Source organism: Plecotus auritus, assembly GCF_963455305.1.
Source record: "Plecotus auritus genome assembly, chromosome: 11".
Taxonomy (NCBI): Eukaryota; Metazoa; Chordata; class Mammalia; order Chiroptera; family Vespertilionidae; genus Plecotus; species Plecotus auritus.
The window spans coordinates 29,245,695-29,533,504 of NC_137777.1; the positions used below are offsets into that span (position 1 = coordinate 29,245,695).

At 45.9% G+C, this 287,810-nt stretch overlaps 3 protein-coding genes across 6 annotated transcripts; 2 read left to right on the top strand and 1 right to left on the bottom strand.

The window, feature by feature from the left end:
- Positions 1–48,643: 48,643 nt before the first annotated feature.
- Positions 48,644–176,411, top strand: ZHX2 (zinc fingers and homeoboxes 2). The gene is made up of 4 exons (XM_080646928.1): positions 48,644–48,958; positions 123,499–123,569; positions 168,394–171,162; positions 175,206–176,411. The coding sequence occupies exon 3, from the start codon at positions 168,636–168,638 to the stop codon at positions 171,156–171,158; it is 2,523 nt and encodes an 840-aa protein (XP_080503054.1). The 5' UTR covers positions 48,644–48,958; positions 123,499–123,569; positions 168,394–168,635; the 3' UTR covers positions 171,159–171,162; positions 175,206–176,411.
- A 20,421-nt stretch (positions 176,412–196,832) lies between these two features.
- On the bottom strand, positions 196,833–223,229 carry DERL1 (derlin 1). The gene is made up of 8 exons (XM_080646241.1): positions 222,845–223,229; positions 211,287–211,398; positions 208,064–208,128; positions 207,003–207,029; positions 206,132–206,227; positions 204,953–205,005; positions 202,012–202,122; positions 196,833–199,044 (listed from the first exon to the last, which is right to left on the bottom strand). Exons 1-8 carry the CDS (start codon positions 222,995–222,997, stop codon positions 198,906–198,908), a joined length of 756 nt encoding a protein of 251 aa, XP_080502367.1. The 5' UTR covers positions 222,998–223,229; the 3' UTR covers positions 196,833–198,905.
- A 6,918-nt stretch (positions 223,230–230,147) lies between these two features.
- On the top strand, positions 230,148–276,163 carry TBC1D31 (TBC1 domain family member 31). Of its 4 annotated transcripts, none has more exons than XM_080646447.1 (22): positions 230,148–230,431; positions 234,477–234,623; positions 239,313–239,428; positions 242,909–243,087; positions 249,863–250,014; positions 251,354–251,513; positions 253,729–253,929; positions 255,091–255,267; positions 257,406–257,485; positions 257,565–257,711; positions 258,198–258,331; positions 260,276–260,409; positions 260,725–260,904; positions 262,016–262,248; positions 262,524–262,676; positions 263,905–264,040; positions 264,640–264,732; positions 267,354–267,494; positions 268,729–268,923; positions 271,418–271,556; positions 272,902–272,994; positions 275,817–276,147. In XM_080646447.1, exons 1-22 carry the CDS (start codon positions 230,355–230,357, stop codon positions 275,948–275,950), a joined length of 3,201 nt encoding a protein of 1,066 aa, XP_080502573.1. In that variant the 5' UTR covers positions 230,148–230,354; the 3' UTR covers positions 275,951–276,147. The 4 variants fall into 4 exon arrangements, with proteins under 4 accessions (XP_080502573.1, XP_080502576.1, XP_080502574.1 ...); XM_080646450.1 differs by having other exon boundaries at positions 230,182–230,431; positions 272,899–272,994; positions 275,817–276,163; XM_080646448.1 differs by lacking the exon at positions 272,902–272,994 and having other exon boundaries at positions 230,213–230,431; positions 275,817–276,146.
- Positions 276,164–287,810: the final 11,647 nt, after the last annotated feature.

Genomic DNA, 287,810 nt, shown 5'->3' on the forward strand with positions numbered 1-287,810 from the left:
AATCAGTTGTTTGATTTTGACTTTGTTTATTTTTTAATAAATTGATTAAATCCACTTTGCTCAAGGTATTAAACAGATCAGAGTTACCAAATATATTGTGCTGACACCACCACTTCTCATGCCCATGGTGGGCATTATTAATTAATCATATTATTCTTTTCTCTCTGAGTCCCAGCTTGGTCTTGGAAACCTTCCCAATATGGAGCTTTGGGAGCCAATAGCAATCTATCATTTTGGATCTCAAGGCAAAACTACTTGCCATCCAAGGTTATCAGCACAGCCCCAATTCACAAGTTATCAAGCAAAAAGCAGTAGAGTGAAGCTTTTACAATTAAGAGTATGGACATTGGACTCGGGGTGCCTGGATTTGAAGCTCACATCTGCTATCAAATAGCCATTCCATGCCTCCCTCAGTTTTGCCACCTGTAAAATGGGGATAATAAAAGCACCACCTCTTGGAGATACAACGATGATAAAATGAATTCAGATATGTATAGATCTTGCAAGAGAGTTCCTGGCAAACATAAGCACTGGCTATTCTTTCTTATATTCTGACTAGAGGCCCGGTGCACAAATTCGTGCACAGGTGGGTCCAGCCGGCCCGCCCCAATTGGGGCCAATCAGGCCAGGCCGGCCGGGGCAGGGAAGGGATGCGGGAGGTTGGCGGGCTGAAACACCCGCCCTCCTCCCCCCTCCCCCCCCCCTTGAACTCCCGGTGGAGGAGACAATTTGCATATTAGCCTTTTATTATATAGGATTCCCTTTGTTCTCTGTACAAAATCTAGACTCTTCTAGATTGTAAGGTATTCAAAGGTAGGCACAATGCTTTTCCTTCTTTGCATCCCCAGCACTTAACACACAATAGAAGCTGAGTCAGTATTTGTTAAACTGTTGAATCAAACTCTTCCAGCCAGACGGGCAGACTTACTATTCCACCCCCAGTGCTTGCACTTTTCTGCCTCCTATCTTTCCTATTGTTTCCACCCCATCTTCCATGTCTTTAAGTCTCCACTTTGTCTTCAGCCCTCTTCCACTCTCCCCACCAATATTCACCTGATTGGTGTCTATCCTTCAGAGCCTGCCCAGCTGGACTAGTGATGAATCTGTTCATTAAATATGTCCAGTACTCTGCCTTCTGGGCTCCTAGTAGAATTTTACTTCCTGCTCTGCCCCTGTGCTTGGGCGGGGCCACCTTAGAAGTCTGGCCCATGAGTGGAGAATTTGATGGCTGGTGTGAGACCCTCCTGAGCTCAGATCTCTTTCTCTTCCTGCCACAACAACCAGCAATGTGGCGGCGCCATCTGTCTGGGTTGCAATGAAAATTAGATGGCGCAGAGCCACTAGCTGACCTGTGATGGACCAATACCATGGACGAAAAAGAAATCTTTGTGTATGTTTTAAAGCCATTGAAATTTGTTGCTGCTATTCCCGCATCAGCTGACTTGTCCTGACAGATACATGATCTTGCGTTCATCATCCTCCTGGAAGCCTGCTACTGCTACCCTGACCACAACGATTGCTTCCAAAGGACAGAAAAAAATTATCTTATTCATTTCCATCCCAAAACTTAACATAGTGCCTTGCACACAGGAAGTGCACACGGTAAGTTAAATGGCTGCTGATTAAATGAGCAGTTGTTTAGCTGTTCAACTCCAACCCTCAAATTTCCCAATCAGTTTAATAAAGCTCTTGTTCATCCTGCTTTGCAGGGCTGCTGTGAAGCTTGAATGGGATTACGTGTAAGAAAGTGCTTTGTGAGCTATAAAATGATGAACACTTTTCCAGCATTGGTATTAGATGATAAACTACAGAGAAAAGTTCTCAGAATATATTTATCCCTCTTATACCTGATGCTGTTCTGGTTTAATAATTAACTGCCTCACACACTCACACACACACACACACACACACACACACACACACACACACTTCTTGAGTTCTGCCATTGCCCTTAAACTTGGGAATCATAACCATGGTCAACAGCTACTGAATGTTCAATATGTGCCAGGCACTGTGCTTGGAGCTTTGCACATCATTATCACAATCCTCCAAGAGTCACAGGAAATGGATACACATACCTGTTTTACAGATGGCAAAACTGAGGTTCAAAAGCATGAAGTAATTTGCCCGAGGCCAAATGGCTAGAAAGTGGCAGAGTCGGGAGTTGGGTCAATAACCCCCAAGTATTCAGACTACTTGGGAAATAGAAACCCAAGTATTTGGATTCCATGGGATCAGCCATTAGCCTCAGCACTGCTCAACCTTCCAAAGAAGGTATGAACTAAACACTCTTCCAACAGGGCAGGAGGCGGCGCTGCAAGCTCAGGAGTCCTTCTTGTGCTTAGTGTGGCCGCTGAAGGGACAGCAGAAACTCTGAGCAAAGCACCCTGCCCAACACGCATTTTTCCCAGGCCACATGGGCTGAGCTGGTGCTGAGTGTTTTAAAATCCACAACCATGATGGAATACTACGCTGCGCTAAAAAAGAAGGAATTCCTACCATTTGCAACAACACGGATGGAACTGGAGAACATTATGCTAAGTGAAATAAGCCAGTCAGAGAAAGATAAGTATCACGTGATCTCACTCATTTGTGGAATATAAAGAACATTATAAACTGATGAACAAACACAGTTCCAGAGACAGAGAAACATCGATCAGACCATCAAACCTCGGAGGGAAGGTAGGGGAAGGTGGGGGTAAGGGGGAGAGATCAACCAAAGGACTTGTATGCATGCATATGGGCCTAACCAATGGACACAGACAACAGGGGGGTGAAGGCATGAGTGAGGGGGATGGGGGGGGGTAATGGGGGAAGAAGGACACATATGTAACACCTTAATCAATAAAGAAATTAAATAAATAAATAAATAAATAAATGAAATGAAATAAAATACGCAACCATGTAGATGAGTCTACTCCCAACTTAAAAAACTCAATATATAGCAAGAGCCACCGAAAAAGAGCCAAAAGAAAAGGCAAGCATTTACTTTTCACTTAGAAAAGTTTATGCCACTAAAAGCATTGAAAATAGGGTCAAGTTCATGAGTGTTGGACGAGTGCAGTCACACAGGGCCCTATGCTCAGAAGACCCGGCTCTTGGGGTTTAAGGCTCTGCAGGGGCCATCTTGAAATTCTCAAATTTCATCTTATCCCTAGAGCTGTTCTGGTTTAATAACTAACTGCGCGCGCGCGCACACACACACACACACACACACACACACACACACACACGTCAGTGAAGTCTGATGGGTCAACGGAGCAGGCTTAGAGCCTTCCCTTTCACTCAGTCCCACCTTCTGCCACCTCCCCCTTCCCAGGGGAGGACTCTCAGCTGCCTGTGACCCCAGCCCTGGTTCTCCAAGCCCCCTTTCCCGGTCCCCAAGGTCCCCACTGAGCACAGGCCAGAGAAGGTCAGGCCAGGCTGCCTGTGGGGCTGATTGCTAGAATTTAAATCCTCTCTCCTATAGTTGCCATCTGCATGATTTTAGACATATTATTTAACATCCCTAAGCCTCAATTTTCTCATCTGTAAAGTGAACATATGAACAATACCCTCTTTGTGAGGTTGTTGTAAGGATTAAATTTGAAACCCCCTGGAGAGCAGTTAGCATATTGCCTGTCACATAGCAGTAGCTCAGCAAATGACAGGTAGGACGTTCTCACCACAAGCTGTGAAACTGGTATTTTGATCCCGGGTCACAGATGAGAAACTGAGACCCAAGAATATTAGGTTCTGCTCCCAGGAGGCCGCTAAGCAAAAGAACCTGGATGCAAACCTAGAGATGCCAAATTCCAAAAACCCTGTGCCTGACCACCAGGCCACACTGCCTCTCTCACAGAATGAGGCCTCTTTTGAGGTCTTTAAACCACTCTCTGAACGTGGGTTCTGCCAGGACGTTGCAGCTCGCACAGACCCTGTGAAAATCAAGATAGCCCTACCAGGTAGTAACGGAGACCACCATTATGTGCAAGCCCCGAGAGACCCCCTCATGTCTGCTTAACTTCCCTTCCCCAGAGCCTCAGAAAGGATCATGCCCAGACAGGTACTTCATAAGCTCCTTTGATGAAAATGCACATGGCTGATAAGGCTACACTGTACCTACCTGATACTCAATGCCAATGCTGAGTAAGCAACAAGAATAACATAGGAAAAGCTCAATTGGAGCTAAAGGCATAGGAAAGAAAGTGGGAAAGGCAGACCATGTACCAACTAAATGTTTAAAACTAAGGCTTGGATGCCTTTGAAATAATCCAGAAAATTGCTGCAACCCCTGTAGACACAGGGGACCGTTCCCCCTGGATCGTTGCACCGTTTGGGAGCCTCCGATTGCTAATCTCACAGGTTGGAGCTCAGCCCTGAAGTCTGCGCAGCAAGGTCTGTGTGAGTCAGCCCCGGAGCTGGCACCCCCCGGGCCTCGCGTGGAGTCCGGGCCTGTCTCTTCCACATGGGGAGCGTGGAGACAGGAGTGGGTGTTTGCTGACAAGCAGCTTCATGGGAACGCTTGCCTCGGCATTTCTCAGTGCTGAATCAGGGAGGAGAGTTGGGCAGAGTGCCTGTGTATGTGTGTGTGTTGGGGAGAGGGAGGCAGGAAAGAGAGAGAGAGAGAAAAATAGAGCTTGAGGTGGGAGAGCAAACACCAACAAAGCGGGAAGATCAAGAGCAACAGGACCATTACCTGAAGACCTACTGCGTGCTTTCCATGCCCTCTCCTGTTTATCCTCACCACAGCCCTATGAGATAAGCAAACCTCTGGGTGCTATTATTCTCTCTTGCACATGAAGAAAATGGGGTTAAAAAAGATCAAGGGCTGCATAGCCAGCTGGTGATTAAAATGGAATTCAAACTCTAGTCTAACTGCAAAGCTGATGCTCTTCTGCACCTAAGCCATGGCCCGCCGCCACCTGTTAGACATTGTCTCATCCCGCCCTTGCTTTCCTTGCCCCCAAAGGATAGGAAGAGCCAACCAGAAAGGAGAGGAAGATGTTCAGAGTGACACTCACCTCGAAAGGCACCCCGAGAAGGGCCACCCTCCACCTGTCTATCCAGATCAGTGGTTCTCAACCTTTCCAATGCCGCGACCCTTTAATACAGTTCCTCATGTTGTGGTGACCCCCAACCATAAAATTACTTTCATTGCTACTTCATAACTGTAATTTTGCTACTGTTATGAATCGTAATGTAAATATCTGTATTTTCTGATGGTCTTAGGCGACCCTGCTAGTGGTTCTCAACCTGTGGGTCGTGACATTAGAAAGGTTGAGAACTGCTGCTATAGAGCCTAAGACCATCGGAAAACACAGATATTTACATTACGATTCATTAACAGTAGCAAAATTACAGTTATGAAGTAGCAACAAAAGTAATTTTATGGTTGGGGGTCACCACAATATGAGGAACTATATTAAAGGGTCGTGGCATTAGAAAGGTTGAGAACCACTCATCCAGATGGAGAGAGAAATCCACACCACATCTCCCCAAAGTGGGATTATGTCATTCACAATAAATAGTGCTGTCCAATAAAAATATAACACAAGTCACATATTGTAATTACAACTTGCTACTAATTTACTTTTCAAAGTAAAGACGTGAAATTAATTGAATACTATTTTCTTTTTATTATTGCCCAATCTATCCAAGTAGTATTATTTCAACATGTAATCAACACAAAAATCTATCAAGATATTTTACATTCCTTTTTCTTTTTTGTACTAAGTTTTCAAATTCCAGTGTGTACTTTACACTCGTTCGACACTTCAGCATGGCCTACCCTAGGCGCATGTGGCTAGCGGGTACTGTACTGGTTGGATAGGCCTAGGGGATACCAAGATATCCAAATAAATACAACCTTGCCTTACATGATTAAAAAGGGTTTTTTAATTATCATATAGGAAAATTGATTTTATGTACAGTTCTATGAATTTTAAGACATGTATAGATTCATGTAACCACCACTGTAATCCAACACAGAGCAGGTCCACCCCTCCAAGAACTCCCTGGTGCTCTCTCTTTACTGTCAAACGCTGCAGAAACTTTTTTTAAAAACAGCCACTGGATAAATCAGGACTGGGCTAGGTCAGGCAGGGTGGGAAGGGCTCTAGGGGCAGGAGGAAGACCTGGATATCTGAGGGCTTTTGCACCAAGGAAAATGAGGCAAAGTCACCAATGGGCAATCAAGTACCAGCTACCCCTTCCCTCTGACCAGCCCTGCTCTTGAGAAGGTCTTGTGTCTAAGGTTAGCCCAATGGGCCATTTTCCCATCCGACCTGACCTGTGTGACTTGGAACCGCACAGCCCGCCGCTGGAGTTTGAGAGCCTCTCAGCACGGTCCTGCTCCTCCTCCTTCTCCCAGGCCTCCAGGCTGATGACATTCAGCGGCGAGAATCAGCCAGCATCACAGCACCAGCCTCTCCTCATTTCTGCCACTGATTTCTATCCTCGCTGATTGCTTGGCTCTCCAAGTTCAGGGCCATCTGGTTGAAAGGATGGCCTGCTGTTGAAGCCTCCTCTGGGACTGCTCAAAGACAGGAGAAACCCTATCCATTTCTACTCCTCTGTGTTGGCTTCATGACACTGACTTTTATTTAAGCATCACATTTAGGGAAGAAAACAGAGCTTCAGTCTTTGCTTTCCTGATAATGTTTTTCAGCAAGAGATGCCCAATAAACTAGGCAATCCTCAAAAGAAAAAACTTCGCAACCAAGATCTCCCAAGCATACTGTGCTTCTAAAGTCCAATTAGCACCCTTCAGTGAATATTGGGAAAAGGTAGAGCTGGGTGGGGGCCTAGAGAGCATCTCTTAGAAAGGGAAGCTGAAGGTCCAAATGGAGGTATGACTTGCCCAACATCGTGGCCTGGGGCAATGGGGACAAGGGACTAGAACCCTGCCCTTTGACCTCTTGTCCCCAGATGGTGTTCAATGAGGCAGGGATGCAAGCTGCTGGAAGACAGAAAAGCAATACGCTGCAGCGGTCCCTTTTGGGCCCACCATGATCCATGTGGAGAAATATATTTCCCCACCATGTGAGCATACACACACATGACAGAAAGTAGAGTTGGTGCCAAGGAAAACAGTGGATTCCAAACCTGCAGGCACAGCCCCAACTGTGAACAAAGTGATCTATTTACCAACCCATCCCTCCCAACTTGACTAATCCGAGGGCCACCATATTTCACAACTCCGGGGGGCACTGTACTATTAATCTGTATTTTAGAAAGGCAGATGAGTAAGAGCTGAAATATCAGCTATTATTTTTCTTGCTCTGCATTAACAGTGGGAAGCGAGGCATTAATTGATAACTAGAGAATTCATTAAAAACAAATAGTAACTTAAGAACAACCTCGGGAGACGTGGCTCTCACGATTCAAAAGAATGAATCTAAAAAGCAAGTTAGTCACAAAGATGTCTAAAAGGGAGGCCATCCAGAAGCTGACTTAAGCACACACAAATGTTAGCCAGTTGGAAGCACTGTTTTCAGTGCTTTATGTATGTAAATGCTCACAACACTATGACAATAGGTACCATTATTATCACCCATTTTACAGATGAGGAAACCAAAATGGAGAGTAATCAAGTAACTTCCAAGTCACATGGCCCTGGAAGTGGCAAGGTGTGATTCAAAGGCAGCAATCTGGCTCCCAAGACTGTGTTTGACTATTTACAATAGTGGCCCCATTGTAAGAGCCAGTTAATCAATGTTACTTGCTCCTGAGAGCTGTGGGCAGTTGAATCCTGCTCCATCTCTCTTAAGTCCCTGCCAGTGACCTGCAAGAAGTGTGCAGTGTGGCAGTGATGAGAAAGTGACCTTGCTCCGTGGTACGGAAAGGAGCCTTAAAGGAAGGGAGGCTGCCTCGGCTCTGCTCCAGGAAATCTAGAAATGATTGATGACAGCATCAGGGAAGCACAGGTCTGGACAAGAGTCCCAGCACCCCAAACATCACCAGGGAAGCTCAAAGGGAAGCCCTGGGCCTCTGGGAGCTCTTCCCTTACCCCCAAGCTCACTCTCCTTCAAGGATATGGAGAGAAATGAAGGGAGGAAAATGCTTTAAGCTCCTCCCCTAGAAGCCAAGATAAAATATTCTGGGTAACTTGAGACTTCCTCCAGTCCTCCCCAATCCAACAGAAAGAGGATTTTTAATTCATCCCACTCTGCAACTTTGAGCAATTCACTTAAGTTCTCAGTTTCCTCATCTCTAAAATAGAGTTCATACCTACAGCACATATATGTTGTGGGTATTAAATTAAGATGACTGGTGAAAGGGCTTAGAGCAATGCTTGCTACCTGAACCAATAAATGATTTTCCTTCTGACCTTTTGAGATAAAAAAGGATAGCTAGGTTTCTACTCAATGTTCATTGTTTTTCTTTACCAACAGACTGCTGATATCATTCAGGGCTTCAATATGCCCAAAAGGATCACCTTCCAGATTCCTTTGTAGACAGAAGTGGCCATATTTCATGCCTGGCAAATGCCATGTAAGGAAAAGACTATTTGGGGTGGGGTGTGGGAGGAGATTCCAAGGCATTTTTTACTTCCCTAAATGCTAGGCTGAACAAACTCAGCTAGCATTTTTTTCTGACCTGTGCCCTTTGCCCATCCCTCTTCTTCCCTCAGAAGGTGCAACAGCCATTTTTCCCACATCAGGACAAAATAACAGCCTTATCACAAGAATACACAAGGGACCTGTAAAATATGTATATACTAGAGGCCCCGTGCACGAAATTTGTGCACTCGGGGGTGGGGGCGGTCCCTCAGCCTGGCCTGCACCCTCTCACAGTCCAGGAGCCCTCAGGAGATGTCTGACTGACAGCTTAGGCCCACTCCCTCAGAGTGGGCCTAAGCTGTCAGTCAGACATCCTTAGCACTGCCACGAAGGTGGGAGAGTCTCCCACCACCACTGCTGTGCTCGCCAGCCATGAGCCCAGCTTCTGGCTGAGTGGCACTCCCCCTGTGGGAGCGCACTGACCACCAGAGGCAGCTCCTGCATTGAGCATCTTCCCCCTGGTGGTCAGTGTACATCATAGCGACCGGTCATTCTGCCATTTGGTTGATTTGCATATTAGCCTTTTATATATAGGATATTTTATATGTCTATGGGACCACTTTAAAATGGAGTCAGATCTGCCATCTCAGAAGACCTGCCTTGGACATCTTATGCCTCAAACCTTTGGAAAGTTAAGTCAGAGCAAAATAACCTTTGGTCTGGGCCTAATGCACCATTGTGTCCCAGAGAACTGTTTATGAGGATAACAGGAAAGCAGATATTATGACTACCGGATTGAAAATTAAAAATGTTCCTTAGAATTAGCGTCACTATGTCAGCTTATCTGCACCCATAGAAATGTCTCCCTTCTGTTGATGTAATTATTTCCCTTCCCTTTCTCATAAATACCTCTGGCCTTTGTCTCCTAATTGGAACACTATTTGAGTTTCTGCTTGAATCAGTGATTCCCAAATAACTATTGCTTTTTTTAAATTTTTCAAATAAATGCTTGTTGCCTCTCACTTTGAAAGGCCCTGTTTTTAGGTTATCAAGCCTAACTAACATCCCAACTCTTGACTCTCTGCCTCTTGATTTATCATGTGAGAAAATAAGCCCCTATCTGGGCTTTTATTTGTAGCTGAACACATTCCTAACTGATATTTACTAATTCTGGCTTGATATATTGAAATAAGCAAAGTATAGAGATGCTGGGATGTTTGTCCAAGGTCATTTCATGAACTGATTGGTGGCAAATCCAGGCCCGCTGTGGTTCTGAGTCTTAAATTCCCATTCTAAATACTCTGCTAATAGATTACATTCCCATGAAAACGGTGTTTATGTCAAGAATCAAAACGATCACTTATAAAATATTTACATGGAAACCAGTTGTGTCCATGTATAAGAAACTGCCATCTGGAAATTTAACTAGGCAAATTTATTTTTGAAAGCTGTAGATTTCACTTAATCTGTGCAAGTGGCCTTTTCAGTCTTGGGGGCGAATCGTACAGGAAGCTCAGAGGAGGAGCTGACTCTATAAAGCCCAGCTTCCCCCTCAGCAAGCGCAATGAAGTACCTCCTTGTAACATCATGCTGTGAACTCAACCAAATAGAGCTGCCTGCCCTGACATCTTTTCTAGAGAAGATACTGAATGCGCAAAAGCAATGGCTTTGAACCATTAATAAATATTTTATAACCTGATCACTTAGGAAGTAGGATTGAAAAGCACGATCATGTAAATATAATCTTTGCATGGCAGAGTTGTTTGAGCTTAAAGATATCATCTGCCTTGGGTTGTTATAATTTAATAAAAATGATTGTTATGTTTTAATGAACTCAAAATAATGTAATTAAATAAATGCAATTAATAATACCATATGCAAATCCTTTGCTGAGAATTTGTGTCTGCAACAAAGATGCTGGAAATGTGTTTGGTCAGAATCTCTGGTACTTTAGGATCCTGAGTCCAGGATGTAGGTAGTGGTGCTTACAACTAATCCCACCACCAAGCAGTAGGCTCCCAGTGGGATGGCTTCGTAGTGATTCTCCCTGTGGCCTTCGCTCTGCTCATGTCCCTGTTCTCCTGGCCAGACCCCATTTGTCCATTGTAAACCATGACCCAAGTGGTACCAGATTCTCTCTCATAGGAAAGTCAGAAGTCAAACAAAAAGACATCGTGATGAGAAGTCTTTAGAACCAAGTCATGTGGCTGTCAGCAAACTAGGAAGTGAATTCACAAACTCCTGCCACTGAGGTCCCAGGGGCTTGTCTAGGTCTTGCCCTTCCTAAGACTGTCTGCGTCTGTGAGCTAGCCCAATACTCTCTGAAGTAATACTTTTCTGAAACTTGAGCTAGACCAAATCAATTTCCATTGCTAAAAACAAGAGCATCTTTGCAAATACTCTTAGCAATATCATGCACCCATTTTTAGGGTCACAGAGTCAGAAACACTAGTTCATTCGCACCTCTAAGCAGAAATAGCAGTCCTAATCTTGGACAAATATGGGGTGATGGGATCTCTACCTTATTGTCTCTAGGGCTGTAAGGAAAGTAGGTTTAATATCTGGCCTTCATACCTTCATGCTCATCTTACAGACCTTGCATTCTTTCTCTTTCTCTCTCTCCCTCTCCCTCTCCCTCTCTTTCAATCTCTCTCTCTCTCTCTCTCTCTCTCTCTCTCCTCCCCAGCCACAAGTATGGGGGGAGGGGGGCATTGCATCATAAGACACACATGAACCAGTCTCTACCATTAACCCAGCCCTCAACCAAACAATCATTTGAAGGAAAGCCACCTAGTCCATTAACATCTGACCACAGATGCATGATGGTTTGCCTGGACCAGCTGAGAACAGAAGAACCATCCAGCTGAACAAAACCCAAATTGCCAACTCACCACATACAAAATAAACTAAATAGGTAAGTGCTTGTTATCTCAAGTCACTAAATTTGGGAGTGGTTTGCTACATTGTAAAAGCTAACTGATACATACCTCTCTAAGACTCAGGTTCCTCAATGAGGTAATGGAAATAATGAAGATAGAAAGAATAAAACCTACCTCCTAAAATAAGTATGGAGACTACAGGAGATAATGCTTGTAAAGTGCCCATGTTACATTAAGTATTATTGTAACTGGTGACTAGCACAGACATGGTAATGGTGATACAGGACCCTTTGCCTCTTGACCATAAATGTGGGAATAATTATATCTAACTAGAGGTCCGGTGCACAAATTTGTGCACTAGTGGGGTCCCTTGGCCTGGCCTGTGGGATTGGGCCAAAACTGGATCTCCAACATCCCCCAAAGGATTCCAGATTGTGAGAGGGCACAGGCCAGGCTGTGCCCTCTCAGACACAGAACATCAATAAATGGTTGTTATTGATGTATTGTTGCTAAGTATTACCCCAGAGGATTGGGCCCTTTGTTCTGTTCTGTGGCTCTTGAACACAATCCACCACCACCATGCCCTACCCTACCCTGAGCCTTCAGTTTTCTCCCCTTGAAGATTAGACCTTGGCACCTAGCCTCCATCTTCACAGTGGGGCACCCCCAGCCTGTACAGTCCCTACTTAGGAAGATCACATTGAGTCCCCTGACACCTTGAACTTCAGCCCCATGTGTGCCTTAACCATTAGAGGGCAGCATCGCCTTCTGGCCACACAGGAAGCTGGGGCCCTCCTGAGAGTCTTTTTCTGATTCCTTGTCTAAGGGGTGAAATCGATCACATCAAAAGCCCCTGCTGGTCCCACTGCATGTGAGCAACACTCGGACTGGGACCACTCAGCTCAGGTTCCACATCCATTCTTCTCTGCTGACTGGGGAGTGACCCCGCCCCCAGCCAGTCTCAGAAGACACTAGTGGCGACACTTCCCCAGCTCTGGGCAACCTCTCAACCTATGTGAGTGGTTTCATAATTCACGCCTGCCCATCAGTGGACAGATTTAGCCTGCTGCCTGCTGAGTCTGGAAATACTGAATATTAAAATATCCCAGACGCTCACCCTTCTGACGCCTTCGGCTCTGCAGGATTCACATGCAGTTGGTTGCACAAACAATTCCAGGGACACACATCAATTTGTCAATTAAGTAGATTCTGAGCGCTCATATGTGTGGCTTTCATTGAAACAGGGAAACAAGTATCCAGGGCTACAGGTTAAGTGTGTGGCCTTGGAGAAGTCGTCTGGCCTCAGAACCTGTGTATTTTCTTAGGCTACCACTGTTTAATTTGTGTGTCTCTTTTTTTTTTTCTAATTACAAGTTTTTATTGCATAACTTTTATTACTCACCCATTTTGACACAGAAATTTAAGCTGAAGAAAAAATTAAGTGCATGCACCAAGTCTGAGCGAACAGGGATGTTCACCAAAGCTTTGCTTGTGACAATAAACACTCGGTAGTAACCTGGTTGTGCAGTGACGGGATAGTCATACAAGAGAAGGCTCCTCAGCTGTTAGAAAATTGTATATATGAATATCTATTGACCAAAATGGCGACTTGCCCTACATGCTATAGAAATAAAACAGCTTTCACAAGTGTGTATAATACAATACCATGTTTCATCTCCATCTACCTGTAGAAATATAGTGATATTATTCTTAACAACCTTGGTGGTCTTACTCTTATTTATTTTACTCTAGCTTCTTTGAATTTTCACATTCTGCAGAGAACAGAAATGAGAAGAAAAGTCATTTTGACAAAGTGCCAAGAGGAGTGGCAGGGTGCCCCTCTGGAGCCCCACCAGGTGAGTGCCCCACCCCAGAGTCCCTCCCAAAGCTAGTTCAGGCCCTCCCATTCTACCCCAGGAACGATTCCTGCAGGAGAGGTTTCAGGAGGAACCTGGGATGTGGCGCCCACAAGCCCTTGCCTGCCCTGCCTGCCCTGCCTGCCCTCCATGGAGAGAAAGTAGTGAGATGAGAGAAATATGAGAGGTAGCACCTGTGTCAACTTGGGAAAGGCAGGTTTGCATACGGTTCTGGTCAATCTTCCGTGTTTTTCACTTGCGCCCTCAATCACCCAACAGAAGCTATTGTAAGGATTCTAAGAGGTAACAGAAAGCCCTCAGCTGGTGCCAGGCACATAGGAGGGTGCAAGGGGTGAAATCGATCACATCAAAAGCCAGTGCTGGAAGGGCTGGGAAGGAAAACCTTTCTCTGAGCATCTTCCATGAGCTGTCTCCCTGAGCTCTCATTTCCATTTTACAGATGAGCAAACTAAGGCTCAGAGAGAATGAAGGGTTGGCCCAATGTCATTCAGCCAATAAGTGGCTGAGCCAAACTGTGTTCTGCCTGCCTCCAGGGCCTCTTCCTTCCACTCAGAAGAGACTGTGCACTCTGACTTTCTATACAAAGGAGGCTACATGGGGCAGCAAAGGGACAGACCCACAGCAAAGGGACAGACCCACAGCAAGGGGACAGACCCACAGCACAGACAGTATAGCAACACACAGACACGAGCAAGGTCCCTTAAGCCTCAGCACATCCTGCACATGGAGAAACTTGGGGGTCATACCCCCTCAGGAGGGGTCCATTGGGAAAATACATTTTTAGAGGCATGCTAAATCACGGTGCTGACGCCATTTCTTCTCCGAAAGATGCATGTCTAGATATAATCCCATTGGACCCTTTCAAGATCGCTGCAAACAGGATGGAGGAGGGATTTTATCCCCATTTTTTCAGAAGATTGGCTCGCTATGTGACCTTGGGCTAGTCACTCCCCTACACGTGAAATGAGGAGGTTGAAACATAGTCAGCCCAAGTTCTTTTCCGTGTCTGTGAGTCATTGCATATTGAGCGATACTGAAATAAACACCAGGGGGTAAGTTCCACGAGGAGGAGACAACTAACACTGTGCTTCTTGTGTGCCAGGCACTTTGATACTGTTAACCCCTCACTTCGATAGACCCTCATGTGTCAGGCACCACGCTGAGTTCCTTAGATATCGCACACTGTTTAATCCTCACCATCTGATGATATAGGTCCTAAGTTATTTCAGTTTTATAGATGAGAAAACTGAGGATTAGAGAGAGGAGATAATTTGCCAATTATTATAGAGCTAGTAAGCAGAAGGGCAAGAACTTGATGCAAGTCTCCGATGCCAAAACCCATGCTCTTATGCTCTCAACTGCCTTCCTGAATGAGTGACGCATATACATCATTGCACTTGGACTTTTCCATGTCACCCACCTGCAGTCTTCCTTCTGTGTTGACTGGAAAGTACTGGAGCTCACTAAAGGCAGAAGCTAGCGGCACAGGGGAAGACCCAAAGGCAGTGTCTGCAGAAACAAGGTTAGGAACATAAAGGGAAGTGACAGGAGGGGAACCCCAGGGACAAGGGGGTCCACAGGAGTTAAGGAACTGTATCAGTTGGCTAGGGCTGCCATAACAAAGTGCCACAGACTAGGTGGCCTGAACAACAGAATGATAATTTGTCACAGTTCTGGAGGCTGCAAGTCCAAGATCCAGGTGTCTGCTGGGTTGGTTCCTCCCGAGTGCCCTACCCGTCCCCACCGCTCTCCTTGGCTTATGGATGGCCATCTGCTCCTGAGCCTTCATGTGGTCTCTCCTCCGTACTTTCCTGTGTCCACATTTCCTCTTCTTGTAAGGACACCAGTCACACTGGACTAGGGCCCACTCTAATAACCTCACTTTACCTTAATTACTTCCTTAAAGTAACCTTATCTCCACATAAAGGAACATCTGAAATACTGGGGGTTGGGACTTCCACATATGAAATTTTCCGGGATGCCATGCAGCCCATAATAGAGACCTAGAGCAAACTGGAGTGTAGAGGCTTCACTTAAAGTCATGCAAGTTAAATAGTTGTATTAAAACAATGTCCTAGCCGAAACCGGTTTGGCTCAGTGGATAGAGCGTCGTCCTGCGGACTGAAAGGTCCCGGGTTTGATTCCGGTCAAGGGCATGTACCTTGGTTGTGGGCACATCCCCAGTGGGAGGTGTGCAGGAGGCAGCTGATCGATGTTTCTATCTCATCAATGTTTCTAACTCTCTATCCTTCTCCCTTCCTCTCTGTAAAAAATCAATAAAATATATTTTTTTAAAAAAACAAAAAACTATGTCCTAGCCCAGTGGTCGGCAAACTCATTAGTCAACAGAGCCAAATATCAACAGTACAACGATTGAAATTTCTTTGGAGAGCCAAATTTTTTAAACTTAAACTTCTTCTAACGCCACTTCTTCAAAATAGACTCGCCCAGGCCGTGGTATTTTGTGGAAGAGCCACACTCAAGGGGCCAAAGAGCCACATGTGGCTCGCGAGCCGCAGTTTGCCGACCACTGTCTTGGCCAATTAAGACCTATCTGAGGGCCCCATTTGCGCCTCCTCCCATAGAAGAATCCTACTGGATAGTGTTTCTCACACTAGACATGCTAGGAGCTCCATGGTCCCTGCAGGTCTAATTCTTTTCTCCAAGAAGTAAGTGTTCTATGAGAATTTTTTAATTTGGTGGGGTTTTTTTATGATCATCTAAAAACAATTGTTATACTAGTTTTAAACACGGAATTCTCATCGTGGATAATTCAAAAGTGAAAGACATTGTGACAGAATAGATTTTTCAAGTCACTACTTCTGAAAATTAGGCTCTTGAAAACACAGGGCCCATCGTCATATTTTTAGGAGTCCCCATGAAATGCCACCCTATAAAAAGAAACCCACAATTGTCATGTTGGAGGAGTTTTTATGTAGGACAGGCATGTTTCCACCGAGCCACCCTGGCTCTTCTGTTTATATTTTGCTGATGAGCAATAAGAATGAGCTATCCCTGCACCTATCCTCCTAATTTTATTGAAATATTTGTATTTTTGCACCAAAAAAACAAACAAAAAATGTTTTAATCATTATAATCTCACCAAATTAAAAACAATCATTCCATGTTCTCTCCCAGTTTATCTGAGGATGCTTAGGTAATGTTTATGGAGTTTCAGACACTAAATGATATAATGTTGAGTTGGACATTTTCCCCCTTATCATTGTAACAATAACACTTTCCATGTTAGTACACTTTGAGATATTCTTCTAAATGGGTATAACCGTTTTATTGTCCATTTAAGTCATTTTCAGTTTTTTCTTTTTAAGTAATATTAAAATGAACATTCTCATGGCTTATCTTCTTTCCCATGGGATTATAGAGTAAAGGCTTCTTTTTTTTTTTCTTTAATTTTTATTGATTTTTAGAAAGGAAGGGAGAGGGAGAGAGGAAAAAACACACATAGATGTTAGAGAGAAGCATCGATCAGCTGCCTTCAGCTCCCCACCAGGGATCAAGCCCAGCCCAGGCATGTGCCCTAACTGGGAACTGAACCAGTGACCTTTTGATGCCCAGAACAACACTTAACCAACTGAGCCACACTGGCCAGGGCAGTCCAGGCTTCTTTTGGTGCTCAAAACATAATCCCAAAATGTTTCCCGCCATTGTCACCACCACTAGCCACTTATGAGTGTACCAGCCTCATTCTTACTGTTTTAATTACATCAAATAAAACTTTGAATTAGTTGAATTCATTTCTTTGATCATAGGGAAGCTAAACATGTTCACACATTTCTTTACTAAGTATACGTTCTTATGTGACGTCATATTTCCTTTCTTTGCCAATTTCCCTCCCCTCAGGCAGAACTCATCACGTCTCCCTCGACTTCAGTCCCTAGTTCCCACCTGTACTCTTGAATTTAGCACAGTCCCAGTTATTGGCTCGCCTATGAGCGCTCCGAGAGGGAAAGGGCTGGGTATTCCTTCTAGAACTCCCCTGTCCATAGCCACTAGTTACATGTGGCTACGGAACACTTAATATGTGGCTAGTCCAAATCAAGATGTGCTTAAAGTATAAAATATGCACTAGGTTTCAAAGATTTAGAGGGAGAAAAGACTGTAAAATATCTTGTTAATTATGTGTATACTTATCACATGTTGACATGATGATCCTTTGGCTATATTGGAGTAAATAAAATAAATTATCTGTATTTATTTATTTATTTATTTATTTATTTATTTAATGTAGCTACTAGAAAAGTTAAGGGTGTAGGTGTGTTCTCATATGTCTATTGGACAGCGTTGCCTAGAGTTCTGGTGCTTAGACCAATGTTTACAGAGAAGTAATTCATTAAGTGTTTGATAATGGATTTACAAGCTCTTAAACTCTTCCTTAATAATTTGACTGTGGCTCTTAGTTAAAATAGTACCATCATTATCAACATCCCTTTGTCATGTTCATACTTTCCTTAATGTTTTGTAATAGTTACACTTCCCTTCAAAGTCAGTGAGACCAGTTGAAAAATGCCATTAGCCCTAACTGGTTTGGCTCAGTGGATAGAGCGTCGGCCTGTGGACTCAAGGGTCCCAGGTTCAATTCCGGTCAAGGGCATGTACCTTGGTTGCGGGCACATTCCCAGTGGGGAATGTGCAGGAGGCAGCTAATGGATGTTACTTTCTCATCGATGTTTCTGACTCTCTATCCCTCTGCCTTCCTCTCTGTAAAAAATAAATAAAAATATATTTAAAACAAAAGAAAAATGCCATTAAAGGCAGCCAGGAATAGAGGAAGACAAGGAATACGGTCAGTCCCATAAATATTTACTGAGCATCTGCTGTCACCTAGCACTTTCTAGACATTTGGTTATACCCACTGAACAAAGTAGACGTGGATCCTACTCTTGAGAAGCTAACATGTGATTGAAACAAGTTAATGACATTGTATGTGAGAACATGACAAGTGCTACAACAAAAGAGAGACCAAAGCATGGATGAGGGGAGAAGCAGGTTGCAGTATGAAGTAGGTGGCCACAGCATATCTCGATGAGAAAGTGAGATTTTCGGCAGACTTGAAGGAGGGTTGGGGTAGTATTCCAAGTGACTCCCTGGGAAAAGACAACTTTTGGACAACAGAAACAGGTAAAGGGAAGGGCCGGAGGTGGGGCTGTGTAACTGGAAGGAAGCAGGAGACCCAGGCTCTCATCTCTGGCCTCAGTTTCCCCGTGTATTCTAGGACTCCTCTCCCTAGATCCTGCCCAGCTCAAACATGCACACTTCTACCACCTACATCCCTCAGAGCTCCATCCCCAACCGCAGAGGAGGCCTTGGCGATCTCTCTGGTTGTCTGAATTCTAGAAAAGGCTTTGCCTGGAGCACTGGGGGAGGGGGCGAGTGAAGACAGATAAGGCTTATTTATAGATCAGGACAGTCTGTGGGCTGCTTTGCAAACCTGGCTCATCTGTAGGAAGAACAGCCGGTTGCTGAAAGGCTCATCCCAGGAGAGCTGCTCAGCTCATTTGTCAGCCAGCCCAGGTCCATCTCCATGGAGGGAGTTAGAGGAATGGCAGAATCCAGGCAAATCAAATCTCTGTTGCTTCTTAATTGGTTTCCCTGCCACCTCTCCAATTACTATCCCTTCTCCACTCTGCCACATGGACCTGAGCATGTCATTTCCGGACTTAAAAGTGTCCCATTCAATAGCTCCAAGCCCAAAGTGCTTAGCAGGATGAATGAAGTCCATCACAGCCCGGCCCCAGCCAACTGCTTCAGTTTCATTCCTTTTATCTATAGACCTTTCTCAACACATCGCACTTTCCCTGCAAACCCTTTGCAAGACTCAACATGCCCAGGACCTTTGCCGCTACTCCTCCGTCTGCTGACATGTCCCTCTTCCCTGTCCACCTGGAAGTTCCCTCACACTCCTCCTTAAAGAATCAGCTCAAATGTCCCCTTCTCTAATGACACAGGTCGTGAGGCCAGATTTAAAATACCAGCTCTGCCACTTCCTACCAAGGGCCTAGGGCAAGTTCCCCAACCACCCTCATCCATATGTGGGATGATAATAAATAGTACATATCTCCTGGAGTTGTGAAGCTCAAGAGACCTAATGGACATGAAGAGCTTCTCACTGTGCCTCACACACAACAAGCAGTGGCACTACTTTTTGAACATTATTATCATTATTATTTTAACAACAACTACTGATCCTCTTACCAGTGCTCACCCAGTGTTACGGTCTGAATGTTTGTGTGTCCCTAAAAATCATACATTAAATCCTAAATGCATGGTATCAGCTATCAGGGTCTTTGGGAGCTGATTACATCATGAGGGTGGGGCCCTCATGAAGGGGATTAGTGCCCTTATAAAAGAGGCCTGAGAAAGATCCCAAGTCCCTTCAACCATGTGAGAACACAGCTAGAAGGCACCATTCTTAGAAAGTGGGTCCTCACCAGACACCAGATCTGCCCACACTTTGATCTAGAATTACCAACCTCCCGAACTGGGAGTAATAAATTCCTGTGGCTTATAAGCCACCCAGTCTATGGTATCTATAATAATAAAAGCATAATATGCTAATTAGACCGGACAGCCAGACGACCTTTCGGACATCCTTCTGGGTGAAGCCAGGGCTGTGAGGGCCAAGCCCCTTGCACGAATTTCGTGCATCAGGTCTCTAGTTCTGTTATAACAGTCTGAATGGACTAAGTCACTCAGGCAGAATGGATTCTGCCTCCAGTGTGTTCCCACGTCTCTTAGTGTGGGTTCCCTGAACTTGGTATTGGTTCCCACAGAATCAGAATCTGAGATGAGGACTTGGATGCCAGGGGTTTATTTGGGAAGTGATCCTAGGAAGACAAATGAGGAAGTGGGAAAAGTGAGACAGGGAGGAGAGGAGAGCCAATAAAGGATGTGTTGATGAAAGGGGATCTTTGTGGGCAATGGGAGCTCAATGCCCACTGGGGACCCCCTAAGAAAGTGCCTCATCCATCACTTAGGCATTGATATGCTGAAGACCCAGTGCTGCCCAGTCATGGACTGTGTCAGAGAAATTGGACCACTGCTGAAGGGAACTAGCACAACCTTATGTCAGATATCTGTCAAAAAACCCTCAAGCCAAAACCGGTTTGGCTCAGTGGATAGAGCGTCAGCCTGCGGACTGAAAGGTCCCAGGTTCGATTCCGGTCAAGGGCATGTACCTTGGTTGCGAGCATGTCCCCAGTAGGGGGTGTGCAGGAGGCAGTTTATTGATGCTTCTCTCTCATTGATGTTTCTAACTCTCTATCCCTCTCCCTTCCTCTCTGTAAAAAATCAATAAAATATATTTTTTTAAAAACCCTCAAAATGTTACAAACTTGTTAACTTAGCAATTCCACTTCAAAGCATCTATCCTAGATGAATAATCATAGATGTACACAAAAATTTGGCTAAAAGAATTTTCATATTCAGAACGGTGTATAATAGTGAAAAATTGGACACAATCTAAATGTCCAATGACAGCAAAATGAATAATTATACCTGGCTTTATCCCCACCTTGGCATACCAGCCGCCACTGAGAATAATTTTGCAGGAGAATATTTAATGTCATATAAAACTGACTGGTATTGTTCAGTCATTTTTAAAAAAAGGTATATGTGCATATAAATGAATATGTGTGATATGGCTTGATACAACCTTTAATGTAATAAGCACACGCACACACATACATATATATGCACACATGCAAAGACCTGGAAAGATAATGACTAAAAATGGTGATGGTGATCATAGCAGAGTGGTTGAACTGCATGTTCGTTTTTTAAAAATCTGTATTTTCAAAATGTTCTACAGTGTTCATGTGTCACAGGGCTGCTCTGACAGCACCGGCTGCCAACACAAAGGCGAAGTGGCATTTGGTTTGCTCCTGTCCAAAAGGGCCTGTATTTTTCTTTAATAGGCAAGGTCCTGAGATCAGGCACCCCTGGGAGCCCGGCTTGCCTCTGGTCCCTCAGTAGCCCATCTGGGCATGTGCATCCCTGAAAATACATGGGGTTTTCCAATGAGACAATACAGCCCACAACCAGAAAAGGGAATGAAATGCTTTTCTCAGCGAATTTCTCCATCCCCAAATATTAATCATTGAAATGGGGCTATCTGCTGGTTTATGTTGCTTGAGGACTGATTAAAGTAGGTTAATTCTCTAAAGTTACCAATAGATTTAAATAGGAAATAATGCAGTATTTCCACTGAGCTATCTAATCTCTGATCTCTGTGACCTTTTTTATATCATTTCATGTTCTTGACTAGCCTTTGGGGTGGAATTCAGGATCTAGGTAAGGCAAGGAAGAGACTATGGAAAATGTTTACTCAAAATATATTTTGATTTTTCTCTCTCGCAATAGGATTAGAGGAATTTTCATCCCTTTTATCACTTCCAATGCTCTATCTATGCCCTCCCTTAATAGCGTCCCCCCAAGAAAGGGGGAAGAGCTCTTGCCATTGATCAGAGCCTGGGGTGATCATTGGACCATGTTTCACTTGTGGGTGGAGCTCGTCCACCCCTTCACTTCCTGCCTCCATGAACACAGCCCTCTCCCCAATCCCTATGTCACATCATTCTTCTGGCTTACCCTGTGCCCACCACTGTATGCAGGGCAAGCTGGCTATCCTTGCCCATGCCGCTGGTTGGGTAAGTAGACATAGAGATGGCTCATTCTAGATTTAAGGGAACAAGGAGAAGAAAGCCCCATATTTTTCTCCTGGCCAGAGGCCCCATTCTCCTTTCCAGCTTTTATCAAAGAAGGCCTTCATTTGTGGATTTTATGGTGCTTGCTGATCATTAAGCAAGCTTGTACTTTGTTCCCCATAGGACTACTGTTCCTTATGTATGAGTTAGCTGAGAACCCACGGAGCAGCAGGAATGAGCAGAAGGACTTACTCTTAAAGTCCTGAGAGCTTACATCTGAACATCTGACATGTGCCAGGTATTGTGCCAGGTACTGAATACACCCAATGAAATTTGAATAGCTAACAAGATTAACTTTAGTATGTCTCATGGGACATTTGGGACCCACTATACTAAAAAAAAAAAAAAAAAGCTTCGGGTTTTTGGTTTGTTTTGTTTTTGGTCTAAAATTCAAATTTAGCTGGGCATCCTGTGTTTTACCTGCCAACTCTAGTGGAAAGGCAATTTTGCAGGACTCTAAACCCTTGACATTTCCAAAATAATGATCACATCTCTGGGAATTCAAAACCCGAGACAGATGTAAGAGTTTTCCCTATGCCAAATTGAGGACACTGTGAGCAAAGCAGGCATCCTGAGAGCAAGAGGTGGCCCTGCATAATCATCATTGAGTTAAATTGCTTTGTGGCAGAGTCGACTTGTTAAATATGCATTTAAATTTTGGAGTGGTTGGCTGAGGAACTTGGATATTAACAGATGGGAAATCCTTCCCTGCAGCTGTGACCTTTACCTGTCATGCTGGTACACAGGACTACATGCAAGAATACCATATTATACCTCCAGGTGCCATTCTTCAGAGCCTCTAGACAGGAGCACTGGGTTCCCCTGGGGCTGGGCTGAGAATGTGGAGAGTCACAAAGGCTACCTAATGGGTACATGGCCCATCCATCCAGGAAGAATTCTCGGAACCCTCCAGTCTGAGAGCCCAGCTCTTGGATTATTGGTTCAGTTCCCAGTGGAGAATCCCCATCTGAAATAGGCCCCTTCATCCTGTTCCAGCAAACTGCATCCCAGAATACACCACACCATGTCACTCCTCTGTACATCTCCCTGCAGTGTCTCCCCTCCCACCCACCCCCACCCCTATGCCCTCTGACTGCCAGGGGAAGATTAATTATACTGAAGACCTCAGCTCAAGCATCACCTTCTCTAGGAAGCCTTCCCCAGTTCTTCGTTCAATGATCCCTTTCTCCTTTCTGTCCCCACTGTTTCATCAACCAGGGATTGTCACAGCATCTTCCATAGCACACCTGGGACCCTTCGTATCTTGTCTACAGGCCTCACAACCCACAGATCAAGCCACAGTACAGCTGATATCACTAGCCAGAAACGCAGCTCCTCACCACCATCCTGGCTAATGGTATGGTAGGACTTGATATTTGTGCTAGATTTTCAGAGAGCGCCCATCTAAAAAGTAATACTGACAGATTCGGACATAATAACAAAGGCTTCCCATCAGGCAAGAGGAAACTTCTTATCTGGCAGAAAACTGCAAATTGGATGAACCTAAATATTGAATACATAAATTGTTGTTGAGCTCATTAAGTATTAGAAATCCTACAACCAGCATTTTTGGATTTAGAGAAAAGAACCCTAGACTATCAATGAATTCAGCCACTTTCCAAATGCCTAATTTTGTGCATGAGACTTAATTTCTTGAGTCACAGTGTTCTTTCTCATCTAGAAAATGGGGATTGTAATACTTCACCCAGTTCTTCCAACAGGTTGTTTTCATCATAAAATAAAATAAAACCCGGGAAAGCCTATTTTCTTTAACTGTGAAGCCCTGTACTGCTAAAAGGGAGAATTTTAATATTCCTTCTAATTACTTGTGCTTTTCTTTTTCTTAATTGATATCAACACTTTTGCATTTGTATGAAACAGATCGAGGTGTCCATTCAGGAATAATTAAGGTTTATTTTAGAAAGACTGTGGGATGTTGTTAGAGGTACAATATGTCTTTTCTTTCTTTCTTTTGGGAAATATTCTGCCAATGGCTTCATCTTGCTAAAGTTCTTTCATACAAACTGGAATACAATATATCTTGCACCTGAACAGTAAAGTTCTGTTTCAATTAAAAATAATAACCAACAAGAAAGAATAGCTAAAGAGTAAAGAAGGGAGAACACATGATTAAAACTATAATTGGAAAAAAAAAGATATCAGTAACAAAACACACACACACACAACTGTAATTGGAATTGTTCATGGTTCAAAGCAGCCAGTAAATCTATATATTTACTGAGTATTTGTTTCTCCTCTTACTTCCTTATCCATCACCTCTCTTGGTATGAACCAAGTTTTTCCTTTTTGACAACCAAGCCCACCCTCCCTGTCTCCCAGCTGGTGGCCTGCAGGTACATCACATATGGGACATTCCACTGAGATGCTCATGGGATGGCCAGATGTCCTCAGCCTTTGAACACAGAATAGAATCTGGGACACCCAGCTCTTTCCCCACGCCCCTTAGGTAAGTGGCATCTGCCTCGAATTAGAGAAGAGAAGGATTTTCCCGGCTGGGAGCATGTCCAGCCAGGGCTCCACTGGGAAAAGTCTGCAAAATCCACTCTCACGGTGAAATCTGAGGATACCAGGCCAAGTCATTAGATCGGAAATTCTGAAGCCAAGAAAGGGGAGAAAAGCAGCTGACACGTGGCTGACATCTTGACCGTTAAGCTCTGCAAACAGCGCCAGGGATTTTGTCTTCTGCTCACGTGACTGTGACGGGCAAATTGAGACATCCCGGGATCAGACCAGGAGAGTGGCCGGGCCAAGCAGCTCCGAGGCCTCTCAGCCTCTCTCTGCAGACACAGTTACAAAAGAAAGAGAGGGACTCAGAGTAACTAGTGGCCTCATAAAATATGCTTAGAACTAGCAGCCACGATTTAGTCAAGCTTACTCGTAGGCCCTGGGATAAGCACTCAAAATGCATCTATCTCATGGCAGCCTCGCAACAGCCATAGATCAGGGTAGTTATCATCCCCATTTTACAGGTGAAGAAACCCAGGCTCAGAGACGCCAAATAATTTGCCTAAAGATTCATAGATAACAAATAGCACAGGCAGGATTTGAACTCAGCAAACTATCTCCTGAGCCCACTCTTTTAGTTGCTCTGATTCTGTTTCCCACACAGATCGGGACAGGTAGGAGAAGTAGACCCCAGGCCTGTCCAGCTCTAAAGCTCTTGCCTACTCAAAATAGTCCATTAGTGTGGTCTCTTGGGTGTGGCTCACACACACAAGTGCATAAAAGATACAGCCAGACAGTGAGCCTGTACCACACACACACACACACACACACACACACACACACACACACACTGCTTTGAATGTCTGCCTTTTGTGCACGTGTCTTTGCAATGTGCTGTTTGTGGACTGGGAGCTCAGGGGTATGGAAACCCCAGAATTGGGGTTCCACGCTACCTTCATGTGACCACACCGGAGGAATTGCTGGCGTTGGCAGGTGAGGCACACAGCCTAGCCGAGCAACCAGGTATCAGCCCGTGAAATTTAGGGGCTTGTGTCACCCCCAGAAGGGGCTCCAATGTTCATGGAGGGATTTAAGTCCCAACCAGACCTGGCCCTTGCCCTGGCCTCCCCCACCCCAACTCCTTTGTGTCTGGGTGATATTGGGAAACTTATGGCCAGCATACTCCAGGTCACAAATTGGTCAGCTTTTCCAGTGAGGTGCCTAGAAAGTTCTGCTACACCTGGACTTTGAACACGTGAGGCAAAGGTGTCAATAAAATACAAGCCTCAGGTCTCATTTGTAAAAAATCAAACTTCAAGAAGAACGGGGTGGTGGGATCAAAGATGGGTGATACAAAGCAGGAGGGGATGCTCTTGGAGAAAGGAGCTGGTGGGAGGGGAGAAGCCCAGCTGGGGAAAGCCGCACACAGCAGGAAGGAGGACCAGGCAGCCCAGGTCCAACACCACCCCAGGAGGGAACCAGCTCTGCACCGGAAACCTGCTGGGAGGGGGACTTGAGGGGGTCCTGTCTCCACAGCCTCACCTGAGGGCTTGTGTGAAGGCTTCTTAAGCAGACAAGAGGTTGCTCAGCCCAAACAGTCCCAGGGGTGCGGTGTCACTGGGCCAACCCCTGAGCACCTTGTCAACAGCCTGCAAGACAGAGGTCACGTGGGTGATGTTACGTTAGGGGAGGCATTCCAAGATCTCGCTACTCCTTGCTATAGAGCTCGGGGGAGGAGCTTTGACCCAGATTAGGGCCCTAGTGAGTTCACAAGGGGTGTGATCTGGGCAGTACTGAGATGATGATAATAATAATAATAATAATAATAATAATAATAATAATAATAATATAGCGTATTAATTTTAAAAAAGATGTGCCAGTTTTTATTCTAAACACTTGCACATAGTAGCTCATTAAATCCATCTACATACCTGGCTGGTGTGGCTCAGTTGTTTGGGCATTGTCCCGTGCACCGAGAGGTTATTGGTTCAGCTCCTGGTCAGAGCACATGCCCAGGTTGCAGGCTCAGTCTCCAGTAGAAAGCATGCAGGAGGCAGCCTATCAATGTTCTGCTCTCACATCGCTGTTTCTCTCTCTCCATCTCTTTTCCTCTCTCTCTAAAATTCAATTTTAAAAGATCTTTTTTAAAAATCCATCTACAAAATGGAGATAATATACTCATGGTATTTATCACATGTTGTGAATATTAAGTGACATGATATATGTGAAACTGGTTTTGTGAAATTGATGACAGGGATGATAATGGAGGTGCTAGTGATAGTGGTGTCAGAAGTGGTGAGAGTGAGGGAAGTGATGATGGGAGACTGTGGTCGGAATGGTGGTGATAGTAATATGCATTATAGTGGTGTGGGCAAAGTTGTAAATTTGGAGTAACATAGAGATCTGAATTGAAATCCTAGCTCCACCACTTACTCATTACCTTATTGTAGGCAATTAACTTCTTTGAGCCTCAGTTTCCTCATCTGTGAAATGGGAATATCTTCTTCATGCTGTTGTTGGGAAGAGAAAAACACATGTCAATTTCTTAACACAGAGCCTGGACCTTCATGCACAGTGGCTTCCATGGAGGAGGGTGGTGGTAACAACGGCAGCAGTGACAATGGCAAAGACGTGGTTCCAATAGATGTCAAATTGCTTCTCCACAGCAGAAGGTAAGTTGGCTCCTGAGCACTCTCCACACAACTCTTCCAGCAGATAAAACTTTAGGAGCCTTTGCTTCTAGAAGATGTTTTTAATTTTGTCCCAAGTTCACAGGAAGGCCTTCCCTGCTCACCACATTGCAGGCACCACCCACGTAACCATTAACCAAGCTGGCCCTAGCTAAGCTGGGAAACAGACAAAGGTTATCTCTGGAGTTATTGCATCACCTTTTTGCCCCTGGCCCTGGTACCCTGTGGCTTTAAGCTGACCTCCAGTCCGCTGGGACCCTAATTGCCTTGCCCCAACTCCATCTCCCTCCCAGGCCAGACCATTGCTTTTACCCTTCTGTGTCCAGGCAACATTTGCCATTTGGGGTTCTATGACCTTAACGTTAATAATAATAATAAAAGCTTACATGTATTGTGTGTTTAATATGGCCCAGTTTATTCATTCCTCATAACCACCCTGTGATTTGGGTGGAGTGATTAGCCCCTTAAGCCCAGGTGGAGATACTGAGACTCAGAAAGGTTAAGTACATTTTCCTAGGTCACACAGCTTATAAATTGCAGAGCTGGTGCCTGATTCAAGGTATGTTTGATCCTGGAGCCCAGGCTGATTCCACCATAGGATGCTGCCTTTCAACAGCTTAATCCACAGGAGTGAGAGTATGGAAGAGCCAGGATGGAGGAAAAGCTGATGGAGGGAAAATGCATTTGGCTGATTCTCAGACCCCCCTGGAAAGGGAGCTCTCTGCCTCCAGCTTCTCTCTAGACAGTGACCTAGCATTACCACAGTCCAAGTGTCAATAAACGATGTATCATGCTTTCTAAAACATGCTTGCTTAAAAGACAGACTTTTAAAAAATGTTTTGGCATACATACTCTTTATCCCACCGGTTCCACTTCTGGAATTTTACTTACACATATGTGAGTGGACATATTCACAAAGTTTCACATTGTGTAGCATGCAAAAATTTGGAAGTAACCCCAATGTCTATCATTGTTGAATGGTTAAATAAATTGTGCAATGTGTGTATGATGAAATACTCTACAGCCAAAGGTGGTAGGGGGGAGGCAGAAAAGGAAGCTGTATCTGCAGGATAGGAAAGGGGTTCATAGAATATGGATCTCTAAAACATAGTGCTAAAGAAAGAAAGAACAGCGTGTATGTTATGCTGCCACTTATGTCAAATATGGGGAGGGGTATAAGTACAGTCATTTTCCAGGTGACCTCTAGAAGGACATAGAAATAACTGGTGCTATTGGTTGCTTGCAGAAAGGGATCTAGGTGGCTGGGAGACAGAAGGGGACAGGGACTTCTTGTTCTACTATGTATCTTCTAAATTTGGACACTTATATCAAAACTAGAGGCCCAGTTCACGAAATTCATGCACTGGGGGCAGGGAGGGGGGGTTGTCCCTCAGCCCAGCCTGCACCCTCTTCAATCTGGGACCCCTCGAGGGATGTCCAACTGCCCATTTAGGCCCGATCCCACCGGGAAGTCAGACATTCCTCTCACAATCCAGGACTGCTGGCTCCCAACAGCTCACCTGCTTGCCTTCGTGATTGCCCCTAACCGCTTCTGCCTGCCAGCCTGATCACCCCCTAACCACTCCCCTGCCAGCCTGATTGATGCCTAACTGCTCACCTGCCAGCCTGTTTTCCCCTAACTGCCCTCCCCTGCCAGCCTGGTCACCCCTAACTGCCCTCCCCTGCAGGCCTGGGTCCCTCCCAACTGCCTTTCCCTGCAGGCCTGGTTGCCCCCAACTTCCCTCTTCTGCTGGCTTGGTCACCCATAACTGCCCTCCCCTGCTGGCCTGATTGCCCCCAACTGCCCTTCCTTGCAGGCCTGGTCCCTCCCAACTGCCCTCCCCTGCTGGCCTGATCCCCCACAACTGCCCTCCCTTGCAGGCCTGGTCTCTCCCAACTGCCCTCCCCTGCTGGCCATCTTGTGTCCACATGGGGGCAGGATCTTTGACCACATGGGGGCAGCCATCTTGTGTGTTGGAGTGATGGTCAATCTGCATATTACTCTTTTATTAGCTAGGATAGAGGCCTGGTACACGGGTGGGGGCCAGCTGGTTTGCCCTGAAGGGTGTCCCGGAGCAGGGTTGGGGGTTCCCTTGGGGCATGGGGCAGCCTGGGCAAGGGGCCTGTGGTGGTTTGCAGGCCGGCCATGCCCCCTGGCAACCCAAGCGGAGGCCCTGGTATCTGGGGTTTATTTATCTTCTACAATTGAAACTTTGTAGCCTGGAGCGGAGCCAAGCCTTCTGCTTGCTCCGTGGTGGCAGTCATTTCTCTTGGGATTTATGTATCTTCTATAATTGAAACTTTGTAGCCTTAAGCAGAGGCCTGGGCCGGCCAGGATATGCGGAAAGCTTGGCTTCCTCCATCGCCCAGGGCAACCCTAGCCTCCTGCTCTTTCCAGCTCTGTGGCTACTGCCATTTCTGTTTGGGTTTATGTATCTTCTATCATTGAAACTTTGTAGCCTTGAGTGGAGGCCTAGGCCGGCAAGGGCAGGTGGAAAGCTTGGCTTCCTCCATTGCCAGGGAAACCCAAGCCTCCCTCCTGCTCTCTGTGGCTGTAGCCATCTTGGTTGGGTTTATTTGCATATTCACTCCTGATTGGCTGGTGGGCGTGGCTGGTGGTATAGCAGAGTGATGGTTAATTTGCATATTGCTCTTTTATTAGATAGGATAAATGTAACTATATGAATACACACATAAATGACCATAAGGGAAGATTCATACTACATCAATAAAGTTACTGAACATGCCATCGAAGACCTGGAACTTGATCATTGTTTCTGGTGCCTTGGACTTAAAGCTACTTGATGTTTCTGAATTCAGGTTTCGTCAATGATAAGGGGTGTGGGAGAATAGTGATAACTACTTCCCAGGGATGTTGAGAGGGTGAATTTAATGCTTTATTCTCCAGATATTTGTCGAACCCTTACTCTGGGCCAGGCCGTGCCCTCGATACTAGGTATTCATAGGTGCATCTAGCGGCTATGCTCCCCCATCATGCATTATAGGATTCCAGTCTAGTAGGGCAGACGGAGGTGAAGTCAGTACACAGCCTTCAGTCACCTGTTGTCATAATACTATGCAGGAGAGAACCCGCTCTGTGGCAGAGATACTGGAGGGGTAATAGGAGGCCTTTCTGAGATAGTGACACTTATGCTCAGACCCACAGGCATGTGGTGGGTCTGGGAGATGAAGAAGCATTGCAGGTGACAGGCCCGAGATAAACTTGGAGAGTTCCAAAGATAACCACAATGACTGGGGGAAGAGCTGGAGGCATGGGAGAGATGAAAACATCCTGAGCCTCCAGGGACCAGGGGAGGGGAAGCCATGGGTGGATCTACCCAAGGCAGTTAATGGAGCAGATAAGGATCGGGCTCAGACAATCCCTTCAAATCTCTCTCCCACTCCTGGTTGGGTGCCCTGGGGCAGCCCTATGCCATAGTGCCTGGGGACCACCTGTGAAGTTAAGTGCATCTCAGGAAGAGCTCTTAGCCCAGGGCCTGGGTGCCTGACACCAACTCGGCAGATGACTTCAAAGCAGCAGCCATTATAAGAGCTGCAGTGCATTTCTGAAAAAATCACTCTAGAACAAGGGTGGGCAACCAATCACCCCAGAACCAAATCCAGCTTGCCTCCTATTGCTGCGCTGTCCACAAGCCAAGGATAATTTTTAACATTTTAAAGTAGGTTTTAAACACATGAATAATAATGCTTCATAGCACATGAAAATTGTATGCAATTTAAATTTCAGCACCCATAAATAAGGTTTTATTGAGGCATAGCCGTTCCCATTCATTTACGTATTGTCTATGGCTGCGTCTGTGCTACAACAGCATAAATCATTAGTTGAAATGGAGACCCATGGCCTGAAAAGTGGAAGATATTTACTATCTGGCACTTTACAGAAAAATTTTGCAAACCTCTGCTCTATGGAATGGACTTAATACCTCCAAAGATACAAGAAGGAAGACCAGTGAGGGTGAAATAGGAATTTTAGGGATAAAATAAGACAGGTTTAGGAAATTTTAGAAATTTTGGAAATTAAGGGGACCATGGAGGAAGCACAGGGCTGCAGAGCAGCAGAAGGTATATCTCCATAGAAGAGGGGAGCTGAAAAGCTGCAACAGGTACATTTCCATAAAATGGGGGAGCTGGGGACAGCAAAAGGTCTATATTTACAAAATAAAGAGAAGGAAGCCCTTCATCCAGAAGGAGAAGAAGAAAGCCCAAAGGGAATAGGAAAACGGTAAGAAAGAAGAGGGGGAAACCTCACATGTCCCATGTGACATGTGAGGTTCGACCTTTGAGCCCAGGAGTTACTATAGTAACCAGTCTAAGGGAATAGTGACCAATCAGAGGGGATATCAAGGCACCAGGATCTGCAGCCTTTATAAACCATAGGGGAAAAGAACTCAGTGGGACCCTTTTCCCCTCCCTATGTGGGAGTCCATTCTGTGGGACTCTGTCCCTCTCCCCATGTGGGAGTCTGTACTTGTTCTTCAATAAATCTCCACCTTTGCTATACTACTCTCTGTCCATGGATTCATTCTTTGACTCTGGTGTTCAAAGAATCCGGGTTCCAGTCCAAAAATTCCATTTCAAGGGGACTCTTGTAGAGTCTGAGCAAGAGATAACGGGAAAGGTTGAGAAAGAGAGAGCTGGGAGAGAGATTCTGCAGCAGCAGTTTTGAAAAGTAGGAAGAGCTTAGCAATGTTGGGCCTTTCCAATATTTTCTACATTGGCCATGGTTGGGACTACTTCTATCCATCAGAGTTAAGAGACATTTGTGGTTTTGACATCAGCTCTAACATTCTATCATTCTGGAACGCTTTATGGTAACAGCAGAGGACGATTTTAAACTCCAGGTGACTGACAAGCTAATGGCGTCTCAGTAATGCTGGCATTCTGTGATCAAGCCCAGTGCTGGGGTGTATAAATAGAAGCCAGCGGTCATCAGGAAGTATGCCTGGGCTGAGGACATCCTCCCCTAACACTGTCACGGCTGGCCCCAGGTGGGTGCCAGGTCCACACCTGTGCCCCACAACCAGGTCGAGTCAGGGGAACATGATGGAGTTGAGAGGGGAGCCAGAAAGTTGTCTGGAGAGTAACACCTGTGAGAAAGGTAAAGCAACCAGGATTACCCAATAGTGGTGGGTAACCTGTATGAGGCATGTCTAATGCCCTAGGTATTGCTATAAGCTCTTTATGTGAATTGTTTCACTCAACCCTCACAATCAAAATTGTGTGGTAGCTGTTACTATCTCCAGTTTACAGGTGAGAACAAAGAGACACAGAAAGGTAACTTGCCCAAGGCAGTATACCTCTGAGGTGGAGGCATCAGGATTCCATTCCAGGAAATCTAGGTCAAGAACTCCTGAATTTAGCCACCAGGCTTCACTATCTCTGTTCTAGCCCTCAGGAGAGGTGAAGAGTTGGGGTCATTTAGAAACAATATGAGGCCCCTTTTGTTATTTCCCTTCACAACTCCCAGGGACTGAAATATCTGTCTATAAGGCAACATTTATTATGTAACGATCAAGTCACTGTTTGATCATGCAATGCCAACTCCCCCAACACACACACACACACACACACACACACACACACACACACAATGCAGTCTCATCAAGGATGAGCTAGGGTTTCCAATGGGTTTGTTTCACAACCTGCAGGTAACTCTGAGAGCACCCAGATCCACCCTGTGGGCTCTAGATGGGGGGCTACTACCTTAGATACACAGCTCAGGCTCTGTCCAGTTCTCTCTGACATACCCATTTAAAACACAACCAAGTGGTGTGGGCATGATTATCTGCATAAGATTGGAAGTTGGACATAATGCCAACAACAGCAACTATAACCACCATGTATTAAGTGCCATGTGCCTTCTATCTAATCCTCTTAATGATCTGTGGTTGAAGTGCCTTGGTGGGTACTGTTATCTCTCTCTTTCACGAAGGAAATAGAGGGCCTAAGAGTTGAAGTTCTTGCAACAGATCGTCGGAGAGAAAACGTTTGAGTCAAAACTGCCTGACTCTGACGCCCGGCTCCTCACTGCAAGTTAGGTAGTTAATAGGAACATCCTAGGCGTAGCTCAGTTCAGTGGATATTTATTGATCACATACTATGTGCCCAGGACTAAGACTTAGAGATGCAATAAGACAGAAATGGCCCATGCCTCAAAGCACTTAGAGTTCAAGGAGGGCAACACAGAATTTATTAATTCAACAAATATTCGTTGAGAGACTCTATGCCAGAGCCAAGCACACTTCCAAATGTTGAGGATGCAGCAGTGACCAGAAAAGACAGATGCTGAACTCATAATGTTAAGACATTCCTTTTTTAATTTTAATTTTTTACAAATCATACATAATATTTCTGAAACCAACTAAAAAGATATCATAGAATGCTACATTTAAAAACAACAGAGCAAAGAAAAGGATATACTGGTAAACATTTTATAACTCTGCCCCCACTCCTTACTTGTTATTATTTGCAACTTAAACCTTGATTTTATTTCCAGATGCTTACTATTTTAAAATTTATTTTTCAATTACAGTTGACATACAATATTATATTAGTTTCAGGTGTACAGCATAGTGCTTAGAGATTTATATACCTTACAAAGGGATCACCCCAATAAGTCCAGAACCCATCTGGCACCATACAGAGTTATAATGGTGCATTTTAGACAGGCAGTGGATGAGTTAGAAGGGGAAACAGGAGTGCCACACTCATTCCCATCTGGGATGTGCCTTCCTCGTCCTCCAGGGAGCATCCAGGTGTCAGTGGGAAGTCTGGCCCTCTGAGGGGGCAGTCACCTACCCAGAGTCACATCCCAGGAGGGGATCAGAGAGGGGCTGGCTGGTTCATAGCATGTCTAACTAACTCCCAGTTGTGCAGAATCCCCTGGGCTCTCCAGTTACCACAACAAGTGTCATGAAATTATCAGGTGTACTCCAAAGGAGACGAGTGTCCATTCACTTGCATTTAAAGGGTAACTATGTTGGCAAGCAACATTCCATCACCCGGGAGGGGGAGGCCGACGGGATGCTAAAGAGAAGGCCATGATGTTAAATGTCTGCTCCAAAATGTTTGGGAATAAGAAAGATTTGGTTTTTGTGTTGTTGTTTTGTTTTTGTTTTTTTGAAATATATGTTTATTGATTTCAAAGAGGAAGGGAGAGGGAGAGAGAGCTAGAGAGAATCATCGATTGGCTGCTTCCTGCCTGTCCCCTGCTGGGGATCGAGCCTGAAACCCAGGCAGGTGCCCTGACCTGGAATGGAACTGTGACCTCCAGGTTCATAGGTCAACACTCAACCACTGAGCCACACCAGCAGGGCAAGGGAGTTTTTTTAAAATTAAGTGTCTTAGAACTGGAGGGAGAAAGGAGGGGCGTGGTTAGGAATTTTCAAATGAACCAACAACAAACAGATTTCCTGTCTACAGTCTGGGGAGGGTGAAATACTACCACCCTACAGAGCTCTTGGCCTCTTGCTTGGAAAGCTCAGAACTGGCTCACTGCCAGGAGGACACGCTTTATTAGAATCTGGGTTAAGGGTATAGGCAGCGCTTTGAATTTACAAGCCCAGGTGACCACCTCCTTCAGGCTGAGATTGAGACCTCTGAGGACACATGACTAAAACTCTGGCTCTGGCTGCACTGAGCCAGCATGACCAGCCTCTTGCCAACGGGCACATGTCCCACAGCAACATGAAGTTTCCTCTTTAAAGTGAGTCAATTTGGAGAAAAGTAAATTAAAAAGCAGGTGTCCCTACCATAGGAAACTCAAGCTGGTGCTCGAGTTGGAAATTCTAACTTGATCTATTTTCATCTTTCCTGTGTTTGCGATGGAGAAACTGAGGCCCAGAAAGTTGACATGAATTGCCCAAGGACAACCAGCAGGATGCTTCCCCTGACCCCTGCTTTAGTGTTCTTTTCACATCTACCATACTCGAAGTCTCCAACTTTCATGAAAGAACTGGGATTCAAGCTTGGAAGACAAACTGGGTCCATGAGAGCAGATGGAAACGTTTCCTTTATTTCTGTAGAAGGGAAATGAATCATAACTCTTTAAAGATTCACATCATAGGCAAGTCTTGCAGTCAGGATGTCCCCCAATGCCTAGTTCAGCCGTGGGCAAACTACGGCCCGCAGGCCGGATCCGGCCCGTTCGGCTGTTCTATCCGGCCCGCGGAGCCGAAAGAGCGGAGGGTTCTCTTGCTCTCCCCTCCGCTCCTTTACTTTGAATTTATATTAGTTCACACAAACACTCCATCCATGCTTTTGTTCCGGCCCTCCGGTCCAGTTTAAGAACCCATTGTGGCCCTCGAGTCAAAAAGTTTGCCCACCCCTGGCCTAGTTCCTTCATAAGGACAGCTGAGAATCCTTTATAGGTATTATAACGTACTAGAGGCCCAGTGCACGAAATTCATGCACTGGGGGGAGGTCCCTCAGCCCGGCCTGCGCCCTCTCGCAGTCCGCAGTCTGGGAGCCCCGCGATCGATCGCCTAACAGAGGGAGGACCCGCCCACCCGTCCGGGGCTTCTCAATCCTGCCGCAGCCCACTGGTTGTTTTATTTATCTAACATGGAGTTTAAAGCTGCCATGGGCCTCCCCTTTGTGAGACGATCATGGGGCAATGGCAGGCCCCTCCCCCCATGACCAATTGCATCACACCCGCCGTGGCTGGCCTGGTACCTGCGTGTCATAGTGTGGTTGTCCAGATGGTTGTTCTACTGTTCGGCTGTTTGGTCAATTTGCATATTACACTTTTATTATCCTATCTAATAAAGAGTAATATGCAAATTAACCATCACTCCGCTACACCCACAAGCCACGCCCACAAGCCAATCAGGAGCGAATATGCAAATAAACCCAACCAAGATGGCTACGGCCACAGAGAGCAGGAGGGAGGCTTGGGTTTCCCTGGCAATGGAGGAAGCCAAGCTTTCCGCCTGCCCTTGCCGGCCTAGGCCTCCACTCAATGCTACAAAGTTTCAATGATAGAAGATACATAAATCCAAACAGAAATGGCGGCAGCCACGGAGCAGGAAAGAGCAGGAAGCTAGGGTTGCCCCCGGTGATGGAGGAAGCCAAGCTTTCCACACACCCTGGCTGGCCCAGGCCTCCGCTTAAGGCTACAAAGTTTCAATTATAGAAGATACATAAATCCCCCAAAAAATGGCTGCTGCCACTGAGAAAGCAGAAGGCTTGGCTCCGCTCCAGGCTACAAAGTTTCAATTGTAGAAGATAAATAAACCCCAGATACCAGGGCCTCTGCTTGGGTCACCAGGGTGTATGGCCGGCCTGCAAACCACCACAGGCCCCTCGCCCAGCCCGCCCCACACCCTAAGGGAACCCCCACCCTGATCCAGGACACCCTTCAGGGCTAACCAGCTGGCCCCCACCCGTGTACCAGGCCTCTATCCTATCTAATAAAAGAGTAATATGCAGATTGACCATCACTCCAACACACAAGATGGCTGCCCCCATGTGGTCAAAGATCCTGCCCCCTTGTGGACACAAGATGGCCACCACAAGATGGCCAGCAAGGGAGGGCAGTTGGGAGGGACCAAGCCTGCAAGGGAGGGCAGTTGTGGGTGATCAGGCCAGCAGGGGAGGGCAGTTGGGAGGGACCAGGCCTGCAAGGGAGGGTAGTTGGGGGCGATCAAGCCTGCAGGGGAGGGCAGTTATGGGTGACCAAGCTGGCAGAGGAGGGAAGTTGGGGGCGACCAGGCCTGCAGGGAAAGGCAGTTGGGAGGGACCCAGGCCTGCAGGGGAGAGCAGTTGGGGGGGACCAGGCCTGCAGGGGAGGGCAGTTAGGGGCAAACAGGCTGGCAGGTGAGCAGTTAGGCATCAATCAGGCTGGCAGGGGAGTGGTTAGGGGGTGATCAGGCTGGCAGGCAGAAGCGGTTAGAGGCAATCAGGAAGGCAGGCAGGCAAGCAGTTGGGAGCCAGCAGTCCTGGATTGTGAGAGAGATGTCCGACTTCCCGTTTAGGCCCGATCCCACTGGGATGGGCCTAAACGGGAAGTCGGACATCCCTCAAGGGGTCCCAGATTGGAGAGGGTGCAGGCTGGGCTGAAGGACACCCCCCTCCCCCGTGCACGAATTTCGTGCACTGGGACTCTAGTTATAGATAATCACCATCCTCCAGGAGTAAAGCGCACATGATAATCCTATGGAAGTGGCTTTAAAATGCCATCATTTAGGACTTCTGCAAAGATGGAGTAGACAAGCTTTTCCCTATTTCTTCTACTAGCTACAAATAAAAATCTCTGCACATTTTAAGTAAAACAAACATAAAAAGACTCTGGAAGGTGGAGAGAAGAAGGCAGACCAGTGCAGGACGTCAGGGTCTGAAGAACGACATGGCAGTGATTTCCCTGGGTTTTATTTTGCTTCCTGACTTTGGAGCTGAAGAAACCAGCAACCTGCAAATGCAGCAGGTACAGACACAAAGCCCCAACTACATGCAACCAAAGATTGTTCTCTCTCACCAAAGGATGAGGAAAAGGGCAGCAGACAAGCAAGACAGAAAATGTTTAGACAATAACTACTCTACTCCAGCCAAACACCACAGGAAAAGAAACAAAAACAAAACCTATGGTCCAGCCCCACCCCTGCCAGCAAAGGCCACGTGAGGAAGGAGCCTAGATGTCCACCCTGGCAAGGCTGTAATGAGTCACCCAACATACCCACTGGGTGCCGGCAGAGAAGACCAAAGAAGGAGCCCAGACTCTCATCACCACTGGTCTCAATGGAGATCATCTGGGAGCCTGGACATCCACATTTACCCCACAAGAATGGGTGTTTCTCCCTTCCCTGGATAGTTGCACCTGGTAGAAAGAGGAGTCCCCCATCTCAGGTAACAACAGAAACCAACTGGGGAATCTGGACTTCTTCCTCCATCTGGCAGTAAGTAACAAGGCAGAGCCCCTCTCCTTCCCTGTGTCAGAGAAAGCCAGCTAAAACAGGCTCTATACTAATAAAAGCCTATGTGGTCATCACGCCCTCACGCTGTGATGCCCTCACGCCATAACAATCCATCACCAGGAGGCTGCATGCACAGTGGGCATGCACTGGTGGGCAGGGATTTGATGCTGTGTGCGCGGCCTGGCGGTGGGTCCCAGCAGCTCCATGTGGAGCCACGGAGGCGGGTCCTGGCAGCTCCGCATGGCGACATTGGGGGCAGGCCCCTGGCTTCAGCCTACCTCTTGGGGGCAATCCATCAAGGAGCCTCGGATGGGTGGGCGGGGCCTACCTCTTTGGGGAGATCGATCACGGGGCTCCCGCACTGTGAGAGGGCACAGGCCAGGCTGGGGAACCCTCCCTGAGTGCACAAATTTTGTGCACAAGACCTCTAGTATTTAAATAAGATCCAGAGTCTCATAACATAATATAAAAATGTCCATGTTTCAGTCAGAAGTCACATGTCATGCTAAGACCTAGGAGATCGCAAATAGAATGAAAAAAGACCATCAACAAATGCTGAAACCATGATGACATAATTACATTAAATTTATCTAACACGGAGTTTAAAGCTGCCATGATAAAAATGTTTCAATAAGCAAATAAGAACATGCAGCAAACAAATGAATAAGTAAAAAGCCTTGTCAAAGAATTAGAAAGCCTTAAAAAGAAGTAGAAGATATAAAGGATAACAGAATGGACATTTTAGACCTGAGAAGTACAATACCCAAAATAAAAGCCTCAGTGCATGGACTCAACAGCATAATAGAGGGGTCAGAGGAAAGAAGCAGTGGATTCAAAGATAAAATGATAGAAATCACCCAATCTGAACAATAGAAGAAATAGACTTAAAAAAAAAAAAAAACCCAGAGCCTCAGGGAACTGTGGGATCACAATAAAAGATCTGATATTTATACCATTGGGGTCTCCCAAAGGAGAGGAGGAAGAAGACAAGGATGAAAGATTACCAAATAAATAATGACTGAAAACATCTCAACTTTCACAAGAAACATGAAATATAGATTCAGGAAGCTGAGTGAACCCCAAACAGGGAGGGTAATTGTATATGCACCAAACAACAGAGCTACAAAATCTGTAAAGCAAAAACTAATAGAACTAAAAGAAAAACTAGTCAAATACACATAGTTGGAGATGTTAATAGCCTTCTCTCAACAATTGACAAAACAATTGAACAAAAAGTCAACAATAATATAGAACCCAACAACGCCATCAACCAACAGGAACTTATATGCAGTGTATCCTCCAATCGTAACTGAATCCAACTAGAAATCATCTCAAAACACATGAAAACTAAACACTAACATTAAATATTGAACTTCATCAAAATTAAAAATTTTGCTCTGGGAAAGACTGTGTAAAACGTGCAAGAAAGCAAGCTACCAAGTGGGAAACAATATTGCAAACCACATATCCAACAAAGGATGGCTATCTAGACAATATAAAGATTTCTCAAAACTCAACAGTATAAAAGCAAACAATCTAATTAGAAAATGGGCAAGAGACAGGATGAGACATTTCACCAAAGAGGAGCTACAGATGGCAAATAAGCACATCAAAAGATGTTGAACATCATTAGCCATGAGGGAAACGCAAATTAAAGCCACAATGAGGTATCATTACACACATATCAGAAACGCTGAAATAAAAAATGTTTATACACTCGATGCTGATGAGGACGCAGAAAAACTGGATCATGCCGACATTGCTGGTGGAAATGTAAAGTGACATAGACACTTGAGAAAGCAGTTTGGCAGTTTCTTACAAAACTAAAAATGCACTGATCATATGACCCAGAAAGAGCACTCCTGGCCAGTTATCCCAGATAAATAAAGTCTTAGGTTCACACCAAGACCTGTACACAAATGTTTATAGCATCTTTAGTCATAATAGCCAGAAACTGACATCTTTCAACATGGAAATAATTAAACAAACTAGCTCATCCATACTGAAGAACACTCACTACTCAGGAACAAAAGCAAACCATGATGCTTGCAATCACCTGTATAAATCTCCAGAGAATGATTCTGAGTGGAAAACACCAATCCTAAAAGGTCATGTATTACGTGATTCCACTTATATAAGATTCTTTAAATGCAAAATTACAGGAATTGGGAATAGATTAATGATTGCCAGGGATTAAAAGGGGATAGGAGAGGAAGAGAAGAGTATGGATATAAAGGGGTAACATGAGGGACCTTCCATTTGTGAATCTACAATTATCTCAAAATAAGAATCTTAATTTTATAAAGTAACTACAACATAAAAATTTCAATTTCATAGAATTTAAAACTTTTTAACTTAAAAATGTGAACCCTGTCCAGCACGGCCTGAGGAGGGGCGGTGAAGGATTAAAGAAGACAGACAAGAGAATACAGTTGGGGCTAGGTAGGTTCACTTGTGCCTGGATGAGGACACAGTGACACAGCCTGTAAGCTGAAGCTTTATTTCATAGGCAGAGCACACAAAGCAAAACAAGGGAAGTGGTCAACATGTTTACAATGTTCTTGCGAGTTTCACCTGCGGCACCTCCCACAGCCCATTAGCTACCTAGGAAGGAACTAGGGAGGACTGTAAGGTTAAGCTTAATTATGCTAGGAGGGCTCTGCCCTCCAAGCTGGGACTTGTTTGTGGCTCTCCACAAGTCAGTCCAAGGCTTGACCCTAGAGCTGCTCCCTATAAAAAAGTGCATGTAAAAACCAGTGAAATTCCAATAAGGCCTGTACTAACATTGTACCAACATCAACTTTCCCATTTTAAAAAATATACTAGGGCTATGTAAAGTATTCTCACTGCAGGGTGGAGGGCGGGGGGACCTGGGAAAGGGTACATGGGATCTTTCTATATTATTTTTGCAACTTTTGGAGAATCTTAAGTTAATTCAAAATAAGAGTTATAGTTTTTAAAAACCACATAATATTCTTATTTTTTTCACCTTCAATCAGTCTTAAAAGACCACAGACAAATTCAGGTCCTGGTACCTGTATGTTCATATGACCACTGCATAGATATACCCACTACCCTGGAAAGAAAACATTCTATAAAGAGCATATCAATTATAAATCAGAAATCTCAACTCAGGTGTGAAAGACTTACAACTTTCTTTAATTTCTATATGGCAACTTCATCTATATTTTGAGTTCCATTCAGCCCGTATGGCAGAAATGACCTCCGGCAGTTCATCTCCCACCCCTTGCTCCTTTCCCTGGAGGGCTGGCCCAAGTTTTGAGAAACAAATGTAGAGCCTGATATCAATGTGGGGAGGGTGGAGAAAAGGGCAGAAGCATTCTCTTATTTTCAGTGTTATCTATCCACACTGCCATCTTCTGGGGATCCATCATCCTATCATCCCTCAGATATTCCTGGGCCCCACCTACAAGGCGATAGGACCCCTCCATCTCAGCAACAGAGAATGTCCCTTGTGTAAAATCTCTCTCTTTAAATATCTCTGACTTCTTCTTTTCAACCGGCCAGAGAAATCTGCTTGTAAGATTATATCAGGCCTATCTAGATAATCTTTATAATCTCCAGATTTTAAGATGCACTGATTTTACATGTCCAAAACCCTCTTACAGCAGTACCTAGGGTAGTGTTTGAATAGCCAGGGGCTGGACTCTTGGGAGCCACCTTAGAATTCTATCTACCATGTGTCCATATTAGGCAAGAAATAAGGCACAGAGATGACTGGCAAAATACCCATCCACAAAGGATTTACAGTCAAGTGGATGTGGGAAATATAAGGGAGTGACAGAATTACAGGGCAATAACTGCTACTTCATGGATAGAGCAATATTCTGTAGGACTTCAGAGGAGGCAGAATTCACTCTCTTGGGAAGAGTAGATGAAGGTTTCCCAAAGGAAATGACATTTGATCTGAGTCTTCAAGCACAGAGGAGGGAAGGTATTCCAGGTACAAGACGCACCATTTACAAAGATGGGAAAGACCATAGCAAATGTAGGAAGTGACAAGTAACTCAGGGGGCTGGAATTTAGAGGACAAGGTTAGAAGAGGCTGGAAAAGTGGGTTGGAACCAGTTTGTGCAAAATGACCCATGTAATCCTAAAGAATTGGAAGCAATGAGAAATTGTAAGCAGGGAAATGACAGAGCATGAGTATATATTTACTTATTATCTTGATCTAATGTAAGCTCTGAATCCCAGGCCCTAGGGCAGTATGTGAAAAAAAGTAGACACTTTTTAAAAAATTTAAAGTAGGTACACATATATAGCAAAACATTCACAGTGCTTTCTTTTGGGGAGCAAAATTGAATGATATCTTATGTATTTATTTTTATCTCATGCATTCCTTCAACAGATATGTTTTATGTATATTAATGTTTTAAATGAATATGTATTATTTTCATATGAGAAATGATAATAGTAGCTGGCATTTACTGAGCACTCACAGTGGGTCAAGCTCTAAAGCTCAATACTTTACATGAATTATCTCAGCATTCCTGGGAGATAGGTATTACCATTATCCTCATTTAGAATTCAGAGATAAGGATACTAAAATGTTGATAAGTGAGTGCTAGAGCTGAAATTCAAACTCCAGAGCCTCTCTGCTATAGCTACCAAATGACTAACTGGATTAATGTATACGTCATGGTACATATATAAGTTCCTTATAAAGAATATGGTGGCACATTCACCCATGTTGTCTCATCAGAGGCTCACAAAATCTTATGAAGAAAGCCAGCAGGCATTATTACCCCCACTTTAAAGACAAATTCATGGGCACATAGGGCCATGTCTTGCCGTCTGTCTCACACCACACCTTTGTAACAGGAGCTTCCTGTCCCCTGCTCATAAGCCTTTCCCCCCACAGGACTAAGCTGGACAGATCTTTCTTAGCTCTTTGATGAATTGACTGAAGGCACGTCTCTGTTTCTCTCTTGAGGCTTTGTTGTTTAGAAGCAAATCTGTAGGGGAATTCGTGGGAGATTTGGTTTGTAGTGTTGGCACTGTCACCAACTGAGAGCCTCAATTTCCCCCGCTGTCAAATGAGCAACTTGGAATATCAGATGCCTACGGACCAATGCAGAGCTATTACTTCTCATGCTGGGACTCCAGATAAGGCTGGCTGCCTATGCATTTCCTCACCAGACACTCAGTCCATGTTCCACAGAAACAAAACCCTTGGCCCCAGGAAATGTGGGGCTAAGCTAAAATCATTTTAGGCCAATAGAAGACGTATACACTTTTGAATAGCATTGCCTCTCTATTATTGGATGAGCTCTACCAAGAAATACAGTTATTCAGCAATCACTTACTTGTGCATCTAAGACACACCAGGGAGGGTTAAGTATGGGGAGAGAGCAGTAAATTAAACAAAGCATATACCTGCCTGCAGGAACCTTACATAATAGCGGAAAGACACATAGATTAAGATATGTATATAGAGAGAATTTATAATAAAAAGGCTTTGCTGGGTGATAATTCTTCAGAATCCTGCAAAAATGAGGGTCAGTGACTGATAGTGGCCATATTTAGTCCCCTTTGGGTACAAAAGCAAATGGTGAAGAAGGGACACAGAAATAGCATTGGCCTTACAGCTACAAGACTTGGGTTTAAATCATAGTTCTGAATTTAGTCTGTGAACTTGAACTAATTACTATAACCTTTGTAAGTCTCAGCCACCTCCTCTGTACAATGGGAATAATAGCACCCATTCTGTTCATCTTCTGGGGATGATGCTAGGATCAAACCAGATCAGGAAATCAAGTAAATAGTAAGCGCTGAGCTTTTCCCATTTTGTAAACGTTCAGTTCTACACTCCAAACAGGTTCCAGCTACTGCCAAGTCAAGCTCCTGCTATGAACTTGAAAACATCCAGTCCCAGCTCCGATCCTGCCAATGCCATGGGATTTCACGTCAAGGCATGAGGCGTTTTATATCGAACCTCAGGGTGAGGAGATGCAGACATGGAAGGAAACAGCATGTCTCACATGCTTCCCTTTCCCTCCCACTTGCAGGGATTCAGTGAAGTGATCTGAATGTTCCAAACGGTCACACTCCATCTCGCTTTGTTACAAGTAGTATCTGGTTCATGCTACAGTTTGTAAATCAATATGTAACAGTTGTCATTTCTCTTAAGAGTCTAGTTATGGCAAAGTAAATAACTGAACCTGTGGAAGGATATATACCCAAATTATCACCAGTAGCAGGTCAGACTGCTGCTGATTGGCTTCCTTTTCTTGCTGTTTCTCTACACTTTGCTTTCTTTTTCTTCATTCATTTAAAAAATATGCATCTAGCATACATGTGCCAAAATTAGACAGGTGGAAGGGCGGCCCTGCAATTCCAATCTCCATTCCAAATCTTTGCTGCACCCACCATGACTGCTTTGAGTTTATAAGCCAGGGTGAATGTATTGTCATTAGATGAGGAACTCCTTAAAGGTGATGCTTATTTTATTCTTATTTATTTCTTCTGCTCCTGCCATTTCTCAGTTTTCAAGACTTCTCAGCCAGGCCTCGTTCTCACCAAATTATAAAAAGTAGCTGCTCTCTCCTCCCAAGGCCTCTATAAAGCACTTAACGGACTCTTGTCTTTGGTTGGTTTTGAAGCCACCTGACAAAGATTTGAAACTAGGTTCTCTTAGTTTTTGGCTGAGTGACTTTGGAGAAGCTTCGTGACCTCTGTAAAGAAGCGTTGTCATCTGTAAAATGGGTAGAAACAATATCCCATAGTAGGCTGGCACCTGGTAGGGCCTCAAAACATGATTGCTATTAATAAAAGTAGCCTTGGGCCAGGCTGGCATGGCTCAGTGATTGAGTGTCGACCGACCTATGAATCAGGAGGTCAGGGTTTGATTTCCCATCAGGGCACATGCCCAGGTTTCTGACTCAATCCCCAGTGTGGGGAGTGCAGGAGGCAGCCAATCAATGATTCTCTCTCATCATTGATGTTTTTCTCTCTCTCTCTCTCTCCTTCCTCTCTGATAGATATAGATAGATAGATAGATAGATAGATAGATAGATAGATAGATAGATAGATAGATAGAAGCCTTGGGAAGCACTAGAAGCTGTTCTAGACTGGGGGTGGAGCTCGGGTTGTCAACAAAAGGTGGAATTTACAATCATTAAGGACCCTGGCTCTGGGCTCCAATGGCCCAGGTTTAAATCCTTGTTTTTCCTTGTAATCCTTGTTTAAATCCTTCATTTGCCTTGAGCAAGTGACTATATTTCTCTAAGCCTTGGTTCCCTTGTCTGCAAACATGTATAATAATAGAACATACTTAACAGTGTTTCTCAAAATGTGATTCGGGACCTTTCAGGGAGTCCTCAAGGTCAGACTATTTTCATAAGGGTGTGGAAATGCACTTGCCATTTTCATTCTCGTTCTCTCACAAACACACAGTAGTTTTCCAGAGGCTCTGTGAACTGTAATGGTGCCGTTGCTCTAATTAATAGCTAATGAAAAGTATGTTTTAGTTTTTCTCCAATTTAATATCTACATGGTTAATTTCTATCTATATCTATATATTTCTCCCACATAAAAGCTATTTGGGGCCCTCAATAATTTTAAACAGTTTAAAGGAGACCTAAGACCAAAAAAACAAAAAAAACAAAACAAAACAAAAAAAAAACTTAAGAAGCACTGACTGATAGGGTTGTTGAAAAGATTGAGTAGCAACTAGCATATGCATAGAAAGCACTCAATAAACATTACTCTTATAATTACTGATTTCAAAGGTCTTGAATCATATCAGATAAGGGTCTGCCTACTCCACCTACACTGGAATCGGAGCATTAACGTAAAAGCCACCCTTGCTTTACTCCCCGCTGTGTGTTTATAAAGTGAAAGCTCAGTCCACGCTACACTTTGACTAATTTGATGACACTGAAGCCCACCAGAAACCCCTACAATGTCCATGAGACCCAAATGCCCCGAAAACACGGAAATTCTATACACAGGCCCAAGGATTTACCCTCCTTGGCTATACCCTGCCCCTCCCCACCCTATGAGTCTCTTATCCAGCCAGAAGCAGGTGGAATGGGTGTGTGAAGAAACCCTGGCTTACAGACACCCTCCTAAGCGACTGACCATCAAAAAGAGAGCAGCCTCAAAATGGGAATAGCTTCCTCACGGTTTCAATATTCCCATGGAAACAAACTGATACACACACACATATATATATACATATATATATATATATACACACACACACACATATATATATATATATATATATATATATATATATATATATATATTGATTTCAGAGAGGAAGGGAGAGGGAGAGAGAGAGAAACATCAATGATGAAAGAGAATCATTGATCAGCTGCCTCCTGCACGCCCCACACTGGGGGTCAAGCCCACAACCCTGGCATGTGCCCTTGACTGGAATCGAACCTGGGACCCTTCAGTCCGCAGGCTGACGCTCTATCCACTGAGCCAAACCGACTAGGGCAAGAACTATACTTATTTTAAAAGGAGCAGGAAAGTGGTGTAATGACCTAAGCAAGAGAAAGTAAGGGGAAGAGTGAGACCTGAAAGAGTCAAAAGTAAGCAAAATAAAAATATTGAAGTTGCGGGGGCAAACTTTTATTTTTCGTTTACTCTCCTGGCACACCATTGAGGGAAGGAGGGGGGAAGGCAGCATCTCTAAATTCTGGAGTTGATGGCTAGTAGATGATACCAATAGGTATCAAATGAGTCTGAGAAAGATGCAATGAGATCTGGGTCACGGTCATCAAGGAAATTCTCAACAGCACCCTTTGAACCTGGGCGGTCGCCTCGGGTGTGCAAGCATCGTGCAAGAAACCCTCTCCCGGTGCCAGGCCCTTGCTTTATGCGTCGTGGAAAAGCAAACAGACTGCATCCGCAATAACCTAACCAAAAGGTGCAAGCCAATAAGAAAGTGTTGCATTGGAGCTATTTTTATTTCTATTGTAAAAAATCTCCGGGGACCTAAAGGGTTATGTTAGAGAAATTGAAGCCCCAGGGGAGATCCTAAAACAAAACAAAACAACCTTTTCGCTACTTTCTTCTCTCCATCGTAGGAAAAGAAAAAAAGGCCCAAAGTCACCCAGTCTGTTGGCCAAGCAGTCAGCCCCCAAAGCCAGCTGTCCCCACCTCCCACCACTCCGTCCGTTGCACAAGGCCACCTGTTGCTGCCCTGAGCCCAGAGCCGAGTCGCAAACCGCCGCTAGAGTTCGTTCTAATTCCCCAGAGCAGAGGCTGGCCGAGAAGCCTCACTCCCCGCCTGCTGATCCTCGGGGCAGGTATGGAGCCGCCCAGCGCCAGCTTCCTTTCGTTTTCTCGCTGAGCTCAGAGCCCCCAAAGCAGACCCTAGACGGCTTGCCATCGCCCTCGCTAGGCTCCTGTGAGGTCGCTTCCAGCTCCCGCCCGGGAGACGCTGACGCGTTCAGATGCCCAATCCATCCTGGCAGTTAACGAACGGCACCCACAGGTCGCCCGGTGAGATTCATTTCGAAGGGTCTCCTGGACTCAGAATCCCTTAGGAACCTCGCCGAGCACTGCTGCAGGAGCGCTGCGCCCAAGGGCAAGTTCAGGTTCCCCAGGCCGCAGGATCCCGGCGCGCCTGTGCTCTAAAGCGCCCGAGGGGAGCCCAGGGGCGGCGGCGGTTAGGGATGTCCTCCCGCCGGGAAAGCCGGAGCCCTAACTCGGAAAGGGTACAGCCTCGCTTCTTCCCAGGGACTTCCCCGCGAGCGCCGCAGGGGTGTGCATGTCTCCGAGTCGGAGAATCTCCGCAAACGCCGGCCCCGCAAGAGTTGAAGTCAGCTCCCGCGGCGTCTGTTTGTTTGTTGGCTCTCACGGAAAAAAAGTTTGAGGATCTTTACCAACCTCAGACCGGGCGCAAGAGGAAATCTCTCGGAATCTCCCCAGCAAGTCACCTCATTTCAAGTCGTTACATAACTGGGGGCTTTCTCTTAGCGTCCCTACCCTAAGCCCTGTCATTACCATTCCAGGAGTAAAATGTATCTCGCTTTTAAAGTATTTGTCAAGTGTTGTGATCATTTCCCTGAGCCGGAAGACGAGAGAAGGCGCAGACAGCGCCCTGGGCACTTGGCGGCCCCACCCGCGCGCTGCCCCTCGCGCTGCGGGAGGGACGCGGGGTCCCGGAGTACCTTGGGCGTGGGGCGAGCCCAGCTGCCCAGGGGTACCCTCAGTCCGCCACTCCACGTGGTCAGGATCAACAGTTTGTTGAGCTCATCAGTGACACCTTGAACTTTTCATAAAGAATATGGGTACTGCACCGAGAGGGTTCGGCCGCAGCGCCGGGTCCTGCTTAATATTCAATGATCTCGCTCGCGCCTCCCCCTCCTCCCCTCGCAGAAATTCCACTGACTCCGTTACTGGGCTCAGACTTTTAAGTTAATTTACTGCCTCCCCCCCGCCCCCCAACCTTGGCTAGGAACTAGCGCCTTTAGGGCTAGCGTCCCCCCAACCCCAGTTTCCGCCTGAAAATGACATTTCGCCGGCGTCTCGGGAGGGGGCTGAATTTCACTTTGTAACTTTCTGCGGAACCCGAGCCCGGGTGGCAGCTCGGGTGGTGGTATCGTATGCAAATACGCATGCTGACGTTACAGATCATGTGGGTTTTGGCGTAGATTCCCCACTGATCGAGACATTTTTTTCCCCCTTTTTTTTTCCTTTTTTTTTTTTTTTTCTTTTAAAATTTTGGCCACTGTTCTCCGTACGAGGGCTTTTCCTGTCTGTCGGTCCGGCGGGCTGGCTTTGCCCCTCTTTCCCACGGAGCCCGAGCCGGGCGCCCGGTGGGGAGTGGGGAGTGGGTGGGGGCAGCCAGCAGAGTTCCATTTTGGAAAGCCCGTGCCGCGTCTCCGCGCTCCCAGCCCGGGTCCCCGCGCTCCCAGCCCCGGCGCAGGTAAGAAACTTCGCCTCGGCGCCCCGCAGCCCCCGCCCCGCGCCGCCAGCCCCGCGCCCCGCACGCCCGGCGCCGGCCACTCAGCCCAACTTTCCCACCGCCGCCGCCGCCGCCGCCGCGGCTCCCGAAAATGTGTTGTTAATGGGACTTGGCCGGGTTGGTGATCGGAAGGGGGGTGCGGAAAAGGGGGGTGCAGGCTCTTTTTCTGCGGCTGGGAGGAAATACGAAGATCCGGGGTGGGGGAGAGATTTTTTTTAAGAGTTTTGATTACAAGTTTGCATAAATGGGAGCCAGCCCGGGAGGAGGAGGAGGAGGAAAAACATGTCTACGTTTCCCTATGTCGACATAAGCCACAAAAAAATATGGCGTCCGCTTTCGACAGGGCGTTACGTAGACTCGTCTGTTTTTATTTATTTATTTATTTCGTGGCCGGCTCCCTTCCTTCTTGGCCCAACTGCGGCGCTTTGTGCAAACGGGGCAGGTCCCGCGGGGACTCCAGCGGGACGTGGCCCGGTCTCGGCGGGTTTGGGCAGGCGGGGGGCTGCGTGTGGTGCTCCCCTCCCTCCCCCGCTCTCCCCTCTTCTCCCCTCGCCTGGTGACGATTCGCCGTAATGTGGTGGCAGGAAGCATGACGCCGTGGGTTGAGGCTGCCTCTCCTCTCTCGTCGCTCCTGGTGGCTGCAGGCAGCGGGCGCGCGGCGCGGGCGGGCACCCGAGCTACCTGCCGCGGGCAGGGCCAGAGCGCGGCGCTGTCCCCACGCCCTGCTCAGGTGCCGGGCCGCCCGCGTGGGGAGGGGCTGCGGGGGACCTCGGGGTCCCCGGCCAGGCTGCCCGCCGCAGGCTGGCCCACGCCCGCAGCCCGCCTCTGCCAGCCCCAGCCCACGTTGGTCCCGGAATGGCAGCTGGCGCTCTGCGTCTGCCCCACGCGAGAGGTTAATCTTTGTTGGTGTGGCAGCCTCTTTGTGGCTTCCTCAAGACTTGGTAGCCAAGCCTTTGCAAACTTGCCCTTGCCCCGGCCGCTTTGGAGGAGGCTGCGGAGAGGAAGATGAGCGGGAAGTTGGGAATCAGGGAGCATCAGAGGATGGTCCCTTTGGCCTGGCAGCTGTGCAGTGCTTGGAGGCAGAGGAGCGGAGGAGGGTGGTTGGTTAGTCTGGGGAGAAAACTTGGGGGAAGCCAAGTTGTGATTTGCTCAGGCTGCCACCTGATTGATGGGCTGCCAAGCCAGTGGGGGTCTCTGCCTTCATCTGTTTTGCGCTGGCCCTTTGTTTGTCCCAGAGGTGGGTGGGAGGAAGGTGGGAAACGAGGACTTTCTCTGGACCCCTCCCATTTGAAAGAGTCACTGCCGGGCTTGGGCCCCAGGATCACTAAGTCTTTTCAGGCCCCAGAGTTCTTCCCCAACTTGATCTCTGATGATCACCTTCTCTCCAAGTTAGCATCAGGCCTGTTGGGCAGGATTTGGGAGGCAAGACTCCCTCCCCTTCATCCCTTAGCTCACTCAAACCTCCCACAGTTACCCTCTGAAAACACAGAGATACACACACATTCACTCACGTACACTCTCACTCCTCGACAGAGAAATTAATGCCTGTTGAAGAGAAGAGAAGGGGGCGAGGTCCTGAGAGCTCTTCAGGATTTCAAACAGTGACTTTGTATCTGTGAGGGCTCTGAGCAGTTCAATCCCAGGGCAGTGATGTCAAAAAGCATTTGGATGACAACCAAGTGGAATAAATAGCTTGTAAAATGGCATGTTTAATAGTAAAAATAAATTAATGGAGCTGTCAAGTGCTTGAATGGGTCTAACATACAGGCTTGATTTAAGTTTAAGGGGAAAGTTATATAGAGCTGTATACACTTCTTTTGAGGCCAAACGGGAACCATTCTATAAGTAAGATTGAAATGTGTGTCACTGACAATGACTGGACCTGTGAACTGTGGGAATATCATTGCTGTTTAAAAGCTCTGCTCCTGAATTATTCCCTTGTGGTCCCTACCTTCCAGCCAAGTTGGATGCCAACTAAAGATCCACCTCAAGTTAACAGCTAGCTCTTACGGGGAAAAGTCAGTGGCCAAGGTTTGAAGGTAAATCAGATACCATAAGTCCTCACTTGACCTTGTCAATAGGTTCATGGAGACTGCAACTTTAATGGAAATGACTCATAAGGAAACCCGTTTGACCCCAGGCTAATTGACATAAACAGGAGTTAAGTGACAACAGCCTATTTCTAGTCACAAAAACCTCACCACATTTGTAAATAAAGACCCAAAACACTTCTAATGTTAAACATGGACATACATGTGAGCTATACATTCATTTAAGAAAGATTAATAAAAATAAGTAAGATAATTCAACTCACATATTCCAGTTCCGGATCTCGGGTGGCTGTAGCCTGTCCTGGCAGCTCAGGGTGTGAGGCACAAACCCACCCTTCCACTCACTCTCAGACTGACACAATTTAGACACCAATTCTCCTAACATGCACATGGAATTGGGGGGAAACCCACGAAGACATGGGGAGAGCATGCAAACTCCACACAGACAGCAGTCCGGCTTGGGAATCAATTTCTTTTTCCTCATCAACGTCATAATGAGGTGACATCATTCGAGCACCTGCAGTACATTAAATAATCCCTCATTTAAAGGAAAAGATCAAAGAGACATAGATGTTTGTTGGCACTCAAGAAGGGTTTTCTCCCTGATGTGAAAGCAGAGTATCTTGACATGCCCCCATGGGGCTGAAAGTGGCTCCACGCCAGGTGTCGCATCCACAGAGGGGCCATGTGATTTGGAGGGATGCTGTGCATTTGACAAAAAGAATAATGACGATGTTTGATAACCGTTGCTAACACTGTATTTCAGTATGCCAGGCACGATGCTGTTTATTTTCCTTGCTTTATCATTCCATTCTCACTGTAACCCTATGAGATCAGTTCTATTGTTATCCCCAGTTTATAGCTGAAGAAACTGAGGCTCAGAGAGGTGAAGAAAGTTGCCCAAAGCTGCACAGCAAAAAAAAAAAACGAAGTCAGCTTTCGAAGCCTGGCCTTACATTTTACTTTGAAACTCTCCATTATGGCAGCTCCCTGGATATGGGAAGACCTAGTTAGAATGAAAAGGAAAGGGTCAGGTGCAGGCGGGAAAGGGAACAGTGACCACTGCCTTGTGGTCCGAGCTCAGAGGAATCTTCCTGAGTTTCATTCCTGTATTCGTTTACTTATCAACTATGTGTTGATTGCCTTGTCCCATCAGCAACTAGGAGGCTCACCACACCCACAAGAGCCTGTTGTCATTAAGCACTTTTACATGCCAGGAGCCATTTTAAGTATGATTAAACTATTTTGTCTTTGTGACAATTCTGTGAGCTAAGTACTCTCGTTCTCTCCTTTTTGTAGACGAGGAAGCCGAGAACGCAGAGAGGTTCTCTAACTTGGGGCCCAAGACCAAACAGCCAGTAAGTGGAGTGCCGCGCATTCCACACTCCAGTGCAGTGCACACTGACATGCACAGTAAGCGTTAGTGAATGTATAGGAATGTTGGTGAGATGGAGTCCCTCACCCTCTAGGAGTTGGAGCAGACAGGCAGGGAAAGAACCGTTAGGCCGCACCACGCAGGGTTAAGTAGGTGCTGTAACTGAGAAAAGTAACTACATGGAAGCACAATAAAGGGCATGATTATTCTCTGAGGAAAAGAGCCATGGAGCATATCCTAGTGTGGGAGCATCTGGACTGACCCGGGAATGAGGAGGAATCGGGTCTGGAGGTGTATCAGACATCACTGCACTGAGCTGCTAGCAACAGAGCCCTGAGCACCGGTGACTTCACCAGAGGGAGGCTCGTTGGTGTCAGACAGCAAGAAGGGCGGGTGGGACAGGGCCTCAGCTGTGCCGGTGGGAAGCTGGACTCCGTCTTTCCACTCTGCCACCCTGAGAGTGTAGGCCGTTGGCCCAGGGCTGTGGTCTCCTGGTAGGAAGGTGGTTGCTGCATCTCCAGGCCACACACCTGCATTCCAGGGAAGAGGAAGTAGGGTGAGCGAGGCACTAAGCGTGTTCACCTAGGGTGGCTTTCCTCTTCTCTCCGGGAAGGAACATGTCTCTGAGGGACTTCTGTCCTTAGCTTATTGACCACGACTTGGCTCTTTGCCACACAGCTTCCCAAACCTACCAGGGAGCGGCAATCAAATGTTTTCAGTTAGGCACTTTGGTGCCATGACCAAACTTGTAAGGCGGAAGGAGTGAATGAACACCTGTTGAGTTGGCAGATCAAGTGCGTGCAGCCTCAGATGAGAAGAGGAAGAAAGGTATTCGGGATGGAAGCTCCACCCTGGGGCTGTGCGTGTCCTGGGGAGATGGAGAGGGGACGCAGTGCAGGGAAGGTGTCGAAGAGATGACACCAGATCTGGGGGTACTGGGGACTCATCTACAGGTACTGGGGAGCTATGGCAGGTTGCTGAGGAGGGAATGCCGTGTGTGATAGGAAGGGGAGACTGACAGCAGTGTGCTTTGTGGGACAAATCAGCTTGGTTCTTACTGAAATAAAACGAGCTCTGGAGAGTTTCAGACCAGGGCACCAGTTTTGCCTCGGGGCAAAAAGAAGCCAGCATACAACAAGAAAGTGAGGGGTGATGGGAAGATTTTCTTATCCGTCCTGCCACTAAGAATCCAAAATTAACCCTGTGTTAGTCAGCTGTTATCAGGGGTAACTAGCTCTCCTTCGGTAATTACTCAGCGGGACTGGAAACCGTAGAAGGAGACACCAAGTACTCCCCAAACACTGCACTTGCCCTTCTCCTGACCCTCGGGCTCCTGGGTTCTACCTGCAGCTCCACCACTCCTCAGCACCATGACTTTGGTCAGGACCCTTCCCTTTGCTCAACGCAGGGGATAAGAGCAGAGGGCCTCGGAGGCACTGCCGTTACGTTTCCCACGCAGGATTCCTCCAGCAAGGACCACGTCCCTGATTCTCTGCTCAACTTACCAGCTTTATGACTTGGGGCTATTCCTTACTTCTCTAAACTTCAGTTTCCTTGTCCCTCAAAAATGGAGGTCATTCTAGTAACTAGCTGTATTGTGGGTTGTTGTGAAGCTCAAGAAGAAATCTATAAAAGCGCTCAGCATAGAGTGTACTCAATAAATGTTACCGGTTGTCACCATCATCACCTCCACCACCATCAAGGTCACTGTCCTCACCTCTAGGACGTGACTTTATTGTAGCAGCCTTGAGGTGCCAAGTAATTAACATGCGTGGATTTTATCGCTGATTCTGAGAGCCAGACTGTCCCCATCTCATTGCTATTCTCCTCCGTCCTCCCCATGCACACAGGCACTCTTCCGACTGTCGTAGGGAGACCCTGGTGCAGTGTTCAGGTACTGCAGTGTGCTGTGTCATGGTCAAATCCAAGCAGTTCTGAAAGGATGCTTGGCTATGACATGTGCCTGTGGTAGACAATAAAGTGGACATTGTTCTTCGTACTGACAAGGTAGTTTCATTTTTAACTGAAAGAGAAAATTCCCTCCCGTTCCCTTCCTCCACCCTTTTCTAAGGCCCCCTCCCTACATCAAACAGGCTGTGATTTTAAGAACATCCACCCACAATCTGTTTCCTGTTCTTATGCATGTAGTCATGCATTTACCAGTAACAGGGGTTGATTGGCAGGAGTGTGAGTGTGTGTGTGTGTGTGTGTGTGTGTGTGTGCATCAGACTCCCAAGGAAGAAAACAGTCCTGACAATAGCACATCAGTTCCCACCTAAACTTTAAAATGGAACAGAGGAGACCAGGGCTGGACCCACTTTTCTTGCCAACCCCTGTCTTTACCCCGAGGTGGACAGCCCACCTGTCCAAAGCCACAATTCACACACTGTCTTCCTCTTTCTGTTCCACCGCCAGTCCCCTTGTACCAGAAACACTTACTGGAGATTAAATCTTCTTACACGATGTTTCTCTGCGATAGTATTTAATGCCTGGACTCTGCAGCGAATGAAATGCTTGTGCTATTGATCTGTGGGGGATCAATATGAAGGAGTGTGACCCAGGCATTCACTTTGGTGTACGAGGTCTGTGGTATATGTTAGGGGAGCAGAGGCCTGGTTTGGGATGGAAAAGTGGGACATGCATGCTGGGCTCACCTTCCTGGGTTTAGCGCCATATGGGGTTTACTTTGCAGGGGGAACGAGCAAAAGCCTGGGAACCACTTGCTGTCAAGTTCAGGGTGGGGAGTAGGTCCACGTATCCCAGAGGCCTTTGGGAGAGAATCCTCCTCATGGGGGCTCAGGCCAGACAGTGGGCAAGAGAGGAACCTGCTGAGCAGAGAGGGAGCGGAGCGGGTGTGGGGGGGCAGGGAGAGTGGAGTTCCTGGGCTGCAGGTTCTCCTTGAGCCTGGCTGGATGCCTGCAGGAGAACCTGTGCACGCCACGGAGGAAGAACCAGAAGTGTGAATCCAGGAGGAGCAGCTTGCATGTATGCATGGGCTGTGCAAACATGACGGTTTACATCAGTGTTGTGGAAAGAGTCCAGAAAAGGACTACTCAGGGGAATGACATTTGTGCCCCCCTCCCGCCCCGTGGCCATCCTGACCCCGCCCCCAGCCTTGTCCACTCTGGCTGGTGAGATGGAATTAATACAAAGCTCCCTACCCACCCAGACACACCACAGACACACACAGTATTTGGCATCTTAAGAACAGCAACCGCTCCCAAAACTGAGTGCCTATTACAGTAGCCCCCCCTTATCCACAGGGAATATGTTCCAAGACCCCCAATGGATGCCTGAAATGACGGATAGCACAGAACCCTATACATATTGGGGTTTTTTTTCTATACATACATACCTATGATAAAGTTTAATTTATAAATAAGGCACAGTAAAAGATTACCAACAATAACTAATAATAAAACAGAACAACTATAACATATACTGTCACAAAAGGTATGTGAATTTGGCTTTATTAAGTAAAATAAGGGTGACTTGAACACAAGCGCCTCAATACCCCAGCAGTCACTCCGATAACCCAGTAAGGGGCGGGGAGCATGTGCAGTGTGGATACATTAGCCAAAGAATGATTTTCGTCCTGGGCAGGATGCAGCGGGGCAACACGAGATTTCATCATCTACTCAGAACAGCACACAATTTAAAACCTGTGAATTGTTTATTCCTGGAATTTTCATTTTAATATTTTCAGACCGCAGTCGACCCTGAGTAACTGAAATGGCGAAAAGCGAAGCCTTAGATAAGGGGGGACTTCTGCATGTACTGGGCACTCTGCCAAACGCTTTGCCTTCACCATGGCATTCAGTCTGATTATGAGGAGTACAAGGGCAGAGCCCCGTTTTAAAGACAGGAAGTCGGAGTTCAGAGAGGTTAGGTATGTGCTTAAGGTCACAGAGCGAAGGTAGCTGAGTCAGCATTCAAACCCAGATCACTCTGATGCCAAAGCTCTTAGTCGTCCCCAGGTCTTTCTGAAGTCTTCTGGAGGCCAGCCTCACCCTGCCTGCAAGGAAGTGTGGGGAGAAGGGCCAGTTTTAGAACATGCTTCTGGGCAGTCTGATTGCTGTTCTGCTGAAGGGATGTGGGCATGCGTGCACACGTGCGTGCATGTCTGTATATGAGTTGAGTCAAAACAGGAGAGAATTCCAAATCACACACACACTTCTAAAGCCTTTATCGTGTCTCTAGCAGAATGTTCCTCAGGGGCCCTGCACCCCCTCCAGCCTCTCCTCCTCAGTCCTGCAGAGAAGGAATCCCAGTGGGCAGAAAGCTGCAAAGTTGGACAGGGAGGAGAATCTGGGATGCTACTTTCAGGATGCTCAGCAGCCTCAGCAGCCAATGGGGGAAGGGGATACAGGGAACAGGCACTGGGAGGGTGGAGAATGGCTGTGTTGCTGTTTTTATACAATAACAGAGGATCATTGTAATTGGGAGCCCATGAATCATAACACGTCTGCCTATGGCTTTCTCCAGCTGTAGAGCCATTTAGTTAAATAGCACACAGAAAACCCCTTTCAGCTGACATTACTTTCCCGCTGTTCTTAAAATATAAGACTGAGCTGAATTGCTATAACGACAAAGCCATCTCCTGCTCCCCCAGCCCCTGGGTATACCCAGAGCTCTCATACAATCTCCCTGGCCTGTGGAGAAGGAGGTTTAAAAATTCCTGGCATTTGCACTGCACCCTTGTCTTTTTGAAAACAGCTCCTTTAAGATATTTGCACACAGCCTGGGCAGAGCTGGATATCATAGCCAAGTTGTTTATGGTGGGTGGTGGCCCAGAGAGGGCAGGGAGAGGCCAGGATGTCAGTGCTGTCAGGGATGGGGAGTGTCTTTGCTTTTTTTGTGGGAGAGTGGCATAGAGGGATATGGACTGACAGCCAGAAGCTGGCGAAAGAGACTGCCCCTTGGCCAAGAAATTTGGAGGAAAGGCTGATGGTGACTCCAGGCAGGAAGGAGAGAAGCACAAGCCCTTTCATAACCCCCCCTAACAGAGAGCGCTGGGGTTTCGTTGTCTGATACAACAGCCTGTTCCTTTCTTTGGGGGGACGTCATGTCACGGAATTGATTCCCAGAGCTACCCAGTCCAGGACAGCTGGAAGATTCCCATTATTCCCAAGAGCAGTGGAGATGGTTTGGGATCAGCCATGGGGTTATGGTAGACATTCCAAAGACTGAGGCCTGAGTTTGGACACAGCCTGACTTCATCACTTTTAGAAATGGGATGGTGGGTCTCCTGGTACCAAGCCTAGTGTCTTCTGAGCTCCCTGGAGAGGGATGTTGGGGGATAGAATAATAGCAGCATGGCCCTAATTGGTTTGGCTCAGTGGATAGAGTATCGGCCTGCAAACTGAAGGGTCCCAGGTTCTATTCCATTCAAGAGCATGTACCTTGGTTGCAGGCACATCCCCAGTAGGAGGTGTGCAGGAGGCATCCGATCAATGATTCTCTCTCATTGATGTTTCTAACTCTCTATCCCTGTCCCTTCCTCTCTGTAAAAAAAAAAAAAAAATCAATAAAATATATTTTAAAAACATAGCAGCATGGTGCATTAAGAGGATCAAGGACTTTCCAGCTGGAAAAAACTTCAGGGGTCACCCAGCCCAGCTTGGGGAAACTGCAGCCTAAAGATGTAAGGACTTTGCCCAAGGTTCCACAATCATATGGCAGAGGATTGCTTTTCTCTTCCGTACAATCTAGCTTAAGGCCTCTGTTTCCTTGGGCCTTCCCTGACCAGCCAGCTCCATCACAGTACCTTCCCTTCCCCTCCTCTTTTCCTCTGTCCAATCACTGAGCACCTGCCAGAGGAAGAAAACAACGTCCCTACCCCTCAGGAAGGTCAGAGTCACTCGGCACTTAGCAACAACTGCAATAATAATAGTGAACTCTTAGCGACATCATAGGCACAATGCTGAGTGCTTTTTCGTGGGGTTAGCTCATGACACTCCCCAAAGATGTGAGGACTCTGCTATCCCCATTTAATAGACAAAGAAGCACAGAGTAGAGAAGTCCTTTGTCCAAGGTTTCTGGAAACCAGACAATCTTCCACTACACTAGCCTCTCCTGCCCTCCTTGCACCTGCAGCTCCGTGCGAAGGCTGTGGCTCCTCCCTCACTAGTTAGAACTAGAGGCCGAGCCACCAGCCTGCACTGAGGATAACAGCAAGAACGGGTGTGCGTGCATTCAGGGCTCAACAAAGGGCTTTCGCATGCACAGGTTTTGTTTTTTCCAGTTTATTGAATGCCAACTGTACGTAGGCTCACCCACCCTCACACCAGAGCCCAGGCCATTTGTACAGCAACCCTGCTGAGCAGATCGTGTGAAGGGCGGAGCTAGAACTTTAACATGCTTCTGTGGAATCTGACACTGAAGTGGTTTTATCCACATCACGCAGGCTGCAGCCAGAAGTAGCTAACGGGGAGTCCTACGTGGACAGAGACAGGTCACTTAGGGACACGAAATCACCAGTGACTGTCCAGGTTAGTTTTCCCAAAAATAAAGGAACATTGAGGCATTTTAGGCAACTTTCACGTGAGCAGCAGATATTTATTTGAGCATAATGAAGAGTACCAAGTATGATGTATAGCGCACTAATTGTGTACCAGCCAAGTCTAGCATCTTACTAGCAATAGCCCCATTAAAAAAAAATAGCTTGTGGTGTCATTTACACACCTTAAAATTCACCCATTTAAAGTGTACAATTCATCGATTTTTAGTATTTTTACAGAGTTATGCAACTATCACCACAATCTAATTTTGGAACATTTCCATCACCTCCAAAAGAAATGATGTGCCCATTATTAGTAGTCACTTTCCATCCCCCTGTTTAACCCTCTGTCCCCCAGCCCTAGGCAACCACTAGTGTACTTTCTGTCTCTATAGATTTGCCTTTACTGGACATTTCTTATGGAAGGAACCATATAATACGTGGTCTTCCGTGTTTGAGTTCTTTCACTTAGCGTAATGTTTTTGAGGTCCATCCATGTTGTAGCATGAATCCATATTTCACTATTTTTATGGCCAAATAATATTGCATTGTATGGATGTACCACATTTGCTAGGGCTGCTCTAACAAAATACCAGAGACTGGGTGGCTTAAACAACACACATTTATTTCCTCACAGTTCTGGAGGTTGAGAGTCCAAGATCAAGGTGTCTGGATTTGATTTGCTCTGTGGCCTCTTTCCTTGGCTTACAGGTGGCTACCGTCTCTCTTTGTCCTCACCTGGCCTTTTCTCTGTGCACATCCATCTCTGGTGTCTTTGTCCAAATTTCTTCCTCTTATAAAGACACCACAGTCAGATTGGATTAGCCCCCCCTACCCCCCCCCCCCCCCCGGCCAACGGCTTCATTTTAACTAATCAGGTTTTGAAAGACCTTATCTCCAAATAGTTACATTCTGAGGCACCCGGGTTAGGGCTTCAACATGAAAATTGGGCGGGGGGGGGGCACAATTTAGCCCATAACACCACATTTTGTTTATCCATTCACGAGTTGACAATTGGGTTGTTTCTACATTTTGGACGTTTTAATAAGGCTGCAGTGAACACCTGAACAACCTTCATGAGGATGTGTGTTTTCATTTCTCTTGGGAAGATACCTAGGAGTGGGACTGCTGGGGCAGGCAGTAACTCTGTGGGTCACACTCTGAGGAACTGCCAAACTGTTCTCCAAAGCTGTGACACCGTTCCACTTTCCCACCTGCAGTGTGAGCATCGGATTTCTCCATATCCTCTCCAGCCCTCCGTATTGTCATAAGCCCCATTTTACAGGGGAGGAAACTGAGGCACGGAGTGGGGAAGGTCAGTCACAGGACTAAGGAGCGGAGGAACAGCATCCACACACACACACCAGTCTGACCAGTCCACCACCCCGAACTGACCAGGGTGAAGCAAACAATGGCTCCCAGTGTGTGAAATGTAAGGTGGCTCTCACTCTCAAGTTGTCATAGTACAGAGTTGGCACCCAGGAGGGAATGTTGCCTTAAATTTTGTGTGTGCTTGCCTCATCCTTGTCCTGGCCTTGTCATCATTCTGCGCCTTGTCTCTAAGGCAGTGGTCGGCAAACTCATTAGTCAACAGAGCAACAAACCACGGCTCGTGAGCTGCATGTGGCTCGCGAGCCGCAGTTTGCCGACCACTGCTCTAAGGCATTGTGCTCAGTGTTTGAGGGAGAAGGAAAGGGACACAAGATGACAAGCCACTCATGGCCCCTGCCCTGGAGGGGAGGCCCACACAGCTAGCCTCCCTGGACTTGCAAAAGCAGACCACTTGCTCCTTGCTGGCTGTGCAAATTGTAGGGGGAAATGCCAGTCAAAGACTTAGCATAGCTCATGGCACCTAGGCAATGCCCTAGAAATGCCACTGGTACTCTTGTGTTGTCATTAACATATCTCTGCTGAGAAGCTTTCTCTGAGTCACTGTAGTTTGAGGGACATCCTTATGCCCTAGATCTTTGACTAGGAGGCTCATCCCTACCCCACAGAAAGGTCATCATCCAGAGACCAGGAAGAGGGCTGGGACAAAGGAAACTGGCCACCCAGGCTGTCCTCAGACCTCCTGAGCCTGTCCTGGGAGTGGTGGGTCATTCACAGAGCCCAGCACCGGCTTCACTTCAGCTCTGTTAGTTCCAAACTCAGAGTGCAGTCCCCGTGCTCCCAGATGGGAGGACATCCCTGATGGTTAATACAGAGTGCAGTCCCCGGGCTCCCAGATGGGAGACCATCCCTGATGGTTAATACAGAGTGCAGTCCCCGTGCTCCCAGATGTGAGGACATCCCTGATGGTTAATACAGAGTGAAATCCCCGTGCTCCCAGATGTGAGGACATCCCTGATGGTTAATACAGAGTGCAGTCCTCGTGCTCCCAGATGGGAGGACATCCCTGATGGTTAATACAGAGTGCAGTCCCCGTGCTCCCAGATGGGAGGACATCCCTGATGGTTAATACAGAGTGAAATCCCCGTGCTCCCAGATGTGAGGACATCCCTGATGGTTAATACAGAGTGCAGTCCCCGTGCTCCCAGATGGGAGGACATCCCTGATGGTTAATACAGAGTGCAGTCCCCGTGCTCCCAGATGGGAGGACATCCCTGATGGTTAATACAGAGTGCAGTCCCCGTGCTCCCAGATGGGAGGACATCCCTGATGGTTAATACAGAGTGAAATCCCCGTGCTCCCAGATGTGAGGACATCCCTGATGGTTAATACAGAGTGCAGTCCCCGGGCTCCCAGATGGGAGGACATCCCTGATGGTTAATACAGAGTGCAGTCCCCGTGCTCCCAGATGGGAGAACATCCCTGATGGTTAATACAGAGTGAAATCCCCGTGCTCCCAGATGTGAGGACATCCCTGATGGTTAATACAGAGTGCAGTCCCCGGGCTCCCAGATGGGAGGACATCCCTGATGGTTAATACAGAGTGAAATCCCCGGGCTCCCAGATGGGAGGACATCCCTGATGGTTAATACAGAGTGCAGTCCCCGTGCTCCCAGATGGGAGGACATCCCTGATGGTTAATACAGAGTGCAGTCCCCGAGCTCCCAGATGGGAGGACATCCCTGATGGTTAATACAGAGTGCAGTCCCCGTGCTCCCAGATGGGAGGACATCCCTGATGGTTAATACAGATTGCAGTCCCCGTGCTCCCAGATGGGAGGACATCCCTGATGGTTAATACAGAGTGCAGTCCCCGTGCTCCCAGATGGGAGGACATCCCTGATGGTTAATACAGAGTGCAGTCCCCGTGCTCCCAGATGGGAGACCATCCCTGATGGTTAATACAGAGTGCAGTCCCCGGGCTCCCAGATGGGAGGACATCCCTGATGGTTAATACAGAGTGAAATCCCTGTGCTCCCAGATGTGAGGACATCCCTGATGGTTAATACAGAGTGAAATCCCCGTGCTCCTAGATGTGAGGACATCCCTGATGGTTAATACAGAGTGCAGTCCCCGTGCTCCCAGATGGGAGGACATCCCTGATGGCTAATACAGAGTGCAGTCCCCGTGCTCCCAGATGGGAGGACATCCCTGATGGTTAATACAGAGTGCAGTCCCCGTGCTCCCAGATGTGAGGACATCCCTGATGGTTAATACAGAGTGCAGTCCCCGTGCTCCCAGATGGGAGGACATCCCTGATGGTTAATACAGAGTGCAGTCCCCGTGCTCCCAGATGGGAGACCATCCCTGATGGTTAATACAGAGTGAAATCCCCGTGCTCCCAGATGTGAGGACATCCCTGATGGTTAATACAGAGTGCAGTCCCCGTGCTCCCAGATGGGAGGACATCCCTGATGGTTAATACAGAGTGAAATCCCTGTGCTCCCAGATGTGAGGACATCCCTGATGGTTAATACAGAGTGAAATCCCCGTGCTCCTAGATGGGAGGACATCCCTGATGGTTAATACAGAGTGAAATCCCCGTGCTCCTAGATGTGAGGACATCCCTGATGGTTAATACAGAGTGCAGTCCCTGTGCTCCCAGTTGTGACATCCCTGATGGTTAATACAGAGTGAAATCCCCATGCTCCCAGATGGGAGACCATCCCTGATGGTTAATACAGAGTGAAATACCCGTGCTCCCAGATGTGAGGACATCCCTGATGGTTAATACAGAGTGCAGTCCCCGGGCTCCCAGATGGGAGGACATCCCTGATGGTTAATACAGAGTGCAGTCCCCGTGCTCCCAGATGGGAGGACATCCCTGATGGTTAATACAGAGTGCAGTCCCCAGGCTCCCAGATGGGAGGACATCCCTGATGGTTAATACAGAGTGCAGTCCCCGTGCTCCCAGATGTGACATCCCTGATGGTTAATACAGAGTGCAGTCCCCGTGCTCCCAGATGGGAGGACATCCCTGATGGTTAATACAGAGTGCAGTCCCCGTGCTCCCAGATGGGAGGACATCCCTGATGGTTAATACAGAGTGCAGTCCCCGTGCTCCCAGATGTGACATCCCTGATGGTTAATACAGAGTGCAGTCCCCATGCTCCCAGATGTGACATCCCTGATGGTTAATACAGAGTGAAATCCCTGTGCTCCCAGATGTGACATCCCTGATGTTTAATACATTAGGGGCCCAGGTGAGCCATGGAAGGGCGGCTTTGGGTCCTTTCTGCTGAATTGACCAGTCCCCTGCTTTTCCCCAGCTGGAAGAAGGGACCCTGTTGGAGGCCTTGGTTGTAATCAGATCAGCCTGCTGGCCTTTCAGGGTTGGGGAGGGGTGCACTGATTGAAGATTTGGGGAATCAACATTTCTGGATATAGAAGAAATGTGTCAGCTACTAAAAAAATGATAGAAATAGTAGAGCTTTCTTGTTCAGTTCAGCCAAAGGTCATATAGATTCTGCATGAGGTTTAAATGGACTCACCTCTCTTAATTAGTGAAGCTCAGGGGTCCTGTTTCAGGGGAAGGCAGCCCCACAGGACCAAAGGTGTTAAAACCTCCTGGCTGGTGCCCTCCCCGACCCTGTGCATATGCCATGCTGGCACACACCTGCTGGCACACCCAAATGTGCTGTAGGGTCCCCGTGTGTCTTGGAAGCCTGCTGTGTACTGTCCACCAATGGTCTCACATGTGTGCCGCTGCCATGACGGATCTCAGGCTTGTTGGAAACTGGGGCTTTGTGCTTTGATCCCCCCACCCCGCTCCCCACCCTCTGCCATCGGAACACGTAGCTCTGGCTGAGTTGGTTGCTCAATAAATACTTGTTTAATTGATAAGTAGAATTGAACAAAAGAGAGAATCTGTGCTTGTTGAAATAGGAAGGGGAAGTCATGCTGGGCCTACCATCTGGGAGCACGGGGACTGCACTCTGTATTAACCAAAACTGAACAGACATGCTTCCAGAATTGATTTTTTGCATGGGATTTTTTTTTTTTCAATATGAGGAGAAGAGGCAGTCTTATTGGTAGGAATACATGTCAAGGCATCTGTCACCATTCTCTCCCTGCCTCAACTCCGCTGAGGTGTGGGTCTAAAACACCAGCATCAGCACAGGGCTGGCCCACTGAGCTGGTTCCAAATGAATGTTCCTCAAGCGATTGGATGGTTATATGAATGAATAAATCCACCAGACCCTGGTTCCGAGCCTGTGCTCCATCCAGGTCAGCGCAAGTGAGGGGGGAAATAAGCACTGCTGCTTGCTGCTGCCCCAGGTGGCAGGCGCTTGGGGCCACCTGGGAGTACCGTCACTGGGTCATTGCGTAACAGGAAGCAGCCAAGGAGACTTCCGGTCTCCTTGGGTCGGTGTCTCTTAGCCAAACTGCCAATCTGCCTGCCTCACTGGCCCAGCCCTGCTGCATCGTCTGGACAGCTGGCCTCTGTGTGCAACCTGGGTCCGCTGCCTCCCTCTGACTGGGCCTTACCCTTTGTCTCCACCTTCCTGTTGGCACCTAGAGCAATATCATAGGCGTTGTACCAGAGTCTTACTACGGCCTCCAATAGAAAGCTTTCTTTTGATTGAGCCTGAACTAGAGACCCAACTCTAAAGGGGGTAGGAAGGAAGGAAGGAAACAATGCTTTATGCCAACCATTGCACCAATGTATTCCAGAGTTCAATATTTTGCATGTGAAAGGCCAAAGGACTAGAATTAGTAACAGGAACACCTTTTTTCTTTCCCTTAGAAGGTGCTTCTTGGCACTAATACAGTTTCTCATGTGGTTTTGTCCTCTTGTAGTTTTGTTACCATCTCCCAATCCCACTCCCTCACCGCTACCCCGCCCCCCCCTACACACACACACACACACACACACACACACACACATACACTCTGAGGTTGGAAGGAAAAAAAATACATGTCAGGAAAGAGATGGCCAAATGTACTTAATCTTTCTGGGTCATCTTGTGTGATCGGAAAAATAGTCTTCTTGAGATTTCAGTGCAGTGTGTGTGTGTGTGTGTGTGTGTGTGTGTGTGTGTGTGTGTGTGTGTGTGTTTTAGCTGTTTTAAGTAATAGAGAATAACTGGCCATTCTGTGATAAACACAGAAGAATCCTGTGGAACAGGCATTGAACAAGCTATATGAATGGTCAGGTTAGGCTAAGCTACGATGCAGTGACAAATAAACCCCAATATCCTAGAGGTTTAACAAAGCAAGGTTTTTTCTTACTTTCACGAAGTGCCCTGAAGGACCTCAGCTCTTCAAGGTAGCTTTCTTCCAAGCTGTGACTTAGGGATCCAGGCAGCCTAAATGTGGTAGCCACATCATTCGAAACAATTTCAGGCAGCTGGAACAGAGGAAAGAAAATTGAAAGGTCACATACGCACTCTGTAAAGGTATCACTTTTGCTCACACAACCTTGTCTTACTTCAAGGAGCCTGGAAAACGTGGGGAAGCACATGCCCGTTTGGCAGGTAGTACATGTCTCTATCCAGTGAAGCCCTGGACTGGCTGTGCTGCTTCAGCGAGTCATTGTTCCTCTCAGGCTCACTGAGTGTCAGTTAAAAGTATCAGTGACAAAGTCCAGACCTGATCAGAGCTTCCTGACACTTAGTCCAGTGCCATTTTGGACTCTAAGGACAGCACTCAGTTGTCCTGTCCCGTGGTATGTAGAGGAGAGGTCCTGATGATCTGAAACACCACCAAATATTAAAAATGAATTTCTTTTTTTTACTGCAGCATACTGCTTTTCTTAGATGTTGTAGAATACCATTGCAATTTGGTTTTACATTGAGCATGCTGTCTGGCATAGAGAAAATTAACATTTAATGAGCCCCTAATTACTGCCAAACACTAATGGTGCTGAGCGCAACCAGTGACTCTAATCGCATTTGCCACGTGTGTGCAAAGTGCCAGGCAGATTCTCAACACTCTGTGGGTTCATTTCTATACTCTACCCAATGCCCCTGGGAGGTTCTTTCTGTGACTTTCCTCTTGAGAGAGGCCTGACTATTTGCATTTAATAGATGAGGAAACTGAGACTCAGAACGATGAAAAAACACAGCAAGGAAGGGGCAGGCCTGGCTTCACAGGCGGGTTCTCAACCCAACACGCATTTGGGTAGTTGGGAGTATGTTCGGGGATGTGAAAAAGGCCAGGGGTAAAAAACCAGTGCTATTCCAGTGAGCAGTTGAACGCCTTTTGTGTATTCGTCTGTATCTATATGTTTTGAGGTGTCAGAAGTGTGATGGATGTTGGACTCTGCTTATGCATACAGGAAATATTCCAGCACCTGCTATGCTGCAGGCACCATGCTAAATAACGAGAGATACTACAGTGGTGAATGAGATTATTTCTTTCAATCTAGACTTGTTCATTTTTCTGTGGAACTTTCTAGACTTAAAAAAAAAATCACCTTGAAAGGTAACTTAAGAACATTGCCCATTGCTGCCCAGAAATGATCACATATTTGAATTTTGGCTCCAAAAACATTGCATGTGGCATCTGGGCTCTGCTCAGAAAATAAGAACCCCCTCCTACAAATTGATTCCATGATTAACCAGCCTAGCATGTGTTGGTTACCAGCTTTACACTAGTTCCTGTCTTGGACAATCAGCCAACCAGTATTCAAGCCAACATTGAGATCACCTAGTGCCAGTCCTCTGAGATTTTATAGGAGAGGAAAATGGGGCTTTCTCTAGGACCTAGAGTCTAGGTTGTGCAATACCCAGCGCCCCTCTGCTACTTAAAACATTTCCAGAGCAAATCTCGCTCACTCCAGAGCAACAGATGTTATCAATGATACAAAAACTGCTCCTCCCTCCTCTCCACTTATATTCAGGATTTAAGGATACTTTTATTTTTACCCTTCCTTGCCCTTTATAGCTTTGAGAATATGCCTTTTCACCACCCTAGAGTGACCAGAGCAGGAGGGGCAAGAAGCCTTGTCTCCCACCCGGCCCCCACATGAGAGGAGATGCTTAAGGCAGCAGCCATTCTTCCCCCCATCTCAGAGCAGGTGAGGGACATGCTCCATGTCACTAGTGATGGAACCTGGGCTAGAACCCCGTGCTTTTGCCTGTGCGTCACTATTTTCTTATTTCTCTTTAGTTTCTCAGGATTAGAATTTCATACCAAGTTCTCTGGCGAAGCTAATCATTTCCGACTTTTGGGGGGTAGAGTTGGGGAAGATACAAATCCGGAGAAGTATGTCTATTAAATATTATTTTGGTGAACTTTACATTTTTTGCTCATGGTTTAAATTGTGGAGCTTGGTCTTCCAAAAAGTAATCGTGTGGCCTGATTATCTCCGTGGAGTAGAGAACTTGGTGATCCTGGGGATCCGACTGCGAGAATCTTGTCTGGGCAACCTGAAGTGCAGGCAACTTCCTTCTTCTGAGATTCTGGAAGAGTCCTTTCCACCAGCCTCCCACCAGCCCTACACCTTTGCTTCGCATGCATCACAGACATCTGAATTTACTTTGGAGAAAAAGGAAGTCTTTCGGCTCCCCTAGCTCATCTGGCACAGCCAGTGTCTGCCTGTCTTGCAGTTCAGATGACCTTGAAGACGGATGACACCAGTCACCGTGATAGCCCTTTCATCCCAGCCCCATCCCCTTCTGCCTTCTTTCCCTGTCCTGTCTTGGGCTCACATGGTAGTCCTAGCCAGGATCCTGGTGGCCCCCAGCTTTTCTTCTCTGCTGGGAACCCTCAAAGGAAGCTGGTGCTGAGCCTGCAACCCTTGGTTTCCGCAGAAATGGAGGTCGGAAGAGGTAGGTTTTGTGTTCTGGACCATGCGGTGGTGCCCCCAGGCCGCCGTGTCACCTTTGTGTAGAGTAGATACTCAATATCTGCAGAATTTCTGAGGCAGGCAGCACCAATGGACCCATGATGATGCTTAGCCAGGACACAGGCTGTGGAGATTTGGCACATTGGTCATTTGTTCTGGCAACTGATGAAACATCCTTGCACCATATGCTATCAGGAACCCTAACTGCAGGTTAGCAGCAACTGCTTGGGTTAATCATTAGAATAGCTAGTGGTCACTTAAGAGCCAAGTCTTTTCCCAAGGGAAGGGGAGAGCGGGGGAGGGAGGAGAGGGGTGGAGGGAGGATGAGAATCATATTAAACTGCTAGAGCTAAAGAACAAAGAACATGTTTTCTTTCTTCTTTCAAAACTATGTGGGAGGCTTGCCTGCAAGACTTATGAAAACAAAACAAAAACCTACCACTGCAAGTTCTATAGTGTGTAGACAGGTGTGTGTGCACGCACAGACACACACACACACACACACAGACACACACACACAGCTAAAACACAGCACTGCTTTAAAAGTTTAATACTTTTGAGTCCTTTGTGTGACTGTGTTTAGGTATTTATGTACAACTTTAACCAGAAAATATATACCGAGGCTGATGGTTTGTTTTATAAGTCCTGGATTGTAGGCATTCAACTCTGTGAGTCAAAGCTTTCAATGAATGAAAAGACTATAGGTTTGTGGAGTGTTGACTTAAAGTAACAACCATGAAAAATTCCTAGTCCTAGGTCGGCAGAAAGGGACTATTTATTGCTAATTACCTACTTCATCATGGATATCTATAATGAAATTCTCAGGGCATATTGGCAAATTGTCATTTTTAATAAGATAATTACTTAAGTAAACGTATTCTTGCTAATTTCCCATAATGCCCATTTTTGTGAAATGGATTTTCATAAGTTGAGATTTGACAACAATCCCCATGAACAGAATTTGGACACGGGGCTTCTATTTGGGGACTCTGGAAAGACAAGGGCACTGTTTTAATTTCAGAAGAGAACTCTAGGCTTAGGAAACAGAGATGTTTAGGAGAGTCCTGTCACCCACCAAACGCACATGCTGGAGGAAGATGGCCACCAGTTTCTGAATCATCTCTGTCCTTCTGTTTGGATGAGTCAACATGGAACTTTTCACTATTCTGGAACAAGTATGTCCTGAAAGAACTTTCACACACAGAAGGGGGTGTCAGGAGGGTCACCCAGCTCAGCACCCACCGCTTGCTGACTTTGAGCAGGTCATTCGTCCCCTCTCTGGCCTCAGTTTCCCCGATTGCGAAGTCTTACAGCCTCTGAGCCCCTTCCCCGCTCAGGTTGGGCTGGCTCTGTCCGCTCCGGGTTGGTGGGACTCTGGCAGGTAGGGCTCCCAGCCCGCGGCCTGCTGCTGCCCTGGCCCCCTTAGCAGCCTGTTGACGCTGAGTTTTCTGGAAGCCGTGTGCAAAAAAACTCTCGACTTTCCACCGATGGCCAGCTGTTGTGACGCTTCCTTGGAAAGCCCATGTGGTGTTGAGCAAGCAGCCTGCTCTGCGCAGCTCCTGCTAGTCCAAGCTCCCAAGGCAGTGGGTCTACAACTGATTTACTGGGAAGCACTGGGATAGGGAAGGAGAAGGGGCGGCCTGGTGGGTGGGGAGGGCTGGCAGGTTCTCAGGCCCAAGCCCTGGCAGGCAAAGTTAATGGGCCATCTCGGTGAGGAGGACAGAGCTGGCTGGACTGCCCTCCCACCCGCCTCCCATGGAATGCCATGTTTATTTATGGATCCCTGTTTCTCTGGGGAAAGGACTTCAGCCAGGGCTGGGAAGCTGGCAGGATATCTCCAAAGAAATCTCCCTGCTCTCCCTCCCCCCTACCCCCCCCCTGCCCTTAGAGCTTTTGGGGACCAGGCGTGACAGTGGGAGATGCTTTGGGAGAAGAGGGAGCCTGCAGGTGGTGTGGGGACATCTGAGTGGTCAGCCTGGATTAACACCCTCTCCTTCCCCCTTTCCGGTTCTGACCCTGGAAAGGGGGTGGGGACTCTGGGGGTGGGGACTTAAAACTGAAAGTAGCCAAGCACAAGCAGCGGGTTTCCCCCTCCCTGCCCCACCCCACCCCACCCCAGCAAACCACCCCAGAATGACACCAGGGGCAGAGGTGCCAGTGCTCTTAGGTTAGTAGGTGGTGTGAGCCACACTTGGCACTTTAATCTTTCTGTTCAAGGCTGTGACAGTGGCTTAGGGGCCACCTCCCATTCAGCGCCTAGTCTCTTCTTGCAGAGACTTGTACTGGAACTCACATCTCAGCTCCCGTGTCAACGCCCCCCCCCCGCCCCCCCACGGCAGGCCTTCCCTATGTGGCCCCTGCCCTCATCCCTCTAGACCAGGATCTCTCTGTCTCAGCGCTGTGGGCATTCGGGGTCGGATGGTTTGTTGTGGGGGTCTGCCCCATGTGTTGTAGGATGTGTAGCAGCCTCCCTGGCTCCCCCTCCAGTGGTGACAACCAAAAATGTCTCCAGATGTCACCACAGGTCTCCTGGGGGGCAGACTGTCCCATCCCTCCCTTGAGAACCACCAGCTAAATGACATTCTGTTTTATTTTCCTCACAGCCCCCTTCACTCTGAAATTGTCCCCCCCCACCCCCGCCTCTTGATCCCACCAATGCTCAGCCCTAGCAGCATCTTATATTCATTCACCCAAGAAGCTTTTTAAAAAACTCCAACGCCCCCTCTCACCTCACATAATTAAATTAGAATCTCTTCCAAAGCTTCGCAGGCTCATCAGCCTGGGTTGAGGATCACAGTTCTCTTCCCTGGAGGGTAAGGCGCCATCTGAGGGAGGACCATGGTGGCCTTGGCCACAGTGTTGTTGTCAGTACATAGATTAGTGCCAGGTGCATAGTAGGACTCAGTACTGAGATTCAGTGAAGGAACAAATGCTTCAGAGAACCCATCATCACTGGTCGATGATCTTTTTAGGGATTCTTTCTTTCACGTTGTCATTCTACAAACATTCATGAAGTGCTTACTTCCTGCCAGGTGTGGTGTTAACTGCTGGAGATGCAAAGTTAAGTAAAACTTGAGCCCCAGTCTCCTGGGAGGCAAATACGCAAATACACGGGGTTGCCCATCTACTGAGATCATTGTTAGAGTGAAAGGTATGTGGAGAGCAGTTAGAACCTACTAGTATGTTCTAGAAGCAGTTCCTAAAAAGACACGAGAAAGAAACCTGGAGTCTCTCAGGGAGGTGTTTTACATACACTCTCACACTTGAACATCATCACATCAGCTGAGCAAGCTGAGGAGCCAGGGGGCCACCTGCCTACCTGAGGCCAGGTCTGCCTCTGCCTCTCTGGAGAGCCCACATTCTTTCCAACCGATGCTGCTGCTGCATCCAGAGCTGAGACTGGACTGGAATCCCTGTGGGCAGGGCGGCTGCTTCGTGCCCTCAGGCTTCTGCCATCCATCGACTGTAGACTCCGTGTGTTTCCTGCCCTGGAAGGTCATTACGCAGGAAGTCCCCTCATTCTGTGCTCTTTCCATCTATGAAACCAAAAATTCGACTGTCTCACTTTGAGTTGCCTAGAGGCAGACCCCAAGACCAAGATTCAAGTGCAGAAAAGTGAAGGAAGGTCTAGTGGGGGAGCCAGGAAATGAGACGGGATGTGAAGGGGATGGGACATGGAGCATTTTCAAGCTAGTTAGCATGGTGGGCAATCGGAGCTTAATCCTACCAGGCACCTCGGGGCCAGTGGAGACCATGTACCCCTCAGGGTCCTCTCACCTGCGGGTTGAGACAGGTATGGTACTCCTCACCAGCTGTCACTCACTGCTTGGCTGCTCCCGGAGGCTGTACCTCCCCTGCACGTCAGAAACCAGAGAGAGCCCCAAAACAAGGAAACATGGGTGTGGGCAGTTAGAAGTGAGGTGACATGCACTGAAGTGGGAAGGGCAGAGTGACGTGGGCGGGACACGGCAGCCTCTGTTCGGACTCAGGAACATCTTTCAATTATAGATTTTTTTTTGAGTTGTGGGTGTCATTTATTGAGCACCTGTTGTATACAGAGCCCCATATTAGGTTTGAAGTTTGAAATAGACATTCTGCCCTGAGAGAGCTGGCTGTCATGACTGGTGACCAGAGCACTCCTATATAAGCATCACACCAAAACACTGACCCCACAATGTCAGCTCTCGGGCTCAGCATCCCTGGCTCTTCCTCATTAGGACCCAGCCCTTCTGTCATCATTCCCTCCCCCTCGAACTCTCTGCTTTAGGATTTTTGAACTGCTTACGGCTCCTGAAAAAGCTCCGTCTCTCTTTCTCTTCTCCCTCTGACCGCCCCCCATTCCAGGCCCTCTTCCTTGTTCCCAGAATAACTCCCCATCTTTTATGAGTCAGGTTAATATCGCCTCCTCCAGGAAGCCCTCTCTGATTGACACTCCAGCCCCAGGTGCCCTTGGCTCTGGTCAGATTCACTGTTCTTCCCCCTGTCAGAGTAGTCATCACACACAATCGTCATCACCTTTTCTCTGTAAGCCTTCGGGAAGTCAAGGGTGCGCTTGTCATTTTCACTGGGCATTAAAGCTAGGCCGGGAATGAAAGTTAGGCCTGAATCTGAAACTCAGCTTACTAATTGTGGGATTCAGGTTGGCTTTAAGCCACAGTTGGGCACAATAAAACCTCCCTTACAGGAGTATTGTAAGAGCTAGAGAAAATGCATGAAGACCACCTGGAACATGGTATTTACAGGTATCCTTTACGTCAGTCCCAGCAAGAAATGAAGTAGTGAGGGGAAGTTAATGAGTGGACTATTCACAGGGGGTCGGCCGGGTCAAGCAGAGCCAGCAAGGAATGGGGAAGCCCCAGCGTAGCAGCAGCTGAAGGTCCAGCCTCCCCTAAGCATCAGGTAGCAACAGCTGGGTGGCCACTGGAACCCAGGAGAGGCGTGGCTGCGGCAGAGTGGCTGTCCCACGTGATGATAAGGAGTAAGAACTAACATCTACTGTGTGCCTACTGTGTGCCAGCCAGCGTTCTGAGCATATTAGCTCATTTGTGGGGTATTACTATTCGCTCCATTTGGCAGATGGGAAAGCTGAGGCACAGAAAGATGCATTTTCTCCTTTAACCCTCTGATCTCCTGTTGTTCCTACCACTGGTAGGACTCACTGGAAGCTAGGGGGTGAGGATGCCCGCTGAAACAGTCCACAAGGTCACAGAGCAGAGTGGAGAAGGGTAGAGAGAGGATCTGCAGGGCAAAGGGAGGCGGGCCAGCACCACAGACAGTTGGTAAGTGGGCGCTGTGGTTGCTGCTGCTACTATTATTATTTTGGTTGTTGTTGGGTCATCAAAGCCCAAAGCAAAGCCTGGCTCCTAGGTGGGATCAGATATTTTCCAAGTGAATGAACGAACCACTGACCTACTAGCTACAAATTACAGCAACATCACTTAAGCCCTCAATAGGCTATTTATTGAATAATGTAATTGAAAATATTCCGTTAAGCGTCTGGTCATATAGGAAGTGGTTCACTGCTAAGAGTTTTAATACTATTACATATTTGTTGACTCAGCGAATTCTCTTTGACATTTACTCAGGATTTCCAGATTATATGGGAAGGAAAGCAAAACACCATCATCAATGCTATAGGTGGACATAGGAATAGAGGAGTTTCCATTCAGATTGAAATGTTAGGCACTTGGAAGTTGGCTTTGGATTTAGGTTGAGAGTTTAACACTCTTGCCTGAGACGACCCAGCCTGGAAACCACAGGTGATGCCCTGCCCAGTGGGTTCCCCACAGGCAGGAGAGAGTTCTGATGCTGGTAACACACAGGGTGTAGGCTGACCAAGGCATAGGAGGCCGGGCTGGCCACATAAGGCTCGGTAATAATAGCTGCCATTTACTGCGTGCTTTCACGTGCCAGCCCTTGTCCTGAGACACCACAGGGGTATACTCATTCAGTTCCCTAGCACTGTCGTCCAGGGTGAGTTCTAGTATCAGCCCTATTTTGCAGATGAGAAAACTGAGGCACAGGGAGATTAAATAATTTGCCCAAGGTCACCCAAGTGGAAGTGGAAGACCCTTAATTCATGTCCAGAGTCTGACTGTGGATGCCTTCTCTTAACTGGGGTGCTTATTAGAGAATGGAAGAGCCGAGGCCTCTGCTTCAGCGCTTCTCTTTTATAAACGAGGCTCAGAGAGGTACTTAGCCTTGTTAGCAAGAGAGTTCAAACGGGTCTTAGTGACTGCTTCTGACTCTGAACCATCCTGGCGCCTTGGGCAGATTACTTAGCTTTGTTTTATTTACTTACTCATCTGTCAAATGGCTAATAATTATACCTTTAAATACTTTTAAGAGATTAGTGATCACTTCTACCCTGGTTCCTTTTGGATATAAGGGCCACATACGGTGTAGGTTGACAACTCCAGCAAACTGCGGCACTAGACAACAGTAACAGTACTAATAAAAAACACTAGTCCATATAGAGCTCTGGCTTTGGTCAGGAGCGTTCAAAGCCCATCTGTAACCCACATAATTTATTGTTCGTAATCTATAATTCTCAGCACACTCCTTCCAGGTTTACAGCTGGCAGTTGGGTACTGAGAGGCGAGTAGCTTGCCTGGTTACCAAAGCTAGTGGGTGCCCTTACCAAAAGTTGAACCTGGAGCTTGGTTGAAGCTCCTAACCAGTCAGTAGCTATGTTATTAACAAATACTGTCAATGTTACGTTTTGCACCGCACACACAGTGACGATAGCCACAAAGCAAAGGAAAAGCATTTCTTTATAAAACCTGCGTCTTGCCCTAACCGATTTGGCTTAGTGGATAGAGCGTCGGCCTGCGGACTGAAGGGTCCCGGGTTCGATTCCGGTCAAGGGCATGTACCTGGGTTGCGGGCACATCCCCAGTAGGGGGCGTGCAGGAGGCAGCTGATCGATGTCTCTCTCTCATCGATGTTTCTAACTCTCTATCCCTCTCTCTTCCTCTCTGTAAAAAATCAATAAAATATATTAAAAATAAAATAAAATAAAATAAAACCTGCGTCTGGATGGGACTGGTCTCTTTTGCAACATCTTAACAAAGATGGTGATAAATGCCCTTAGCACTGCCTCCCAGGATGAGAGACAGGAAGCTGTGCGGTTCCTGGAGAGAAATACAAGGGCCTCAGAGACTCCCCCTCTCAGGAGGTCACGTGTTGTATCATAAAGGGCATCTGAAGTGGCTAGAGGAAGAAAAAAACTAAAGAGACTAGAAAGGAGGGTTGAAAACAAACCTCCCTGGGGAAAAGAAAGCTCACTTATGTGTAATCGCGTGATGTTCTGTAGTCATGTCCTCCGGGAGTGATTTTAGACCACAGGTGACCTCAGAAGCCATCATGCGCCTTTGTGCCTAATGTGACCCTTTTGCTAGACTCCAGACATGTCATCTGTGGAGCATCAAGTTTAAGAGCAAGACCTGGAGTTTGAATCCTGGCTCACTGTGTGACCTCAGGCCATGCTAGGCTACTCATTTTAACATCTGTGAAGAAATAATTCTATCTACATCATCCAGCCTTTGTTGAGGTTAAGAGAATCCTATATGTGGAGAAATCAATACCCCAAAGAACCAGAAACAGAGTGAGAAAGGTTGCCTTTAGGGAACGTGTGGGTGAGGAGCTAGGTTTTACTATCAGCTGGTGGTTTTCATTCTAAACCTCTATTGTATTTCATTTCTTGACATGAGCATGTATTTCTTTGAAGCATTTTAAGAGATCTTGTAAATCCAGCACTGTGCACAATGTTTGACAAATAGTAAGAGCTTAATAAATGCAGGCTGTTAATTTCTGTGCACCCGATGACTTGCTGTCACTACTTCCTGGATGCTCAGGAAGGGAGTTAGGGGTCACATTTCAGCTGAGCTGCCTCGTGCTCCAGGTTTACAGTGGGAAAGGGAGACAGGTAGGCTTGAGACAGATCTCTGTTTGACAAATGAATCATTTTTATTTCTTTATCCTTTGCCATTCTCACCTCCCTGGCACTGACTTGCTGAAGAAGGTAGACAATCCCTGTTGCAGGTCTAACCTTGTACTTGGACTCAGCTGATGTTGGTCTTGGCTGACTTAAATCCCTTGGTTCCCTGAGCTCTGTTGTCAGGGCTTAGCGAGGTAAGCATGGTGGTCATTAGAACCCAACATGGCCTCACCAAAATCAGGTTGAACCAGATTAACTTCATTTTTGAAAATGGCTTTTGAGTTGGTAGATGACAGAAAGGCCACAAATCAGGCATCTCTAGCTTTCATCAAGGTATTTGAGAGCACCAATTATGAGCTCCTTGGGGACATGATGGGGAAATGTTGGTTGATACCATTGCATAAGTTTGCAAGTTGAATGGCCACACCACAGGGGACTGACAGATCTGAGTAAAATCATCTGGACTGAGATCCTGGGAACGAGCCCCACATTTTATTGGTGGCTTTAACTGAAGACCTAAATGCTAGCCCTAGAAGCCATCCAGTGTGCAGAGCTTGGAGCTCACATTGCTACTTACGAGCTACAATGACACATGAAGACCCTTTGCTTCTAAAAACCACAGTTTCCTCATTGTAAAATGGGGGAAACACCTGCCTCGTTGGCTTATGTGGAGGATGAAATGGGATGATGAAAGGAGAATGCTGGGCCCTGTGCCTGAGACCTTGCAAACAGGCGGTCAGTGGTCGTTATCATTTCATTGTGGTCGGAGATAACATGAAGCTGGGAGTGATAGTAAACTTGTTAAATGATAGAGACAGCCTCTTGGAAGATCTCGGCAGACAAGAAGAATGAGCCAAATCTAGCGACTTGCAGAACAGCATCAAGCCCCACTGGAGCAAGAGATGGGGCCCTGAGGCATCATAGATCCTGGGTGGGGAAAGCTGTAAGGACTGCAGGTGCAGGACGGACCATTGGTGGGAGGAGAGATGTATAGATGTCATTTAATGGCATCAGTGCGGAGTGGTGTCTAGAGTGAGCAAGCCGGTAACAGCCCCTCTCCCCTGGGTCACAAATCTCCTTGCAGAACTGTGCTCAGTTTAGAGTTGTGTATAAAGTGGGACGTCCACAGACTAATATGTCAAAGGAGAAGGATTAAGATTGCAGACACTCTGGAACCAGGGAACATAAGGCTGTACTTGTTAAAATTAGGGATGTTTGGTGTGGTCGTTTTAGGAGTTAGTCAACGGCATAGTGCTATTACCAGAACAGGTTCGAGACCAATAGAGAGACAGACACAAGGTGAAGATCAAAATAACCACTTTGTTCCTGACAGAACCAGACTAGAGGGTGTGACTTACATCCACTGACTGGAGGTCTTTCTAACATTCCCTGCCCTGCACTCCACACTGCAAAGAACCCAACGAGGGAACAGCCTGTCTACAAGGCAGAAACACTTACTTAGGGCCATTGCTGCTCCCTGATCAGGGGATACAAAACAGGCAAAGAGACTGCATCTGTGATATTTGCAGATTAAGTTCACCAGGTCAAGAAATGGGCCATGATGGTCACCTACCAACCAGGTGCTTTACTCCACTTACAGGGGTATGGTAACAGGTCCAGGTTGTCCAGGTAAGGATCTTTCCTCATGGAAAGAAGTCTGGTAAAGAATAAGAATCCCCCTTTACGTTTAGCTTACAAAAAATTCAGTAAGCTAAGTGTTTTCCATGCATTCATTCAATGAATTGTCAAATATTTATTGATCACCTACTGTGTGTCAGGTGGTCTTCCAGGCTCTTGGGGGAACAAAACAGAAAGAGATTTGTGCCTTCATGGAACTTCCATTCTTGGCCTGGGGAGAGACAAACAATCCTATATAATAAGAGAGAGAGATGCAAATTAGGCTGGGACTTCACGACCAGCTCAGAGCATGCCCCCAGCCCCAGTGGACTCACACCACATACCAGGGCTGGGGGTGGGCTCTGAGCAGCCGTGGCCACAGCCCTGGTGCCACCTCAGCTCTGAGGCCACTTCTGCTGGGGGTTCTCGGGCTGGCACACTGCACCACCTGCCCTGGGAGCAAGGCCCCCAGCGGACTCTCAGACCCGCCCAAGGGGGGCGTTTTCTGAGCCGCTGTGGCCAGACTGGGGAGCGGGCCTAAACGGTCAGTAGGACATCCCTTGAGGGGTCCCAGACTGTGAGAGGGGGCAGGCTGGGCTGAGGGACACCCACCCAGTACACGAATTTCGTGCACCGGGCCTCTAGTAAGCAATAATCATAAGTAAGGATATAGTGTACTTTGTTATAAAATGATATTTGCTATGGGAAAAAATAATAATCCAAGTCGTGAAGGAAATGGGACTATCCGGGGAAAGAGCATTCCGGGCAGCGGGACAAAGCCGGGTAAAGGCCGGAAGGCAGCAGTGTGCCTGAGAAGTGCAAGAAAAATAAGGTATGGCAGAATGGTGAGGGGAACAGTGGCCCAGGAGATGCAGCTGGCCCAGAGCCTTACGGCCATGGTCAGGACCTCATCTGTGTCAGTGTGTGATGTGTTATTTGGTTCACACCTTGTAACACCTCTGTGATAGTTCTTATGTCCCTTTTACAGACGAATAAACTGAAGTTTACAGCCCAAAGCTTTATTTTACAGCCAAGAAAATTAATACCCTGAGACACAGAGTGACTTACCCAAGGCCACACTGGGGGGAAAGGTTATGAGCTAGCACTTGGGTCCTCTGAATCTCAGTCCAGAACTCTTTCCCCCACATCTCTGCCCCCCAATGAGCTTCCTTTGAAGAAAGTTCCTCTGGAGCTCCGAAGGCTATGCTTGCTGCCAGATCTTCTATGTGGACTACGGAACGTCGTTCTTAGTAAGAGGTTTAATGTGGAAAATCTGAAGATGGTTAACATGTTAAACAAGCATGTTAATAAGAACCGGGTGAGGGAAGGAAGGCCTTGGGTTGTAATATGAACATTGCAGCAGTGATAGTAAATTCCGGCCCAGGCAGATTGCTTCCCGTGCACCTGACCGTTCTGTGTGGTGTCGACATGTTCATTTATTGCTCACCACCATCCTCAGGGATAGGTACTGTCATTACCTCAATTTCTAGGTGAGGAAGCGTAAGCACAGGAAGGTGAGATAACTTGCCCAAGGTCACACCGTAAGTAAAGAGCTGAGCTGGACTCAAAGCCCAGGCAGCTGGTTTCAGAATCTGTGCTCATCACCACTCTGCTCACACAGATCGGCTGGACCCGAGGAAGGTTAGGCCAGCCACAGGGTTTGGGCCACCAAAAGCATGTGTCCATTTCCTGTGGGCAGTGGGGAGTGGATGGGAGGCGCCTTTCATTTTCCCACATTCTTACCTGGACGATGCTCCTTTCTCACAGCTTCCCATCAGACACGGGGACTCTCAGAGTTTGATTGGCAAGATGACTCACCTCGCTATGAAAGAAGTCCCTAGTAGATTCCATCTCTTATCCCCTGTCTGACTTAAAGTGTGACTGTTTCTACTTAGTGTTATTTGAGGAGAGAAAGAAGCCATCCCCATGGATTGAAAACAGGACTCAGTATATGCTGATCTGCTAGTAATAATGATGATGATTAGCATTTAGGCAGTATTTACACTTTCCAACAAGCTGTCACACACAGTCATTATATCATCAGTTTCACAAGGGTTCTAGGTTGTCAACACTTTACAGATGAGAAAGCTGAGATGAATTCGGGAATTCATCGTAAGATGATTTGCTTAGTCACACTACTGATAAGCTGGGTGGAGAGTAGACTTGTACCCAAGTCCAGATCCAAAGGTCTCTGTTGGCTGGACAGCCACTCTCAGAATATAGCCCCTACGACTATATTCTTGAATCATAGGAGTACTTCCGTCTGTCTTTGTTCCTGAAAACAATCATAAAGAGCCGTGGCAAATTTCTGGGGGTATCTCGTTAGACTAAAAAAATATTTAAGTTTCTAGAATTGGATCTCCACTAAAATGATTATTTTTATTCCCTAGGACAGTGGTCGGCAAACTCATTAGTCAACAGAGCGGCAGACCACTGCCCTAGGATCTGCCTGGCTGTGTCTGTTTTGCTAAGTTGGGTTGTTGAAGGATTGACACCCATTGGCCACATTAAGGAGTATGTGTTGATACTACTGTTGTGAAAAAGCACATATTGGCCCCCACCCTCTTTCTGCCTGTGACTAATTTTCTCTCTCTCTCTCTCTCTCTTCCATTTCATGCAACTTTTGCTTACAGCCTACTTGGTATAATTGACACATTGGCTCAGGATGCCAAAACTGCCAACCTGGAGCCTCAGATCAGCTAAATCAGTTATGACAGATGCGATTATTTACAAGAAAATAGAAGTCACTATAATTAGACCTTCTAAAGAGTACATTTGGGTGCAGAGTGAGAAAGCACAGCAGAATCCGGCATGCTGTATTTGCATTGCAGCCCTGAGCAGGCTCCTCTCTGCTCTGTTAAAGGAGGTGCCGGGGTGTCTGACACCCTCCTCAGACACTGCCACTTATCAGTTCTCATGACACAGCTATTGAGAGATGGGAAGAAGAGGTGGGAGAGTGAGCATTAGATTTGGCACCAGAAGTGATTTCGGTTCTGAGCTCAGCCACTTGTTCTTAGCATTAGTTTTCTTTTTTTCCAGTCATAAAATTGGGATAAATGAGAAACCTTATCTCATCATAGGTTTGTGAAATTAAATGTGATAAAGTAAGACAGGTGTCTAGCATCATGCCTGACATAAGGCAGCAGGCCTAAAGCATGACTGAATGGTGGATGTCCCTGCCCTTCTTGAGCATAACATTTAATCTCCTTGAGCCTCACTTTTTTTCACTGGAAAATATAGATGATATCTAATATATATGATACAGTGGATGTACCAGATGGAGGAAACAGGTATATGAAAGGGGCTTCATAATCATTTGTTGCTGTTTTGTGCCTCCATCTTATTATTTTTTTAAATGTCCAATAGTTACCATTTATTGCCTGAGTTGTGGGCCAGGCACTGTAGTAAATAAGATCGGCTTCTCTATTAAGCAGAATGCCTAGGGCCCCACAACTCAGGCCCCAGAAAATGTTTCATTTCTCTTAAAATCAGAAGAAGAAAAAAAGAATATAATAATAGTGAATATAAAATGAAATATAAAAATAATAATTATAAACATCATAATGAATTCCACCTAGATTGTATTGATCTTTGTACCAATTATAATTGTAAAATCTAATTTTTAATTTCTTTATGTTTGGGGTGGTGGTGGTTTTTTTTAATGCTAAAAGGACCCACAGAGGCAAAAGGGCCTAGGGCTAATGAAAGTCATAATACAGCCTTGCTTGTAGGACTTGTACAAAGGTTAACTCAGTCATTCATTCTCAGGAAGGATTTTTTTTTTTTAATTTTCACTTTACAGACAAGGAAACTGAAGCTCCAGCAAGTTGAGAAACTTTTCCAAAGCCACTCCGCTGGTAGTTGTTGCAGCTGTTAGTCAGGTTGGCTAACAGCTGTAAGAACCCCCACATTTTAATAGCTTAACATCTTAGGAGTTTATTTCCTGTTCACACAATGCAGTGTGTGTGTTTGGCGGGCAGTCTCCCGTACCCAGACTCCTTCTTTTTGCAGCTCTGTATCCCTCCGGTCCTGGGAGCTCTCTCCATTCGGTTGGTAGATGGAGAAAGAGAGAAAACCACAAGTGGAAGTTTTTAGGAGCCAGATCTGGAATTGGCCCCCCATCACGTCTTCTCTCATTCCATTGGCCAGAACATAGTCACATGACCACTCTGAATGGCAAGGAAGGCTGGGAAATGTAGGCCAACTACATGCCTGGAAGGAAAAAGGGAACATGGATACTGGGGAGCTCTCTCAATTCCTGACACAGTGACAGTGTTGGATTCTAGCCCATGTCTTTTGTACACAAAGTCCATGCTCTTTCCACTCTACTTAGCTGATTCTTGTCATTCTTAATTTCCACAAAGACCCTTTATGGGCCCTTTTCTTCTTCCAGACTTGCCTGCTCACTCTCCATAGCACCAGACCTTGGCCTAGGCACGAGGAGATGCATTGGGAATACTCCCACTCTGGAATCACTCTCCGGCTGGCTTGAGAAGGCTGCAACCACATAGGTGTTAGGCTCTCTACTTCCCAGGCCTAGGTGACTGGGTGCTTCTGAGCAGGTGCTGAAGCCAGGGACTGCCTCCTCAGTGTGAGATGGGGTTTCAGAGACCAGGAGGAAAGAGATTTGGACTGGAGTCTTGGCGGAACCAGGAGCCTGGGGCATGGCATCGGCAGTAAGGGTCAATACCAGATGGCCTTGCAGCACTAACATGACACAGTGCTGGTATTATTGGTCATTTGCCAAAGTGAATCATATGGCCTGACCCTGTGGGTGTTGCCTTTGGGACAAAGTTGCTGGAGCCAGCTGGAGGCTAGATGCCCTACAGACACTTTTTATAACCAGCCCCTATAGGATCAGGCCAAAGGTGTCTGTTATGAGACCCCTGAGTTGAATCAAAATATCTCCCTACTCCAGGAAGCCCTCAGGAGTCCCTGCCTCTTGAGAACTCAGGGCACTTGTTGCCATTTCACCTAAAGGTCCTGCATCACCTGGTAACACCTCTCATAGTCACCATGTCTTTATCTGCTGTTAGCCTCAGAGGTGAGGAGGCTGAGACCACGGCTAGAACCAACTAGTCAGGGACACTCCTGAGCACTTTGTAGGTGTCACAGACTAAACAGCATTTAGTCAATTCTAACATCTCATCCAGAGTTACACCCAGGACTATTTTTTTTTTGTTTGTTTTTTGGTTTTGTTTTGTAAGGAAGAGAATTGGTACCCAGGCATCATCCTTCTTTCTTTTTCTTCAGTGACTTGGGAAAGCACGCTAAAAAAAACCAACAGGCTTTCCCCGTAGTTATCTGCAATGGTCCTGCCCCTACTCTCTGCAAGGTAAATGCAGTCACAGTGGAAACCCGTGCCTGTGTCAGAAATAACACTGCTCCAGCAGACCTGGTCAAATCCCCTGGCTGCCATTTGCCAGCTGATTGACACTGGACACGATCCCTCCTTTCTCTGTGCCTGTTTCCTTATCTGTCAAATCGGGATCTGACTGTGCTGGCTGGCGGGGTGGCTGTGAGGTTTAAATGAGACAGCACTTGGCACACAGCTCCCTCTCATCCCTGTGAGTCTCTCACGCAGGCGCAAAACATCACTTCAAAATGTGTCTTGGCATCCAGGATGCTCCCTGGGAGGAATTTGTTTTTGTTTTAATGCGGAGGACGTTTGCATGAAAACAGGATCTTCGTTGCTTAGGAATTGATCAACTCCTGCTGCTGCTTTTCCTTGCTGAAGTGCCAGTCCTGTATTTGTCATAGAGGGGCGAGTAAGGGAGGGATGGCTGGGACCTCCGCAGATGCAGGATCCTGGCTGCTCCGGGAGGATTACAGAGGCCGCGGCTTCAAAAAAGAATCAGAAATCGGTCCTAGGCTGAAGAGAGCTTGCAGGTAGCAGGTGCCCTTGGCTGAAGGACCACCATCTGGGTGGAGGCTTTCTGGGGGTCCAGTTTGTTGTAGATGCTTAGGGGAGAAGAAGGGATGGGGCAAGGCGGTTAAGACAAGGATGAAAAGTAACAATGGAAACTGCAAGAGGGAAAGATAGGTACCAGCACTCACAGCAGGGGGGTTGGGAGTGAGGAGCCGCACAGGCGTGGGTCCTATCACCTACCCACAAGGTTAAGCATGAACATGGGGTTTAACTTCTCTGCACCCCAGTTTCCTCACCTACAAAATAACACCCACCTCTCAGGGCTTTTACGAGGATTAAGTGAGATGCGATATGTTAAATGGTTGGCATTGAGTAAGCACTCAATAAAGCCTGACTGTTATCATTAATGTTAATAACAATTCATTGCAATACCAGATGCGTTCCAGCCTAAGAAAGAGATATCCGAATGGCCACAGAAGGGCATTTAGAGGAAGCACTTGAGCTTGATTTGACACAGCTGTGTCCGGGGCAGACCGTTCTTGGAGAGGTTTTGGAGAAACTGTCCAAGAAATCAAAGTAAAATTGCCCACATGAACTTGGAGGAGGTTTCCAGGTCTCCTGCTCCACAGGGCCCCCATCCTCTCGCCTTTGCAACCTCACCGTGGCCCCACAGGTGTCAGCAGGGAAAGGACAGAGACTAGAACAGCCTGGAGTGACAACTCGATTGGCCAGGCCCTTCCTCTTGCCTCTACGCTTGGCTTCCAGAGGGTGCTCGTGTCCAAATGCCCGTGAGAGGCTGGGCACCTTTCTCTTTCTGTGTCCTTAATATATGCTAACCAAAGCTGAGCGCCTGCGGAAAACACCTGCTCAGCCAAGCCCTGCTCCCTCGCCTTGGCTTGCCTGCCCTCCCAGGGCTCGAGCTCTCATCTGCCTATCCAAGGGCGTCCATAAATCCAGTTTTCAGAGCCCTCCGGGGCTGGCAAGGCCACCATGGACCTCAGTCACATCAGGATGGAAACAATTGAAAACCGCTTGGCAAAAGAAGAGGTGACCTAATGTTTTAGAGCAGGGATATGTTTTTTCCCCCCTCACCATTCTTTTTCAAGCCCTGGGGGCTGGGGGCGGGGAAGGGGAAGCTGGCTCTTCTCGGAGCTCTCTCAGGCCTGTGAGGACCCCAGGGTTCCTCGGTCTTTCTCCCCAGTCTCAGATCACCCCGCAGGGGAGGAGGCCAGGCTGCCAGGCTGGCTTTGGCCTCCTCACAGGCCCTGGAGGAGCAGATCGGGCCTTGCCATCCTGACTGCCAGGCTCCCTCAGTTGCTCAGAGGCCAGGCTATTGCCATGGGCCTGTGGGGAGGCCCATAAATGAAGCCCAGAGAATGTGCCCCTGGCAGGTGGCCTGGAAAAAATGGCCGTGTTCTGAGGGTGAACAACGCCGAATTATAAATAGCACCTCCTCCCTCCCCTTCCAACTTGCTGTGTCTGTCACTGGAGGGTTGACAGTCTCAATTCAAGAGGACAGACAGGACAAGGGAGTGGAGAGTGGGGTCAAGGGGCAGATGCCGGATGGTGCAGTCTTGGGCTTGATAAAGAGAATCATCACCAGACAGTGGAATCATGGGGCTGAGAGGGGGACACATTTGGGGTTGCAGAGTGACTACTGATTTCGTGCATTTTTATAAGCCAACGAAGTATCCAGGGAAAGCTAAAGGAAGCTCTAACTCCAGGAGATGGCTTTAGTGGAGCTTTAGAGCCATTAAAGAGTAATAATGAAAATCAACTGCCTCAGAATTTCTCTCTGGTTCCCAGAGGTCAGCTGCTCTAACTTCCAAATCAAAACCTGGGGCCAGGTGCCCACAAAGGCTCGTCCCTGGTGCTTCTCCCAGCGCATCTCCTGTGGGCATTTGTCCCCCTGACCAGAGGAGGCAGGGCACGCCTCTGCACACCTTTGCACCTTTTGCTCACCACGCGGTGGGGAACGAAGGCAGAGGATGTTAGGGGTGGGGGCGGGGGAAGAAGTGTGCAGCTCTGGTTGTAGAAAGCTACCCGCCGTTCACATCTGGGTAACGGTGGTGAGTGGGAAATGTTCCAGTAAATTCTGGAGGAGGGGAGCTGGTTCTGCAGGGACCTGGATCCTTGTCCTTGGCTTCCCTGGGTGTTCTTGGGGACCATCAGCCAGGTCTTCTGTTTTGCTGCCCAGCCCTCCATGGTAGGAGCTCCCTGGTGGGAACTGGGGGAGCTCTGCTGGGTGTGATGATGGGCACAGGTGCTGATGATTGGCACAGGTGCCCAGGGGCATGTGGGGAGCCGGGACACCCTCTGTGGGAGTCGGTGCCTCCTTTGTGAGCACACAGGGCTGGCAGTGGTCACTGGTGTCCTTTAACACTTTTGCATCCGTAGCAGTGATTTGGAAATGGGTTAATTGATTGGTTTCTCTTCTCCTACCTTTATAATTCTCATTTCTTGTGTCTTTTTGGAGTGACATTTGAAATCAAGCATGAAAAATAAAAATGAAGGAGGAGCAGACAAACCTTTGTACCTTTTGGACACTCCTCAATAGAAGATCTCCGGACGCCACAGAGTGCAGGCAGCCAGTGGACATGAGGAGTAAGGGGTGAACGTTGGAACTTGACTCAGTGTCAGAGTTGGAATGATCTGAGGGAGTGGCTTTAAATCTGTGCTTCAAGAGCCCAAGAGGGGGAGGTGCCTCGGAGACCAAAACAAAAAGGGCCTTCCAAACCCTGTAATTTCAAACAAAGTCGCACTCTTCCCTGTTTTAGGCATTAGGTTACCTTTTTTTAAAAAAATGGATTTCATGCCTTAAAAAGTTTGGGAATCGATATTGCAGCATGCTCTGTCACTTGAAAGAGAAGTACATGAAAGAGAGGGAATTGGATTTTCCCAAGGTCACTCCTCAAGGTCAAGGCCTCTGCTTGGGTAGCTTCTGGGATCATGGACCCTGTTTCAAGAAGGGAAATCCCAGAGGGTGAAGACTGGGAGAACCTGAGAGAACCAACTCCCTTCCTTTGGAAACTGAGGCCCAGGGAGCTGATGGGATTTGTTCAAAGGCCAGTCAGTGGCAGACCTGGCACTTGAGGCGGTCTCAGGAGCCCAAGTCGAGGAGTGATGAGCTCTAGGAACCCAAAATGGTGGGGTTGGATCTACTCAACACAGCTTCCCAGAGAAAGTGCCACTGAACGGAGATGAAAAGCACAGCAGGTGACGAGAAGGTGACTATGGGCAGGGAGAGCATCCACAGGGGACCCGCACACGTCCTTGGGCCCGCGTTTATCTCACCACTCTGGGAAGCAGAGGCTCAAAAAAATGACAGCTCTGGTGAGAAGACTGCCCCCACCTGTCTCTGTGTTGACTCCTCACCTAGGGGATGTGGAAGGTGGCATCACCGCCTGTCAGTTGGGCCTATTCTGCCGGCTCTCAGAGCGGTCCCCGGGCAGACCTGGAGTCCAGCTGATCGTGCACAGAGCCTGCTCCCGGGAGAGGCGTTTCTGCCAGAGCCCGGGCAGGATGCCGCGCTGGAAGGCTCGCCGCAGCAGGACTTGAATACATAATAGGCTTGTCTGATGTGAGCTGTGAGAAAGTCCAGACGGCCTTCTCTAGACAGGAAAGGACATTGCAGGGACAGCGGGGTTCATTCTCAGAGAAACTCCCTGTGGCTCCTTGGAGAGAAGGTTAGTCTCTCCCCCCGGGTGTATACTTTCCATGAGTACAGGTTGTGCCTTGGCCTGGGCCCCAGATCTGGTGTCTGGGGCTGGAGTGTAGAATGTATTCCTTTATCAAGACTGAAGATGGCCTTGGGTGAAGATCCCCAGAATCGTGGGCATTGATGGTTGTCACTCAGATACACTTTAAAAACAAAAACGTGGTCTTTACAACAAGTGTCCTAGGAGAGGATTCTTGTTTTTATGCCCCACTCTCTGGGGTATGTGAAAAGCCAGCAGAGGCCAGCTCATCTAATCACGGGTTCAGCGTATTCTCCAGCTATGAATATAGCAGAACCGCAGCCTGTGACAAAGGGGTGCCATGGTCACCGTGGTTTGGGAAAAGCTGCACATTGATTCATCCTGTGTGTCAGGTTGCTGCTCAGACATCAACACCTCTCAGAGGTCTTCCCTTACCTGTTCTGTTCTTCAGAGTACTTTTACACCCTGATTTTTATGCTTATCTGTTTACTTTTGTACTGTCTGTCTGACCTACACTAACAATGTGTCACGTGCTAGCGACCTTGTCTGTTTTGTTCAGTTCTGTCTCCCTCATGCCAAAACATTGCCTGGTTTCAATAAAATAATGTGTCAAATGAACACATGAACCAATTAATATTAAGGCCTCAGGACTCATGCATATATAATTCTGTTTAATTTTGTTTAGCTCGATATTTTTTCACACGTTTACCTCCTTTTCCTCAAATGCCCAGCTCATCTCATCATGTCGGCCCAGGCCAAATTTGACCCTGGAAGACCAGACTGACCTCCTACTGAGAGTAGCTGGCCTCCCTGTCGCGCTTCATCTCCTTACCAGGTTTTATTTTCTTCATAGTACTAACCACCAGCGGAAATTGGCTTGTTCATTAGTTCCCTGTGTATTGGTTCTGTCAACAAAAATCACTTCCACCAATCCAATGTCAACAAGAGTCCCCAATCTGGGGTGCAGTAAAAAGGAGAAGCTTTATTTAGGCAAACACTTTCAAACCAGAGAAGCACAGCTTCCCCCGACTTCCCTGGAGACAAAGGGGAGGTCCACTTATATAGAGAAAGTGCCCGCCCTAGTCCCTGATTGGCCCATTTTATGCAAATGAGAATCCAAATTTGCACATTTGATTGGTCCAAAATACTCAGAGGTTTGGGATTCTTTCTCACTAGCTGTGTGCATCCTGAGTGGGCATTATGGAACTGCTCTGATTGGTTAATAAAGATGCAAATGGGAATATAGCTGCATATATATTGGTGGAAATATGATTCCAGGAACTTCTTTATACCTGGCTCAGAAGGCAGGAACACTGTGGGAGGGTTGGCAGCCCAGTCTGCAGGTTTCCCCTGATAGGCAATATGCTTGAGAAGCCTCTATAAACAATGGCTGCTGGACTCTGGTTATGAATTTGGGCCCTGTTAAACATGAGGAGTCCTTTTGGGCAAATATATTCCTTCTGAGGGTCCACAGCTTGCTCCTGGATCTGAGTTCCATGAGGGCAGGATTGATATTATCTGCCCCATTCACCACTGTCTTCTCCAGTACCTAGAAAAGCTTCTAGTAAGTGCTGTTGATAATGATTTGCTGCATGAATAGGCCTCTTTTCTGACTAACCCGAATCAACAACCCATAGAACTCACATTCCACCAAACACACGCTGGGACATGCTGTTTTCTGTCAACCCTCACAATGAGTTGCTGGCCATTATAGTACAGGGGCTGCACCCCTCTTGCATAAAAGTTCCAAGTGTCAGAACTGGAAGGGACGTTAGAGACCGCCTAGTCCCAGGCTGTTGTTTTTTTGGAGGGAGAACTAGAGGTTCGATTGGTACCAATTCAGGACTGGTCCCCCAGGGCTCCTGTCTCTTACTTGTGTTTTCCTCCTGTATTAGTTTCAAAATCCCATACATTTAGTGGTTTATAACAACATGAATTTGTTCTCTGATAGTTGTGGAGGTCAGAAATCTGAGATGGGTCTTCCTGGGCTAAATCAAGGTGTCTGTAGGCTGTTCCTTTTGGAAGCAGTAGGGGGAATCCCTTCCCCGGCCTTTCCAGCTTCTAGAAGCTACCTGTATTCCTCAGTTCATGGCTCCCTCCTCCATCTTCAAAGCCAGCGATGTTCAATTGAGTCTTTCTCAAGAGGCATCACCCTGACTGACCCTCCCATCTCCCGTTTTCACTTCTAAGGCCTTTTGCAATGACATTGGGCCCATCCAAATGAGCCAGGATAATCTCCCCATCTCAACATCCTTAACTTAATCACATTTGTGAGGTCCCCTTTGCCATGTAAGGTAACATCTTCATAGGTACTGGGGATTAGGGTGTGGTCCTTTTTGGACGGGTGTTATTTTGTCTGCCACACCTCCCCGTCACACCATCTGCATCTTTGTGCTAGTCAGGCAAGTGCACGTACATTCTCCCCCAGGTGCACCGGCACTTTCTGCACCTCTCAGTATAGTACCTGTCGCATTACAGCTCATTCAGTATCTGTGCCTGGCCAGGCCATGACTTCCTCACCTGCAAGGATGGTCATCTCGGGCTCAAACATTAGCACATTCCTGACACTCAGTAAGCACACAGGGAAGTGCTAGATGCCTCGCTGAGATAGAAGTTCTCCACCTCCATTGTATCACACCCCCGCCCCACTCCCAGTCAGCCACGATGACAGTTTTGCTTCTGTCCTTGAGCTCTGCCGTGTGATTGGGCCTCACAGAGGTCAAGAGAGACCCTGGCCACTTTATATTTTTCGTCTCCTGGCATAATAAAATACGAAAAATATTAATGCTGATTACAAAAATTGTGGATCTATAAAATATTCAAATGACCATGTTTGCTTTTTTGACATCCAAATGCTACGCAGTAGGTTCATGTTGTACACTAGCTTATCACAAGATTTATAATTAAAATACATTAATTGAGGGTATTCTATGGGTATTATAGTCCCATGTAGTCACATACAATGGTGTCAAAATTGCATGGACTGTGTCAAAAATTGTATGCCCTTTCATCAGTGAGACGCCTGGCCCAAGAAGCTTTTCTATTGACACCCCCAGGTTTCTGGCCCTTGCAAGAGGCCCTGCTTGGAATAAAGATCAAAGAAAAAACATCCAGGATGCAGTTTAATGCTCAGGATCAGACCTTGAGAAGGTCACATTCCTCATCCAAACTGTCCTGTACTCAGGTGTCAGCAGGGGTCGGAGTCCATGGCCTCTGAGTTCCCTTTCACCAGCATCCTGTTACCTGGAAGGATCTATGGTGGATGCTGCCACCTGGTTTCTGGTTCTAATGTAGCCATGATGACAGCTTTGCTTCTGGACTGAGCCAGTAAGTGATTGCATCACTGACCTTCCTTGCGTGGACATCCTCGCAGGTTTCTTCTGCTCTCCCAGCCTTTCCTAGCCTCACAGGTTCCCAGGGCACTGGATGTGGGCATTTCAGAAGGGATGTGGTCCAGCTCCCCACCTGAGGTCTGGAGAGGGCAGCTGCTTTCCCTGTGCAAACAAGTCAAGACGGGCACCCCAGGTCTCCCTGCTGTGCACCTCTAATATTTCCACTGTGCTGTCTCGGCCTGGAAGAGGTAGGATGGTTTCTTACTCTAAATTGAGTGCATATTGAAAAAGCATGGAACGTCCTGATTTTGAAGCAGCTTGATGGCTTTTGGAAAGAAAACACCAGCAAAAAAAAAAAAAAAATCATAGTTGAAAACAATACGTATGTGTGTAGGTTATGTGCTTTTCTGTGCCTGTGTCCTGTTTTACAATAAAAATACACTTTAAAAGTCACCAAAAACCAAAACTGAATAAATGGGAGTTTCAGGTGCTCAAGTCAGCCAAGAACCCTTTATTCCCTTCCTGAACTCTTCCGGGCCTGCTCTTATTCCTCCCCCTTTGCAAAGCTTCCTCCAGTCCTTCGCCCACCACACCCCTACCCCCTCCCCCTACCCCCCCCCACACACACACATACACACCCTCCAGCCTCTATAACCTGGGCTGGTCCATCCATTCATTCATTTGCAAATTCATCCATCAGGTAGTTATGACAGTCCTCCTGTATTTAATGTATCATGTACCCTTGATGACATACAGTGTGATACAGTACAAATGGCACAGACCCAGGTGTCCAGCAGAGACCTGGGTTCAAGTCTCTACTGGCTTACTATCTCTTAACCTCTCTTGGGCTCAGATTTCACATTTACAAAGTAAGGGGCCTATCCTAAGTTAGGCTTGCAAACCCAAATGCCTGCAGAGGTCAGGCAGTAAAGAGAATGAGGGAGGCTAGCCAGGGGTAAATAATAGGGAGGATCGGTGACTTTGGCAAATTAGATAGCGTTATGCCCAGTCTAAAAGGGATACTTGCCATTGAGCTCAGGCAGATTGTTCCCATGTAGGAATGTGGATTCAGTGATGCCAGAGGGACCCTTTTCATTTTTTTTTCAAGAAAGGTAGGATATCTTTATTTTTATGAGCTATTTCCAAAATGTTTAAAGCATTTTATAGGTCAAGGGAAATGTGTCTGGGGGCCAAATCCAGCCTCGGCCACCTGTTTGCAAGCCCTGGTGGATTGCATTTTGCCTTTCCCACTCTGATAGGTGGGCTCGTGTGCCTCACTTCCTTTGTGTCTGGATATGTGTTTCTCCCCCTACAGTCAACACCTATGTTGTCTCTGGAAGTCAGTAGGTGCTCAATTAATGATGGCCACAAAGGGCTAGATCTATGTGTTGTGCTCCTGTGTATTCCATCCCAGCGCTGGGCATACAAAGACCTATCTAACAGTATGTGCTCACTAAATACATGAGAACTGCAACTTTTAATGGTGGTGTGGAATCAGTTATGTGATGTAGGTTGCAAGAAGCCTGTGGGTTTTGGCAAAATGGGTCTAATATTTGGTAAAGACGCTAAATTCCCTAAAATGTCTAAGAGAGACCCGTGGTCTGTAATTTCTCTTTCTTTCTTATGCCTTTAGGAGAAATGGGGTCCTGCTGGACTGTGCCATTTATCACGGGCCACACTGCACCCTTCGGGACTGAATTAATTTACTCCTTCAAGCCATAAATTGCTCTGTCACCCTTTCTTTATGTCCACCTTTATTTCCCTAACTCCCGGGGAGGAGATAACAGACCCATCAAGGACACATCTTACGAGGGGCAGGACTTGGGCTCTGAGCGGAAAAGAAGCCATGAGAGCGATCACACCTCCTGCAGCTGAAGAGAGTACAAAGGAGCACTTGAGCCAGTGGCATCAGCTCGCTTTTCTTCACGAGAGGGAAAATGGGCCATTATTCTCGCCGTGCTCCATTCCCACCAGCCCTCCACTTAACCTCCAAGCAAGAGAGGCCCCATTTCTAGCAGGTTTCTCTGCTGGACACTCCAACAACATATTAGCATATTTTGCATGAAAAAGGACTCGGAAAATGAATTAAATGATTGGCATGGTATTTCAAAAGGGTTTTCCAAACGACCAGTAATTGTGTGGTTTTGAAACTCACCATTCCTGCCTGAAATGCCCTGGGCCTGGCAGGCAGCTTAATCAGGAAACATTGTACCAGGAGGGGCATAATTTAAGGCGCATGATACCAGTGATTGCCCGAACAGTACCTGGAGACTTGCTACGGAGAACCTTGTCCTAGTTTTTGAGCAGAGCTGGCAGTTCAATTTCCTTCCTTACAGAGCTGAGATTTATGCCAATTCAAAACCTCTTTTTCGGAGAGGGCCTGGGGCAGCCCTCTAACAGTCTGCTGAGGCGCTGGGCAGTGTAGACAGGATCCAAATCTTGACAACCAGTTGACGGAGGTGGAGCCTGGGGGATGGGAGCTAGGTTGGTCACTGTGGCCCTGCTCTGGCCAAGGGGCGGTGTAGGGGGCGAGTGTGGTGGAGGCTTCCAGAGCATGCTTAGGGAAATGATGCTCTGGACCAACCTCCACATTTTTCAGGTGAGGAAGATGGAACCCAGGATGACTATTATTTGCCCAGCATCACAAGTCATTTTTACTCTTCCCCGAGAAGAGTTCAGATTTCTATTGTTTCCGGCCCATAGGAAAGAAAAATTAAGCAGATGATAAGGGTATGGGGATGGATGAGGCTTCTCGGGGGAGATTTGGAAATCTGAGCTGGAGGGATTTAGAAAATTCCGAGTTGTGGGAGAACTTTGGTCTATGTAGAATAATAGAGGATTGATTTTAATTATTATAATTAATGATGATAATGATAACGGTAATGAGGGCTAACATTGTTATGCTTTCTCTGTACCAAGCACTGCCAAGGGCCGTACCTGCCTCACTTCATTTAATCCTCACAGCAACTCTGTGAAGCAAGTTAGTAACATAACCCTGTCTTACAGATGAGAAACCTGAGGTTCCAAAGTGTAAGTGACTGGCCCAAGGTGACTCAGAGCTAACTTCAGAATCAGATAGTTTTTCTCTACTTTTCAAAAATTATTTAATGTGCTTATTCCCTTTATAAGGGTCTGCACATATAGGGTGCCCCCCAAAAATGTATGCACACACTTTGAATAATTACAAAAGCAGTATTTATTAAAATACATTTCGCAGGGGTGGGGCGGGAAGGCAGTGTCAATCAGGGAAAAAGGAGACATATGTAATACTTTAAACAATAAAAAAATAATAAAAATAAAATACATTTCATTTTCAAAATTGAGCTATGAGCTGTTACAGTGTGTATACATTTTGGGGGGCACCCTGTATATACATTCATATAAATTAGATAGAAAATAATGAGAAGAATGATATGAAACTCTCCCACCTCATTCCAGGAGCTGGGCGGGGAAGTTTCTCTACTTGAATACAATTGGGGATTTTTAGTCTGTTTGGGTTGCTATAGCAAACATACTATAGGCTGGATGGCTTAGAAACAACCGAACTTGATTCGTCACAGTTCTGGAGGCTGGAAGTCCAAGATCAGAAGGCTGGCAGATTCAGTGTCTGGTGAAAGCCTGCTTCCTGGCTCAGTGATGGCCATCTTCTAGTTGTGTCCTCACATGCGGAAGGGGTGAGGAAGCTCTCTGGGGTCTCTTTTATAAGGGACTGATCCCATTCATAAAGGCTCCACCTTCATGACCTAAACACCTCCCAAAGGTTCCCACCTCCCAATACCATCACATTGGGCATTAGCATTTAACATATAAATTTGGGGGGAGGGGGGGACACAAACATTCAGTCTGTCACAGGGACCAAACATTAAAGATGGGTTTCACCTGCAAGTGCAAAAAGAACTTAGGCGTGGAGACCAAATATACAAGCAAAGTCATGTGACAATAGTTGCAAAGCAAGAGCTCCAGGAGTTGAAGGGGGTCTGAATTTAAGAGTGCCAAAAGGAGACAAAATAAATGGTCCCAGATGGATTCCATCTTGACAGGTTTTCTGCATATAAAAGGGAAGTTTAAAGAGGCATTTTGAAGTAGCAATGGCCCCAGGCTGGTGGAAGGAATGGCATGGACAGATTGCGAAGGGAATTCTGCTGGTGCTGAGGAAGAGGGTTTGTCTCCCTGGAAAGGGAGAATCTGAATACCCCACTGTGAGGGACTTTATCATGTTAAACTATGACTAACTGGTACCAGACCCCTCTTAGATCTTAGTTATTACATAAGCTAGTCCCACTGCAATCCCAACATCCTTCAGATGCCCACCCTCCTTTCCAAACCAAGAATCAGTTCAGTGAGGTCCCTTGCTCGTCACCCCACGTACATGTGGTGGTCAGAGCTGGCCAGGGTGTAATTCAGCTAACTCGATCTGGCACATTTCTAGTGGGTTCACAGGTCGGGGAATGGCAGATGAGAATTTGAGATTTAAAGAATGCATTTCATTGACTATGCTCTCTGCTTCCTTCTCTCTCTCTTCTCCCGGAATACCCATTATTCTTATGTTGTCTTTTCTAATGGAGTCAGAAAGTTCTCATGGAGTTCTTTCATTTTTAAAAAAAACTCTTAGTTCTCTCTCCTTTCCGCCTGAATCATTTCTAGATTTTTATCTTCAAGTTTGTTCTTTCTCTCTTCCATCTGGTCTACTGAATTTCCAATGCTTTCTAATGCATTCTCTATCTCATTGAGTTCTTCAGCTCCAGAATTTCTTTTTGTTTTTTAGTTTCAATCTCTTTGTGAAAATGTTGCTTCTGTTCAGTCTGTTTATTCCCGAGCTCCTTGAAGTACTTATCTGAGTTTTTCTTGTACCTTGTTGAGTTTCTTCATGACTGCATATATGTAATTAATCAGTGTTAACCTCACTTTTTTAAAAAAATTAATGAAAAAAAAAAGCATTTCAGAAATGCTGTCGTCACATTTGAGCTTCATTTCAGTCCCTGGGGGTGGCCATCAAGTAAACAGCTTAATCTCCATCCCTGCTGGAGGTAGAGAAGGCAGCTTTCACACTGGCCAACAGATAGCTGTCTCCAATCTCTGTCATGCTTAATGGCTTTTAGTAGAGGTAAGGCTGAGAAGAAAGGACTGACTTCCTCTTATTGGGTAAAATTGAAATGCTGGGGAAGACAATTCCATTTCAGACAGACCCTTTTTTTCTCAGATTACAGATCCAGAGCCCAGCCAACTCCCTTTCAGCTCACTCAGGTAAAAGGGAAGGCAGAGGCCCCCTGACTGGGGGATGGGCAGTGGGAGGACCCATGAGCTGGGTTTGGGGGATTTGTCAACAGAGAGATTTGCATTGCTACTTAAGGGCCATGCCCTGGTGTGCTTCAGCTCAGTGGCTACATGTCTCCAAGTGCCAGTTTGCAGGGGCCAAAGGAAGTCTCAGCATAAATAAATAGCTGTGGGGATGGAGGGGAAAGCCCAGGTTGATGGAGTACCAGAGCCTTTAACATGGCACTGTAGCAGGCTGTGGGCTGAGTACCCTGGGAACTATTCCTTGTGCACTAGCCTGTCCCTCACATGACCTTTGTCTAAGTAAGAGAAACTTACTCTGAGATTTTGAAATTTATTGTTATTTCTCTGAAAAGAAATAACCAGGCAGGTCCACCTCAGCGTTATTTATATGGCTGTTCACCAAGAGCTGAAGGGTAAAATAATCCCACAATTAAATAAGTTAACAGTTAAATACACAGTAGAAACCCTTAAGTCATACAGCAAGACTATTTAGTCATGTCATTTTTTAGAAGTGTTAAATGTTCAATGAAAATGCAGGATACATACTGTATATACTGTTTTTATTTAAACACACACACACACACACACACACACACACACACGCACGGAAATATCTACCTATATATATATAAAAGCCTAGGCGACCATTACGACAGAACGACCTGTCACTATGACGCACACTGACCACCAGGGGGAAGACGCTCAATGCAGGAGCTGCCCCCAGCCCATAGGCCCCGGTCATCGATGGGGCCTGCCAGCCAACCTCCTGGTCCCTCCCCCCGGCCAGCAGGCCCCGATCGCCTGATTGGGGTCAGGCCCCCAGGCTGGGACAGGGAACTGGGGGTGGGTGGCAGCAGACGTGGGTGGCAAAGAAAGGAAGAGGGGGGGAGGCAGGGAATCCGATTGGCCCTGATCACTGGCAAGGCCTAGGGACCCCACCTGTGCATGAATTTCATGCACTGGGCCTCTAGTAGTAATATAGTAGTCCCCCCTTATCCATGGGGATATGTTCCAAGACCCCCAGTGGATGCTTGAAACCCCAGATAGTACCAAACCTGATACATACTATGTTTTTTCCTATATGTACATACCTATGATAACGTATGTAGTAAAATGTATGCGAAGGTGGCATTATTAAGGAAAATAAGGTGACGAACACAAGCACTGTGATGCTGTGACATTCGATCTGATAACTGGGACAGCTACTCAGTGGCTGACTGGACGGGAGTGTGTGCAGTGTGGCGATGCTGGACAAAGGGGTGATTCACATCCCTGGCCCCACAAGATTTCATCACATTACTCAGAATGGCGCGTAATTTAAAACTTATTGTTTGTTTCTGGAATTTTCCATGAAATAACTTTGGGCCGCAGGTAACTGAAACCACAGAAAGCAAAACCACAGATCAGGGGGGACTTCAATACAGCAAAATGTGAACACAGTTGATCCTTAGACACAGAATCACAGATGAGTACTTTTCTTCCTTATTTCTAAAGGTCCTACAATTGATATACAGTATATATATTTTTCTGATTATAGACGTTACATGTCGAAGCAGGGAACTGTCATCTGCCCTTGTTTCGTTTTTGTTTTGTCTTGTTTTCCTTCTTTTTTGTCTCCTCGCTGGAGAACATCGGCTTTGCCGCCGGTGGAACTGTCTGTGTTCTGCCCAGCCAAGCAGTCTATTGCTAACGGGACACAGAAAGCTGCAGGAGCACTGGCAAAACCTGAACAGCTCCCCTCCACCTCACCCGCCGCTCACTCCTCCGGGAGTTCCTCTAAACCCTTCTCGAACTTGTTTATATTTTTAGCTGGGACAGCCTCTCGGGCCCAGCGAGCTCCATGTGTTTTCCACTCTCGGTGTGAAGTCGCTGAGGCCTGCCCAGCGGGTATCCTCAGTTGACCTCCTTCAGACTGCGAGGGGTCCTCCCTGTTTCTGCCTTTCTGGCATTGAGCAAACCAAATAACAGCGATTATACACGCACTGTAGGCAAAGCACACTTCCAGGCATCAGCGATGTTGTAGGATTGTTGAGCGTGGTGCTGGAAGAGACCTCAGAAACCGGTTAGGCCAGTGTTTTCCTAAAAGTCCACATAATGGGAGTCAGTATTTCCAGAAACCAGTGGAAATTGTGCAGTACCCAGGGTACAGTGGCACTGGCTGCCCAAAAATATCACGGTGTTTTGTTTTCTTTCCTCCGGGCTGGGATGGGGTTACAAAGGTTAGCTTGTTTTGATGAGAAACCCCGGCAGTTATATGAATTCTCTGCTATTTTGTTAATGGAGAAACTAATTCATGTGTGAGAGACCATGTTTTAAAATGTGGCATGTGGAGAAGGTGGACATTGATGGGACCCTGCTCATGTGGGCAGGAAAACCCTGGCACACCTGACAGATGGTTTCCAGAGCAGCTACCTGACCCCAGCCAAGGAGGCTCTGTACCCGAACCAGATTGTCCAACTCCAAGGCCCTGGCTGTCCCAAGGGCGCCTAAGCTGCCTCTGTTTAAACCAGGCTCCCGAGAGCTGTTTCCTGTACTGAGATGACTTTAGTAGACTTTGAATGTGTTATCTTTCTTTCCAGACTGAGTCCTCGGTCTATAAAATGAGTATTGCCACTGCCTTTCTAGATCCTCCCATCCTGCCTCACTGTGGAAGCACAGACTTCCAGGTTTAGCAGAGTGCAGCAGGAAAGAAGACGGCCTGGGTTCAAATCCTGGCTCCCCCACGCACTGGTCCATCCCAGGTTTAACTTCTCTGAGCATCAGTTTTCCCAACTGTGAAATGGGAATAATGATAGCATCTGCCTGAAAGGGCCCTTGTGAGGGCTAACAAATGCAGTGATGAAAATGCTTGTCTTGTGTCTGGCGCCCAGTGCAGGCTTAATAAAAACCAGTCGTCGCCACCGACATCGTTGTTATTGTTGGTTTTCTATGGCAGGGCTGGGCCAGGACATCACGCCAGCTCTGAACCCATTCTGCTGTGCTGGACCAGTGGCCGTTACCCCCCTGGCTTTGTCCTTGAGGTAAAAACAGTCCAATAGCTCCTCATTCACCCAGTTCTCATTTCAAAGCAAGGCCCAGAGGACCCACGTGACTAGTTCAAGGTCACACAGCTCATGGGGCCAGAGTGGCAGTAAAAGCCTATAGTTCTTCGGTCTGCACACCTCCTCTAATCCTCCAGAGCAGGAAAATAGGAAGAACCAAGAAGAAAGAAAGAACCAGATCTCGGAAATCCTTGTTGGGATCACTGAGCATTGACTGCGAGCCTGCCGCTCAGTCAGTCTACTTTTAGTAGCTTTAGGTGTCACTGCAGGTGCTGCTGCGGGTTAAGCTTTGATGCTCCCTGTCTCACTCTCCTCCCTTCCTGCCCATCTCACTGCACTCTGGCAGGAACCCAAGAACCTGGGGTGGTGGGGTGAATGATGGAGACGGGGGGCTGGAGAAGGTCAAGAAGTCGACGGCTGGCCCCCGCCTGGTTGGCAGCTCTTGTCCCCCTTTGCTCGCTCCAGTGGGGCATGGCAGGGATTCTCTGAGCCTCAGGCACCTGCCCACCTGAAAGCACCTTCCAAGTCACTCAGGCCCCTCTGCCCGGGAGCCTCCCTGCCTGAATCAACCGCTTCCTGCGAATGCCTTTGAGATGTCAGCCACCCTGGGGCCACGAAACTGCAGGAGCCTCACTTCCTGCCTTCAAGGAGCTCACAGGTGGGGAAGTCAGGCACGGACTGCGAATCAAATCACAGGAGGATTCTAGACCAAACAGGGCATCGGGGACAGCATAGGGGGATTCTAGACCAAACAGGGCATCGGGGACAGCATAGGGGGGTTCTAGATCAAACAGGGCATCGGGGACAGCATAGGGGGATTCTAGACCAAACAGGGCATCGGGGACAGCATAGGGGAATTCTAGATCAAACAGGGCATTGGGGACAGCATAGGGGGATTCTAGACCAAACAGGGCATCGGGGACAGCATAGGGGGGTTCTAGATCAAACAGGGCATCGGGGACAACATAGGGGGATTCTAGATCAAACAGGCCATCGGGGACAGCATAGGGGGATTCTAGATCAAACAGGGCATCGGGGACAGCATAGGGGGATTCTAGATCAAACAGGGCATCGGGGACAGCATAGGGGGGTTCTAGACCAAACAGGGCATCGGGGGCAGACTCCAGGCATATGGCAGCTCCAGTAGGGCACATGGGTGTGACCTTGCTCTCCATGTGGAGCTCAGCTCTACACTGTTCTCAGTTGCTGTGAGTGTGCTTCTGCCCCTGCTAGACTGGAAGCGTTTCTGGGCAGAAATTATGACTCCTGCTGCTCCTTTAGTCCCTGAACACGTGGAACAGGTTGATGGCTTGGAAAGCACCTTCAGATGTATAATTTTATTTGACCTGCTAAGCAGCTTTGATCCCCATTTTACAAATGAGGAAACTGAGGCCTTGAAAGGGTGACATCGTAACTCAAAGACCCCAGTGGCTGAGCCTAAATTTGCCCTCAGTTCTGAGGTCTGACTCCCAACTCTACCTTTGATCTTATCCTTATGGTCTCCACTAGGAACATGAACACAGATTCAGGGCTTGGCTGTAGGGCCTGTTCCTGAGACACTGAGAAGGAACAAAGATGTGAACATGAGTTCAGCAGAAAGGGCAGGGGCTTTGGACGCAGGGCCCTGGTTCAGGTTCAGTTCCGCCAGGCATGAGTTGCGTGGACTTAGAATAGTCACCTCCCTTTGGGACTCAGATTCTCTGGTTGGAAAATGAGAAGGTTGTAGGAGATTCTATCCTTAAGTCTGTAGAATGGACCCTAGAACCATGGCCCTTGGTGCTTTCTTCTCTCTCAGCCCCACCAGCCCTACCAGACCTGCACTGCCCAACCCCCTCCTCAGCCATCTCCATCCCTGCCTCACTTCCAGCCCTTGTGATTTCCTCTCCCAACAAACCCAACCTCTTCCTCAGTGAATCACCTGGGAAGCTTGTTAAAATGCTGACTCCCAGAACCTACTGACTCTGAACCCCTGGAGATGGGGCCCAGGAACCTGCATTTCTTCCCTGAATAGTCCCAGGAAATCCTGGCCACCAGCCAGACTTGGTGGTTATTGCCTAAGCTCAGTGGTCAAGCTTTGGCGGCCATTGGAATCACTTTGGGGGCTTGTGAAATGGCTGGGCCTCACCCCCAGAACTGCTGACTCAGTAGCTCAGGGGTGGAGCCCCAAAATTTGCCTTTGCAACAAATGTCCCGGTGATGCAGAGACTACCCTTTGAGAACCACTGCCCTAGCTCATTCTTTCAGAGCCCAGCTAGCAAACCAGCAAGGAAGCCTTCCCAGGCCCGTCAGCACATGAACGTTTTCACGGAGACCTTAGACATTATTGACGGCATTATCCTGACAGCTACTGTGCACTGGGACACACCTGCCTGGACTGTGCTCGATGTCTGCAGTCAGTGGTTCCCATTATTATATAGGGTTCACAGATTCCAAAATCGAGGATCGATGAGATTAAGTGATCGTCTCAGATGGCACTTCACCACCAGTGCAATCAGAACTTTCTAGAGCAAAGTCCTGGCTATTTCCTTTACCCCACCAGCCTCTCTGCTATGTCAGCCATGAGTGACTCTGTTATGGGAATTTGAAGCCAGGTTCAGGAAGGGGTCACCACGCAGGCACGCAGGTTGGGGATAGTATTTTTGGTTGCAGGAGGCTTTCATTAGTTCCCCACAAATTGTACCCTGTGGGTAGCGGCCTTTGGCCCACACCCATGGGACAGCACTGTGCTGCTCATATCATACAGCCCACTTGAAATGGGGATTGGAAATGGGGATTGTTGCATCTACAGCACTCTGAGCTGCTTAGGTAGAAACGATGGTCCGCTGCCACACTGAAGCCCCCAGCCTGGTGGGGTTCTGCCTGGGTTCTGGCCTGGCTGACCTTCTGCTGGCCTGGAAGGCCCTGGAAAAAAGCTGCTGGTGCTGGATCCCAGGGAACGTTCACCAGACAGAAGCGGAGGAGGTTGGGCCATGACTTACATATCCCAGCTTCCGGGTGTTCATGGAGGAGCTTTTCCCCTCCGACTCACGGAGATTCATCTCTTAATAACAGGAAGCTCATTGATGTGTGAAAAAATATGAAACAGAGGAAATACGGGTGGCCATAGGGCTTTTTCCACACTTAGTTCTTAATTCTCATCACTCACCAACACACACACACACACACACACACACACACACACACACACACGCTTGTGGTGGTGATTTATCCCCGCCCCCCTCTCCCCAGTTAATTTGACATCTGGCAGGGACCTCAGAAAGTCATCCAAGCCACCCTGCCCCTCCTGCAGCATCTCTTGCTTCCTCTACCTGTTCTCCTCCTTCTGCAAAGAAGAGGGAGGAGGCGGGCAGGCAAGAAGGAATTGCCCCTAGACATTGATCCCTTGGGGTGGCCAGAGGCCTCCACGCAGTGGCTTCAGAGAGTTATCCTTTCTGTTGTAAGAGGACAGACATGCATGGGTCCTGGACAAGCTCTGTCCACGGCCCCGAAGGCAGCTTCGTAGAGTCAGCTGACATTGGACTTGGCATTGGAAGTCCACAGCTCTAGTCCAGGAGCTGCCACTGAAACGTGCACCTTCTCCACGCTTCACATGGCCAGTCTGACCTGCCCACATCCTCAGTGAGGTTGTCAAAGCAACGGAGATGATGGCTATAAGAGCGTTCCTCCACCTGAAAGCTGGAATCTCGATGTTACACTGGACTAATGAAAAACTGAGGCCCAGAGAGAGGGGGTAACTTGCATGAGGTTGCACAGTGAGTTCTGGGCGGAAGAGCAGAACTGGAAGTAGATTGGATATTGTCCTAGTTGTCATTGCTTCCTTTGGTGTGATTGTTTTGCCAGTGGAGAGTGAAGTGACTGGGGAAATAAAGGGGAAAATTCTCTGGGGATCTCTCTCTCTCTGGCCAGAGCACCTTCACCAGCTTCTGCAATGGAACACTGTCACTAAATGCTGTGTGTCTCTGTGTGTCTCTCTCTGTGTCTGTTTCTATTTCTGTTCGTCTATCGGTCTCTCTCTTACATGCACACGGGTATTTCTTGGTTTAAGTAGCAAAAAGGCAATGACTGCTCTTTACGAGAGAAAATTGCACTCTTTTTCACTGATGGGGAAACCTACTGGGCATTATGCAGTTTTGCAAGTTGGAATATAGACATGAAGGAATGAAGCTTAAAGTTAAGGAGAATCTACTGCCCAAACTCCTTTGTCTGTGTAGGGCTTGGTGGCCTTGTCCTTGCCTATCCCCCATTGTCCCTATTCCTCTCCCACAAATACATAAATTCCTGGTCCCTCTGTTCTCAGACACACATAGGATAGAACCAAAGAACAAGGACTAATAAAAACAGACCGAAGGGTTGGAACTCTATTTCTCACTAGCTGTGTGACCTTAGGCAAGTTACTTAACTTCTCTGAGCTCCAGCTTCCTTGTCTGGATGATACAAATACCTCTTAATGTTGTGGTGAATATTAACAAAGGGAAAGCATAAAAATGCTTTGTACAGGGACCGGCACAAAGTAGGAGCTTAATACGTGTTATCTGCTGCTCTTGAAAAATTGGAGAGAGATAAAGATCACATCCTTCTTTGTATCGTCTTCATAAGGGAATTAACTGGTTTATAATTTAAATAAGACCTCATTAGGCCTCTAGCAATCTGAATGCATAGTTAAAACTGATTTTCTGCCCTGGGAAGAACAAACATTGTGTAAGTTTTAAGCACAGCATAGCTGGGCTGTTATCTCTGGAATACTAAGATGCTGTCATGGTAGTTTTCAATACTACCCTGTGCGGGTAATTATCCTTCGATCTGAGAAGCATATAAAATGGCAAACAATTAAAGGTACCACTTCATGAAACTGGAAACCATGAAAACAAGAGTAAAAACACAAAAGCCCAGTTATAGATGGGACACCGGTCCGATGCTGCTGCACTTTCTGCGTTTCAAAGCACTTCTGTGTATCCCCACCCCCGGTGGCCTCACAACAGGGAGGTGTTATTCTGCCCATTCCACAGGTGAGGACAGAGAGTCTCTCAGAGAGTGGCCAACGCTGAGCAGGAAAGGCAGGCAGGAGCCCCAGCGCTTAGGCCTGGAGGACTTGGTAAAGGGATGTGGATTGTTCTGAGTTCAGTGGGAAGCCTTTGAAGGCTCAAGCAGGAGCATGTTGTGATCTTGTCTACTTTTTAGACGGATCTCTTGGTGGAGGGGAAAGAGCCAAGTTGGAACCAGGAAGGCCACTTGGGAGGCAGCTGTGGAAGTTCAGGCAGCAGGGGACCGTAGTGCTCATGAAGATCAGGAGAAGGGGATGGGTGCTAAGATGTAGCCAGAAGGTGGCCTGCAGGGGACTGGACGTGGATATGGATGGGGAGGGGGAACCAAGCGTGGCTCCCAACCTCCCAGTGGGTTGATGGGAGGCTGATGGTGGGAAAGTCTGCAGAGGAACAGGTTTCAGAGACGGGGGCAGGGAATCGGGAGATTTGTTTGCATTTATTTTTGGAAGGAGGATATGTTTCCCCAAACACTCGGCCTTGTGATGGCAAAGAGCAGGTCGTATTCACTTGCTCCCAGGCTTTGAATAAATGCTTTCAGTGAGCTGGGGGAGCTCCGACCTGTGCCTGGGCAGCCTGTCTGCAAAGAATGCTGCCCCTGGCAAGGCGCTGTGTTCCTTCTGCTGCCAGGGAACCAGGGAACCATTAGTGACCCCTTCTCAGAACGCTGGGCCTGGGACAAGAAACAAACAAAAAACCCCGATGTCCTACCTTCTAAGGTTTCAGGCTTTGGGTAACTTTTTCTTTTGCCAATCTCCACGGGATCTTTCCTCTGCTAATGTTTGAAAGTGATTCTTTTTTTTTTTTTTTTTAATGTTGTACTCAGGCCTTAAATAACCTTTACCTTGTGGTGGCTTCTGAGTAGATGAAGCCAGGTGAAATTATAATAGCATCAACAACAATAATAAGCTTTTGTAGAGTGCCATGTAATGAAAAGACCTCTTTTACATATGTTATTTGATTTTAGCCTCAAGAAAATCTCTGAGGTAGACATAGAAGCGTAAAACAAACTGCAGAATCTCAGAGGGAAGGGGGGGCAGGGGAGGGTAAGTGGGTGGGATGTGATCAATCAAAGAACTTGTATGCATAGATGCATAACCCTTGGACACGGACAATAGGGTGGAAAAAGCCTGGGGCGGGGGCGGGGCCGGCTAGAGGATGTCAATAGGGGGAAAAGGGCGACGTATGTAATACTTCCAACAATAAAGGAAAAAAACAAAAAAAATACTGTATTAGCCAATGAATCACCGTTATTGTTTAAAAAAAAAAAAAAGGAGAAAGAAAAATCTCTGAGGTAAGATAAATGCTGTGTTTAGCTCTACACACAGTCCCCAACTTACGGAGTTTCCACTTAGGACTTTTCCAGTTGACGATGGTGAGAAAGCAATTTGCATTCAGTAGGAACCATACTTCAGGTTTTGAATCTGGATCTCTTCCCAGATTAGTGATATGCATACAATACCCTCTGGTGATGCTGGGCGGTGGCAGTGAGACATTTGATCATGATAGGAAACAACCCGTAGTCTACAGTGTATCCACTGTTGCATGAGTTTGCCCGAGGATAGGCTGGTGTACGAGTTCTGAGCACATTTAAGGTAAGCGAGGCTGAACTATGATGATGTTCGGTAGGTTCGGTGTATTAAATACATTTTCAACTTGTGATATTTTCAATGTAAGGACGGGTTTGTCAGGTCTAACTCCCACGGGAAGTCGAGGCGCATCTGTACTTGAGAGGCCAAAGAATGTAGTCGCCAAGAGCATGTGAGGTTACGGTGATAGCATTCAAAGGAGGTAAGCTGCTCAAAACAGGGTTAGCTCGTGCATGTGAGCTGCTCTTCTGATGATGAGTTTCTAGATAGAGAAACTGAGGCGCATTGAGGCTGTAATATACACACGCAGTAAGGAATCAACTCCAAGTTGTGTACACTTGTGATGTTCCTGGATGCCACTCAAAAGGAATCTGTTCCAAGGTGGTGCCGGGTTGGATGGGGAGGCTCCTGCCAGGGCTGGGTCCCTGGGAAGTTCTCCTGACCCTGTGTGAGCTTCCCAGCCAGCAGTCTCACACTCTCCCCTGTAAGTCTACCTTCCACTCCCGGTGGGGTTGTGTGCCCCATGGAGTATGGCTCTGAGCCTTTTGTCTCCTCTCTGCCTCCCGTCCCAGTGCCCCCCTCTACCCAGCATGTCACAGTGCTCTCCATTCTTTGAAATAGGGTTCAGGCCCCACCTCCACCTTCCTGGTGCCTTTTTCCTATGCGTTTCTGCGACGGAGCCACCCAGGCCCCACAGGCAGGCACATGATGTCACCTGCCCCAGGTGACTCCTCACGTATGGGTCTTGGTTCCCCCATCGGGTAGGTAGAGACAGACCTTGTCTTGTACCTTGTGGCTCTCCATCCCCCGTGTGCTTGGCCCAGTGCCAAGCCCGGAGCAGGTGCCGAGACATATAGCTGGCTTCTAAAAATGATAAAAATCGTAATCCCCAGAGCCCACTTTTGCAAATGGGTGTGTGTGCATCGAAGTCCTTTTGGGAAGCTTACCACTTATTCCAAAGATGGCCCCATACTCAGAACCTCTTAGTTCCCAAGAATACCCCTCTCCCCCGCCACACACACACACATTCTTATCCCTGGTGTCAGCAAATCTGTGCACCAGTCACATCCATGGAACCAGGAACGTGACTTCCCTTTGAATACAGGCGTGGGGGACAGGTGCTCAGAATAAGCGGCATTGATCCACAGTGTGTCCAGTGGTACTGTTTGCCTCCTAACCTGACTGAAGACACCTCCGAAGGGAAGGAAGGCTTCAAACGTGTCGGCGAGGCCACCTCACTGAGGTCAATGTCAAAGGTCAGCCGTGGGGACCTTAAAACGATGGATTGCTTTTGGCTGGGTCAGTTCTGTGAGTGGGTTTAAAATCTGTCCTCAAAATAGACATTTAGAGGCATGAACGAGCGAGTGAGTGTGGGAGTAACACCTCATGACCTCCTAGCCCAAGTGTGTTTCTGAGAGGCAGAGTGTGTGTCGTTGTGCTTGTGTATGTGTGTACCTGTATGGGGTTGGGGGCTGCTGAACCAGGCCAGGGCCCCAGCGCCAGGGCCCCCAGAGAGACAGCCCGTTTTTGAAGCAGCCATAACCCTCATTCCTCTCCCTCTCTTGCCTTCCCTCACCGGCCCCCAAATTTATTTCAGCCCAGCAGCTCCCTCCACTGACCCGAATTTAATTATTTTATTCTTTATAAACAGAACACCTCCCCCTTCCCCAATTCCCACCCCCAAACCCCAAATTCTCTTCACTGAGTGTCCCAAGAACTTGTGTGGGAAGAGGCATGAGCTGTATTCACAGGCCCTGTGTGCCCAGGGTCCCACAGTGGCTCTCTGTTAAAATGGTGATCTGACAAGGCCAGGGGATTGGGGGAGTGGGCAGGATGTTTTCCCCAGATTCCCAGTTTTCTTTTTCCCCAGTAAAATATTTTCCTGGGCATCCGAGGGAGAGGAAATGGACAATCTCTGTTTCTTCAGAGACCAATTTTAGCCCCTGGCAGAGGTTCAGGGGCGGCCAGCGTCCCGCCCCCAGCTCTGCTCCCTCAGTCTGCGTGGCCGGGGTGGGCCGGAGCCAAGAGATTCTCAGTGTCACGCAAAGGGGAGGTGCTTTTGAAATCTAGACCATGCGCAGTTCCTGAGTGATTGTTATGAATCCTGAGGTGCCACTGAAAGCTGTTTACTGAGGCCACCATCCGAGTGGGGTGCATGTGGACACCAGATCGGGTAGACTTCCCAGCAAAGCCGTGGATCTAAGGGGTGACTGCCAAGAAGGATTGGAGTGTCTGGACAAGGGCCTTTCTGAGTTTTCCAAAGTGGAGAGGTGGGGATGGAGAGTGGGAAAGGCATCTGGCCTCGCTGCTAGGGAGCCTGGTGCTGCCATTCACCAGCTTGTTCCTCATGTGGCCTTGTGGCTCTGATCTCCATGTCTTCACTGGTTAACAACACCTGCCTGCTCGGTGAGCCGCTCTGGAGCCAGAAGTTTACCAGCTCTGCTGCTCGCTTGCTATGTGACTTTGGGCAAGTTACTTCACCTCTCTGTTCCTGGTTTTCCTTGTATTAGTTTCATATGGCTGCTATAACAAATGACCACAAACCTGGCGGCTTGAAACAGTAGAAATTTAATCGCTCACCATTCTGGAGGCCGGAAGTCCGAAATCAATTGTCCGCGGGGCCCTCCTCCCTCTGGAGGCTCTAAGGGGAAAACCCTTCCTGCTTCTTCAGCTTCCAGAGGCTGTTGGCCTCCCTTGCAGCTACATCACTCCACTCTCTGCCTCTGTCTTCCTCTGTCTGTGTGTTTCTCCCCAGGGTGTCTCCCCTGAGAACACTTGTCATTTGGATTTAGGGCCCATCTGGATAACCCAGGGTGATCTCATCTTGAGATCCTTAAGTACATCTGCAAAGACTCTTTCCCAATCAGGTCACCTTCACAGGTTCTGGGGAGTCAGATATGGACGTATTATTGGGGGGGGGGCACAATCTAACCAGGTGACTCCTATACTATGCTGTTCTATCTAATAAGGATGATAATGGTGCCTACCTCATCGTGGAGATTCCATGAGCTCATATGTCTAAAGTCCTTCGAATAGAGCCCAGCACAGAGTATACACTCAATGTTTGCCCTTCTTGTAATCCTCACTAGCCATCATTTCATACTCACCATCACCTTCATCATCATCGTAGCTAACTTTTGTGGAGAAGTTTCCCAAGCTCACCACATCTAAAATTAACTCTTGACTCTGACTTCACCAGCTCAGTCAAGAGGCACTTCTCTTTACGCCATCCTTGATAACATGCTGGTTTCTTCTTTTTCTCACACACTCCATACCGTTTGTAAGTCTTGTCTGTCCTGTCTTCAAAATATATCCTCAATCTGACCACCACCTTCCAGGACCCCCATGTTGCACCCCTCCAGGGGGCGCCCTACCCACTTGGGTGGATGTGAGAGGCACCTCTGGAGTTACATGCACAGCACAGGCTAAAGTGGCCACTTTGATGGGGCTGCTGCATCTCCAACTCTGCCACTACTCCAGTTTGCATCCTGTCCTCTTGTCACATGGGCTGTCCTCTGGGCTCGCCTCTCACCCACCGCTCCTCCCCTGCACTTCATGATTCACACGCCGTAGGACTCTGCTCTCCTCACAGCTACTTTTTCTAAACATAAGCCAGGTTCTGTCACTTTCCTGTCCCAAACCCTCTGCAGGCTTCCCCATCTCACTCAGAGCAAAAGCCAGAGCCCCCATGGCACCCATACGGCCCACATGATCACCATCCCGGCTGCCACCTGGCCTTTCCACTCAGCCTTGAACCCCACCCACACCCGTGGCATTCACACTTGCTATTTCCTCAGCCTGGAATACTTCCGCCAGCTGCCTTTGTGGTTTTCTCCCTCGTTTCTTCCAGGTTCTGCCTCAAATACGTTCCATCCAAGAGGCCTTGACCACCATTAGGCCATAGCTAAACCAGCACCCCTAAGATCTCCATCCTCCATTTCTTCTTCAGAGCACAGATGGCTACTGGTCATGGTGTGTGTGTTTGCGTGTGGGATTGTCTGCTTTCCCCATCTCATTCATCTCCGTGGAGGGAGGGACACTGTTTGGGTGGCCGCTGCTGTGTCCTCGGTATCTGGCGTGTCTTAGGCACCAGGTAAACATTTCCCGGATGAGGGAATTATTTCGGGCAGGCTCTGGCTTTGTAGGTATGACCTCAGCTCTCCTAACAACCCACAACATCAGTGTTGTCATAGCCTCATTTGTGGGGGGTGCAGAGACAGTCAGAAATCTCCCTTGGCTCCCAGCCAGCGAGTGGTGGCAGCGGGATCTGAACTAACCAGTCCTACTCCAGAAACCACATTGTGAGTCGCCAGCTATGATGAGGCAGAAATGTAGGTGCGACCTTTGGACATGGAAATGTGATGCACGAAAGTACCAGAGCGACTGTCACTGTGCCCATGACAGCTAAGCAGGTGGCTCTGAATTGATGGCTCTGAGTTGATTTGGGTATCCTTCCTGTTTAATTTTTAAAATGTGGGGAACTATCTGTGCTGCGTCCCTAGATGATGCATAGCGAGGTGGTAAGAAAGGTGTCTAAGAAGCTGTGTTGCTCTATTCGTTACTCTCAGAGCAGGGTGGCCGGGAATGCTCCAGAAATGGGTCGCGCAGGCTGCGTGAATGTGGTCTTTACTCCAAAAACAGCTCAGTCCATGTTTCTGCCTTTAGTAAACATAGCATATTGATTAGAATCAAATATTTCAGTGTGGGGCCGTGCAAAGAGTACAAGGCAGAGTCAAAAGATGCATATTCCCAAGTCTACCACTGAACTACTCTATGGCCTTAAATAATAACTCCTATTGTTATCAGGTGCGAGGCATTTTACAGGTGCTTTATACTTATTAATGCATTTAATCCCCCAAACCACTCTTCGGAGCCAGTACTCATCAACCCCAGTTAATCCTAGCCACAGAGACACAGAGATGTCAAGTAACTTAGCCAAAGTCACACAGCTAATACCTGGGGTTTGAACTCAGGCTGGCTGTCTCCTAAGGACCACTCTCTTTCGTGACTCTCAGCTTCATCTGTAAATGGGGGAGATTGCGTTCAATCCTATTTTCCAGCTTGAAAACTCTACGCTTTTGAGGATGAGAATCTAGGGGCAGTTTTGAGTCATTGGTGTGAATGCAAAAAGTGGGTGGCTCTGGCTGGGTGGCTCAGTTGGTTGTAGTGTCATCCAGTAAAACCAAAAGGTTGTGGGTTCCATCCCAGTTGGGATGTGTATGAGAAGCAATCAATGTTTCTCTCACCTCCCTCCCTCCCTCCCTCCCTCCCTCCCTCCCTCCCTCCCTCCCTCATCAATGAACATATTCTTGGGTGAGGATTAAAAAGATGTGTCGGCAACTGGGGTGCAGCAGGGCTGAGCCAAGGATAACAGAGGAAAGGCCCAAGATGGGGACTTTCTTCCTGTCAAGTTCATGCTTGCATCTTGCTGTCTTGTTCTTGCTAATTTTCTTGCCTCAATGGTTTGCAGGCACAAGAGCCTGCAGGTGCATATTGACACCCCCACCCCCAGACATCTTTCCCTTCTGTGTGGGAAAAGGAAAACGAAACCCTTACGGTGGCCTGGTATTTTGCAACTTCAAAAGCACCTTCATATCTCTTTTTACACTTAATTCACACAGGAACCTCGTGTGGACAGGCAGGGAGAGCCCCATTTTACAGAGGAGAAAACAGAGGTTGGGAAGGCTGATCTTAAGGTCACACCCCCTCCTGCCTCCTACAAGTGTTTCCTGGGTCCTTCCATAGGGTTTCTCTTACTTGACTGGAGTAATCTTAGTGACGCAGCGTTTGACGGCCCCCAGCCACCTCCCACACCACTGAATGATAATACATACACATCATAATGATAGCAATCCTAGATCAAGTGCCTCCAATGAGCCAGGAACTGTGCTAGGGGCTTTTCACATTTTATTTCCTTCTAATCCCCATAGTACCCCTTGGAGATATATAGTATTAACTAAGATGCCTGTTTTACAGAGGAGAAGCCGGGTGCCACACAGCCCCAAGCAAGGGTGCATACAGTCACACAGCTAGAAAGTGATAATCACCATGTTAACCCAGATCATCTGGTGTCCCCTCCATGGTTTAAGCCTCTGAGATTCCCGGTCATGACTCTCAGACAACAATGTCCATACTCTTGGTGTGGTGTGCGAGCCCCCTGCCCGTCCACCCACATCCTAGCTCTACATCTGTCTAACCACACACAACCACCCACAGCTCCCTGCTCAGGCCACTCTCTTCCTCTGGTCCCTTTGCTCCCCTCCTTGGAATGCACACTCCCTCCCCCGCACCCTTCATGGGCCAGGCCAAAGCCACCTCCTCCATGCAGTCTCCTCTGATCTGACATGGCCCCCACCCTTCTCCCTGCCCCACTGTCACTCTGCCCCAGGGCACCCTGTACAGCTCACAGGGAGTCACTGGCACCTGACACAGCCTGCGGAACTGAGGACAGCAGGGAGCCGTGCTATGTGTGGAAGAGTTGGAGAGTGTGTGCCCTGCCTGAGGGTGTTTTGATTCCTTATTTTTAAAAACATTGTGCTAGCCTAGCAGAACAACTTTGTGGCTGGTGTTTGAACCACGAGCCACCAGATTCAGACTCGTTGGAGCGCCTCAGATTCTTGTTCATGTTTACATTTAGTGCTTAAATGAGAGAGGGAAGGAGATGAGGGAGGGAGAGAATTTATCTTTCTCTACTTGGCAATTAAGTTTCCATAAACCATGGTGTATTCGTGTGCTTGGGCTGCCATAACAAAATACCATAGACTGGGCAGCTTAAACAACAGAAATTTATTTTCTCATGCTTCCAGAGGCTGGAAGTCCAAGATGGAGGTTCTAGCCAATTCTGTTTCTGGTGAGGACTCTTATCACTTGCAGACAGCCACCTTCTTACCATGTCCTCCCAAGGCCTTTCTTCAGTACGCATGCCTCAGGGGGGAAGGGGAGGAAAGAGAGTGCACTCTGTTGTCTCTTTGTATAAGGACACTAATTCTAGGGGATCAGGGCCCCACCATTATGACCTCATTTCATCTTAATTATTCCCTTACAGGTCTCTTCTCCAAATGCAACTACACTGAGGATTAGAGCTTCAACATGTGAATTTTGGAGGGATAGACATTCAGTCCATAACACATGGCATTTCAGATCATTTGATCCACAGGTATTTCCTGTGCCCTTAAAATGGGGATTCCAAAAACGTTGAGGGCAAGCAGCAGCGTCCAGCAGTCAAATGCATGAGTTTTTTATCAAACAAATTCATGTTTGACTCCTACCGCTGCCACTCACTCACCACATGGCCTTAGACAACCTATTCAACTTCTCTGAGCCTCAGATTCCTCGCTGTGAAATGGGGACAATGACACCCACACACAGGGTTTGGGTGAGGATTACGTGAGATGAACGCACATCCACAGTACCTGGCACACTCATTCCTGCACTTGAGGGACATTTAGCGACCACGTAGTTGGTGCTGGGCACTGCTGGGTGCTGGGAAGCTGGTGGTGAGCCGGATGGAGCCGATCCCTTATTCTCTTTCTTCCTGGAGGAGCCAGATAACAAACAAGTAAATATGTCATCCAACAGCAAGTCCATAATTCGAGAACAGGACATGGCTGTCTTTCCTTTAGGCTATAAAACAGGTGGTGAAATAGAGGGCAGACAAGGAGGAAAAGGCCTCACTGGGGAGGTGACTCTGACCAGAAGTTGAGACCGTCTTCTCAGTGGGTGACAGGAAGTGCCAAGGCCTGCGGTGGGCACACTTAGTGCCCGCACAAGCTGAGAATAGTGATTGGGATTGTTAATGCACATGATGCCACCCTCGGGGTCCCACCACCCTGTGGGGACATAGGACCTCTGTGCAACTCTCCAGGGTGTGGTGCCCAGCTTCCTGGGCTTTCGGGGGAGAGCAGGAGGGCTGTGGAGCTGGCCCAGGGAGGAGGAGGATGTGTAGGGAGGAAGACAAGCATTCCAAAGTGGGGGAGAATTTGGTTGGAAAGCCTGGTCTCTGGGGCCCTTCGAAGACGGCCCAGTTTTGAAGGTGATGTCAGGCCAGGGGCCTAGGCACCATTTGGGTGGCTTCAGCGGGAGCTGGCCAGGCAGCCACAGCCTCCATTGTCACGGCGGGTGGGCAGGTTGTCAGTTGGAGAGAATGTGCTCCCCACTCAAGATGTAAGACCCTGGGCGGAAATCCAGCCGTGAGTCACACCAGATGTACCTCTTATCAGGGAAAGCCAGGGCCGCAGTCACGGCCATGGTTTCCTGGAAACTTCCTGAGTGGGGGGCGAGGGGCTGTCCACGCCCGCGTGCCAGCCACACTGAGTGGGGAGCGTGCTGGGTGGGCTGGGCCCAGGTTGGAGACTCTGGAGCTGCACCTCTCAGGGTCTGTGGCTGAGCCTTCCGGGACCCTGGGGGAGTCGGAGCCTGATGGCCGTGGACATGTTTGGGGTGCTCCCTCCCACAGCATGTCTGGAACTTCCTGGATGGCTGACGGGAGTCAGCATGCCCCTTGAGGTGCAGGTATGGGAAAAGCAGCCAGCCTGGGAGAGGGGACCCATGAGTCCTCATCCTACAAACTGGATTTCAAATCCATGGACATTCACTAACACAGCCTCTCTGACCCATGGTTGTCTCATCTACAAAGTGAAGGGATGAATTGGGAGCTCTCCAAGTTCCGCCCTGCTGGAACATCAGAGCACTTCCTTCATTTTCCTCCCCATAGATCGGAGAAACTGAGGCCCCAGAGCGGAGGCTGGCTCAGAGCCAGCCCACGTGGTGGTGGGTCCAGAGCCCCTGAGCTGGCCAGATCTGCACCCCTCCCCTCTTGCTCTGTTGTCCTGCCTCTCTCCCCAATATTTTAGTCCCCTGATGTCTCTTTTCCTCTTTCCCCTCTGCCTGTGCTCCTCACCTGCCAGACATGGAGGTTCAGCCACCTCAAGGATGATGTTCCCACCTGGAGTGGGTGGGTCCCGAATCAGAACCAAAATGGGAACTCGCAGGGCCACCGGCCACTGGCCACCTGTGTGTACTCGCTGGTGTTAAGCAGGCAGGACCTCCTCTGACAAACTCTTGTCTGAATCCTACACATCCTCTAATCCAGCTTAAATGGCACCTCCACCAGGAAGCCCTTCCAGATCACTCCATAGTCATCGCCTTACCAAGCCCTCTCCATCCCTGCCACCTCAGAATCCTGCTGTTGGCACTTACACTTACTTTTATTGTAAACTAGAGGCCCGGTGCACAAAATTCATGCATGGGCGGGTCCCTCAGCCTGGCCTGCACCCTCTCCAATCCGGGACCCCTTGGGGGATGTCCAACTGCCTCTTGCAATCTGGGACCACTGGCTCCTAACCACTCACCTGCCTGCCTGATTGCCCCTAACTGCTCCCCTACCAGCCTGACTGCCCCTAACTGCTCCCCTGCTGGCCTGATCACCCCTAACTGCCTCTGCCTCACCCTGCACCCAGGACCCAGGATTCTCTCCTCCGGCTGGTTGCAGGCACCTGGGACCTGGGCTTCCCTCCCTCTGGCCGGCCGCAGGCACCCAGGACCCAGCCAGCTTTGTCCAGGCCGGCCACAGCTGCAGGGAACCGTGGGCAGGCGGTTTCACACAGCCGCAGCTGCAGGTGTCTGGGACCGCGGGGCAGGCAGCTTGTCCCTCTCCCAGGCCGCAGCCTGGCTGGTCCCCATTCTTTTCTTGTGAGCTCATTTGTGCCTGGCTGGTCCCCATTCCTCTCTCCCCAGTGTTGAGTGTCTGAGCAGTTCCAAGCATGAGGGTGTGAGGGTGCGACGACCATTTGCATATTAGCTCTTTATTTTATAGGATAGTTGTGCATACATCATATCTCCTCTATCCAATTTCAAACTCATGGGCCAAGCTAACCACTCGGCCCCATTTCTCCCCTGCCTACCACCATCTCCCCTTCGACATCTGGTGCAGTGTTTGTATTCTAAGTGTTAGAGAGATATTTGTGGAATGAGTGGAGTTTTCTTCTGTGCAGAAGGATTCTTTCCTTTCAGAACAAATGGCCAGGTGTATAAGAGCATCTGTTCTAGAGCTACACTGGGCTGAATCTTAGCTCCATCGTCTGCACACTGTGGAACCTTGGCCAGGTTACTTAACATTGTGTGACTCCGTTTCCCCCCTTGTAAAATGAGGATAAATCATAATCACCTAACATGGCGGCTATGAAGATTAAATGAGTCTAATGCACGTAACATGCTTGAGATAGTGACCAGGATTGACTTGAGTCAGTAAATGAAATTGTTCATTTTTGGCGATCCTACATGCAAATTAAAAAAAAAAATTTATTCACCGCCTTGCACAATTCAACTTTGGCTTTAGGTAGCTGCCAGATCCTTTCCAATCCTTGCGTTCATTGAAACTGCCTCAAGTTCACTGCCAACTGCAGAACCCCTACCACCCCTCCACATACACTCTGTACTCCTGCTCCGAGCAGGGGGCAGGGAAGGGAGAGATGGCATCGTATCCCTGGTGAGCTGCTCACCAGCCTGGGACCAGCCGCCACATCGTGTTCTTACTCAATTCATGTGACTCGACAAATTTGGAATGTGTTAGGGAGAGAGAGTTTTTCCAGCTATGAGTCAGTACATTTCTGCTCTCAAACACACACACACACACACACACACATACACACACAATTTTTTATAGAAAAAAAAAAGAGTTTAGCGAGAATCATTTATGAGTGCAAAGTGGAAATCTCTGGAAATTTTATTTTGATCCTGAAGGCAAGTAATACTTAACACATTTAAGAAAGGGCTCAGAACAGGATGCAATAGAGGAAAAACACAGCTAGCTGCCTTTTCCTTCTGCATTCACAGCCACTGTGTTCCACTGGGAGGGTCCAATGTACAGGGGTTTATTATTGAGCACCTCCTGGATACCCAGATTTGTGCTAAACATGGGCAGGGAAATAAGAGATGTGTGGAAGAATGGAAGCAGAAACAGCATTTATTAAGCACCTATCATGTGCCAGATAATCATGGGGGGCTGGGGGAGGACATGTCCCAGGTTGAAAAGGCAATGTGGAGGGAAATGGGACAATTCTATTCAGACACTCAGGTTCAAACCCCAAGACCCAACTTTTATAATGTTATTTAAGCCCCATCATATCCTGTTTTGTGGATGACAGACAGAACTAAAGCTCAGAGAAGATAAGTATTCTGTCTTATGGACACAAAGCTCTTGAGTAGTAGCAACCATGTTCTAAACTGGGTCAGGCAGTCTCCCTGTGGTAAATAAATTGTGGTTAAATAAATGTCCTTGGAAGCTCCTTAGGAGCTGAGTTTCCCACCAAGGAGGGAGGCAGACACACCCATTAGGAGGACATGTCTGCACACCCTGACCTGGTACAACTTTCTCGCAGACCAGTCTCTTCAGCCTCCTTCTGCAACTGGCCTTTGAGTCCTGCCCGTTAGGGATTATGAAGAACTTGATTCTCGTCCAGGTTGATCCTCTCTTTGCTGTTGTTTATTTTAAAGAAAGAAACCACTGCCCGCCCAGAGGGCTTATGTTTCCAGCTCGCTTACGTCTCTTTTGCAAGGGCTCATTTTCATAGATTCCCGATCTCCAGGGAGCTGTGTCTTTCCCTCCGAAACATGAGCTATAATCAAAGGTGCATTCATCCCCGCACATCTGCCAGCAGCCACGCTGGAGCCAGGGCTCCCAGGGACTGATGGGGGCTCAGGCCAGGTGCCCGGGGAGAATGTTTCCCTATACAAATCAGATTGCCCTGTGGTTGCCCTTTGTAAGATGGCAGGGGCCCAGGTGTGGCTTCTCAGATTGCTGGGAGACTCAATGAAGGGGGCCTAGGGTAATGGATGGATTCGGCCATCCATTCAACAAACACTTTTGATGGCTACCATGTGCTGGCAACTACAGACCCCGAGAATCCAACTCTTTGGTGACTTCCCATCACTCACAGGTAAAGACCTAACTTCTCGAAAGGCCTGCGAGTCCCTAGGTCTGGCCTTTGCTCTTTCTCTGGCCACCTTCCACTGTCGGTGTCCACCTTGGCCCCTCCCACCACAGTCCCCCACACCCTTTCTCGGGCTTTCTCAGCTCTTCCCCTCTTTGCTTGTTTCACTGCTGCTTCTTTCAGGTCCCCCCACACTCCATCTGCTGTACCCCTGTGGGCCTGTCCTGGCAATCTTGCCACCATTGCATGAGCTTCAGCGCAATAATATCATTGAAGTCTTTTGTCTCCAACCCAAGTGCAAGGGCAGGGCTCACCTTATCTCCCCAGCGCATGACCCATAGTCAGTGCCCCTTAAAGAGTTGTTGGAAGGATGAAGAGACAGCAGTGAGCAAAACAGACACAGCCCTGCCCGGTGCTGGACACATCTTCCAGAGTGTTGATTGTACTTGACAATTCTGAGGGGGCAATGTTTGGAAATAAATTCAGATCAATTCTAGAGTAGAATTCGGTGTTCTCATTCAAGACGTCAGGCTGCACCCACACACCCCGGGGAGGTTATAAACTCAGCCTCCTCGTACACTTTGGGAGTCTTAGTGGAAGAGTAGGTGGGATTGGTGGGAGAGATGGCCCCATTTTCCAGCCACTCCAGTCCTAAAGCCAGTGTTTCAGAAGCCGTGTCCGGGAAGAATGGAAAGGCTATACTTGATCAGGCCAGAGTTCTAACCTTAGTGCTGGACTTTCTACTCCTCTGACACTGGCCAGTTTATTTGATCACTCCAAGTATCAGGCTTGCCATCTGTAAAATGGGTATGTGAATACCTGCTCCTCAGAGTTGATGTGAGAAAGATAAGACAGGGGGACCCCGTTCAATGCCGGGCACAGAGCGAGCACTCAGGAAGTGGTGGCCATTGTGTTAGTCATTCATTAGTGATATTTTTTTAATGTTAGTGATTTTTTTTCTGGCTGCTGTTGGTGACTAAGGTAAAACATTTTCTGGAGCAAAGACGGGCAGCGTAAGGCTACACTTCCAGATTACAGAATGATGGCTCCCCAGAGTGGCTTTTAGCTTTTCACCTTCTTTTACTTGACCTTCCTCTCCTTTGTCCAGTCTGGACCCAGAGGCCGTCGCTCCCTCCCCATACTCCACAATTGCTCTCACGTCAGTGTGAGGCCATCACCCAGGACACAGTGACATGCTTACCAAACCCTGAGTTTCTTAGTCATCTGAGAAACGTTTGCTGAATGAACATGGAATGGAATAAACTGTCTAGAAATTTGATGAGCTTAACGTGGGCTCAAAGGGAATAAGGGGGCCTGTAGGGAGAATCCTACTGGTATTTTGCTCCATATGCCCAGCACTTTCTGGGGACCAGGGGTCCTGAGCCAGGAAGACGGGAAATGTGTGCACATTTAGAGCTGGAAGGGCACTGAAGTGTCCTGTGATTCATTGGTAACACTCATCATGAGGGCTGCTGTTTTCCACGTGTGGAACTGTACTGGGCACCACGACACTGGTCCCTCACGCAGCCCAAGGAGGCAGGTTCTGTTCAGAACCCCACTTGGCTGATGAGGAAACCCAGGTCCCAAGGAGAGAAGTGATCAGTGTGAGGGCACAGAAGGTGCCAGAGGACCAGGACCAGGACCACACTCACCTCAGACATCCCGTCTTCAAGACCAGTACCCTTTCCCCCACACTGGTTAGGATCAAGGGTCTAATGGATGGTGCTGGGTTTGAGGGTAAATAGAGAATCAATTCAATGGGACTCCCCAGCTCTGAGACTAATTCACACTGGCCAAGTCACTCTACGTCTCTGTGCTCAAGAAGAAGCACATAGTCAATTGAGGGTACTTAAGTATTATCAATAACTAGTGGCCCGGTGTACAAAATTCATGCAAGAGGGGGAGAGTCCCTCAGCCCAGCCTGCACACTCTCCAATCTGGGAACTCTGGGGGATGTCCAATGGCCGGTTTAGGCCAGATCTCACAGATTAGGCCCTAACTGCTTCTGCCTGCCAGCCTGATCACCCCCTAACTGCTCCCCTGCCAGCTTGATTGATGCCTAACTGCTCCCCTGCTGGCCCGGTCGCCCCGAACTACCCTCCCCTGCTGGCCCAGTCACCCCCAACTGCCCTCTCCTGCTGGCCCAGTCACCCCCAACTGCACTCCACTGTAGGCCTGGTCGCCCCCAACTGCCCTCCCCTCCTGGCCTGGTTGCCCCCAACTGCCCTCCCCTGGTGGCCTGATTGCCCCCAGCTGCCTTCTCCTGCCGGCCATCTTGTGGTGGCCATCTTGTGGCAGCCATCATTGTGACGATGTGAGGGTAGCCATCTTGTGGCGGCCATCTTTTGATGACATGAGGGCATCACACGAGGGTGCGAGGACCACCTAGGCTTTTATTAGTATAGATAATAGTAAGTAGCATACCTGCTTACATGTTTCTAAGCACTTTATATGTTATCTCCCTCAGTCCTATAGGGTAAATCAGGGTTAATTAGGGGAAGAGGGAGGACAGAGCATTGAAGAGAGAGGGAGTAGGACAACATAGCTGCACAGTGGGTTCAAGAAACTTAGCACATGGTGAGCCCAGAACAAAGCAGGGCAAGGTGAGGTGGAGAGAGATGAGCAGGGGCCTGACCTCACAGGGCTCAGAGGCCCCCGGGTAAGGAGTGTGGTCTTCATCCTGAGACAGATGAGCCATCTGTTAGCTGCTTCTACCTGTACCCCTCTGTATACATTGTCCTGTCTCACACTCAGTCTATTATTTGTCTTTCTCCTTTTTCATGCCATGAACTCCTAAGGGTAGGGACTGGGTCTTATTTATTTATGTCTATCTGGTGCTTAGCACAGAATCAGGTACATATGGGTACTCAAATGATTGTTAATCAAATATGTAATATAGTATTTAATATTTAACACTATTAACATGTTTAATATTTAATAACTGTATATATTATACATTATTATATAGTTACTAGAGGCCCGGTGCATGAAAATTCATGCACTGGAAGGGGGGGTCCCTCAGCCCGGCCTGCCCCCTCTCACAGTCCAGGAGCCCCCAAGGGCGGGAGGCGACCTGGAAATCAGGGGAAGGCAACGCCCCATCACACCTCTGCATTTCCACTATAAAATGATATATGCATTCCTGTAGAAACTTGCATTCAGAAAAATGGAAAAATCATAGCACTTTGGGGGGCAATTGGGGTGCAGCAGAGCCTCACAATTCATGCAACTGTCTAATGAAGCACAGTCCTAGTGATGGTATTGGCACAGTTCAAAGGGCATGCTAAAATTTGAATTAAAAAACAACAACAGCAACACAGTAATTTAAGACCTGAGTAACCATAGGGCTATGTTTTCAAAAGGGGTTGTTGGTGGAGGGACTCGAGCAGAGTTGAGGCTACGTGCCATAGAGGCAGAAGGGGACAGGCATCCCTTCTGGGAGTTCAGGAGGCAGAGCGGTTGCAGGCTTTGCCAAAATGTACAGGGAGGCCTGAGCCAGCCCAGGGGCTTTGCTCAAAGATCAGGGAGAACTGAGAACTTCCGAGACAGAGCAGGTGGCCCTGCGGGCCGAAAGGAGGAGCATGGAGCAAGTGGGTGTCTGCAGCAAGGACTCCTCTGTCGCTTGCTGTATTTTGCTTCCAGCTGTTGTCACTTGGTGATGCCTATGAACCAGTGCAACCTCCACATTTTATTGACATGTTTCCCCGTATACCTTACGTGCACGCCTCTGTCTTGTAGAAGCAAGTGAAGTAGGACGAACCATATGTGGTATAACCCATGACTCAGGTAAACCAAGAATGCCTGCTGGCCAGTTTACATCCAGAAAGGCACCAGTCACACTCCCCATGTGGGCTGCGGACCGCTTTCCTCTTGGTCCATGAGTCCGTTCAGTAAACTCAATCGGTTAGGATGTAGAGCAAGACCATATCGTTGGGTGACACTGAGTGACGGCACCATGGACCTGTGATGAGATCTCTTTCCCCATCAGGAGCAGCTGAGCTCACACCTCTGGACTTGGAGACGGAGGACCTCAACTCCAGCCTGCCCCAAAGCTGTGTGACCGCAGGAAAACCACTTAACCTCTCTGTGCCTCAGTTTTCTCAACGGCAAATACTACTAGCGACATTCCCCAAGTCCTTTTAAGGAGCCGATTAGCTAGTGGATGAAAAGCTCTTCCTAGACTATAAAGGGTTTGCAGAGTATTGTCAAGTCAGTGTCTAGCATTCAGGTTTGCTTGTCTCCTGGAGTGCTTTCTCTCCCTCTATGGTCAGTTCTAAGGGCAGTGGGCAGGAGAGCTAAACTCCCTGGACCCGAGGTAAATTAATCACTGGGATTAAATGCAGAAGTTTGAGTTTCCCTGCAGGAAGGAGGCCCAGAACTTCTGTCTGGCCTCTGACAAAAGTGAGGAAGAGGGGAACCCTGCCTCCAGTATCCAGTGCCCCCTCTCTGAGTTCCCTCCCAGGGGTCCTCAAACTTTTTAAACAGGGGGCCAGTTCACTGTCCCTCAGACCGTTGGAGGGCCGGACTATAGTTTAAAAAAAAAGTATGAACAAATTCCTATGCACACTGCGGGCCCGGGACGAGTCGGCTGCTAAGCAGGACAGGCAGCGGCACCCTGCGGGCCGGATAAATGTCCTCGGCGGGCCGCATGTGGCCCGCGGGTCGTAGTTTGAGGACCCCTGCACCCTCCCTCTCCAGGGCCTGAGACCACCTACCCATCCCTGGCTGAGTGTCCTTCCCATGGCCACTCCCCCCATGCCAGGCCTGCCTGCCCCTTCACCCTCTCATTTTACTTCCCCTCAACAGTGCGGACAGAGGGACACCAGCTTGGGAGTCACGTGCACTTGGGTTTGAATGGGCTCTCCGTCTTACCAGCGCTAAAACCACAGTGGCCACGTTCTGGCTTCTTTCAGCCCATTTCCTCACCTGGGGAACAGCCTCGACTTCCTGACTCACTGCCTGACTTCCCTCCTTCTGTGATTAAGGGAACTAATGAACCCTCTCAGACGTTAATGCGCCCAGGAATCACCTGAGCAGCTTGTGAAAAAGCAGGTTCCGATTCCGCAGGGCTGGGTGGAGCCTGAGAACCTGCCTCTCCAACAAGCTCCTGGGTGATGTGAATTGACGCGCACAGCAAGGGTACTAATATAGATCAGATGTAGAGCGCCTGGCACGCGGTGAGCTGCTCAGTCAATAGAAGTTATTGCCATTAAGGTGATTCCCACCCCCCTCCCCGCCCCCAACTCAAAGTGTTCTCCTTTGAGAACAGGGATAGATGACTGGAGAAACCTCCGCTCACCTCTGCATTCTTAGGGCAACAAGAAAAAACAAGTTTTGCTCTAGGTACGGGCTGGGTGTGGGGAGTGAGAAGACTGGCTCCCCGCAGCTCACCTGCCCCGCTCACCTGCACCCCTGCTCCTGAGCACACGTGCGCTGCAGGCGGGCCTCTGCCTCTGCAGGACCTCTGGGGCTCGGGCCTCCACTTGCTACGCGGGGAGCGCATCCTCCGAGCCAGAGAGCGGCACGCGCCTTGCTCCTCCGGCTCCAGCTCTCCTGGGGAATTTTCAGAGCACACAGGGTTCGCTTGGCAGGGGCTTCCCAGGATATAAATACACATTTGGGCCTTTTGTTTGAAGACCTGCAGCATCTTTTGGACTTGAGGCCTGCGCACAGGGCTTACCCCCTCACCCTCATCAGAATAAAGCCCCAAAGGGCCCTGGGCTGTGAGGAGGAGACACCCAAGCCCTAAGGAGACGCCAAGTGAGGTTCAAGAGACACCTCCCACGCAGCCCGCCAGACCGTGCTGGGCCTTTGGCTCTTCCCAGAGGCCGGCTTCTCAGAAGCTGCTGACTCACCGGGTGAGGGTCTTTTTTTCCTTTCAGCATCGCCACAAAGCCCAGAGATTTTAAGGTTGGTTTACTGAGCAGCTCCATCCTCGCCATTTCCTTTTCCTTTATTGTCCCCGTCTCCATCCCAGCCCCCCAATGACACTGTCCTGCCAGAAAAGAGATTGGACACCCAGTGGCTCTGCCCTGCCTTTAATATTGAGTTTCTCTTCTTTGTAGGTCTTGACGCACTGACTGGTCACAGAGTCCAAGTGTAAAAAGAATCCCAGGATGTAAGCGATACGGGACAGGTGAGTGACTGCGTGTCCGGCGGAGGTCGGGGCGTTGGTTGCATGTCAGGAAGGGAAGGACGAATGGGAGGAGCAGGGGCAGCGCCGAACGTGTTTCCCTCCAGATACACCTGCAAACAGCACCATGCAGGGAATCCAGGTGCGAGTCCCATGCAACCACTGGGTCCCGCCAGGCCCTCTGCAGCGGCGAGCGGAGCCTGCAGGTGGCCGGGCTGTCCTCTCTGTGCTGGGACCTCAGCAGCTCAGACACACCCTCCAGAGGGCACATGCGTGGAACTGTTTCCAGGGAACATCTAACCAGGGCTCGGAAGACATTCTTAGAGCAGAGAGAGAGCTACCTGGCTCACACCAGTTTGTAAACCACAGCTCTGAGGAGGCAGGACTACAGAGGGGCGAGCAACCACCTTTGCATGTTTAAGGGCGTCACTGTCAGGAGGAAGGTGGATAGCTGTTGGCTTAACCTGAGGAAAATTCCCTAGCAGAGGAGGCATGCAGAGGAGAAGGAGATGCCCAGTGTATGTAGTGAGTTCCCTTTCGCTGGCAGAGTTCAAGCGCAGGTTGGAGAAGCACCGATGGGAAGTGTTGAAGTGAGGAGCGGTTTTGAGTAGGGATGTGTTTTTGCAGACTCTGTCCCATGATGACCTGGAAACCCGGAGCGGGTAGGATGAGGGAGAGGGCTTAGGGAGTGTGGAGGAGGCGAGCTTGTGAGCTCACGTGCACCCTCTCTCAGCACCGCCTGTTCTGTGTGGCAGAGTTCTGCTGTTCAAGTGTTCAGATGCTGCTGGATGAGGTGACCCGAGGGTCTCTCCTAAAATGTGCTGCTCATTGGCCAGGTGTCCCTGAGCCAAAGCCAGACAGCTGCACACATCACAGGTGTGACCCCAAGCAGCTTTGTCTGTGATGGGGTGGGCATCTCTCCAAGCATGATGGGGGTTTTGACCAGGGCCTCTGGGAAGGACCCCCGAAGAGATTTACCAGCTTGTCGAGATGGTGGGCCCAGGATCCAGCCCGTGCAGACCAGAAGAAACGGCATTGGAAACGCTGTGGGAGGGCACTGGGTGTGGCTGCCCCAGGGGAGTTGGGGCTCTTTGGTAGGACCAGTACCACAAACTCGAGTCACCAAGGCTGGGGCCACTACGCCTGAGAACCGCGCCCCTGACCCAGCTGGGGAAATTGCGCAGGAGGGACACCCATGCCAATGGGAGGGTCTGAATGACGAGCACCCACCAGACTTGCTTTGTGCTTTGTGACTGGGCCTTGTTCCCCTGAGCCTGGGCTGGCGGCAGCGGTAAATATTTAGCAAGGACCCTGAAGGCAGTGCGCCGTGGGAGGCCAGAGATGGCGTTTTTCTTTAAGAAACTGACAGCCTGGATGCAGATGGAGTTTGACATTCGTTGCACATGGGCGGGACTTTCAGCAGAGTCCTGAGCAGGAGGATGGCGGGGGATGGCAGGAGGCAGGAGGGGGAGGGAAGGGCTGAAGAGAGCATTTGAGTCCTGACTTGATGCTTCCTTGGCAAATCTTCAAGTAGCTGGGCTTTGAAGATAGGGGCCATGTTCTTAATTCACAGGACCTGACACTTATTAGGTGCTCAGTAAGTGACTGGCGAATGACTGGAAGGGAAAGTGATGAGGAGGCAGCACATGGAGGCGACATGTGTGTTAAGAAGAGAGTCCCCGAAACTAGACAGCCCAGGTTCAGATCTTGTCTCTTCCACTAGCTGTGGGGCCTTAGGCAAGTGGCGACCTCTCTGTTCTAGTCTCCTGTCTGTAAAATGATAGTGCCTACCACATCAGGTGGCTGTGAGGGTTTGAGGAATTAATTCATGTCAGGCTGCTTGGCCCTGGGCCAGTTATATGTGGCAGAAAGTGCCCAATAAATATTTAGCCCTTATTCTTGTCCTTTGAAAAATCAATGTGGGCAGGCGTCACCCTTACTAAGGGCCTGTGCCACATCACTCAGGCCTATTAGGAAAGAATGAAGATGGATGGACAGCTGATGGAGGAGAGGGGCGGGCCATGGAGTGACAGCATTCTCTCCCAGGGACAGCTTAGAGCCAGAGGACAGAACCCTGGGAAACCCATAAGAGGTGGGACCAGAAGAAATAGCTCAATCAGGAAATCTAGGTACAACCATCCCAGGTATCACTAGTATGGCATTCGCTCAACCCTGATGGACTAGACATGAAGACCCCACTGTAGGCATTTGGTTCTGGCACAGATCTGCAGGGGCCTCTTTCCAGCCACACTTGATTCCATAGCACATGAGGGGCTCTTTGCTGCTTTCTCCTGGAGCCATAGCAGACTCAACATATCTGAGATGAACAGGAGAAATAAAGAGAGAAGTGACAGAGGACATCCCACTCCTCCTACAGTCCATCTGAACCTTTGTCCCAAGTGCCTTGCCCTAAACCCCATCCCGTGCTATCTCAGAGCCCAGGGTTTATTGACCAAGGAAAGGTAACACCTGATCCAGTGGGCAACAAGACGTGAGTGGGTATTTGACTGTATTGGTCAGACTTTGGGTTACAAGACAGATGTCTACTTCACATTTTCGGAAGTGTAAAACAAAAAGGCAGTTTGTGTAACTGAAAAGTCTGAGTTGGTCTGGCTTGGAGCCCGGCTGGATCTAAACAGTGGCAGCAGGCGTCATTTCTGTCCATCTCTCCACTCAGCTTTCTTCTGTGTGGGCTTCACTCAGGCATGATTCCTTCTCTCGGCGTCCCCCACCCCTTCCGCTAAAGAGGGCTTTGCTTCCATAGTCACCCTAGCAAATGCCCAGGAATTGAGAGATTCTGGCCACAGGTCCACCCCTCAGCCAAGGGCTATGGTTTAGCAGCATCAGAGTGGACATGCAGAGAAGGCCCCTCGCCTTCCAGCATGGGGATGCCTTTGCTGCAGGTGGCCCACCCAAGGCTGGTGAAGCCGCTGGTATCATAAACAGTATACAGATGACCCTTGAATGACGTTGGGGTTAGGGCCCAAGTCAGAGCTCATGCAGGAGGCAGCCAATCAATGTGTCTCTCTCACATTGATGTTTCTCTCTCTCTCTCTTCCTTCCTCCCTCCCTCCCACCCTTCCACTTTCTGAAAAGCAATGGAAAAAATATCCTTGGGTGAGGATTAAAAAACACACACACTTAGTTGCTTAAACCATACAGATTTATTATCTGACAGTTCTGGAGGTCAGAAGTCTGAGATGGGTCTCACTGAGCTAAAATCAAGGTGTCAACAGATGCTTTCCTTTCTGGGGACTCCCAGGGGAATTCATTTCCTCAATTTCCAGCTTCTAGAGGCCTCTTGTGTTTTCTTCTATGATTTTTTATTGCTTCAGGTCTTGCATTCAAGTCTTGCTGAGTTAATTTTTGTGTACGGTGGAAAATAGTTCCGTTCTTTTGCACATGGCTGTCCAGTCTTCCCAACGCCATTCGTTGAAGAGACTCTCCTTTCTCCATTGTGTATTGTTGGCTCCTTCATTGTAAAATGTTGTCAATATAGTATGTGTGGTTTATTTCTGAGCTCTCTATTCTGTTCCATTGGCCTGTGTGTTTGTTTTTCTGTCTGTACCATGCTGTTTTGATTACTATAGCTTTGCAGTATAGTTTGAAGTTGGGGAGTGGGATACATCTGGCTTTGTCCTTTTTCCTCAGGATTGCTTTAGGAAAACAAATTCCTGGACCCAAGCTTTTCTTTTGTATGTGTCACGTCAACCCACTTTTAGTGGGACAAAAACCCATACATGCATCTCCTTTTACTTTGATTTCCTTTTTTTTCTTTATTGCCTCATGAGGCAGATGGCAAGGACCCACCAACTATGCCCATCTCTAAGCAGCCTGTGAACTAAGAATGGTTTTATATTTTTAAAGGGTTGTTTTTTTTAAAAAAAAAAAAAAAAGGATAAAGAACAATACTAGTATGTGACAGAGATTGCATATGACCTGCCAAACCTAAAATATTTACTATCTGGTCCTTTATAGAAAAAGTTAGCTGACCTCAGAAAGAACCCCAGCAGCTGAGTCACCAGACCGGGGTTTGGATCCTGCAGTGGCTGGTCAGGGCCTGATTAGACCTTTAGACCTGAGAGCTCGGTGGGGCCTCCCTCATAACTTTCTTAACAGTTATGGTGGCAGCAGCCATGAAGGAAGGGGTAGTGGTGGTGAGCAGATTTCATTGAGCATTTACTCTGGACAAGCACTGAGGTGAGAGCTTCATCTCCTTAATCCCCTCAGCAGCCCTCTGAAGTACGCCCGGGTCTCAACCCTGGGACGCGTAGGGAAACAGAAGTTGCTCAGGGCAGGTCACTGGCTCGCGATTACACAGTGAGAGGAGGTGGAGTGGGGATGTGAGCCCAGGCCATCCGACTCTACACTCTGCTACTTTTCCTCTCTATTGTGGTCATCACCTCTCCTTTCAGGCAAAGAAATCTTCGGCCATGCCTTCCCCCAGCTACTTTCCTAACCTCTTTCCCCCAATTCTCTGGCAAAAATATTTTTCCACCGTAAAAGGGAAAATAAAAAATGGAGGAACTGTCAGAAAGAGCTCTGAGATGTGGACATCTAAAATTTTTAGTTCCAGTATTGATCCATCCATCCACCCACCCACCCACCCTACACAACACCAGGAACGCATGAGAACCCTTGTCCTTGACAGTGACAACTGGGGCAAACTCCATCCCTGGGTCCTCCAAATTGAAGGCCACGGGGAAGCTCATTAAATAGCACCCGACACTTGATTAATATGCTGCAATTTGGGCAGCACCAGGCTATTTCAGCACCACCATCACCACCCCCCAGTTACCATGACGACATTCTTTTCCAAACAGTTCCTTAATATTTAGTGCAAATTATGCTCCCGACAGGCAAGCAGAAGAGCAAGCACACTGCAGAGGGTCTGCAAGGACCCTTTTGCATGAAGCCATCAGTGCCCCCATCCCTGAATGCCATCGCCACCAGGAAACGCACGTGTTCTGGGGGCTGGGAGCCAACTGGATGCCCGGCCTCCATCATGCGCAGCAGTTGAGGGTTGTCACTCCTTTAATGCAGAATATCACAACAGCTCCGCGAGGACGGGGTAGCGTGATAGCATTATTAAACGCTCCTTTGTACACCGATCTACTAATTTCTCCGCTGCTCGCCTGAGGCTGCTGAAAGCCTGTTTGCTCCTGGTGTCTTGAATCAACCTGGATTGTGAGACGGCATGAGGAGACCCCAGAGTACGCGTGTGCCAGTGTGAGAACAAGCTCATTTCCTCTTCTAGGCGCCATCTGGTCCCACACGATTGAATCAGTAACAAGCAGGTACAGATACCAAGGGACCCAATCCTCTGCCTTCGGGGGGATCAATGTTGAGAGAGAAAAGACTGGAGGAGAGATGGTTGAATAACTATAATAAAGTGGGAAGAGTGGTATCATGATGATCTATTAGCTGTGTGCCCTTGGGTAAGTTACTTAACCTCTCTGTGCCTCAGTTCTCTCATCAATAAATGGGAGATAATAACAGTATCTATATGACAGCCTAACTGTTGTCATGAAGTTTAAAAAAATGAAATAAACATTAAAAAAGCACTAACCCAGTTATTCACATACTCAAAAGAGTGGACACATGGTAAGTGTTAAGTAATTGCTATCGGAGATTCTAGGTTCCCATGGTACCGTGCACACAATGATAATAATAGCTGACATGTATCATGGGCTTACTATGCTAAGTGTTGGAGACATACCATCTCATTGAATCTGCACGGGAAACCCAGTAATACTTTCATTTTGATTGTCCTTACCTCTCAGATGAGGAGACTGAGGCTCAGAGGGATTGGGGAACTTGCCCAAAGTCGTGAGGCTAGTAAGGGGGCACAGGAATCCAGTTTGTCCAACAAAATGCAAACTGCAAGGAGCACACCGATGGTGCCGTGGGAGGGCGCACAGGCGGGCTCTGGGCAGGGCTGTCCATGGGAAGTGGCCATAGATGTCTTGCAGGTTCACAGGTCCTCATGGATAGAGGACAGGATTTGAAACGGGAGGAGCAAACCCAAGTAGGACTCTGAGGAATTTGGGGGAACTGCACTTGGAAGAGAACCACAGTCTGGTTGACTCTTCCAAAGGCAGGTTCTTGGCATTGAGTGGGAGCTTATCTTAAACAAATAGGACCTGTTAATTTAAAATTTCCCTTGGGGTTTTATTTAAGGTGAATGGGTTGGAAGAGGATGAGTGAGGCATAAGGGGGAGAGGAAAGCCTTTTGAGTTTTTCATTTCCTCGAACCAGGATTGATTGGAATAACATGAGAACGTCTGTATCAAGTGTGTATGTATATGGAAAATGAAAATATTTTGTGCCAGTACCTCCAAAAGCAAAGAAAGAGGCAAAGAAAGGAAGATTTGAATTGTGTAGCAATTTTAATTATAATCAAAGCCATATAGTGTAGTACATTTCTTAAGGAAGGTTTGAATTGTGTAGCAATTTTAATTATAATCAAAGCCATCGTGTAGTACATTTTAGCTATTTATTGCCACAACAGTGCTTCGTAACAAACCACCACCAACCTCACTGGTGAACAGGAAGTCTTTAGGTAGCTCACAATCTGCAAGGTTCAGCCTGTCTGGGTTGGGTTCACTCCCTGGGGGAGGTGAAAGAGGTCATGTCTGACACTGGCTAAAACTGTCGCTTTGCATTCAATCCTGGGTCCTCTGTAAAATGGGAATACTAGTGTTTACCTCTTAGAGTTGTTAACTAGTGTTTACCTCTTAGCGTTATTATGGGGAATAAATTGTTAATATATATCATCCTATCTAATAAAGAGGGAATATGCTAATTGACCATCACACCCTCACAAAGATGACTGTGCCCACAGCCAATAAGGAGGGAATATGCTAATTGACTGCCACACCCTCAAAGATGGCAGCACCCACAGCCACAAGATGGCGGTGCCCAGTCCCCTCAGCCCCACCGGGGTGCCAGGTGCACAGCACGGCCGGGCCCGCCCCCAGGCGGGTCCGGCCACTCCGCATGCCTGCCTCCGGAGTCCCCCCCGTCAGCCCCCCAGCTGCCAAGGGCCAGCCCGAGGTACAGGCAAGCCTCAGATGGTGGCTGCCCAGCCGCCCAGGGCCACCCAAGGCTCAGGTAACCAGGGCCAGCTGAGGCTTGCGCTGCCAGCAGTGGCAGCAGTAGAGGTGTGATGGGGTGTCGCCTTCCCCTGATGGCCATGTCAACTCCTGCCCCTGAGGGCTCCCGGACTGTGAGAGGGGCAGGCCGGGCTGAGGGACACCCCCGCCCCCGTCCAGTGCGTGAATTTTCATGCAGCAGGCCTCTAGTGTACATATAACATCTTTTGTTCAACATTTTGTTATAATGTTGATGAGATGCTGCAGGAACTTAACTCCTGTGTATATCAATCAGCCTTCAGTAAAGCTGGTTCCATTATACGTCATTTCACTTAAAGTCACAGGCCCTATTGACAACGTTAAGTGAGGACACACTGTGCCTAGAACAAACCTAGGAAGTACCTATCGCCATTACTGAGTGCATTTTGATTCGTCACAAATGGAAATGAAGTAATTTGATAAATGTAGTTTGTGGGGAAAATATTTACAGGGCCTTGGGGTGGAACCACCAAAGCATTTCCTGTGAAGAAAACATGTAGAGTCCACTGGGACAGGTGATGTACCCAAGGTCACCCTGCTGGTGCGAGGCCCATGGAGACAGAAGCCAGCTTCCCTGACCGCAAGATCTCAACCCTTTCTGCTTTTCCAGGCAGCCTGGCTCTCCTGAGGAGGGGCTCTGTCCCATCCCCAAGACACCCATTCTACCACCCCACGATTCTCACGATTAGAGAAATGCCCACCTTCATATATCTAATGGAAATGCCCCCCTCCACCCCCCAATCTCCCCAAAACTTCCAGCCGGCACACTTGATGGAGCTGTGAGCGCAGGTTGGCATTACCATGCAAAAAGGATGCAGTTGGTATCTGAGAACACTTAATTAAGCCCTAGGTTTAATTAACTTAAAATGAATCTCCCTCCCTGCACCCATGCCCCCTCGAAAAAGAGGGCTGGTGAAGCCTAGTCCTTCACTGGAAGCTCTGATTTTAGCAGTTTGTAATAGACCCAAATTGCTAGCTTGTTGTCTTAATCTGCCCCTGAGATAGCAGCCATCCCTGTGTGATTAATCTTTCCTCCCCGTGGCCACGTTTCAGACACAGACAGCATGGCACTGCAGTTTATCATGTTGTGGTTATTGTTCCCTGAAAGGAGGGAATGGAAACAATAACCTTTCCTTGCATAATTCTTCACACACACACACACACACACACACACACACACACACACTCACACACTCACACACTCACACACACACTCACACACACACCACACACACACTCACACACACACACACACACACACACACCACACACACACTCACACACACCACACACACACACACCACACACACTCACACACCACACACACACTCACACTCACACACCACACACACACTCACACACACCACACACACACACACCACACACACTCACTCACACACACACACACACACACTCACACATACCACACACACACTCACACACCACACACACACTCACACACACCACACACACACACACCACACACACCACACACACATGCACACACACTCACGCACAGGCACACACGCACAGATTCACACCTCTTTTTATTTTTCATTCCAAAGCCAGCAATGAGCTTTGCACTTTTGCATCCACTGTGACTGTGGTCCTTTGCCTCCACCCTCAAGGATTTTCATTAATTTTTTAAAAACATTCTATCGTCATCTCTCTAAAAAATAATGGCCTGCCCCCAACTGCAAAATCAAATGAAATACACAACACTGGACCTTGGGTCCCCTCGAATTTCTCCCTTCTCTCCCAAGTCCACAGAGACAGCTGTGATGCCCTGCCTCTTCCTGAGGCTGACTTCGGCCACCCTGGACCAGACCCCGTCACCTTTCACCTGGACCTGAGCCGTCTCCCCACTAACGGCGTTGCCGCTTGTAACTCATCCTTTACTCAGCCTGTTATCTTTTTAAAGACAAACTGAATCACATCACTCCCGGGGGATGGGATCATCCAATAGCTTCTCCCTACAACTGAGCTGATACCCAAATTCCTTTCCCTGGCTGCCCAAACCCTACAAGACCCCGCCCTTCTCCACCTCTCCAACCACATTTCCTACCACCCACACCCCCTAGGGAAGGGGTGCTCCCGCCCCCTTGGCTCTCTTCCTGTCTGTCGCTCAGATGCAACCAGCCGGGTCCACTTTACGGTTTTGCATTTGCTGTTCCCTGTGGGTGTTGTGTTCCATCTTAGCCTGTGTTTCCTGGAAAACAGGCTGGTTGCTTTGGCCGTTGTGGCTCAGTTGGTTGAGCTGGACAGGGCACAGGCCTGGGTTGCAGACTTGATCCCCAGTTTGGGGAACGCAGGAGGCAGCCAATCGATGTTTCACTCTCACATCGATATTTCTCTCTCTCCCTCTCCCCCCCCCCCCAAAAAAAAAAAACTCAATGGGGGATAAAAAGGAAATGGAAGCTGGTTTATGAGGGGACAGGGTGGGGACAGGGGCACATGTGCTGTCCCAGGCAGCAGCAAGAATGAGGGGAAAGGCGTGAGAAAGAGAAAACAATGCTACAAACGCATTGTTCTGCTAGCTGCTTACTTCATGAGACACTCCAGCCAGCGGCTCTGAATCATGGGCGATATGCAACATAGTCAGCTATCCCATAATGCAACAGGTGTTCCCCAAATCCACCACACTGTGCAAAACTGCACACTACACAGCACAGGGCTTTGGGGGAAATGAGGTTAGGGACACAACACTCAAAAACTTTGACATGTCACATTACAAAAAATAACCTAATAAAAGCGGTAGCGTAGTTTGATCCACATTACACATGCCTTGCAAAAAGACCTGTTTACTTGAGGAACTGGGTGTCACGGGTTGCAGCGGTGGGTGGATTACTGTGAAAGGGGGTAAAGTTGGATAAAAGTTATTAACACCAGGTGTGGTCAGGTATGGCTCATAACATACAAGGTAAACTGAGGTAGCTGGCCCACGTTTCAGGTGGGAGCAGGTGTGCGTTTGGGGTATTTCCGTGCAGTTCAGTTCAGCTGGATAACGTTGTCTGTGTTCGCCTACTGTTTCTCATGGATGAAATCAGGCATAAGCAAATGCAAAATTCGTGGCATACCCAACTCCTTCTCTAGTCTATCAATCATGTTGGAACAAATCTACATTTTCAAAACCAGCATTATAGCGGGTCTGGCCAGAGTGTGTCTCAGCAAAGCCCATCTGGGGTAGAAAGAGTGAGGGATTTTATGGCCAGCTCCCTCCCTCGCCTGTCTCTCTCGGGTCTGAGTCCCCACCAGCACCAACTCCGCTCCGTGTTCAGAGTGCTGATCTGCCCCCGCCGGGCAGCCACTGGAGAATCCAGAGACCTTGGGGCCTGGTCAGGGGACAGAGCTGCAGAAGCCCCCAAATCAAGGGTGTGATGTTAGCCATGCTGATGCCTGGCCCTCATGGGAGGGGAGGAGGGACTGAGAAAACGGGTGGAAACCAGGGCTCAGATGGGCCCAGTAAATTCGGCAGATGTGCGGGCACCTACCCTGGGCCCCGCACCTGCTCCCTCCTGACCCTTACATGTCCCACCTCTGGTTCTCCATGTGTCCACTTAAGACCCCTCTTCAGGGGTGGAGGTAAGGACCACAGTCAGAGTGGTAACAACACTGCAAAGTGCAAGACAGAAACAGAAGCCATTGGAGCTGAGGGCAACGCGATTGGGCTTAGGGTTTTTTTTTAACATTGACCTGAAATAGTGTAGAAACTGGGGGGCTGGACACCAAATCCCGAAGCAGGCAAGAGTGGTGGCAGCCTGGAGCAGGGTTAGAAAAGTGGCGGGGAGTGGCCACATTGGGGGGATATCATGGAGGCAGAGCCAACAGGAAGTGCTGATGGATAAACTGGGGTCAGCAGAAAGGTGTGTTGTCGCCTGTCGCTGGGGAGACCTTCCTGGCTCCTGGAAAAGCCACAGGATTGCAGGCAGGAGACAGGCCTGCCCCCCTTGGCGGTCTGATACTTGGCAAGGCATTGAAAGCTTAAAGTCATTGAGATGCTGAATCTGTCGCCTCTAGAGGAACCATCCGCAGGCCAGTCTGCACAGTGGCCGCGTTCTGCCGTGATCAACACCAACACGCCCAGTGAGAGTGAAATTCAGGGAGACCCTGGGCGGGGGGGGGCAGCTCCTTACTGCCTGGTAACGAAAGAACCCTCCTAGGAGGTGGCATTCTGTGTCGGAGGTTTAGGGTGGCCTTGGACGTTCTCATCGTAACAGCACCGACAATAACAAAATCTTTAAAACACTGGTTCTCAGCAGCGGGGGGCCTTTTGGACCTCCCACCCCCCGGAAACATTTGGCCACGTCTGGAAACATTATTGGTTTATCACAGGTGGAGGCTGGGTTGCTACTGGCGTGTCGTGGGTGAAGGGTTTTAGCAGGCAGCTAAACGTCCAACAGTGCACACGACACCCACCTCAGCAAAAAGGCAGCTGGCCCCAAATGCCCATGGTGCCAAGGTTGAGAAGCCCTGGTTTAAAACATCATAAACATCCAACACTGGGGAAATGGTCGGCCCTTTTCGGGTCTGGTGCAAAATCCCACACTTGGGAGCACTGGCCGTGTGGCCTGGTGGCCTCTGCTGGCGTCAACACCTGACACAGGAGTTTCGCGCTCTGTGTATTTGGGAGGCATTGATAAAGAGTTGAGCTCACACATGTTAGATCAGCATTTCAGAAAGGCTGCCAATTCAGTGGGGAAGTTTTTTTATAACTAAAATGCACAAAAATGCCATTAAAAGTTAAGCAGTGTGTGCCAAAAATTGGAACTAGCCAAGATGCCCTTCCATAGGTGAATGAATAAAAAAAGTGCTACATCCACGCAATGGAGTGTTATTCACTCAAAAAAGAAATGAGCTATCAAGCCAGGAAAGACCTGGAGGAGCCTTAAGTCCTGTTACATATTGGTAAGAGAAAGAAGCCACTCTGAAGCGGCTGCATACCATATGGCTCCGACTCTGTCATATTCTGCTGAAGGCAAACTATAGAGACAGCAAAAAAGATCAGTGGTTCCCAGGGTTTGGGAATAGAGAGAGAGAGAGAATGAATGGATAGGTGAAGCACAGGGGGTGTTATGGCAGGGAACCCATTCTGTGTGACACTGTAATGACGGATACATGTCATTATACATTTGTCAAAACCCATTAAGTGTACAACACAAAGAATGAACCCTAATGTAAACTATGGACTTTGGTTAATGATCGATTTGGTTGTACCGGTACTAGTTCAGCATTTGTAACAAATGGACCACACCAATGCAAGATGAGATCAATAGGGGGAGGGGGAGGGGGAGAAGGGGAGAGGAGTTCCTGGGAACTCTGCTTTTGTGCTCTAAAAATTAGTCTTAATTTTTTTAAAGTTAAATAATATGACATAACATAATTAACAAAATTATTATAATTATCCTAATAACTACACTTACTGAGCGCTTCCAAAGAGGCAAACTCATAATAAAAAGTTGTCACTGTCATTGTTGGCGAGGACATAGCAGAACTGGAGAGAAAGAATAGCTCTCGTTTTAAAAGCATTTACTCAGGTCCAAGCAGATACAATGTTGAGCCTTATGTATTCAGTCACAACCACTACCCTAGGAGGAAGGTCCTAATCACCATCTTCATTTTATGAGCAAGGACATGGGGGGGGACCCAGAGAGGTTCAGTCACGTGCCCAGGGTCACAGAGCATCAGAGGCGGATGTGAACCAGATCTAACTGACTGCTGGGCTCCCGTTCCTGACACTGTGCTCTGCCATCGTGCACGTATGTGTAAGCATGGATATGTGTGACATAGAAGAGAGAGATGGGGGTGATTGGTGAGAGTGGATAGAAGGAAAGAAAAGGGGGAAAAAGCATCAAAAAATGAAAATGCACAAACACAAGTGAAGGAGAAAGAGAGAAGAAGGAAGGAAATGGGGAAAAAGTGTCAGAAGGAAGAAGGCAAGGAGCCGGGTCCCCTAGAGCTGCCTGGAGCCGGTGGCTTGGGTAAATCCTCATCCCAGCGTCCCCTGTCCTCCCCCACCCCGCCCTGTGCTGTGTCTGGGTCTCTTCCTGTGGGTTGCCACCCTCCTCCTACTTGCCCACCAGGGCTCAGCACAGGACAGTGTGTGGCGGTAGCCCAGGCTGACCAGTGTTGCCCTGGGGCTCGGGCCAGCCTGCGAGCTGCATTGAAGCCAGCCTCCCACCCTGGGTGGTCCTGGACACCTCCTCTGATCCAAGTTGCACAGAAGGTTCCACACCAGCAGCCAGAGCCTGTGCTCCCGCCTCCAGGGTGTTCCCTTTTCAACGAGAATAGGAGGACCAGGCAGCAGCCTTCCCATCCTTACATGTGGATGAGCAACTCGTAATTCCAAAATACTGCCTCTGGTCCTGCAGACGGGTCCAGAAACAGACACAGCACGTGACTCCTTCAGAAGGTGCTAAAATAAATTGGCTGGTGCCATCCAGTTTCCCGAGGGCATCGGATCAGGTCACTTTGAACCAAACCATGAAACAAAGATCCAGCTGCCCACCTGGCATTTTCACATCCTTTCTATGGTGATGCCATGCATGGAAGGGAAGGGCAGTTTCTCTCTCTTTAGCCACTTTCCTAATTCTGCATGGTGCCTTTTAATCCATCTTAGCATCTTGAGCCCCATCCTTCCCCCACTAACAGAGAAACCCACAGGAGCACCTAGGGCTGGCTTTAGAGCCAGACAGGTGGCTATGGGACCTTGGCCAAGTGGCTTCATGTCTCTGAGCCTTGGCATCTTGGTCTATAAAATGGTGTAACAGCCCAGCTGGTTTTGGCTTAGTGGATAGAGCGTCGGCCTGTGGACTGAAGGGTCCTGGGTTTGATTCTGGTCAAGGGCACATGCCTGAGTTGTGGGCATGATCCCCCATAGGGGGCATGCAGGAGGCAGCCGATCAATGGTTCTCTCTCATCATTGATATTTCTCTCTTCTCTCTCCCTCTCCCTTCCTCTCTGAAATCAATAAAAACATATTTAAAAAGATAAAATGGTATAATAGCAGCTACTAGAACGTAAGTTCCTTGTCAGTAGGGCACTGGCCTATTCATGGCTGGATCCCTAGTGTGTTGCATAATATTGGCAGATAGTAGGTGCTCAATAAATGTTTTTTTAGAATGAATAAGTGGACAAAAATCACTTCATAATGTTTCTGTAGGGATTCAATGAGATACTATGTGCATAGTGGGTAAAACATAGAATTGATGCTCAAAAAATGCTAATGATACATATCATTGTGTCACAGGCATTTATAGTCATTATCTTGGAATATCCTCCCAAGAATCCCGTGCAATGGGTCTGGCTATGCCCCTTCATGCAAGAGGAAACCAGAGACGAGGGCAGGGAGTAAAAGTATTTTTAGAGGGGAGCTCATCCCTTTTAATAAAAACTGTACCTTTAAAAAAAAAAAAAAGTCATGACAAATAGCTGTAGGAAGGTTCCAGAGTCTGTCCAGGGAGAAGAGACTTGGGCTTTGGATCTAGACTGGCGGGCATTTCTGCCTCCCTCCTTAGCCCTCTGCCTCCTAGTGGTATCCCAGGACAGGGCAGGATGGACCCCCCTCGCCCCTGCACTTGCCCTTGTCCCCTCCTGTCTGCAGAGAGCTTGGCCAAGACTGAGTGCCCAGCTGTGCCCTTACCAACAATAGCAGTATTCCTTAATGACCTGCGGGTTGATGAATCCCTGATTGCAGGAGAGAAAAACATTAAGAGTGAGCTTGATTGAAGCTCTTAATAAAGCTTATTCTTTGGGAAGAGCCTGGCGTGGCGGGTGGGAGTACTGGGGATCTTCCTCAAGATCCGACGGGAGATGTTAAAGGATGGTTCTCATGAAGAAGAATACTCTTGTTCGCTGTGCTTTTACCTTGTCACACAATAGCACAACAGTCTGGTTCCTAGACTGGGGGTGCCTAAAAGGTTGGGGACAGCACCCACCTCTTTCCCCTGCAGCAATACTGGAGCATCCCAAATGTAGCCGGTGTGGCAATACCTGGTCCATACCCACGACACGAGGACTCTAGCTAGGTACTAGTTAGGACAAGGAAACAGCAGAAAGCCGGAAAGAATGCTGCAGGGTCAGAGCACAGAGCTGTTTGTGAATTCCAGCTGTAAAAGGGCTTACAGCCTTTGATTGCTAAAACTTGAGCTGTGCAACGCCAATTGTGCTGGGCCAGTCCCAGAGGCCACACCCTCTTCCTGGGCTGTGCAGCAGCTCTGGGGGGGGGGGGGGGGGGTTCCTTCCATTTCTCCTCCTTAATTTAATTGCAAATGCCCTTAAGTGCTCACACCTCCCCCGCGATATGATTACTATTGGCTCTTCAATTTGCCACCACCTGTGCGCCCCCTTTCAGGAAAGAGAGCTCAAGAGGTACACATGTCAACATTAATTGCAACTTAATACAGTTCCTTGGCGATGATCCTGGGGAGAGGGGTGAGGGAAATCAATTCTGGTGATTGAAAAACAATATGAGAATTAAGAGGCCATACTGAGATCTTCTGGAGGGACAGAAAAACGCCTCTCTGAATGTTCTGTCTCTGGCTCAGTCGAGACTGTTACTCATTCAACACAGCGCCGTCAAACAGACACCATTTTATAGACCAAGGCACCGAGGCTCAGAGACAGGAAGCTACTTGGCCAAGGTCACACAGCCACCTGTCTGAAGCAGGTCCCTGCTCCGTTTTCCTCGCTGCCTCCCTGGGTCTGAGCACAGTGCTAGGTACGAAGAGAGCTTTGTCGATGTCTGAGGCTTCCCCCCACCCGTACCCAGTTTTGTTCAGACTCATGTCATCAAGGACAGAACAGTCTGAGAATTAGGAGATAATGGGTATGACCTCAGAGATGATGTTGAAGCCTTCTGAGCCTCAGTTGCCATGGCTACAAATAGAGATAAATATAACATCTCAGGTTAGGTAAACTTCCAAACAACCAGAATACGGGAGCATACCACGATGTCCTGAGCTACTGTGGGCTATTTCTTGGCACCCTGGTAGGCACCCTGGGTGTCTTAGGAACCTGTTGAATATAAGCCTGGGCTCCTCCTGGAGTCACTTCAAGGTCATGAGAAGCAATACAGACTAATGGTTATGACCATGGTCAAAATTCCAGCTCCCACCTGCTAGTGAGTGACCTTCAGCAAGTTACTAACCACACTGTGCCTCAGTTTTGTCACCTATTAAATGAGAATAATAGTGCCTACTACCTCAAAGGGTTGTTGCAAGAATTAAGTGATCTTTTTCTGGGTATAATAATAACCACCATTCTCCAGTGCTTTCCGGCACCACAGTTCTGCTCTGTTTTTAACAAAACCTTGAGATTCTAAGACATCACTGATGATTACATTTCTTGGTCTGAAATCCAAGTCTAATGGTTTCCGGAAAACACTGCATCCCACTATTTGGTTTTGAATTTATATCCCTCGGACAGGGAATTTTTTGTTCTGTCTGTTTGTTTTGTGTTTTGGATGTGGTGTTTAGAAATTTAATGGAGCAATTTCATTTCCATTTAGTGAAGTCAGTTGTTAAAGGGACAGGGAAACAAGATGAGGTTTTTGTCACAGGATGTTGCCTCATACCTGGAGTGATTTTCGTGTGTTTTTTTCTGACAAAGAACGGAGTTTGTTTGTTTTTTAAGCTGGTCAGTGGTGTAGCTGCTTCTCTCAAACCCACGTCAACTCTGTTCAACCAAACAGCTGGAAACGAGGCCAAGAGAGTTGGGAGCCTGGATGCAGGGACAGTGGGTCCCTGTGCTCTGTGTCCAGGTTCTTGCCAGATGTGGTGGCTGGATCACCACAAGGCCACAATGGGCTTATGGGAGGCCTCCAGTAGTTTTACTCGACCTGGAACCCCAAGTTCATGAGGAGAAATCATGGCCAACAGCCTTCTTCAGGAAAATGACACATTTCAGGACCTCAGAGGGAAATCTGTGCATGGTAATGACCCCCGACTTGTCCGCACTGTGAAAGGAAGGCACCATTACTCAGCATCTCCATCTACGTGACCAACCTTTCCTGGGGCTTCGTGTACATCATCGCTCGTTTTCACCAAAAGCCCATCTCACAGATGAGGACAGGGGAACGCAGAGAGGGGAGTGACTTGCCCAAGGTGTCAGCTGTGAAATTACCCACCAAGGGCCTTTTTCATTCCAAAGCTCGTATCCCTCTGATAAATCCCCGGGGTGGGGTGGGGGGGGACATTCAGGGTGAGAAAACAGCAGAAGAGGCTTCAGGGATGGGTGGAAGTGGTGTTAGCCGCAGGGGAAAATGGTGCTGTTCCTCGTAATAACGTATTTATTAGCTATTCATTTTCCGAAAAGGGTCTGAAAACCAACAGGTACACATTCAACTCTGTTTTTGAAAAAACTGGGAAGGAATGCAGTTTGCAGGCATGAATTCCAAGGTCAGAGGCAGCACTCAGCCTGGCCGACCTGCTTCTGAGGTTTCTTGCCTCCCTACCCTCAGACATCACGAGGTTCCCGTTGCAGGATTGTTTTGTTTTGTTTCTAGTCCAAATTGGAACCAAGCGATCCCAATCTGTCCCGCCCACAGAAAACCACAGCAGTTCATGCTTCTCTGGCCTCTGTGCGCCAAGCACTGTTTTAAGCCTTTACCTGGATTAATCCCAGGAGGCAGACACCATTGTAGTCATTTCACAGATAAGGAAACTGAGGCAGCGAGGCTAAGCCACCTGCCGAGGTCCCTCAGCAGGACAGTGGCCGTGGGGGAATGCGTGCCCAGGCAGGCCCCTGGTCTGCTCCTCCCCTCTGCCCCTTTGGGCTCCTGGCTCAGCTCCGCAGAGCCCGCTCCCCCACCCTCTTCTTCCAGCTGCAGGGGGCGGTTTGCACAGACTTGTCCAATACTCGCTCTCTGGATCCTCTCCATTTTACAACAGTCCTGGATGTCCAGGGCCTCAGTCACCTGCCACAGAACATCCATTCATTCCGCAAACCTGTACTGAATCCCTGCCGGGCCCAACGCACCAAACTGGGCTCCGTGAATCCAGAGCCTCATCCATATTTCCAGGGAATTCCAAGCTGCCCGTGGGCGGAGTTATGTCTTCTTCCCTCCCCAGAGCCACAGCCCCTCTAACTCCTACACAGACCCTCTCCCCACCCTCTCCCATAGCACTGAGCATTCCCTCTCCCGAGGGAGGGTTTAACTGCTCCCCTTCCCCGCTTCTGCTCCGTGAGAGCAGGAATTTGGTCCTCCACACAGGGAACTTGCTTGGCTCATAGTAGATGCTCCATAAATGCTTATTAACCCTGTATTGAGTTTTCAGTTAGCGCTCAACAGGGATGGTTTACACTCGCACATAGAGAGAAGCTTCTTAAATAGCAAGCCCCGCGCGGTAGATAGAGGGTATCATTTATACTCGCTGTGCTCAGTAACTTCATACCTGTGTCACCTTGGGGAAGTCACTTCCTCTCTGTGAGTTTCAGTTTCACTGTTCAGGGACACCCCTTTGAGTCCCCCACCTTTACTCCAAAGAGAAATGCTGTCATGGGTTTTTGGGGGGACTTTTGCTGTGTTTGTTTTACCTGAGTCTGAAAATGTTGTCTCAACCCAGTGGTCGGCAAAACGCAGCTCGCGGTTTGCCGCTCTGTTGACTAATGAGTTTGCCGACCACTGTCCTATACTACCCTTTACCTCTTTGCACACAATATGCCACAATTGCCTAATCCTCACAGCTTCCAACTACACGGTAACATTTAGTCTAGTCCAGTGGTCGGCAAACTCATTAGTCAACAGAGCCAAATATCAACAGTACAACGACTGAAATTACTTTTGAGAGCCACATTTTTTAAACTTAAACTTCTTCTAACGCCACTTCTTCAAAATAGACTCACCCAGGCCGTGGTATTTTGTGGAAGAGCCACACTCAAGGGGCCTAAGAGCCGCCTGTGGCTCGCGAGCCGCAGTTTGCCAACCACGGATCTAGACTTAACCCAATTCCACAGTCACACCTCCCTCCCCACTTCCCAGCCTCATGACTTCCATGGGAAATCAATGTATTTCAAGTAGGAAACAGCTAATACAGAGGTTTCACCTGAGGTGGCAATTATGCAGGCAGCTTCGTGCAGATGGGAGGGAAAGACAAAAATACAGGGGTGTTAGCTCATCCTGGCACACCCGCAGTTCGTGCTGCTGCTTTATTCCCTGGTTTGTAGCCAGGTGGGCTGTGTGCAGAGCCCTGTTAAAACCAACATTATGTCAAGGTTAGGCTTTTTGAAAAAGGATACAAACGGAAAAATAAACTGCCGATGTTTGTTCTGATTTTGAGCAGAGCCATGAAATTTCGTAGCCGTCAGTGTATCTGCTTCTCCCTCCATCCGTGCCCCACGAGAAAGCGGGGGCTCTGGGAGTAGGAGGATGATCACCGAAACCGGTTCATGGCTGCAGTGACTTCTGCTCCTCACACACGGGCGTTCCCATTTCCGTGGCTCAGTGGCATTCAGCACGTGTCGGTCCTGCCTTTGGTCCTCATGCTGGGTGTCTGAGGGTTGGTTCCAAAGGCTCCTAAGTGGGAGTGGGCAGCTGTCAAGGAGGCCACGTGTCATGGTCAGGGTGCGAGCCTCTGCCCACCCTGTTCCTCCGCCTCCAGGAAGCAGCGGGGATTGTCATCCATTCCCGCAAAGGAAGCTCGGAGATTCCCAATGACGAGCCATGCACGTCCGCCTCACAGAGAGCACAGGGAGTGATGTGAGCCTTCTCCTGGGGCCGGCCTCACGCTGCCAGAGCTCCCCTTCCTGCACCCACAGCACGCCGACTTAGTGGTGTGGGCAAACACAGGCGTAGGCAAGTAGGTTTTCAGTGTGAGTACACAAAACAGAGTGTATCCTGACATTATTTACTCATTAGTTATTGTATTAATTATTATTATTAGCCTACTTTTGCCCACCCCTGTATTGTATTAGGAAAAAACATAACTAGCTGATCAATCCTGTGATGGGTATTATTATCTGGAATGGTGCTAGAATTTACAAAACGACTTTTTTAATGAAGAATAATACAAGGGGTGTAACTCACCACAGTGTGGTACAAATGACTGACATTGGAGGAACCAGGCTAGAATGTGGGCGTTTTTAGTTAACTTTTTAAAAATGACCAGGCATACAGTCTGTCCACCCATGCTCCTCCGCCACCCCCACCCTCACCCCCAGTTTACCTCACCTGCTTCTGGAAGAATGGAAGAAAAATGTCACTGTACCACTCAGTCACTTTGGGGTGCCCTCGATGTAGTTCCCTTATACTCTCCCTAAGAGCGTCTAATTCAGTGGGTTTGAGGCGAGGCCGTGGAATGTACGTTTTTAATAAGCTACCCGGGTGGGTTGGTGGTAGGAGATCCTACGAAATCTGTGCAGAGGATAAGTATGTGGGATGATACCCCGCGTGCCCACTGTTGTGACAACAAAAAATGTCCTCAGACATTGCCAGATGTCCCCTAGAGGGAAAGACCATCTACCACTGAGAACCTCTGGGCTAAATTAGTAACTCGACTCCACCTTGATAAACTTTTTAAGCCCCAACTAGACTCAGAAGATGTGGTCAGAGGGGATTCGCTAACCTTCTGCTACTAGGACTGATTTACCTGAAAACTCAGGTCCCCGGATGTGAAAAATAAGCTTCAGGGGAAATTATTTAAAATCTATATAATTTTATTAACCAATGGCACCCGAATAAATATAAGTTAAACAAAAACCAAAAAAAACATAAGACATCATTTATAGCTCTCTGGCCCGTCAGTTTGAATGCTGTGCATGAACGGGATGAGGAGCTTGGCATAAACCTACTTGAGATCATCTACAGGGGACTTTATGGGACAGAAAGTAGCTGGACAGCTCAGGTGGCTTGTGGGCTGCGCCTCCAGGCGAATTCAGCTGATCCAACATGTGTGACAGGCTTGCTTTCTACCAGGTGCTACAGTGGCTGGTGAGGACACAAAAACGAGTAAGAGAGGATTCTGTCCCTCATGGGACTTAGGTCTGTTAGGAGAATTCAGACAAGCACCTCAAAAGAACTGTCAACCCAGAACCTATATCCAGCCAAAAAAAAAAAAAAAAAAAAAAAGATATAGGTAGAGACAGAGATAGAGATAGAGATAGAGATAGAGATAGAGATAGAGATAGAGATAGAGACAGAGCTCCTTCTGGAATGAAAGGGAAGTGAAAACATTCTCAGATAAAGAAAAACTAAGAGAACTTGCCAGCAGACCTACCCTAAAAGAATGGCTAACGGACATTCTGTAGACAGAAAATGATAAAGAAGGAACTTGGGAACATCAGGAAGGGAGAAAGAATACAACACTGTTTTCTACTTGGCTGCTCATCTGGAAAACTCCTGCACTCTCCTCAAAACCCAGCTCAGGAATCCCCTCCTCAGAGAAGTAAAGCAAAATGGGGAAAATCAGAGCCACGCCAAAGACCGGCGAGATCTAGAAATAATAATGACTGCTTTCCTTCTTACATTCAGAGCACTGCCCTTGGCACAGTGCCTTTCCTAAGTCAGTCCCCACCCCAGTTCTGAAGGTAGGTCCTATCATTGTCCTGGCCTTGCTAATGAGGACACAGGAGTTCAGAGCTAAGTGACTTGCCCAACATCACACGGCCAGTGTGTTACAGAATTGGAATTTAAACTCCAAACGTCCTGATAAAAGCTTGCATTTCGGCCAGCTGCAGTGTTCTGCCTTCCAGGGCTATGCTTTCACACTGCCAGTCGCAATGCACGAGGGAGTTGTGAAATCGGGCTAGTAGACTGAGCCAGCTACATGATTTGTGGGTCCCTGGGTGAAATGAAAATGCAGGCCCCCTCGTTGAAAAAGCAGGAAAAAGCTTTCTCCGCTCTCCTGCAGTCTCTCAGCCTGTCATGGTGCATTTTATTTGCCATTTAATGTCACACTCCCTCAGGCACAGAGTGCAGACCTCACGGGTTACTGGACATGCACATGACCAGGAGCCCCCCTGAGCCAGCCCAGGCCTGCAAGCTGGGGAGGGGGGGACAGTAGCCCTCACTGGTTGGGGGCAGGGAATAGGTGACCCAGAACCCAGGAAGTGGGTCCATGTGTCCCATCCAACTTTACTTACAATATGTGAGTGAATTCAAAAATAAAAATCATCTAGAATTTCAAGACGGTGACTACGGAGCATTAAATCCCAAGCTCAGGACCGCCCTCTGAGCACGGCCCTGTCCACTCGATTGGTCCCTGTTAGTAGGTCAGGACAGACGGGTGTTTTTGAAATGAAACAGAAAACAATAGGGGGCGTTAGAATACACCCTACATAGTGAGGGTGCGTATTGTCTTGTCTACGTTGTTTTTATACATAGTTCTGCATACACCCAGGATTGCCACATAAAATGTGTTTCTTACTGTGAGTCTCAGTCAAAAACATCTGAAACCAGTGGGTCGGCCCCGTCCAGTCAACTGGGGGGTTGCTTGGTAGGGTCTCTGCCAGCTTTAAACTGCCCTCCTCCCCCAGTGGTGCCAAAGGGGGGAAGGGTTTTGCCAAGGTAAAGTGGGGAGGGGCATAGAGGTGTGGGTGGACAGAGTTACAGGGGACCAGTGGGCCAGCTTAGTACCTCCTCAGCCCCTTCTTGTCTCTCACAGTCACACACACACACACACACACACACACACACACACACACACACACACACCTCCAGCCCTCACCCCACAGCCCCTCCTTCCACTTCTCTTCTCCCCCTGCTGTTCCCACACAAGGGGCTTCTCCATGAAGAGAACAGGGAGATTCTGAGGAACTGTCCCAGGCCCCTGGCTGAGGGTCTGGGGGCCCCAGTGTGAACAGGAGAAAGAAATAGGCTAGGTCGGGAGTTCTAAGTAGGTGGTGGCCTGGAAGTTCCTTTCCACGTTTTTTGCAAAACGAGTTCCTAAGGACGGTGGCATGACTTCCAGTGGTCATAACCTTGACCCCCACGCAGCTGTTCTGAAAACACTGTGCCTTTTCCGTGTGGCCTGCCAGCACGCAGCGTGGCCTCAGAGCTGGCGTCGGCCCTGATCCGCAGTGGCAGACACCGTCTGGGAGAGCCTGTCGGAAGCATCTCCAGGCAGAGACAGAAAATTCAGTGTGCCGCCTGCGCCAGCCCCCTGCTGCTCTGGGCTCGGGCGCTGGGGAGCACGTGAGCCTGACCTTCCGGGGCTGCTTCTAACGGCCGGCCCCTGGCATTGTGAAGGCTGCCGTGTGTGACAGCGAGGCCATTGGGCTCTAGGAATGGACCTGTGATGGGAGGTCGGTGGGTGGCTAATCTCGCCTTTGCAGAGCCTGGTCCATGGCACTGAGCACAGATCCAGAGACCATCCTTTCGGCGGCCCTGTTGTGTGCCCCAGTCTGCCAAGGCCCCTGGTGCCTGTCTCTAGTTATCAGCACCCTTTGCAGGAGGCATCCTAGTCTTCATTTTGCAGGTGCAGAAACTGAGGCTTAAAGAGCCTACAGGCTTGTCCGAGGCCACATATTCATGCACTAGCATGAATATGAAAGTCCCTACTATGTGCCAGGTCCTTAGAAGACAAAGGTGGGCAAAACAAGGGGGTCCTAACCCTTGTGAACCTTACAGTAGAGGGAACCAGGAAGAGGTGGGAACCCAGGTTTTAAAAATATATCTGCTTCACTGAATTATATTCAGATGCCACACAATCCACCCATTGAAGTGTACCATTCCATGGTTTTCAGTATATTTACAGAGTTGCACAACCCTCACTACAATTTTAGAGCATTTTCCATCACCTCAAAAGAAACCTGGTCCCCATTTGTAGTCATTTCCCAAGTCCCTTCTCCCCTGGCTCTAGGCAACCCTCATCTACTTTCTGTCCCTATAGACTTGCCTCCTCTGGGCTTTCTCATGAATGGATTCATACAGTATGTGGTCTTTTGTGACAGTTTATTTCACTTAGCATAATGTTGTCAAGGCTCATACATGCGGTAGCTTGTCAGCATTCCTTCTTGCCAAGTACGATCCCACTGTATGGAGGAGCCGTATTTTGTTTATCTATACATCGTTTGGCAGGCATTTCCACTTCCTGGCTGTTATAAAAAGTGCTGCTATGAACATTCATGTACATGTGTCTGTGTGGCAGGAACCCAGATTTGAATCCACGTCTGCCCGTCTCCAAGCCTAACCACTGTACCCCTCAGCAGCTTCGGGGCCCCCAAAGATCCTGCCTTCATGAGCCAGCCTGCCTCGGAGCATGGCGTGTCTTGAGGGAAGGAATTTACCCTGTACCATGGCCTTGGCGGAGCCTGGCAGACTTGTTGGCAGCTCTGAGGCTCGCTCTGGCCTCCTGGGAATCGGCAGTTGAGGAAGTTCTCCAGCCATCGTGTTGCCCCTCATCCTGCCCCTCCTGACAGAGAGCAGAGGCTGGGGCGTTGTGTCCTGAGCCACCCTAAACTCGGGGACCCAGGGACTAAGTGAGAACTTTGGGCAGCATCAGCAGTGCAGTGAATGTGGCATCCGTCTGGCTTGGACGTGTTCACTGACCACAGGGCATGCGCTTCAAATCACTCACGGCTCTTTCCTGAGCTAGTCACCTCCTACCCTCTTTTTCTCTTGTGATAAAAGAAGGATTTTGTGACACTGTCAATTACTGATAGAACAAATGATGTGTGCATAGAGGCCAGCAAGCTCTACCAAGTCTATGGGTGAACCCATCCTATAACTATGGCCTTCATGCACTCAGCTGGCTCCTGGTGCAAGCCTTTCCTGATCTCCACCCACAGACCCCACACCTGCTATTCTCTGGTTGTCTATAAATCTTTTATGCTCCCATTATTCACAGAACTTAATCCATTGTCTCATCTCTGCCTGTGCTCTTGTCTGCCTCCTCCTGGGGACCAGGGATAAAAGAGTGTTCGTTGTCATATTCCAAGCACCTAGCACAGTCCTGGCCACCAGCCAACAGACCAGGGAGCTGCTGCTCTCCCCCCGCTGCCTGGTCCTGGCAGCCAGCTCTCTGGCAGTGCGTACTAAGAAGGCACAGAAGAGAGCTAAAGGCTCTTGAGTCCCACAAGCCGGGGTCACCGTAACCATAAATGGTGAGAGAGAGAGTGGGGCAGAGTGGGCCGCAGCCAGAGCAGATGGCATTTTCCTACACCTGACAGGCCCAAGGGCCCCACCAGTTCTTTCTCAGCCGCACCTGCAGGCCCAGGTTCAGCCCTGGCCTAGTTTCAAGCTCATTATAAGCTCCTGCCAGAGCAAAATGCTCACCCTGTCCCTGCCTCCCGAGACCTGCCCTTTCAGGCCCATCACTTGGCCTTTTACCGCTTCCAGATTCGCCACTTATCAAAAACAAAAACCCAACTAATTCAAACTTGCGGCCGATTCCGTAAAGCAGTGGGCTTGTGGACTTACTAATAAATCGCACAGGCTAATTCACATGCTGCGTTCAGCTCCTGGAAAAGCCGTTTCCCTCTCTTGCTGGCTATCCAAGCCTCGTCGTCTCTCTCTTGGATTCTTCGGTCAGAGGCTGTGATGCAGTTGTTCCCGGAGAAGCTGCTGTGGGGTGGCACGTCTCTCTGAGACGATTCCTGCTGCGATCAATTTTATGTGTTGCCCGAAGGGGAGCGACTTGCTTTTCTCTTTGCCTTCCCCAAACCTAGTGCTAGGCTGGGGCTGTGGCGTCTGGTTTCCTGCAGCCCTGGCAGAGCATCTGGGCCCTGTCCCCTCCTGCTGACCACCTGCGAGGCTCCCCTTCACCGTTCTCAGAAGACCCGTTAGCATCTCAGAGCCCTCGGGGCCGGGGCTGCGCGTGGAGAGCTCACCCCTCAATCCCCATGCCTTACAGAGGAGGCAATGACAGCTGTTAAGAATGGGGCCAGACACAACATTCAGGTCTCCTGACCCCCCCCCGCCCCCCCCCCCCCCCCCCCCCCCCCCGCTTCCAGGGCTCTCTCCACGTGGAGCAGAGTTACAGCAGGGAACCGAGAGCCCGCCATCCTATGAACGTGGCTAAGCAACACCTGGATGCCTCCGAACTTAACCTGCAGCTTTTTCTTCCCACTCAGCCCTGCTCCCTGCGGTCTCCCCCACCACCTTGGTGGTTCACAACCTGAAAGGGCAGCCTGTTCTCTTCATGCTTGGAGATTTCCCCGAGTGCCCCTGCGAGATCGTTTGTGGAAAATAGAAAATCGATGGCAAGAAATGTGCTCGCGGTCCTGGACTGATCATGTGGGGAATTCACTTGGAACATCGGCCGCCCCTTTCTGCTCTCTGCTTTCTACATTTCCGCTCCCAGAGATGAGTGAAACATTTCTGCAAGAAAACATTTCTTCTCCCACATCTGAGCGACTCACAGGACCCGGCCAGGCTATGGCTTCTAGCAGGGTGGAAGAATTTCTCAGGAGACCAAATAAAAGCAGAAAAGGCTCCATGTGTGTCATCTGAAGCGGACTGGTCCTGGTCTCCGCCCGGTGGCGTCTCTTTGCGATGGCAGTGAGAGAAGTTCTGCTGTGGTGGGGGGGACGTTTCACCATCACACCGTGGTCCGAAGATCAGAGAAAGTGGGGAATGACTCCTGGCGGGCAAGGAAGGGGGGTGATGGATTTTTAAGTCTCCAGCTCTCCTAAATGCGGGTTTCAGACTTAGGGCTTCTTCGGAGATTCGCCTCCCCTCCTGCTCACAACCAGCAGACTTTGTTCCCCAAGGCACTGGTGGGGAAGGGCAGACAAGTCCCCTCCTTGGTGGATTTCAAGCCTTGAAGTGCAAATGGCAGGTGTTGGCTCCTCTGCGCCTTTCAGAGCATCGCCTGGCTCTTTTATGAGATGACAGGCTCTTTCATCTCAGCTCTGGCCCCATTTTTCTCCTTCTCAGCAGGGCTCCAAAGACAGGCAATAAGGCAAGAACTAGGAGGGGAGGCTCATTGGCGGCTGCATCCCTGCTGGGCAGGGCGACCCAGCCTGTGCATCTTCCAGCCACGTCCCTTTGAGCCTCGGAGGCTGGGCAGGGAGCACCGAGGCCCAGGCTAAGAGGGGTCCTTCCCCCACCCCACAATCCCCGATGCCTGCAGAAAGTTGCATTGCATCCTGGGAATGCTCTAATCATCCCTTTGCTTTGTGCTTTCCACCTCAATCCAGTCGAGAGGGGCTTCGGTGCCTTTCTTCTTTATCTTTTCTTTTAAACGTACAAGTACTTTTTTGAGGCCCAGGGCTGAGAACCTAACACACCTCTTAGGCGCACACCCTTCATCCTCCGCTGTATTTGCTTATAATCTTGCTTTTCAGGTTTGCTTTCCTTTAAAAGGCCAAAAGGGCTTTCCTTCACATATCGCTCTTAATGAACAGGGGGAGCCTCTGCCCTCTCTCTCATCCCAATTCCTTCCATCCTTCTCCCCATCTTCTCATGTAACTGTCTCTCATGGAGTTCCCCCATGTGCTAGGTACTGACTGTGACAGGGAACCAAGCAGAGTCCTCGCTCCTAAGACTCCGTTCCTCCTGATCTGCCTTCTCCATTCCCTGCCCTCTACTTTCATCTCCCACCACTTGTCTCCTGACCTCCGTGCACCCCAAATCCACGCCGTTCCCTGACCCAGCATTCCCTTCCATGCCTCTGTGCATCTGCTTGTGCTTCTCCTCCGTCCAGGATGGCCCTTCTCTTCCAGCCCCTCGTCCACAGCCTCTGGCTCTCCTCTTGTCCCTGTGAAGCCTTCCAGCCCCCCTGTCCCCATGCCGAGCAGCCAACTCCCTCCTTCTGCCCCTGGAGCACTCACCCCACACGGCATGACAGCTATGACCTGTGTTTCTCAGGGCTCCCAGCCTTGGGCTCTCCTTGGGGGCACTATGCATAGGACTCTGCCCCCACCCACTGTGGTGGGGGTTCCAGCCCCTGATCATCTCCAGCCCCCTAACTATTTCTGGGAGTCCTCAGGGGGTGTTCTTCACCCTAAGGAGCCACCGAGAAACCACCTGCCCCTACCAGCGTTGGGCTTCCTGTCCTTGCTTCTCTGAAGCCACACAGCATCTACACTGTGCAGTGCCAGGGCACCCAGACCCCACAGTGTCCCCTCCCCCACCGTAGTCAGGCCCACAGTGGACCGTGCTGCAATGAGAGACTCTTCCCCTACACACACACACACACACACACACACACACACACACACACACACACGTGTTACATCCCCCATGGGGCCCTAGCACATGCAGAGAGTTTTATTGAGACAACTCTGTCCATTGTCACTTGTCCCCTCTTCTTAGAATTAGACATGGATCACTGGGATCTGGGGCAAAAGATGATCTGATGCAGCCAGGCCGCTGTCAGAACCAAATTTCCTTCTGATGACGCCGGCAGTGTGCTGCCCTACAGGTACATTACTTCCCAAGCCACCCCTTAGGCCTTAGAATTCAAAAAATTATTGGCAGGCTTGTCCTACCAGAATTCCAAATGTGCCCTGACATGTGGCTCGCGAGCCGCAGTTTGCCGACCACTGACCTAGGCGGATGAGGCACACACAACATCATCCCACTGTCCTCGCTCAGAGCAGGCATCATTCTTGACTATGGTACAGTTTCTGCCCAGCAGAGCCGCTAGCATTCCTCTCAACATGCTAGTCTTAAGGCACCATGGACTGCACCGCTACTCTGAGGTTTTCCTCATTGGAAATGATCCCACTTCCTTTTTTCTGACCTCTCGTAGCCCTCAGGACTCTGTCCTCTTGTCTGGACTGATCCCGGTTGTTAATAACAGAACTGCTGGCTAACATCAGCTGAGCGCTCACCTTGCCTCAAGCACTGCACCATGCCCCTTATTAAACACATTGCATCCTCACAATTGTATGAAGTAAGTACCACTAGCACCCCCATTTTACAGATGAGGAACCAGAGACACAGGAATTCTACAGTTCCTGGGTCAGAACTGTGTCCTCCCTGCCTTGGTCGTGTCAGCCGTTCAACCAACATTTTTCTTAGGCGGCCATTAGGCTGCCGTAGGCCCTGAGGACAAAAGCAGAACCGAGCACGCTGCGTGGGTGTAGCCCTTAGGAAACCATGGATTTTGAGCCCAGTTTTCATGGAGAGAGAAGAGGATGGGAGCTGAATTCAAGAATGGGGGAGCTGAATTGGAGGCTGAGGGAGTAAGCTCATTCAGGGCGTTGAAAATGAATGGGAGGGGAAAGACGAAAGCTGGAGTCTGACTAATGTCTTTTATTCCCTGGCAACCCTCACTGCTCTTGCAGAAGGGAGCTCCTCCCTTTCTAGCACCCCCGAGCTCAGCGGGTAGCATCGGAATTTGGGAAAGAGCCAAAGCCATCTGGGGTGTGGGTGGGTCCTAGCGGGGAGGACCCACGCCTTCACATCCCCCTCGGCCTCAGTGTTTCGACAGAGGCTGCTCTCCCAGCCTTGAGCAGGATGTCGGGGCCACCAAGGCAACTCTCCCATGTAGTCCGGGCTGTGGGGTCATCACTACCAGGTGCAGTTCTATTACTTTCAAGGAACCCATGTAGCCTGACCAGTGTGGCTCAGTGGTTGAGCATCAACCTATGAACCAGGAGATCATGGTTCGATTCCCAGTCAGGGCACATGCCCGGGTTATGGGCTTGATCCCCAGTGTGGGGGTGTGCAAGAGGTAGCCAATCTCTTGCACACCCCCACACTCTCATTATTGATGTTTCTATCTCTCTCTCCCTCTCCCTTCCTCTCTGAAAAAAAACAAAATTTAAAATAAAATAAAAATAAACCCAATGTATTTGAATAACCACCGCCAAAATCAAGATATAGAACAGTTCTATCATCTGAAAATTTCTCTTGTGCTCTGTAGTTAACCTTCACCCCCAACCCTGGAAGTCACTGGTTCTTGTCTAGTTTTGCCTTTTCCAGATATCAGATAAATGGAATCATATGGTGTGCTGTAATCTCATTTTTTACTTAACATTATATGAGGATGTTCCCATGTCATATATTCTTTTTAATGGCTGCCAGGCACTCTCCATCCCACGTGCTCTCCGGTTCACCACGGCCTCTCAGAGAATAGAAATAAGAGGCAAAAGGTCACGTTGGAATGAATAAGGGCAGAAGGATTTGCTTAACATTTGGCACCCTGGCTAGGAGGCGCTGGCTTTTCGGCCTTCGGGCCAAGTGGCCGAGCTCCACGTAGGCACCCCTGGCATTGCCAAACTACATGCGTGACACCACCACTCATATCCTGCTCAGAGCCCTTAGAGCTCTTGCTTAGACGTGGCACCTTCTGGAGTCTAGGGTTCAGATCCAGAGTTTCCTCCCAGAAATGGAGATAAGAATGTCCACCCAGGGCCACCGTGAGGAAGAAAGGAGATAGTGTGTGGAAGTGGGGGCCACGGGGCCCAGCCTTTGACTGGTTTTCCCTTCCTTCCTCCCCACTCCAGCCCTTCCCCAATGTCTGCATCCGCCTTCCTTTAAAAAGGAGAGATGAGTTCACATGAAGGAAAAGTACTGAAGACAAGTTGTCACCTACTTAAAGCTATTTCCCTAGTGTCATCAGAAGGATCGAAAGAGAATTGAAGGAAGCGAGCAGTTCAGGAAGAACGATACAACTGTCAGGATCCTGACCCTCTGGGAGTGAATGCAAGCCTGCCCCCACCCAGGTACAGCAGGCAACCCCTCCGCAGGGCTGGGAGCAGGTGCTGGGGACACTTGTACTCTTGGTCCCGACATGGCTCAAGGCCTTTCAGCCTTCACGTTGGCTGTTGAAGTTTTAGCATTTCGTCTCCACCCCATCCCCACGTTTCTTCTCCCTCCTCCTGGGTCCTGCTCAGACTTCTCCCTGCAAAGTAGAGTTGGTATCCTAGCATGTTGCTATGGAAAGAATGGCAACATCACTTGCAAGTTCATGAAAAAAAAAAAAGAAAGAAAGAAAGAAAGGAAGGAAAGGGGGGGAAAGGGAAAAAATAGGACAAGCAGGATTTTTTCTGTAAGTGTTACGAAACTGGAAGAAAAACTGTTCCACCACTAAATATATCCACTTACAAAATCAGCAGATGTTAGCACTTGCACAGCGCCGGTCTCTCAGGCCTGCAGAAAACTCTTTGCAGAGCGTGTGCATAGCCATTGCTCCCGCGGAACTCTGAGGCGGCTGTGTGAAATTTCCAGGTTGGTGTCTGGAACCTTCCATGTTGACCAAAGGGATGACATGCAGCCGTTCAAGGGAGACCTTGGAATTCCTTGACTATAGTTTATTTATGTCTTTTAAAGACCTTTCTCCTGTTCCCTCCCCCCGCCCCGCCCCAATTTCCTGGGTCAGGTCACCCCATCTTTGGGCATCTTGAGTTCTTTCAGAAGCCAAGCCTTGGAGCCCAGGTTTGAACCCCAGCTCTGCCTTGGACTAATGCTGGTCCTCAAGCATGTTGTCAGCATCTCGCAGCGGCAGTTTCCATATTTGTAAAACACCTGCTTTCAAGGTTTTGTGCAGTTTAGCAGTAACACGGGAAGCACCTGGCACAGTGGCCAGCGCTGGGCTATTAATAGCAATGTTGTGTGATAGAAAGAGATTCTCTTGCCTTCTGGTCATGTGTTTCTACCTGCCCCCGGGACAGTCGGGGGCTGCGGAGGGGGCAGTTCAGCTTGTGTCTGCTATCCTGCTGACAGAACCAGCCGGGTGGCCCCATCAGATGTGACTTGGAATGGAAATGCAAGCCTGATGTGTAAACAGTTGGCATCTGCACTCAACCTCAGGCCTTCCTCAGCACCCTTCATTCATTCCTTTGTTTTGTTAATCCCCACGAGGGGATATTTTTTTCCATGCTTTTTAGAGAGAGTGGAAGGCAGGAATGGTGAGAGAGAGAGAGAGAGAGAAACCTCAATGTGAAAGAGACACATATATTGGCTGCTTCCTACATGCACCTGGACTGGGACTGGAGGTCAAACCTGCAACCAGGTATGTGCACTTGACCAGGAATTGAACTCAGATCCTTCAGTGCTTGGGCCAATGCTCTAACTACTGAGCCACACCTGCCAGGGCCCCTTCATTCATTCTTAAAATTCCTTATCAGTCTTGAAGTCCAGATGTAGAGCATATTCTCACAGTCTTGGTTAATATCTTGGCTCTGCCTCTGTTCTGGTTAACCATTACTGCCTAAAACAACACCAAAACCTAGGAGTTTCCAACAGAAATGGATCATAACTCACAATTCTACGAGTGAAAAGCTGAGACAGGGTATAGCAATTGGGGCTTGTCTCTACGCCATGATCCTCCAAAATGTAAGCTCTGGAGGACAGCATTCCCAATGCCCAAACAGTGTTGGCCCTCAGTACATCTTTAATTGAATGAGTGAATGAACGTACCAGTCAACCAACCAATGAACAGCCAGTGGCCCAGACAGAGAGAGCACGAGATCCAACATGCCACATATCCTTGAGGGTTGATCCTAGGTGGCTGGGTAGCTGAAGGTTTCTGAGTTGCTACTGCTGTGGTTATTCCTGCTGCTAACAGCACAGGAGTATTAACAGACCTCTGGGCCTGCTTTGAACTTGAGTCAGCAATATCCTGCTATTAAGAAAAACCCAGGGCAGACTATATAACTTACTTTGCTGTCAGCTGTTACAAGAGCTCCTAGAGAGAGTACTCATTTGTTATCCCCCGTCGAAATCAAATATTGCCAAATGAGGTTCTTAGTGGGCCTGTCTTCTGCAAAGTGCATTAGACACCAAGGAAATGTGCAGGCTAGAGCAGTGGTCACCAACCTTTCGGACCTCACGGACCACCAGTAGTCTGCGGATCACCAGTTGGTGACCACTGGGCTAGAGGATAAAGTAACAGGGTGTGATCGATGTTCATAGATGGAGTGAATGTCAGCTGTGCACCTGTGCTCAGAGCTATCGAAGACACAGTGATGAAGAGGACAGGGTCCTTGCCAAGAATGAGCTCTGACACACTAGGGGAGAGACACCTAGATGGGTAACTCTTAAGAGAGCCCCGTGGAAGGTTCACATGGTGTTTTTTGAGACTGAGGGAGGGACCAGACAACCTGGCAGAGGAATCAAACAGATTCTTGTGAGAGAAGGGATCTGAGCTAGATTTGGAAGACAGGCTAAGTTCGATGGGAAGATTTTGGAGAGAGAGAACAGTGTGAACGAGGCCTGGAGGTGGGTGTGCGAAGGTTCAGAGACAGTGAGTGTGCCTTAGGGTGGATCAGAAGCCCAGACAGTATTGGCAAGGTTTTGAAGATGACACTGAGGAATTTAGACAAGTTTTGGGGAGCCAGGGCAGGGTTTAGCCAGGGAGTGGTGTGCCATGATCTGGTTTTCAGACACATCACAAGGCAGCCGTTTGGACAATGCCCTGGAAAAGCCCAGTGGCCGTGTATAGGAAGTAGATTGGGAGCCCGTTGTGACAGTGCAGGGGACACAGGAGAAAGGCCTGACCTGGGATGGGTGTGGAAGTGGGATGGAGCAGGAAACACAAGTAGAATGCCCAGTTCTTTCTGACACCTGCTCAAGTGGGATGGCAGCCCAGATTCATGATCCCACCTAGCAGGGGAACAGAGTGAGGTAACCCCCATCTTAGAGTGTCCTCCATAGAGTGTCACCCATGGTCCTGGTCTCCTGGAAGGTGGCTGGCCTGAGACCAGTGCTTCTCCAACGGGACTGCCCACTGGAATTGGACTTTTAAATATATAGGTGCTTGAACCCACCCCCATGGAGTCTGATGTAATGGGTATGGGGTGCAGCCCAAGCACTGGGGTGTTTTTAAGAGCTCCCAGCTGATGCCTTGTAGAGCCAAGGGTGACAGTCCCTGCCCCTGCCCTGGAGAAATGCCCTCCTCTACAGAGTCATGCTGTCCAGCTGCTGTCAGTTGTCATTAGCTAATAATTTATGTTATTTCTTAATGAAAGGCTATGTCCAGCCCTAGATAGTGAGCTCCAGGAAAATGGGAATTGTATTCGTTTCCTGTGGCTAGAAAGGTCATTCCACCATGCTGTCAGGCCAGCTGCTTCAAGGTCACGGGAACATGGGCGACCACAGAACACCATGGCCCATTGCCACACTTCATTGAAGTTATCCACTTCCTGCTGACATGTGTGTACTGTGCAGGACCATCTGTAAACCATTCAACTGGTCACAGGGAACTCCCATGAGGCCTTGGGTGTTGGTGGGGCCACACTCCCTGTGGATGCTCAGGGGACTATCCGTTTCCTTGCCTTTTCCAGCTTCCAGCAGCCACCTGTATCCCCTGGTTTGTGGCACCTTCTTCAATCTTCAGAGCGCATCATTCCAATCTCTGCTTCCATCATCACATCGCCTCCTCCTCCTCTGTAGCCAAATCTCCCTCTGCCTGCCTCTTTTTTTTAAGAACTTTACATTTTATTTTTCAATTACAGTTTATATTCAACATTATTTTGTACTGGTTTCAGGTGTACAGCATAGAGGTTAGATAATCATATACTTTACAAAGTGTTCCCCCTGATATTTTCAGGATCCACCTGGCACCAAATGATTTCACTTATATGTGGAATCTACAGTACAAAATAAACAAACAAAATGGAAACTGACTCACAGACCCACTGAACAGACTGGACTGGTGATTGCAGAGGAAAGGGGGTTGGGGCACTGGATGAAAGAGGTGAAGGGATTAAGAAGTACAAATCAGTAGCTATGAAATAGTCCCAGGGATGCAAAATACAGCATAGGGAATATGGTCAATTATCTGCTTCTTTTAAGGGTATCTGTGATTATATTAATATAATCCAGGACAATCCTTCCATCTTAAGATCCTTAATCACATCATCAAAGTCCTTTTTGCCACATTCACAGGTTCCAGAGATTAGGAACTGGATATTTTAGGGCAAGCATGTCAAACTCGTGGCCCACAATGAAAATTTTTGTGGCCTAGCCAATATAATGGTATATAAGAAACGTTTTAATAAAAATTTTGTAACTTAATTTTTACAATATCCTGTTATACATAACTAGAGGTCCAGTGCATGAAAATTCATGCACTGGAGCAGAGGGTCCCTCAGCTCAGCCTGCCCCCTCTCACAGTCCAGGAGCCTTTAGGGGCAGGAGGCAACCCGGTGATCAGGGGAAGGCGATGCCCCATCACACCTCTGCTGCTGCCACTGCCGGCAGCACAAGCCTCAGCCGGCCCTAGTTACCTGAGCCTTGGGCAACCCTGGGTGGCTGGGCAGCCGCCATCCGAGGCTTGCCTGTGCCTTGGGCCGGCCCTGGGCGGCTGGGGGCTGAGGGGACTGAGGGACTCCGGAGGCAGGTGTGCGGGGCAGGCCCAGCCTTGCAGTGCACCTGCCGCCCTGGCGGGGCTGAGGGGACTGGATGCTGCCATCTTGTGGTTGTGGGCGCCACCATCTTTAAGGGCATGGCAGTTAATTCGCATATTCCCTCCTTATTGGCTGTGGGAGCTGCCATCTTTAAGAGCGGGGCAGTCAATTAGCATATTCCCTCCTTATTGGCTGTGGGTGCCGCCATCTTTGAGGCCGGGGCAGTCAATTAGCATATTCCCGCCTTATTGGCTGTGGGCACCGCCATATTTGCGATGGCATGAGGGTCAGTAAGCATATTCCCTCTTTATTAGATAAGATTATTAATAACGAACTACAACATTTGCTAATGACTGATTGTTATAATTGTGTTGTATTCATTTCCCTTACCCACCTTACGCGCAGACACATTTCTTTCCACTAATACTAGCAGGGAATATTTTAGCAGCCGATTGCCACATTCGTCTTGGACTGACTTGTTTAGTGTGCACAACAGGAAATATTTCGCTTTCAGACAACAAGAAAAATAGGTTTATTTATGTTACGCTTATTACTTTGTGCAGTTATTCAGTGTCTGGTAAGTTCATCTTCAAGAAAAAATATTAATTTTTATTAAAATGTTCTATTATTTTATGTTAATGATTACTCATTTATTTCAGTCCTTTGTTTTCAGCATGTCTCTATCGAAATAAGCCTATGTTTCTATGAAAATTGAAGCTTTTGTTTTTTTGCGGCCCACATAAACTTAAACCTTGTTTATTTGGCCCGTGTTAGCCTCTGAGTTTGCTTGTTTTAGGGGTTCATTATTAGCCCTGTGTCCTGTGCAGAGAGATGAGAAATATAGCCCCTGGGTGCGGTTTAAACCTGTGGTTTTGTCTGGGATTGAACTGGCTTGCATGAATGGCTCTGTGGAGGACATTGTGCCAGAGAGTACAAGTAAACCTTCAGCCTTTATCCCAGGCTTTGAGGTGAAGGGGAGGCTCTTCGAGATAGAGATGAAAGGGGTTCAAGAGACGACTGTGGTTTTGGGGATGCAAAGGGTGGGCTGGAGGGAGGGCTGGGGGACAGAAGGGAGAGCGGGATCTGACACACAGAAGCAGTGACTGCTGAAAAGCCCTGTCTCGCCCTGCTCTGTGCCTGGGGAATAGAGAAATCTCACTCCCCTCTAGGCTCTGGGAAGATGGAGTGCATGCGCATCACCCAAGGAATGAAATGAAAAGGTTACACGGGGAATTGTCGATATGATAAATCCCTACCGTCTCGCAGCCTCTCTAAATGTTTTGATAGCAGAATTTGATGGCTTGTAAATCAGAGCAGGCCCATCTTAAACATTTGAAAGTGCCTTATTTATTTATGTGTGTTACATGAAAAACCAGAATTCATTCCTTTTTCTTTCTGTCTCAGCAAGACTTTTTTTCTGCTTTCAGAAACACATCACTCTTCCCCCAGCCCTGGTTTTCCGTGTTTGAGGATGCGTGGGGGTGTGCCTGTGTGTGGTGGCGACTGCTAGGATTCTTTCTACCTAGAAAAAAAGAATGTTTTGCCTTGGAGAAAATGATAATTAACTGCAAAATATTAACTGCAAAAATTGTGAAGCCATTTTGTTTCCAAATATGTCTTAATCTTGTTGGTTTTTTTTAGAGTATTGCTCAGAGAGAGGAAGTAAAGATGTTAGTTATCATGTGATAGAGTTGTGATTTGAAGCCCAGGCAAACATAAACAATGACAATTTCCTGATTGTCCTGGCTTGGATTTGAGTCATGAGCTACCTCAAGCTCCTCCAGGGAATCAATTTAACTTTAATCTTTCTACAACTCTAATTTCTGCTTTGGAATACATCACAGTGGAGCTGCTTTTGCGTCACCATCAACATTGCTACCATTTGTTGAGCATTTGTAGGTACCTGGCATGGTATTTTGTTGGGGTCATTACAAGCATTATGCCCATTTGTGGCATTCTAACAATCCGATGAGGTAGGCATTCACTCTGGATTTGTAGGTAAAGAAACCACTTCTAGGAGAGCTGCAGTATCTTGCCAACATCGTACAACTGGTAGGTGTTGGATGGAGCCTCAATTCAAACCCAGGTGGGTTCTAATTCCAAAGCTAGTGGACTGTCCCCTCTGCTTAACTGGCTTCTCAAGTACCAATTCAGCTCAAAACACATTGATCTTACCATGACATTGGGGACAGACAACCCCCCAGCAGAACCCATCACCCCAACACAACCCACCTCTAAGAGAAATGTCACCCACATGCCCCAGATAGATAGGCCACTGAAGTCCTATAATTGATGGTGAAGGAGGAGATCCTTGGTCCTCTCACCACACTTGTCTCTTTCCCTTCCCAGATCTCATGATTGCCTTACCCTGGTGGACAAGCTCAGGTCACCACTAAGAGCCTTCCAACTCCGGTGCCCCATGGACCTTATTGGTTCTGTTTTTTCTCCTTTGGCTTCTCTCATTAGAGGGAGACAGTACATTTGGGCGCAAGGTCTTTGTTCATAAGCTATCAAGACAGTGCTTTATTTTGACTACTTCAAACAATGTATGCATTAGTTTTGTTTTTTAATTCACTTTGTAAAAACTATTCCTTGAGATTAAAATGTCTTCTAACATTTGACCTAAATACAGATGACTTCCCCACTTCCTTTTTTTTTTTTTTTTTTTTTTTGGAGCTGTTTGGAGCTCTCAACTTATCTCATGTTCATCTGAATTGTCCTAGATAGGAAAAGGAAGACATTTTCCCACTATAAAACCATGGAAGACTTTTGATTTCAGTTGTACTTTTCAATGAAGCTCTGCAAGACCTTTTAAAAAGTGTCTTTGGGGAGGATAGAATTGTTAAAGGATAATGAATAATTTTGAAATTACTTTGCAGTAAGCAGAGAGTGCCAGAAGTAGTCAGAGCGTCTCCTCTGTTCTCATAGACACTCATTATCCTGTCCAGGCCGCTCTCTTGATTGGTGGATCCTCTTTTCAAAGAGGCTTTCCTTGAGTATCTCATAGAAAGTAGCTCTTCAGTCGCCATCACATTTTTAAAAACTCTTCAGAGCACTTACCACACTATCTATAAGTTCTTTGTTTTTATTTATTTTCTGTCTTCCCCTCCTAGATCATAGGCACCTTGAGAGCAGGAATGTTATGTCTTATTTCCTGATTATCTAACTCAGTGCCTGGCATATAGCAGGCACTCAACAGTGAGTGAGTGGGTGAGTGAGTGAATGAATGTACAAACGTGTGTCTGAGCTGTGTTCTCTTTTCCAAGATCCATGTTTCTATTTCTAAAAAGTAGGTCTTCTGCCCTAACCGGTTTGGCTCAGTGGATAGAGCGTCAGCTTGCGGACTGAAAGGTCCCAGGTTCAATTCCGGTCAAGGACATGTACCTTGGTTGTGGGCACATCCCCAGTGGGAGGTGTGCAGGAGGCGGCTGATCGATGTTTCTCTCTCATCGATGTTTCTAACTCTCTATCCCTCTCCCTTCCTCTCTGTAAAAAAGCAAAAAAATATATATATATATATTTTTAAAGTAGGTCTTCTACTGTATTTCCCTTTTTAAATACCCAGAATGTTTGAGGATGGGCATGGGTAACAAGGAGCACCCGTCACAGCCAGCTCCAGTCCTCCTAGGGAGGTTTTAAAGACGAGGATGATGTGGTCGGATTCGTGTTTGGAAACATGATGTTCAATCATGGCATCAGTTGTTTCTAAAAATAAGGCATTGAAATTTTCGAATGACTCACTTTTCTTGATTAGCAAGGACTCAAGGTTATTCCTATAAAAGTATCACTCTCACAAATGCCCTGAGATTCTTTCTTAAAGGAGAAGAAATAGTGTGGAATAATAGCCAACACAAGAATGAGAGAATGTTGCAAATGGGTTGGTCACCTAGCTTGTCTACCGTGGTGGGAAAAGGCTGAGAATTGCTGTTTTAGGAAGAAATGGTGGCAGTGAGGAGGTTGGCCTGAAACTCTGCCTGTCAGGACATTTGCAGTTACAGGTGACAGAAAAAAAGAGCCTATCAAACTGACTTAAGCAAACTGACCTAATGGAAAAGTCAGAGAGCGTGTTGGATTCAGCATAGCAGCATTCAGTGGGATGTTGTCAGGACTCATTCTTTGCATCTTTCAACTCAGCTTTCAGCTCAGTTCTCAGACGAGTTCCCCATCATGTGGAAGGATGGCTGCTTGGGCTCCTGCACTTACATCCAATCCCTTCAGGAAATCCACCGGAAAAGGAATACATTTTTCTCCCAAGGGTTCCAATGAGAGCTCTGTAATGGAGCCACACTGGCTCTGATGCTCCATGAGCCCATCCCTTAATCACTCACTATTGTTGGGGGACATGATGTTCTGAATGGTCAGGACCAAGTCACATGCCCACTGCTGGTTGATGCACATGGGCCAAGAGTGGGTTGGGGTCTTTCTCTAGAAAGAACTGGGCCATCGTTGCCAAGGAGGAAGGAAAGGATGCTGTACAGGCGATGCCTGTTGGAAACAGGTGAAGCCCAGAGGCCAGGCCAAGATGTAGCTGCTGAGGGAAACCCTGAGGAGGACTCAGCCTAGTGCAGAGGAATGAAGAATTAGGAGACATCAAGGAAGCAGAATCAGGAGGACCTGGTGCGTAATGCACTGTGGGGTGGGGAGAGGGTGAGGAGTGGGAGAAATCCAGGTTTCCAGCCTGAATGACTGAGTAGATGGTGGTGCTTTTACTTGGAATAAAGAAACATTATGGAAAGATCAGGTTTGGGAGGCCGGTGATGAGCTGGGTTCTTGTGTTACATTTGAGAAACTCCCAGTGAGGATCATAGATGCAGAGAACATAGTTGGAAGAAGCTCTGAGACCGGCCAGCCCAGCATCTGCCAGATTGCCCCTTCAGATACACCTTCCAGGTGGGGCTAGCTGAGGACAGTCTGTGGTATATGGATCACCCATTTTTTAATTTATTTTATTTCCTTGATTTTCATGAATCACGTTGGCCTTGTTTTTTTTTGTTTGTTTGTTTTGTTTTGTTTTAATAATCAAATGTCAGTGCCAGTGGCTGCTCCAGTCTTTGTCCACTCACGAGTCCGTGTAGTTCATCCTCACAGTCAGAATGGAAGGTCTGCACAGAGGAGATGGGGCTGGAAAGGCTGGCCTGGTCAACATCGATCTGCAGGATGAGCTTAGAGCTTTGGGCTGGATGAGATCACCAAGGAGGACGGAGAGGAGAGGGATAAGGAATCGCCAAGGGCATGGAGAGGCATCTATGGGGGCAGAAAATGGGAGAGGTTGCAAAGAAGGGGCTGTCAGGAGGAGAACATGGAACACAGTCTAGGGAAGCCAGGGGCAGGGGACTTCATGAAGACTGTTTGCCCCTCAGAGGCAGTGACGTGGCATCCATTTGGCAGTTACCTCAAAAGGCATCCACAGAGCAGGAGGACAGAATGCAGGGAGGCGAGGGATAAGCAGTGCAGTGCAGAAGAGATGAATAGGAGGAATCTCAAACTTCCTGTGAGAGGTTTGATGGTTACATCATTTTAACAACAGGTACCCGGTGTTGTGAGCGCAGAGCTCATTGTGAACAGGGCCCAGAGCCAAACGTTGTGCTCGAATAGCTCCCTGATGCTCTCAGCAACCCTTTGGCAGGGTACCATTTCCATCCTCATACTGCGATGGAAAAGCTGAGGTCGCAGAAGATTGAAGCAACTTGCTCAGGCTCACACACTGACGAGTGGTGGGACCAGGCCTAGAGGCGAGCCTCTTTCATTCGGGAGCCCAAGTTCTTCATCGCTGCCATAGGAGGCGAGAGTTGGTATAATAATGTGCAGATGATGGTGGAATTGAGCAGCTTTGGAAAATTCGCTGTTGCTTTTCATGTTTGTTTTGCTTTGTTTACTCTTTTAGGCAACCTGGAGTGTTTGTAACCCACAAACACCCAGGATATTGGGTGAAAGGAGATGAGAGTTGGTGAGTGCTGGGCTGGAGGCCAGGTAGCGGGGTTATTAGCCTTATGGTAGGGAGTCCAGCTACCTCCACTGAGGTGGGGAGAAAAGAACTGGGTGTGGAGATGGGGAAGAAGGTGACTGTTGTCTTGTGAGCTTGATCAGGTGACCTTGATCTTCTCAGAAAGATTCAAGGCAGAATCTTTTACTAAGACAGAGAGGCAACGTTGGGAGAACTAAAAATATTGGCGCAGTTGCCATAGAAATTTCTATGGGCATGTACAAAAGATGAATAAACAGACTTTGGAGCAGCATGGCTGAGGTGAGATGAGCTGGTGTCAATGTGCAGCAGCTTATCCACGGTTGGCAGCTGAGGGGGACAGTGCAGGGAAAGGTAGGGATGATCAGAAGGTAGATTGAAGAGGAGGAAGGTGCAGAACGGTCCATCTGAACCTCGCTTTGCCAAGTCTGTCATCATTAATACTAGCTCACTAATTCAGGTCACCCTTTTAGGGAACCAGAATGTGCCAGTGTTAAAGGTGCTCAGAGTCCAATCCTGCAGGCACAGATTCACTCCATTTTCCAGCTGCAGGAACTGAGGCTGGCCATGGGGAATGGGAGGGCTGCATTTGGTGTCCTTCAGGTGCATGTGGGTTTGAAGCCTGTGAGGCAGGCATCCTGGCTGTGGCCGGAGAAGGATGAAGTCCTCTGTTAGTAAGTGGCAGAGTGAGCGTTCAAACCAGGGGAGGCCTGGCTCCAGCCTGTGCCCCTTCTACCGAGCACTTGGGCCTCATGGTGAGTGCTGAGGAGCAGCAAAGCGGCTTGAGGCCACATCCTTGCCTGCTGAAGGGCTGGAAGAGTCTGAGCTTTAGAATTCATTGTCCCTGAGTAAATGATTAAAATTCTGGGCTCCAGGTTCACACGAGCCCAGAAGGGTCTGCCTCTCAGGCATAGCTGGCTTTCTCTGACCCTGAGCACTAGCTGAGTGGGATCTCAGGTTACCACTCCTAAGACACCAGCCTCCTCTCAGAGTCCTGTGCCACCTAAATGCATGGTGACACTGATGTAGTGGGCCACATGGAACAGCCACAAACAGCATTTCATCCACTGAATTTTTTTTAATTTTTTTTTTTTTTTTTTGCTGGAGGAGACCATGCAAGCTTTCTTCTACCTAATAAAAGAGTGTCTCAAGAGTAGCAACTTGAAAAATATATTATAATTCAATTAAAATCTTACTCCTTTGAATATTCCCAGAGGGGGAAAGCCACTCGGAATTTGTGAGAAATCTAATTTATAGACTCAGTATTGGGAAATTGCATCGTTGCAGGGACCAAGCAGTGGGGATAGAGGCAGGAGAATCTGGGCTTCATCTTCCTCAGCAGCCCATTTCATCTCTTTGAGCCTCAGTTTCCTTACCTGTGAAATGGAGCTCATAGCCATCTGTTGGTCTTGTGAGAATAGTAAAGACTGTGCATGTCAATAGCATCTTGGTACTGCATTTTCCTGCCTACACTTAACCAGCTCAGCAAGCCCCTTCTTTAAAAAAAAAAAAAATAGTCTGTCTGAGCAACGGAACAATAAAAGCTAAGCACAGACACAGGGAACAGGAAATAGCTTTTTTTTTAAAAAAAAAATTGATTTTAGAGGGAGAGAGAAAAAAATATATCAATCCACTGCCTCCTGCACACCCCCTGCTGGGGATGGATGTGCCCTGACAGGAATCAAACCAGTGACCTTTTGGTGCACCAGCCGATGCCCAACCAACCGAGCAATACCGGCTGGGACAGGCAGGAAATAGCTTCTTAAAGCTCTCCCCCCATTCCACTGCTATGGTCTCTATTGTTTCTAAAGGTGTCTCGTGTTATTCAGCACCCAACATTCGCTGTTCTATTCTCTTCCACCATCATTAGTTTGTATAGTTCTCCCCCATTTCTGCATCATCTTCTGAGTTGTCACAACCTGTTCCAGCAGCCGGAGTGTGATGAGCAAGGGGGAGAGGGAAGCATGAGCTAAAATGTGCCAGGGTTTGCCGGCTGTCGTAAGGGTGTGGAGTTCACTCTGATGGGAAACCGAGAGAGCGCTTCATGTTAGAAGGTGACATGAACTGCTTCCTATCTTAAAACATCCCTCTGCTGCTCTGAAAAGACAGGAAGCAGGAGACCCATGAGAGGCTGGTATGGGCTCCAGGAGGGAGATGATGGTGGCTTAGACAAGTCAGGAAGAGGTGGAAATGGTCTGACACTAGATTTCTTTGGAAGACAGAGTCAACAGGATTGGTGATGGATGAATTGTGTGGGGTAAAGCAAAGAGGTCTTTCGCCCAACGGAGCAATGGTGGAGCTATTGATGGAGGTGAAGAACTCTATAGAGGGTGACGTGTGTTTGAGGGGAAGATAAGAGTCTGGTGTTCAATGAGGACACGGAGACTGAAGATGTCAGTTGAGGGTTGTCATAAAAAAAAAAAAAAAAAAAAAAAAAACGAGAAAAAAAACCCAACATGGTTTCCCTCACCTCTGCTATGTCCATGTCCTGTCCTCACTGGTACCCTAAGGGACCCTTTCCACTGTAGACGAAGTTGCCCAGCATGAAAATACGAGGGCTCCAGCCTTAGGGTGGCCAGGTTCTGGGTTCACAAGGTAGAAATGCCCCTCTTCTGTGTCCTGCTCAGGTTTGTCACCTGAGCCCCTAAGAAGGTGGGTGTGGGCCCTGAGTCCCACAGGGTAGCCCATGAATATAAGTATTCATTTCCTGCCTTGAGCACTCTTGTCAGTGGGACCTATACCCAAGCCAATGGGAGGGGCAGGAGGTGATATGCCATCTCCTCCATTACCCTCTCCCCGGATGTCAGCTGTCCTGTTCCAAACGCTTCTCCTTTAGCCACATAATGAAAGGCCCTATCTACATCAGCCCATGAATTTGGATGCTCAACATGGCCCAGCCCATCAGTCCTGGAAGGTGTATCTCTACAATGTAGTAGCACGCAGCCATTTTTAAATCATTATTTTGCTCCATATTTATAGAAGTGGGGAACCTTTCAAGTTAAATGAAGGAACTCTAATATTGGGGTGATGTTTTTCTCCTTTATGCTTCAGTGCATTTTTCTGGATTATCAATAGTGATTTTATTTTTATGAATAGAAACAAAAGTTCATAACTGTTTTTGTTTTTTTTTCATAACTGTTTTTTAATGCCCAAAAAAATGCCACTTGCTGGACCCAGGAAAGCGTCTTACTTCTAACATACCAACAATTAAAGTGGCTTGAGAGCCCGGTCACATGTCATCTCAGCTTTCCCTCCACCCCCCACCCACCACTCCCGATCTTAGTACCTTTGCTGCTTTTCTGGATCTGTTTGTCTCTAAACGTGACAGAGTGAGCTGCATCCTCATTTGCTTGTTTTGGGCCAGTTCCCACTTCCCTTGCAAGAGAAGGAAGAAAAGAATGTGATCTTTCATTGTGGCGGGTGCCCACTCTCACGCTGACCTGGGTGTTGGCTCTGGGTGCCAGCTGGGATGGTCCTGGGTGCAGCTCAGAAAGCAATGCTAGTTTCTTTTGCCTTGTACAGAAACACTGACCCTATCTTTGTTCTTGTCCCACAGATACGATGCTGCCTCTTGTGTTTAACTGTTGGAGCAGTTACAATTTTCTGTGCTGAGATCATTCTGGAAACTCAAACACTAGACTTCAGCATTGACGAGAAGCCAAAGTCATCAGAGGGGGGATAAAGCCAAGAGCCTTTCTTTGAACAAACAAATAAGTTGGTTCCAAAAGTTTTACTGCCTCCTCCCTACGTGCCCCCGTCCCCTGCCCCAAAATAAGCCATCACACGCAGGCAGGCAGCATGGCGAGCAAACGAAAATCTACAACCCCGTGCATGGTTCGGACATCACAAGTTCTAGAACAAGATGTGCCCGAGGAAGGAGACAGGGCCAAAGAAAAAGGGATCATCACGACACAGCCTGAAATGGCCAAGGGCAGTTGGGCAGCGGAACCCGACAACTCTTCCAAAGAAAATGAAGTGATAGAGGTGAAATCGACAGGGGAGAACCCATCCAAAAAGCTCCAAGGCGGTTATGAGTGCAAATACTGCCCCTACTCCACGCAAAACCTGAACGAGTTCACGGAGCACGTGGACATGCAGCACCCCAACGTGATTCTCAACCCCCTCTACGTGTGTGCTGAATGCAATTTCACAACCAAAAAGTACGACTCCTTGTCTGACCACAACTCCAAGTTCCATCCTGGGGAGACCAACTTCAAGCTGAAGTTGATCAAGCGCAATAATCAAACTGTCCTAGAGCAGTCCATCGAAGCCACCAACCACGTTGTGTCCATCACCACCAGCGGCCCCGGGAGTGGTGACAATGACCTTGGGATCTCGGTGAGTAAAACCCCCATCATGAAGCCAGGGAAACCGAAAGCTGATGCCAAGAAGGTGCCCAAGAAGCCCGAGGAGGCCACCCCTGAGAACCACATGGAAGGGACCGCCCGCCTGGTGACAGACGCAGCCGAGATCCTCTCGAGACTCGGAAGTGTGGAGCTGCTCCAGGAGTTAGGGCACGTCACGCCTTCTGTCCAGCTCCCACCAAATATCAACCTTGTCCCCAAGGTCCCCGTCCCGCTGAATACTACCAAATACAACTCTGCCCTGGACACAAATGCCACCATGATCAACTCCTTCAACAAGTTCCCTTACCCGACCCAGGCTGAGTTGTCCTGGCTCACAGCTGCGTCCAAACACCCAGAGGAGCACATCAGAATCTGGTTTGCCACCCAGCGCTTAAAGCACGGCATCAGCTGGTCCCCAGAGGAAGTGGAGGAGGCCCGGAAGAAGATGTTTAATGGCACCATCCAGACAGTCCCCCCGACAGTCACTGTGCTGCCCACCCAGCTGGCCCCCACAAAGATGTCTCAGCCCATCCTCCAGACAGCTTTGCCATGCCAGATCCTCGGCCAGACTAGCCTGGTGCTGACTCAGGTGACCAGCGGGTCAACCACTGTCTCTTGCTCCCCCATCACACTTGCGGTGGCCGGAGTGACCAGCCACAGCCAGAAGAGACCTTTAGTGACTCCGCAGGCTGCCCCTGAGCCCAAGCGTCCACATGTCGCTCAGGTTGCTCAGGTGCCAGAGCCCCCACCCAAGGTGGTGAACCTTTCACTGACCGCGGCCAGCGACCGCAAGAAGACAAAGGAGCAGATAACCCACCTCAAGGCGAGCTTTCTCCAGAACCAGTTCCCTGACGATGCTGAGATCTACCGACTCATCGAGGTGACTGGCCTTGCCAGGAGCGAGATCAAGAAGTGGTTCAGTGACCACCGGTACCGGTGTCAAAGGGGCATCGTCCACATCACCAGCGAATCCCTTGGCAAAGACCAGCTGGCTGTCTTGGCCACCCAACACGGTCGCACGTACCATGCCTACCCAGATTTTGCCCCACAGAAGTTCAAAGAGAAGACCCAGGGTCAGGTTAAAATCCTGGAAGACAGCTTTTTGAAAAGCTCTTTTCCGACCCAAGCGGAACTGGATCGGCTGAGGGTGGAGACCAAGCTGAGCAGGAGGGAAATCGACTCCTGGTTCTCAGAGCGGAGGAAGCTTCGGGACAGCATGGAGCAAGCGGTCTTGGATTCCATGGGGTCTGGCAAAAAAGGCCAGGATGGGGTGGCTCCCAATGGTGCTCTGTCTCGACTTGACCAGCTCACCGGTGCCCAGCTGGTCAGTTCTCTGCCCAGCCCTTCACCAGCAATTACAAAAAGTCAAGAACAAGTCCATCTCCTAAGGAGCACGTTTGCAAGAACCCAGTGGCCTACACCCCAAGAGTATGACCAGTTAGCAGCAAAGACCGGCCTGGTTCGAACTGAAATCGTGCGCTGGTTCAAGGAGAACAGGTGCTTGCTGAAAACAGGGACCTTAAAGTGGATGGAGCAGTACCAGCAGCAGCACATAGCGGAGGACCACGGCTACGACTCCCTCTCGAGGAAAGCCGTCAAGGCCGCCGTCACCGAGATCCCAAAGAATGGGAGCGAGGTGGGCCCGCAATACCACAAGGACCCCAAAAAGCTCTGCGAAGAGGACTTGGAGAAGTTGGTACCCAGGGTGAAAGTGGGCAGCGAGCCAGCAAAAGATGGTTTGCCAGCAAAGCCCTCAGAGGCCACCTTGGACAGGTCAGAGGGCAACAGCCGAGATGGCCAAAGGAGTGACGAAAACGGGGAGTCAGGCGTTGTGGATTGGGTGGAGGTGACAGTGGGAGAGGAGGATGCCATCTCTGACCGGTCAGACAGCTGGAGCCAGACTGCCCCGGAAGGCACTGCAGAGCTGGCCGACTCGGACTCTGACAGCATCCCCGCCGAGGCTGCCCAGGCCTAGACAGGTAATGCCACCTGTTTCCCCGGGCAAGGAGGGGAGGGTGCTGGGTTTCCTTCTTTTGGTTGCCAGAGTTAATGGAGTTCGTAGGGTACAAAGATGTTGAGAAAGATGATGGGTTCTTTTTTTTTTTTTTTTTTGAAAGGAAGGAAAGTAGGGGCTAGTAGATTTCATGTTCTTATTTAAAAGGCTGTGCCAATGGGTGACAGCACTGTGGCCCATGGCCTGTCTGGACACCACCCTTTGGGCCTGTCCGTTCTAAAGTCTAGTTGCAGTTGTAATCGCTTGTTTTGTGATCGCTGCTATAAGAACAAAAACAAACAAGAAAAGGATGTGTCCTTCCCTTTTTTCTTTTCTTTTCTTTTTGGATTTTTAAAGGGTAAGTATCTAAGTTTACAGGCTATAGATTTGGGGTCGTTTCTATTAACCTGAAAGTTTTGGGCATTTGCCTTGTCATGGTGAATGGAAGGTGGCCTGTGTATCTCATTAAGTAACCCTGCTCCTAGCTCTGCTGATTGGGTCCCCAAAACCCCTTCAATCTGGAAGAGACTGGTATAAATTAGGCCCGTGGAGCCACAGAGGCCTGGGAAGGGAGGTTACCATGGTTACTAATGGCCATGTCATCCACGTAATGGGACATGCCACCCAAGCCCTTGGTGTTTGTGCTTCACAAGAGGTCTGTGCAAATCAAGGCCTAAAGCACAGCAGCTTGCTTGATGGTGGGCGTGGGGGTTAGTAGAACGAAGGATACAGGAGGGAAAGATCCACCTTGGCCAGGGCACAAAAGCCCTCCCCTCCCCCATGTCATCGTTAAAAATAATAAAATAAAGGTAAGGACTTCCAGAATGATTGAAAAAGTCCCAAAGGGAGCCCTGGAAATTACCATGCCTCTTTATTAATGAATTTGGACAACTTTGGCTGGCCATGTCACTCATTCATTCATTTATTTATCCAGTAATAAAATGAGGCACCTGGCAAAAAAATAAAGTCTTCTGGAACATAGTTCCATCGGCTATGAAAAGAACAATTTAATGAGCAGCCAATCACAGAATGCGTCAAGTCTTCCTCTGAGGAAGGAGGAAGTAGTAATGGGTCGTGGATCAGGAAGCAGCTCAGAGGGAGGGGGCATGACAGGAAGAGGGCTAAAGGCTGCTGACGTCACCAATAGCACCAACTACCCACCTCCGGCTGGCTGCCTCGGGTTTTGTCCTCCCTCTGGTCACTTTCTTGCAAAATCCTACCAGTCCAGCCCCTCTCTCTCTTGTTAAAGTGGAAGAGCGATGGTTTTTGTCCAATCAGAATCTGCCTGAAACCTCCTAGTTTTCCTTGTCTTCTGTCCTTGACCTTTTCTGATACATGATACTAGTCTACATGATTGCTTTAGACCAGTGGTCGGCAAACTGCGGCTCGCAAGCCACATGCGGCTCGCGAGCCGCGGTTTGCCGCTCTGTTGACTAATGAGTTTGCCAAACACTGCTTTAGACAATAGGGTCCAGTTCAATTCGACAAACGCATCCTGAACACCTACTGTGTGCCAGCCCACACTTGTAACCTCATCTGGAGTCTGCCTAGTGAGTTTCAAATATGAACCATTTGCTCAAATTCTGTTGAACCACCTGGGTAATTAATATTCAGTGAAGGGAAAAGGGCAGGAAGGGCCAGTGACCCCTCTGATTCCTTCTGTCTTGAGCCTCCCTGAGAGCAGCGAGGAGGGACTTACCTGACCTATAAGTCTCAGCAATTTCCCCAACCCCTGAGCTCCCCGAACTGCTGCGGGGAAAGAGCTTCTGCCAGATGTGCCAAAGTGGACCAAGGCCTGGTGTGGGGATGATGTGAGTGGTATGGACTTTTCCCTATCCATTGGGAAACTGCTTACTCCCTCCCCATGCCACTGTATTTTCCTTATCTCAGTTCTAATTAGAATCAGGCCATGCCCCCTCTTATCGAAGGCAACTTGCCTCAGAAATATGACTGAGAGAGAATAAATCACTATCACAGTGCTTGTTTTTCTTTCTCATGGAATACAGTGTTATTCTCTCCTGAGTCTGAAGGGCTTGGGGAAATTCCTACAGGGAAATGAAAGAGAAACAGAAACAGAAAGGTATCGTGTGGGGAAAGAATTCTAATTGTTTCATGTTTCCCCAACGGGTAAAATAATAGAGAAGCAGATTTTGCTAAAGAATTAGTGACAGTACTTTTTAACATCCCCAGTTGTCCCCCGAGATAGAAAGGGGTGGCTGTGGGAGGCAGTGGGTTCCCCGTCCTGGGCGGAGTTCAGGGAGAGGCTGGACATCCACGTGGTAGAAATGCTTGAATAGTGGCCGTGAGGAAATGGGCATGATGACCTTGCAGTTTCCTCCCAAAGCTGAGACCTGCTGCTCTGGGCCCAGGTGATCCTGGGTCATTGGCCTCTGCTGTTGGGGAATGCCTGTGACCAAGGGGTAAGATTCTGGGTAGAAACCCAGGAGGTTGAAAAAACAGTATTAGCAAGAGGCCACGTGGTCAAAATCGCTGTGATACTCTTAAAAAATAAACCTGAAATGTGAACTTACCCTGCGTGGGCCAGACACAGTGCAGGGTGGGAGGGACAGGGGTCAGCAGTGAACACTGTGGGCGCCGTCCATGCCGTCAGGGGCCTCAGAAGATGTACAGTTAGCCAGGCAATGTGAGGACAGCTGTGCTGGGGAAGCCTTGGCACAGGGACACTCAACAAAGAGAACCGATGGCGTCTGGGACAAGGCCTTTTGGGGAAGTGGCCTGCAAGCTGGGATTTGCTGGGGGAAGGCGATGGGGCCCAGATGGAGAAACCAGCCCTGCCTCTGCTTCCTCTTCCTCTGCTCCAGCGTCTTCCCAGACTCACTGTGAGGGAGCTGCCCGCCCCACAGCCCGAGTCCCGCCCACGGCTACACACCCTGCACAACAAAGCCAAAGGAGACTGGAAGTGCAGCGGTTCCCACAGACATCTGGGATCTCCGCAAAAGCCGAAAAAAGTGGCTCTGTCCCCCTTTCTCTGAGTCATCCCTTTGGTCTTGCAAGATGTTGTTTTGAATTTTTTTAAGGGCCTTGTTCAGCATTTTTTCTTTATGAATGCATATGCTTGGAGAATTCTGCATGCTCATGTCCGTAAGAAATTACACAGGGAAGGAGAAAAACCTCATTGCCAGATAGAGAACCACCTTAGTTTTGAGGTTTATCTAAAAAGTGGCAGTTTCTGCCAATCACTTGAAGAGACAGGGTTCAGTTTTGTTTATGAGACAGGAGGAAAATGTGTGTACTCTCACACATACACGTACACACATACACACACACACACACACACACACACACACACACACACACAGGAGTTTGCTTACACCTAAGGCCCTAATTTTACACATGGCCTTCCTCAAGGAAAAAATGAAGCAATATTTCTGGAGCACCTGCCTGTTTTGCACGGCTCATCTGTATCCCTCTCAGAAGCCCTTGGGGTATGAATTATGAAATGAGTCAAGTTTGAGGAGCTCAACTGACCTCAGCACGCAGCTAGGAGGTAGGAAGATCCTGGATCAGCTTTCTGGTTGAGGGAAGGAAGAGCAGTAGCTGTCCACTCAAAGAGATGGATGCCCTTTATCACCCATGTCTTACAGACACAAAAACATAGCCCTTGGCGGAAGAAGTCATGTGTGCACTGCCTCAAGGCCAGCAGGTGGGACAAGGTCAGAACCAGAACCTCCATTTGTCTGATTCCAGAGCCTGTGAGGGGACACTGACTGGCTGCCTGTACAGGAATAATCAAGGGGCTCGTAATGATGAAGGAATCACACAGGTCACCCCTGTGATCCCCCAGGAAGCCACCCTGGTTCTGAGGCTGCCTCCCAACCTGGTCAGATTGTGCTCAGGAAACACGTTAAAACCGGCCCCAGACTTGAAGGGTGTTCATCTCTCCTCCTGTCCCTGTTACCTTCCCGCCCGCCCCCCGCCCCCCATGGCTTTGGAAGGGGTCATCCCCAGCCCCTGCCACCATCCACCATCTCCCTGACATCTTGTCTCTGGTTTTGTGTCATCTTCTAGGGAAGTCGGTCCGAATGGCTCTGTCTGTGAAGAAAGAAGAGAACTTCCCTCCCAGGCCTGCGTGGGCCACCTGGTCAGACTCCAGCCGGACCTAGTTAGCTGGCCTGTCCCTGCAGGCGCAGACCGAGCGGCGTCACAGGCGCCTCCCGGAGGACCAGCGGGAATTGTTCATCGTGCCAAAGTCCTACTACTGCGTTTTCAATGGGTCCTTGTAAATAGTTGGCTCCTCTGCCCTGTCCCCCACCTCTGGCTCCACTGGAACCAATTTATACAACATGGGAATTTTGCTACCTTTTTAATCGCGGGCAATTTCCATCTCCAGCACTACCATCGGAAGGTTTTTCCCAGGAGGCGGGGGCTGGTCACATGCGCTTTTTTTTTCTTCCTTTTCTTTTTATTTTTTTTATTTTATTAATTTGGGGAAAGGGGTAATATTAGCATTAGTGCCATTATATCTACTGGATTTTAGGTAGGGAGAGTTCATTTTTAAAGGTAGATTGAAATTTGGGAGATTTCTCGGGGAGGCGTCAAACTCAACTTGGAGAGAGTTTACAGAGGGCAGATCTTCCAAATCAAATCTGTTTCCACTTCTCCGCCAGCCGCCTCTGGGATCCCTGTGTAGCCACGCACAAGGCATTCCCAGCGGCCTCCTACAGGTCTGGTTTCTCAATGGCCTGGCCTCTTAGTCAGACCTGGGGAGCAAGTGGCTGTCCTTTTAAAGCACCTTTTTAGATACCCGCAGAAAGGGCTCCCCCTTCCTAGCATTGTCATTACTTTTATAAAATGGCAACAAACAGAGATCTTCCTATCTAGATGGTACAAAGATGAACCGTGTTGGTTTTCGTTTCTGTTCCTAACTGCCTTTTCTCAGTGTGGTAATTGACAAGATTTCAGCTTGAAGCCTCACCATGAATTGATTTTTTTGTTTGTGTTTGTTTTGGGCCAATTTTAGACTCCTGAGTGCACTTTTTCTTCCCAGTTAGTTCTAACTTTTAAAGAAGAAAAACCAAGAGACAATATCTGGTGTAAATGTTGCAATATGAATTGTGTGTGTAAACCCACCCCCCCCCCCCCCCCATTTGAGTACATTGCACAAATAAAATGCTAGGGAGTTTGGAAGAAAGAACACAATTTTTCTAACTTGTTGCTCCTTTGTTGTAACTCAATAAAGCAAAGACTAAACGTTTTTATAACCTTTTCCTCTGCTCCTGGTCCTTTCCTTTCTGTCTGGCTCCCAGGCCGTGGCAAACACCCCCACTGGGCATGGAAAGGGGTGTTTGTGAAAGGGGGGCACACTGGAGGAAGCTGGATGCAGGTCTGAGAGATGACATTCCAGACACCTGTGCCTCTGGCTTTGGGGACTTTGCCATATGCAATCGATCCTCTTCTTACCACCATCCTCTTCTTGGCCTCCAAACTCCTCCTATTCACCCCCCCCCCCAAAAAAAAAATCTAATCTGTACTCTTAAAAAAAAAAAAAAAAAAAAAAAAAGGCCGTAGCTGGTTTGGCTCAGTGGATAGAGCAACAGCCTGCAGACTGAAGGGTCCAAGGTTTGATTCCGGTCAAGGGCACATGCCTGGGTTGCGGGCTCGGTCCCCAGTAGGGGACGTGCAGGAGGCAGCCAATCAGTGATTCCCTCTCATCATTGATGTTTCTATCTCTCCCTCTCCTTTGCTCTCTGCAATCAATAAAAATATGCTTTTAAAAAAAAGTAAAACATGGCTGTAGAGACCTCATTTCCTGGTCCCCTACACTGCCTCTCCTGTCTGTGCTCTCAGTACTGGAACTTCCACAGACCCCATCCACGATGGTGCCCTGCCCTTCCAGCCCAAAGTCGCCTCCAGCTTCTTCCTTAGCAGGTAGCTGCTTCCCCACCTGCTTTTTACACCCTTGTAGTCTGCTTGCTACTCTCAAGCTATTTAAATGAATTATTCAAGTAAGCCAGTGTGCGAAGTTATCAAATGCCTGAAGAAAGCAAAGGGAAAACCTTGCCAGAATGTTTGTCTTTTGATTTTAATATCTGTACCAAAGAGAAGCCTTGATCATTGGCTGCAGTGAAAATACACAGAACAGTTGTGCTCTTGAAACCACCCAAGTTATCTTTTCTCTGTGGGGAATGACTAAAGGGTGGCAGAAACCAGGAGAGGTTCGTAAAGGGGAGTAGCTGAACGGGATTCTTAATGAAGTGGAAGACAGCAGTGAGACGGAGTGAACGTGCTGGTTTGTCTGCCCTGTTCCTCTTGGCACTAGCATCTCTTCCTTTAGGGGGAACACGTGTCTCCCGCTCCACTCATCTGCTTCTGGGGGCTGCCTGTGACTGTCCTACCCCCTCCCACAGGGCGAGCCCTGGCACGCCAGCCCCCTGTTCACAGATCTGGGTGCAGTGTGATGCAGGAGCAGTCTGAGCCTGGAGGAAAGAGCTCCCTATTCCATTTAGATGATGAGGGTGGTAATATTAGCCCAGAGCCACCTGCCAAGCCCCTGCTGGACAGAGTCTGTAGGTAAAAAGAATGAGGACAACAATTTCAAGAAAAGAGGCAAAGGGGCCCGGCCAGTGTGGCTGAGGGGCTGAGTGTCAATTCATGAATCAGGAGGTCACAGTTCGATTCAGGGCACAGGCCCTGGGTTGCGGGCTTGATCCCCAGGAGGGGACATGCAGGAGGCAGCTGATCAAGGATTCTCTCTCATCATTGATGTTTCTATCTCTCTCCCTCTCCTTTCCTCTCTCTGTGATCAATAAAAACATATAAAAATTTTTTAAATAAAAAAAGGGGGCAATAAAAGAGAAAGAGATGATTGATGATGATGGTGGTGGTGGTGGTGGTAACAATGGCGGTAACACTTCATTTGAGTCCCTGACCATGTCCATCTCCCTATCTTTTCAGTTTCATAAACACCTACTATTTCTGTTTTTACTTTAGCTGTAAACCTTTTGAGTTGGGTTTTTCTAGAAACTCAGTTCTGATTGGTTGATGAGATTATTAGATAAAAACCAATGGAAAGACAATAAATGGAAATAGCCATGTGTGGCTAGTGGCTACCAGCTGGAGGCTCATCTTAAGTCCTTTCTACTCAGTGTGTGTTCCCTGAATCAGCAGCACCAGCAGCACCAGCAGCACCAGGGAGCTGGTTATAAATGCAGAATCTCCGCCCCCATCCCGACCTGTTGAATCAAAGCCTGCAATTTGACACCATCCCCCAGTGATTCACAAGTTCATTCAAGTTTCAGCAACCCAGTTCTGAAGGCATTGAACAGCCTACCCCCGCCCCGCTCCTCCAGCACACTGGGGAGGGCTGGGGGTGGGAGAAAGAGGGAGGGAGGTGGGGACCTAATAATACACCACTGAGCCTGTTTTCAGAGTATAGACTCCAATGCCCCGGGAGCAGGAAGGTAGAGGCAGGAATGGGATTGAGAACACATGGTGCACCAGTTGTGGCTGCACTTGTCTTTCCAAGCCACCTGGTGCACAGTCACTTCCAATCTACAGTTCTAGAAATGACAGCTCTCTCTGGCCTGCCACTGTACAGTGTGGAGAGAACCAGGACGGAGGTCAGTTCCCTCCTGCTGATTCCTGAAAGCTCCCGTCTGAAGGGCCTCCCAGCTGGATGTACTTAGGAGCCACCGCAGAGGCTCTGTCCTTGCTCTGGGAGAGGTGGGGCTGTTGATCAATAAAAGTGACTAAAAAAGACATCTGATCACATCCTAGGACATGTTGCAAGTCAGCTATCCTGCTAAGTGTAGGGGGCACATTGCCCTTGACTATGAGGAAGAGGGAGACAAAAGTGTCCATCAGTAATTCCAACACCTTCCCCCAGAACAAGCTCTTCAGTCTGGATCCGTGCAGGAAAGAGACAGGACTCTGAAACTGGGTAATTTGGAGGCAGTGGATTAAAAGAGCTCTCTACAAAGGAGTGGACAGAGTTTGGGGAAATCAACAAGGCGAGGGGTAAAGAATGGGGCAGTTACTGGAACCTGTAAGAATTGTCCAGAATGGGCCACATGAAGAGATGTGGCCTCCTATCAACCATGGTGACCAGTAGGGAGGAGGTCAGGGAATAAATATCCTCACACTGTTCCCTTCCCTTCCTCTGCCCTCCAGCCACCACCTCCCAATGGCCAAACCCAACCAGAAATCTGGGCAAGGGGACCTGGTGATCCAACCCATCAGAACTGCCTCCCAGCACACTGAGCAGGGGGGTAAGGACAGAGGGGAAAAGGGATGGTCCAGCACACAGATCAATCTATGGCCTGGACCAAAATGGCAAATACACACGGAGCACGCCGTCTCCACATCCACGGCAGACACTAATGACCAATCCGAGGGCCTCTGCCCACTGGGCTTGGACCAGTCTTCCCAATACTGAACACTGAGCTCCACCTTGAGTCTAGTAACCTCGGAATAGGAGGCGTAATGTGTGGTGGGTGCCTTTGGTTGCCTGGCTAATATCCATCCCCTCATTCTTCTCTGCTAATAGAGCCAATAACCCATCCAAGCCCCAGATGAGAAAGTCCATTTCCCTGGCAGCGAGGGGTGGCTAATGAGGCCTTACGCAGAAGACTAGTACATAGCTGGTCCCATTCTCCTTCCTACCTTTTTACCTTGTATGCATTGGTGAGCTTCAGACTAAGACCCCGAGGGCTTCATTGAGGCCCTTGACCAGTGCCTCATCTGAAGTTTTCAAACTTCTTAAAATGTGAGGAAAGTATTAACCCATCCCTCATTGAATTTGTCTGATTGCAATCAAATGCTCTCTGAATTAACACAAAACCCATGTGCCATCCTCGGGCTAGATAGATCCTTTCACTCACACACATGTTCATTTATCCCTGTGCTAATTGCTGGATATAGAATTAAGTTAGGCATAGTCTGTTCCCTCCTCAAGGAAACTTGACCTATATTTTGAAGGGTGAGTAGGAGTTTGCCAAGTGGGTAAATCAGAGGAAGGCACAAGAAGCAGAAATGAAAGAGTTAAATACGATGTCGGGGTGTTAAGCAGTAGGAATCCAGCAAGCAGTCGATAATGTGTAACAAAAAAGAAACTACTGGTTTGGCGCAAACAATTTTGAAAAACAATCAGCCACCCTAATTTAAACCCAGTCATGAAAAAAAAACCCCACACCAACAGGGGATGATTACCTACTTGGAAAGAACCTGCAAAACAGCCAAAGAATTATGCTATTTGCCTGTATTATGGGAAATCAAAAAGTGGTTTGGGATTTCCCCAAACAAGTAAAATATTACATAAAACAGATGTACAAAGTGAAAGAAAACACATTCAAAGTCTTTCACTCGGACTTGCTTCCCATCGCTGAATTTGGGTCACAAATAAGGAGGATATACACATATCCCAACTGGCTCTCAGGGAGCCCTGCTGCTCTGAACTTTTGAAACACCATCAACAGGATGTATCTAGTCCTAACCACATGTGAGTTTAGCTGTTTAATATTCTATGTTTGATGCTGGTCTAGGTCAGAAAATGTACTGGACATCAATTGTTTTCATCCACCCAGCATCCGTGTCCCCTCTTATTTAGCGACACTCACACCCCTTCCCACTGGGAAGTCTCCTGCAGACCTGCTCTCCCTGTTCTGGCTCTAGGATGTCAGGGTGTCCCTGGGTAGCCATCTGACTCAGGCCTAGCCAATGGTAACACTCATCTCTGACCTCAGTGAGTGGTCCAAGGGGTATGCACATGGCCCCATCTGAGCCAATCAGAGTCTTTCATGAGGTTTATAGAAATTGAAGCAGAGAGAGGGAGGGAGAGTTAGAAAGAGTGCATGCGCGCGCGCGCGCGCGCACACACACACACACACACACACACACAGACACACACACACACACACACACACACACACACACGACTGATGACATCATTTGAGTGTTTAGATCCAGTCAACCCTGAAGTTAGGTCCACCCCATTTTTTCTGGTTATGGAAGCCAGTAAATCCCCCTTTTGCTTAAGTTAGAGTTGTGTCACTGTCATTTGGAAATGAAAGAGCTGCGATAAACCCATCCTATTACCCCACTGCCCAGCATGCCTGCATAATAGATAACAGTTAAAAATGTAAAGACAGATTGAATTATATTTTAAAATTTATTGGCTATGATTCTATTTATATGAAATGTCCAGAGTAACAAATCTATAGAGGCAGAGTCTGGGGGGTGGAAGTAGGAGAAGAGGAGTAGAGAGAGGACGGAGGGTGAGGGCTAAGATGTGAGACTTCTTTCTGGGGCAATGAAAATGTTCTAAGATAGGCTGCCATGATGGTCACACAACTATGTATACACTAAAAACCATTGAATTGTACACTTCAAATGGTGAATTGTATGGTATGTAAATTATATCTTAATAAAACTATAAATATGTATTTAGTGTGACCATAGAAATTAGAAACCAAATAGAAAAGGTTAAATTTTGAGTTACAGGGAAATTTGATTTAAGGAACACACACATAGCCCAAATTTAATGTGTTATCTTTTCCCCCCAGAACCTGCCCCTACACTTCCTGTCTTGGTGAATGGCAGCAGCAGCATCCAATTGCCCAAGCCAGAAATCTGAGGCGGCGGGGTGGGGGGGTGGGGGGGCGGGATTCCACATTCATTTATCCCTGGGTTTTAACCAAACACCAAGCCCTCTAACTTCTAGCTCCCAAATACTTCTCCAAATGACCCTGCTCCCAACCTCTAGCCCAGCCTTGGGCAAACTATGGCCCACGGGCCGGATCCGGCTGTTCTATCCAGTTCTCTTGCTTTCCCCTCCGCTCCTTTACTTTGAATTTATATTAGTTCACACAAACACTCCATCCATGCTTTTGTTCCGGCCCTCCGGTCCAGTTTAAGAACCCATTGTGGCCCTGCCTACCCCTGCGAGTCTAGCCACTATCATCATTTCTTTGCATACATAGCCTTCTAACTGGCCTCCTGCCCCGGTCTCACTCTCACCTGCCCCATCGGTTCCCCAGGCTGCAGCTAGAGTGATCTTCTCTATAGCATAAGTCTGACCACACCACTCATCTCCTGTCAGTGGTCCCCACTGCCCCCAGAATAAAACCCAGGCTGCTGAGCTCTTCGCACAAGCTCCTCCTGCCCCAGACCCTCGCTGTGTCTCCCAGTCTCAGTCCACTGGATCCCCCACCCACCTCTCTCCAGGTGCCTTTGCACCTGCTGTTGTTGCCAGAACTTCCTTTTTCTTTCTCCTGTACTGCAAACTCCTCTGACTCTTACAAGCCCCAGATAAACATCATGCCCCCCCACCCCCGCCCCAAGAATCTTCTCTTACCCCTTCCAGCAAGTCAGGTGCTTCTTCCTCTGAGCCCCTAAACCACCGTCTGCATGTTTTTATCCTGACCACACAGCATTACAATTGTCTCTGGGTTTGTCTGCCATGTAAGCCTGTGGCCTCCTTGCAGACAGGGTCCAGGTCGTCTTTACCTGCGATCCCAGGCTAGGGACAATGCAAGCATGCATTCCACCATGTGTCATATGAATAAACCGGCATCAGCAATATCAGACATGTAATTAGACTAGGGATGGTAGCAAGATATTTGGAAAAAATCATTTGTGGAAAAATACCCACAATGGGATAAAAATCAATTACATTTTACTAACTTCTTCCCTTCACCCAATCTGTCTAAGAGAGTCTCAAACTGATGGCCTAATTCTCCTCTCTCCCATCTCCCCGAGAGACTGATTTCTAGACATGCTTGGTGCAGAGTCTGAGTCAGCACTGAAGGACAGCTGCAGAGGGGTTGAAGGAGACGCACAAAAATGTAAGGAAAAAGGTCAAGTCCATCTATGTAATAACGAATAGAGAGGGAAAAGAGCTTATAAGACATGCTCCCGTGGTGTATACAGGGAAGCCCACATAACATACTTTAAGAAAGATGAGAAAAAATTAAATTCCCTTTCATCATGTCTTGGCTTGTTTAGACTATGCTTCTGTGACTGGGGCTGGATCATGAGGGTCTCAGCTCCGACAGGATGGCATGAGCAAGTTGTCTCAGAAAATGTGAAATGAAAATGAAAAGCCAATAAAAGAATATCCTGCCCTAACCGGTTTGGCTCAGTGGATAGAGCGTCGGCCTGCAGACTGAAGGGTCCCAGGTTCGATTCCGGTCAAGGGCATGTACCTTGGTTGCAGGCACATCCCCAGTAGGGAGTGTGCAGGAGGCAGCTGATCAATGTTTCTCTCTCATCGATGTTTCTAAATCTCTATTCCTCTCTGTAAAAAATCAGTAAAATATGTTAAAAAAAAAAAAAAAAGAATATCCTGCCGTTATTGGGATGAGTGTCATCACTCATTTCCATGGACCATACGCATCTTCACATTTGCTCATACTGTCCTCTATCTGGAAGGAATTCTCCTGAGCCCTGGGACAGACAGAAGCACAGTGGAGCAGCAGACGACAAAGGACTTTTCACAGTCACATGGACTGTCCATGGCAAAGCCATGTCTCAGGGCCCTGAACACTGGCCCCTGCTTTACCGCTAACGTGTTGTATGGCCCTGGATGCATCACTTCCTCTCTTGGAGCCTCAGTTTCCTCATTTGAAAAATGAGGACCATCCACTGCCTTCACATTCTGAGATTCTTTGATTCTGGGAGCCTGGGCCTACACCCCTCTTAAAAGTCTCCAAACCCCTACCCTCACCTGAAGGCTTTGCGGGGAGACTCCAGGAAAGCAGTGAGCTAAAGAAAGCTTTGGGGCCTCGCGCTGAAGCTTTGGAATGAACACTGTCAGCCAGCTCCCTGGAGGAGCTCTGAAGAAGCAAATGTGCCCATAAGCTGGGTTTAATTAAAGACAGAAACGGCAGCACGGAACACTAAAAAGTAGGCTGTTCAGAAATATTTCTCCAAACCCAGAACGTATCGCTCTGTGTCTCTCCTCAGCCAAGCTATGTTCACAATGGCAGTTGTTAGAGAAACAGAGAACCTTTGTCTGGGGTCATCCAACCAGCTGCTCTGGAAAACAGCTGCTCTTGCTCTAGCCTGGACAGCCTCCTGAGCACCCTGAGGAGGTGGGTGAGCCTTCCCGGCATGGGCCTGGGAACCAGGCTGCGGACTGGGTTGGCCCTAGCAGGATGAGTTTCTCTACAAGGGATTTTTCAACCCCTGTGTGTTCCAGAAGAAAATTTACAGGGGGCTTCTGACTCCCTTGTGAGGCAGGTCAGCATGTGGGGAGAGGATGTGCAGGGCTCCCAGAAGGCAAGACTTCCACGCACATGAAAATGCTGATGCTCTGTGTCGGGAAACAGCATGATTTTCCACATCAGAGGAGTCCAGTTTAGATTGCAGAAAGACTTCAGCATTGGAGTTAGGAATCTGCCCAAAGCCACAAACTAGGAAGTGTCCGAGACAGGATTTGAATCCAGGTTTCTCTGAGACCCAAACCCATGCTTTTAAAAATCACAACGCTCCCCATCGAGTGGCTCAGGGCCCATCTCAAGACTGAAAACCATGCATGGGCACTCGAACATTCAAGATGGGCTGATATGTGGGCTATAGCCCCTGAGGGTCCTTCCATCCACTCACAGCCCAGGGAGCGGACAGTCCTCCTTGCAAGGACTCTGGCTTTCATGTTTGTGGTCGTAGAAGGCTGATTGGGGACAGATAGAGCCTTTCAAGGAGCTAAGATGAGAAATAAAAATAGACTTTAAACATCAAATGATTTTATTGATCGTCTCCTATTGACTCGTAAGAATGAAGGACCGGGAGACTAAGGGAATTGGAAATCCCATCATGACCTGTAAAACTTAAGAGTATTTTTTCCCCCAACTGCCTCCCTAAGCCAATTTTTCTGTCCTTTTCTTCTTCTCATCATTTGATGGAGGTTACAAAGTGTTGTGTGATACCCAGCATCTATCTCGGGCACAGATCTCATACAGTTTTATAATTATCTATTCACATGACTGTTCCTCCTTCATTAGGCTGTGAGAAGCCCAAGGCTAGGGGCTTTTCTTTTTCATCTTTGTATCCCCAATGCCTAACACATCATAAGGCTCTTCATCAATATTGTGGGAGGAAATAAGGAAGAAAGGAGGAAAGGAAGGAAGGAATTGAGTAAAAGGAGATAAAGAGAACAAGAATCTAGGACATAAATTTAAGGCTTTTTTTATATAACAACCAAGTGTGATACATGGTCTTAATTGGATCCTAACTTGAACAGACGAACTCTAAGAGACATTTAGAGGCAAAGATATTTAGGGGAAGTTTGAACATAAATTGATATTAGATAATATTAGAAAATTACTATTAATCATTAGGCAAGTTAATGGTATTGGACTTATGTAAAAAAAAGTAAAGATGCTATTTAAGTGGCAAAATGTCATGAGATATATGATATTTCCTTTAAACTATTTTAAGTATTTCAGAAAACAAAGAATGGCAGATTAACAATTGTTAAACCTAAGTAAAAAGTACATGAATGCTTATTATACTATTCTCTCCGCCTTTCTGTACATTTGAAATTTTTCATAATACAAAATCCCAATAAAGCAGTTTTCTAACATAACCATAGTGCAATTACCAAATTCAGGAAATTATCATCACTACAATACTACCCATATCATATACAGCCCATAGGCCAGCCCTGGGCAAACTACGGCCCGCATTCGGCTGTTCTATCCGGCCCGCGGAGCCAAAAGAGCGGAGGGTTCTCTTGCGCTCCCCTCTGCTCCTTTACTTTGAGTTTATATTAGTTCACACAAACACTCCATCCATGCTTTTGTTCCGGCCCTCCGGTCCAGTTTAAGAACCCATTGTGGCCCTCGAGTCAAAAAGTTTGCCCACCCCTGCCATAGGCCAATTGTGTCAGTTGTCTCCTACTGCCCTTTATACCCAGAATCCCATCCTGAATCACATTTTGCAGTTACTTGCCTTGCTCCTGTGCTCTCTTTCCATCTGGAACAGTTGCTTAACCTACCTTTGTCGTTCACAACACTTTAAAAAATATCTAAGCTCGCTGTTCTGTTGCATTTGTCTGATTGTGTCCTCATGATTTGCTACTAGAATACTATGGCATCCTGGGGGATAACTACATACGATGCTGTGGCCTTCTCAGTGCGACACATCCCAAGGCACTAGCTGTCAGTCTGTCCTATTATTGGTAGTGTTGATGCTGATCATTGGTGAAGGCGGTGTCTGCCAGCTTTCTCCACCATAAAGGCACCTTCTTCCCCTCTGTAAACAATCAGTGATCTGGCAGACACTTAGAGACTGTGGAAATACCCTGCCCTGTTCCCCAACAGCAACTCACCCAGTGGTTTTGTCATCCACTGATGATTCTTGCTTGAGTCAGTGAATACTGTGCTGGCTGCAAGATGGTGACTTTCTAGCTCTCTCATTCCTTCTATGTTTATTAGTTGACATCCTACTGAAAAGAAGAGCCCCTCCCTTCTCCCCCTAGCACTTACATGTTTACTTTCTAGAATCAGTGTGGACTCAAAAACATGTTTTTAAAATATAAGCATGTCCATGGGGGATTACCAAGGCATGGTCTACATTTTAGCATTCCTAAGTCTTGGTGCCACTTTCTTCTGCCTCATGTGCAGCATCAATAGGACCCTAGCCAAAGCATGAATGTGAAAGAAGCTACATCAATTTGACCCTTTCCTCCAGCAGCCTACCTTGGTTCATTCACTCATACATGTCTTTGACAAACACATACAGAGCATGTCCTAGGGGCTGAGCGCTAGAGCCCCCAGATTGAATGCGACTGTGGTGAGGAAGACAGGAGGCTAGATGAGTGACTTCAACCCAACCCAATGGGAGCTGTCACTGGTGCGCCAAGTGCTTCAGGGAAGAGCACAGCAAGAAAGGACCAGAAATTGCCTTTGGAACCTTCTTGAAGGAGGAATAGGAGTTCCCCAGTAGGGTGGGGATATGGGCCTTGCAGGTACTTTTGGAATCAGCGGAAAGTGGATAGACCTAAAGGTTGGAGACTGTAAGATTGCCAGGTTGGATATGGAGATATAGCAAAACAAATCAGGATTATTTTTCATAAAAATGGAATGCCACCACGTGCACTGTTTTATAACCAGCTTCTTTCATTTCATGACTTGTTCTGGACGTTGTTTCCATGTCAACACATGCAGATCCGTTTTAGTGGATTCGTCAATGAGTCATTTCCAGGGTGGGGCCGTGATTTCTTTCACCTTCCTGATGGCCATGAGGCTCTTTCCAATCTTTTTGCCACTACAGTCTTTGTTCATCCTTCTTCTCCCACGTCTCTGAGTATTTCCTTAGGATAAATAGGGGAGAGCCTTTTGGCTTCCAAGATCAAAGCCAAACCCGAAAGAGTTAAGGCCCGAGTTGGAGACAGAGGTGTTAGACTGCTTATTGTGTTTCCTTATCCACCTCTCGTCCCTGCAACGGGAGGAAAGCTCCTTAGGAGGCTCCCTATCGTCATCCCCTTGCCCGAGCTGAGTGTGGACCAAGCGTGAAAGCCGGGTTTAAACTGCCAACTCACACCAATTAACACAGATGAGTTAAGGCTCCAGGAGGCACATTGACATTTTCTAGACATAAAAGTTAAAGCCTAGATAGATTACTATCCTATCCCAAGAGGCCAGACAGGAAAGACATGAAGAATGGAAGGGTCTAGAAGCCACTCTGCCTAGAGACAGGGAAGGAGATGGAAACCTGGCTCAGGATTAGCTCCACTGGGGAGGAAGAACCCAGACTTTGAAGCCAGGATTTCTAAATTCTGTAGTTTCAGGCAAATCATTGAACTTGGCTGAGCCTTTGCTTCCTGAGGTGTGGCATGGGAAGGTAATGGCTGCATCCTGGAGGTTGGTGTGGGTTGCCTTAGGTAATAAAGGTGAGGCACTGGGGTAGCCTAAGAGGAAACATTATTCACCCTGGGTGGTTCACCTGACAGGACTTCATGGCAGGGACTTCGTAGACACTATAGGTGAAGGGAACAAGCAAGACACCCAAAGACTAGCAAGTGAGGAGCCATTGCCACCTCTAGGGCTAAAGGAACCCAGTGATTTCTAGCACCATGAAGAAGGGACCACTGAGCTGGAGTTGTAGTTGTGCTACTGATTGTGACACACACCAATGAGAAAGAAAATAAAGAAGAAATGTCAGGTTCTCTCTCCTCCTGCCCTCCAGTCTCCTGCCATTGCCTGCCCCGGACAAACAAAACCAGAAGCCAGTGATATGACAAGGGACTTTGGATGGGGAAAACCCACTCAGATGCTCATTTCTAATTCATATGTCACAGAATCAGGGACGCTGACTGCCTTCCGCAGCCCACACAGAAGAAAGCAGTGGTCCTGCAAGGTCATGGTAGAGTAGGGTCGCCAGAGGAGTCCCAGTCTGAGGAAGGCAGAGGCTCAGATGGACTCATGTGGGTCCAGCCAGGAATCCAGTAAACGAGACAAAATGCAAGGCGTTGAAGCTCATCTAACCCAGACCCCCTGGTTTTAGAGATGAGAAAAGAGCAGCCCAGGATGAGTAACTAATTTGCCCAAGGTCATCTATCACTTAGTTCTGGTCCTGGGTGTGAAACGAAGACATTATGACTCCAGAACCAGCTTCTTTTTAAAGAAAAAAGCTATAAACATTATTGCAGCCATGCATCAAAGTTGTCTTTGGCAGAACCATCAATGTACTTATTCCTAAAGTACCTGAGACATAAAAGGTTAATTGTCCCTTGTAAACTTTGCCCAACATAAGCCATGAGAAATCAGAGTAGCCTCCTCTTTTATGAGGCTCCAGCAAGAATATAAACAGCCTGCAGATCTCAAGGAATTATAAAGGACAAATCTTCCTCCAAATTCCAATTCAAATTAACAGTCTAGATTAAAACTGAAGCCTGGTGAGGGAGCAATGAAGTTGAGTATCCTTTAATGTTGATATCATTCTGATCCACTCATTTTATTTCTCTCTCCTTGCAATTACAGCTGTTTCCTGACATTTATAGAGCACCTACTATGTAGTCAGCACTGTACTATGTGCTGAGGATACTAGTATAAATTAGACAAGATTCTTCTCCTTGGAGCATTTGTCTATTTCTTTATTTCCTCCACCCCAACACATGTGTACACACACAGTAAGGACTTAGTCTTTCTGTTGATGACAAAAGCATTCCTCAGTCCCAGAGTATAATCACTGGCATGAATTCACATCACACCAAGTATTTCTACAACTAGTACCTGCAGAAATGAGCCTGTGTTTCTTCATCCATCCAAGGTGGGAAGATAATTGTTCCTTCCTCTGATTTCCCATGGCTCTTTACATAGATCTCTGTTCGAGTACTTATCACCCTGTCGCCATCATCTGACAGAGCTCCTCAAGGACAAGAGTCATATCACAGGCATCTTTGGCAAATGGATGGATTATGAATATATGGATGGAGCCCTAGGCGGTTTGGCTCAGTGGATGGAGCGTCGGTCTGTGGACTGAAGGGTCCCAGGTTCGATTCCGGTCAAGGGCATGTACCTTGGTTGTGGGCACATCCCCAGTAGGGGGTGTGCAGGAGGCAGCTGATCGATGTTTCTCTCTCGTCGATGTTTCTAACTCTCCCTCTCCCTTCCTCTATGTAAAAAATCAATAAAATATATTTAAAAATATATATATATATATGGATGGATGGGAGAATGAGTATATGGATTGGTAGATGAGTGGATTAATAGACCCTTAGGTGAGTCAATGAATTGATGGATATTTGGGTAAACTGATGGCTGAATGTGGACAGAAGCACGAATGGATGGATGAATGGGTAAATGGATGGGTAGATGATAGATGGGTATTTGGATGGATAGGTAGATTGATGGGTAGATGAATGGTTTCAAAGATATTTACCTTCCTTGTGGCTTTAGGATACCTACCCTGTTTACCTCCTAGGATAATGCCATACAAAGTTATAATAATAACTTCATAGTGTAGTGGGGGAAAAGTGGGGGTTAAAAGGACTGGGTTCTACTCCCAATTTTGCCATGTAGTAGCTATATTCAGTAACTACATCTACAATGCCAAGACCATGCATTCACTGTTCACTTATTGAGAGCTCACCTTCTGTCCAGCACTGCAACTGGTAGGGAAACAAAACTGAATGAGCTGGCCCTTGCCCTGAATGGACCCCAGTGGTCTGTGCCCTCAGTAGATCCTGGGCTGCTCCAGGACCTGGTCCAGGTCAGCCTGACCACCCGGGACCTAGCACAGTCCAGCACATAGGACTGTGTTCGATTCACTTTTGTTCAACTGAAGGAATTCAGTCTAATGGGGGAGGCAGACAGGTCAATAACAACTACAATTGGGCATATACAGACAGAACTGTGAAAATAGAGGAGGGACATCAATTCAAAACAGAAGCCTGGTTGGCTTCCTGGAGGAGGTGTCCCCTAAATTGATTCTGAGACAAATAAGATAAACCATAAGAAGAAGTAGGTTAGACGTGGTGGGGTTTGGCAGAAGTGAGCAATACAAGCTTAGCTTTTTCTCTCTTCTAATGCGCTTCCACCTGCCTCTCCTTACCCAGCCGATGGGCTTTTTACTCCCCAAAGGGAAAACAATGTCAGTGTCCCGTGGAAACATCAGTGTGAGCCTGCTCTGGTCTCCTTACAAAAATCGCCTGTCTGAAGGGCAGTGGAAAACCACAGTGCATTGCTGCCTGGCTTGACAAACCGAGAAGAAAGAGGTATCGGATTCTGACCAGGAGCCGGGACCAGAGGCGAAAAGAGGTGGAGAAGGTCCTGGCAGGAGCAGCTTCTATTCCTGGGACTTTTCTCCTGCCCACTGTGGAGAAGGGCGAGGGCCAGAGTCCACAGGGTCCCAGAGGCAGCCTCTCCCCTCAGCTCAGGTTCACATTGGACAAAGGCACAGAGAGCATTCGCCCCAGAGCTTACAATTTCAAAACAGGTGATGCAGCCGTTCTTGGCACTCGGAGCTTGTAAATCAGCCTGGAGCTGGGCCCAGGGCCAGCTGTGTCTCTCCTGGCTCAGAGAATGTGCCCAGTAAGTCCAAGTCCCTGGGAGGACATGATCTGTCTCACTCACCCTGCAGCCCCATCGCTTCCCACTCCTTACCCTTTGCCTACTTTTCTCTTGCTTCTGCACCTTTGCACACTCTCTTCCCCTCTACCGGAGACCCTCTCTCTAGTCCTGCTCCTTTATCTGATTAACCCTCATGCCTCTTCCAGGTCTCAGCTTACAAATCCCTGCTTCTAGAAGTTTCCTGCCATTTCATCCCCAGGTCTAGGGGAGTTCCCATAGCATCCTCTACTCAGCCCTTCACTGCACCTCTCGTGCTGAACTGCAATCGCCAACTGCGTGCTCATCTCCACCAGGGCTCCTTCAGAGCAAAGACCACGTCTTTTTCCATCTTTGAACCCCCAGCAGCCAGCACAGCGCCACACCTGGATGTGCCCAGTGCACAGTCAGGAGCATGAGAGAGCCAAGGCCGCTCCTCAGCTGAAGGGTCCCTCTTTGTGGGGCGAGAGTTCTCCATGAAAACCTCCCCCTCCTATATGCAAAGGGCGTTTCCAGTCACTGTTCTATTGAACTTGCCCTCCACCCTCGGGGTTAGGAATTAACCTGTCCACGTCACAGAGGGCAAACCGGGAGCCCAGAAAGGCCAGGCGAGTTCCTGAGATGCTCACTGGGAGGTGGCAGAGAGAGGACTGGCCCGGGTCTGCCCAACTCTGGTTCAGCCTTGTTCGCCAGCTCCTTTGCTTTTTCATGCATGTCCAGGGCCTCCTGCATCACCCAGTGGAGCCTATCAGCTGGAGTTCCCTCCAGTGACATGTTAGCTACTGCACAAAGCATCCTTGGGGGGCTGAGCCTCCTCCTTAGTGTGACCTGAAAGCCTCAATTCTCCCCCCAGCACACATGTTGAAACCCTGCCCCCAGCTTTCAGGGTGCCCAGGGGTGGGGGTCCTTGTCTAGCAGGGGAGACGGGAGTTGGGTGATTACAGAGAACACATGACAAGTGTTGGGAGGGCTGAAGGTGCAAATGGAGGGAAGTGGTGTTACCTAGGGCCCAGGAGCCCTGGCGCCGGGACGCTGCTGCCAGGGGAAAAATCACATCTGCCTTCTTCCACCTTCTGATCTCACCCAGGTGCCTTTCACTTGCCAAAATGAACTGGAACCCAGCTGCAAAGGACCTGGGCAAATAGTTCTCAGGCATGGTAGTACAGCCTTCCATGGTGGGAGCCAGGTTATTTCTTCCTAGTTCTGGAATTCCAGGCATATTATGCCTGTGTCACTCTTAAGTCCCAGATGGATCCCAGCCCCCCACCTGCCCTCATCAGTCCTAGAGGTTCCAGTTCCTTCCCAGGGACAGGTACCCCATTAGAATTCACCCCAAAGGCTGGACAGAGTTTCTCTCCCGCCAATAAACTCAAACTCATAACTCCACCAATTATCTTTGTTCCTCAGGCCCTGAAGCCAGGCCTGCACCCCCAACACACACACCACCACGACTCTGCACAGCACACTCCCCTCCTGCCCCGCCCCCACCCCCACTGCTATCAAGAAATCCATTGTCAAATGCACACACTCAGAATGCTAAGACTGTTTTTCTTTTTCAAGGGCCCATTCCTAATCACAAGAGGCCACTTAGTCTGAGTGGGGCCTAGTAATGTTGATTAATGATAATACATTTCTCAAGAGAGTTGATGCTCAGCTTCGTCTCAGGCCTCAGTACCCCCCCAACTCTCCCTCTTGTGCACATTAATCAGGGCGGCCATGGGTGAAGTCAGAGCTGTGACTGTGCCGAGCCGGCACAGCCAGGTTTGGTGAGCCTGAGAGGGGGTGGTGAAGGATTTAGAAAAGAGAGACAAGAGAAGAAAGCTGGGCGCTAGATAGGACGCTACCCTCTCTGAGAGACGGTGCTACGGCCTAAAAGCCGAGTCTTTATTTTATAGCCAGATTCCACGAGGCAAAGTAAGGGCGTGGTTACAATGTTCTCGCGGGTTTCGAATCTACTCAATTACATGCACCTGATCAAGCTTTGTTTCCTTGCTGCACCTCCCGCAGCCCATATCACTCAGCCACGTGGGACCACAGGTTCCGACCAAAAGGTCAAGCTTACAACTATAGCCTTGGCTATAACTGTGCTGGGACTTACACGTGGCTTTGCCAGGAGAGGATCGTGCCCTCTCATTAGTCCCAGGCTTGAACCTGTCCAAACGCTGTAGCCGCTCTCCACATGTGACCAATGACCTTTAGGCAAGAGCCTCCAGCTCCCCAGCACAGGGCTCACTCTTAGGGTCCAGTTGCCTCTGCTCCCCCCACTTCAGCAAGCCCTGCACCCCAGTGAGCAGCAGAAAGAGCACGTTGCATTTAAGAAACCAAGAGAAAACAGTTGGGAGGTTATTACAGTACATCAGGGGGTGGATTAATTCCTGGGGCTCCTTAGTAAATCAGCACAAACTTGTTGGCATAAAACAATAGACATTTATTCTCTCAGTTCTGGAGGCCAAACATCCAAAATCAAGGTGTCAGCCAGACCACACCTCCCCAAAGGCTCCAGGGGAGAATCCGTCCCCTGCCTCTTCCAGCTTCTGTTGGCATCAGGCATTCTTCAGCTTCCTTGTGTGTGGCCACATCACTCCAATCTCTGATTCCATCTTTACATCACCTCCTGCTCTGTGTGTCAAATATCCCATGTGTGCCTCTTACAGGGCACTTGTCATTGGATTCAGAGCCCACACAGATAATCCAGAATGATCTCCTCCTCATCCTTAATTACATCTGCAAAGACCTTTCCCCCCCACAATAAGGTCACATTCATAGGTTCTGGGAACTAGTACATGGAATTATCTTTTAGGGGCCACCATTCAACTCACTATAGGGAGTCGATCATAACTTGGGGGATTATGTAATAATCATTTGAAATGTTTAAAATAATTTGAAATAATAAACACAATGAAATAAGCTTACTGTGTGTGTGTGTCTTTTTAGAACTGCCCTGCTTCCTTGATCCAATCTTCCTTCATTTTTGGTGAATACCTTTGAGAAGCCTTTCCAAGGTGGGTAGGTCTGATTAATTACAAGGCCTTTATTTTGCTGAGTGTAATGTTTTAGAGCCAGAGTTAAATTGACCAAGACATTAGAGGGCCCTGGAAAAGCCATATGGGGAAAGGGTGGAGAGAAAGGCAGGGAGCCAGGTGACAGCTGAAGAGAATCTAGGTTATGAAATGGATTCATTCCTTCAATGAATATTTATCTCAAGAAGCCTAAGCAAGCCCAGCTGGGTGCTAGGTAGTGGGGATGTGATGGGTGGACACACATGACCCCTGCTCTCAAGTACAGGAGTCTCTTTCCCTGTGATGTTCAATGTCAACCTCTCCACTTCCCCCACCCCCCCACACATACACCCCCAATCTTCAGCAAAATCTACACTGCTTTCTCCTGCTCTGCAGATGAGCTTGAGGGAGGATATGGGAGGAAATGCTATCTTGTTCCCAGGTTAGAATGAGGCAAAGCCAGAGGCTCCTCCAGGAAGCCATGCATGTGGTTAACGTGTGCTAGTGGGCCAGCAAGGGTGGTACAGGCATTCAGCATCTACTGCCCGCTTCTTAGGAAACAAGAGCACTTTGATTTGCTTTTGGAAAAAAATTACCTCTTCCCCATTACAGGCAGTGTTAATGGGACTGTCATTAATGGTTTCCCCTGAATTCCTAGCCAAGGGGAAGCACACAGTCCAAGCTAGGCCAGTAAGACTGGGAGTTGAATCCTAATAGGAAAGATGGAAGCACAAACTCAAGGTGGAGCTGACAGCCCAGCAGATGGACTAAGATCCATTCCTGCCACCTGAACTTGTGGGGCCCTTTCCATGTCAGCTTTTTCAGTAGACCCTTGGAATCTATGAAGTGTTCTATTTCCTTCCAATAAAGTCCCTTTGGCTGAAGTTAACCAGAGTCCTTTTGGGGTACCAGCAATCAAAAAACACTAACTGATGGAAGGGATCAGGAAAGTTCAAACCCTTCCCTCCAGGTGACAAGGGCCTGCCGTGGGGACAGCCGCCTCTTACATCCTCAGAGCCAGGTTTACTGCTCTTCTCTCGAACAGTTACCATCAACATCCACATGTCCCTTAAGCTAACCGTGACTGCCCTTAATTAATAGGGACACTCACCGTGTCAGCACCAGCCCTCAGGAAAAGGCCAACACACTGGCAGAGAGAAGAGAAGGATCAAATTCATCTGGGTCAGCGTAAGGCATCAAGGGACAAATCGAGCTTAGTAGACAGTTCCTAAGGGATCCTTAAGCCTTGTACCTAAATTCAATTCTGCACACCCTGTGGGTCACTCTGACTTGGCAGAGGTTTCTCCTTTCTCAGTGCATATGCATTTGGGCAGGCCATAGGGGACTTGCTCGGGGGAGAAAAAGTTAAATGCACACCTTCAGTTACTCTTCCCAATTGTTCTTGCTGCCTTTAGTTTACACTGAGTCTCCTTTGCCCAAATCACCCTAAGTATTCACACCCATGCTCAGATAAGTACACATTGTAAGACAGAAGTTGCTTAACTGCTTTTTAAAAAGTATCTCAATTTTGAATCCATTCTTGCTAATATCTCCAACCTCCTCTAATATCTTCTTTCAGGAGACTATGATTCCCCTGTATAAGCAACAAAAAACCCTTTGGAGCTCCTGGGAGACCAGGCTATTAGCTCTCTCCCTAAGCAGGCCAAGTAGTTCCTCATCAACCCATTACCCAGTCCAACTTCCAGGTGAGTGCCACAAACAGAGAAGCACCTGTACGAGGCAGGCACTGTGCTAAGAGCTGGGCCTACAACCATGGTAAGGTGTGCTAACAGACCACAGGAGACATTCAACATATGACTATGGGTGTGATGACATCTTACAGCAGACACGGTGCCAGTGGACCATCTGGGAGACATTCTACCTCGCCTTCAGATGTATAAAGGCCTCTCCTTGATGTAATGATGTTTAAGCTCAGAAGGACCTGAAGGATGGGGACAGAGGGAGCAACATCAATTGAGAATTGTTTCTCTTTCACTAGGGCCTTCTCCAAAGCTGTCCCCAATTCAGGAAGAAATCATGTTCTAAAAGCCCACTTTCAAATTCAGAGGTTTAGCATTCATTATGTATTTCTCTACAGAAACACACACATAGTGGCTAGTTTTCCCAGCTGGTCCACCAGCACCCAATTATTTATAATGTGCTGCACCAACAATACCTATAAATAGCATTATTTAACCAGTTTTGCTTCTAAGGGAAACTTATATCGAGACCTGATGTCCAATGGAAACCCCTGCACATAACCCCTCCTCTTCCTCATTAAGTCCCAGCAATTCTCTCCCGGAGGCCTCTTCAATCCAGCCCTGGCCCCAATCCCACTGCTTGGTTCAGTCCAACCTTATACCTGCACTTAACCTTATACCTGACACAGCAACCACTGAAAATTCAGTCATCTGGTCTGCAGTTCCTCCTCTCTGCAGCTGTCTCCCCCAACGTTCCAAAACATCCCGCTTCATGAAACTAAAAGCCAGGGATGAATCCTCCAACATGTGAACAGAAGTATTGCTATGTCACTACAATAGCAACAAATACTGGACACTCCTAAATGCCCAAGAGATGGCTGGTTACAGAAATTATGTAGTATCTCAAAGAGGGAGCAGAGGAGACATACAGAAACTTATGACAGACAACCATCAAGTTGTACATTTTAATTTACAATTTTTTTTTACCAATAAAAACGATTAGTTACAAAAAGGGAATTTTCTACACAAAATAAGGATTTTTTTCATTCATAAAGAGAATCCACTGTCACGTCTTGCCTTGCCAAATCAATCTCAAAGAGATGCTTAGCTAAAATTATTCCCAGGAGATAGGTAATCCAGATAAGATTAATAAAATTATTAGCTCCTTACACACATTTAAGAAGATGAATTTGAGGAACATTTTGCCTTGACCTGAAGAATTCTGTAACAACCTTTAGAAACACCTCCGCTCTCGGCAGTCGCACTGTTAAGAGGGCATATGAGACTCCAGCTCACTGACCATGAGTCCCTCCTGACAGTGATTCCCACTCCTGCACAGAGTGCACATGCAACATAACAGGAAAATGGCTTCTACACTTCACCAGTGCATTTTATTGTGGCCACAGGTCAACAGCGGAACATCTAACAGTTAAGGTTCAGATTCCGCCCCCTCTTTTACTTTACCATATAAATTAAGTCTGGAGAAATACACACAAACTTGATTAAAAAGGAGGAGCTGTTTTCAAACCCCACTTCCTCGGATAACACATCACAGTGTAAGAGTGGGGCGAAGACTAGCCATCCTGTTAGCACAGTTTCCCAAAAATAAACCTGATCGAAATGTCCGAAGCCTTTTTAAAAAGTTGTCTGAAGTATGGCAGCCACTCTATGCTGCTCCTAGCAGTCTGATTCCGGAATAAAAACATCAAATAGGAAACTGTGTGGAACACGTTCAAAACCCTTTATTCAGTGATAGGTCTAGCTCTGATGGAAAATCCCACCTATGAGAAGGAATTGTGGGTATTTACGTTGCTCTGATGTACATTTGTGAATCAATATGATAAAGACCCTCAGTCACAATGATTCTAAAGCCATTACAACCCAAAATGATGTGACTCATATTTGCTTGCATGAGCTCTTAAAATATGATCTTCATACGGAGGAGCTACACCCTCCTCACAATTAACTGATGTGTGTGGCCATAAAAGGGGGAAGAGAGGCAAAAAAAAACGACATCTTAAAAAGGACACAAGATTTTCCCACCACTCTACTTAGTAAATATATAGCCAGAATGAGAATGAAATGGAATCAGCACCCAGAGGCCTCTCAAAGACAGCATCTCCCGGTGAAGTGTGACTTGGAATTTTCTAACACAATACAACCCAGCTACTCTGGATTCACACACAGCCAGGATGCCTCACCCATCAGATGCAAAGGGATTATCCCAACACAGTTTAAAACTAGCCCCTGTGTAAGACACAACTCTACTATAGCTGTGGTCACTTAGGAAAAAAGTGCCTAGCAACACCTTCATGCCTTATTAATACCAATCTGCGGCCCTCGCTGACCCAGCAGTGCTTTTTTATCAAAACATCTGAAGAGCTGGCAAGTGGCTGCAACTGATACCAGGTCACAGGATTGCAAAGCTGAGAAAAAGCTCTTGGTCCCCTGTTCATCTTCTCCGCTACTGTTACAGCTCTGCCACCAAAGGGGAAGAAAGGTTTGAACACAGTTTTCGTGACCAAGCCTTGGCAAAAGTCAATAAATAAGAGAGCTTGTCAAAGGCAGAACCATTTTATGGGCAACCTCCTCTAGCTGCAAATATGGGGGGTGGAAAAAGGAAAAGGGAGGCATGTGCAAGAAAGAGGTAAGAATCCCTTTGACAAGCATTTGGTGGCCCAATCGCAGATGCCCAGGTTGGTGACAGCAGACCAGGACCTAGCAAAACCCATCATTCGGTCGGAAAAGGAAGAGGAGACACCAAAAAACATAGTCATTTCTGAAATTTGCACAGCCGATGTTTGTTCTTCATAGCAGAAAGGACTTGAATGAGAATCACGAAACTTGAGGAACACTTATATTTTCTTCAGGATTTAAAAAATGGTGTCTTGTATGGAAAGACTACATTCAGTGTGGGTCAGGTCCACCAGTGTTTGCTGGGACGCAGTTGCTGAGCACACCCAGCACTGGGAGGAAAACTTCATCTGAGCAGAGTGGCTGGTGGGCAGGCTGGAGGCCACTCCTTCACTGGTCCCCAAGTCGGAATCCCTGTCCCCAATTGTGTCTGCCGCCTCCACCATTCTGATCAGCTGCTCGCCTCACGCTAGCAGGGGGCATGCCAAATCCGGACACCCCTCCTCTCCTGCTGGGCAGCCAGCGGTATCTGGAGCAAGGCGGGGAACAAAGGGAGAGAAGACAACAAAGTCACTTCCGCAGGGCTGTCAGGCCATCTAGCACCGGCTCCCCTTCCCGGTGTCCCCCGGTCTGTCACACGGAATTGTATTAGGCTGTGGCCAATGGAAGGCTGAGTACAATGTCTTACTAACTTGCCTTTTCAGCACTTAGCTCAATGCCCTGACCAGAGAAAGCACTCACTTTCAGGCTTCGTAAATTTTCGGCTAAATTTACACTCTAAATTTTTTTTTCTCTGATTAGCAAAATAATTCATGCAGAACAGTGCAAAAACAAAGCTATTACTCCCACAAGCCCGGCCACCCAAAAAAAAAAAATACCTATTATGTAGTGTTTTTGCATTTTGATAATATGCATCTGGATCAAAGGGTACAAAATAAAGTCACTTTCCAAGGACAAATGTGCAGCCTGTGTTCAGCCCCACATGGCGTCTCCACCATGCACGCAACTGAGTCCCGCAGCGTCCGTGGGGGCACTGGAGAAGGCAGCGTTACGTCCTGGAGGTATGCATATATTTTTAAAGTTTATTCGTTATATGCCCTCCAACTGCATTCATATCATACGTGGTGGGAAAGTTGAAGCCCAAACAGGTTAGCTGGTTTGCCACCTTATAGTTTCATAAATTAAGAGTCACAGAACAGCTAAGAAACTTAAATAAAAGTCCAGGTTCTCAGTTTTTCCAAAGATTTCCCTTCCTTGACTATTAGGAAACTAAGACTATGTTTACACTTATTCCACTCACTAGATCCTCAGTTTCAAGTTCTGCTTGAAGACGGTGTATGATACCTGTTTAAACCATGAGGGGTGACTTGCCCGCAGAGCATAACCTTATCATAAAGTGTTTCCCTTATACCAGGTACCACATGTTAGTAAATTCATCTCCCCTTCACAGCCCTAGGAGGTAGGCACTACTATGACCCCATTTCATAAAAGGGAAAAAAACTGAGGCAAGACTGAGTAAAGCTCTTCTAAATTGACAGTCAGGATTCAAACGCAGGCAGCCTGGCTCTGGGACCGGTACCCTGTACCACCCAATATGCCCCGGGCTGCAACGGGACACACAGGATGGTTCCAATGACAGCAGTTAGGGACTGCAGCCGTCACCATGTGCCTTCATGCTCCCTCCCAAAAAGACAATGGCCCCCTTTTAAACAGAAAAATAACTGCACACAGCAGAGAAGAGGGTCTGCCTACTTTTCTAAATGGAATGCAGAATGGTGATGCATCTTAGAATTCTGTAACTCACATCTTCCCCTTTCAACGAATACAGCTCTAGTTTTAAATCAAAATGCATTTCCAAGCACTGTTTCTCGATATCCGTGACGTTCTGGCATGATAATGCTCCTCCATAGTGCATAATAAAATAGAACACTTAAAACAGGCAGTGCTCGGGCCGTTTTGCTTTGGTTCTTATTGTAAGACAATATGGAAGCCATCTCCATTGCTTAAACAGACAGTGAAATTAAATTCAAGTAATTAGTATAAAAAGACACCCAATTATACATAATCAACAAAAAGTTATGGTAATTTCAAAGCAGTTCCTGTTTTTGCAAGGAGCTACATTTTGTCATCTGATCTTTATGCAAAACATAACAGAAGGGCTTCCACCAGCAGAGAGCTCAAATGCAAGGCAGGCTCCACGTGCTGCTGTTTCTGCCACAGAATCTCCTATACTTTGTTGCCCACAATTGAGAAATGTCTCCAAGCCTTGATGTTAGAATATGACCGTTTAAAGTATAGTAACTGTTGGCTGTTCCCCAAAGCACCACGTTTTTATTTTAATGGATGCATCTGCCATCTGACTTGACAGACCTAGATCAAAAATCCAAGCCTGCTGTTATTGTGTGTCCTTTGATAATTAGAAAGCAGATTGGTCATTTGTTTTTTTACCCTGGAGGCAACTCAAGACTCAGAAGAGAAACAAATTTCTTTTTATGCTCTTAAAGGAGAAAACAAACAAAAAACACAATAGTGTACTTCTCTGTATATTATATTTATAATAAAATTCCTTTAAAAACCTATCCCTAATCTATAAAAGAATTGTAAGAATGACAAACTACAAAACATTAAAACATGCAAGATGCGAAAAGGGCTGGTGTGTGCATTTTTTAAGCTTTTAAGTGCAAGCCATTACTGCATATCCCCAGCTGGAGATTGGGCGTGACTACCAGGCAGTCTTTTGCTTCACGGACACAATGGTCATACTACTTACACTGTAGCTTGAGTGTGTCAGCATCTCTCCCACCCTAGATCCCAATGTCAGAAACAGGCCCAGAACTTGTATTTAATGAGGCTCCACTACTGTGCTGCCAACAGTCCTGTGAGGTGGGGCTCCCCTCAACCGACTGACTGGCAAACTGAAGCTCAGAGGTTTGACTAAGTTTCCCAATATCAAAACTGGTCAATGAGGGGAATGGGATTCCAACCCAAGTCTGTCTCAAAGCCAAAGCTGTGTCCTAGGCCTCCTCACTTGAGTAAACCCTAAAACAGAGGACTATACAAATTCAACTCTCTCATTTTAATTCTGAAAAGTTCCATAAATAATATAATCTGTAATATTTAATAGAAAACTGTGACCTTACTAACCAGTGAGCTAACTTATCCCCGTCACCCATCCTAACCCAAACTCTTGGGAGAAACTAACAGCCTGACATCCTGGCCCCGCAGCTGCGCACACTGGCGCTGCCCATAGCTCCCTGTGATGCTGTGGGCTCCCTGTGATGCTGGCTCTAGTCTCAGTGGCCCCTGGCTAAGGCTCTGTGAAGAAGACTGAGCTGTGGCTTTCATTCCTGGATCCCTGACTCTGTGACCAGGGCAACTCATTTGTTGGCTCACATTTTTCCATCAGACAGAGAGGTAAATTCTATTTCTATCAGGATACGTAAGAACACGGACAGTAAAATGATTGTTAAACAAGAGAGAGGAAAAAAACACTTACAAAAACTGGGGTGTGGACAGAAAATTTCTTCCTCCTAAGTCCATTGGGTATCTGAACATGAGGAAGAAATAAAGATGTCCAACCAGATTTCCAATGAGCTCATTGATAACCCTGCAAACAGAGAGACAAATTAGTTTAAAGACAATCAAGCAGTGAAGTGAAAAGCAGTAAGTTTTAACTAACAGCACAGGGAGGAGATCCTCATGGCAGCCCATTGTGATCCCTGGGGACCTGTGACAGCTTGACAGTGAGCTGTAGTCTGAGTGGCAAATGCATCCTGAGGGAGAAGGGAAACCAGGCCTGCTGGACCAATGGGGTCTGTGCTCCTCAAGGCCAGCTGCCCCTTTAACATCTCTTTCAAGTCCTAGCCCAGCCGTGGGCAAACTACGGCCCGCGGGCCAGATCTGGCTGTTCTATCCGGTTCTCTTGGTCTCCCCTCCACTCCTTTACTTTGAATTTATATTAGTTCACACAAACACTCCATCCATGCTTTTGTTCCGGCCCTCCGGTCCAGTTTAAGAACCCATTGTGGCCCTCGAGTCAAAAAGTTTGCCCACCCCTGTCTAGCCCATTCTCTAAATATTGTTTCTGCTACTTCCTGCCTTAAGAGTAGGGGAAGCTGCAAACTACTGAAATCTTCCAAGTATGAATACTTTATTGCAAAACGTGGTGAACAATCAAGACCAGCAAGAAAGAAGAATGGGAGCAAGGAAAGGAGAGATGCCTGGTCCCCATTCCTGGTGCCAGTGAGCACTCGCCCTCACTTCCTGTATCCTGGTGTAAGCCATCATGGAGATCACTTTGGAAATGTGACCTTCACCTTGTAATCCTATCTAATAAAAGAGTAATATGCAAATTAACCATCACTCTGCTACACCCACAAGCCACACCCATTAGCCAATCAGGAGCAAGTATGCAAATTAACCCCAACCAAGATGGCTGTGGCCATGGAGAGAGCAGGAGGGAGGCTTGGGTTTCCACGGCGATGGAGGAAGCCAAGCTTTCCGCACACCCTGGCCGGCCCAGGCCCCCGCTTAAGGCTACAAAGTTTCAATTATAGAAGATACATAAATCCCAACAGAAATGGCTACTGCCATGGAGGGAGCAGAAGGCTTGGCTCTGCTCCAGGCTACAAAGTTTCAATTATAGAAGATAAATAAATACCAGATACCAGAGCCTCTGCTTGGGTCGCCGGGGGGCGTGGCCAGCCTGCAAAGCACCACAGGCCCCTCGCCCAGGCTGCCCCACGCCCCAAGGGAACCCCCACCCTGATCCGGGACACCCTTCAGAGCAAACCAGCTGGCCCCTACCCGTGCACCAGGCCTCTATCCTATCTAATAAAAGAGTAATATGCAGATTGACCATCACTCCAACACACAAGATGGCTGCCCCCATGTGGTCAATGATCCTGCCCCTGTGTGGACACAAGATGGCCACCACAATATGGCCAGCAGGGGAAGGCAGTTGGGAGGGACCAGGCCTGCAAGGGAGGGCAGTTGTGGGCGATCAGACCAGCAGGGGAGGGCAGTTGGGAGGGACCAGGCCTGCAAGGGAGGGCAGTTGTGGGCAATCAAGCCTGCAGGGGAGGGCAGTTAGGGGTGACCAGTCTGGCAGAAGAGGGAAGTTGGGGGCAAACAGGCTGGCAGGGGAGCAGTTAGACATCAATCAGGCTGGCAGAGGAGTGGTTAGGGAGTGATCAGGCTGGCAGGCAGAAGCGGTTAGGGGCAATCAGGAAGGCAGGCAGGCAGGCGAGCAGTTGGGAGCCAGCAGTCCTGGATTGTGAGAGGGATGTCCAACTGCCCGTTTAGGCCCGATCCTCCCTCGAGGGGTCCCAGATTGGAGAGGGTGCAGGCTGGGATGAGGGACACCTCCCCCGACCCTGTGTACCAATTTCGTGCACCGGGCCTCTAGTCCTAAAATAAGCATTGACTTTCTTCAGTTCTCCCATGGCTTACACAGAGGCCACTGCAAGGTTTTATAGATCCACTCGTACTATTGCATATCTTTCTGTCTTCACTGCAACACGATTCTGGCAGGGACAAACCAGCATGTGCAACTGCTCCCAGCTCTGTCCTTCTGGGGAGCAGGGTGGCTTTACCAAGCTCATAAGTAGCTACTCTCTAAACAGTCTGCTTGCTTGACTCATTCACTTCTCCCTATCAGTATGCAGCATAAGTTAGGACCACACAGAGCAAATATGTCAAACATGCTAGGGACTAGTACTATTAGAATCAATTGAAACATTAAAGATATGTTGTAGAGTAAGAAATGGGAGTTCTCAGAATAGCTGCATGTTGATATCCTTTTCCTAGAATTCTAACTGGATGCAGTCAAGGTTTTCCTAAGTCGTCCTAATTCCAGACTAGAAATTTGATCCTGTTTGGTCAAAACTTCTCTACTATTCACCCAGTTACTTCCCATCTGAGAATATGCATTTCTGTTGCTGGTGAGCCATTTCCAAGGCATTAAGACTAAAGAATACAGTTATTGTAGGCATAGCTCTTAAGAGTGGCCAGTTCAGACACAAATTAGATCTGTTTGCTCAATCTGGACAGTGAATCCAAAAATGAATATTTATTCAAAAGTACATATATGGAAGCCTACTGTCATAAAGAACTAACAACAAAAAAACTATCACTCAATGCTAAAATGCACTTAAAGCCCTATAATTTAATCAATTACATCAAAATAAAATTATTCTGTAAGACAAGGTTCCAATGCATCAATGTTGAGATTCTTTAAAGTTTCAAAAAAATTAGAGTGGGAAGATAAAAAAGAATGGAAGTCGTCCAAGAATTAGTTTCCAATTAAATAAATCTAACAGGGAACACTATTTGGCTTTCTGCCTGAATCAGTGCTTTCCAAATATCTTTTCTTTTGAAATCAAATAAATGCTTGTTGCCTCTCAAAAAAATAAATAAATAAATCTACTATCACTTACGAGCCTCCGATGATATAGTTGAATCCAAGGATAACCCAAGGTAAATAACAGGCCTAGAAAAGAATAGATACACATGTGAATAACCACACTTAATTCGGATACAGAGTGGGCAGGAATGGGTAAGAATGTTCTGACAAGGGCTTTAATAAATCCTTTGAAAAGTCATACCCAAAATTTCTCATATCAGTCTAGCATCATTCCTGTTATACTTAAAACTTCTGATCTAAAATTATACTTATTCCTAGATCAGTTACTGGAGAGATAGACTCCTTGCTGATAGTTTCAAATGCAATACAATCAGATTAATATTGTCATCCAGAAAGTAGATGAGTGTCCTATGCTATTAAAAGCATGGTCTGTAATAGAATCTCATCATGACTCCAACCAGCATATTGTTACCAGTAAATTTAAAATACCCCATCTTTTGTGGTTCTCCTTTTGCATATTTCACAAAATTAGTTGAATTTTTACCTCTCTATACATTGATATCTTGAATACGCTCCCAAATAAGACAGCTCTCCAGATAAATTGAATACTTGAGCCCCTTACAAGAATCAAGACATCATACCAAGAGTTAAGGGACTTTATAAACCAGTAAAGAAAGGGTTATACCTAAATAACGTGAAGGCAGAACATGGTAATTACTGTAAGAGAAACACAAAACATTGCAGAAGCCCAAAGGCACAACTAATTCCAGGCAGGTGACTCAGGAAGTAAGTATGTTCAGTTAAGAACAAATAGGATTTGCAGGAGTAAGATAATTTTAAAAATGTTACAGGTGGAAAACTGTGAGAGAAAGCACAAAAGTAAGTGTTTGAGGTCAAAAACAAATTTTGTCCAAAGTATAAAATATATAACAGGGAGTGATAAGAACAGACTTTAAAAGACAGGGTTTCACATGAGTATCTTTCCTTCCCTCTCTCTGCCACACACAAACAGGAGAGCTCTCAGGGACACAAGGCTGAGGGGCCTGACGTAGAGGGAGTGATAAGTGACAATCAGCAAAGGACTCTGGGTTGGCTGAGGAAACAGGGGGACTGAGAAGGCAAGAAGGGGCTTGCCTATGGTACACTGCTCTGCACTGACCTCTTCTGGAAGAATCAGAAAGTACATCTCTGGGCTGAAGAGGGATTTCTGTAGACAAATGAAAAGGAAATTTTCCCAACTAGGCTACAATACCTTAAATCGTGTTCCGAACCAAAATGACACAATCATGTCTCTGTTCAGCTGGGCCCAGACATAGAGCACCGACATGATCAGAGGAATCATCAGCAACTGCAAAATAATCAACATGTAAGGACCAGGCTCCAGGGGCCCTAAAAAGAGGCTTAGTGTGAATCTACCTTTTCACCTCCCCTCTCCAAACAAACCCTTAGAGGGCCATTCAAAAAGCAAAAAGAACTTCAACTCATCAAAACTGTAAGTAGATCCTTCTAATTATTATTAATGTAGCATAATAAATGTATGCTACAAAGTCCTATAATAAAATATAGTTATATTATTTTAGACAGATTCAGAAATATCAGGGCCAAAAGTAGGCATAAAGCTTTACTAACTGTATATTCTAAATTTTTAAAAAATGTATATCCTTTATGTGCATAAAAAAAAAATACTGGCCCTAACCCGTTTAGCTCAGTGGATAGAGCGTCGGCCTGCAGACTGGAAGGTCCCAGGTTCAATTCTGGTCAAGGGCATGTACCTTGGTTGCGGGCACATCCCCAGTAGGGGGTGTGCAGGAGGCAGCTGGTCGGTTTCTAACTCTCTATCCTTCTCCCTTCTTCTCTGTAAAATCAATAAAATATATTTAAAAAAAAATACTGGATAGCCATCATTCTCAATGTTCAAACATGATAAAAAAGCCAGAAATGAGTAAGAAAAGTAATGGCTTAGCTAACTCATGTAGGATCTTCAAAATGAAAACAGCTATAATTCTATCATTTCAAAATATCACATAATTAACCACATAGTTAATGCAATTTCAGCTTCTGTCAAAGGCCTTTAATTGTATATCTGAAACATACAAAAGGGCAAATGGAGAGTCGAAACTTACCTGCATGTCCATTGCTAAGCCAGTAATCTTGGTTTATAATGTTAAAGATCAGACAAAGAAAGCATTCTGCACCCAGTAAAAGTTCATTTCCTTCCAGTGTTCTGAAATGTTTTATATACTTCAGGTGGCTTAAAACATCCAGAGCACAAAGGTGTCTAATAATGTTCATTCCAAATATTCTGTCAGTCTATATGATGACAAGGAAATGGTGGAAATTACCTGCTTCAGCATATGACTCAGTTTGGTCACCTGTGCCCTCTTTCCCTCACCTAGCCTCCGCACTTTAGCATTGCTCCTTTAAATAGAGGATGGAGATGCCTGTGCCCTCTGAAACAAATAATGATTCTACATGTTCAGGGCTCCACAGTGTGGCTAAAGTCCAAAATATTTTTTCTTCCCTTCAAGGAGGGAAAAGGGCATCCAAAGTGCCACATTTTCTGGCTCTTGGCCATGTGTCAATGGAAGCTAAGCCCCAAAGCAAGGACTTGAGCCACTAAGTCCCTTCTGCGTCTCTCACCATCTGTGAAGGTCTGCAGCTGGAGGGCTGCTGACAACTGTGGTTGAAACACAGCGGAGACACATGCCATGTCGTTTCCCAGAGCCAGGTACTTATGGAGGGACTGCATCACTACTTAGGACCCTAAGACAAGGACAGCAAAGAGGTCAGAAAAGAATGCTGGTTGTAAATTAATTTTCTGATCAGGATCACAGATTTCAAAAGCTGTCTCAGGGCCCAGAGCCTCTTTGTGCGCAGGCAACAAGCTGTCACACTTGAGAACACAGAGAACTGGGATCAAGAAGAGGGAACAGTAATAAAATGCAACCAAATGTGGGCAAATCCCACAGAGACGATGGCAAGAGAATGCATCACTCAGGGGCTCTATGATTTACTACAGCATTAAAAATGAACTTCAATGATTCTTATTAACTGCAGTAAACAAAGATGCAAATACTGTCATTTGAAGTGTCGCACAGAACACTGTTTTCCCAAATGTAAAAAAAAAACACACACACAGAAAAACTGGTTTCTTTCTGGCCCAAAATAATAGACTGAAGGATACAACGATGCAAATCCAGTTAAAGAGGAGCATGAATAAATAGTCCGCTGACCTGCCATCAAAGGCTCCTAGAAACAAAAATAAGCCAAATGTCATGGTTCAGAAATTCAGAACAAAACAAATCACTTCTATGTAGAGAAATGCTTTAAAAATCATAGAAGAAGCCAAAATGAGAATATTTTAAAATCAGTCCTCTCCAATAAAATTTTTAAAACTAACTAAATCCATGTCTCAATAAAGCCCTGAACTACAGTAACCTAGGAAGGCTAACCTGAGTTTTCCACTAAGTACCATGCTCTGATGGCCTCAGACTAAAAGAGACCCAAAGAGAGGACTCGATTCCAGAGATGCCGAGACGCCATCACGGCCTGCCAGGCTTTCCTTCATGGCTCATCATGACCCCAGGATGCATTTGTGATACCTGGTTAATCCCTTCTCCCTGCATTAGACCATAAGCTCTGTCGGGGGAGGAACCATATCTGTCTTGCCTACCACTGTGTCTACCGCAGCAGGACTATGCTGGGAGGTACTTACTTACTATGATTAAGTAAGCACCTCCACTTGGTCCAGCACTGGGCTTACTGAGCTTACACTCCAGCAAGGGAGCATTGTGGGGGGCAGGGAATAGGGAGCAGCCAAACCTTTCCATAGCCTCTGACTCTTAACCTTCATACTACGTCTGTGAGGTCGAATGGAAAGACCTAGATCCCTTTTGACAGATGAGGAAATAAAGCTAAATGAGCAGTTACATGGCTTGTTAGAAGCAGAGTGGAGTCATAATTACCAGTTTAGGGCTCCTGTCACTGCACCATATACCAGGCTCTGTCTTATTCCTGGGCAGAAAAAAAAGCAACATGGCCTGCCTCTCCCTTCTAAGGGGAGTCCTCATGCATTAGGCTAGAAGACTAGAAGAGAGACAGAAAAAAGAAACAACTGACTGTAAGGTCACTCTAGCTCAAGCCCTTAACTTACCTCCCTCTAATTTAAAACAATCCTGACAAGTGTCAGAAAGATAGAAAAAAAAATCTAAAATGAATAAATAAATTTCCAACAGATGTCTTCTTTTTCCCCTTACCTCTCTGCTGGTATGTCAAAGGCACACTTTAGCCACAGTGGTAAGGATGCTTAATGGTAGGGATCACTCGGATGAATCAGAGCTGAAATTCTAACAAGTGTTTCTGAATTTTAATGATAGTTTAGCTTCTTTTTTATGTGGTTTTGGCTTTGTGGTTTCTAAGGGTTCTTTAGATTGAAAACTTAAAATACTGTACTCACATAAACTACAGTACTTTATTCTTTGGCAAGCTTGCAACTGGGAATTTACAAATTAACTGGCCTCCAATTGCAATATTCGGTATAAATCAAAAATACAAATAAGCCAGCATGGCTATAGACTTAATTCAGCCAGAAAAATATGCTTATGGCAAACATTTTGTCCCAAGTTTCCTTGAGGCTGTATGGTGAGGGAAGGAAAGGAATCAACAAACCTGGGTTGCAGTCCTGGCTGTGCTATCTCACCTACTTGTGAGCTCTGGGGCATGTCACCACCTCTCCAGACCAGTGTTTTCTTGTCTGCAAAATCTTATTTAAATGGAAAGACCTTAAAAGTTCCTCTCACATGAATGTTCATAGCAACATTATTCATAACAGCCCAAAACCAAAGAGGCAAATGTCCATCAACTGATTAATGGAAAAACAAAAAATGTTTTTCCATACAATAGAATCTTATTTGGCAATAAAAAGGAATAAGCTTGGAAACACGATGGTAAGTGAAAGATGATAATCACAATTCCACAGGCCATGTATGGTATGACTCCGTTTTTAAGAAATTTCCAAAATTATAGCCTCTCAAATGGTTAAAACGGTGAGCTTTATGTTACGTGAATTTTTTTCAAAAAGAAAAAAGGTTCATTATTAACCTTTCTACTTTTATAAATGTTTGAAAATTTTCCATAATAAAATTTTTAAAAGCTGGTTTTTCTGCCCAGGAATAAGACAGAGACTGGTATATGGTGCAGTTACGTCATCTACACTTAACCTAGTTTACTACTGGTATAAAAGAAACATTACCAAAACAACTTAATCCTCAATTGAATTTATATCAGAGGGGTAGAATGCTAATCAGGGCCCACTGGGACAAGGAGAATGAAAATCATCTATTCTGGTAGATTTCAGAAACAAACCCTTAGAATCCTGTTGTGCGTTTCACCTCAGCCAAGTTCACTTTACTTCCTTGAAGCTCCCGTTCTCCTCTATAACACTAAGAAAATGGGCTAGGTCTCTCCCAGTAGTAACAGTCTATGGCCTGACACAGTATTAACGTAATGATGTTTTTCTTTTTAAAAAGCACATAGTAGCAAATACCAATTTAAGGAAAGATTATATTTGACACATAAATGCCCATTCTTGTAGTTCCTGCAGTTAGGAGACTGATTCACCATGCTCAAGCTGACAGATTTAAGGATGGTTCAGAATTCTCCATCCTGAGCTAATAGCCAGCAGGTTTATGAAATCTGAAGTCAGCCAGCCTTTTCAAAATCATTATGCTCACATTTTGACACAGCAGTATCAATTTACTGCTTCCCAGGATAAGCAACTCAGAACAGCATACAAGCTATTGTAGGAAATAAATAACAATCTGCAAGAAACCTTGTAAGAAAAGGTTTTTTTAAGAGAGCTTATCCGTAACATCATATAAGGAGTCATATCTGATAAATTACCATGTCACTAAATCCTGGCTGTATATTTTAAAGTTGAGTGTTTCAATTACAGAGACTAAGTCTAGGCTTTTAATTACATAAGGTATTGTTTTTCAACTTCAATCTAGGAGACATGTACACTTCAGCCCAACTGTGCACTAAAGGACAAGGTTTGCTATGTGACAGAAATGAGTAAGATGTCAAGTTCAGTGAAGGGCAAATAGCACAGCCACTAAGGACATGGGCAAGATTTGTAAACCCCTGGATTTGTTTTTTTTGTTTGTTTGTTTTTTTAATCTCTGAAATGGGGACACTGCTACTTACACCTCATGAGGATATTGGGAGGACAAGAAATCGAATATTCTCGGTGCCTAGTCCAGTCCTGGCACAGCTACCACTTCCTGAGCACTTATTCTCATTATGCCATCTCTTTATATAGGCTAACTGCCCTCGAAATTCTTCCAAGTAAACATAAGGTTTAGTAAGCTAAAAAGAAACAATACCTACAACAATTATGGATAACGTACCTGTTTCGAGTCGTGTAGAATACTGATATAAGAAATATAAATTGACCAAATAAAGAAATCCAGTTCCTGGACCCACAGGGAAGAAAAAGGTAGCTGTGATGGGTCTCCAAATCTGTCCAGATCAAAATAAACACAGCTGTTAGTTTCTCTAAGCCTGGTTATTTTTTTTTTTCTTTAACTACACAAAATTAATCCTTGCAAGACATTCTCAATGATGAGAGCTACCAAAGGGGCACCACTGCCCTAGCCGGTTTGGCTCAGTGGATAGAACGTTAGCCTGTGGACCAAAGGGTCCCAGGTTCGATTCTGAGCATGTACCTTGATTGTAGGCTCCTCCCTGGTCATAGCGCGTGCAGGAGGCAGCCAGTCGATGTATTTCTCTCACATTGATGTTTCTCTCTGTCTTTCCCTCTCTTTTCCACTCTCTCTAAAAGAAAAAAAAATCAATGGAAAAATATCCTCAGGTGAGGATTAACAACAAAAACAAACAAAAAGGGGCACCACCAAAATTATTCAAGAAGATGACCTAAGGAAAGTTCATATCAGTTACAATCACATCAGTATACAAATCAATGGAATAAAAAGACATAATTAAATAAGCAATGAACAGTTCTAAGCAAGCTGAACACAAATCAATACTGTAGAAGAATAGGGTTAGTCTTTACAGGGATCAAACATACAGTTAAGCCTGCCAAAAATGAATTACAAAGACAATTTCTAACAGTAGTGTAACGTCTCTATTTAGGAAAATACTACTACTGCTCGGATGACAAACCTTGTCAAAAAATGTCATACTCAAAAGGTAAAAGTAAAATAAGAAAATTTTTACCCAAATCATTGTGCTATTTAGGCAATATAGACACTTGACTTTATAATATTAATCCCCCCCCACCAGAAAAAATTACAGGAGGTAAGCTTCTCTCCTGATCCTCGGTGTCCCAGTTGCCTTTCCAGCAACAACGGATCAGTTTCTTGTATTTCTTTCACGAAATAATGATGTGTTACTATTATTTATCCCTTTTCATCCTATCTTATATTGCACTGTTCTATACCTTGTTTCATTCCCTTGAAAAATATATTTATTGCCTTCACAGTATTCCTTTTATGTAGCTATCTAAACTTCATTTAAACTGTTACAATGTCACAATGAATATTCTCAAATACATATACATAAGATAAATTATAAATTTCTGTGAGTCATTCTGCTATATCAGCGTCTGCATTTAATTTTGGTAGATTTTGCCAAATGTCTACAAAAATGTTTAACCAATTAATACTTCCTCTTAAAATGTACATTAATGCCTGTCTTCTCTCTATACCCTCACCGGTTAGTGCATTTTATATTCACCAATTATGGTTTTAAAACTTCAGCATCTCCTTTCTTCATTTTTCTGCTAAATTTGCATTTCTTTACATATTATAAAAATTTCCCTTTCTCGCCACTGCAAATATTTTCTGAACTGTCATTAGCCTTATACATTTATGATATTTTTGCCATCCTTTGACACATAAAGTTTAACTTCATGTAGGCAAATGTATCGTGCTTACAAGATTCTTCACTCCAAGAAGATAAAAGTGCTCAGTTTTGTTTTAGCACATTCCTAGTTTACCTAAGGAGTGAGGAAGAGATTTAACTTATTTTCTAGATGGTCACTCAGTTTTCCCAATCCTATTTATAGAGTAACCCATCTTTTCTCCATTGATTTGAAAAAGTACTTTTATCATATATTTATTCCTTTTTTATATTCAGGTCTACTTGTAGACTATTCTGTTTGGAACTGAATTCCTATACCAACACCAAGCTACTTTAATTTTTAGTTTTACAAAATGTTTTCATACTTGGTAAAGGTTTATGATTAAATGATCCCCCTCCTGTTTTTCTCCCACACTTGTCACAATTTTCTTGGCTAGTCTCAATATTTTATTTTTCTAAATGAACTAGAACCAACATCTTTATTATATCAATGTGATATAATGTGATACAGATATAATACCAGACAGGAAGCAGTCTTTCACAGCATCTATAGTTTTCCATAGAGCTGCTGCTTTCTATCTCTATCTCATCAAAGCTGAATTTTTTTATTGTTTGTGATATTTGAAAACTGAGCTTCTTGGGATTTCCAAGTATAGAACTCTATCTGTAAATAAAATGGTGTATCTTATTCCATTCTTGTCTAACTCACTGGCAAGTACCTCCAGACCATGTTAAATAACAGTGGTGGAAGTAGATGGCTTTCCAGACTTTTGGAAATGCCAGCATAATGCTGGCTTTGGCTTGAGAGCTAGCTATGTGTCTTACTGCACAAGCACGAAAGGCATGGCTGATGCTCAAGAAGTTCTTGACAGTGAGGAAGGCTGCCCAGAGAAGCAAGAGTGGACCCAAGGGAGGGTAAGTGTGGTCTTGGAAAAACGAGTACAAAGTCCCAAAGAATGGCAAAAGCATAATCAATGAGAGGATATTGCTAACAACTGGGGTGTGGCTGCAACAGAGGACATCAGTGATGGGGCCTGACCAGACACAGAACTGGCAAGTTATATTCTCCAAGTAGTAGGACCCACAGAGCTTCATTCCCGTGAAGGAAAATGCACTTTAAATCCCCAAAAGTGACTTTGCAAGAACTGTATATTAAAGCAGTAAAACAAAATTGGTTAACATTCATTTCGGTTTATTCACAATTCTGTCATAAAAACAGTATAGTCTAATGGAAACAAAAAAACCCACTAGAAATGATTTGAGAAGACCTAAAGTCTTAGCTTACAAGTTCTCATTTCTGAGCCCAAATCACCACCATAAAAGGGAGTGATATACTAATACTTGCTGTTCTTGGGCTAATGATTTCTAAAAAAAAAATAGTGTGCTATTCTGTTCATTTACATGCATTGACTCATGAGGTGGATTTTATAGATGAGAAAAGATTAAGCAATAGCTAGTAAGTGGTAGAGTCAGAATTTTGTTGCAGCCTGACCCCAGAGCTTATGATACTAAACCCCTACTTTTACAATGCCTTTCACAAGTGACATCACCATTCTGAGGTATATTACAATTAGTAAACATTTTCAGTACTAATATCTATCTAATAAAAGAGTAATATGCAAATTGACCATCACTCCAACACACAAGATGGCCGCCCCCATGTGGTCAAAGATGGATGCCCCCATGTGGACACAAGATGGCCAGCAGGGGAGGGCAGTTGGGAGGGACCAGGCCTGCAAGAGAGGGCAGTTGGGGGCAATCAAGCCTGCAGGGGAGGGCAGTTAGGGGTGACTAGGCCGGCAGAGGAGGGAAGTTGGGGGCAACTGGGCCTGCAGGGAAGGGCAGTTGGGGGTGGGGGGACCCAGGCCTGCAGGGGAGAGCAGTTGGGGGGAGCCAGGCCTGCAGGGGAGGGCAGTTAGGGGCAAACAGGCTGGCAGGGGAGCAGTTAGGCATCAATCAGGCTGGCAGGGGAGTGGTTAGGGGGTGATCAGTTTGGCAGGCAGAAGTGGTTAGGGGCAATCAGGAAGGCAGGCAGGCAAGCGGTTGGGAGCCAGCAGTCCTGTATTGTGAGAGTGACATCCCTCGAGGGGTCCCAGATTGGAGAGGGTGCAGGCTGGGCTTAGGGACACACACCCCCGTGCACAAATTTCGTGCACTGGGCCTCTAGTACTTACATAAAGTTGATTGTTCCTGCCTATGAAAAACACTGGGAGTAAAGACCAGAAGCAAGCAAGCCCTGGCCTTGATTCTGAGGTAGCCATGGGGCCTTGCAAAAGTCTGGACCGTGGAGTTGGTGTCTTCATCTACCCAATGCCATCTGTCCTGTGACTCCCACCTTCCTTGTCTCACAGACTTTGTACAAGGCTGGAATTAGGAAAATGGATTAAGAAGAAGCTTTGTAAAAAAACTGTTTATGTGTGAGTGTATGAGTATTACAATCTTTTAGGAGATGCACACTGATCGGGTTTTTACAAATGCACATTTTAAACTACCCCCATATTTCTGTAAGTTATTAGGGGCCTGATTTTAGAAAAGAAACCTTGGTTATTTTACTGAATACATTTTCACTAACACTGACAACACAATACTATTTTTAGCCACTGTGTGCACCTGGTTTTTGGAAATCAGTGTCTGTCAAAATACCTCACTTCTGTTCCCTGTTCATTAAGCTTACCCTTGAGTTATACTTGTTTTCATTGATCTAGGAGTCTTACTATTTTTGTATTACTTTAAAATTTTAATTTGAAAACACCAAGAGATAGTTTGTCTCTTCAGAAGGACACAACGTAATACAGAATTTCTGAAATCCCCATGGAAAATACCCAACTAAACCCCCTCCTTTCCTTTAATTGATATGTAAACCATTACAATAAGGAAAAGGCCTTATTTTCTGGGTTGGGGGTGACGGAGGCATGTCTTCAACCCCGAAAGTCTCCGTGGATCACTTTACAGGCAGCCAGGTGCAGCGCAAAGAGCCCATGACTTGAAGGCAGAGGTCTGTGTGGCTCATGTGCCTGAAGCTTTGGAGGGGACCATCTCATTTTAAACCCACCGTCATCCCAAGGCCAGAACCATAATCACCCAGCTTTTCCATGAGGAAAGCCAACCCCTCACTAGAGTTTAGGTAATCAGCCCAGTTGCTCACTTAACAAGTGCAAGAAGCCCATGTGTTCACCGGCATATTAGACCTTCAAAAAAACCATAAGACATATACTCTGGTTTCTCTTCAGATCACAAAACCATAAGACATTGTTCTTTAGTCCAACAACCTCTGTTGAGAGAATGTTTATTTCAGCCATACTTGACCTAAAATCTCCCAAACGATCTGCCACTGAAATAATCACAATTGCCATCCAGAATCTAGAGTGGAGTTTTTAAAAACTATTAAAAACACTGTTTTTTTTTCTGAAACAATAAGGATTGGTTGATTTGGAATTAAAGTTTGATTGAGTCACCAAGCAATTAAGAAAGAAGAGCACCCATGTGCCAAATGCTGATATTAGCAAACTGTGGCTTTTTTTTTTTTTTGACACACTAGGTATGGAAGAAAAACAAATGAAAGAGCTATTAGAAGCCACCAATTCTACTCAGCATACCTATGTTCACCAAGTTATGTACCAGAATGTTCCTAGCAGCACTATGCATTCTAGCCGAAGCTGGAAACCACCCAAAAAGTCCAATACCGGTAGAATGGGTAAACAAACAGTGGTCCATTCCCAGGATGGAACAATCTGGGGATGAGCAATCTATAGTCACATGCAACAATATGGGAGACACTCAAATGTACTAACAAAAAGATGATAGTTACTGTGCTATATACACATGTCGAATCACAATGTTTCACACCTGAAACTTATACAATGTTATAAACTAATGTCACCTCAATAATGAATGAATGAATGAATGAATGAATGAATGCAGAGACAGATTTCAAATCCTGAGGTTGGAAATAGAGCAAGGAAGTTTGCTACCTTTCCTTCTATTGGACATTGTACTGGAAGTTATAGCCAGTGTACTGCAAGAAAAATAAAATAAAGGTATAAGCTTGGAAAAGAAGAAAGGCTAGACACAAAAGAATACATACTGTAGAATTTCACTTAAAGTATGTAAAAAAACAGGCAAAAACAACCTCTAGTATTAAAAGTCAAGATACTAGCTACCCCTGGAGGAGGTAGTGGCCAGAGGGAGCAGTAGGAACATTTTGGGGGTGCTGGCAATGCTGTTTCTTGATCTAGGTGCTGGCTACATACATGTATTTGGTTTTTGAGAATTCAACAAGCTGTAAATATATAACACATATACTGTACTTTCCTATTTGTATACTATAACTCAATAAAAAAATAAAAAACAAAGCTATGGTCTAAGAGGCAACCTTATCTATAACCAAAGAACTGTCTAATGTAGACGGGACTGCTAAGGAAAGATTGGAAAGCTATACTACAGAACAAAACACCTGCCACTCACGTTCTAATCCAAACCCTGGGGCTACTTCTCTGCTCAGCCTACAGACCAAGTTACTGTCCTTCTGGTTGTGTGTGCTTGTCTTCCTTCCCAGGTACAGTCATAAATCAAGCAGCTGCTAGGCTTGCTGTCAGGGGTTGGCAAATATAGGCACCAGATCAAATCACAGGTTTGACTGGTGCTATTTCTTATTATCCTTGGCAACAAATTAAGAAACAAATTGAGAGTTCCTAATAAATAAAAATGGCACTATTTCTAAATAGTTTACTTACCGGACTATTTACTGGGATCTTTGCAAACAGTTTTCTATATGTTTTACATAATAGAGGTATAAAGTAGATAACATATTTTCTCAACTTGAACATATCATTTTTGTGTTTCTGAAATCAGGATATATCTAACTATCAATATATTCATTAAATGTAATATCTACTTTCCTCTCCCTCCAAAAGTTGTATTAAATGGATGAAGCATCTTATAATCAATGGAGTTAGAACAGAGTAAATTTTAGGACAGAGTTAATCAGGTACTAAATTATCCCCATTTTTAGGTAATGTTCTGTTTTTGGCCTGGGTGCTGGTTATATACATGTACTCAGTAATTAAGAAATTTAGGCTCAGGAAGGGTACATAACTTGCCTAAGAGCATACAAGCAGTCAGGCCCAAAGACCATGACTCAGCTACTTGAAATCCCATAGTCTTTCTACACCAACAGAAAAAGACAAATAATTTGCTATGACTGATTGGGAAGAAATCACTCTCAACACTCTTAACATTTACCTGTGTTTTGGTAGAGATTATGCAAATGAATTAAACAAGAGCTCAGATCAACTCACCTAAACAGAAACAGAAACTGTAGGTGTCTATAAACTGGGATAATTCATATTTCAGGGTGACTGTGGGAGCTCAATGAGATACTATATGGAGAAGCACAATACAGATGGAAGTGGGTAATGTTATTTTGTCCAAAGAAATAAACTGTCACTGTGGAGGAAGCCCCGGGAAACGTAATCTCAGAAACCACTGGAGCAACAAGAAATAGCCACCTTTCTACTAGCTAATCAGGGACCAATATGAAGGCATTTGATCACAGTGAACAATCTGATTGTTAGGTGTTAAGTGTGAGGGACTAGGAACTGTGGGCAACAGTAAAATGAGTCTTAACACACACCTATCCAAACTAAATCAATCATCCCCATCTTTATTTGAAGCTGTTAAAAATCCAGCTTCTAAAGAAAAGATGAGCCTCTAGCAGAAAGCACACCACATGCTGTTTGTCCTCACACCTCAGCTCTCATTTGCAAACAAGTTCCTCCAGGAGGATCTGAAAGCTAAACTTGTCCAGAATGGGTAAGAGCCCTGGCAGTTTTGGCTCAGTGGATTGAGTATCAGCCTGTGGACTGAAGGGTCCCGGTTCAATTCTGGTCAAGGGCACGTCACAGCAGGAGCAGAAAGGTATAAAGATTGGTCCTTTCACACCTGGCTGTCAGTGCACTCTTCTGCTTCCTGCCAGCAGCTTCTCCCCAGGCTCAAGACAACAAACACCCAAGAAGCAAGGCAAGGAATATGGGGAAATCACGAAAGGTGTGACATGAATGACTTTCTAATCAGTTCGCCTTTTTTAACATTATGCACCTGTGGTCTATTAGAAAGGCTTTATTTTACTAATCTGACTAGACAAGTAAGATTTTGCAAGGAGGGTCAAGAGCCAGTTTTGACCAGGTCTTTCCCACAAAATGATTGACAGCCACTGCACACACATCACCCAACATGCCACCAGGCACGAAGTGTACAACATCGTTCAATCAGTCGACAAATATGTACCAAAGCAAATAAGTAGAAAGTAGTATGCAGTTCTGGCTGCAGACCCAAATCATATTCTGATAGACAACTGCCTACTTCTCCACTTGGATGCCTAAAAAGTATTTCTAGACTTAACATGGCCAAAACATAAACCTTTTTTTTAACCACTGAGAAAATTAAGTTTTTATTTAGGATAATAACAATAAATCCACTACTTGTTAATATAAATAGCAATTTTTATGAAAACTATTTTTCAAAAAAGTAAAATTAGTAAGTGACGTTTTACACTGCAACTCTCATTAATGTCTGGCTTCATAGATGATAACCAGATTCTCACATCTTTTCCATTCAACCTGTTGTAATATATTGTTTTGGTTGAGAAATAAGAAGAAAATCTGACCTCACACAGATCTGTAGTTGAAAAGGGAGAATTTTAATAGTTTTTTCACCAAATTCAAAAAATAACTCTTCACACAGAACTTCCCCCATCCCCAAACTAAGCTCCCTAAATATTTCCAATCCTATCCTCCTATATAATAAAGAGGTAATATGCAAACTGACCATCACTTCAACACACAAGATGGCTGCCCCCATTTGGACACAAGATGGCCACCACAAGATGGCCAGCAGAGGAGGGCAGTTGTGGGCGATCAGGCCTGCAAGGGAGGGCAGTTGTGGGCGATCAGACCTGCAGGCAAGGGCAGTTGGAGGGGAACACGCCTGCAGGGGAGGGCAGTTGGGGGCAAACAGGCCTGCAGGGGAGGGCAGTTGGGGGGGACCAGGCCGGCAGGGGTGGGCAGTTGGGAGCGACCAGGCCTGTAGGGGAGGGCAGTTGGGGGGGACCAGGCCTGAAAGGGAGGGCAGTGGGAGGGGCCAGGCCTGCAGGGGAGGGCAGTTGGGGGGGACCAGGCCTGCAGGGGAGGGTAGTTGAGGGGGACCAGGCCTGCAGGGGAGGGCAGTTGGGGGTGACCAGGCCTGCAGGGGAGGGCAGTTAGGGGTTACCAGGCCTGCAGGAAAGGCAGTTGGGGGCAATCGGGCCGGCAGGGGAGCAGTTAGGTGTCGATCAGGCTGGCAGGGGAGTGGTTAGGGGGTGATCAGGCTGGCAGGCAGAAGCAGTTAAGGGCAATCAGGCAGGCAGGCAGGTGAGTAGTTGCGAGCCAGCAGCATGTGAGAGGGATGTCCAACTGCCTGTTTAGGCCTGATCCCAACGGAAATCCCTCGAGGGGTCCCAGATTGGAGAGGGTGCAGGCTGGGCTGAGGGACACACTCCCCCGTGCACAAATTTCATGCACCGGGCCTCTAGTCTCAGTATAAGGCTCCACGACCCACTGTGAAAACAGTGACATCTTGGAGTTCTGCTTCCTTCACCCATTGACCCTTCATATCCATTCAGCTGCAATACTGTCCACTCCAACTCCCAAATTCATCCATTTTTCTCTATCGTCACAGCTATCCTGGTCCAAAACACCACCTCTCTTCTTAACTTGATTCTTTCCGCTCCCCCACCCACATAGCAAGTCCATCTCACAGAGCAGTCAAGGCGATCTTGTCACTCCTTTGTTCCAAGGCTCCAAAGCCCTGTGGGTGTCTTCAAAACAAAGTTCAAACCACAAAGCCCCATATAATCTAGCCCCAGCCTATCTTTCCATTCTCGTGTTATTGCACTAACCCCTGCTATCTCTGTCCTCATCCTTACAGCTGACTCTTTACTAACTATCCAGTCTTCTTTCTGTTTCTGCCTCTAAGCTTACTATTATTCCATCTTCCTGGAAGATTGTTCCCAGAGCCAGAGCTTCCCAAAGCTGGCTCCTCACCATTCCGATTTCAGTTCAGCTATCTTTTTTGAGGCTTTTCTGGAGCACTCTATCAAATGATCCACCCCTTAAGTCACTCTTTAGCACATGCCTCTCTCTTATTTTCTTCATGGGAACTGCAACTTTTTCTGTCTTATTCACAATTGTACCTCCAGTGCTCAATAATGTCCATGCAAGCACCTGCTTGCTATGTGACAGGCACTATTCTAAGTAAAAAAAAAAAAAAAAAAAGGTAGTACTAAACAAGACAAAGATCTCCTGGAGCCTTATTTTCTGATGTTAAGTGAACTAACAAAATACCAAGGGGTGATATGTACAAAAAATATTAAGGGTAAGGAACACAAAGTAAAGAAGGGCAATCAGATAAGGCCTTTCCAAAAAAGATGGCATTTGGGCAAACACTTGAAGGTGGTAAGGAGGGAAGCCATGGTTATCTCTCTCAAGCAGAAACAAAGTGTGCAAACAGCCTGGGAGAGAGATGAGTTAGCTACTTAAGAAACAGCTAGGATTCCTTTGAGGACCCTAATGTGCAAAATGGAGAGTAGGAGGAGATGAGGTCACAGAGGTGGTAGAGGCAGTGCAGGACACTGAAAGGACTTGATTTCACTCATCGAGTTGAGAAAACACTGGAAGGTTCTGGGCAGAGGACTGACAGGACTTCCTTTATGTTTTAGAAGAATCACTCCAACTGTCTAGAGAAAGAAAAGAAAGGAACTGGCTGGAATGGTAATGGTTGCAATGAAGAATGAAAAAGTACCATATTCTGGTTATATGTCTAAAGTAAACAGAATTTGCTGACAGACTGCAGAGTGTGAGAAAAAGAGAAGTCAAAGATGACTCTGTGATTGTTAGCTGGAGCTCCTATAATAATGGCATTTTTATTTATTTATAGGGCAAAGGGGAAAAGGGTTTCAGTTTGGACATATTAAGTTTGAGATACTTATCAGTCTCTCAAATAGTAATTTAAATAGATGGCTGGATGTACAAGTCTGGACATCTGGAGACAGATCTGGACTTAAAATAACTATGTTTGTATTATACAAAGTATTTAAAGCCATGAAGCTAGATGAGATCACCTACAGCTGGGGAAGAGGTCCTATACCTGCTCCCTGGGGCTCATCACAAAATCTAAAGGTTACAAAGATGAGGAACCAGCAAAGGAGACTAAGAAACAGCCAGTGAGGAGGGGGTTCAACAAAAGTATTATCCACAGGCCAAGTAACGTGTTGAAATTAATGTCAGATCTTAATATCTGACCTGCTACTGATTAAAGATTTAAATCACAGAATCCAGTGAGTAAAGACAATCTCCAGAAAATAGTCTCTTGCCAGTAATGTTATTCTGGACTGCTTCCTTTGTACTTAAAAAAATAACAAAGCCTTCTATTTCTGGAGCAATTAACTCTTTACTCATTCCTTTGCATATTCAAACACTACATGCCAGATACTAGGTCAGGGCATGAAAAAGTAGATAAACAAACTCACTCATTGCACCTCTGACCTCAAATCACTCCTACAAAAAAGCAAAAACAAAAACAAAAGACCCACTTCATTAACATAAAAAGAACTCAGATGGACGTTGGGTAAGTTGACAGCCACAGGCCACCCACGTGGCAAAGCAAGGTCAGAGGGCACCTGCTCTCAGGTAAAACCCACGCTGTTAATCACCAGCGTCCAGCAGATTAACAACTATCACAAACCTCCCTTCCCACTGCCTCCTTCTCTTACTGCAGAGTGCGGGGAGCACAATCTTAATAGAAGGACGAAAGGAGCCCCTCAGCCAGACCAAATCCAAGCCTACATGCCTCTGGTATCCAGGCCCTTGCTCCAGATCCCATTGCCGCCACTTAGCCCCCCACCACCCCAGAACCCCGCCCTAAACCGCTGGAGTGGTCGCACTACAAATCCCAGGAGGCATCGCGCACTCTTAACCTGTGGGTCTACGCTCTGCCGCCGTCGACCCGCCTGGGACCTGTAGTCTCCACTTTCCTGGTCGCCGGTCAGTACCTGGAAGCGGTAGAGAAAGGCTTCGGGCCAGAGGACGAAGTAGGCCGGGCTGATGAGACCGAGTTTGCCAACCAAGGGCACCGCGACGGTAGCGGCGAACCAATAGCGCGTGATGGCCGGGATACTCCTGAACCAGTCCCCGATGTCCGACATCTTCGCCTCTTAGGTAGCCAGGATGCGCACAGCCGCCCGACTCCCCGTCCCGGCCCCTTCTCGACGCGGCCGGCTTCGAGAGTGGAAGGTGTCGAGGCGGAAGCCGCCCAGGTCGCGGTGCAGAAGGCGGAGACCGACGGACGTGGCGCCACCGAATTCGGACGGGCGATGGAGCGTTCGGAGGCGAAACTTCCCCTTCCGGCGGCCGCGGACGACGTCGAACGGAAGTCCCGCCGCTTAAAGAGCAAGTACAGTTTTTACCACCAGGCCAAAGCTTGACAGTTTGGGGGCGAGGAGATAAGGGGCGGGGAGATAAGGGGCGGGGCCAGGCGGGATGTTGACACGACTCGTGGAAAACAGTAGTTGCCATGAGCAACGGCTAATACTCCAGCCAATGGCGATACGGATCTTCCTTTACCTAGTTCTTGGTAATTCATAGGTCCGCTTGGAGGGTGTTTAAAGGGGAAGGAGGAAAACAAAGCGTTTGTTCATTCGTTCAGCAAACGTTTGTTGAGGGCTTACAAAGTGCGGGGTAGGAATCGAGACACCGGAGATGCTGTGGCTATTAGAGCTGACGTGGTTCCTTCGCTCCTGGTGCTTACAGTCTAATGGGGTTAGAAAGATAAACAATTGAATAAGATAATTTCAGAGAGTAATAAGAAAGTATGGAAAATAAAAGTGGATGATAGGGTACAGTGATGAGATGGCAGCGGAGGGATGTGGGAGAGAGATGAGAATGGTCAGGGAGTACTTCTCGGAGGAAGTGATGTTTGAGCTGAGCCAGCCCCCCAGCCAAAGATCTGGAGAGTTTTCCATACAGAGAAAACAGCCACTCTAACTTAGAATGTTGACGGGACTTAAAACAGAAATGATCTTGACTGTTAATCTAGTTCAGCGATTTTTCAACCTGTGTGCCACAAGAATTTTTATAAACATGCATATTCCCTATTGTTTTTCTTTTTTTTAAAAAAAAAAAAGGACTTAAAAAAAATTGGAGGAAAACCAGCATTCAGGGGCACAGCATTACTTAGCGCTGAGCTTGACACTGCACTGCTGAGTGATGCTGACAGACAGGGGGCTGATGACTCAAATACCATTCTTTCACAATAATCATATAGGAGCACCATCCTATTGGGATACCTGCTACATATGTGGCATCTTTCTTCAAGAAATCCAAAGCACATTGCAAAAATGTAATTAATCCTTATGCTAACTAGTAGGCAGTTTTGTTAGCACCATCTTGCAGATGAAGAAACTGTGGCAAAAATAATAATTTATCTCTGCCAAGAACCAGTCAGTTATAAGCCTTGGAATTTATTTATTTATTTTAGCAACAATTTTTTAAAAATATGTTCTTATTGATTTTTCAGAGGGAGAGGAAGGGGGGGAGAGAGAGAGAGAGAGAGAAACATCAGTTGGCTGCATCCTGCATGCCATCTACTAGAAATCGAGCCTGCAACCTGGGCATGTGTCCTGACTAGGGATCTGTGCATAGGATGACACTCAACCAACTGAGCCACAACTGCCAGGTCAAACCTGGGAAATTTTTTAAATTTTGGCACACTGGGCTGGGGGACAAGAAGGTTACTAAACAGCATGTAAAGCATTTTCCATTTGTTATTCTGATGTGGGTACGTGTGTGTGCATGCATGCATAAGTGTGTATGTGTGTGTGTGTGTGTGTACTAAATAAAGACAGCCTTCTACATGCTGTGAAGGAATCAGTCTGGATTTCAGTCCTGCCTCTGTCCTTTGCTAATTATGTGACCATGGGCAAGTCACTAACCTCTTAGCTGATTCATCCCAGTGGGAAAAGAGCATTACCTGCTGTCTACATCACCTTGTTGGTTGTTTGTTTGAGTTGAGAGCCTGCTGTTTACCAAGCTCTGTGCTTGTGCTTTTCATGCATTATCTCATTTAATGTTCACATTAATAACCACATTGGTAGGTGCTATTTTTAGGGAAACTGAGAAACAGAGATTAACTAATTTACCCAAGGTCACATAACTCTTAAGCGGTGATTCAATCCAAGTCAGTCTGACTTTGAGACCATCTGCTTTACTTCTGTGATAAATATGAAGGCCCTTTAAAAACTCCAAAGCATCCCATAGGTACTAGTTTTATCTGCTAACCCACACATAGGAGGTACTCAATGTTTCATATACGAGTAAACTAGGCTGGCTGGACCAGAAATTAGTAGGATGTATTTGGAAGAAATAATCCCCTTAATATCAAACTTCTCTGAACTAACAAATCTGAAAACTGAAATCATCAGAATAACAATAATCTAACATATAATTATTGATATTCATAATTTATATTCATCAACTCATGGTTTACATTTATAATCACAACAGTACTGAATGATATTCAAGATATGTCTTGAAGAAGGCCTGCAAGTATCTGAAATGCCTTCCTACTACATTAAAGAAAAAACTGTTCTAGCTAATGTCGTGTTAGAATATTGTACTTAAATGCAGGATTCTTATCAGCTGGCCTTGGACCCAAGGGATCACCCATGGTGTAGACATCCCACTAGAATTAAGGCACAGGCATAGGCATTCTAAAGGATTAAAAACAAAAACAAGCAAGACCAAAGAACAAACTGTAAGAACAAAGTGAAAAGCAGCTAACACACATGCACAGGTGGCCAGTCAATGGTGGTTCCATCACCTAACCCACCTCCCACATGTTCACACTACTTCCTTACATAGAATTAATTCTCTGAAGGGATAAGTAGATGGGACCAGTTTCTGGGGCACTATTTCACTAACAAAGTCAACACACTTCTAAGATCTGTAGATGAAATAGACAATCCATTGTGTATACGCTATCTTATCTTTCTCTTTCCTCTGTAGAAAATTGCAGCATTTTTCAAAGCCATCTATATAACGAAAACAACAAAAATACTAAGTATGGGAGAGCAGAGGAGTGAATAAAGCAGAGGACAGAGGATTTTTAGAGCAGTGAAAATATTCTCTATATGATACTATATTGATGGATACATGTCATTATGCTTTTGCCCAAACCCATGGAATGTATAATACCAAGAATGAATCCTAATGTAAACTGTGGTCTCTGAGTGATATTGCTGTGTCAATGGAGGTTTATCAGTTGTTAATAGAGGTACCACTTGGGTGGGGGATGTTGATAATGGTGGAGGTTGTGCATGTTGGGAAATAGGAGGTAGATAGGAAATCTATATACCTTCCTCTTAATTTTCCTGTGAACCTAAAGTTGCTCTTAAAACATAGTCTTTTTAAAAAATGAAATGCTTGGGAAAGACAGCTTCTATTGCCGCATAAAGCCACATAGAAATCAGGAGGGACCGAAGAGCCTACAGGTTCATGATGAAGTTCTGCAGAGAGCGTCAGTTAGGTGCTGTTTCCTGCTGGTCTTCCTCACTCAGCTCTGTGCCTCTTCACATACTGCCCAGAGCGGGCCCTGGAGGAAGGATGCCACGCTGCCCTAGAATATTTTAGTGGACAATAAACGCTTAGCTCAACCAGCTTGCCTGCCTCCCTTACAGCGATTAGAGGCATTTATTCCTGGTTTACCGGCATCCTGTCATTCTTGATGGATAGCCTGTCCTCTCAGCCCACATATGTTATTCGGAGCCTGTGATCAAGCTAATTATTCAGTCCTGTGCGACATATTCCCAGCATCCTCTGACTCCACAGCCCTCTGCCCAGAAAGGCCTTTGGAAAAAGCCACTACCTAGAGAGCATAATTTTGAAGATTTAAGCCTCCCAATAGAAGCTTTTCAAACTGGTTCATCCTAGCACCTACAGTAGCATACTTAGATATTTACTTCTCTGGCATCAAGTTTGCAAATAAATTTTAAAAACCCAACTGCCCACAATAGGGGAATTATAAAATTATGGCATATCCATAAGAGGGGATATTATGCAATTGTGGCTAAGGCAGAGGTGGCTCTAGGCTGTGCTTGCTTCTTAGGACAGTTTTGGACATGGTAGAGGCCACTGATTCCACACCTGCATCCTTTCTGGGCCACGTGGAAGGGCTGTAAAGATTGGAAACTTGCAGCCACTTCCCATTTGGCCACGAAATAAGGAGCTTCGCCCTCTGGTCTCCTCCTTCCTTTAGTCTGGCAGAGGCCTTTTAGAAACCCTAGTCTATGGCAGCACTTTCTGATTGCAGGTGGGAATGATCTTACTGCCGATCGAGTTGAGCATCACACCCCCCCTCACCCCCCGCTCCTTTGATACTGTACCATTTCCCCTGTAGGTGACACATCCTTCTGATTACACATAAAACATTCCCCGTCGTTGGCTTCATGCATGTTTTATGAGAACAGCTGGGTGTGAGTATTTACATAAGCCACTGGGATCACATCTCTTTGATTTTCCTATTCTGTCCTGACTCGTATTAAAAGGGTGGGGGGAGGTGGGCTATGTCATAGTTCCTCTGCAGTGCCTTTTGCCTCCTAAGCTCTTCCTACAAGACCAAATAGCCAAGTCTTCTAGGAAATGGAAAACGTTGCCCGGGTTTCATCAGTCAGCAGCCTGACACCCATTTCGGTTTTACTGATGAAACAGGACTTTTTCCTGTGTAATGTCAGCTTTCCTACATATGTCAACACAGCCGGGTCCTTAGCAGTTGCCTGTTTGGACTCCTTCCATGGTGGCGGACGTGGTCGTCCCTTAATCTCTTTTTGTCTCAAATGGAACAACTCCCACCGTCTTTCTGCCTCAAACGTCAAGCTCTTCTAAGTGATCTTTCTACTGTAGTCAGAAGGATGTGTCTAGAAACCTCGAGTTTCCCTAGAACCTTTCAGGAATAGATACAAACTCCTTAGAATAACAGACCTGATCTTTTATATTCTAATTTTTACATATGAGTTCTCTGATTCTCCTGCTATTCGATCACATAGTGATTTGCTTTGTCACTCTAGAAATGGAAATTAGAATCACCATGAAGTACCAGGAAACTCCTAGAATGGGTATAATTACAAAGACTCATTATGGATGTGGAGCACATGGAATTCTCCTCCACTGTTGGTGGGTTGTAAAATGGTGCCGTTACTTTGAAAACATTTGAAAGTTTCTTACAAAGTTAAATTCACACCAACCATATGGCCCAGCACAGTGGTCGGCAAACTCACTAGTCAATGGAGCCAAATGTCAACAGTACAACGATTGAAATTTCTTTTGAGAGCCAACTTTTTAAAACTTAAACTTCTTCTAATGCCACTTCTTCAAAATAGACTCGCCCAGGCCATAGTATTTTGTGGAAGAGCCACACTCAAGGGGCCAAAGAGCCGCATGTGGCTCGCGAGCCGCGGTTTGCCAACCACTGGCCCAGCAGCTCCACTTCTAAGAATTTACCCAAGAGAAATGAAAATATATGTTCATATAAAGACTTGTACAGGAACATTCCTAACAGCTTTCTTTGTAATAGCAAAAATCTGGAAACAATCCCAATGTTCATGGCAGGTGAATGGATAAGTTAATTGTGCTATTTCAATGCCACAGCAGACTAGTCAGCAATGAAAACATATGAACTATTAATACCTCCCATAAAATAGCTGACTCTCAAAGTAATTACACCAAGTGAAAGAAGCCAGACCAAATTAAACAGTGCATAGTTCAGGACCCATTCATATAAATTTCTAGAAAATATTAACTATTCTAAGACGACAGGAAGCAGATCAGTGGTTGCCTATGAATAAGGTGGGGTGGGGGTAAAAAAATATTGCAAAGATACAGGGGAAAACTTTTTGGGGTGATATGTTCTTTTTTTTAAATATTTTTTATTGATTTCAGAGAAGAAAGGAGAGGGAGAGAGAGATAGAAACATCAATGATGAGAGAGAATCATTGATTGGCTGCCTCTTGCATGCCCCCACTGGGAGATCAAGCCTGCAACCCAGGCATATGCCCTTGAACGGATTTGAACCTGGGACCCTTCAGTCCGAAGGCTGATGCTCTATCCACTGAGCCAAACCGGCTAGAGGAAGCTATATGTTCTTTTTTTATTATAACGATTTCACAGGGGTATATTTATGTCAAAACTTATAAAAGTATATAATTTATATATAATATAATATAATATAATATAATATAATATAATATAATATAATATAATATAATATAATAATATATTTATATGGTATTTGCTAATATAATGAAGTTAGTGATCTTAAAATGAGGCGGTCATTCTGGATTATCCAGGTGGGGCATAAATCCAATTATAGAAAAGCAGAGGGAGATTTGAGACAGACAGAAGAGGAAAAGAGAAGGTGATGTGAAGATGAAGGCAGAGAATGAAGTGCTGTGGTCACAAGACCGAAAGTCACCAACCACCAGAAGCTGGAAAAGGCAGGAATGGAATTACCCCTAGAGCCTCTGGCTGGAGAGGCCTTGCCAACACCTTGATTTCAGACTCTGGCCTCCAGAACCATGAGAGAATAAATTTGTTTTCTTAGCCACCAAATTTGTGATAATTTATTCCTTCAACCTCAGGGAACCAATACATGACCTCATAGAGTATTACAAATGGGAATAATAGTACTGCCAACATTGTAAGTTTGCTATGAAGATTAAATGAACTCAATGAGGTAATATACATAAAGCACTTGGCAGGGTGTTTGTTACCCAGTAAGCACTATTGAAGTGCTTAGTGAAGTTTTACAAAAAAGAACTGAGGTCAATGGTTGATGATGACATTACTTTTCTGGATCATGATTGGTGGGGTGGACACCATAATATTGGAGCCTCCTGTTAGATTACAGAATTGAAAACATAATCATGACGCGGTGAAAAGGTTGAGAAAAGTGGACTCTGCAAGGATTCTTTCGAGCTTAAATGTTCAATAAAAAGAAGCCTTCAATTCTCTATATTTGAGTCCTTGGTTCTCTATTAGTTGTCTCTACAACCCCTTAATCCCTAAGTGCAATATAGAACAGAATGTAGGAACCACAGGAGAAAATCACTTTTATTGCCTCCGTTGGAAGCCTAAAATTCCGCGAGGACCCCAGAATGCAGAATTCCCATTACTATTCCTCGCACCTATGTCCCACCTGCAGAAAACTACGATTCCCAGAAGGCTTTGGTTCCCGGGGGGGGACGGACCTCAAAAGGGGCGGAGTCTAAAAGGTCGTTGGCCTATTCCATTGTCCGAAGCGGGAAGGATTGCCGGGCATAGTTTGGAAGGAAACCGCCTTCCGATTGGCTGTACATAGCAAGGCCGGCGTCCTGCGCGTGGTTGGCACTGGCAGAGGGAGATCTGGCTGTCGCGGGCTGGCGCTCAAACTTCCCGGGCCTAGAGCGCGGGGCCTGCCGGGAAAGCACCGGACGGTTGTCACCGGCCGGGTGGCCGCCGCGGGTGGGCTCCGACATGCAGAGCACAGACCTGGGCAACAAGGAGAGCGGCAAGCTATGGCACCGCAAGCCAACCCCGGCCGCTCGGGACGGGTAAAGGCCGAGGCGGGAGGGCACTGGCTGTGCAGGGGGTGGAGGCCGGCGAGGGGCGGGTCCTCGCTTTTGGAGAGGCGTTGGAGGGGCTGTTAGAGAGGATCGCTGGAAGGGGTGCAGGGGCGGCCGGGGTGGGAGGGAAGGTTCTGGTTCTGGCTCTGATCTGCCCCGGATGCCTGGCTTGGGTGACTTAAGGAGGTGCAGACCCTTCCCAGTCCCGGGGGCCAGGGTGTGACCAGGTTAGCCTGGAGCAGGAGACAGGTGGTCCTCGGAAACTCGTGGGAGCATTTGCGCTCCTGGTGATGCCAGGACTAGGCCTGCCTAAATCACCATAGCATCCTACGGTATTCCTGGTAGGTTCTCAGTAAGACTTGATTAGCTACTGCAGCTGGAAAAGAACTCAAGATGAGGGCGAAGGAGAACAGTGCATTTTCACCCCTTCCAAATGCCGCAGTTTGTCCATCCTTCAGTCCTCGTCCGCATTCAGGCAAGCATTCATTCATCGGCTATTTAGTGAGCACCTACTATGTGCCCAGCTTCCAAGTGCAGAGACAGTAATAGAACAAACAAACGTCCGGTTCTCTGGAGTTTACATTTTAGCTTGTTTAGTGGAAGTGATGCAGGATTCACATTCTACAAGGTAGGTCAGCCTTCTAGTAAGGCCAGTGCTTCTGCTCCTTTTTTCTTAATAGACCTTTTCTTCATTTTTTTAAAAAAATGTTTTTATTCACTTCAGAGAGGAAGGAAGAGGGAGAGAGAGAAACATCCATGATGAGAGAATCATTGATTGGCCGCCCCCTGCACGCTCCCCATGTGCCCTTGACCAGAATCGAACCTGGACCCTTTAGCCTGTAGGTCAACGCTCTATCCACTGAGCCAAACCGGCTAGGGCAGTGGTCAGCATACTCATATGTCAACAGAGCCAAATATCAACAGTACAACGATTGAAATTTCTTTTGAGAGCCAGATTTTTAAACTTAAACTTCTAACGCCACTTCTTCAAAATAGACAGGCCGTAGTATTTTGTGGAAGAGCCACACTCAAGGGGCCAAAGAGCCGCATGTGGCTCTCGAGCCGCAGTTTGCCGACCACTGGGCTAGGGCTTCTTCTTTTTTTGACAGTTTAGGTTCACAGCAAAATTGAGAGGAAGGTACAGATTTCCCATATACCGCCTGCCCCCACTCATGCATAGCCTTCCCAATATCCATATCCCCCACCAAAGTGGTACATTTGGTGTAGTGGATAAACCTACATTGACACATCATTATCACCCAGAGTCCACAGTTTACAATAAGATTCACTCTAGGTGTTGTACATTCCATGGGTTTGGACAAATGTATGATGACATGTATCCACCATCATAATACCATACAGAATATTCTCACTGCCCTGAAAACCCTCTGTGCTCTGCCTCTTTATCCCTCCCTCCCAGCCCTGCTTTTCATTCTCTTCCTAAATATCTGTCCTGTTGAAGGCTCAGCCTCTCCTGTGTGATTTTATGGTATCCTTTGCCCCAAAGTGATGCCATCTTGGTTCCAGTTGCAACACTGGTTGATCTCGCTTCTAATTCCCTAGGATTTCCTGGACTTTGTTTCATCACCTGAGTTTGTGTTTCAGGGTGTTTCTTGTTCTTGTAATTTTTCTGTTGATCCTTGGGTTGCTCCTCTACAAAGCAACAGACTTTTAAGCGCCAGCTCTGCATGCCCTGAGCAGCACAGTGCTAGTCGTCATACCAGCAGCTGGTTTGGTTTCTGGTTGCCATCAGTCCTCTAACAGTGCTGCCGCCCCTTCGCCTCCACGGAATAAAATGTTTTGTCCAGCGTTGGGATTCTTCAGTAGGAATTTTTCTTTGTAAATACCACCCCTCCTTCTGACGTTTTGTAAATATTCTAAATGTTATTGCCAATCCACAATAATTCTCTGTTTTTGCTGTTATAAAACATCTAGCTAAATGTGCAAGATTCCAAAAATGAAAGAAACAAGTTTGTGTGCAAATGTCCTTATTTACTTCTTCCACTAAAACAGCTTTCTTTTTGTTTGTTAAAAATCCTTCATTATGGTGTTGAGAGAGCAGGGAGCACTGACTGTGGGGTCAGATGGACTTTAGTTGAATTAAATATCCATTTACTAGCTCTGTGACCTTGGACAAATTAATCCCTACGGTTGTAAATGAAGATAATCGTACCTACCAGACAGGGTTGTCGTAGGGTGTTATGAAGACTTTAAAATAGTGTCTCATCCTTGTGTTGAGTACATAATTTAATGTTTTCATTTTGTTTAAGGACTTAGGAACTCTATCAGGCAACCTGTGAGCAATTGAGACAGTTTTTCTAAAATAAATATTAGTAGGGGTGATTTATATGGAAAATTAGAAGGGGAGAATGCTGCTATTCATTGTGACTATAGTTAGATGGTAAGGTTGTAATCATTTTTATGTATGTATTCGTGTTCTCCTGTATTTTCCCTATTTTGAACAATGATCATGTAATTTTATAATCCAAACACAAAAATGTTATAGAAAAAAGACTGGAGGCAAAAGTCATTTGCTCTGTCTGAGTTTAATTGCCTGGGAACATTTTAATGTTATTATTTGTCATTTCAATTCGTTTATTTCTCCCCTCTCCCGCTGAGGGTATCAGAGAAAAAACAGAGTTGGGCAATAGCTAAAATGGTAAAAGCAGATTTTATTCAGGACTATTGCAATAGTGGGAAAGAGACCTCAGTGGAGAACTGGTCTTAATTCTGAATACAGCCGGGGCACGTTGGAATTTATAGCCAAGGAACGGGGTGGGGGTCAGTGGATGGAAAATTATTAAGAGAAAGCATCTGGGGAAGGGAGTTCTGGCTAAACCGACCTAACAGGATTCTGACTGAAGACAGGCCAGGGTGGTAAGACGTCACTTGGGAGAAGGAAGATTAGGAACAAGATCACATATCAAGGATGATCGGGTGTTGAGGATAGGCCCTATCCGATAGGGGATTCTGAATAAACTAAGCAGAGTTCTTGCTAAAATTAGATTTCATAAGGAAGTGCGCAGATGGGGCCTGTTAGAAGGTCAGGAGCCTAACTAAAGTTTGGGGAAGCACAGACTCTTTGTCATGGACTAGATATAAGTGAGCATTAAAAGAATTTTGCTGTTTTGCCCAATGAGTCTGAAAAGCCCTTTTTAGATAAACTGAAGAAAATGTTTAATGCACTTAATTCAATTTAGTATTTTTTAATGAAATGATACTGAGGAAAATAGATGTCTCTAATATTAAAATTCAAAAATTTCCCCAAAGTCATATTTTCATGATATGAAAACTATTATTGCAATCAAGAATGGGGCTATTCTGGTTGATGACCTGAATATACACACATATTTTAAGGAGTTATTTTGTGCTGTAAGTTTTAAATAGCTTACTTTTCAGTAAATATTCTCTCTCTCTCTCTCAAAAAAAAGAGTAACTTTAGACAAATATAGCTGAAAATAAAACTCCAGGGCACTTTCACTTTGGAACACTATGTCACAAAAACAAAATCTCATTAGGATATCTTAATCTTGGAATATTGGATTGAAATTTCTTTACATACGGTAGCTTGTGATTTATAGAAAACTCGTTGTTTTTATCATGTCTGCTGCTTACTGTAACAATTTAAATCCAAAATACATTTTCTTATATCCTGTTATTGTCTATCGATCACAATTTATAAATCTGTTCCTACATGCATCTATTTTTAAATGTGTTCCATGAGGGCAGTACCCGTGTCTATCAATTACTCTTAGTTCCTGGCTTATTCAGTGTCTGACACATGGTGACTTGTCAGGTGTTTGATGACTAAATGAACAATAGCTACTGTGATGAGTAACTTTCTGAACCGTTTTCAGAAATCATTGTAGGATTGCTTCTAGGAGAGGAGAAACAGCAGCAATAGTAGGAGAGGGAAGAATGGGTAGGCAAACAACTTCAAAATTAGTGAATTATGCTATAAAAGCCATATTTTTCATAATAACTAATGCCTGACATAGAATTTAATGTGTGTGTGTTTGGTATTTTTTTGCAGAATTATAGTGAACATCATTCATACCACTTCTGATTACCTTCCCAAAGTTCTGCGATTTTTGAATGTGGCTTTTGATAGCTCAGGTGATTGCTTAATTGCTGGGGACCATCAAGGAAATATCTATGGTTTTGACTTGCCTGGCAACAGGTGAGTGATACTTTTGATATTTGCCTTAATGTTATTAATTCACTGACTTTTGGTACCTGCTATTACTTATTCATCCAGGAAGGTTTATTAAGTTCTTGCTGTGTTTCAGGTGCCTTGAAAAACACTGGTCTTAATGCTGATGGAAGAAAGAGGGGAAGGATAGAAAGATAATACGGTTATACATTTGAGAGAATTAAATGAAGTTCTAGTTTTAACAGTATCTCTAGTAGTTTGTTTTTCCTTAAACTTAAATATTTATTATTGCAAATTTGTCAGTAAATGTCTGGTGCTTCATTCGGCAATTTAGAAAGAACACAATTTCTTTGTACATTGTATCAGAATGCTAGATTTAGGGATCTTAAAGAATTGATTCTCTCTCTTCTTCCTCTTCTCTCCCTTTGCTGAACAACTTAGTGACTTAGTACAAAAGCAATTAAGTGAGACTCATCAAGGGAGGCATTCAAGCAGTGGGGACATTTGAGAGGGAGACCTGAGACTGCCCAGCCAAAGTCAGAAGGTATCTGCATGGGGGACAGGACAATCGTGAGAAAGATAGGGGCGTTGATCAAATGAGTATATTGAGGATAATGGGGGCCAGGTTTCTAATTCTTGGAAAAGAAGGAAACTAGAATGAGTCTGTGGTACTGGGTTGCAATTTGACATATCTATGCGAACTCTGGTTTTGAATATCCTATCTAATAAAAGGGTAATATGCAAATTGACCATCACTCCAACACGTAAGATGGCCGCCACAAGATGGCCAGCAGGAGAGGGCAGTTGTGGGTGATCAGGCCAGCAGGGGAGGGCAATGGGGAGGGATCAGGCCTGCAGGGGAGGGCAGTTGGGGGGGTACCAGGCCCGCAGGGGAGGGCACTTAGGGGTGACCGGGATGGCAGAGGAGGGCAGTTGGGGGTGACCCAGGCCTGCAGGGGAGTGCAGTTGGGGGGGGACCAGGCCTGCAGGGGAGTGCAGTTGGGGGGGGGACCAGGCCTGCAGGGGAGGTAGTTAGGGGTGACTAGGCCTGCAGAGGAGGGCAGTTAGGGGCAGTTGAGCCAGCAGGGGAGCAGTTAGGTGTCGATCAGGTTGGCAGGGGAGTGGTTAGGGGGTGATCAGTCTGGCAGGCAGAAGCGGTTAAGGGCAATCAGGCAGGCAGGCAGGCGAGCGGTTGGGAGCCAGCAGTCCTGGATTGTGAGAGGGGTGTCCAACTGCCCTCTCACAATCCCAATTGGTGGGATCGGGCCTAAATGGGCAGTCGGACATCCCTTGAGGGGTCCCAGTTTGGAGAGGGTGCAGGCTGGGCTGAGGGACACCTTCCCTCACCCACCCCCCACACAAATTTCGTGAACTGGGACTCTAGTATAGATATAGAAATAAATAGAGGTGTGTGTATGAGCAAATGAGTGAATGATATTTACATATACTTCCTAGCTTTGTCCATTCATAGGACCTAGGAGCAACAACAGCCTTCCCTGCTTAACAAAGAACATGTTCAGTTCTTCTTTTCTAAATACCACATCTGCTGAAAGGATTCAAGGATTCTTGCAGAAATGACCACTTTCAGGATGAAGGCAGGCAAAGTACAAGATGATCCTGGTACTTTTTGTAGCTAGAAAGAAGGAATTTTTCAAAAATAATGGGAATGTTTCACAAGGACATAATTGTCAGCTTGAAGGAGTTCCCTCAGGCCATATTGTAAACAATTTGAGTATTAAAATAAATAATGATGTATTAAAATTAATGGATCATAACTAATTGAATAAAATAGAAATCCAGGCATTTGTGCAGCACTCAACAGTTTAATGAGAGCAGATATTTGCATAGTCAGAAAGTACTTCCCGCAAAATATTTATTAATTTCAGAGGAAAGGGGGTAATTTTATAGTGAAGAAGCCTGCTAAACACCACCTGATCAAATGGTTACAGTTAAATTAATAGTGGGACAAATCAAAACTTGTGTGCTACCTGATAAGATACAGTAACGAGCATACAGTGTCACCTCTGTGATATTCCGTTCCAAGGACATGTAACCGGAATCTAATCTGTTGAATCACCAGCAAAGGTAATTTAAGGGCATTGTATTACAAGACTGGCCTGTAATCTTCACAAGGGTCAAGGCCATGAAAGTTGTGGAAAGACTGAAGACCTATTCCAGATAGAGGGAAACCAGACCCATGACAAGTAAGGGCATGAATCTGAACTGACCCTTTTGTTGTAAAGGACATTATTGGACAACTGGAAAATTGAATGGAATCTGAGGATTAGATGGTGGTAATATATAAATGTAATTTTCTGATTTTGATGGTTGTATTGTGATCACACAGGAGATTTTCCTTGTTTGTAGTGAACATGATCTCAGTAACTTATTTTCAAAAAGTTCAAGAAAAGAAGAGGTCATCTGTTATTTATTTATCTAGATAGAAGTCTGTTATTCATGTTTCTCCTCATTACCAAAAATGTAATGGTTACAGTTCTCCCACCCTTTACTCTTGCCTAACCTACCCTGCCAATTCCCGGTCTTAAATCAATACAACTGTCTCTCCCTTGCTCCCACTGCTAAATGAAATAGAAATAATTGTTGATTGGCTACATTACAGAATAATGAATGCTTTAGTTGCTTCTCTTGTTATTTGCTTCTCCCATTCTCCTCTGAGTATTTGTTTTTGTTGTTGTTAATCCTCATCGGAGGATATTTTTCCCTCGATTTTTATAGAATGGATGGTAGGGGGAGACACAGAGAGAAACATCCATGTGTCTGACACATTGATTGGTTGCTTCCTCCATGGCACGTCACAGGGTATTGAGGCATGTGCCCTTGACCAGTATCGAACCTGGGATCCTTCAGTCCACAGGCCGACACTCTATCCACTGAGCCCAACAGCCTAGAGCCGTGGTCGGCAAACTGCGGCTCACGAGCCACATGTAGCTCTTTGGCCCCTTGAGTGTGGCTCTTCCACAAAATACCATGGCCTGGGCGAGTCTATTTTGAAGAAGTGGCGTTAGAAGAAGTTTAAAAAATTTGGCTCTCAAAAGAAATTTCAATCGTTGTCCTGTTGTTATTTGGCTCTGTTGACTAATGAGTTTGCCGACCACTGGCCAAAGTAACTGCTGAGGCTTTCAAACCTTTATCAATTTCCTCGTGTTGGCCCCTACTCTTATTTTGACTGTTGCCATCAAGCTTCCCTTCCTCCTCCCCAACAGCATCCTCAAATATATCTGAAACTTCAACCATCTGCACCTCTTTGCCACTTTATTCATAAAAGTAGGTGATCCTAATTTCTTCCAGGGCTAGTCTCTGTCTTCTATAGCCACCCCTGGTCATGAGGTCCTCTCTTTTATTTTGTCCACATCCTTGTTCTCTCTGTAAATATTTACAGCAGAGCAGGGGAGTAAGTGGCAGAGCTGACATCTGGCCCGATTCTAAAATCCACTCTGCTGGGCTTCCTCACAACCTTCCTAATTGCCGAATCCAGTGGTTTCTACAATTTTTCTTGTATTAAGTGCTCTTTTCTTCCCTCCTCCCTGAATTTTTTTTCTGATGCTTCCAGGTACAACTTTTTCCTGATTTTTCTACCTCTTTATTTTTTACCGTGTTTCGCTAACTCTTCTTCACTTTATTGTCGTGCTACTTTGGGATCTGTCCTTGGCCTGCTTCCTTCCATACTCCAGGTTTCTCTTTGATAATCTTACCACCACCAAGCCTCTGGCTTCACTCAGCTGCCATGGAAATACTGCTTCTGGGTAGCTTCCAGACCGGCTGCCATGCAGCCACTCGCCGCATGGAGCTCTTGAGCCCCTGAAAGGTGGCTAGTCCAAATTAAAATGTGTTGTTAGTGTAAAATATGCACTGGGTTTTTAAGACTTTGGGTGAAAAAAAAAAGAATGTAGAATATCTCATTAATTTTTAATAAATTGTTGAAATATCATTTCAACATATTGAATTAAGTAAAATATATTAAGATTCATTTGACTGTTTCTTTTTACTTTTTTAAAGTGGCACCTAGAAAAATTTAAATTATACATGTGGCCTGCATTATATTTCATTTGGATAAAGCAGCTCTAAATGTTTAGCAAGGGCCTTAATTTCCATATGTTTAAAATCCAACTTATTTTTTCCTGTCCCCAAACTTGTACATCTTTTGCCCAAGCTTGAAAAATGTATTTTTTTGTAGATTAAATTCTAGCTTTGTGCCAAGTACTCTGCTAAGCACTTAACATATTATTTCATTTAGTCATTGTGTAGTTAATCATTACGATAACCTTACGGAATATCTGTTCTCATCTTCATGTACACGTGAAGAATTCCTGCTTTCTCCCTCGTCACCCATGTTAGGGGGTCACTGAGCCTCTCTCCACTTGACTTCTGACACCTCTTTCATTTGTTCTTTCACTTTATACTCATAACTCTGGTTGAGATTCTCTGTAGCAGCTTTCTTAGTAAGCACTTCTTCCTTGTCCCTCGATCCATGTGCCATTGCTGCCAGAATCATCTTTCTAAAAGACATGCCTGATCATAATTCTGCTGGCTTCGCACTGTGTAAGTAAAATCCAGACTCCTTTACATGGCATTTAGCTCTCTTCATAATCTATTTTTGGCCTGGGTTTCATTTTCTTCATCTCTAAGGATTCCTCCAACATAAAATTGATGGTTATTGGAAGAATTTCTGATACTAATGCAGTCATCTCTTAATAGGTTTAATCTTGTTCAGCGAACAGCACAAGCTTGCACAGCTCTGGCCTTTAATCTTCATAGGAAGTCTGAATTCCTTGTGGCGTTAGCTGATTATTCTATTAAATGTTTCGATACAGGTAAGAAGTCCTCCTATTTGTCTTTTGAAGCAGGGTAAAATATAGACTGGAATCCTGCAAGGGGTATGTGGGAGCAGTCCCCAAAAGCCATCCCTCACTAGCCACAGGTTCAGGGGCTCAGGGCCATCCTCTCGTCAGATCAGCTGGCTGTATACTCAGGGTTTCCCACAAGTACCCTCTGGTTTGATGATTCACTAGGATGATTCACAGAACTCAGGAAAGCACTATGCTTATGATTATAGTTTTAATGTAGCAAAAGGATAGAAATTAGACCCAGCCAAAGAAAGAAACATAGGGTGGAATCTGAGAAGGTTCCATTGTCCTCCAGGATGCATTATGCTCTCAGCTTCGATGTGTGGCCATCCCCACTGAGTTTTGCCAAACCAAGAAATTCACCCAAGCTTTGACGTCCAGAGTTTAATTGAGGCTTCATTGTGTAGGCATGATTGATTGGATTATTGCCCTCCTGGATGAACTCGGTTTTCATCCTTTCATCCTCTCTATGGAGGTCGGGCTGATATGTGGCCCAAAGCCCCAACCTTCTAATCACTCCCATGGTTGGTCTTTCTGGTATGGCCGACCTCCACTTTGAGGTTCTCTCCTTAGCATAAACCGTCAGCTGTTGTCTGAATAACAAAGACACTCCTATCCCTGGGGAAGTCCCAGGGATTTAGAGGGTGCCTCCCCAGAGCCTGGATAAAGACTATACCTCCCTTTGAAGGCCAAATTCCAAATGCACATGGCAGAATAATACTTTTTAAATATAACCTATGTATTTTATACAACATTTTTTATAGAGTGTAGAGTTCTATAAACTGAATCTCTTATTCTTACTAAGAAAAAAGGTATCTCAACTGTATTTTTTCTTGTTATTAAAGTAATTGATGTGTTATGTTTAAAACAATATAAACTATAATAATAATAATAATAGTAATAATAGTGATAGCTGACAGTGTTTACTCTTTGTTCTATGACTTGATACATGTTAATTAATTTTAATCACCATAATAACCTATGAAGTTGGGTACTTCTTATCCCCATTTTGCAAATGAAATGAGGCACAAAAGTAACTTGACCCAAGCCCCACAGTTTCTAAGTGGAAGAGCCAGGATTCCCAATCTGGCATTCTAGCTGAATTATTCCCTGCAGTTCATCACCACTACACATGCTAGAGAAAAAGCAGTGGTCTTCAGTGATGCCCGGAGACACAGGGATTTTGTAATGTGACCTATCTTTCCAGTCTGTTTTCATGCATATACCTGTTCTACATTCTAACATGATCATCTATCTATATTGTTTGTGCAACATTTTCTTACCTCAAAAATTCATACGTATATTTGACATCATTACTAAATATTCTATCTACTCTGTTGATATTTGCACAACCAGAATTATTTAACCTATTATCTATTGATGGACTTTAAACTGTTCCCAATTTTTGGTATTACCAACATTGCTGTCACAGAAATTCTGAAAAACTAAGTCTTTATGCTTCTCTGTGATTGCTTTCCTTATATTCCACTCTGTTCTTCTGTCTTAGTCCCGTCTTTTCATAGTTTCTTCTGTCTTATTGATACCCTCCCCTCCCCGCACCATGAGGCCCCTTTGTTAGATATTGTCTTCACCTCTCCAACTATCTCCCTCTTTACTACCAAGTCCTGCATCTTTGAAGCATCCATCAATGGATTCTGATTCTTGCTCCCCCAACTCCATGCTACTGAGATTTCTATCTCCAAGGTCATGAGTAACTTCTGATTGTTTAAATCTTCTTTAAACTCTCATTCTACTCTCAGTAGCATTTAACACTTTGGTGACTTTAAGAGTCTTAGTTTTCATACTTTTCTCTTGGTTTTTCCCCTTTCTGACAGCTTCTATAGTAGCCTCTCTCTTGGCTTCTTATACTAGTAGCAGCTCCTAGACTTTGGATTTTTGACCCAATTAAAAAGAAAAAGTAGAAGAACCCACATAGGTTGTCAACTTTTAGTTTTGCTAATTGACATTGGAAAAATAACTTCATAAAACTAAGGGTTTTTTTTAACATAAAGAAACTTAGAAGGATGTAATACTAGATTAAAAAGTAGTACTTTAAATTTAGCTTTCTGAAAAACTCATTATTCTTATTTTTCTCATTTTACTGAAGATTCGTGAAAAATTGGCCATTAATGCCAGGCTTTTTGACTGGAGCTCAGAAACCACTACTCTCTCCCTAAAGGTTTATCTGTTCTGCTGTCTTTAGTTTTGACATACTTTGTGCCTTAATGTTTCCCAGATATACGTATTTTTAAAATAAATCTTTATTTTTGAAAGTATTACAAATGTCCCCTTTTTTATCCCCATTGTTTCTCCCCCCCCGCCCCCCACCTTCAGAGTTACATCTTGCTTTCTATTTTCCTCATATCCATCTTTCTGGAGGGAAAAAAAAACTGATTAAAAGATGCTTACCATAGAAAACTTGGAGACACAAAATGTAAAGAGAAAATAAAGATCACTTATTTTTTTTAAAATATATATATTTTATTGATATTTTACAGAGAGGAAGGGAGAGGGACAGAGAGCTAGAAACATCAATGAGAGAGAAACATTGATCAGCTGCCTCCTGCACACCTTCCACTGGGGATGTGCCCGCAACCAAGGAACATGCCCTTGACCAGAATCAAACCCGGGACCCTTCAGTCTGCAGGCCGACGCTCTATCCACTGAGCCAAACCGGTTTCGGCTAAAGATCACTTATGATTTTACTACCCACTGATAACTATCATGAACAGTTTTTGGCTGTTTTCTCTGCTTGTATGTCACACACACATGCACATGTGTACACACATGTACCTCAGAATCAATTTTTCAAATCAAATTCATTATCCCTTCTCCCCACACTGCTAAATCTGTTCCTCCTTATCTATTTCTCACGTTAGTTAGTAGTATGACCATCTGTATACGTAACTAAACTAGGACCACTGGAATCTTAACTCCTCTTTCATCTCCAGATATCCATTTGATCACATAGTCCTTTGATTTTTATCCTTCATAGCTCTTCAATTTGTCCTTTCTGTATCACCACATTCTTAGTATAGACTCTCCTTATCTCCTTCCTGGGTTGTTACAGCAGCACATAAATTAGTCGTTTTGTCTAATCTCTTCCCCTTTCCAATAGATCCACCAGGTACCTCAAAATGCTCTTCTAAAACACAGATGGGGTATAGCACTCTCTATCATGAGAATATTCCTCACAAGAGAAAGCCTGAGCTCCCTATCACACTGAAGGCTTTTCTTAAATCCTTTTTGGCCTCATCCTCATGCCTCCATGATACATATACATGTTACTAACATGTCCTATAGTGTGTTTTATTAACGAGACACAGGCTTCCATTTTTGTAGATTAATGGAGGTGCCTCATAATGCCTAGTCATCAGTTGAATTAGTTCTTGGATGATATATAGTGTTTTACCCATTTTAGTGTAACCATTTTACTTTTTACCACAGTCACCAAGGAGTTGGTTAGCTGGATGAGAGGACATGAATCATCGGTGTTTTCGATCTCTGTGCATGCATCAGGGAGGTACGCCATCACTACTTCTTCTGATACGGCACAGCTCTGGGACTTGGATACCTTTCAGAGAAAAAGAAAGCTGAATATTCTCCAGTCTGTGGGTATACAAAAGGTCAGTTGAGGGGGAACATCTTGGTCAATTGTGTTTCTCAGGCTAGTTTCTTGGCCAACAGGATTTATAGATGATTTAAGGGTAATGATGCATTTGTCCCACATACCAGTGTTTTCGTAACTCAACAACAAGCAAAGCAAAGTGGCCTATAGAATTGAAGATGTTGCCTATGGCTACAGCTTATTCCTTACTAAACTTTTTTTCTTATTTAAAAAAATTATTATTATAGTATATAACTTCAACTTTAGCAAGTTGATAGTTTTTATTTAGCTGATTGGTTTTGTTTTTAGGTTTTAACCCCCCAACATTCTGTTATGAAACATTTCAAACAAACAGCAAATTTGTAAGAATTTCATAGTGAGCACATGTACACCCCCATCTAGATTCTATCATTGACATGTTCCTATACTAGACTTCCCTTTATTTAGTTTTTTTTTTTTTAATATATTTTTGTTGATTTCAGAGAGGAAGGGAGAGGGAGAGACGGAGAGACTGAGACATCAATGATGAGAGAGAATTATGGATCAGCTGCCTCCTGCACACCCCATACTGGGGATCAACCCCACAATCCGGGCATGTGCCCTGATCAGGAATCAAACTGTGACCTCCTGGTTCATAGGTCAATGCTCAACCACTGAACCACACCAGCAGGGCTAGACCTCCCGTTATGTTACTAAACTATGTTATGGTTCTAACCATTTTTCTGTCCCTCTATTATTAATTCATCTTTCTTTTCATTTTAAAGTATATATGCCCATAAATACTTAAGTTCAGTATGTTTTGATGTAATATATATATATATATGTATATATGTAATGTATATTCATATAATGAAATACACAAATCTTAAGTATTCATTTGTTAAGTGTTGACGCATGCACACACCTTTGTAATCTGTGCAGACCTATCATTACCATTTTCCCAGAAAGGTCCATGCTATCTCTTCCCAGATAAGCACTGCCCTGAAGCTTCTCCAGCATGGATTAGTTCTGTCCGTTATAAAATTCCACATAGTCATTAATGATACGTGTAAAGCTTTTTTCATTCTGCATAATGTTTTTGAGATTTATCTAAGTTATTGTATGTATCAGTAGTTTGTTCCTCTTTATTGTTGATCAATATTCTATTGTATACATATATCACCTTTTAAAAAAAATCCATTTCTTTTGCTTTTAAGTTTTAATTTTTAATTTTTTTTATTTGATTAGCTTAATACTATTTTCAGGTTTGTCTCGGTCTCCCGTGTAATTATTTTGCTTCAAGTTTTGTTATTCATGCAGTATTGCTTTTAAGTTCTCTGGTATTAACATGAGCAGGTAGCAGTGTATGTCAACCAGAAATTTATTTTACAGTCTCCATGGAGATTCCAAAATTCTTTAATTTGCCTTTGATAATTAAAGAAAGATAAAAGTTGTAGCCAGCTTACTCTTTGGGGATTTAGGCCAAATGTCTTAGTAGGTTGTTTCTTTAATTGCTTTAGTACTTAAATTGAATTTTAAATTCTAAAGAAGAGAGCTTTGGGAGTTGAACCCACAATGGAAACAGTTATAAAACAATGACACAAAAACCATCTGCTCTTTTTACCATGAAATTAAAATTAAAATACACTGGGTATTTGCCAAATTTAACCTTGCTCAGACATTTAGACATTTTAGTTTTAAAAATAGGACTCAAAGTTAGTGATATGAGAATAAAATTAAGTGTAGGAAAGTATGTATAGTATGCAGTATTCATGTAAATATATTGTTCCAAAATAAAGCGGCGTAGTCTATCGGTTGCCAGCCAACTTTTTCTTTTCTCAGAAGACCAGCTAGTAAATATTTTTGGTTCTCTAGGCCAAGAGCAAAATTGAGGATATTATGTGTGTACTTATATAAGCATCTATAATGAAGTAATTTAAAAATGTCAAGACCATTCTTAGCTGCTGGGCTATACAAAAACCTGAGGTGGGCCAGATGTTGACATTCCTGGTTTATTATGCTGAAAATAGGAAATAATTGTAAAGCAAGACTTTTATTCTTATCAAACTATATTTTTATTCTAGTTTCTGATTCTATATTTTAAGTAGAACTTTTGTGATTTTTTTTTTTCCTATGGCACATGATGACAGATGATGCTGTGGGTCTCATTTTATGAGGGCTCTTTTAATCTGAAACAGTCCTCCACCATTTTTACTTTATATAACATCAATTTTTTTCTGAGTGAGAGACCAGGCTAATTGTCTTAGAAAATGCCCCATATTCTGGCTTCGTCTTACTGTTTTATCATTGATCATTTAACTCAATCTCTCACCTCTGTTTCTTATAAACTAGAAGCATAAAGGCATGAGTAGATTCATGTCAAACATTTTAGACAAGCTATTTCTCATATGTGTATAAGATGAAAATAGTAATAATACCTTATGGTTGGCTTCAGAATTGCATGTGATCACCTGTGCAAGGCACTCAATACAGTGCTTGTTGTATAGTAAGTGCTTAGTGAAAGTTAGCTGCAGCTGCTGTTTCTATTATTGCTGTCATTATTATCTATTATTATTGTTACCTGTTATTTAGCTCCATTATGGGATTATGCAATTAAATATCTTAAAAAGCTGTAATGTGACTATATAAAAACATCTATGATGATAGAGAATCATTGATCAGCTGCCTCCTGCACATCCCACACTGGGGATCGAGCCCACAACCTAGGCATGTGCCCTTACCAGGAATCGAACTGTGACCTCCTGGTTCCTAGGTTGACGCTCATTTACTGAGCTACATCGGCCAGGCTATTTTTTAAAAACACATTAAATAGATGCACAATTCCTTTAGTAATTCAAAAAGCCCAAAATTGTTCAATAACTCACTTGGTGGCAAAATCTGATCTGACTTGAATTCGTCTGGCAGCAGAGCCTGGACTGAATTGACATGAGGCTGAAAGATTAATGTTTTTGAGTGTGGGGTATTGCTCCAGTTCACTTAGGGGTTCCACATAAATTTATAGAATATGCATCATATTGCTTTTCTCACGTCAGAAGTAATTCTGAATTCTGGAACACACCTGGCCCCATGGGTTTCAGATAGAGAACTATGGACCTTTGATTTCAAATGTTAAAGAACCTACCACTCCAACAGCTTTCCACTGATTTTTGTACCTAGCAGTGGCAGTAATTAATACTAATAGTAATAGATACCAGTTATTGAGTTCTTACTATGTACTTAGCACTTTGTTCTTTTTAAGCTTAAATAATCCTAAAAAGTAGATGCCATTATCCTCATTGTACAAATAGAGAAACTGAAGTTCAGAAGCATTAAGTAACTTGTCAGGTGTCACACAGCTTATAGAGGAGTTGCAGTTTGAATCAAAGCCTGTTTTACTTCAAAGTCATTCCTGCTTTCACATAAACCGGTTAGTTACACCTCTTCATATTAGTAAATTTTTATTCTTTTCCTGATGCTTGGAGGTAGGTTATTTAGCTCTTTGTTTGGGTTTTGGAGTAAACCCTGGGATTTCTGTGGTTCAGTATGTATCAGAAAAGATTTCATGATGGATATTAGAAAATATTTAATAAAGAGCATATTACTGAACTTAATTTAATCTCTGTATATATAATAGGAGTTCACTAAAATTGCTCACTTAACTTGCTCTTATGACTAGCCTGTACTCTTTAAATTTGGATAAAAGCTCACGTACCTCTCAAAAACAGATTTGAAAAGCATAGGATTTTCATCTTTTCCAAGGAAAAACCACAGCCTCATCCTTGTACATTTGTTAGTGCTTTTACAGTTTTTTTCTAAGCTTTTTATGCTTGTCAAGAGATGACACTATCTAAATAGTGGCATGATTCATTAGGAACAATTTTATAATCATTAAACTCTGGCAATTAAAATCACAGATCTAGTAATGAATAATCATGTAGGCAATAATTTATCACAGCTATTCCCCTAAAATAGCAGCTGATGCTCATTAACTTTTAAGCTTTTGCTTCTCTCAGTAGGAATAAATTTATTACTTTTCTAGAAAAACGTTGCTAGTTATAATAAAAATCTTGTCACCTTTTTTAACATATTGTATGAATTTATTTATACACTGAGTGGCCAGATTATTATGATCTCTGAACGCATAATAATCTGGCCACTCTGTGTGTGTGTGTGTGTGTGTGTGTGTGTGTGTGTGTGTGTGTGTGTGTGTATTAGAGGCCCGGTGCATGAATTAGTGCATGGATGAGGTCCAGCCAGCCTGGCCAGGGGGAGGGAACATGGGCGGTTGGCCGGCCTGCCTGCTGGTCGAACTCCTGGTCGAGGGGACAATTTGCATATTAGCCTTTTATTATATAGGATATATACTGAGTGGCCAGATTATTATGCATTCAGAGATCATAATAATCTGGCCACTCAGTGTATATTGTCACTTTTTTTGACATTGGTTTTGAAACCATCTTTTAATGCATCCATTATAGAGTACACTATATTTGTTACAGATTCTTTCTATATGGCCCTTATATTATAAATGCCTTCCTGGATCTTTTAGCAAGAGATCTCCCAGAGGTTGTCTTTGACAAAGTGAGCCAAAGACAAAAGTGAGTTTGGCTAGATCAGGCAGGGGCAGAAGTTGAGTGGGCATTTTTATTACGTCCTGTTAACATGGATCCCGAGTAGGCTTTTTTATTTAACCAGTATTTTCTATAGTGCATTATTATGTATTATCATGTGTTTCTTAGCACTGTTTATTATTGAAAAAAGATACTATTATATGTATATGAGAAAAACAGAGTTTATGACAATAGCCTGCAACTTTTGTTGAGAAAATTAAGGCTTACAATTCCTTGAAATCCTATCTAATAAAAGTGTAATATGCAAATTAACCATCACTCTGTCACAAAGATGGCAGCACCCATAGCCACAAGATGGCTGCACCCAGTCCACTCAGCCCCTCTGGAATCCCCTAGTCCTGGGCGGAGGGGGGGGGGGGCGGGGGGGGGCGGCCACTAAGAATGGGCAGCATGAGTGGCCTGGCAGAATGCTTGCTTCATCGCCACGGTGATGAGGCAAGTGTCCCGCCCTGGCTGCAGAGGACCTCTGGGCAGTGGGCGCGGAGTGGCCAGGCCCCACAGAGAGCAGAGAACCACAGGGAGTGGGCCTAAGCCGTCAGGGCTCCCGGATTGGAGAGGGCTCCCAGATTGGAGAGGGTGCAGGTTGGGCCGAGGGACCCACCCCCTCTGTATGAATTTCATGCACCGGGCCTCTAGTTCTTGTATAATATTACTTCTTAACTGTATATATATATAATAAGCTGGGTGACATTAACAGAAATTGGAGTCAAGGTTGCAGAAGTATTTCAGAAAGAGCCTTATTAACCCACTATTTTTGTAACACTGGGAAAAGCCATTGTAGTTTTGGTGTTTGCTTTTCCCCTAGACAGTCATTCTGGCTTGCTGTCTGTCATGACTGTGACAATAGCTGTATCCAGATTCTAAATACTCAAGAGACACTCCAATCCACTGTTAAAAGACACTGAATACTTCACCTCCAAAGAATGCAGCATTCCAAGAGAAACAGGCTTCCTTCTGAAACTAGTAACATTGCAAAGGTTTGTGACAAACCAAGGATTGGAATGAGAGGCCACGACTTCCTAAAGGTGCTCTGCCTCCTCATTGAGTCCCACTCCTCTTTTTCCAACACGAAAACAATCATATATTTAAAAATAATAATAAAGCTTTAAAGACACATCTGTAGAAACAATGACAAAATGTGTTCAAATATAAAGTGTTATAATAAGCTATATAGTTAAGGAGGCTCTTCTAGATTGGAATCAAAGAATAAATAGCTGGAGATGTAACCAAGGTTCAAACCATGTGAAATATTTCAACCCATTTGAGGGGATTTATTTTGAGAGGATGGGCAGGAATATTTTATCCTTAATGCATTGGTTTCTTCCATTTTCTTTCCTTATTTTCCTTCCTTCCCTCTCTTCATGTGTTTTACACAGATGACACACAAAATTATATTTGAGGCCATTGAAACTCGAGAAATTAGTAAAATGATATTTTCAAGTTTGCTATCAATTTTAGTCTTACTTGTCCATTAAGTAAATTAAATCTCTAAAAAAATATTATCATGTATTTGTTTTCAGCTTTTTACATTTTTTATAAATAATGCTCAACAAATATTTCTCTTAAAGCACTTCGCTGATTTCCCTCCCAAAGGATTAACTCTTAGAAACAGATTGACTAGTTCAGAAGAGATATGTATTTTTAAGGCTATTGAGATATGCTGTACAGCATTTTTAACCAGTTTTGACTACCAGCAGCAATGTGTGACAATGCCCTTTTCCAATGCTTTCACCATTTATTATGTTTAACACTTATCAGTAGGTAGTATTTAATGTAGTGTTTATATAAGTATATAGTTTGTAAATATAATACATATGTGAGTATATGTGTAGTTGTATATACATATGTGTGTGTATTATTAAATAAATTTGATTCACATAAAATGGTATCTTGTTATTTTCATTTGAATCTCTTCTAAGGTTAAATATCTTTTAATTGTTACTTAGTATTTTATGAATTGCCTTGTTATTATAGTCACCTATTTTTTATTTAAAGGATTTTACCTTTTTAATTTATAATGGTATGTGAAATATCAGTATTATTCCCTTTTATATATTGTGAATGTATGTTTCTCTAGTTCAAGAAAAAATAATTTAAAAAAATGTTTGGCTAATGGTGTAATTTTAAATTTAAGGAGAGCTATATGATCCTTATATGACAATGACTTTTTTTCTCCATCTTTAGGTTTTCTTCCTACCATTAAGTAATACCATCCTCAGCTGCTTTAAAGATAATTCCATCTTCGCCTGGGAATGTGATACGCTTTTTTGTAAATATCAATTGCCAGCTCCACCCGAAAGCTCTAGTATACTATACAAAGTGTTTGCTGTGACCAGGTAATGTGCATTTTAAGACACTGAGAATTTTTAAGAAATTTAACTTTCAGTAAAATTTTATAAATTTTCATTCAGTATCTTACTGTCGTGTGAGAAAAAAGTTTCCTTCAAACTTAGATATAGTCTGTAGAACTTGTTTTACTTTATTGTGGAAAATTTCCAATATGCACAAAAATATAAAAAGTACAGGAGTCCTAATTACAATACTTTCATTAGCTATAATCATCACCAGCTAATAGGCACTTTTTAAAAAATCTCTAACTCCACCTACTGCTTCTCTACTGCATTGTCTTAAAGCAAAGCCCAAGCATATCATTTCTGCCATAAATATTTCAGTGTGTATTTTTAAAGGATAAGGGCACTTGTTGAATAACTATAGTCAGGCGCAGCTCTCCTCCTTCCCCAGCTCTGCAACGCCACTCATTGCACGGTTCTTTATAGAATTGCTCAGCTGAGATCAGGCTCATTTGTTTGTCTGTTTGCCTTCCTCTAAACCAGGGTTAGGGAATGTCCAGCCCATGGGCCATATAAGGCCCTCAAAATCATTTGGTCCGGCCCTGCCAAGGCATTAGGGGTGAATTAATTAAATGTTTGACCAAATATAGCAGGCTAATTTTTAAGTTGATAATTTTGTGTGGCCCGTGAAAGATGTTATAAATATTCAAATGGCCCTTGGCAGAAAAAGGTTCCCCACCCCTCCTCTAGACTGAAAATCCCTTCAGAGCAGGGTTGTACATGTCTGTTCGCTACTGTGTCCCTGGCGTCTGGCATGAGACCTGGCTGATAGTGGACACTTGACAAGCCTGGTGAATGAATGAGAAGCAACCTTGCAAATCAGTAAAGCTAATTCTCTTCGTACTTTATAAACATAAAGTAGCTTTGTTTGAGCAGAAAACGTTTGGGGGTTTTGGTTTTTCATATAGCAATGCTGTACCAATTCTGTATAGTATATGTGAAATGTAGAAAGTGGTAACTGACTTTGAGAGTATGACATAAAATCTAAATGTTACTCCAAAACCCCCAATTAAGTCATCAAACAAATATTTGTTAAGCTGATTTCTTAGCACAATAGGTAAAAAAAATATGTGTACTGTAAACATGAGCTTTCCCTATTGTTGTCACTGGGTGCATGGGACCATTTAAATTAATAAAAATAAAATTAAGAATTAATTTCCTTAGAAGCACTAGCCACATGTAAGTTTTCAATCACGTGTGGGTCGTAGTAACCATATTGGACAGCAAAGATGCAGAACCTTTCCATCATCATATTGGATCAAATTGGACAGTGCCACTGTGAACAATTCAGCTAGTCTTACTTTCTCACCTTTTTATTACCTAGAGATGGCCGAGTCCTGGCCGCTGGAGGCAAATCAAACCATCTTCATTTGTGGTGCTTAGAAGCGAAACAGCTATTTAGAATTATCCAGATGCCTACTAAAGTTCGAGCCATTCGCCATCTAGAATTTCTTCCTGATAGTTTCGATGCTGGTTCTAACCAGGTTGGTAACATAACGCAGGACATTCTCCGTGTTGAGAAGGATCATACCAATTTCTGAACTGTAATAGCCCTCTCATTTAACTTGTACCCTTATGGTTACAAGGATTTGAAATTGCTAATATATTGAGAAGAGTCTAAAATTGAAAAAGAATTTTTTAATCTTGGGTTTTGTATGTTACTGGCAATGTACTCTTTTTCTAAAGGGTACCTTTTCATTTATTTTTCCTAAGATCAGTGTATTTTAATTTCATGCCATACTTCATAGTCTACAGGATGCTTTCACATGTTATTTTTTATTTGAACTTTAAATTCTTTGAGCATGGGCAAGGAAGGTATTCTCACCATTCTACAGATTATGACACTAAAGCATAGAAACTTAAATGACCTATGAACCCTCCTGTTGGTTGTAATGATTAAAGGTGAGACTAGAGCTACCATTTTCTCACTTTGTTGAACAGTGTTTTATCTACCATAATTGCTTACCTCAATCCTATGAAACATGTTTCTTTGCATCTTGCCTTAGTATACAAAGTGCTTTTCCCACCCCACCCCCAACACACATCTTTTTTTCTTTTTAATAGTTGAGTATAGTCTGACCTTAACTTTTAAAAAATATTTATTAAAAATTTTTTAAATTACAGTTTATATTCTATATTATTTTGTATTAGTTTCAGTTATATAGCATAATGGTTAGACAATCATATACTTTACAAAGCATTCCCCTGATATTTCTAGTACCCAACGGGCGTCATAGATGGCTATTATAATATTATTGACTATATACTTCCTATGCTGTACTTCACATTCCTGTCACTATTTTTAACTTCCATTAACTTTTTTGTTTTAAATTTATTATCTTGGGTCTTACACTTTAACAAATTTTTGTATATGCCCATGATGTGTGTGTGTATGTATATGTATCATGTGCATATGTTTATTATATCTTAGATTTTTAAAATTTTTATTTGTTATTGTTGACAGTATTATAGATGTCCTCTGTTTTCTCCCTACTTCCCCCCTCCACCCAGCTCCATCCTTAAGTTTTTTAACAGGTAACACAGTCACGCGGTTGTAATCATAAAAATATATATAGGCAGACAGTGAAATCTTACTCCTCCCTCTCTCCCATTTGCCCCGGTATTCACACTTCATACCCACTGTTGTTAGTCTTGTGTTTTTCCCATTTTTTCTAGAGCTGTGCACCTTGCTTTTCTTCACTTAATTTACCTTGAAGATAATTCTATGTCACTGCAGAACTTCATATTTTATAGTGTTCCACAATTTTTTAACCAGTCTTATTAGTGGGCACTTCACCTTATTTTTTAGTTCTTTTTTTTTTTACAAATAATACTTCACTGAATACCTTTTTGCACGCAACATCCACACAGCCTGTCTGTAGGACAAAATCCCAGAATTGAAATAGTGGCATCAGGTGTATGTGCTCTGTAAATGTGATAGGTGCCCACTGGAGAGGTTGCATCAGCTGTGAATGAGGGGGTTTCCTACAACCTGACCAACAGAGGACATGCTTTTTAGAGTGTCCCCTTCAAACTACCTCCACACTGTGGTCTTCCATAGTTGCTTACTCATTTCTAGTATGTTTTCAATTTTGCAAAATAGAAGTTATAATTTTACTTACCCTTAAAAGACTAGCTTTCCTCTTACCTCTCCACTATTCTTTCAACTCAGAAACTTTCTACGTTCCCCAAATGTTAGTTATAGCAGCTGAAAGCACGTAGACCTGGGGAGCCTCACTGAGAGTCCCAGGCGTGTGGGAGCAGCAGGATGGATGTTAGCTTTGATCAAACTGTGGGGACAGTGAAGGAATACACAGGTTCCACCCGCCTCACTTCCCACAGCCAGTGTGGAGACCAAAGTGAAGAACTATCTCATCTTCTGTGTTCCCTTTGTAGGGATTAGTGGCGATCTCATGCCTGCCTGTGGGAAGGGAGGATTTGGAGGTGACCTTTCTATATAGTTCCCCAGGGTGGGCTCTGGCTTGTTCTGAGGAAAGCCAGGCTTCTCTGGACCTGAATAGGCAAATCTCCACAAGCCAGAATTAGGGATTTGAAAAATATATAATGGTCCTCTGCGAATATCTGTCCTCTTCTCAAAAAAAAAAAAAAAATACATATATAAGTACGCACACATACATACATATGTGTATAGTTTGGCTTTCAGACATTTGACTTGACTTGGTTTCTCTCTACTGTTAGGCTCTTGGAGTGCTAAGTCAAGATGGTATTATGAGATTCATCAATATACAGACTTGTAAACTTCTCTTTGAAATTGGGAGCCTGGACGAAGGAATCAGCTCATCAGTAATTAGCCCACATGGACGGTACATTGCATGTGTTATGGAAAATGGAAGTCTGAACATATATTCAGTTCAAGCTTTAACACAAGAAATAAATAAGGTACGTTATCAAGTAATATCAATATTTTTAATATGATTTTGAGAGAGAGAGGAAGAGAGAGGGATAGAGAGATAGAAACAGCAATGAGAGAAAAACTTCATCGATTGGCTGCCTCCTGCACACCCCCTACTGGGGATTGAGCCTGCAACGCAGGCATGTGCCCGGACCGTGAATGAAACCAGTTACCTCTTGGTTCCTGGGGTGATGCTCAACCACTGAGCTACACCGGCCGAGCAATAACATCAATTTTTAAAAATAACTTACATGTATCATCAAAAATAAAATCTTTATGCTACAACCTTCTAACTTCCTTGGACCTTACCCATTTTTCTAGATATATTGTACTCCCAAAGCCGTATCTCCAGACTTGATCTCTCACTTATCCTCCATTCTTAAATATCTGCCTTTCTCAAGGGCATCAGTCTGGTGTCCCTGCCCCATGCAAGGTGCCCCACATAACCTGCTCCCCAAAAGAGGCCTTTGGTTCCAGTCTCTGTTTCTGCCTCACTCTTCCTTCTACAAACCTTGGAGCACTGTGACTGTTCCTATGCCTTTATTTCCTAAATCTGGTCAATACTAAGTCATTAATTTCTTAAGTTTGAAATACGTGTATGTGTGCTGCCTATCCTCTATCCATGTTAGCCACCCTTGCATTGGTCTTCATTAACTGCTCTTGAATAACAGTAATTTAAGCAGATATACCAAAACTCAGAGCCCTCACTGCCTGCCGCTGCCCATCAGTTTCCCTCAGAGAAAATTCACTTGCGCCCAAAGAACATTAGGGGGCTTTTCTCAGCATTGTAGAGGCCAATGTCTAACTGCCTTCCTACTGCAAATGATCACCATGCTACTAACCTTATCACAGAATGCAAAACGTGGATTGTAGTCTGTGATTTAAGGCCAGCTTTCATGGAATAATTAAATTCTACGTGTTGTTGTTAATCATATGTCTTCATGTGTATCCTTCAAAGAAATTTGGCAGAAATTTGCTTTGATTTGTTAATCAACAAGGAAACATTCTTGGATATCTTACACTTTTTGTCTGAAAAATAATTATCTATATTAAGGCTCATTATTAAATTGATCAAAACAAATTTTGTAAATCGTATGTTAACAGGTCAATTTTCCAAGGAGAGCTACTAGATTTTTTTCCCTCTTTAGCCACCTCCTCCTTTAGTGAAAGTGATCGAAGATTTGCCTAGACGTAAACTGACTTCTGGTGATCTTAAGATGAAAGTAACATCAGGGAGAGTACAGCGGCCAGCACAATCAAAGGAACACAAAATACAGACCAGAATATTAAAGCAAGACCTGACTGGCCATTTTGAAAATAAAGAGGTAAGAACATATGATTAAACTTCTGTTTGTCGTGACTGCTGTAGACAAGGCCCATGCTTTCTAGGCCATCATCACTCTTCCCTCTCTTAGGAAGTAAAATAAAATAATATGAAGAGAAGAAAGTTGTATAACTAAAATTATAATATGCTTAAAAAATTTTAATATAAAATTAACACATGCTTCTGCTTTTGTAAAAGTCAAACCGTATAGAATTGCACCATCAAATATCCTACCTAGCCCAGTGGTCGGCAAACTCATTAGTCAACAGAGCCAAATATCAACAGTACAACGATTGAAATTTCTTTTGAGAGCCAAATTTTTTAAACTTAAACTTCTTCTAATGCCACTTCTTCAAAATAGACTCGCCCAGGCCATGGTATTTTGTGGAAGAGCCACACTCAAGGGGCCAAAGAGCCACATGTGGCTCGCGAGCCACAGTTTGCCGACCACGGTCCTAGCCACTTGTGGCTGACGAGTACTTGAGACATGGCTAGTGCGCTGAGATATACTGTACATGTGAAACACACATCAGGTATTGAAAACTTAGTGTGAACAAAAGAATGTAGCATATCTTAATAATTAATAACTTAATGCTGATTATATGTTGAAATTATAACATTTTTATTATATTCAGTTAAATAATATATATTATTAAACTTAATTTTACCTGCTTCTTTTTACTTTTCTACTGTGGTTCCTAGAAAGTTTTAGATGACATTTGTGACTTGCGTTATCTTTTAGACAGTGATGGTACAGAAGGTTATAAAGGGAAAACTAAAAGCGCACTTTCTTCCTCCCTGTTCCCTAGCTCCCTCTTCGTCTCACTCACCAGAAGCTACTGTTATTGATAGTTGTTGACGTCCTTTCTGAAGTTTTCTGTGCATATATAAACATATGTATATCTGCATATATTATTTTTAAGTTTCTTTACAGCACTGCTCTATAACTTGCTTTTATCACTTAACAGATTGAATGTTTATATTAGTACATATAGTGCTACAATGTTTAAAAAATATTTGCATAGTACTGCATTATGGATGTACTTTAATTTATCTAACTAGTACTCTGCTGGCTGGCACTTAGGTTGTATTGTCAGTTTTCTGTTAACACAATCTGTGATGCAGTGAATATCCTTGTACAATTATCTTTGAACATTTGCACAAATGTATCTGTAGAAGTAGATATTTTAAAGTTGGAGTGGGTGCATAAAAATTTTGATAGTAATAGCCAAATCCTATATAATAAAGAGGTAATATGCAAATTGACCATCACTCCAACACACAAGATGGCCGCCACAAGATGGCCAGCAGGGGAGGATAGTTGTGGGCGATCAGGCCAGCAGGGGAGGGCAGTTAGGGGTGACCAGGCCAGCAGGGGAGGGCAGTTGGGGGTGACCAGGCCTGCTGGGGAGGGCAGTTAGGGGTGACCAGGCCAGCAGAGGAGGGCAGTTGGGGGTGACCAGGCCTGCAGGGGAGGGCAGTTGGGGGGAACAAGGCCTGCAGAGGGGGGCAGTTGGGGGGGGACCAGGCCTGCAGGGGAGGGCAGTTAGGGGCAACCAGGCCAGCAAGGGAGGGAAGTTAGGGGTGAACAGGCCAGCAGAGGGCAGTTGGGGGTGACCAGGCCTGCAGGGGAGGACAGTTGGCGGAGACCCAGGCCTGTAGGGGAGGGCAGTTGGGGGTGACCAGGCCAGCAAGGGGGGGGAAGTTGGGGGCAACCGGGCCAGAAGGGGAGCAGTTAGGCATTGATCAGGTTGGCAGGGAAGTGGTAAGGGGCAATCAGGCAGGCAGGCAGGCGAGCGGTTGGGAGCCAGCAGTCCTGGATTGTGAGAGGGATCCCAGATTGGAGAGGGTGCAGGCTGGGCTGAGGGACACATACCCCCTCCCCCCATGCACAAATTTCGTGCACCGGGCCTCTAGTTATTCTATAAAACGATGTATCAATTTGTCTTTTTGCTTTGTTTGAGATGATCTGTTACCGTGGTGTGTGTGTGTGTGTGTGTGTTAGAGAGAGAGAGAGAGAGAGAGAGTCCAATGACATAAAAATATTTCTTACCATGTCTTGTGTTGTAAAGCCACTGTGGGCTAGTTTACCTTTTCAGTTTTATGCTTATGTTATTTACCGATATTTTTTCTTTATAGAATGAATTGTCAGATGGATTAAATAAAAAACGTTTACAAATCTTATTAAAAGGCTATGGTGAATATCCAACAAAATACAGGTAAAATTGAAATGCTTTCATGTTAAATCGGTTTTACCCCCCAGATTTTTCTTGGTAAAAAATTACATTTTCATTTCAGAATGTTCATCTGGCGCTCTCTGCTACAGTTGCCTGAAAATCATACTGCATTTAGTAGCTTGATAGATAAAGGTGTTCACATGGCATTTCTCAACCTTCAGAGGAAATATCCCATCAAAAGTAGGAAACTACTCAGAATATTACAGAGGTATGTTCAGTATATTGCAGCAATGTGAATCTCCTCCAAAATGTTTATCATATACAAATGGGAAAATGGTAATTTTATAGTAGAGAAACTCAGCAGACACTACCTTAACCAAGCACGCAAGTTTAAAATTGCCAGTGATAAAGCCCATCACTATATTACACATTGCTTTTGTGGTATTCTTGCCAAAAATGTATAACCTCTGTCTAATCATGAGATTGTCCCCCAAGTTGAGGGACAATCTATGAAATAACTGTCTGGTATTCCTCAAAATGTCAAGGTCATAAAAGATGAGAGACTGAGGAACTCGCACATTGAAAGAAGTTTTGATGATGGTAACAGTGGATGTGAGCTAGACAATAGGGAGAGAGAATTTTCAGCAAATATACCTTCTGTATCAAATTTGTTATTATGTGACTGTATTGTCTATTCAAATAAATTTTAATAATAATCTGTTTTCTGGTCTTTATTTCCTTATTTTATTCACAGAACCCTATCTGCATTGGCACACTGGTCTGCCATCTTTAGTGATACCCCGTATCTTCCACTCCTGGCATTTCCATTTGTGAAATTATTCCAGAACAACCAACTCATCTGTTTTGAAGTTGTTGCTACGCTCATAAGTAAGTAAATAAGCATTAATGAAACCAAGATTGAATTCTTGTACATTTTCCTGATGTCTTTGCACCTTTGCAACATTTAACAAATCTAGTGTGAAACAAGCAGATATAGAGCATAAAATAGTACAGCCATTTACACATAAACCTCTCATTTACAAGAATACTTGGATAGTTGTATTTTAGAATATACCGTTATAGCTAATTGTTGGTAAGAAGGAAGCAAATGGGTTTCCTACTAAAAGTCACTTACTATTCATAGACGTAGTAAGTATGCAAAGCATTTAGCACACAGTGCCGGTTGTGGCAAGTACTGGCTGCTACCTCCTTCTCATCATCCATAGCTGACATTTGAGAACTATGTGTGCCAGGTACCATCTCAGTGTTTTGTCTCTATTAACTCATTTAATCCTTACAACAATCTATGAGGTAGGTGGTGTTACTGTCCCCTTTCTGTAGATAAGGAAATTGAGGCACAGAGAGCTTAAGTTCCCAAGGTTAGGTTGATGGCAGAACAAGGATTGGACCAGGCAGGCAGAGCCTGTAGCCTGTATTCCCAGTCGTTGTGTTGACTGCTTTTGTCGTCCTCTACACTGACAAGTGAGTCATTGTTTTCATGTTGGTTGATCAGATCAGTTGAACAATTGGTTAACTGGACTCAAATTATAGTTTGTTTTAACAAACATAACTAATCTTAAATGTATTTTTAAATTACTTAGTGTTTTTCTTATACACAGAAGGGAGAAGTTAATTATAACAATAAAATTCTGAAAAGATCCAGGTGTACATATTGTGATTATTTCTCTTTACATTGTTTTTTGTTCATTTTATGACATTGTATTTGCTTTGGTAAGTTTTCACTCATCATTGAAGAAAATATAGGAAAATATACAAAAGAAAAGAAAATCTACCAATATTCCTTTTCCCCCAAGATAATCTCTGATAATATATAAGTGAATTTCTTATAAGAGCATTTCCCCCAAATCACTATATATTCTTGAAGAACATAGTTTATTGCCTGCATAACGTATTTCATCTTTAGGCACACTGTAATTTATCTATCCCTCAACTGCTATGCTTCTGGGGGTTTTCCTAATTTTTTCACACTTTTAGGCTGTTTTTTAAAATTATACTGCTTTTATTTAATGTGTTGTATACATTTTCCTTATTTTTATAAATTTTATAACCATTTTATTTACTGTAGTATTTCATAGTTTGCATGTACTAATTTAATCTATTGTTGGACATTTAGCTTGTTTCTAATTTTTACTTATTATAAGTTAACAATGTTATAATTATATTCACATGCAAATATCTATAATAATTTCTATTGGGTAGATTTCAATAATTGATATTATTATGTCATAAAATATGAATTTTGTAATTGATTACCCAAAAGGGTTGTACTAGTTTGCCCTGCCAGTAACACTAAGAGTTTTATTTTAAAAGGAAAAGAAACAAATCAAGGAGGTGTGGGAGGTAGAAGAGGATAAAGGGGGGACTAATGATGATGGAAGGAGACTTGACTTGGGGTGTGAACACACAATACAATATACAGATGATGTATTATAGAATTCTACATCTGAAACCTATGTAATTTTATTAACCAATGTCACCCCAATAAATTCAATAAATAAAAAATGAAATAAAATCTATTAGAAACAAATCAATAAGAAAGTGCCTTGCAGCTGGGACCAGGAATGCTTTGGGAAGTTTTAATTTTTTGTTTGTTTCTCACTGACTGCTCTGAAGAAATTGGCAAATTTCTGTTAACCTAAAATATTATGGTAACATGATGGAATTTTTAAATCTATTGTTATAGAATTTAAAGAGTTATGTTTTTTTCTTTATTATTAACGGGCATGCAGAGGACATGATACATTTAAAAATTGCTAAGTTCTTTGATAATATAGAAAGGTAAAGATAAGTTTCCTGTTTTTTTCTTCGTAGCTAATTGGTGTCAACACTGGTTTGAGTATTTTCCTAACCCTCCTATCAATATTCTTAGTATGATAGAAAACGTCCTGGCATTTCACGACAAGGAGCTGCTGCAGCACTTCATGGATCGTGATGTAACTTCCCAGGTACGAAGTGTCAGGTTCTTATAATAGCAGAACTTATTTTGGAAACTAGCATTAGTTCTATCACAAATAAAACAGTATTTTCTTGAGAGAGTATAATAAAAAACATAGTATTGTATTTTTAACAGTATTTCATTCTCTTTCCTCATTTAAACTGCTTTCCTGAAAGTCTATAAAGAAGTGTCCAAATTAAGGTAGTTCTTTACTTATGTTTTAAATGTAATAATTTTAATAACTAAACCAAACATAAGGCATTATTAGCAATGACATTATGACTTTTCCCTAGGAAACTAATACATTTTTTCTTATTCATTTTAGCTATATGCATGGCCTCTTCTTGAAACTGTGTTCTCAGAAGTACTGACAAGAGAGGAGTGGCTAAAATTATTTGATAATGTCTTTTCCAACCATCCTTCATTCCTGCTGATGACTGTTGTAGCCTACAACATATGTTCTAGAGCTCCTTTGCTCAACTGTGATCGTAAAGATGATTTTGAGGTAAATATCCTTGTTCTTAGGTAGCAGTTCTCAAATTTCATTTCTTTCCATTGAAAAACCCGTTTAGTTATTGAGTACCTATTGTATGTCAGGTCCTGGTATGAAGGGGTAGGAATATAGTGGAGAGCAAGCTATACCACAGCCATGTTCTTTCATAGTTTGTAGACAATTCAGCAGGCAATTGCAGCAGACTGTTAGTCTTAACATCTTAGCTTCAGAAAAGAATCATGGTAATATGGGAGTTTTGTGCTTTTTTGCCTGTATAAAGGATATTTAACAATTGGGTTTATTCTGTATGTGATTTTATCACAGTGACCCATCTGGTCTGTGCTAATCTGAATGCTTATTACATGTGCTGAATGGTAACTGAGAATTTTGAGGCTTGGCAAGAGAGTGACTGACAGAAAGCAGTGAGATGCTTTTGAAAAGGAGAGGTTCTTTCGGTAGGCTGAATTAAATGGGGCTTTGTTGTTTTTTGTTTCTTATTTTGTGATCCCTGTCAAATTAAACTTTATTTTTACTTTATGCTCATAAGATATATATGTATATGTGGGGGGGTAGGGGAGCAGGGTGTACAGGGTGACTTTGTGAAACATGGAGTTTACTCTTGTATTGTTATTAATTATTGTATTTTCCACATGAACAACTATAAACCTACTTTTGCTCCACCCTGTATGAATTCGGATCTGCCAGCAGAACAAGATAAAGTGAAAATTTTTCAGATTTTTAAAAAAGTCAAGCTAATTTATTTTCAAAAGCTAATTTCCTCCCAATTTATTTATTTTGCATTTTGAAGGAATAAAATCGAAGTAGAAGCATTTGTTCCATTATTGAAGTATTCTTCTATTATTTAAGAAGCCTTCATTTTGAGTTAAAATTTTAAAGTGTTATTTTGAAAGTGTATAATGTGGTGGTGAAATTTTTTTACATTTTGAAAATGTAAAATTGGATCTTCATTTTAGAACTTGGATTAAGGAAAGCTTCAGTGAATTTGAAAAAAGAAATCCTCTTCATGATAAAGTCACAGTTACATTTTTAAACTCCCATTTTAATTCTACCTGTAAATGCTTTGTTAGGTAAATCTCGATTTAAACACAAATTTTTCTTACAGTACTTTTTTCATCATCGGAATAACCTGGACATAAGTGTTGTAATTAGAGAAGTTTATTGTCTCATGGATACCACACCTGCTGACATTCATCCAGAGCATATGCTCAGTGGTTTTGTGGCACTGACAAAAGGACAGTATCCAGTCTTTAACCAGTATCCCAAGTTCATTGTGGACTATCAGACACAGGAACGGGAAAGAATAAGGAATGATGAATTGGAGTACTTAAGAGAGAGGTAATCATGGAAAAGTTGTTCTTCGATAGAAACAAAATCTATTATAAATGTAAACAAGAAAAGTTTTTATGAAAAATACATGTACATGATTATGTATTTGTGTAAAATTAGCATTTGAAGGCTGGAAATATCTCTAAAGATATTTAATTCTTACATATAGAAGTAAAACAATTATATACTAGTATTATCAGTTATACATTTTGTGTTTTGGTTGTTCTTGGACTTAAGTTTTCTTGTTCGCATTTTCATATAATAATAAATATTACCTACTTAAGGCAGACGGTTAAGAATATGCAAGCTGAAGTGGACCAACAAAGAGCTGAAGATGAAGCTTGGTGCCAAAAACAAGAACTGCTTCATAAAGCTGAAGAAGCAAGGAGAGAAATGCTCCTTCAAGAGGAGGAGAAGATGATACAACAAAGACAGAGGTATGTTTTATCAGCTTGAAAAAATCTGGACATACAAGTTAGTTGAATAATTTTTTTTTCATTTTTCATTATAGGAACAGCACTGTATGTGGCATTACCCACTGTGGTATTTCCAGTAAGCAAATATTTAAGTTAATAAAAAGAAATCTGTATATATACCACTTTTCAAATGTAATAGAGTCAAGTGTAATTCTAAAGCCATCCTGAGTATGATATAACTGCACTGATTATTCAGAATAATACAAGATCTATGTGCCTGGGAGGACATTGTTAGAAACATTATCCTACAATGGGTAGAAATGCTCTGTATTACTGTGCTGGATAAATTTCCTTTGGTGGAGCATAATTTTAAAAATTATGTTTTAAATATATCTGCGTGACCTGCAAATTGAAACATACAATGATTATCTCATCATGCATTTCATACTTTGAAGATAGGGGAAGAAGTATTAAATGCTTAAAGGTAAAATGTTGAAATTAAGATGATCCTTTTTCTTGGGTATGACTTTATGAAACAGATTTTTTTTTTAATATATTTTGTTGATTTTTTTACAGAGAGGAAGGGAGAGGGATAGAGAGTTAGAAACATTGATGAGAGAGAAACATCCATCAGCTGCCTCCTGCACACCCTCTACTGGGGATGTGTCCGCAACCAAGGTACATGCCCTTGACCAGAATTGAACTGGGACCCTCGAGTTTGCAGGCCAGTGTTCTATCCACTGAACCAAACCGGTTAGGGCTGAAACAGATTTCTAATGTGGTTAAAAGGAGCTACTGAGCTAAGCTATTAGCCTTCTCCTAAAGTTCTAAGAGAATAAGTATAATCTTTGGTAACATTGGAGCATTTTTGGGCATTCTTCCTTGAGATAGAGGATATCACTTGCATTGAGAGGATCTGAGTAGTAAAGCTTAAGAAGAACATGTACATATGAGAAGGAGACTTGTCATGTGAACACTTGTCATGTCCATGAGTGCAGACTTGTAACTGGGCATCTTTCACTGATATACTGTAAACAAAGCTGGATGCAGTGGCACCAGTGAAATTAGGGAAGTGGACCTAAGTAGGTGGCAGGCCCTTCATTGTTGTGAAATGTAATATTTTTCCATCTAAATCTATATTGGGAAATGTTTTTACTTGTTCCTCTTGATATAACCTGTATGACTTTCCATGTGAACAACTGTAACCCTATGTTGCAACCCCCCCCCGCCCCCGCATATTGTATTTAAGACTAGCTGCTGTGAAAAGGGAGCTGAAAATACAGGAAATGCACTTACAAGATGCCGCAAGAAGGCGCTTGCTGAAGCTTCAGCAAGATCAGCGGGAAATGGAACTAAGAAGACTGGATGATGAAATTGAGAGAAAGGTTTATTATTTATTACTCTTAGTACTCTTGCATCCTCTTCATTTAGTCTCATTTAAATGTAATGAACACCTTTAAGTTAAATATTACCTCTGGAGTTCACAATGAATGCTAAATAACCCCTCTAACTTAATTGACTTTTTTCCTCAACTATTCTCATTCTCTTTCATATATTTCATCATGGTTAAATATTTTAGAAATGCCAGGAAAATTAGTCAGGTTGACCAGTGTCTTTGGTGATTAAACATTCTATATTTTTATCCATTGCAAATTTAAATTGCTCAAGTTTTACTAACTTGTAATATTGGCTAATGTAATATGGTAAGAACTGTCATCTGTTCTCCCAGTCTGGTAAATAAGCATATGATAATTGTGCTTTCTTTTTTAGAAAATTAGGCTTAACTTTAACTCCGACATTATTCATAGATTCCACAGTGAATGTTAATATAATATCAATTACTCCGGTTTCAAAAACCCAATACCTATTATTTTAAACACTTGTAGTGGGTTGTTCAGATTAAAAGATTACCAAGTCTATTAAACAAAAATTATTTTGTAAATTCTTTTTGGTATTCACAGTTTGTGGTTTTCTTTGAACGTAGGTAAATATGAGAGATCAAGAAATTGCTACCACAGCCAAAGACCTAGAAATGAGACATCTGGAACTTGAATCACAAAAAAGACTTTATGAGAAGGTATAAATCAGCTATTTCCAATATAAGAAAAACAGGATTCATGCAAACTCTTTTTTAGACTGTATTTTTCATGGTTTTTTAATGTTCATTTTATTTTTTTGTTGTTTTTTTTTTAAGAAAAACAGTGTCATCTAGGATTGTAAGGTAGCAAAAATGTCTGAATATACAGTTTGTTGTTTTTCTTTTTCCCTTAATCAAATTCTTTTCCTAAATGCTGCATATCTTTGCAGTTATCATTTGTAGTGGCTATTAATGAGCCATAACTTAAACTGTTTTTCTGCTGTTTGTAGTTTAAGTGGTTTAGAATTTTTGGCAATAAACTTCTTCATACATATATCTTCTCTGCATAAAATTTAAAAAATTTTTATTTTAAACTAATTATATGGTAATTATGCTGCAAATAGAGAGTTAGAAAAGTAGAAAAAACTGTTAGAAAATAACTGCTAAATATCATCAATAAGGATAAGTGAGGTTATTTGCTACGAACAATTGGTATTTTGCTTTTTCAACTTAAATCTTCTTGAATACTGTTTACTATCCCACCCCCACCCCCAACACCTGTACCCATTCACACTCACTCCTGTTTCCCTGCCCTGGCAACCACTAATTTACTTTCTGTCTCTGTACTTACCTATTCTGGACATTTCATATAAATGAAATCTTATAATTTGTGATCTTTTGTGATCAATAAGGATAAGTTTCTTTCAGGTAGTATAATGTTTTCAAGGTTCAGTCATGTTGTAGCTTGAGTCAGCACTTTATTATTTTTATGGCTGAATAATAAATATTCCGTATGATAGATCACATTTTGTTTATTCATTCATCAGTTGGTGGATATTTGGGTTGTTTTCACTTTTTCAGTATGATGAGTAGTGCTGCTAAGAACATTCACATACAACTTTTTGTTTGGACATACATTTTCAATTCTCTTAGATAGATACCTAGAAGTATAGAGTCCCAATTTCTCCCCATTCTTATGAACAATTGTTGCTGTCTGTCCTTTTGATTATAGCCATACTAGTAGGTGTGAAATGATATTATTGTGGTTTTGATTTTCATTTCCCTTATGACTAATGATGTCAGCATCTTTTTCATATGTTTACTATCCATTATTAATCTTCTTTGGCAATCATGTGGTTAATGTCTGTTCAAAATACGTAGGGCCATATTTTTTGTTTTTAATATGTCATATAATTTTTTTGTGTGAAACCCAGATATTTTAAATAATAAAATGTGGCAAATCATATTTTCTTCCCTCCCAGAGTTTCTTTGCTTAGTGACTTTTCTGAATTAATTCTATAAAGTCTCCAGTCTTTGTCATATGTAGCCCCTTCAGTCCCTCCTTGGGTAGCTTAGTGATTGGACAGGTATTTCCTTAGATGCTTTGAACCAGTAAGCCTCTAGTCTTTGCCAAGGGACTCTGTGTACATCATGTTGGTGACTCCTTGAACACTTTCATAGTTTACAACTCTGTCTTCGATTTCACTTTCTGGTTGTGCAAAACCTCGGTTCACCAGAGTTGACAGCTTAGGACCTTCTCAGGTCTGAGCATTCATATAGTCCTTGGCATGTGCACAGCCTTGCACTTGCACATGGCCTTCTAGAGTCCCAGGATCTATCAGAGCTTTTCAAGGCCCCCTGTGGACATCAGTTCCCCACCTTTCCCTGTAAAGCTTTTTGGTTAGCCTGTTTACCCTAACTGGGATCCATTGCCTCAGGCAGCCAATACATGCAACAGTTTCCGCTGTTTTTAGCAAATGTCCCCAGGAAAAGGGCTGTTCAAAGTAGTTGAGTTCTGCGTCAGGTCAAATGCTAGTAAAGACAGCCTTGGGAGTGGGGTCTTTCAGAACCATTGACAGGTCAGATGATGACAGTTCTCTGGGGATGGGAGTTTGAAGGAGCTCCAACTCCATTTGCCCCCTCCATTGGCTGTCAGGCTGCTGGTTTTCTAGGCTAATGTAGAGCTTAGGATTGGGGTGGACATAGGAATAATTAAAGTTAAAGATGCCATAATGCTTGCTGTTCTCACCAAGATTCAGCCATGAATAAGTGCTCCCCAGATTGCTGTGGGCCTTCAGTTAATTTCCAGAGTTTTGAAAAAGTTGGTTTTGCCACGGTTCTTAGTGCTTCTGTGGATGAGAGAATTTTCAGAGCTCCTTACTCTTCAATTTTCACTGATGTCACTGATGTTTGTTTTTTACTTTGAAAATTAGATGACTACAGTTTTTATTTGTGTGCATATTAGAAATCTGGAAAAAAGGTCATTTTTGTATTCTAGCATTATTATAGACTAGAGACCTGATGCACAAAATTTGTGCAAGAGTAGGCCTTCGCAGCCACGGTGGCTGCCTCGATCCCTCCCTCGCAGCCCCCTTGCAGCCGCAGTGGCTGCCTCGATCCCTCCCTCACAGCCCCCTTGCAGCCGCAGTGGCTGCCTCGATCCCTCCCTCACAGCCCCCTTGCACCACAGTGGCTGCCTCGATCCCTCCCTCGCAGCCCCCTTGCAGCCGCAGTGGCTGCCTCGATCCCGGGCTGCAGCCCGGCTTTGCCCAGTCGATTTGCATATTACGCTTTTATTATTATAGATTGATTTTTTTTTTAACAAATGGTTTTTTAAACAGAATCTTACTAGAAATCAAGAAACTGTTGCAAAAGAAATGAGAGAAGATATAGATGCCTATAGACGAAAAGTGGATCTTGAAGAACGCTCGTTTCATAGACTGATAGAAGCAGATCAAACACAGAACCAAAAAGCCCAAAAGGTAAAAATGTGTTCAATTTAGTGTATACATAAAGGGGGAATTTTCCATCCCCCATCATTGTAAAAGAAAGAATTCAAAATTGAACTCTGTGAAAGTTGAGTTAATTTATGTCTTTGCTTCAGTTAGCATAGTTTCTAGAATCTCACATTATTTTATTTGCAGATATTTCTTTGACAGCCATATACATGTGTCTTTTGTACTCTGAGAATTTTAAGACTTAGAAAAAAATATAAAGGAAATAAATTTATAAATTGTAGTATCCTGTGTTATGGTCTCAGAAATTGTCCCTGAGTAGATTTTTGTTACAAAATATCAGGTCTCTTCCTGACATGTAAGCCAGAGTTTCAAAGTATATTCTCTAAAATATTAATAACTATTATTCAGTAAAATGGGAGGTGACAAATTAGTACTAGAAATTCTGTCATATTGTTTTTCATGCCAAATTTGAGGATATAGTACATTGTGACTCTTTAAGAAAATTTCCCAAACTTATAAAATTTCTTGTGGAGAAATTCTGGCTTAAATGAATTGAAATAGAATTTGAGACCCTCACAAAAGAATGTTTTCTATTTTCCCTTAAACAGAATGCTAAGTTGGTCTGTGGCAGGGCCTGGCAAAAGCCAAGAATAGTGTAGGAGTTTTTTACCTTCTGTACTGCAACAGTTCATGGCTAATAACCCTACAATATTCCTACCATCTTTTTCCTTAAAGATTTTTGTCCAGTCTGTAAGAATGGGCTCTCCTAACTCATTTGCAAAGGGTTGAAACATGGAAATTGTTTAATCCCACCTATCCCTTAGCCTAGAAGTTTTCGACCTTAGCTGTATATTCTAATTGCCTAAAGATCTCCCCCTCTGCTCCCAAGGACATACTTGGATAGAAGAAGGCAGAGAGAGAGAAAAACATCGATAGGTTGCCTTCTATAAACGACCAGGCATTGAACTCACAGCCCGGGTATGTGCCTGACCAGGAATCAAACTGGCAACCTTTCGGCACACTAACTGAGCCACTACTGCTGGGCTGAAGAACTTTCTAAAAGGCCCAATGTCCAGCCACCCCAGAGACTGATTTAGTTGATTTGTGGTGGGTCCTGGACATCAGTTTGTTTTAAACACCCAGAGGTGATTGAATATGCACCCAGGTTTACAAGCAGCTGCCCTGGATACATTAAGTAGATATGCCATAATTATATATAGTCTGACCTTATTTCTGAAATGTACAATTTTTTTCTTAGTTAATTGAAGAAAACTTGGCAAAAGCTGAACAAGCCTGTCTAAATACTGACTGGCAAATTCAGGCTTTACAGAAACAAAGATGGGACGATCAACAACGAAATGAATCTTACCGGGAAATGGCCAAACTCCTTCGGGAAAACAGAAGGAAAGAAATAGAAGTATTGAATGCAATGATGTGGAATGAAGCTAAAAAGGTAAGACTAATGTTATAATCTTGTTATTAATTATTTAAAATTTGGAATATTACATAACCAAATGACAAAAACATCAAGCCACGTAATTTTTTTGTCGGAAAATATCTTAAAGATGATCTAAGTTTAATAGGTATTGCTCAGAGAAGTCCCATATTGATGGTTGCTACCTAACACTGACTAAGCATCTTCCTCATTTACATTAGTGTGTCTCAGCTTCTCAGCTTGTGGGACTTGTCCTGGCAGATTGCATAATATTACTACTTTACCTAATTCTTTATACTTACAATGAAGAGGATTTTGAAGAGTTAAGAATTACATGTAGTTGCTAGTAACAAAGACCAAAATAATAGTGATGATAAACAAGATAGAAGTTTTTCTTTTTCACGTGAAAGAAGTGTGGAGGTAGGCAGTCCCGTGTTGTATCCCGACTCCAAGGTCATGGGGACACTACCTCCTCCAGCCTTTCTACACTACTTCCTGGTGTGTGTCTCTCATTGTCAAGGTGAACTTACCATCCAAGATGATGGGTTTCAGCCTCCCATACACATTCCATTCAGCAAGAAGAAGGTAGGACAGAAGTGCAAGAGGCTCCATCTCCCAGAACTCCTTTCCAGAATTCCCATATACATTTCTAGCCACATTTGGCTGCAAAGGATATTGGAAATGAAGTCTTTTTAGCAGGGAGCATTATCATCCCAAATAGAATTAGAATTCTATTCCCAAAGAAGAACCAGAGAATGGGTTTTGAGGAGCTTACTTAAGAGTATATATGTTTTGGTTGATCCTCCCTGAACAACTCGGGGGACCTGTGCTCTATGGATGTAGCAGACACAATGGCCTCCCCTAAGGACACTGAAGAGCCAGGGAGAGATCAAGAACTAGATAATTGGCTTTCATTCATTCTTCTTTCTGCTGCTAGATCATAGTTTTATTCTGAAAGCTTTCCATAATATATTTCCTTCAAGTCACGATTCCAGACTCATCTTCCTCCTACCCAACCCCAGAAGTATAACCCTTTAATTCATGGATGGGAAGGGGTAGGAGTGATGCCCAAATCACTGAGGTTCTTCTCAGAAAAGTGGTGAAGAAAGCCCACATTGCAAGGTAAAGATTGCTGGCACTGGGGCTAGACTGTAAAATTAGGTGTTACTCTCGTGTGGGTAAAATGGTGCATTTAAGAGTACACAGAGAATCCTAGCTTTTCGTGGTATGCAGAGATCTGCCTTTGTGTCCAGTGTCCTGGGTATTCTAGCTTGACTACTGTGTCTTGGAGGATTACTCAATCTCAGTCTCCTCATTAGTGACATGAAAGGGATGGATCTCTATGGTCCTCCCTGGCCCTAATGATTCTTCAAAGTTTTTGTTATTTAACGCATATTTAATTCATTAGCATTCCTATAGAAGACATTTGGCATATAAAAAGTTTGTATATAGCCTGGCCGAGGTGGCTCAGAGGTTGAGTGTTGACCTATGAACCAGATCATGGTTCAATTCTGGTCAGGGCACATGCCCAGGTTGCAGGCTCTAACTCCAGTGGGGGTTGTGTAGGAGGCCGCTAATCAATGATTCTCTCTCATCATTGATGTTTCTATCCCTCTCTCTTCCTCTCCCTTCCTCTCTAAAATAAAAAAATATATATGTATTTTAAAAGTTTGCATGTAAAACCTGTAGCATTGCTAGAACATTGGGAGTTATATAGTTTTTCAAATTGATTGTTATTTACCCTTTAAGCTCATTGTAAGATTATTGTTTTCTCACTTTAGGAAGAAGGAAATAGGGGCTAATAGTGATTACTTGACTTCCCTGTAGTCATTAAGTATACCAGAGCTGGGCAAAGAATTTATTCTCCACAACATGACGACCATGGCTAGCAGCTGCTGTATGATAGATAGGAAAGTTAAGAGAGTGAATCCTAAAAGTTCGCGTCAGAAGAAAAACATTTTTTTCCTTTTTTCTTTTCTCTTTGTTGTATCTATATAAGAAGATGGATTTAGCTGAACCTGTTGTAATCACTTCACCATATACGTAAATCACACCATCACGCTGTATGGCTTGCTTACACAGTGATATATGCCGGTTATTTCTCAATGAAACTGAAAGTAAAAAAAAATTATCCTCTGAATTTTATAGACTTTATTATTAAGGTATAGCATTCAAACTAAATGAAACAGTTGTCATTAGTTTAAAAAACTAAAACTTAACTTTATAAGACTTGGGATTTGAAATGTGTTGAAATGCATTGTTAGCTCAGTGACAGTTGGGACCTGTTTGTGCACCTGGTACTGAGTGACATCAGAAGGGCCTCAGCTTTCCAGGTTCCTCAGCTGCCCTGGCCAAGGCCGGCACCCACTTACCCGAACTCCAGACAAGGCCTCCTGCCTGGGCAGTGCAAAGGGAAGTAGAACAGAGGGAACAGAGGGGCTTCTTCCACTGCAGGAGCGTGCATTCCCACAATGTTCATGTGATTCTCCGCACCCCCCTTATTTATATTTAGTGGAAGGAAGCTGAAGAAAAAGACTTTCAGCTGAAATCAGAAAAGAAAGCTTCTGCTCTTTCAGATGCATCTAGAAAGTGGTTTCTAGAGAAGGAGCTAGATGATGCTTTGGAACATGCTGAACATATACATAACAAGGGTAAGTACTGTGAATGCCTTTCTCTCTCTCCATGGTGTTACAGATTCATTTAAATGATATGTTCTGTTATTGTGGATAAATCCTTGAGGTGTATTTTGGCACTGTTATTCAAATTATTGCCCAGCTAAAAGGTAATCCCTACCTGGTTACCCTAGTCACCATTTTTTTGGTCACAAGGAGTAGGCTTAGGCAGTGGGGCTTCAAAGAAACAGCTTCAATAAAGAAACATTTTCTCAGCCATCTTGTGGAATTCTATTTTCTTTCATGGTTCTATGGCCCATGGCATCCCCTTCATGTTTACAAAGTGCCAGTTCTAGTTTATTTTAGTAAGAATATGTGCTTTATTCCATTTTATGCAGATCTCACCTAAAAGTTTTTCCCTTATGTAACATTGACTCTGCTTTTCTTATTGTGTGTGTTTTTGTTGTTTTTTCCAATTCTCTCATTAAGGCCTGTTCTCTGGAGCAATGCAGATAGCTTTTCCCACCTCTGCCACATGACAGCCCTCAAATGTTGAAGATGACTCTCATTCCATCCCCCACACCAGTTCAAATTAGCCATTTGGTAATTAGTCAGATTATCTTAATGACTCATTGAGTGAAACCTGAGTTAAAACTGTTAGCTAAAGCTCTTGAGAGCAGCTAAAAGCAGGCACCTTAATGAGTGTGACCCACACATTCTGGGCCTGACTCATGGAGGCAACCCCAGGGATTGGAGCAGAAAGGGAGGGGCAGTCATAAGTGACGTTAGAATGAAAAGTCAAAAGACTTGGGTGTCTTGTTGGCTGTACAGCTGTACGAGGTAGGGAACTGTAGAGCACAGCTGGAGAGTGAGTGTAACTTCTGAAATGAAGGGAGTGATTAAAAGTGGAGAGGGGTACCAGCTAGGGGTGGACACTGCTCTGCTTACTACCTAAGAAAGTTTCAGGTAAAACTTGCCTATTGGTTGTTCCGATTCCTGTGTATGTTGTGATTAGGCCCTGCCTGGGTAAAGCCAGCAGTGATAGCTCACAGTTCTCGGGTAAAGCCTGCTGATTATATTTCACAATCCATTCCAGTAAATGTTGGCATCTCTGTCCTAATAGCCACATTTGAGTTGTTTGCAGGCTTTTTGTTTGGGTTAAAGGTGTTTAAGAGTACTTTACCAAAACTTCTGCTCAGCTCTTAATTCTAACTGCACTTCCTGGCCCTTTGAATGGTGTCCCCTTCTTGCCAGCATTCTTCTCAGAACAGAAAAGGGGCTTTTCTCCTCGACGATTTTGGTGAACTAGGGACCGCTTGGAATTAATAAAGGCTTCCTACTCACTCCCAAGCATCCTCTTGTCTCCTCACTTTTGTAACAGTAGTGCCCAGATGCCAAAATGAGCGGGGTGCCTCAAGCCGCTTGCCTAGAACCTCACAATTAAATGACATTTCTGAAATGGATTCCTCAACACGGAGTAAGTTGATAAGATTTCTTCCGTTATTTTAAATGTAATAGTATTTAAGCAAGATTGTGACTTAAATTACATTTATGGCATGTTGATGCCATTTTCCCAGGGCATTGGGAATGGAAATCTTAAAATGGAGGTAGCAAAATTCTCAAATCTCCATCTGGGGAAACAACGGGATCAGCCCAAAACCCAAGTAAAGGAAGTCGGCCAACATCATTAAGGCTTCTCCAGTTCTTTGGCACCAGCACCACCTGAAACAATCGAAGTCTGTCGCTAACTAAATCAATGATATTCGTGACTGTTTTACATCCTTGTGAAGGGAAAACCTCAGCATTCATTTTCAGTTATTACGCATTTGGATTTTCTTCTGTTCTGAGCTGGGCTTCCAACAACCATTGAAAACGTGTTTGCTGTGGGCCCTGCCACCAGGACAGCACTTATTGGCCGGAGGCTAGGGCTTCATGCTGATCAGGTGACGTTTGATCCCTGACTTGATTCACTGGAGGTTTTGTTCATTTTTGGAAGGGGTGGGATGGAAACATCTTAGGGAAATATAGTCACAGCACTAGCCCATAAAGGAACTAAACATTTCCAAAGTACTTGATTTTTTGTTTGCTTGATTTTTTTATATATTTGTATTGAATTTATTGGGTTACATTTTATTAAATGGGTTTCAAGTGTACAATTCTGTAATACATCATCTGTATTTTATATTGTGTGTTCAACACTCCATAGTCTGGTCACCATTTATTCCCCCTATACCCCCTTCTACCTCCCTTCACCCCACCTTCCTCTGGTAATCACCAGGCTATTTTGTCTGTGTCTGTTTTTTTGCTTAATCACTTCACCTATTTCATCCAGCACCTCCACCCCACCTCAGCTGTCAGTCTGTTCTCTGTGTCCTAGTTTTTAAAAGGAGGGGAGGGAGGGGACAGGAAACTGTTAGACTTTATTTAAACTGACCTTTTCAATAAAACTATCATATAAATGAAGCAGAATTTTACAAGGTTTTTAAAAATGTATTTTATTGATTTTTTTACAGAGAGGAAGGGAGAGGGATAGAGAGTTAGAAACATCAATGAGAGAAACACCGATCAGCTGCCTCCTGCACACTCCCTACTGGGTATGTGCCTGCAATCAAGGTACATGCCCTTGACCAGAATTGAACCTGGGACCTTTCAGGCCACAGGCCGACGCTCTATCCACCGAGCCAAACTGGTTAGGGCTTTTGAGTTCTTTTAGAACAGGGGTGGGGAACCTTTTTTTTTTTTTTTGCCTGGGGCCATTTGGATATTTATAACATCATTCGCTGGCCATGCAAAATTATCAACTTAAATATTAGCCTGCTATATTTGGTCAAACATTTAATAAACTCACCCCTAATGCCTTGGCAGGATTAGACCAAATGATTTCGAGGGCCTTATACGGCCCTCGAACCAGACATTTCCCACTCCTGTTTTTTAAGAACAAAATTTTATACATTGTCCACTAAAACCAGCTTTATAAGAAATACACCTAATAACAAGTCATGAGAATCCAGCATTGTGTAAACATTTTTGCTAACTCATACTCTTATGTCACCTATAAGTTCTGTGTTAGAACAGGAATTAAACCAAAAGTCATATGTAAGTCAAAAGAGATTCTCAACTCTTGTCTCTTCTGACATGTCAGGACTTTCTAACGAGATAATTCTAAATTCAAAAATTGACTTGGAGACATTTGATAAGTTTGGTTACTTGGCAGCAAAATGAAGCATAAAAGTTATATTGCTTGAAGAAAAAAAATAGTTTCAGAAATTGAAGCTGTAACTGAGTTTCAGAGAAGTGTATTTTTAAGATATTTTGTGCTGCGCCGGCACGGCCAAGGGGGACCCTGAGTGGGGGTGGTGAAAGGCTTAGAAAAGACAGATGAGAATGAAAGCTGGGTCTCGGTGGGACACTGCTTCTCTTGAGAGACAGCGCCCACAATCCGTGTCTTTATTTTATAGCAGATGCTACGAGGCAAAGTAAGGGCATGGTCAAAATGTTTACAACATTCTCGGTTTCGAATCTACTCAGTTACATGCACCTGATCAAGCTTTGTTTACTTGCAGCCTATATCACTTAGGCACGTGGGGCCACGTGTTCGGACCATAAGTTCAAGCTTACAACTACAGCTGTTGGCTATAATTGTGCTGGGAGGGCTCTGCCCTCCAAGCTGGGACTTGCACGTGGCCACGAGAGGACTGTGCCCTCTCATCAGTCCAAGGCTTGAACCTGCCCAAACACTGTAGCCGCTCTCCACAGTATTTTTCAAATTCTAGTATTACTAGCCCCTCTAACTCAGTATGATTGACACTTGGACCCATTGTAATATTTTAATCTTGATTCTGGACTCTCCCTGTGTTAGCCACTATTAAAAGCATTTTATTTCTATTTCATCATTGGGAAGTGCTCATGGTGTGTACAATATTAATTTGGGCAACTTGGAATGCCTTTTATTACATTAAGCATCCTAGTGAGGAAACTTACTGTTGTTACAAAGAAATCAAATTTTCTTTGGACAGACTTTGTTCCCAATTTAAAAGGTTGTATTTCCAAATTAGAAAAAAATGCTTAATAACCAAAAGTGGATAAATTGTCCGGTAGCATTCATCAATTCAACAAATATACATTTAGCTTGTGAATGGAACCACATAGGACCAGGTAGTATGTCAGGCTTTTATTTAACAAACTTGGTTTTTATTATTTATTTCATTACAGATTTTTACAACATGTTTACCTTTAAAATAAATGCTGTCTCATTGCTATCAGAAAATTAAACTGTTAATTTTAAATTTTGTTTTCAAGTTTCTTTAAACCAAAGAAAAACACAGTGGGACACCATGGAACGGGATCTTCTGGGGAGAGTGAGAAACCTTCGCCAGAGACTCACCGCGCAGGCTCGTAGCAGATGTCAAACACCTCATCTTTTGGCCACATAGACTGGTCACCTTGAAAGAGTCAAAGAAATACCTATTTTGCAATCAGTGACACTGATTTTTAGATTTAAATTCCTGTAAAGATCAACCTTTTGTATAGAAAATTGTGTGTAGAAAAATTATGTCTTCTATTTAATTCTTATGCTTTTTGGCTTGTAAATGGCTTCTGGTACTTCTCACAATAAAAATTTTTGAAGATATTTGTGCCGCACCAGCACAGCCAGATTCGGTGAGCCTGAGAGGGGGCAGTGAAGGACTGAGAAAAGACAGACAAGAGGAGAAAGTGGGGTTTCTACTGATGGAGAGCTAGCAACAGCACCATAGCCTATAAGCTGAGTCTTTATTTTATAGCCAGATTCCAAAGTAAGGGCGTGGTTACAACATTGTCGTGGGTTTCGAATCGACTCAATTACATGCACCTGATCAAGCTTTACTTGCTGCATCTCCCGCACCCCATATCACTCAGCCACGTGGGACTGCAGGTTCAGACCATAGGTTCAAGCTTACAACTATAGCCTTTGGCTATAATTGTGCTGGGACTTACACGTGGCTTTGCCACAGGAGGATTGTGCCCTGTCATTAGTCCCAGGCTTGAACTATTGAAAACCTGTCTCTCACTAAGGCCTGTTCTCTGGAGCAGTGCAGATTGTACCTGTCCAAACGCTGTAGCCACTCTCCACAAATACTAAAACTTGTGTTAGGCTCTTTGAGGTTGTAAGAACCAGCATAAACCTCCGTAACTTTAGTGATGAGGGTTGATTTTAAAGCTAAACCGAGACAAAGAGCAGGAACCATCTCTACACCTGTACAGCCAGGAATGAGAGAAACTAGAGCATGGACTGTGTGGTGTGGCCGAAATTGTTGCCCTCTGACCCCTCAGCAGTGGGATCTCCTCTCTGCAGTGATCCCACTGTGCTCCTAACACCGCAGTCATAACATTAACGTCTCTGCTTCTCCTGACTGCAGAAATCCTCTCCCCCTTTGCCTGCTCGGCTCCACACCAGGCTGCTTCATCCTCGTGGGCGAATTACTTCTCTTCACCCATTCCCCAAAAGAGGGGGAAATCGCTCATGGACTTGATGTGAGGATTAAATAAGATAATGTACACAAAGTTCTTGGGCAGTGCTTGACATATAGTAATGTGCAATACATAATAGGAATTCTTTTTTCTGGTGGTCACAAAATATCTTAATGGTAAAATATTTTCAGTAAGCAGAGAGCTCTCCTTTTGTCCAGTAGTAAAAGTTCTGAAATATCGCCATGCAAGGCATTGGTTTCCCAAGAGCCTAATTTTTTGTTCATGTTCAGGTAGTTCCAAACGTGCCTTAATGGCTCAGGCTGGTATGATTGGCAGCAGGAAGTCACAGGATATAAAGTAAATAGGGTATGATGGGAACTTTGGTGAACTAGAATTTGTTTGCTCACATAAAAGCATTCAAATTCTAAAATATTGTGATTCTCATGGATATAAAGTACAGCATAGGGAATATAGTCGATCTAAATAACAAAAGCATAATATGCTAATTAGACCAGACAGCCAAACGACCTTCTGGATGAAGCTGGGGCTGCAAGGGCCGAGGCAAGCCACCGCAGCTGTGAGGGCCAAGCGCCTTGTGCAAATTTCGTGCATTGGGCCTCCAGTATTGTAATATGGTGCCAGGTGGGTACTAGACTTATTGGGGGGATCACTTTGTGAGGTATATAACTGTCTAACCACCATGCTGTATACCTAAAGCTACTATAGTATTGAATGTCAACTGCAATTGAAAAATGAAATACTGTGATTATGTCAGCCAGCAATAGCTGTATGTTGCCGGTTTCTGACCTCTACTTCAGGTCCTCTTTTACTAGAATTTATACCTTACTCAATTGGTTTTGCAGCTGCACACATACTTCTTTGTATAGCAATAGTTCATATATATATATTATTATTTCAGGCAGGAAGGGAGAAAGAGAGAGATTTCAGAGAGGAAGAGAGAGAAATATCAATGATGAGATAGAATCATCACGCCCTCTACTGGGTATCAAGCCAGCAACCCAGGCATGTGCCCTAACCTGGAATCGAACCTTAACCTCCAAGTTCATAGGTTAATGCTCAAGCACTCTGGCTGGGCAATATTTTATATTTTTAAAGTTTCTGTTCATCCAGTGAAAGTGAGTTATACATAGTCTCAACCAAATGAAGAAATTCCTTTGATCTCCATTTTCTCCGAGCCTACAGTTCTCCCAATAGTATTCTTGATAAAGTCCCTGCCTTACAGGTACTTGACTAGCTCTCTTTGGTCCTATGTGATTGATTGGCATTTCAAAGGTTATCACATTTCATGAAATGCATTTCTGATTATCGCTCCCTGCTTCTTGACATTATATCCTCAACCTTACCCCAATGTCTTTACTGTGGCGGGCTAGCACGGCCATGGCATACTCAGCCCCAGGGCGCCTTATGTGCCGCGCCAGCTCAGCCAGGTTCGGTGACCCTGAGTGGGAGCGGCTGAAAGGCTTAGAAAAGACAGACAAGAAGATGAAAGCTGGGTCTCGGTGGGACGCTGCTCTCTGATGGAGACAGCGCCACGGACTACAAGCTGCGTCTTTATTTTATAGCAGATGCCACGAGGCAAAGTAAGGGCGTGGTCAAGATGTTTACAATGTTCTGGTGGGTTTCGATCCTACTCAATTACATGCATCTGATCAAGCTTTGTTTACTTGCAGCCTATATCCCTTAGGCACGTGAGGCCACGTGTTCGGACCACAGGATCAAGCTCACAACTACAGCTGTTGGCTATAACTGTGCTGGGAGGGCTCTGCCCTCCAAGCTGGGACTTGCACATGGCCATGAGAGGACTGTGCCCTCTCATTAGTCCGAGGCTTGAACCTGTCCAAACACTATAGCCGCTCTCCACACTGGGGTGCAGGCAATCCAAGGCTGTAGTGTTAAAGCACATAGGGTCAGGGCATCAGGACCCTGAGTGTTGGGGTGGTGTGCATGCTGGCCAGCACTAACCAAGTCAGGAGGGCCACAGGAAACCACCCACTGGGGCACAGGCAAACCAATACTGGAAGGCACAAAGTGCTCAGAGCGTGTCAGGGCGCTGCTGCTGGAACATGCCATGCCCGGGTTGGGAGGACTGCAGTAAAGAGCCTGGGCTGGAACTGGGAAGTCACTGAGAGACTGTGCGCTCTGGGCACACGGCTAGGGCAGAGCACCACTAGGTGTCCCTACACACTCACACCACTGAGGAATCCTGAGACAGGAACAAGAATAGGCCAAACAGCACTTTGGAGCTGATTGCTCCCATGCCCATAGCTCCTACGTGTCCTGCAGCACCCCCTACTGGCAGCTTAACACGGTGCACACTGTAAGGAGAAGTGCTTGAAGAGCCAGTCCATTACTGGGGTGCGGGTACTGAAGAGTGCATCTGAGCTGACAGGCAGCAAGATGGTAACTGGCACACTCATGGGAAGGAACTCCAACAGTTAATTGACAGAAATGTGGACTCAGGTTGGCCTCCATTTAATCAGATTGACATGCCAGAATTTCCCGGGCATGATGTGAATGAAGGTACCCAAAGGCTTAGGGGGAGGAATGTAAGAGTGGATTTATGACAAATGAACTTCTCGCTAACTCCGGGCTTTGCATATCCCCCATGACGGCCAATGGTGGAGCGTGGGACGGCAGGGGTGCTCCCTCCTGGGCCACCCGCGCCGCAGCAAGGAGCTGGTGAGGATGGGGTTCTTCCACGAGGCTCAACTGGGTCCCGGCCCACCCAGCGCGGGCTACTTTTGCGCAGATGTCCCCGTCCCCGCTTATCGCCTGCTCTAGCCTTCGCACTGGTCCTCCGACCCCGGCCCAGAAGCCGGGAGCCTGCAGAGCAGCAGGGCAGTCGAGAGATTTCAGACAGTGAAACCTCCCCGGCACGGGCACTTAGGAGAGGACAGGCTGAACCGAGCGTCAGCTGACACAAGGGTGACCCCAAGGTGGAAAAGTGAGGACGCCCGGTGTCTCCCAGTCCACAGGCGAGCAAATAAAATGCCCCTCTCCAGCAGGAGACGGACCTAGAGGGAACAAAAGTATTGTGCCCCGTGTGAGGATCGAACTCACGACCTTCAGATTATGAGACTGACGCGCTACCTACTGCGCTAACGAGGCACCTAGAAGCTTCTTCCGGCTGTATAGTAATGAGCCTGGCTCGGCGGCCCTGTGCGCATGCTCACAAAACTATGGTCTTGTTTTTCTACACCAGATCCCGGAACACTCGGGAGTTCTCTACCCAGCGTCAGAAAGGGAGGACATCCTGGCCCGATCGCCCACCCAGGCTCCGGTCTTCCTCCTCCTGCGGGTCTGTTTGCAAACAAACACTTCGGCTTGCTAGAGAGCACTGCGCTGGGTAGGGTGACACGGAAGAATGGGATTCTTTTAGCAATAGTAAACTCTGATTTTTGTATAGTGTTTGCAAAGCGTCTGCACATGTGTGATCGCGGGAAACACTTATTGGGCACCTACTGTGTTCCCGGTGCTGCGTTCACAGGGACACTCCCAGCATCAGAGTTGGAAGGGGGCACGCAACTGAACAGTCATTTGAAAACACACACACACATTCACGCGCACACTATTTCGGTCCCAGGCAAACCTCACTCCAGCCGAGTCCCCAGCCCCTCCCGGCACCCCAGGCCGAGGTCACTCTTAGAGGCGTCAGCAGTTCCGGGAGCGACAGCGGCAGTCTGTTGGAAGCCCCCGCCCCATCTCTACCTCTCCCCCGCTTTCCTCCCCGCTTAGCACAGCTCATTTAAATACAGTCCTTGTTCAAGGAAGCTTGGGGTCACTATCATTAACGGAAAAAGTGTGTCTCCCCCCCCCCCGCCCCATTATATGTTAAAATAAATACACGTGCCATCTAAAATCAACCGGACTGCGACACGCTTAAGATTTGCATAGTTCGCTCTATGTAAGTTTTACCTAAAAAATAATAATAAATTGAAAATGACGGACATACTGTTCAATGGACCAAGGGACCTAAGCACGGAGGTAGAGAGATTAGGGAGACATGCTAGTAGTAAGATGTCAGTGCAGAGTTAGGTGGCGGAGGTACGGATATTCACGGTGCAATCCTCTCAACGTTTCTGTGTATCTAAAATTTTTACTATAAAGTGCCTGGAGAGGAATTTTTTAAATCACCCAGAGTTTGAGAGAGAAGGTGGGATCTTAAGGGAAGTGAATGGCGATGAGTGTAAGGAGGTGGAGAAAATATTATGGTAAGAGCAAGCACTGGTGGTGGGGCGGGGTGGGAGGGAGAGAGGGTGGAGAGCGACCCCTAGAGGGGAGGTCTGTGAGATCCAGGGCAGGGGAGGCCCCTGGGTAGCTAGAGGAAGGGTGGTGGGCTCCTTAAGGCATCCTAATGTCTCCTTAGGAGGCGTCATGGATGGAAGCAGGTTGTGCTGACCCCAGACCTGGAGGATTGGGTGGAATTTCCTACCCTCACGGTCCCCAGGGAATCCCAGAACCTCACAATCCTCCAGAAAACTCTCCCACCCACACTCCCCAACCAAGGGGAGGTATTCTTGGGGTCAGGTTGCTAGGGCCCTAGTTCCTGCCCCGGGGCAGGAGGGCAGAGGCCCTGGAAGGGGCCAGAGAAGGAACCCACATGTGCACACACACTCATAGGAATCTTTGCAGGGTCCCTGACCCCTGCGGACTGCAAACTTGGGGTGTCAGGGCAGTTTCACTCAGATCTCCAGGCCCGGGGAACGCTGATGGACGGGTGAATTAAATCCCGCTGGCCCTGTCTCCCACGATTACAAACTGGCGGGTCGAGCAGTCCCACAACTGGGAAGGTGTCCAACAGATAGTTTTGTCCACAGCCATGGCCATGGTCATTCCCTGAAGTCGTGTCAGAACTGAAAACAATTGGAAACAGCTAGTGTCCATCAACAGGGAACTGTTCCCAAGAATGTCTCCCCTTCCCTAACCGGTTTGGCTCAGTGGATAGAGCGTCAGCCTGCGAACTGAAAGGTCCCAGGTTTGATTCCAATCAAGGGCATGTTCCTTGGTTGCAGGCACATCCCCAGTGGGAGGTGTGCAGGAGGCAGCTGATCAATGTTTCTCTCATCAATCTTTCTAACTCTCTATCCTTCTCCCTTCCTCTCTGTAGAAAATCAATAAAATATATTTTTTTTAAAAAAAAAGAATGTCTCCCCAGTTGTAAATAAGAACTGGGACTCTATGCCTGATTTGGAATGAGGGAGGAAAGCAGGGGAGGGAGGGAGGGAGGGAGGGGTCACCATTTCTGTAGGGGGGAGGGGGCAGGTATATTCATATTTGCTAGTGTTTGCTCACTAAACCTCTGAAAGAGCACACAAAAACACAAGGTCAAACACAAGGTCAAACACAAGGTCAGTGATGAATACGTGGGCACATATGAGATGAAGATGTTTTAAAAATAAGCTTTATTATTCTATGTCTTAGGTTTACAGAGAAATTGCAAAGTAGAGTCCCTATAAAGCCCACCCCCAGTTTCCCTTATTCTTTTTTTATATTTTATTGATTTTTTTTACAGAGAGGAAGGGAGAGGGAGAGAAAGCTAGAAATATAGATGAGAGAGAAAGTCAATCAGCTGCCTCCTGCACACCCCGCACTGGGGATGTACCCGCAATGCTCTTGACCTGAATCGAACCTGGGACCCTTCAGTCCGCAGTCCTACACTCTATCCACTAAGCCAAACCAGCCAGGGCTCCCTTGTTCTTAACATCTTAGGTGAGTATACTATCTTTGCAACCATTAGTGAACCACTGTTGAGAGGTCACTCACTGGTCTATCTTGATTCAGATTTCCTCAGTTTCCCTAAATGACCTTTTTGTGCTCCAGGATCCTCAATACATGCAGTGGGCCTGTCTCCCTAGGCTCCTTCCCCGCGACAGTTCAAGGCTTTCCTTGGTTTGGAAGGACAGGTCCAGAAGAGGGTGGGCTGGGAGCTGCTCCAGGGGAGCCTTGGGTAGTGCCTGGGGGTCCTGGGCAGTATTCTGAGGCTTGGCCTGCCCTTCCGCCTCAGAGGCCCCCACAGTGCCCTGAGGCTCAGCCTGTGGGGCACAGAGCTGGAGTGCCTGGTCCTCCACATTGGGCCCTGGGGTGGGGGTGGGAGGCCTGCTGTGCCCCCATCCTGCCCAGCTGCTCCAGCCTCTGCTGCTTATCCGGCCTGTGGTTGTGGATGATCCTCCGGATACCGTTGGCCACGCCCTTCTGGTCCTCAGGGAGGAGGCCCATGAAGGCTTTCTTCTTGGATGAGTCCAGGAGCATAAGTAGGTGCGGTTCGCAGGGGGCCTGGTGGGGGAGGTGCATGCAGACGCATAGCCCTTGTCCAGGAAGCGGCACAAACGTTTGGCGGACTCCAGGTTTTTGCTCGTGACAAGGAACTGGACTATCCTTGACTTCCGGATCAAAGGGGCCAGTGTGATCAGCAACCGCACAGGGATGTGCTGCATGCTCAGCTTCTGGGGCCACTGCTCTGTTTCCAGGTTCTCTCTGGGATTCACGTAGTCCTGGCAACGCAGTGACTGCATCGCTCTGGTCTTGGTGTCCCCAGAGGAAGTGGGCATCTTCCAATCCAGGACCCCGCTCCAGGCCAGTTTGTTGGAGACTGACTGCTGCCCACTGGGGCCTGAGGCTCCGAGCCGGGCTGGGGAAGGGCCATTCACTCCGCCTTGGGCCTTAGTGCCCACCATGGATGGTGCCCCAGGCTCCTCAGTGGGGGCCACCATGAACTGGTTCTGTTTTATGGTTTCCATATCCTTTTTTATGGTTTCCATGTCCTTTTTCATGCTGTATACAGACTAATATACAGACTAATGAATGAGTTTAATGTCAAAAGATCAAAGAAAGAGTTTGAAGGGTAATTTTAGGTCAACAGTAAGCCAGAGAAACTTTGACTAAAGATGCTGTAACTAGCCCTAACCGGTTTGGCTCAGTGGCTAGAGCATCGGCCTGCGGACTGAAGGGTCCCAGGTTTGATTCCGGTCAAGGGCATGTACCTTGGTTGTGGGCACATCCCCAGTAGGGAGTGTGCAAGAGGCAGCTGATCGATGTTCGATGTTTCTTACTCTATATCCCTCTTCCTTCCTCAATAAAATATGTTAAAATAAATAAAGATGCTGTAACTATAGAACAAGAAGAAATGTAGGAGATGTAACACTATTTAAATGTTTATTTAAACAGATGAAAGCTATAAACTTGTGATGACTAAAATAAAGAGTAGAGGAAACTAATTAGCATTTACTGAAAACCCATTATCTGTCAGGCATTGGGCCAGGTGGCTTACATCTCCAATGCAATTTATGAGTTCATTGAAGCATTAAAAAACAACACTAAAACCATCATGAATAATTATTGTTTATTATGCATAAGCATTGAGGATTCAAGGAAGTCTTAGTTGGTGGTTCTGAAGTCAGTAGGACTTCAGCATAGGCTTGTCATCTGTATGTTGAATGTTTCTCAGGTGATTGTGTTACATAGCCAAGCCTGAAAATCCCTGATCCAATGCACATCCTTTACGTTGGGAGAGCTGGGAAAATGTGGGAAGTCCCTTGAAAAAGCTGGAAAATAGGAAGAGGTGGGGGACATGAAAGCAGTTCTGGGCTGAACCAGACCTAGCTTGCTCAGGAAGTCAGCCTTAGTGTGGACTTTAATTAGGACAAATGTCATAATTTACTGGTCATAACTACTGGTCAGACTGGCAGAGTGCGACTGGAGAGCTAAAGGTTCCTTAGAAGAGTTATTGTAAGTACAAATTAGAATAGACTAAAAGTTCCCCCCAGGTTTATACCCAAGACTCTGCAATATAAAAGCAGGCACTCAGGCAGGTCCCAGGGTTGAGATCTAACAGCAGTTGAACAGCGTACAGGCCATTCTTCATTGTGTGTCCTGGGAAGACAGTATGGAAATAACAAAAATTAGGCAGGTCAACAGGGTCCCAGACATGGGGGTGGGGCTCAGAACTCTGTGGCTCTTATGGTTACCAGGAACTAGAGCACACATGACTCAGGGCCCCTTCTACTAAATGGAAAGGCATAGTGATGGGCAAAACGGAAGTCTAGAAGGTATACACACCGAGAAGTCTACACCCAAGAGCCCAGGCCACTCTGGTGTGGGAGACAAGCCCATGCGTTTCAGAGACAGATGACCTATTCTGAATCTTGGCTTTGCCACTTATGCTTGTGTAAACTTGGCCAGTTGTATGCCCTCCATGAGACTTAATTTTCTACCTGTAAGATGGGAATCAACCTAATAGTATCTACCTCATAGGGTCTTTGTTAGGATGAACTGAAGTAAAATATGTATACCTCACAATAAAGAGCCACTCAAAAGGGTTAACTGTTATTGTTACCCTGAACTTGTGAATAAGACTAATCTGGCAGTGGCTGTAGAATTTTTGGGGGGGAAAGAAGGGGAGGAACAGGAGAAACATAAGGATGAGAAAACAAACAGGAAGTAAGCACTTGAACTACAGGAAGGTGGAAAAGAAGAGAAGATTTTAAGTCACACAATAAAGGGCAGGCTAATAGGTCTCGGTGATTGGCTGTGGAAAAGCAGCAGCCGGGTCAAGGCTGCCATGAATTGTTCAAGCCTTAGTGACTGGGGCAATTATGGTAAGTGTGACAGAAACAGGAGTTTTCCAGGGAGAGGGTGTTTGGGAAGAAGAGAAGACTGGTTTGAGATAGTGGACTTTGAAATTAAAATGTAAAGACTAGGTCAAAGCCCCAGCAGACTTTTGGGATCCATCCAAAAAGAGCTGAGAGCCCTGGCCGGGTGACTCATTTAGCTGGGGTGTGGGTCCCATGTACCAAAGAATTGTGGGTTTAATTCTCTGTCAAGGCACATAACTAGGTTTCAGGTTCAATCCTCCAGTCAGGCATGTATAGGAGGCAATTGATTGATGTTTTTCTCATATCAATCAATTCTCTCATCAATGTTCTCTCTCTCTCTCTCTCTCTCTCTCTCTCTCTCTCTCTCTCTCTCTCTCATCAACAAAAGCATATCCTAGGCTGAGAATTTTTAAAAAGCTGAGAGAGATAAAAAGGTCAAGAGGGATATGGAGACACAAAGAAGCAGCTTTGAGCGGAAGGCCCATAGACAGGGTGCAGTGAGGGAGCACAAAATGGGACTTGTGAGGTAGGAGCTCAGCAGTGTGGAGTGTGGAGGAAGAGAGCAACAGTAGCATGTAAGCATGTAAAGAAGCTGAGAAGAAGGAGGGCCGTCCAATGGGAGCATGCAGATGCCCAGGTACTGGTAACACACCTCGACTGTGTGTAGAAGAAAAGCCCTAGTCAGGCCTTAACTTCCCTCTTTGGTGCATGGGAGTTAACAGGTCATCTCTCAGTCCCCTGTAGCCTGTGAAATACTGTGCAGAACCGGCGTTATGGGGCAGAAGCCAGGTTGTGTGAAATTAAAGACACAGTGCTTTAAAAACCAGGCAGTGAGTGAACATGTACTTCTCCGAATTTTTAAGGTGAAAGGAACTTGTACAATAGCTTTCTTTTGACTGCGAAGTCAAGGAAAGGTGGTTCAGTAACCAGAGGTGGAGAGTCTGCGCTGTGTTCCAGTGGGGAAACAGAGGGGGCTCAAGGAATAGGCACAATGGAATAAAATCAACAAAGGAATCTTATGAGATGCCCTTTCTCCCGGTTTCTGTGAAGCATTCTGGTCTTACAAGTTGACTTCACTCCACTAAAGCCAGCAGAGGTAGGAAGCTGGGACCATGGAGTGCCATGGAAACGAAGTAGTCCTTTCTGGAAGTATAAATGCACAGCATTAAGTTTGCTCCTTGCCACTAATGAGTTCAGTATGCCACTGTTTCTATATGTAAAGTGTGCTTGAGACTTCATGGAGGTTTTTGTTGTTTTTTTTTTTCTTTAATATTTTTATTGATTTTAGAGAGGGAGGGAGAGGGAGAGATAGAAACATCAATGATGAGAGAGAATCGTCAATCTGCTGCCTCCTGCACATGCCACATTGACGATCGAGCCTGCAACCTGGGCATGTGCCCTTGACCAGAATCAAACCCTGGACCCTTTAGTCCTCAGGCCGATGCTCTATCTACTGAGCCAAACCAGCTAGGGCTTTTGATTGTTTTTTTAAAATATATTTTTATTGATTTCAGAGACAAATGGAGAGGGCGAGAGAGATAGAAACATCAATGATGAGAGAGAATCATTTATCGGCTGCCTCTTACACGCCTCCTACTAGGGATCGAGCCTGCTACTTGGGCATGTGCCCTGATCAGGAATCAAACCTGGTCTTTCTTATTCATAGGCTGATGCTCAACCACTGAACACTGGCTGGGGCGAGACTTCATTGAGTTTAAGGTGAAATTAAGTTTAATTGAACAGCAAAAGCTTAGAATTGCTGTGGTTTGTTGGCAATGCCAAAACTAACTGTTTTTTTTATTGTAGTGATTTACTTCATTAAAAATTTCTGGGTAAAACCGTCTTTGTCTAAGGGCTCTATAATACATGAAAGCACATTTAAAGGAAAACAGTTTGGAAAGAAATCTCTCAGCAGATGATCATTTAAACATTTAGTGGGCTTAGGGTTTTAACAACAAACAGAAGATTTCTCCAAAAAACGATTTTTCTCGGAAAAAGAAGATTGCTTTCTCATGGAGATGTTATTAAGAAAATGTTTTGTGTCCAACAATGCAAACCTTGGTCTCAAGAAAAACCCTTTGAATTCTAGCCCAAGCAATCTCTCTGGATTTTGATTGAACAATTACCAAGTTATCTGACATACACATCTAACCAGATATTGCCAAACATAATTCAATACTGTGAGATTAAAGTTTCTGAATTTAATTCTTCCCTTAGGTCATACAGATTTTAG

Coding starts and splice junctions, on each gene's coding strand:
- DERL1 (XM_080646241.1), bottom strand. CDS start 222,997: ATGTCGGACATCGGGGACTGGTTCAGGAGTATCCCGGCCATCACGCGC. Junction 207,030..208,063: donor TTAACTGGATTTGCATCGTT/GTATCCTTCAGT, acceptor TTATAAACCAAG/ATTACTGGCTTAGCAATGGA. Junction 205,006..206,131: donor GGTTCGGAACACGATTTAAG/GTATTGTAGCCT, acceptor ATTCTTTTCTAG/GCCTGTTATTTACCTTGGGT.
- ZHX2 (XM_080646928.1), top strand. CDS start 168,636: ATGGCGAGCAAACGAAAATCTACAACCCCGTGCATGGTTCGGACATCA.
- TBC1D31 (XM_080646450.1), top strand. CDS start 230,355: ATGCAGAGCACAGACCTGGGCAACAAGGAGAGCGGCAAGCTATGGCAC. Junction 230,432..234,476: donor ACCCCGGCCGCTCGGGACGG/GTAAAGGCCGAG, acceptor ATTTTTTTGCAG/AATTATAGTGAACATCATTC. Junction 260,410..260,724: donor ATCGTGATGTAACTTCCCAG/GTACGAAGTGTC, acceptor TATTCATTTTAG/CTATATGCATGGCCTCTTCT.